Here is a 288358-nt window from a genome sequence, read left to right on the forward strand (position 1 = left end):
GAACACTAGATATCTTTCCATTTATTTTATTTGTGACTTCTTCGGTCTCTTTCATCAGTGTCTTATAGTTTTCTGTGTACAGGCCTTTTACCTCCTTGCTTAAATTTATTCCTAAGTAGTTTATTCTTTTTGATGCTATTATAGATGAGATTGCTTTCTTAATTTCTCTTTCAGATAGCTCATTTTTGGTATATACAAATACAACTGATTTCTGTATGTTGATTTTTATCCTGCAACTTTACTGAATTCATTTATTAATTCAAACAGTCTTTTGGTGGAGTCTTTAGGATTTTCTATATATAAGATTATGTTATCTGCAAACAGAGAGAATTTTACTTCTTTCTGATTTGGATATCTTTTAGTTCTTTTTCTTATTAATTGCTGTGGCTAGGACTTCTGGTACCATGTTGAATAGAAATCGTAAGAGTGGGCGTTCTCATCTTGTTCCTGATCTTAGAGGAAAGGTTTTTAACTTTCATCATTGAGTAGGATGTTAGTTATAACCTTGTCATATATGACCTTTATTATGTTGAAGAACATCCCCTATATACTTAATTTGTCTAGAGTTTTAATCATAAAAGGATATTAAATTTTGTAAAATGCTTTTTCTGTATCTATTGAAATGATCATATGATTTTTCTTCTTCATTCTGTTAATGTGGTATGTCAGATTTATTGATTTGTTTATGTCGAACCATCCTTGCATCCCAGGGATGAATCCCATTTGATCATGGTTAATGATCCTTTAAGTGTGCCTTAATTAAGCTTGAATTCAGTTTGCTAGTATTTCGTTGAGGATTTTTGCATCTATGGTCATCAGGGATCTTGGCCTGTAATTTCCTTTTCTTATAGTGTCCTTGTCTGGCTTTGGTGATCACGTTAATGCTGGCCTTGTAAAATGAATTTGGAAGTGTTCTTTCCTCTCCAATCTTTTGGAAGGGTTTGAAAAGGATTGGAATTAATTGTCTTTAAATGTTTGGTAGAAGTCACCTGTGAAGTCACATGGTCCTGGGCTTTGATTGGCTGGGAGATTTTTGGTTACTGACCATCACAGTGTTTGATTTCAAATGGAAGCATCTCTGCAGAAGGTGAGGAATGGGAAGTGAGAGGATTGAATTATGGTCAAGAAGGCCTGTTATCTGTGGAGACATCTGTTCTATGAATCAGTGGAAACCAGAGATTCCTCTGCCTCTACTGGCTCGCTGGAGTCTCTAGTTCAGAGCATTGGTGGGCTCCCAACTGGTCCCAAGAATGCAATTTCAGTGCAAAGGGGAGTCCGTTTGGCCTGACGTGGACACCACAATCCTGGGCGCTGCTGCAAGTGCCCTGAAAGGACATGAAGGGATGTGAGGATGCCTTTCAGCAAACAGCTGCCAAGAGGAGCCCAGCTTTTTGTTCTGTCTCTTTGTTGTTCGTTGAGCAATTTCAGGTATTACCGGATTTCCAGCTGTGACTGAATTCCTGGCCCATGAAAAGCACCATTGTTATTGTAACTGGGCAAAGTTATCAATAATGACCAGCACTTTTCTAAGGTTTACTATGTCCTGGGCACTTTATACGAATTATGCTCTATGATCCTTATATCAATCGGGAAAGTAGGAGCTACTATAATTTTCCCCATTTTTCAAATGAGGAAACTGATGTTAAGCCACTGGTCCTAAATCATAAAGCCAGTAAATAACAGAGCTGGGTTTGAAACAAGAGCTCACACATTCCTGATCCTGGTCTATATTCAGACAACACCAGCACGCGTGAAGAATGATCTGTGACTTACGCATTTATAAAACTTTACTGATACCTAAGAACCTTTAGAAATGAAAGAATGTCTATATGTATATCTTCCCACTCCTCTTAAAAAACATGATTATTGGGGCTGGCCCCGTGGCCGAGTGGTTAAGTTCGCGCGCTCCGCTGCAGGCGGCCCAGTGTTTCGTTGGTTCGAATCCTGGGCGCTGACATGACACTGCTCATCAAACCACGCTGAGCCAGCGTCCCACATACCACAACTAGAAGGACCCACAACGAAGAATATACAACTATGTACCGGGGGGGCTTTGGGGAGAAAAAGGAAAAAATAAAATCTTTAAAAAAAAAAAAAAACATGATTATTTCTTGTTGCCACTATGCTATAATAAACTACAAAATGATGCAGAGAAATGCAAACAGACTTCCCTGTGTCCTATCAGCCTGAGAAATATGTTTTATTTTATTAGACCAACAGGGATTCTCCTGGTCCGGAGACTGTGTATTGATTTCTACCCCAGCTGTGCTGCCGTCTTCCCTTCTTTGGTAGGAATCCTGGTCTTTCTTGGAGTTACCATACCTCTCTAAGCTAAGGAAACAAACATCTGAAGAAAACACATAGTTCCCATGATTAAGCTCCTAAAAATACTTCATGACTTTTCCTTATTTAATATTGCCAACAATCTGCAAGGCAGACACTGTCCTCTCATTTCGTGCATGGAAAAATGAGTCCAGGGGTATTGGGTGTCGTGGTTAATATCCCACAACCAGAAAAGAGCAGAGGAACTCTCTGAGTCCGTGTCCATTGACAACAAAGGCTTCCTTTCTTCCTTTCTCCCATTTTCCTTGCTCTTTCCATCACTTCTGTACTTTTCAAACACTTATTCGATAAACCTAAATAGGAATGTGGGACTAGAGGGTCAGGATGCAAAATATTCCTAAAATAAAAATAAAATAGCCTTTCCTGGTTCTTCGAAGTCTTGGTGACCCCCTATCCTCACTACCCTGTGGCACTGGGACCACCATTGTCATTCAGCTGAGGTCTCTGGGATCCTCTCCCCTCAGATTAGCTGGTGAGTAATGAATTCCATGTGTTTGTACGTGTGACAGGGTGCACTGTTAAGGCCAGTCTTCCTGTCAGTGATTTGTCTTCTGAGATTTGAGTCTGACCTGGCTAATGCAGTTGGGAAGACACGTGCCTTTTCCCCCATGTTTGCACTGTGTAATGTTATGCTGCCACCTTCTGGTTCCTTCAGTGTGAGCTCAGAAAGAAAGCTGGGTCTTAATAAAACGGGTCGCATAAACCACAGGGGGACTGGGGCAGGCACTGAAGGAGAAATGGAGGTTTGGGGAGACAATATGGAAGAGATGTCCTAACTTGTCAGGGAAAACATGTCACATCTGCCACAAAATAATTTACCAGTCATGAGCACAGGACTTGGAGTCAGACCACAGTTTAAACTTACCAACTAAATAACTGCATCTTTGGGCCTCAGTTCCCTTGTCTGTAAAATGGGAATAGTAAGAACTTCTCAGGACTGTTGTGAGAATTAAACAAGACAATGCACACAGGGTGCTTGGCCTGGAGCCTGCCACATAATGAGCTTTGCTGTAATTATGAAGCTGAGACAAGAACCGCATCCTCTCCAAAGCCCCAAAGAGGCCCTCCCTTCCTTGTCACTTCCTAGGCCTCTCCTTTTCCACTCTGTTCCTCTTTGATTCAAAGTTTCAACGTTTCATCTTCCCCTTCCTTTGAAGCGTGGCTTTGGAGAGTCAAACGGAACACACTTCAAGTCTCTTCTTAATCCTCTAGTTTTGTGATCTTTTGCCAGTTACGTAAATTTCCTTTGCCTTAGTTTCCTCATCTGTAAAATAAGGTTAATAATACTCATGTCTTTAAACTATAGAAAGAATGGAAATAAGATATTCAAAGCATCTGGCTTGGTGTCTTGCACACAGTCGTTGTTCTGCCTGGCAATTTTCTTTATTGTCTTTATTACACTTGTTCATTCCAAGACTCCAATCCTTCTCTTGTCCTTCAAGAAGCAACAAAACGGTTAAGTTCACCTTGGCCATCAAAGACCCGTTGAGTGATCGGAAGAGAAAGAACCAGTCCTTCTGGTATCTAATTATGCAGTTCCAATAAGACATTATTTTCCCATGATTTCATAATATATTTATTTTCTCAAAGCTAAAATGCAATTTTTCACATTTTGATGTCTCTGATATTGAAGTGTATCTTAGAATCCATATGTACTTCTATGTTTCTGTTTCTTCTCTCCAGTCCCCAATCTCCTCCAAAAAATGATGTTTAAATCAGGGTATATCTTATACTTGATGACAATTTAGGTCTAAGGAATATAAATGGATTCTGCTTTCATCCACCTCAATATGCAATAGGCTAGATTTATGGTGACATCCTGAATTTCCTAGCCATAAGAACATGAACTCCCAAAACCACAATGCTCTTAGAGTGTGGAGCATCACCGTGAGGAGACAGTGAGTTGGGCCATCCGAGGATCTGACCCACCTGGTTATAGGACAATTCCCTTCCTTTGCAACACAGAATGGAACTCTTGTATTTCCCGTTTCCCCATATCCCAGAAACAAATGACAAGCCCTGAGACCTCTAAACTCAAGTAGGAAAGATTCCGCTCTTTCCTGAATATGCAAATATTTAATGACTCCCGGGATACCTGAGCTGGCAGCACAGATGCTGAACACTGAAATTGCTCAACCTTGAGCCAAATGGGGAGCTGCACTCTCAAAGTCACTGAAATACAGCTGGGATCGCTGCCTTGGTTTCTAATGAATGGGGACTTGTTGCATAATTGAAAACAAGCCTAACATGCTTCATTCATTATTGTGAGAAGAAAGAAAAAAACGGGAGAAAAAGTCTTGATGCCAACTTTTTAAAAGTCCCTCTGGTCAATTTGCCTGCATAAAAACTAGCCTGTCATCCTCAGCCTCTCCAAGTCTTGGCAGCGCCTCCTCCGATCCAAACCCCTTGGCAGTGAAGATAAAATGATCTTTGTAGCTGCTTCTTTGGAAAGGTAACTTCAGTGCAGCGGAATAATTAATAAGGATGCAGGAATAACTAACCATTTCACTCTGGCCTAAACAGGCCGTTTCAGCCACAGGGTGCAGCTGGTCGGTCAGCCAACCAATACCTTTTGCTAACTCTTCCAAAGAAAAACAAAGTGAACTTGGACACCTCACAGCCCTGGAGAATGGGCTGGCAGCCTAGCCAAGCTACTGCCTGTAACTCTCTTATCTGAAGAGCTGATGGCTTGCTCTTTCTTTCCTCCTCTCAACGCTCATCTCCTGAGGTTCATTCTCATTGTCAAGTGCCCAGGACAACTAAGAGGGAGAGGCACATATTAAGACACAGGTGGAAGTCATCAAACAGATGGCCTTGAGCTGCCATCTTTACCTGAGCTAAATGGAAACTCTGACACCGATGCACAGATTTTGTTCACAAGCCCCCTCCTCAAGACAAGCCATTAAAAAGCGATTATAGTGAGTGAGCACAGCTGAGCTGTTATGTCAGGCGCGGCCTCTGCTATCTGTTTGCAGCAAAGCGGAAGCTGAAGAGGGCTTGATTTAAACTGAATAAAGATTTTTCTGAGAGATGCCACTGCTGGGATGCCTTCAACCCAACTCACGGGTCTGTGAGAAGAGATCCAGCTCATGTATGTCCGTAGCCAAAGTCAATCTCCATAGAAAAAGCTTATAAAGGAGCTGGTCTAAAGAATGGCTGCATTCTAGGCCTTTCAAAGACAAGAAGACAAAAAAGATCTTAATCCCAAACAAGTGAAAACTCTCTGGCTGAGGAGTAGCAGACCGGAGCAGGATAGTGAAAGGATCATGTAAGGCTTAGGAGATAAAAATAGTTGATCATTATTCTTCAAGGGACTAACCCCTCTTCCTGGAGAAGAGAATCTTACAAGATGAATTAACTCTACTCCTCACATCTTTCAACTCCATTTCACTCCCTAAAAGCATCAAGGAGTTAAGCCAACTTATGACATTGTATATTTCATTTATTCAACAAGCATTTCTTGAGGGCCTGCTGCACGTCAAGAAATCTACAGCAGTGAAGAAGTTAAACCCGACCCCAGCCTGTGAAGAGTTTACAGTCTTTTGGCGCTGACTGCCGCTCCAAACATGTCATGCAGCAGTGACGTAAACTGGAAGGAGCACCGGAGTCCAAGTCAAGAAAACTGAGGTCAAAACTTGGCTTTGCCTTTGACCTCATACATGACCGTGAGCAGACTACGTGAGTCTCCCCGAGCCTTAGTAAAATGAGGGATGTTTGTGAGCTACCCCATGGTTTACTTGCTGCTTGTGTTCCTCAGAGCGCAGAGCATCTTGAAGGCAAGATGGAGGTTCGTGGGGCCAGGCTGGCCACAGCTGGCCATCTATTTCCACTCCAGCAGCTCTGGTGCTTCTGTTTTAATGCATCAGAGTTCAGAGTAAGATTTCATTTGGGGAAAAGAAAAAAAAAGACTTGAACAGATAAAATAAAGTTTGAAAATCACTGCCCTAAATGATTCTAAAGTCTATTCCTGTACCGTAGTTTGCATTTCCATATTTCATAGTTTCTGCCTCTTAGAGCATACTTCAGTCTTTCCTCTCTGGCGGATAAATGACTGGAGAGAGCTCTCTGAGAGAAGTTCCTCTCCTGGTAATGTGGACTTCTCTTGTGAATATTACCCTACCACAACCTCATATGGCTTCTCTATCTCTCCTCTTCTCCCCAGATTTCCTCATCTCATCCTTCAAACATAAGGTCACCAATTTAGGTCATCACTGGTATGAAGAGCTCATTTCCTCTCTAAGTTACTACACTTGACATCTTTTCCTTGCATAAACCACTGCATCTCCTATTCTAGCCACCGCTATAGGTTGCTTGTTCCCCTTGGGGCAGGTTTTTGGTTTTGTTTGCTGGTTTATATTCCACCTTGTTCTCAGAAAAGATCTAAGATGGTTTACAGGAATGCATAAAATACAGGATTTCATGACATCAAAGTAATATATACTCATTAAAAATATATATATATAGTCCAAACGTAATTTTTAAAAAATAGTCCTTCTTCTCAGAGCCAACAACTTTAACTCATTTAGGCATTTCTTTTTAATCCTCGTCGTTGCTTTCACATTTCCTAATAATATGCTGATACTGCTATTTCTTGATTTTTACATTTTTTCCCTGATCTATTGCTGCTATTAGGGAGGAGGAGTTAATGCTCACCGTCCTCACCCTCCCAAGGTAAGTATGCTACTATTTTAGGTAAATCACTATACATTTTTCTACTATGATAATTATGTAAATGTTTTTCCTGGAAAGGCCAAGCAGTTTGCTAAGTATGAGGTTTAAATGGGAACCTAAAAGTGGGGAAAAAAGGCTAAGAAATAAAAAGGAGCCAGAAATAAGATTAAAATGCACACTCGACAAGAAAACATATGGGTATTTCTTGCTCCCATGAAAAACCGTCACTTAGATCACTCTCAAATTTATAATGCGTAAAATTCACCTGGGATCTTGTTAAAATGCAGAGCCCAATGTGGTAGGTCTGGCTGGGGCCTGAGATTCTTGCGTTTCTGACAAGCTCCCAGGCGAAGCTGATGCTGCTGGCCCACGAATTACACTTTCAACAGCAAGATCATACCTGATGACTTCCAACCCTTTTCCTTCTCCACAGAGAGCCATGACTCTTCAGTAATCTCATTCTATTCCCTTTCTTACCCTACAGGGAGAGGCAACATGGCATCAACCACAACTACTTGCGCAGTGGGGAGGAACAGGTGTTCCGTCTCTGTCTTGGAGATGGGAGACGCAGCAGGTAAGGGGCTCTCGCAGGGCTGAACGGCAGAATTCTCTAATACAGAAAAAGTTGCTTCAGTTTCTGCCTTTCTTGCTGACAGACTCAGATGATGTGTAAACACTTAGAAACAAGCTAAGAGCGGGTCTAGCTTGAGTCTGATGAAAGTCCAAGTCAATAGGGTAAGCAAGGGACCAAGCACACTTCCTGTTCTTTTCTCTTCTGCTTCTCTTCATTTCTCAAAGGTGCTCTTTCTTTGCTCATATCCAACTAGGCCACCAGCAATCTGGAAACACAGCTTGATGGAAAAGATGCCAAAGGCCACCCCTGGGAGCATAGTGGTTAAGTTCAGCACATTCCACTTTGGCGGCCCGGGTTCGGTTCCCAGGTACAGACCTACACTGCTCTATTAGCGGCCATGCTGTGCTGGCAGCCCACATACTAAAAAATAGAGGAAGACTGGCACAGATGTTAACTGCTTCCTCAGCAAAAAAATAAAAATAAAAAGGATGCCAAAAGAAGCCCTCCTCTCCTCTACTATGGCTGTCCTCCAGTACAAAAGAAACCTTTTTTAAATACTTCTAGAAAGTGGTGCCTGTCTTTTTTATGTGAGTAAAGGCCAGTGGTATGCTATAGATGTTTAATAATTGACTATCCAAAAAAAAAAAGCTCTGATTTATAGCATATGCCTATTGCCATGGTGTAAATACTCCCACTCTGGCCAATTTCAAGCAACCAACGTGACTTTACTGAACATGGAATTAGAAAGAGCCTAGTACAATTGGCTCTCACAAGCTGGTATGAATTGGCTCCACACATCACAAGTAAAGCCTGTTAAGTCTAGAGCCAGACAATTAAAGCTGTGTATTCAGTAAAGATTTACAGCTGTTTTATCAACCTTCTTATCACCTCCCTTTACTACCAAATTAAGCTGACCCAGTAAGGTATTTAACAGTTGATCATTTTTCTTTATTACAAAGTATTTGGCAGAAATGTTCCCACCACATAAATCAGGCTTTTGGTCTACAGATAGCTTTGATAAATAGCTTTCTTTGTCTGCTATTGAATTATTACCTTGGACTAGAGAAATAGAATTCCCTTCCTGATGGTTCCCATGCGTTTGGTAATCCTCTGGAAAGAGAAAAAAAAATCTGCTATTCATTTGCTGAAATTGAAATTATTCAAAACCTTTTCTTGGACTCTAGCTATAGATCTTAAGGAATTTTTTCAGACATTGTAAAGGCTTATTTGAAGTAAATGGATTCATGAATTGAACTTACTATTTGACAGAAACTTGGGATAAAATTTTATACAGGAACAAAAAGATCTCAGGGCTCCTGATCCAGTGTTTCTTTAAACTTTGTAAGTGATCAGTTTCTACCAGCTTAAGAATAGTTAGTTTGCACTTAAAATACAAACTTTAAGAAATACGTACTCTTTGACAGGTTTTAAGGGTTATGGTAGTTCAAATATATTTGCTGGGAAGAAATTGAAGGTGACCAAAAGTAGATTGTAAAATGACCACAAGTTATTCCCCTCCTTGTGTAGCCATGTTCTTTGCAACGTGACTTTGCAACTTCTCCCATCAAAAGGTAAGGTTCAGTTCTCCACCCCTTGAATGTGAGCTGGCCGTGTGACTTCTTTGGCCAATGGACTGTGACAAAGTAGCATATGCAGTGCAAGCCTAGACTTCCAGGGGCCTTGCAGGAGTTCCCACTTGCTGCTTAGGGAAACCAGGCTCTATGTGAGCAAACCCAAGCTAGCCTCCTGGGGGAGGAGAGACGGCACAGAGCAAAGATGAACCATCAGGTGAGCTCCTCCCCCTTCCCTTCCCCAGCCAGACTTCCCCGACCCAGTACCTCACCACACCTGAGCCCGGCCCAAATTGCCAAACCACAGAATCTTGCACTAAATAAAAGATTGTTTCTTGGAGCCCCGAAGTTTTGCAGTGGTTTAACAGCTACAGCTAACAGTCACTTATAGATTAGAGAAAACTCAAAAGACACACCAACCAAATGCAATGTGTCTATTTTTTCTTTTCGGATGCTGATTGAAACCAAACCAATTGTAAAACGACATTACTAACATAACTGGGGAAATTTTAAATGGAATGAGCATTAGATGTTATTGAGGAATTATTGCCAATTTTGTGAGATGTGATAATGGCATTGTGCTTAGGGTAAAAGAAAGTCCTTATCTGTTAGGACATAAATATATATATGTGTGTGTGTGTGTCACACACATGTATTTACATAGATAACATATATATAACACACATACATACATATATACACACACACACAGAAATATTTACAGGCAAAATAACATTATGCGTGGAATTTGCTTTAACATACCCCAGCAATGAAAAAAGGGGAGGGCAGAGAACAGAAGAGATAAAATAGGCAAATGTTATGGTGATAAGGTTTGAAGGTTGGTAATGGCTACATGGCAGTTTGTATGGTATTCTCCTGACTTTTGTGCATGTGTGAAAATTTCCAAAACAATTTTTAAAAATAGTTAGCCTGGGAAGAGGTTCTAAAGATGATTTCTGGGACTTTTCCAAGTACCTGGCAAGAAAGCAATCACTAAATAGAAAGACCGTGTCATACAATCACTGGCCTGATTGCTCAAATAACCAATAAGTGTCCCCATGCTGCTGTGGAGGCTGGAGGAATCAAGCAATGGAAGTGAAGCTTAGATTAGCTAAAAAGCCATGGTAAAAGTCAAACCCAAGAAAGTAAATCAGTTTACAAATGTAAACCCAAAATGCACTTAATGAGAATTATAAAATTAATCGGGCAAGGACAGGAAAATTAGATATTCTGATTTTAAGCCCGGTATTTTTCCACTGCAACACCACCACTCCCTCACTTTAATTACATTCAAATGGCCAAATGTTGTAAGCAGGGCTCTCTGGCTGCAAGCAACAGAAATGCAGCCTGAATTAGCTTAAGCAATGAAAGGTTAACATCTAAATGGACTAGTTAAGGTATTAATCACTAGTTGCTTAAAAAGTTAAACCCCCAAATCTCAGTATCTTAACACAACAAATGTTTACTTTTTACTCATTGCACGGTTCAGTGGCATTATCGCAGTCAGGTGGCCGCAGGATCCATCCTTCTCCAAGCCTTCAGCCTCCCACCCAAGGGATAGGAAAAGGAAATGAAAGATCGCTCGTGGGATGTGTTTATGGGCTAAGCCTGGAAATACATTATATGTGCTCCAGCCACATTTGGTGAGAACTCAAGGCCACACCCAAATACAAGGGAGGCTGGGAACTGTAGTCTTGCTGTGTGCACCAGAGGAAGAAGAAGTGTGTTTTGGTGAACACATTGCAATTTCTGCACATCTGGACTTCAGAGGTCGTTTATCAGGCACAACTGGGTCCAGGGTTCCGCCATGATGTGAGTTCTCTCTCCCACTCTGTCTTCCTTTTTTGTCTGCTCTATGTTGCATCTCAGCTCTTCCTTATTCCATCTGCTGGCTTCTTTTTTGTCTATTGCAGGATGCTCAGGCATCATACCATTTGGAAATGTAGCCAGCATGCATGGTGCAGATACTGCCTTTTCCTGCAAATCACAATATTCAGTTTCAGCCATTCATTGAAACATTGTGGTTTCCAGTGGAGTTGTATATGGCAGAAATTGCAAAGGTGGTATTCTAAATGCCAACATTTAGGAAAAGCTGGATTAACATGGTCCCTTCCTCTTCATGCTCAGTTTTACGGGCAGGAAAGACATACAAGTAAACACAGAGAAAACAGGACAAGGTAGAGCATGCTATGCTAGAATTATGAGCAAAGTGCTCTGAGAACCCAGAGGAGAGTGGACGACTGGCCCCAGAGTTGGAAGAACTTCACAGCGGGGTGGTTTTACTTTCCTCTACAGAAGGAGGAATATTCAGGAAAAGGAATCAGTACATGTAAAAGTATAGATCTGAGAAAATGCACGCATTTGAAGGGGAAAATCAATGTGGTTGGAGCATGAAGGCTCTGCAGTAAGTGGGCAACACCAAGATTAAGGAAGTCTAAATACACAAGGTCTTATCTACCATGGTCAAGATATTGAATTTGTTTTCACGAAGAGTCTCTCCTTGACCAAACTCTAGCCAGGCTCTTCTTCTTGACTAGGTCTTAACTTCGGCCTTTGAAGACTTGAACAAACACTAACATAATTTCTAATAGCTCAAGGCCACATGCCTAGGATGACTCTTGTCCCCCTTAAAGTGCCAGCCTAAGGAAATCCAAAATAATTTGTTATTTGTTCCAGCCAACACCTGGAAATAGGGGCCCTGTCTCCCAGCCTCTGTGGGAGGAGGGGAACCTAACTTTCATAAGTGCCAGTTAGCAAAACCAGATGAGCTTCATTTCAACCACCCCCCCCCCTTCCCACTTTCTGTAATTTTTCACTTCCCTGACTCTCCTGAGGCCCTGCTCGTCCCCCTACTCTTCCCTCATTCTCCCTTTAAAGTGCCCGATCCCCTCTGTACAAATCAAAACTGAGTTCCGTTTGCACTGGACTCTTTTCCCTACTGCAACAGCATACAGTCGTGCATCACTTAGCAATGGGGATATGTTCTGAGAAATGCGTCGTTAGGCAGTTTCGTCGTTGTGCGAACATCATAGAGTGTACTTACACAAACGTAGATGGTAGAGCCTACTACACACCTAGGCTCCATGGTACTAATCTTACGGAACCACAGTCATATACGCAGTCTGTGGTTGACTGGAACATCGTTATGCAGCGCATGACTGTAATACTGATTAAAATCTGTCCTTCCCACTTTAACCAGCATCCAGCTTATCTTTGACAGTCTATATAGGTAATGGAGGCATTTGAGTCAAACGTGGGGTGGGTTGTCTGTTTCGGCTCTTGTTGTTTTATGTCTAAGGGTAAGTAATCTGATGGAGTGTAGCAGATGATTGAAAATGAGATGATACCAGACGTCTGCAGTTCAGAGAGGAAGCTGATGGAAACTGATGGAAATAGTGCAGGCGAGAGGAGGTGAGGCCTGAGCTAGGACTTTGGCGGTGAGGAAGGAAAGGAGAGGAATTGGGAATTAGAATGTGCAAGATTTGATTACTGACTGGCTGAGGGCAGCGAGAGACGCAGAGGAGCGGGAAAAGCATCTGCAGTCTTCAGATGGGGATGCGGGTGGACGACCCCATTGATTTGTTGCTTGGAAAAGAAGTATAATTTGTTTGAACGATATTTCCACATGTTTAAGTTGTAGGAAGAAAATCACCAAAGAAAAGTTCACAGGGAAGAGATCTGAGGATCAGAGGTCTTCGAAGCAATTATGGAACACAAGAATTAAAATAGCAGAAGTTAAACCATATAAATTTTGATTGCTAAATAGTACACATGGTGTTTCCTAACGAAAACCAAATGAAAGGTGAGAGAGCAAAGTCAACAACTTTGATCTTGCTAAATCTTCTCAGTTTAGAGAGCTGAACATACACACACACACACACACACACAGTTGTACTTTTTTTGAAAACGTTCATTTCCTTTTTGCATTTAAAATCCAGATATACTTTAGACAAGTCCAGAAAATTATGCTTTCTACCACCTGCGGTAGTTGTAGTTTGCAAATGTTTAACAGGGAACAAGCCACAAAACTAAACGTTTCAACAGAGAATTTCTAAATGACACTACTTGAAACAATGCATAAGAACTGGCCAGTGACGTTTTAAAAGACTCATAGCAGGGCCAGCATGGTGGCATAGTGGTTAAGTTTGCGCGCTCTGCTTCAGTGGCCCAGGGTTCACCGGTTCAGATCCTGGGCACAGACCTACATATCGCTTATCAAGCCATGCTGTGGCAGCATCCCACATATAAAGTAGAGGAAGATGGGCACAGATGTTAGCTCAGGGCCAGTCTTCCTCAGCAAAAAGAGGAGGATTGGCAGGGGACGTTAGCTCAAGGCTAATATCCCTCAAAAAAAATAAGTTAAAAGACTCATAGCAAAGGTTTTAGAAAAATAAGGGCAAAATATCTACCACAAATATTGGGGACTAGAATTGAGGAAAGTGTCCAAAGAAACCTTCATCCTTAAAGTCTTTTTGAAAAAGGGTATAAAATGTTTGATGTTCCCCCAGAGCCGACTTAATGTGGCAGAAGTGAGCCAAGACAAGAGAGTTGGAAAGAAATTAAATGACTTCTTTAAGATTAGTTGGAAAAAGTAATGTCCTCATTTGTTCTGAATAGATAACATTTTATATACCTGTAATAAGAACAGGATACTTACACCATTAATTGATTTCTCTTAGTTACCAACTGCAAAGTTAACTGTTCAAAACATAGGAGCCAAATTCCCATCCTGGGAGCAAGCCATCCTCCCGTGGCCAGCACCGTGCATCCTTCCCAGAAGATGATGATGGGGAGAAGCAGATGCTTCTCCTGCCAGCTTTGAAAAATCATCTTACACTATGGCCAAACCCAAGGGCATCGTTACCCTGGGAAGCTGCAGGGCTGTGGTGGGAGGCAGGGTAGTGCTGAGAAGGCACTGGATCTGCCCTCCCAAGACAGAGATGAACGGTCCTGCCTCCACCACCTCCTGTTGGAGCAAGTCACGGAAACCCTCTGCACCTGGAAAATAGAGAGTCGCTAAAGCTCGTCTTTATTAGATCTTTGGTTCCGTGTGCTTCTGCGAGGCTGAAGTGAGACGATTGACGGAAAAGTGTTTCGTAAAACAGGAAGTACGATATAAAAGCAGAATGGATTCCTATGTTGATGTTGTTGTTCTAATGATACTTATAACATTACAAAGCTTGGAGAGAAGTTGAGAAAATCATGTCTACCACCTGAATCTTCTGCAAGCCCGGGAATTACACAGGTTAGACCTCACAATGTGGTACACTTATTCAACTTGCAAGATAAATACCTCCAAGATTATTTTAGGATTTCATATTTTTCTTCCAAAAATTGGTTTCTTTTCTTCCGATAATAACTGGCTCAAGATCTCTATCACACAAAACATAAGGGCCTGTGGCTATAACCTATCGAATTAAGGCAATTGTTAAGAGAACCAGTATTCCCATCATCCCCTCTACTGAGAGGCAAAGGCATGTGGAGAATAGAGCAAGGGGTTTGGATTCAGACCTGGTTTAAATTCACATTGGCCACTTGCTAACTGTGTGCCCTTGTGACAATGACTTTAGACTCTCTCTGGTGCTCAGTTTCCCCATCTGTAAAATGAGGGGCAGAGGGGAGTAATACTCACCTTGCTTTGTTGTGAGTACTCAAGGCAAGTGTAAAATGTGGCTAGTGGAGGTCTTGGCCAACCCCAATGTGCTCTTTAAATAGTAACACATACTCCTCGCATCTCCCAGTAGCAGCCACATTGCTTAAGGATCTGCAAAGAATTCTAGTTTGGGTCATAATGTCAGTGTTCTCTTCCAATGCGGAAAATTCATAAGGGTTTTCTTGTTATGTTGACCAAGTTTTACATTTTATATACATTTTATTCATAGCACACATGAGAACGAAGTGAGTAAACAAACATATCTCATGGAGACCCAGAAATTAGCACATCATGCTTTTGATCATCCAGCTTTGTGAGAAGTGAAAAATCAAGAAAAAAACTCATGAACTTTCTTGAGAACGATCTAGGAGATAAATATATTTGATAACTCACAGAACACCGGTAATCACTATATTTTTACTAATAGAAGCATAATAGCCATATAACGTAGCATTTGATTCCCTCCCCTTCCATCTAAATTTGCATTCATTATGTCCTTACATAAATTAAGAGATTTTAATAATTTTTTAAAGTTATGACCTTTACAGTTGCAAAAAACAAATGCTTGTTCATTTGTTTTTCATTAAAGAACATGAGAAGGGCATATGGGAAAAGGCTTCACATACAATTGTTATAACAAACGACAAGCTCTGTCTCAACTCTCGCTAGGAGATAAATAAATTGTTGGAACAATATAGGCATGTTCAAAACCTCTTTAGTTTCTGTTGAATCAGGCACTTGCAAAGATGCTAACTGACTGCCGCAGGCGCCCACAGAGCACCTGGTTTTGTGGGCCTTGAATGCTGCTGTTTGCTTGTGATTTCAATGATCAAATGTGCAATTCTGAAGACTCCACTGCTCTACAACCACCCATCAAAGCTGGCCAAAAATATCAATCGAGGGATAATAACAATTTTTAAAAAGCACAATTTTCCATCCCACCTTGCCCGTGAGCCTCTCAGATCATTGCTTCCCACTCTCCCCGCTTTCTAGTCCCTCCTTCTCACAGAGGGTGACCCAAGTGCACATCTAAGCCATGTGTTTATTTCTTTCCACCTCATTTTTCCAATTAAAGCTCTATCTCCAGTCCTCTACCATCTACCTTCCATCCCTGGTTCTCTATTTTCTCTCCCCGCAAAGCAGACTCGAACCTTGTAACCATCTGTTTGCCAGACACTCCTAGATTGGTAAATTTTGCCATCCATGGTTACATGTGACTTTGTGTCATGGGCCCTCCTAGTTGGGGGAGGGACACTGTCTGATCACAGCCGTTCCTTCTCAGGCAGAGCTTCTGTTTACATATGATCCAGGGGCAGGGATGTGACTGCAGTGACAAAACTGGAGGGAACGGTTGGTTTGGAGCAAAAAGCCTGCTCAATTTGAGCCCATTCTCCAAACTGATGCCTTTTCAAAAAGTTTTACCCAACTATGTTGACATGATTGTTAAGATGTATTAAATAGCATCACAGAAAGAAATGTCAAAGGAGAGCCTTAGATAGATGGCAGTTAACCTTCCATCTAAAAGGGGGCCTCTGCAGGTGCTTTTCTGTCAATCATCTGCCATCAGCAGAGGCCCCTCCCACACACCTATCATCTCCCCCTTTGGGTCCCACCCTCAAGGGTGAGAGACCTGTATTTTCTGTGTGCTCCCTCCCCTGCCATAAGAACCTGACTCTGCTTGTGTTTGATACTGGAATGCATTTTTAATATTAAAAAAAAATTCTCCAAATAAGACAAGCAAGGACAACAATAATCCAATGCACTTACATGTGGACTTTATGCTTGCCAAAGTCCTTTTTATCTTCAATACCTTGTGCGATAGGTATGGGAGGAAATATGCGTCCTTATATTGATGAGGAAACTGAGGTACATGGAGGTGAATTAATTTATCTAAGGTCTCACCAACATTAGAAGCCAATCCCTGGACTTCAACTTGAGGTCGCTTGCAAATGCAGTAAATTGGCTCCCAATTTATGTTGGGATTAACATAAATTAATGACTCTTAAATTATGAAAGGTATTAAAAGAATCTAAAAGAAACCAGACTAAAGGCAAGTGAATATTTTAGCACTTTTCCATTATTATTTTCATTATTATTAATGACCCCCTAGTGGTATATTTTAGGATATTGATGAGCCTTGACCTTGGATGTCACACAGTCATGCAATTATTAAGTGTCAGAAGAATTGATAGCTTTTAGAAAGTAACAGCAAGGCTGAAATTAACTCCCAGCCAGCCTGTGGTTGACAGCAGCTGATGGATGAGAGCAAGTTCGGGAAAGATGTGGAAATCACGAGTTCCTGCCTCCTGAATCTCCCAAATCAACTTAACTTGGCTCAGACTAGCATCTGTGTTTGCCCCACTATCATTTGAACTCTGGTGGTAGAAGAAAGTGCAGGCCTTCCCTTTGTCTTTCCTTGACCATTGAGCTGGAGGATACTGACCCGTGGACTCCCTTGTTAAATGAACAGCCATCTTTTGACCTTGGAAGAGATTTCACAACCTGTTGGAGCTTCAGAAGGCTCTGCTGTCTTCTGGTTTTGTCAACATGGTTTGAAGCTAGGTTAGAAACATAGTTTTCCAACTAACGAAATAAAAATTTGGGAAGGGAAAATATAGGGCAGGAAAAAATACCCTTTAATACACAGGGATTTTAATAAAGTCAAGAAGACAAACAATTCCTGGAAGAGTGGCTTTTTGCATCAAAACTAGCTTTGACCTTTGGCTTGAGTGGCATATTCCCCCTGAGGGCTCTTTTCAATGGAATCTGTACCACTCTTGGGTGATTCTGAGCCCCGGGGTCTTTGGCTAGAAATCCGGAACTCCAGTCTCCAACTCTTGGTGCTTGGGCTGGCGCTCCATTCCCATCTGTGTTGGCAATTCTTGGCTGGATCTAACTGCCTTTGCAAAGCCAAAAACCCCAGGGAGACTTGAGAAGAACTTGCAACATCAGTCTTGCAAAGGTCACTGTGGTGCTGGAAGCACCAGCGAGGATCAGAGTCTGAAGATATTCAGTCTGAAAACCTTAACCATATGATCATGATGATTATGACCTTCTCAGGAGGCTACAAATGTCTTCTTTGGGGAGACTCTGAAAACTGGAGGAAGTGAAGGTGTGCAGATGGGTAAGGTCTAATTCATCAAAGCATGTTTCCTCCACAGGATTACGTACGGGGAGAGAGGGAGAGAGGGGGCAGGAAACAGGGAGGAGAAAGGCGAGAGAAGAGCAAGAAAAGTCTTCAAATTCAGTCTCCCACTGGCAACTCTAAGAAAATCGTCCTGCAGTTTAGTGACATGGCTTCTTGATGAAGTATCAGATGTGACTGCCAGTCATTAAAGAAGAGACCAGTGCTGTAAGCCAGACACAAAATAAGAGTTCAAAGATGAAAAACAATGTCCTTCAAGTGCTGCTCCAGGTGTCTCAAGCCCTGTTTCCCATCAGAGAGTCATTGTCCCCAATCTCAAGGGCTCTCCTTTTGCACTGAGGTCAGAATCAAGGATCAGAGAGGAACGTCCAAATGCTAAGGAGGCAAGTGGGCCTTCAGCAAGCTTACCTGGGAGCGGGGGTTCCAGAGAGAGTTTGGGGAATGTAAGAGAGAAACGGGGACAGTTCCAGAGCCAGAGAGAAGAAAAGGCAGTGAGACAGGAGGAAACAGGAGCGTGCGAGAAGTTTAGCTTCTTCCCCACCCTACGCCCCACCCAGACCTCCGCTTTAAGAGCTTCCCCATCTCCTGTTCTCGGCCCTATTTTTTTCTACCACACTTTCAGCAACCTCAGCCAACCCTCTTTTTTCACGTTCCCTTTATTATTTATCTCTTCTCTCTAGTTTGAATGGTTTAGGTTTTGCTGTTTATTGTTTTAAGCCACCCTAGCCAATTTTCCTAAGCAGTAGGAGTAAACAAACACACACACAAGCAAATAAATAAGGTTGGCCTGTGTGTCAACCACCCTCCTGGTTTTAACATCCCTATGAAAAGGACACCTGACCCCACGCGTTCAGTCCTGAGACTTCCATCCCACAGCCCAGCTTCACTAGCTCGGCGCTTTGGTCAACATCTCCACCCAGTTCCCGGGTGAGCAAATGACATGCAGAGCCCAGAGCCGTTCTCCACCCATCCATCCCAAATCCAGTCCTGTCCCCATGCTCCTGACTTAGAATGTGATCATTACTGTCCACCTGGTCAGCCCCACAGAAACTCCAAACCACCTGTGATTCCTCAGTCTCTCTTGCCCCTAAATATCCACATATCTGTGAAATAGTGTCACCCCATCACTGCCGTAGCTCTTGAATCCATCTCCTCTCTCTCCTTCTACAAGGCCTCCCTTTGTCCAAGAACTCCCAGCTCTCCCCGGGATATTGCAACAACCTCCCTTCCCAACCTTAGTCTTCTCCCATCACCAACCCTGCCCGTATGGGGTGACCATTTAATTTATCATCCAAACCTGGACACTTTTAAGAGTGAAAGGGGGCACTATTCATAATTACATCAGGACAACAGATATAATCCAGGTCTATCCTGAATATATGGTCACACTGATCCTGTACCCTTCTGACAGACTGACCTTCCTAAAGCTGAACTCGGATTTTGTGCAGCCCTGAATGGAAAGCTTTGCTAACTCATCGCTGCTTATCAAACAGACTTGGCGCTTCTTAACGCAGCATTCAAGAACACAGCATTCAAGGCTCTGGCCCCTGCCCGCCATCCAGACACCATTTTTCTCTACTCCTCTTCCTTCCCCACCACGCCAGCCAAACTCAGGAACCTAGGCCCTATCTCTCCCCAATGTTTGGCCTTTGTCTTCACCTTTAATAGTCTCCTCTCCCAACTACCACCAGTCTCCCAATATCCAAATCCTATCTCATTTTCAAGGTGCAGCTTAAAGGCCACCTCTTCTGGGAAGCCACTCCTACTGTCCCCATGGCGGGCTCTGGAATCAAGCTGCCTGGGTTCAGATCGCAGCTCTTCCATTTATAAGAAGCGTGCTATTGGACGTCTTACCTCTGTCTTGGTTTCCTCATTTGAAAAAGCTCATAGAGCTGCTCTGAGGATTAACTGAGGAAATACTGAGAAGTGTTCAGAACAGGGCCTGGCCCACAGAGAGTACCTGATAAATGTGGGTTATCATGAATACCTTAAGATATCTCTCTTTCCTTTATGCAGCCAGAGCCCTGCTTTTTTATGCAGCACTCATAGGACCCTTATGACACTCCACTCTGTACTCCAATGTTTCCCATGATGAAATACCTTAAAATCATAAGACTCTTAATAACAGTAAACAAAACAAAACCAACAGAAATGGTACTTCACTGGTCCACCCCACCTGAGATGTAGGCCCTCTAGGCAGGCCATATTCCTCCCAAACATTAGTTAGAATTTGGGGTCCCCTCATGGATCTTACAGTACTGGGGGGTAGGGACAGTAAGGAAATAATCCCTCAGTGAATACACACACCATGAGTGCTGTGAGGGACCAGCACGATTGAGACCGGCAGCCTAAGAAGGTGACACCAGAGCAGAATGACGGTGAGGAGGGGGAGTAGCCGAATGTAGAAAGGGGACAGGGAAATTCTCCACACCCAGGTAAGAGGCGTCTAAAAGCCCTGTGGCAGGAAGGACCACGGCATGGCCAAGACGCGAAAGGTGGCCAGCGGCTAATAGCGCCCAGAGCAAAGGCCAATGCGGAGGGAGGTGGAAGCTAGGAAACTGGAGGCCATGCCCTGAGGGCCACGGTGAAGAGATTTCCCTTTATCCTGAGAGCAGTGGGGGGGTCACTGAAGGCTCTGAGCAGGGAGGGGGTAACATATTCGTCTCTTGAAACAATCCCTCTGGTAACCATGTGGCGAAGGGAGGGTCTCTGCTGGTTTGGGAAATGGAGTTAAACAAAGGGAATCAGCTTTCTCCCTCGTAGGACTCTGGAAGGCATTAAAACCGAGCCCACATTGTGAATCTCTAGGGAGAGCGAGCAGTTAGGATACAGATTTTCACAAATTCATTTGGCTGTAGAACTCTTTGATTTTTTTCCTTCAAGCCATCTATTCTCACCTCCTAAAATACTGTTCCCCGGAACACCAGTCGGGGAAACGCTAATTAGGCTTAAACTAGGATCCATGCTACTCAGGTGTTTATGGATGCGAACTACATGCCTGAGAGAACACAGGCTCCCTCAGGACGGGCTTGTTCACTGAGTTTTCCTACAGCCCTTAGGGCCCGCCTTTCTCGGAGCATTTGTAGATGATCATCCTATTGACAGGATTATTATTGTTATTATTATATTAGTTACTATTTATTGAGAACTTGCTATGGGTGCTTCACACTAAGTACTTCACATATTTTATCTCATATTTTCCTCAAAGTCCTTCTGAATTTAGTGGATCTTTAACAGGTGAAAATAAATTTTCAAGTGGTTTTTGCAAAGGCATTAATGAAACCATCCGACATTAACCTTAAATTCTTAGTAATTAACTTCACAGCTTTTATTTTCCTTTCCTGTTTTACTTTTTAAAAAGGGGGGGGTATATTTTAAAATCATCAGCAAAAACTACGGAGCAATCTCTGCCCCTGTGAGGCGTGGCTTTTTGGTAACGCTGTGATTATAATTATGACAAACTTAAATGGCTAATTTTAAAAAAAGTTTTCTCCACAAAGCAGGAGAAAAATGACAGTTTGCTCACATTGATAAGATGATGCAATATGCAAAGGACCCTTAGCTGAGAACGAGGAGCTGGAAGATTTAACAATAAAGCCCTAAAATCCGTCTTGGCCACGTGCCCAGCAGAGACCCCTGAGGAAGCAGAGCCAGGCAACCCACAGCCCTGGGAGGAAGAGATGTGCAGAAAGTCCCCTGGGTTTGCAGTAACACCATCTGCCTTCAGGAGTCAGACCTGCTCCATACACTCCCGACGAACCAGAGAAAAGCCTCTCATGGATAATTTAATCCCAAAGTCTGGCCTGAATCGCCCTGCAAAGTTGCAAGAGGCCTCTTGAGAAGCAGAGAAAGGTGGAGCTTGTTCCAAATTAACGGATGTTTTCATCTTCATTTTTACCTTCACAAACATCTAGGCCAGTTTGCACATCTGACTGAACAATAATAATGATAATTTGGGGGTTTTAGGGAGATGAGAAGTGACACCACTGCTTTCTGTGTGAAATTAATTGAAAAAATACAGATAGATAAAGGTCAAACTCGTAGTTTTATAGCTGATAAGGGCTGGATGGGAGAATGTGAGCCCATTAGGCTTCCTGAATATCCCCTTCCATAAAGAAAAACTTACCCCCAAAAGTGTACGGCTTCCCCCAACGCCCGACAGGGCAGAATCTACCTGGACAAGCTTTCAGTATAATAAAGAGTAAATTAAAAAATACTCCCTCTGCAGAGAGGCAAGGGGAGCTGGGCATGCGCAGTTTCTTCTCCTCATCTCTCCATCTAGGCAGAGAAGCCGTTCCTCTTCTAGGAGGGAGGAAGAGGAGAGGCAGAGAGAAGGTGGATGTCTTCCTCTGGGTCTTTTTATTTCTGGGATTGGAGTAAAAATCCCAGTCCTTCTACCAAACCATGAGGAGTGGAAAATACATTTCCCAAAGATGTCATCATCATCATTATAACCACAGCAATAAGGACTAACTCTTTACGCGGATTATCACAAATGACCCCCAAGGTCTCATCAACCCTGGGAGGGCAATGCTAATGTCGCCCCTAGGAGAAAGTGGGAGTTTGTGAGGTTAATTGACATGTTTACATTTACCTGGTTATTAAGCGAGCTCTCAAATTCAACTCAAATTCAACTCTGACCCTGAAGACCATTCTCAACCACTTTGCTACACTGCCTTAAAATGGCACCATAAGTAAATCCACAGGTCTGACCTCCACAAGAATTAGTTTTGAAATAAATACTTTTTGTCTGCAATTATAGGCTAAAGATAAAGTTATCTATAGGTTAATGCTTTTGATTCCCAGGGGTCAGGAAAACCTTTCAGTGACTTGCATCTGTGTTAGGAGACGTTTCAGAGCTGTGTGGCCGGTTTCTGGCTGCTACTATTGAGAGTGGAATGTTCCATTGCCCGACGCCCTGCTGTGCCAGCTGCCCCCAACCACCAGGGATATGACCCTCAGAGTTAGAATAAGAGCTGACGTCTGGAGACATTAGTTGCAGTAGCTTGATATAAACCCCCTTTGCTTCATTTGGAATGTCTCAGGGGACAATAACAGGAGGAGCCCACAAGCAGGAGCTGATGATGGTTCTGGGCCCCATTCCCTCCTTGAGTTCTGCTGCTGCCCGACTTTGAGAACCAATACCCCACTTCATCACATTAATGTGCAAGAGGCGCATCCGTGGGTGTAGTAGGCAGCCTCTGACATGATCCCCAATGATCCCCACCTCCTAGGATTCATGTCTAGTGTGATCCCTCCTCTTGAGTGTGAGCTGGACCTAGTAACTCACTTCTAAGGTTAGATACAGCAGAAGTGATGGATGCCACATCCAAGATTAGGTCACGAAAAAGACTGACTTCTCTCTTGGATGCTCACCCTCTCCTGGTTCGTTACCTGTAATTGAAGCCAGCTGCTGTGCTGTGAGCTGCCCTAGGGAAAGGCCCACTTAACCAGGAACTGATGTCTCTAGCCAACAGCCAGTAAGGAGTTGAGGCCACAACAGCCACGTGAGTGAGCATGGGAGCAGATCTACCTCCAGTGGAGCCGTTTGCAGCCCCGGCAAACACCTTGAGTGCAGCCTCGTGAGAGGCCTGCGTCAGAGGCTCCCCACTCAGCTGTCCCCGTGGAAACTGAGAGATAATAAACATTTGTTGTTTTAAGTCACTAAGTTGTGGGATAATTTCTTCTGCAGCAGCGGAAAACTAATTGGTTGAACCCCAAATGGTGACCTCAAATTCTTCTAGCAGATTCACCTTTAATGCTCTTCTCTGTATAGATTATCTGCAGAGGAATCGTGGAAGAATAGTGGAACGTTTGTGGGTCCCCGACATGATGGAGAGCAGGTCTTTGTGAGCTGAGCACTTGAGACTTTAAGTGTAAGGAGATCTGCTTTCACTGTCCTTAAAAGACTTCTGTCCAGTCCAGCACCTGCGTCTTCTAGAAGAGCAAATCAGGGTCTTACATCATCATCTTCATATCTGAGGACCTCTACTAAATTATGAAGGAAACTTCTTGTGTGTTTCTGTTCTTTAAATCTGTATATCTACACCTAAATATATATGTGGTATATTTTCCTTATATATTGACACAAACTGTCAGCTCAGTGATATGAATGAATGAACAGAATTGCATTAAAGTGCACTGTATACCTCATAAAGATGTGCCTTTTTTGCAGAGACTTCAGAGTCCTTAAGTGGTAAGTGCCACAGCAGAAAAGGAATGAAGTCTGGCTTTGCTTTACTAAATATCAATGGAGCAGATTCGCAGCACATATAACAATTTATCTCCGAACGGAACATGAAAACAGAAATCATCAGGAGTTATTTCATTACTGATGAGTTAATCATTAAGAGTTCTTTTCAACATCTGTCACTTCCCCATCATAATTGCCTCTCCGTGAATTTTATTTTTTCATATAAAGAACTATTCTTTGCTGATGAATACTCTCTCTCTCCCCTGTGTTGAAACTCGACTCTCAAACTCTGAAAAGCTCATGACCACATTTGGCACTGGAAAAGAGATGAAGGATCCTCTGTAAATTAGCCTTACTATAAAAAGGCAATGAACCAGTCTTCCGTGGTGGGTCAGAGAGATGACCACCCTATGAATAAAGAATAGGATATTCCTGTTCACACCCATGCTCCATCCCTGCCCCCAAAGTAGCTATATTTTTCCCAATTAGTATTTGATCACCGATAAGGATTTGGATCTCAGGACATAGTTGATTACTATGGTGATGCGTAAGACCTCCTGACATACAAATGATTTTCCAAAGCTGGACACACAGTAAAGCCAGACACACAACATTCACATCCTCCGAGGAGAAAGTAGGTATAATACCCAGATGCATAAGGCAAATGAGGCACTGACTTTCATGCTTTAGGGATCACATTTGCACATTCCAGAAACGAGCATTTTGTGTGAAACTGTCACGAGATTGACCCTTTCCTCACGATGCTTCCACTTGGTGCAATTTCAGTCTTATTAGAGCCACCTATGCAAATGAGATGGGAAAACAGACAGCCAGGTTACCATTAGCAACATGCTGATGCGATACAGTGCAGATGCACGTCATGCTTGCTTATGCACAGCTGCGAAATGAGAGGGCTGGGACCTGGCAATCTACAAGGTTTTGTCAGCTCTGCAACTCCTCTGCTGCACACAAGGACAACAAAGTTGTGAAGCCTGGCCATCTCCAAGAGGACTTTGTAACCCCACACAACTAGAACCCCTCACTATTAGCCTGGCCTTGTCCACTTTGCTGTGGGCTCAAAGCACTTGCCAAAACCTTGGACCCAGCTCCAACATTCGAGGCACGTGAACTGGGTGTCAACAAGCCCAAGAGATCAGAGGCTTTTGTAAAAGGTCCACACCGGGCAATTCTGTGTGTTATGAGGGCCTGCCTGGATTATCCCAAAGTCCCCACAGAAGTTCCTGATTTTGTTCTGCTCCTCTGCAATACTCTTTGGAACAGAATGGAATTCCCAGATGAGTCTAGAATAAGACTATCATCACAGTGATGCACCTGAGTCCTGTCAGTCCATGGCCAGCCCCAGAAAGTTGTGGTTAAAGTCCCAGAGTTGGGGGGGGGGGGGCACATGCTGAATAGCAAAATGATTAAAGGGCTCTGGAGTCAGAGTACCTAGGTTCAAATCCCCAATCTACTCTTTGCTGTGTGACCTTGGGCAAGTAACGACTTCTCTGGGCCTCAGTCACCCCCAGTAAAATGGGGGCAACAAGAGTATTTATTTCATGGGGTTTATATAGAATTAACTGAGATGATCCTTGAGCAATGCTAGCAAAGTGGCCAGGACAAAATAAGTGTTCAACAAATGTTTGCTAGGGAAAACGCAGACCCCCCCTGGAAATTTTCTCTGCTTCCTGCCAAGAGAGATTACTTTGGTTGAAGGAACAATAAATACCCAGGTGTAACAAGGTTCCTATAAAGATGCCTATTCTCGGGGTCCACTCCAGGATTAGGCATGTCAAGGACTGTCCTGGATGTAAGAAAAGCAATGGCAAGTTGTAGTCAACAATTGGCCTCCAAGACTGACTCTCAAACAAGGAAAGGACAAAGACCCCAATCTGCGAACTCTGGAGCAGTGTACCAGGTAGGGAAGGCATTCGCCCTGTGAGAAAGAAGCACCAGAGTAGTTCCAGGGACACGGGCTGGTGGTTGCAGCTTTGAAGTCAACACCACAGTGTCACTGAATTGTTCTCTCCCGGCAGCTTAGCCGCACTTTGTATCAAGTATTAACAGTTGACAAAAAACAGGGATCATAACTTTAAGAGCACAACAAGAAAGTAAGAGGGTGCTGACCGGGTTTGGAGGCTTAAGAAAAAAACATTTCAATACTTTTTCAATGAAGGTCCTTACCCTCCACCATCATTGGACAACCACTGGAGTAGAGAGCAGTGGGGATCAAGCTAGGGCAACCAAGTCAGCCAGGGTAATGTCAAAAGGGATGACAGCATGACCCCAAGGTTAGGAAAAGACAGCAGAGTAGCCACCGTGGAGGAGACCAGGAAAGACTGAGGAAGGAGACCTCTGCACATAGAAGGTACTCAAATAGCTGTTGAGGGAACAAGTAAATTTGATTTTCACAACAAGCTATGAGTTAAAGCTAGTATCTTTCCATTTTGCAGATGAGAAATCAGAGATTCCTAGAAAAAGATGCCTAAAGTAGCATAACTAGAAAATAGCAAATCTGCAACTCAAATGTAGATCTTTTCACTTTTGAGTTCATGCCTCTTTCTGTCATTTGCAAGTGCTCAGTAGGTCGAATCCACTGTATCTACAATGATGCAATGGTATCATTGTTTTCATTACTTTTGTTATCACTAATATTACATCATAAGATCTTTAGATGAACAGAATACGTATGACCTCTGCCTTCCAGGAGCATGTCATTTAGTAAACAAGTACACAAATAAATCTCTCCTGCAGCCTAAAGGAGCTTGGCTTGAGCCACCTTCCCAGGTTCAACGCCAGACCCAAGATTCCTGCCAGTTCCAGTGGATCATTGGCATGGTCACGTCTGGCTCCAGGCTCTTGCTTTGCTGCCTCTGCTGGCTAAGTTGAGCACCACTGCAACAGAGACATGAAACTCAGCCCCTTCTAGTATTTGCACACAAACATATACCCACCTAAATGGCATATGACCACACACCAAAAAGATTTCTGGTTACAGTAGACTTTACCGAAGGTTTACAAAGGAGAGGTTAACATCCTGTGGTGCGTTCCACTTCAAATAAACTGTCGTTCAGGTTAGAAATTAGACGTCTCTGTTCTTAAGATACCTTTCAGCCAAGCAAGCATCCAGGAACTTTGACTAGCCACTTCACCCCTAAGTAAAGCCAACCTTCTTTCTACCTACACGGATACACCCCTCTCACTTCTCTGTTCTCTCTCTCCTTCCATTTTTCTTCTCAAAGCACAAAGACGTTCATCTTGTTGTCTGCTTCAGAGGAGTATAACCATCACCTTTATTCTCTTGGGTTCTGCTAAAGCACAGCCATCTTTTCCTACAAGTGTTTTGTCAGTGTATCAATGTGCTTTCCTCCCGAAGAGTTCTTCCAGTGCCAGCTGTTAAAATAATCCGCTAAATACCTTGCTAGGACTGTATTAGTAAAGGGTCGATCTGATAAGCCCAAGAAAATAAAGATTTTAAATAGAAAGAAAAGAATGCCTTCCAGTTAGAGATATTGATAAAATCTTAAGCGAGAATGTTGGATTTACGAAGGGCATTCCGGGCAAAGGGATAACACGAACAAAGAGGTACAGGTCTGTCCGGGAAAGATGCTTGTTCCAGGACCCTGGATTAAAGGGGTAAAAATGGGAAAAAAGAGTCTGGCAATGCATTCTGGAGCCAGTGTGGAAGGGTTTGGAGAGATCTCGATTTCATTCTGTAGGAAGCGGGAAGCTATTTTTGAGCAGGAAATTATTTTACAATCTCAGTGTAGAGATGAGAAATATAGATCATTTATCAGCACAGAATATCCCTCCACAATAGCAAAGAAATGTGTATGGAGAACAAAGGAAGACCATAGAGTTCAGGTTCAAGATTTCTCCGGATCATTTCTGTGGCTCTTGAGGAAGCTCCTTAACTGTGACATGACCAGAAGGTAGAAAGCGGCAGGGGGAAGCACTCTCTCATAGCTACTGCTGTCTGTCAACAGTTCTGAGTATCTGTTAATTAAGATTTTGCTATTGATAGTTTTCCTCCAATTGGAACAGAAAAGTGGATCTCACCCCGTGACACTCCTCCTACCTGTGAACAGAGTTTGACCAGGAGCAGCCAACTGTGGAGTGTCATAGGGGAGAATACATATGAAGGGAAGGTAGTCTGGCTATTTGTACACAGACTGTCCGTACATTGACTTTAAAGTTGGACTGATTTGGGTTTAAACCTGGTTCTGCTATTTACCAGCCATATGACCTTGGGAAAGTCAATTAACCTCCTTGTGAGGACCAAACAAAACACAATTGCAGCCCAGATTAAGTGTGTGAGCCTCTGTCAGATTCAGAGAGGTAATGGATGGAAAGTGTCTGGCACATATTAAATGCCCAATAAATAATAGCTATCATCATCGTCTTATTCTTCTTACTCCAAAAAGTTGGAGAATTGTGCAGAAATGTGATGTCTCAGTCTCTCCTATTGTACCCACCTGGGCATCAGAACCCTACAAAAATCACCTTCAGGTGCTGCCTCACCCTGGCCTTGTCATTGAAGAGAGATGACTGACCCCACCTCTGTTAAACTTTCCCTGGCATCATAACTCTTCTGCCCAGTCACTACCTCATACCCACCTCATGCCCACCTCCTGCCCTCTACTACACACCCTGTTCATATTCAACTCCAAGTTTTATCAGAAAGCCTTTCTACCTCCTCTCTGCTTAACCAAACCCCAATTCTGCTGCAAACAGAACCTGGGCCAGATGCTGGGAAGAAGAGTAAGATAAACAGGACCCAGGCCTGCCCTGTAAGGAGCCTGCAAATTAGCAATGACTGTGTCTTATTCATCTTTCTGCCTCTAAATCCTGACACAAAGCAAGAACGCTATGATTGCTGCTGTTACTATCGTTGCTGTTACTATTGTTGTTGTTATTGTTTTCGTTATTTAAATGCTTGTTAAACTGAACTAGTAAATTAGTGAGTTAACTTCAGTACAACTTTTCCTCCAATATGGAACTCCTCTATAACACTGGAGCATAATGAAAGGGGTAAGACAGATCAGCAGGGTGAACTAAATGTGGTTTTCCATAGCTTTTTGCTGGTATCATAGGGACATGATTTGATTGAGTATTGTGGCTAATGAGCCAAATATTAGACTCTGAACAAACTGCAGTAAGCTTACTGGAGCCAAATCTCAGAGATAATGGAAGAAATGGAGGAGCAAGATCAAATTAAGTGTGATCAAATAAGTCCATAAGTAAATAAATGATAAATATTAATAATAAATATTTAATAAGTCCATAAAACAGAGGTATTATGACTACACCTTCATATTGCTCCTCGCACACCAAAAGCCACTGTTTCTCACTATTTCTTTAACTCCACAGGTACTGTGGAGTTACATACGACTGGATACTTGACAGTTCTCTAGTTCTGATTAGAATGACCTCTCTTTATTGCTCAGACCTCCACATAATATACAATTCTTAAAAAAGGGTCAATGACAAAGCTGCCAGAACAAAGTTCGCCATTAAGTTCTTTGATATCACAGATAATGGTAATAAGGTGCCTGGACATCTTGCCTTGACCCATGACAGGCAAAAATGAGGACATCTGAAATGTTAATCTAGAAAGGAACAAGTCACAAAACTTGAATGGTGGTGTCATCCTCCTCAGCATTTCTTTGAGTGGCTTTATCACAAGGGCATGGCCAGTGATGGGCTTTGGAAAGAGCACTAAACCAGAAGTCAGGATTCCTGGATTTTAACGCCAGCATCACTCTAGAAGCTAAATCATCTTGGGCAGGTCGTTTAATCTCTCTGGGCTTTATTTCTGTGACTGAGAAATGAAGAGGTTTGGACTGGTGACTCTCTGCCTTCCTCCCAGTTCTTGATTCTCTGCTATTTAAGGAGCCTTAGAAGTTAGTTCCCCTGAGAAGCTTGGGCCAGGAGGAACAGACATTGCCACCATCCATATTTGCTGTGACTTTCTCTTTGTTCTCTGCTAATTGGAAATTTCTGAGACTGATTTTGCTGCCAGCAGAAACCATGGGAAAGGAAGGAAGCACTTGTGGGAATTTTGACCAAGGGCATCTAGAAGCTAAAAAATACAAATGTGAGAAAAATACATATATAATGAGGCCAGGACAACACTGCCACGGACCTTCTAATGAGACAATTGTGTCTGGAAAACAATAAGCAAAACCACATTTAGAACCAAGGAAAACATGTAGGAACAATGAGTGGAGGATGCTTCCATTTCCCTAACCTCTGGGTAATGCTAATATCAGGAAAAAATACCAATGGCAAAGCTTAGCAAAGCTGGCTTGATTCTATGGATACCATGAATTAAAATTGCTTTTAAATCTTTCCTACAAACTCAAAAATGCGTTGTTCTGCTGATGAGAAAGTGTGATGAAAATCAAATTGGTGCTTAAAAAATATTGGCCCTTAAACATTTTGAAATCTAATCATTTGGGGGAAAAGCAAGAGTTCATTTGAAATCATGTTGGAAATAAATAATATGAAGGATCTGTCCCGATAAATGTCAAGACGTAATTTATATGTTCTTCAGAGCAGGATTTTAAATGAGAGTTGTATGTGGTAGTGAATGGCATTGTAGTATGTCAGCTTTTCAGTGTGAAAAAGTTCATGATTGTGATAAAATCACCGTTATTGTGCCTTCTGACTTAAAACTTCCAGCATCCTTCTTTTGACAAATGTTTACAGTATAATGATGAAGAGTAACAGAAGTCAAATAGATCTGGTTTGAATGAAACCTCTGCCTTTTATTAGCTGAGAGTTGAGTGACTTTGGACAATGCACTTTACCTCTTAGAATTTCCATTTCTATTTCTGTAAAACAAGGATATAATAATGCTCTCCTGAAGTTTTTGAGAAAGGGCTTAGAACAACACCTAAGATGTAAGTGGAATAAATTGTTTTTATCTTCTTGTTGTTTTTATAAGCTACATGTGCATCGTCCTGGGAGGTTAAAAAAATAAGTGCCAAAATTTTGTTTGCATATCCATTTGTTTCTGAGTTCCAAGTGACTTAGAAGGGTTTAAACATGTGGGCCCTGTGTGAATTCAGAGGTGGTTGGATGGAAGCTGCTATGAATTTCTGGGGCTAAGACATCCCTTTGATCTAGGTGAGAGAGAGTAGTAGCAGCAAGCCATCATTTGAGCTGCACTACTAGAAAAAAATGAAAAGACTTTCCTATGTGAACTGAGATTGTTAGCTATTTTCTTCCCTGGGGACATATCTGGTAGGAGCTGAGGACTGATTTGACATAGGGAGAGGGACACCACAAGCAGTGAGAGAAGCCAGCACAGCTTTTGATAATTACATGAGTTGGCATGACAGATGAAATCCAGAGGAGCCCCAGATGCATAACCATTTTTCCCATGTGGGATTTGCTAAGTGCTGGGCAGCAAGAGGCCAGGGGGGCTGAAAGGATGGGATGAAATCTCCCTCAGTCTCACAATTCTTGGACAACAAAATTCTGCTAGAGGGAGTGCTGTGTAACAAGCATACCCTAGATCTCATCCTTGAGACATCTGACGACAGAAATGGACAGAGTTTAACCAAAGCTGCTACCCAGCCCTAACACAGATAAAAATCTGATTACAGAGAAGTGATTAACACCTCAGTTTAGCTGTCAAACAAAGGAAAGGGCAAGAACTCCCTGGCAAAAATAATATTGTTTCTTTTATATGCATTGGTGTGTGAGACTCAATCAAAAATTATAAGGCACGTGAACAGGCATCAGAGAAGTGGCTGGTAATCAAGAGAAAAAAAAGATGCTAGGATCAGGCCTGCATATCATCCAGATATTGGAGTTAGCATACAAAAACTTCAAAATAACTATAATAAATACAACAAATGTGTTTGTGAAAATAGGAGAAAGATGGGGAGAAGAAAAGGAAAGATGACACAGAATTACATCTATAAAAAAATGAAAACGGCTATTTTAGAACTCAGCAAATAAAATATCTGAAATTAAAAACTTGTGGCTGGGTTTGACAGTAGATCAGAAATTGAAGACAGAATTAGTGAAATTGAAGATAGGTCAATGAAAAATTTCCAAACTGAAGCCCTGAAATTTTTTAAAAAAAGGGGGAAAAGGAGCAAAGATAGAAATTACAGAACAGAATATAACAGACGTGGGACATGGTCAAATATACATAATTGGAGTCTGAGAAGGAGTAGAGAGAATGGGACAGCAGCAATACTGGCAACAAACAATTGCAGAGGATCCCGTGATTCTTCTTTGTTGTTAATGTTGTTAATTACATGAAATGCAGTAATTTTTAATGTTAAAATGACCTTATATTCTTAGAATAAGCCCCACTGCAGTAATCAGCAGGTCCCCAAGTCACCTCAGCCCAGATCCCTCCTCTTATAGCTCTTGCCTATCTTACTGGGGTCAACACACTGTGGTTGCAATCTCTTGGCTGTGCCCCAAACTGGGGACCCCATCTTCCAACGGGGACCTCCGCATCCCATAATTGCCACTCCTAATGATCTGAGGTCTGGAGCTGGGCCACACTCGCAAAGTATCCTTTGTACAGAGCAGAAGTTTCTTGCTGTCATGTTACTGCTCTAGGACACGCCCTTCTGAATACCTACAAAGCAGATCATTTTTGGATGGCCCTGAATGTTAGAAGCTTTCATTTATTTATTAGGGCCAAAATCTGCCTATCAATGAATTACAACGTAATTCTGGGATAGAGTTATTCAGACCAAGGCTGTTATCACACAACAATTGTGTAAGTGCAGGAAGAGAGTTCTCATATGCCCCCGTTGTCTCTTACACAAGCTAAACATCTCCACTTCTGTTGACTGATAGCATGTACTACTACTTACTTCTGTATGAATTGGGACTCTTCCGGTTACCTATGTTAGAAACCTAGCTAATGTTGGCATTAAAAGGCATAATTTATCACATAGCTGGGAAATGTCAGGGATTAGAAGTGGCTTCAGGTATCCGGGTGCTTTGTGTTCCTTGAGTTGACTTCACTTTGGGCAGCTGCCCCCACATGGGAACATATGCGGCCATGAGCAAATCCCAGTTGACATCATCTTCAAAGCATATGATTAAAGAGCAGGGAGCACCTGCTTCTTTGAACGCTGGCAAAAGTCTTGACTGACGTTGATTGCCTGTCTACTCCTAACCAATCCCACGTAACCAGGGTGATAAAGTGTTCTGATTGACCAGGCCTGGTTCTGTGTTAAGGGGAAAAGGGAAGGAAAATCAGCCCTACTCAAACCAAAGGAAAAAGGATCCAACCACCAGGAGAAAGGGTGGAAGAAAATCACTCAAGTCTAGCAATGTCCTGCTACAAATTAGGTGACAGAGATGTCAATAGATGCATGATTACACTTTTAAAAAGTTGCACAATGGTATGTCAACTTGTGAAATAACAAGAAATGTATATATTAGTCTCTGACTCCGGTTTCTGACACAGAGCTCCCAAAACCCCAGTAATTTCCTAAGCAATAGGGGTGCTTGGATATTTTTTGTTCCAATGGTTGGTCTTTGACCCCGGTTCCTGATACAGAACTCCTAAATCCCTTGGAATTTCCTGGGTGACAGGAGCACCCTTTGTTCTAATGAGGTGACTCTTGGCTGGCTCCTGGATGAGGGCTGATCACCAGAAGGATGTAGCTTAATTAGAAGCTTGAGATGTTCAGCCCCACTTCCTACCTTCTGGGCTGGAGGGTGAGTTAGTAATCGATCATGCCTGTGTGATGAAGCCTCCATAAAGATCCCTAAGACATGGGATTCGGAGAGCTCTTGGGCTGGTGAACACATCCACGTGCTGGTAGGGCGGCACACCCCAACTCCACGGGGACAGAAGCTCCGGTGCTTGGGACCCTTCTGGACCTCACCCTCTGTATCTCTTGCTCTGGCTTTTCCTTTGTAGCCTCTGCCGTGTCCTTTATTATATAATAAACTGGTAAATGTAAGTAAGTGTTTCCCTGAGTTCTATGGGGTGTTCTAGCAAATTAAGCCGAAGGAGGGGGTCATAGGAACTCCAGTGCATAGTAGGTCCACCAGGAGTACAGGTTTCAACCTGGGCCTTGTGATTGACTCTGAAGTGGGGGTAGTTTTGTGGGCCTGAGCCCTTAACTTGTGGGATCTGATGCTAATTCCAGATAGGGAGTGTCAGAAGTGAATTGAATTTCAGGACACATAGCTGATGCTGGTGAATTGGCCAGGGTGTAAAAAAGCCCACACATCTGGTTACAGAAGGGTTGGTATGAGTAGCAGTCATAGTAGAGAGAGGAAAAATGAAGACTTTTCTCAATACAAAACTATTTTACGATTTTTAATAATAAATAGACATTTTATTTGCACACAAATAGTTTAAGCGTACACCAAGAAGTCTGGAAGGATGCACACCAAACCTTTAAGAATGACTACTTCTAAGTAGTGGATTGATGTAGATTTTCACTTTTCACTCTATTGCGTTTATTTGTACGTTTTTTCACAAAGAATATCTGATAATTTTATAATTAAAGAAAAAGTTCAATAAGTTAATAAAAATTTGATTATCTCTCTTTTTCATAAAATTTATTCCATAGGAAATATATGTTTATTGTAAGTAAAAAGAATTCAGCATAAAGAAAAATGTTAAAATTATCCATTCCCACCATTCAGTGACAACCAGTTAATATTTTGGTGATCATTCATCCAAATCTTTTCAATGCATATAATTATCCTTTCATTTACAAAAATGTGCTCATGCTAGATGTATTGACTTGTTAGCTTTTCTCTTTTAACAATATATTGCAGATTTTTCACAATCTCCTGGTCTTTTCTTTAACTATCAAGGGAAGTGTTTTTCATGCTTACTTAAACGTTGAGTTTTTTTCATGTAAATATTTCTTGATCTGATAATATAAAGTGACATAAGGACATGAGGGAACAGCTACTCTGCTGAAGGGAGTATAAATTGGAACAGCTACTTTAGAGGGAGATTTAGCAACATCTATTAAAATTGGAAATGCCCATATGCAGTGTCCCAGCAATTCACTGGAAACACACACATGCACAGAGCAATGGGCTACGAGTGTTTCCATTTCATTGCTTTTTATAATAGTAAAATATTAGACCTTGCCTAAAAGACTATCAGTAGGAAAATGAATAAATAAAATGATAGCCATAAACAAGATGGAATCCTGCCTAGCAGTTCATTTGTTTATTCATTCGTTCATTTCTTCAACAAATAATTATTAGGTAATTACTATAGGCCAAGCTCTGTTCTAGGGGCTTATGAGAAAAGCACGCAGATTCCTGTCCTTGTAAAGCCTGTATTTTAATGAATTTAGACAAAAATAAAAACAATAAGTATAATTAATATCATTTAGTATGTTAGAAAATTATAGCTGCTACGGAGGAAAAAAGTAGAGTGGAGGAAGGTGTGCAATGTTAAAGGATATCGTCAGTGTTGTGGAGGCCTCATCGAGAAGTGGTACTGGAGCAAAGGCTTGAAAAGTGTGAGGAAGTTAGCCGTGTGTATATTAAAGGAAGAGCAGTCAAAATAGAGGAAATAGCAAGTGCAAAGGCCCTGAGGTAGAAGCACATCTAATGTGTTCAAGGAGCAGCAAGAAGGTCAGTGTGACAAGTAGGGCAATGTACTGGGAGATGAGGACCTAGAAGTAGGAGAGGAACCCATAGGTTATGTCAGGACTGTAGCTTTTACTCTCAGTAAAAATGAATGTATCCACAAGCTTATACCTCAAAAACACTGTTGAGTGAAAAGCGCAAGTTGCAAAATAATGATTGTACAGCATAATGTCATTCTTATACATTTTAAAACATAGGAAACAATACCACACATTGTTTTAAAAGGTCTGGAAGTACAAAGTAAACTCTGGGAATTGGGTGGCAAGGAAAGAATCGGGAGGGCAGTCAAGGGGGACTTGTCTTAGTCTGTTCGAGCTGCAATAACGGAATACCGCAGACTGAGTGGCTTAGAAACAACAGGGATTTATTTCTCATAGTTCTGCAGGCTGAGAAGTCCGAGATCAAGACGCCGGCAGAGTAGGGGTCTGGTGAGGGCCCGCTTCCTGGTTTATAGCTGGCACCTTCTCACTGAGTCCTCACATGGTGGAAGGGACAGGGGATCTCTCTGAAGCCTCGTTTACAAGAACCCTTATCCCATCCATGAGGATCATGACCTGATCACCTCCCAAAGGCCTCGTCTCCTAATACCATCACCTTCGGAGGTGAGGATTCAACAGGAATCTGGGGGGGACACATTCAGATCACAGCAGGACTTTACTTGTAATATTCTTTTTTACAAGGCAACATATTTCTATGTTACTTATATATATCCAAAATATGTAACTATATGTATAAGCACATACACACACACACACACTCTTTTTTAAAAATCTATTTTAAAAATGCCAAAATGTTAGCAGATAGAAAGTGATTATATGAGGAACTCTTCTTTTTTGTTTGACTTTTAATATTTTTTTTTTAAAGATTGGTACCTGAGCTAACAATTGTTGCCAATCTTCTTTTTTTTTCCCCTGCTTTTTTCTCCCCAAATCCCCCCAATACATAGTTGTATATTTTAGTTGTGGGTCGCTCTAGCTGTGGCACGTAGGATGCCACCTCACCCTGGCCTGACGAGCAGGGCCATGTCCACGCCAAGGATCTGAACCAGCAAAACCCTGGGCCACCGCAGCGGAGTGCACAAACTTAACCACTTGGCCATGGGGCTGGCCCCGATTTTTAAATGTTTTTAACATTCAAAATTAAACTAAAATAAAGAAAAACTTCAATACCTTTCAATGTGTATCTCAGTCACATGCCATCTTCGTGGCTTTCTCTCCTTATTCCAATCCCCAATGGGTGTTGTCTTGTGTAGTTTTAATTCATTTGTCTATTTCATTGGCCACATCCTCTGTCATTGTGGCATCCATAAACCTGACAAACACAACTTCTATTCCATCATACAAACACTGATAAAAATGTGGATCAACAACAAAGGCAGAACCTTGTGGTCCTTCTCTCCAGCCTGTCCTCCACATTTACCATCATGGACCCTTTCAGGATACGGTTGATCCCCACTAACCTACCTGAGCTCCAACTTAGCCCACACTTTCCCGTCTTGCCCAGAAAGATAACAGGAGAATCTTTGTTGGATTCAGTGTTAAAATTATTCCCCTTATCTATGGAAAGCAGAAATTAAGAATATAAAGCATAGGGGCCAGTCTGGTGGGGCAGTGGTTAAGTGTGCACGTTCCAATTCGGCAGCCCGGGGTTCACCAGTTCGGATCCCGGGTGCAGATGTGGCACCACTTGGCAAGCCATGCTGTGGTAGGCATCCCACATACAAAGTAGAGGAAGATGGGCACGGATGTTAGCTCACGGCCACTCTTCCTCAGCAAAAGGAAGAGGATTGGCAGCAGTTAGCTCAGGGCTAATCTTCCTCAAAAAAAAAAAGAATATAAAGCATTGGTTTTTAAGACAATGCCATGGGGATCCATAGACTCTTGCCTGAGTTAATTTGATTGACTCTGTGAGATGTTGAGTCTTTAACCATGTGCAAAGGGCAGTCCCAGGATTAAACAAAATATATAGCCACCAAGTACAGCTACCTCTGCTGAAATAAATAAAACCAATTAATTGGCAGTGATTATTTACCTTTCTAATGCAGTATAATCAGCCTTGCACACTGGTTATTCCCCAACAAATGCGCTCACCAGGCTATTCCATGCACAAATCTGTTTCTCATTATTATAATCCTTTAGATGATAATCTGAGAAATATTCCTGCATTTTTTACTTTAAAAATAAAACCAGGTCAAGTGCTTTTTGGTCATAAAGATTTAAAGATCACTCTATCTTTACATTATGACTGTAGGTTGTATAGGAAATAGTATATATTGCCTTTTGAAAAAATCTTACAGCCATATATAATGGGACAGTAACATAACCCTTCTCACAGCATCCCTTTGCTTGAAAAAGATTCATGAGTGTCACTTGAGAAAATTGATCCACCTTCCTTCCATTTAGAAATGGTTCTGCTTATGTGTCAAACCTCGTGCTCTCCCTTCCCCCCACCTCTTTCGTGTCTTCAGGAATGTTTTCAGAGGAGCAGAAGGTTTATGCGTTTTTGTTACTAGCGCTCCTACTGTTTCTGCTGATTCACCACCCGAAGTCTTAATTCTCTGTTTGTAACCCCACAATTGGCTACCAAGGAGATAATTTCAACACAGTCATGCTAGAATTATGACCTGAGGACAGAGATCACAGGGAAGTGGATGAAATCCTACAAAGGGTCCTAAATCACAAAGAAGAACCAGAAACAGGATCATTTTCAGCCAAATTATCTGTTCTAGCTTTACTACATTTAAAAATAAAATTCACAGGCTGTTTTCCCCCCTGTTGGGCTTTTAAAACTCATTTCCAAGGTTGTTATTGCAGTCATTAACTTCTTCACAGCTAGAATTCTGACTAGGGAGGCAAGTTCGGTCACTTTAAAAATGTCAGCACTAAAAATTGGTTGAGTTGAGCTGGATGAAATCTGCTGGGTTAATCAGCAGCAGTTTCGGACCTCAGCACAGTTCAGAAATGAATTTCACACCTAAATTTCATCTCCACATTTTGCAAGGCAGGCAATTTGCTGCTGGTTCAGTCAACATCAGAACAAATTCATTCACGAAGGTCCACGCGTTACTGTGAGCTCTGTGGAATGTCAAAATAAAATTCAAAGCAGCCCACGCTCAAATTAAACAGAAGAAACAACCCTCACAATGTCTCTGCTGGGTGTTGGCAAACACAGACGGGCTGGTGCCAAGCCAGGGGCAGCCTCGGGAATTGTGAAATCTCAGCTGTGCCTGTTTCGTGGGCTTCTGTGATGTGAGATTGCTTGGTTTACTTCCATTTTTCCACACTGGCTTCTAGCCCTTAGAAACACTAAAACTTTTCTTCAGGCTGGTATGATGTGAAAGAGTAAAAGAAAGACATGGTGCATGAGGTTGGGGACGTATCTTAGTCTTAGTCACGTACCAATTCTAAAAAAACGGAACCACTATTGAAATACTGTGGTGGACACAGCCTAATGCGACCCACAAATCACACTCTTGTGTAACCCCCTCTCTTTGATTGCGGGCGGGACCTGTGATTTGCTTCTAACCTGTAGAACATGGAAAAGTGTTGGACTATCACTCCTGTGACTACGATATATCTACCAGACTCCATCTTACCAGACTGGAGGGAAAGTCTGACCCACTGGCCTTGAAGAAGCAAGCCGCAGTGTGAGCTCCCCAAGGAGAGGAGCATGTGGCCAGGAACTGCAGGTGGTCTCTAGGACCTGAGAGCCTCACACCTACAACCACAGGAACTGAATTCTTCCAACAACTATGTGAGATTAGAAGACTCGGAACTCCAGAAAGGAGCGCAGCCCTGCCTGCCAACAGCTAGATTGTAGCCTTGTGAGACAGTGAGCAGAAGACTCAGATAAGCTGTGCCCAGACTCCCAACCCACAGCAACTGTGAGATAATAAATGTTGTTTTGAGCTGCTCAATGTATGGTAATTTGTTATGCAGTAATAGAAAACTAATAGAGTGACCGACAAAATATTCACATGGGAAAACATCTGCATGACCACTGGAAATCAAGGATTGGAGCCACCTACAGACCAGAAATCTACAGGAGTTTATTCTCCAGATACAGTCTAAGCGGTCCTGGATCACAGGAAGATGGCAAAAGCTGCCCTCTTCCTGAAAGCATGATTCTGGAAGGTAGGAAGAAGAACTGATAGGACCCCGCTGACACCTCCAGATCAGTGAGGATTCATTGGGATGCAAACAAAGAGGGCACAGCTTCAAGTGGCTTACCATAAAGGAAATGTGATGACTCCAGAAAATGTAAATGCAGAGGAATGTCTCTCTGGAGTCCGGTGAGGACTAACTCAGCTACTCAATGATGTCACTAAAGCCCAGTGTTGTTTTTTTTTTTCCTAACTCCACTTTCCCTACGATGGTGTCAGATATATCCTAAGACTGGCTTCTCCACCCCTATGGTCTCAAGATGACTACCAACAGTTCCCAGTACTGCATGCCTCCTCTTTCACTTCCACCAGGAAAGAGAATCCCAGTATCCTCAGCAAATTTCTGAAAGTCACATTGACTGGACTGGCTTAGTACACAAGCCCATCTTCTAGACCAATCCTTGCAGCCAGGGAACTGAAATGCATATTTGGTTCAACCAAAGTCATATGTTCCACCCACCAAGCTGGGCATGGACTAAGCATGATGGAAACACACAAAACCTAAATGGAAATCACAACTCTTTGGGAAAGGGAGTGGGTCATGGATACAAGGAGGCTACTAACAAATGTCTACCAAAACCCCAACTCAAAGAGGTGGGGTCGACACCATCCTGAGACTCAGAGAGCGGGAGGGCATTGGGAACCCATCGGGAACCCCAGTCTTAGAACATTCTCACCTCAGCCAATAAATAGCACGTAAGGCTCCAGCTGCAGCCATGTGGGAAGGCCTTAGACTTTGCTCCTTGAAAGAAGTCTCAGCAAGCAGAGGATTGCACATGACAGGGAGCCATTCTGTCCTGCATTTGTGCAATGGCACAAAGCTCAAGTGCTGGTGGTGACTGCAGTTGTGGCTCTAGATCCTTCTCCAGGCCCCTTAGTCTTCCAAATCACTGAGTAAGCAATCTGATGATTTAATTGTATTTTTCTCATTTCTTCCTTCAAAACAAGTTTTATTTTGAGATGTTTTGTCATAAACCCACACACTATCAGAAACCAGTCCAACTCTGTCTTGGCTATAAATCGATCCCAAGCAAGTCAATATATCCCTCTATAGGAATAGCAAATAGAATAACTACAGAGCCCAGTAAACTACTCTACAGGTCAAAAGAATAGAGTAAAAAAAGTCTAAGATGGCTGAGAAGAGCTACCTTATTTGAAATAGAGTTATTGCAAGAAGTAGAAAAATTAGACATTATCTGACTCATGATTCTTTGACTTTAATTTTCAAGCCACAAGTATACAGTTGAGTTTATCATATGCCTCAGTTCATAACACACTAAGTACTTCATATGTCTCCAAGATTTAAGAGCACAGAGTCTGTTACCATGAAAAAGGAATCATTCTGTAAAAAGAAACATTGCACTGGAATAGTCCTATTTATCTAAAAAGTAAAATTGATGTTAAAGTCATTATAGAAGCAGTTAAAAGCAATTTGGTCTCTACAGAAAATGGAACAAGCGAAATTGTATGTGATGTCAAGAAATTATTCCTGACTACAGGGGAGAAGGTAAGAGTAATGAAAATAATACGGAGAGAAGATGAAATATCAGAAGCAAGAGATAATAGCAGATCTCCCCTAAAGAAAGAGAACCAAAGAAAGAGAGAGAATTGTCAAATAATACAGAAAATATTCCTTATTTGGGAAAAGTATTTTAAATAATTGAGACTTCACATCAGACCTCAGGCAAAACTGAACCCGCTTTAACATATGCTGGTTAAACATTTCTAGCTTCAAATATAAAGGATCAACTTTTTTAAAAGAAAGAACATAGACTGAATTGAACAGTTCAAAAAAATTATGCACCATCACAAAGAAGTTTAAAAGAATAAGTAGAGACCCACCAAAAAGCAAATATTCCAATTGGCCACTATTTCAACAATTACTGACTGAAAATCATGTAAAAAACGTCTACAGACCTTTAGAAGAAAATAGTGCAGTGCAAGAATTACATATCTAGTTTTCACGTGTGATAGCAAAATAAAGACATTTCAGAGATGAAATTGCTCAGAATATGTACTGCCTAGAAAAGTTTCCTGTATAAATAACTCAGAGATGTTGAGCTGAATCTAGAAGCATTGAGATTAATCAATTTAAACATGGTTCCACTGGATTTTTGTAACCTAAAGCCCAAAGAGAAGCTCAAATAAAATCATACCTCTTTTCAAAAACTAGGAAAAAAAATTTTTTTAGGAATTTGCCAATTCAAAGACCTATACTGGCCATCAAGTCATGTAAACAAGTAAGCAAACCAGGATATTATCTGTCATGACAGACACACTTTTTTCAGTACACTTTTGTAAGCAGAAAAGCGTACATAGTGTAAGTGTACCAGAGAATGAATCTCCACGAGGACAACACAGCCAGGGGCCAGCACTCAGATCAGGAAACTAAACATACGAGCATCCCAGAAGCCACACCCTTGGTTAGTCATCACTGCCTCTCCAGAGATGAAAACCACCATCCTAACCTCTAACACAGCAGAGCAGCTCTGCCCATTCTTGTTGTTCATGTAAATGGAATCATACGATCTGGCTACTTTCAGTGAACGTTATGATCAGGACTAGAGCAATTCTTCCGTTTTCGTTGTTGAATATATCAATGTATTTGTCTGTTGATGATGGACATCCTATTGAAATGGGCATCAGGGCCCTTTCCAGGTTGGGGCCATTCTTTGTAGCGCTGTTAAAAGAAATAAAACTCCCCAAGCACAACAATAAATAGGAACCAACATTGGCCTGATTCGGGGAGACTGTAGGGAGTGGCAGAGACTGTGGTGAACTGGACACCGCTTGTCCTACCTGAAGCAGGGAGCCTGTCCTCAGATCCACTCCTTTCATACATATATGGGAGTGTGGGAATACAAACATAGTGTTGCCATTTTGGCCAATTAAAAAAAACGCTGGGCCGGCCTGGTGTTGCAGCAGTTAAGTTTGCACATTCCGCTTCTCGGCCCTGGGTCCGCCGGTTCAGATCCCGGGTGCAGATATGTCACTGTTTGGCAAAAGCCATGCTGTGGTCGGCATCCCACGTATAATGTAGAGGAAGATGGGCATGGATGTTAGCTCAGGGCCAGTCTTCCTCAGCAAAAAGAGGAGGACTGGCAGTAGTTAGCTCAGGGCTGATCTTCCTCAGAAAAAAAAAGCTTGCAATCCAAATTTTTCCATAAAATCTCCTAATTTTTAATGTTGGATTAATATTTTTTTAAAAAATTGTAGGGTCAATCAGAACTCCAGGCTTGAAGCCTCAGATCTGGATATTCACGATACAGAACCACTTGTGAGCCTTTAGACTTTGCATGGGTCACATCTCAGGTCACTTTCTCCCGAAAGAAAACTTACCCCGATTGAGTAACCCAGGCAGGAGGCAAAAAAGATGAGGAGAGCTGCCTCTCTGTGGCACTGGGGACAGCCTCGTGGGCCACACTGAGAGGTAAAGGGCCACCTTGGCCTTCCACATGGTTGACCCAGGGTCTTGAAGGAGAAGCTGACCCCGGGGATTGTCTTCCCTCCGGGGTGTCCCTTCCCAACCAAAATGCCTCCCTGTCCCCCTTCTCCTTGACAAATCAGGTGGAGGGTACACTATGCTTTTCCTGATAATCCTTTGTGACTTTTTTGTAGACTCTTAAATTTTCTTATTTAAGTTAGAAGCAGAGGTTGGAAATTTTTGCACGGGGATCAAATATCCCATTATCATATTCCCCCGGGAGAGAGAGTTGTACAATCATGCATGTGTGAGGGGACAAATAGAGAAAGCAAGACCTTCATTCCACAAACCAAAAGAGAAAATACTTTATCCACTTTCCTTTCTTCCTCAAGTGAAACAATTCCTTTCTAAACAGCCTTGGCAGGACCTCAGACTATTTTATGCTGGTTGCCTCCTGGCAAACTAGAGAAATGCCCTAGATAATGTGTTTTTGGCTTGATGGCAGTGACAGTGGTGACAGTGGTAAAGGGGGAGGTCAAGTCATTTTTCAAAGTTCTAAGTAAATGATATTCTAATAAGACCCATCAGAGAGAATTAAAGACTAACACAAAAATGATCACAGGCCGAGATCTATAAAGCAGACCTTTCTTTTCCTAAGGCAGCAGTCCCCAAATTTTTAACAAGTGTAAGAATCTCTTTGGAGAGGTTAAAACACAGACTTCCAGCCCCAGCCCTAGAGTTTCTGACCCAGGAGGTGGAAAGGGTGCAAGAATTTGCCTTTCAAACACCTTCCCAAGTGACGCTGATGCTGCTGGTCCAAGGCCCCCACCTTCAGAACCACTGACCGAAAGAAACCTTTACAACAAGTATCTGTAATGACTCTAAGCAATGAAAACGTCAGTAAATCAGACTTCATTAGAATTCACTTGAATTTGTTTTTCTAAAGAGTCTATGGAAATATTTTTTTACCTCTCCGTCCATTCTTGGGAATGTATGCAATATCTGCACCTAGACACCAAATAAAGTTTCTTTAGGGCCCTGCTGTCATGAGCACGCCGGCAGATACAAGTGCCTTTCCATTTGCCTTTTAATGATTTGAAAATGAATGCTCACAAGTTTGTTCCCAAGTACAGTGATCATCCCTTTCTTATTCAATGCTTATCAAAACAGTCTACTCATTAAATAGATCTACACGAACTGGTTTAAGAGGTGAACCAAATAAGGTCGGAAGGAATGATTCTCCCTTTAGAGAAAATAAACGGAACAGAAACTTAGCCCTGCCTCGCTGAGATATCGAGGAGGAGGACCGAACACCTGAAGGGGAAAGAGAAAGCCACATTTGCATCATTTTTGTGTTGGCTCAGCCGTTGTTCAGTAGAAACAAATCACCTGACATTTTTTTAGGCGGTCTTAGATTCTGAGCTGGCTTCCCTTTAGGCTTTTTCATAAACAAATAACTAGAAAAGTCTCTAAGGAGGGAGAGGCCAGTTCCTCTTTCAGCTTGCATCAGGTTTGCCTGCACTCGGCCAGGGAGGGTCCATTGTTACAGATGTGGAACCTGTTCCTCCGAGCCCTCGCCTGGCAGTCTGCTCTGTGGTGCTGCTGACTCCCTTGTCAGGACCCACCTGGACAATGTCACCTTCAGAGGCAGACCACCCCACAGGTACTAGAAGCGACATTCAGCTGCTCTCTGGGTTTCCCTCTTGTATTCTCTGTTTGTTCAGATCCTGTTGCGACCAGCTTCTTCTGGTCCTGTCTTGCTGGTTTCTCCAGATCTAAGTAGAATGGGTAAATTATTAATCTATGTGGTTTAATTTCTAGTACACTGAGATTGCTTCCCCAACATGGCGGGGGAAGGGTGGCGGGGATGTTTGCTGGATTCTTAAAGCTTGGGAGGTCAAGCCAAAGCATGATGAATTTTCTTTATAATGATCATTTATTGATTTAGTCTTTTAGAGAACATAAAGGAAAGGAGTTAGCCTGAACTCTTCTGTTAACTTTTGACTCTTTACCGGATCTGCGCAGGTAATCATTTAGGGAGGGCCCCCCAGGAGCCTCAGCCACCATCTCATTTAATCCCTGCTATGAGCCAGTAAGGGAGACGCTTTCATAAATGCAGCCCGGAGGCTGACAGGGGAGGTATGGCCTGTCCTAGGTCGCAGGCTAGCTGGCAGTGAGGTGGAGAGAGAAACCAGGTCATTTACTCCAGAGCCAGAGCTCTTCCCTCTCTGCAAACCGCCTCCCACAGCCGGGCAGTATTGAAAGTCTCTCCATTTCTGCGGTGAGTCACCTCAGCAGTTCCTATTATCTTCGTTCCAATAGTTAAGACACTGGCCAATAAATAATACTTACGGGCTCTTAAGTCCTATGGGACATCATAACCTCTTACCGGCCACCACACCCCTGTGTCAGGATGACAGGAAAGGAAATCCAGTCCTAACGCTCCAAGGAGGAGAAGGAAGGCACAAGGACAGAGAGGAAGCCCAAGGACTGAGAATTCTGATAGAACTATTATGTGAGTGCCTGTGTAAACACACTGAATTCCTGTAACGGCTGTGCCTGTGTAGATCTTGGACAACGCTATAAAGAGAAAATAATAGAACCCCCTGGGTGTGTACGTGTGTGAAAGCACCTGTAACTCCAGTTCTCAGCTCGGCACTTGTTTGTCGGGAGAATGAGGAACTGGCCCCTCCCATTCGGGAGCTGGAAAGAGACCTAAGACATCATCCGTGGTCAGGACGGGCCTTTGCAGTCTCCTCCAGCCAAGCTGGTATAGCCTTTGAAGCAGCAGCCAGAAATTACCAACCTAAAAACAAAACCAGTTCCCCCCCCACCTTAACTGAAATGTAAGTTTCCTGGCTGGTATTGCCCTCTCGCCTCAGCACGCGTTTTTGTTCTACGTGAAGCTCTGTAACACTTGAGTCCTCAGCTCGAAGTATGAAGGCAAACCCAGCATTAAGAATTGCAGATTTCTTTTGTAGATAACAGTTGAATTGACTTTAGCTGGTATCTGAGTAGCTCTCCTACGACTCTCCAGTCTAAAATCCATTACCTGTTAGTTTCATTTGGCCTTAAACCGGAGGAGAGCCAAAGAGTAAACATAGGAGAACATGGAGCCCCCAAAATCAATGTCACAGCATTGTCATGACAATGTCACAACATTGGGTTCCTCCCTTTGACTGATAAGAATAGATCTAAGAGCCTATTAATTCTCTTGCCCCAGGGTTGTTGGACTCTGTGCCTGAAACAGATTAGGATAAATAAATCAAAGGGGAGAGAGTGGCTGCGTAGGCAAGTACACAAACTGTAATGAGAAGGAGTGAATAAAATTAGGGAGTACATCAGTGTGGGCCACTTAGTGTGGGGTAACCATATGCTATAGAAACCTGTAACAATTAATGTATTCTCCAGAGAACGGCAGTAAACACAGTAATAGTCATTGTATTTCAGCTAGTACAATGATTGATACTCAACATAAGGAGGCCAGGTCATCAGGAAAAGATTTATTGGAGTTCAGAGTTCTCTGTTATAAAGTTGAGGAAGTAAATAATACACTGTAGGAAAAGTTCTACTAAAAAGTGCTTTCAGTGGAATTAACCTTGCATAGCACTAAAAAAGGAAATTATTAGCCATCCTTAAAATTTGTCTACCCAAGTGCATTCATTCCCAAAGGGTTCCAGATTGCTTTAGACTTATTGACTTGCTAGAATTATTCTTGGAGATCTCAGAATATATGGTCAACTACTGGTGTTCCATCCACAAACAAGCCATGCACCGTCTGAAACCACCTTCCCACATTGCCCATGGCAAGAGGAGGTGGTTAGGTTACCCTCTGCCCGGTCCCATACCAGGTCTGTAAATAATCCAGAGTTGACTACAGTTGACAGGACGGATAAGGATCGACACTTTCCCATATACAACTAATTTCCTCACGTGGGAAACTGCAAAATAATGGAACTGCAATAAGTCATTTCCATGTCACCATGGATCAAGCTGTCAAATGGTAGAATCAGCTTTGCTTGAGCAGAAGAGCTTACCTAGGAGATAATTCTGCGTTAGTGAATTCTGGAAAATACCTCTAGTCATGAGAAGTAGGGCATCTGGGTGGCATCAAGGTTTTTCTTTTCAAACTTGCAAGTTACTTTTCCAAGACATGGGGATGGATAAAATCTACAATGTCTTCTGCTAAATACTTTACACCAATATCTTTGAAACCATGTGACATTCTATAATTTAAACCTTGGGGCCAGGGGTCTTGTTTACCTTGTTCTTACGTATTCACATTACTGGAATACATACACTAAAGTACTAAAATAAATAAATGCAGATGTAAGGCAAATTTCATGTGTATTGATTCTCTTAAAACGGAATAATCAAAAGGTGATAAGCTTTGTGGCTTCCAAGAAGTCTCTGAGGTCACCAAGATTTTTGTAAGCTTTTTTTTTGTGAACCTAGAAGGAATATTAAGTAAACAGTAAACAAATTTCACCATACAAATTACATAGATGGAATGGCTGGAATCACTTGTGTTAATTACCTTCAGAATGTAAAGGATGTTAACGTTAACTGGGAGCTACCTCCTCAGACAAATCAGAAGTTTTCAGACACCTTTTCTTCTCATCTCAGTCTCCTTCATTTGCAACAGATTCCACACTCTGCTCTTCCTCACTGAAGATGCAACGAACTGCTTCCAATTATCCTCTGGAAAAGGACGAAAACATGCCAGAGGAAGAGCCACACTTGAATGCAGAAACTGAACAACCCCAGTGTGGTCCAGAGAACAGCAAGTCCGACAGTGTCCCCTGGAAGCTTCTAGCAACAGCACCTCTTAGCTGCATGGGGAAGACAGAGTCATCCTGCCAAGAGCTGCAGCCCGGGGGCTTTGGGGCCTCTGCTCAGCCCCTGCTGAAGAGCCTGTCAAAGAAGCACTGTGAGAACCAGGGGAATCTTCTCCACTTTGACCGGCAAGCCCCAGGCCGCATTTCCACCTCTCCCACTTTGAGGAGATTAAGGGGCAGTGGCTATGGGACTTCACGTTTGCTGCCTCAGCAAGAGACCGTGGAAGTACCCACCTGGGGAAGTTGGAAGGAGCTTGCAGGCTCCCCATGTTACCTTTCCAAGAGTCTACCTGGAAGCCCGAAGGATTCTTCACACTCTCTATCGCCCCTGAGACTCCACTCAGGGTCACCCACAGACCCTGAGAGGACCCTCAGTGCAGCTGACCCATTCGACCCCCAAATGCAGCCCACTGATGAGGATGCCCTTCCTGTGCTTCCACTCGTCGAGGAGGGGTCGCTTCCTCAGGCCTCTCTTCCAAGGAGAGGAGGCCACTCACCGCCCAGCCCCGCCCCACGGGTTCCTAGTCCTCAGGTAACACAGCTCTAAGCTTCCTGCCTCTCACTCAGTGGAGCAAAAAGCAAAACAGATCTCTGGGTCACCACATTACCCCAAAGGCCTGGGAGTGCTGTGATGGGAGACAGCACAGGAAGTCACTGCTGAGGGGACACACACTCTTTAGGACACATTAGCTCTCAAGTAAAGGGGGAAGTTTGGGGAAGAAAGAGAATGGAGGCTCACTTTCATCTTCGATATCCTTGAAGGCATTTTAAGGGGGGGCCCACCAATGTCAGGCTGCAGATGGTCCATCAGACATCAGATGGTAATGGTGGTGGCCCTCTTGCAAATACACACGATTAGAAGACAACCTGGCATGGGTGGTTTAAAAGAGGAGAAAGAGAGAATTATTCAAATTTCTAGTCTTCTCCCCTTCCCCCTCCAAAAGAAAAACCCAAAACATTTTAGCCAGGAAAGTTAATTGCCTCTCCTTTCAAGAGAGGAATTTGGAATTTTGGGTGGGTTTGAGCAAAACTAAAAGATATATTTTTTTCATTTATTTCAGGGAGAAGAACTGCATCGATCCAGGTGTGTATGTCTTTATTTTCTCCAGGGCTATGAAGTCTGTTGACTGTTTACTCTTACATCTTTATTTCTGTCCTGACATAGCCAAGCTGATGGTGTGTTAGTCAGGCACTTTGTTTTACAGCCCCGAAGACACTCTTGACATTTGTGGGTGAAATAATCTTAATTTCAAGAGTCTCCTTAAGAGCACAGCATTTTGCTGTGGCTTTTGGGGGCAGGGTAGGACAGCCACGTGTGGTCATGGCTTTCATTTTGAATTGTCAGTGATTTGGCCTGTGGCTTAATTAACATCCACTTAGCAACAGGTTTTGTCAGGTAGAGAAAATGGAAAGGCCAGAAACATGCAACAGCTTTTCAAAGAGAAATGCAGAGGACAAGAACAAAAGGAATAAGATGTGCGTTTAGGTCTGGGATGACCTTTAAAATGCCTATTGTGACAGACTGTGCCTTTATCTAGAATACAGGTGGATTGTGTCGCTTCAGAAACCAGCTCTGAACTTTCAGCATGGTCCCCAGGTTGTGGCAATGGATCTGCCACCCCTCTCAGGGATGAAGAGCTTCTGTGGCAGCAAGGGAAAGATCCATGCCCAATTTCACCCACCCAATTTATGGGATTGGTGGGAAAACCTTCGTTTCATTTGGAAAGTCACAGAGGAATCCTCAGGGAATTAGCCATCATTTTATTACTGGACCTCAATCCCCAAGCAAGAGTTTGCTGTTCATAGCAGGAAGGGATGAGATCCATCTACACAGTCTTTGTTGACTTTAACCCTAGTTGTCTTAAATGTATGAACAAAGATAGAGGATATTTACAAAAATCACAGGAAAATGGAAACTATTTTGTTAGTGTATCAGTTAGCTATTGCTACGTGACAAACCACCCTATACCTCAGTGGCTTAAAGCAACAACTCATTATTGTTTCTTATAAATCTACGTGTCCACTGAGGGGCAGTTGATCTAGGCCAGGCTCAGCTCCACCCCACATACCCCTCATCCTTTTCATGGGACCAAAGTCATGTTCTTCTTATGGTGGAGGGAGAGGTTCCAGAGGACAGGTGGAAGCACGCAGGCCTATTGCAGCCTGGTCTCTGTATCTTGCCTGATTCTATTGGCCAAAGCAAGTCACATGGCTAAACTCAGGGGCAGGAAATTATATGTCACCAACAGTGAGAGAACACTGAAGATATATGGCAAAGGGTGGGCATACAAGGGTTGGTGAAATATGAGGCTACTAATGCAAATCCTCCACAGTCGCAAAGCAGAATAAAGCTCTACAATGATACCTAGTTCAAATGTTGTCAGAGACAGTGAAAAAGAGAGTAGTGTCAGAGAAAGATGATGATGTTGATTAGCCATGCAGAGTTTAATAGGATGTGTAAGGATTTTGTTCCTTACCCTATGAGCAGTGCGAAACCATTGAATGGACTGATATGATCAGATGGATAAAAGGTAGACATGAGATTTAGATGAGGATGGACTCCAGCAGAACAATTAGAATGTTCTGGTAGGAGAACTTGGTAGGTTAGGCTCTGATGAAGGCAATGGAGTTAGAAAGAAGCATCTCAGTTCAAAAGATATTAGGAGAAACAATCCCTTAGACTTTGTGAATGGTAGACCCTAAGGGGTGATGGAAAGGAAGTTGTCGAGAATGACCTCCCAGCTTCTGGTTTGCACCACTGGGTGACTAATGGTCCCATTCACTGAGCTGAAGTAACCTTAGGGGGAGAGGGGGCATACAGGTGGGTAGGGTGTAGATCTTGACTTCAAGTTTGGATATGTTGAGTTTGAAGACCTATGGAACATCTGAGTGGAGACTTTGATTGGATACTTGATTAGAGAAGACATCAGAGATGGAGACGGAGATCCGTAAGTCTTTAATCAAGGAATGCTCCCAGAGCAGGTGAAGTCTGTGTCCGCCTTGATTGTAAGATCCAGTTAGCAGACATAAAGGCCAAGTGACGGGACACATCAAGAAATTTGCAAAAGATGACATGCAGGTAGTTTTGTTGACATGCAGAATTTTTGTGAGGCGATAACAGAAATAGTCTTGGTAAATTCAAAGGAACAACTTTGTCAAAGGACTTGAGGCCTTAAAAAGCTCTGTGGGCTTCCCTGGTGAATTCTACCAAACATTCAAAGAAGTCTTAATACCTATCTTTCTCACACTCTTCCAAAAAATTGAAGAGGAGGGGAAGATTCCCAACTCATCCTATGAGGCCTACATTACCCTGATACCAAAACCAGACAAGGACAACACAGAAAAAGAAAACTACAGGCCAGTATTACTAATGAGCATCAATGCAAAAATCCTCAAAAAAATACTAGCTAATTGAATACAACAATACATTAAAAAGATCATACACCATGATCAACTGGGATTTATTCCAGGGACACAAGGATGGTTCAACATCCACAAATCCATCAACGCAAAACACCACATTAACAAAATGAAGAATAAAAATCACATGATCATCTCAATAGATGCAGAGAAAGCATTTGATACAGCATCCATTTATGATGAAAACTCTGAATAAAACGGATATAGAAGGAAAGCACCTCAACATAATAAAGACCATATATGACAAACCCACAGCTAATATCATTCTCACTGGAGAAAAATTGAAAGCTATCCCTCTAAGAACAGGAACCAGACAAGGATGCCCACTGTCATCACTCTTATTTAACATAGTATTGGAAGTCCTAGCCAGAGCAATCAGGCAAGGAAAAGAAATAAAATGGATCCAAATTGCAAAAGAAGAAGTGAAACTGTCACTATTTGTAGATGACATGATTTTATTTACAGAAAACCCTAAAGAATCCACTAAAAACCTTTCAGAAATAACAAACGAATATGGTCAAGTTGCAGGATTCAAAATCTACATACAAAAATCAGTTGTGTTTCTATACACTAAAATGAAGTAGCAGAAAGAGAAATTAAGAATACAATCCCATTTACAATTGCAACAAAAAGAATAAAATACCTAGGAATAAACTTACCCAAAGAGGTGAAAGATCTCTACACTGAAAACTATAAAATGTTGAAAGAAGTTGAAGATACAAAGAAATAGAAAGATATTCTGTGCTCTTGGATTGGAAGAATTAACATAGTTAAAATGTCCATACCTCCTAAAGCAATCTATAGATTCAATGCAATCCCTATCAAAGTTCCAAGGACAACTTTCAAAGGAATAGAACAAAGAATCCTAAAAATTATGTGGAACAACAAAAGACCCCAAATAGACAAAGGAATCCTGAGAAAAATGTGTCTATTTTTGTGCCAGTACCATGCTGTTTTGGTTACTATGGCTTTGTAGTATATTTTTAAATCAGAGAGTGTGATACCTCCAGCTTTGTTCTTTGTGACAACATGGATGGACCTTGAGGGCATTATGCTAAGAGAAATAAGTCAGAGGGAGAAAGTCAAATACCATATGATCTCACTCATAAGTAGAAGATAAAAACAATGACAAACAAACATAGAGACAGAGATTGGATTGGTGGTTACCAGAGGGGAAGAGGGAAGGCAGGAGGGCAAAAGGGGTGATTCGGCACATGTGTGTGGTGATGGATTTTAATTAGTCTTTGGGTGGCGGACATGATGTAATCTCCCCAGAAATTGAAATTTAATGATCTACACCTGAAATTTATATCATGTTATAAACCAATGTTACCTCAATTAAAAAAAAAAAAGGAAGGAATTTTTTTTATCAGCTGTGGACCACTCAATCTACACTTCTTTATACGAAAAGTTCACCTTCAGCATGAATCTTTGGTGAACAGCTAACCTAACCATCTACAGCACAAAGCCCTTCTGTCTGCCTTCTTTTGCCCCCTCCCTCCCTTCTTCAGGTCCCTGCAGTCTTGTCCACAGCAGCCCTGGTTCAAAGGGCTCCTTCTTTCAGGTGGCTACTTCCAGGCTGTGGAGTCACATGCTGTCAGGAAAAGGGCTTTACAAGTGACCCTGCTGTCCATTCAGGAGCTAGGGGGCCTCACCTCAAAAACTTATTTAAACTTTACTTATTTAAAACTTACTTAAACTTATTTAACTTAGGCCTTTAATATGCCTGTGAAATGATATAAACCAGAAGCTGGCAAACTATGGCCTCTGGCCCAGAGTCGGCCCACCACCTCTTTTTGTAAATAAAGTTTTATTGGAACACAGTCACACTCATTCATTTCAATAGTGTACACGACTGCTTTGACACTGCAACGGCAAAGCTGAGTCATCACTACAGAGACCACATGGTCCACAAATCCTAAAATGTTTATCTGGTCCTTTATAGGAAAAGTTTCCTGAACACTGGTATGTTCAATTAAGAAATGCTTGCTTCCATGGCTGTCAGTCAATAGCAACAATCTTTTTGCCTTGTGGAATAGCTCTAAAACCTTTTTTCAAAAATACTGATTCTTCCTTTATCATAGTATTTTAACACATGGCATGACAAGTGGGCAGACTCATGTAAATGAGAAGGGCCCAATCTACTCTCAGTTCTGAAATCAGCTCAGTGTTATGACTGATTCCAAGTTTTTCTTTGTGAACTTTTTTTCCCACTGTCATTCCCTCTATAATATTTCAGTGAACTCACGCTCACTCCAAAACTTCTTCTCCTATCACCAAAACATACCTTCTGGAAAAGAATCTTCACGATTCATTCTTGCTAAAGTGTGAGGGACTATAAGCTTAAGGAATATTATCTTTCCAAGTACAGCAGTGTATTCCTCCCTTTTGGGTTTCCCTACACCTTACAGCTGCCTCCATCACAGCATCTAGAACACCGTATATTGCATTGTTTTACATTCATCTGCTTCCAGAATCAAGACCTTCCCGAGGGCAGAGACCACTTGTTTATCTTTACACCTCTGGCACCCAGTACCCAGCTAGAGTCTATCTATCTCCACAAATGTCTATTGAAGGAAAGGATGGAAGGACGAAAGCAGGCAGGCAGGCAGGCTGGCGCACAGTGTTACTTATCTCTCCCCAACGTATTTGCATTTTGACAGAGGACATGACTTAAAGCCAAGCAATGAAGCTGTGTTGGTGGGATTTTAAACCTCAGGAAGCAAGTGGGAGAGATTTGTAGGTAGGGAGACCTGCCTGGCACCCTTTAAAATCTATATTCACAAAGCGTTGTCTGTCTCACCTAATTTTCTGGTCAGCCCTAAAGCGGAGAAGGGAAACGTAAATACTACATCCATGAGAATAAAGACTAACCTTCCAGTGCTCAAAAAAGAATAAGAAAAAAGATAAATATATCCAAATTAGCAAGTGGGGCAACATTAATAAGAAAACCAAAGGACAAGGTGTTTGAAATTCTATCTCCAGGAAGAAACCAGACAAAAACAGTGAATGCCAGGAAAACGTCCCCCAAAGCCATCTTAGGCAGCATAACGTGGTGTTGAGAGCCATTGAACTCAAACTCCCTGGTTTGAGTTCCATCTCTACTTCTCTCTGGCAGTGTGACCTTGGGCAAGTTCTTTAGCAATTCAAAACCTCAAAGTCTTCATCCGTGAAGTGGAGGTACAAATAGTACCCATCTAATAAGGCTTTTGATATGATTAAATAGTATAAGTAAGTATTAGCTATTATTATTTTTTTGAAAAAACCATTTATTCATTTATTTATTCATTACGTCCTTCTTATATGCAAGTCCTAGACTTATTCTTTCTAAAATATTCTGACACCGGGGCTGGCCCAGTGGTGGAGCGGTTAAGTTCTAGACTGCTGTCTAGAAAAGGCAGCAGCCTAGAAAGACAGTGAGAGTTCTAGGCGGTTACCAGCAGCCACCCTGGTGCTCTAAACACGTGTGTGTTTGATAACTGTTACTGATTGAGTAAGGAGTCACAGCATGGGGTATTTTCCACACTGATGAGACTCCAAAGACTGTCTCTGTTCTGCGTTCAAACTGATGTGTCCTCCCATCTAATAAGGCTTTTGAGGTGATATGATAGCCAGAAAAAAACAATAGGCCAGGGCTGAGTCTTCCATTTGTTCGCTCCACATGGATGAAGTGGCCACTAGGTACCAGGCCCTGGGCAGTGAGGCAGAGGTTCCCCATCCTTCTAGAGGCTCCCCATCCTTCTCAGTTGGATTTCCAGCAAATGGAACATTTTGGTCGAAAGTTGAACCGGAAGCTATAGTCAAACATGAAAAGGAAAGTTCCCGACAATCTTATGAGACTCATAATGGAAAAACATACCCCAGAGTTAACCAAGAGACTGCAGTTCCATAATTTGCAGTCAAGTTGTCATTTTTCTGTTGATTATTTTAAAAAGGGATTTTTTTTAAAGATTGTTACTGATTCTTAATTTCTTCTTCCTGTGTAATCAGCCCATAGTTATAAGTAGGCATTCCAAATTGCACTATATTTCTTGCAATGTGATTCTTAAAATAGAACACCTACATTTTCTAGACCCACAATTGCTGAACTTTTACTATCAGACAAGGACTGTCGCGGCTGAGGAATGAGGCCTGATAAGGCTGCCTGATAAAAACAACGACAACAACATGGGGCAACAGTCATAGCAGGGAAAGGAGAAGACTGAGCCCTCTCCAAATTGTAGCACATTCAGTAAGATTTTTATTCCATTAGGACACTCTTAGCACTATAGCGCAGTTGCTACCCCCATATTCTCTAGCATTTTTCATTATTTTCCCTTAAAATTTGTGCCTGGGAATTAAAGGTCAGGGGTCCTTGGTTTAAGCTCAGTACAGAAGGAATCTCTTAAAAATACAGATGATGTATTAGTCATATTTCTAAAGAAGGAGCTTTAATTATTCGTCTTCAAACATTTCTGCTGAGATAAAGGTCACCACATAATTACCGCTCCCACCCAATGGCCACTGGCGGGGAAAATGAGAACAAAGCTCCTAGATCCTCGATTCACAGATCATGAAGGATTTGAAGGGTCTCACTTACAGTTGTTTTCCACATAAGGAAAGTGAGACCCAGGGAAGTGACAAGCCAAGGTCACGGGTAATGAAGGTCAGAGTTGGGAATCAGGGTTCATAAGGTGAGACGGCCCCAGTGTCAGTTTCCTGTGGCTTCTCTAATAAATTACCACTAACCAAGTGGCTTAGAACGACAGAAATGTATGCTCTCACAGTTCTAGAAGCCGGAAGTCCAAAATCAAAGTGTTGGCAGAGCGGTGCTCCCTCTGAAGGTTCAGGGAGGACCTTTTCTTGCTTCTTCATCCAGGTTCTTTGGCTTGTGGCTGCATCACTTTAATCTCTGCCTCCATCTTCATGGGGTCTTCTTTCCTCTGCATCTCTTCTCTAGGTGTCTCTCACAAGTACACATATCATTGGGTTTAGGGCCCACCCAGATAATCCAGAATAATCTCATCTTGAGAGCTTTCATTTAATTACATCGGCAAAGACCCTTTTTACAAATAAGATCGCATCCCCATATACCAGGCGTTAGGACATGGATAAATCTTTTGGGGGCCTCCACTCAACCCACTACACCCCTTGTTTTGCCTAAAGTAGTAACCACCATTACATCAATTTTAAAAAGCACTTTGTGCTTTAAAATGGTTTATAGTATCTTTTTCTCTTCTTCTTATTTCCAAGTTTTTTGGAGTCAGACTTGTGTACTTGAATTTTGAATTCCGGTCTGTCATTCACGAAACACAACCTTAGATGAATTCCTTATCCATCCTTCTAAGCCTCAGTTTCTTCCACACTGTAATGACAACAGTAACTTCCACCTCATAGGGTGCTTGCGAAAATCAGTATGCTAACGCGTGTAAAGCACTTAACGGAGTGTCTGGTAAGAGCCGGTGCTCAGTGAGTGCCAGCTGATGTCAAATTAGAATAATATCCATAGAGACCAATCTATTCCTTACAAACTGTATGCATTTGAGGTCCACTGGGTGACACATTTCCTCCAGCCAGAAACCTTTCTGGCACCAACATGCCAGAGCAGGCTCATTGTTGAGTGTTGACGCCCGGGTGTGTGGCCTGCTCAGCAGTGGGGGAGAATTCTCTGGATTCTCTGAATTGTTGCTGTCCCAGCCCACACCATGGACCTTCAGATGTTCAGCAGAGGACAGAATAAGGAGACGTTCTGGTATCAGAAAGGAGACAAGATTATTCCAGCAACCATGGGACCAGTCCCTTCGGATCTGACCAGACTGGGGCAGCGCCACTCCGGGTTAGTCAAAGTGTGGTTGTGATTGGGTTTCTGAAGGCGGGGAGGAGGGGAGGGCACCCGTGAGCCTGGGAGGGCTGCAAAGTCTCTGTCAGGCACCCAGTTATACAACCTCCTGGTCCAGAAATTTGTCCCGAAGCAAAGAACCAGAATAGTCAAGCGTTGAACCAAAAAAGAAAAAAAGAAAAGCATTTCTGAAGGATGTTGCTATAGTTGTGCTTTTCCAAATAAATAAAGGGCAGTGTAAAGTTATACAGAACTTACACAACAACAGTGGTTTGCCAGCCACACCCCAAACATCTTGCATTTATTAGTTCATTTCCTAGCTTAATCTCCCTCTGAGAAAATCAGGTATCTAGAAATTCTCCTCCCTACTCTTTTCACCCAGGATGCCACAACCCCACGCAGACACCCTTTTGTTTGGGGGAGGGTGATAAAAATTCTGAATTTATTACAATGATTGCTTCCAGTGGATAATCTATCCAGAACTGTACATAATGATCCTGCATTCATGCCATTCTATAAGAAGCAATTCTAACATTTGGAATAGCAAAAACAAGACACCAATTTGCAACCACCAACACCCCTTCCCCATGAGACCTAAATTCAAAGTCATTCTGAATTCATTGCAACTATTTGTATTAATATCATTAACCCAACGAGCTGAGCAACCCTGGCTGATACAGACATGGGGTCCTTTTCAGAGCGCCCAGAACTCTAGTCCACTGTCATGCGTGAGTGATGCCGGGGCCAGTGGTCTGCACAATTCATGTGTCTCCAGGTTACTGCGTGCAGGTGTTCTTTCTTACTGTTTTCCTAGCTCTCCATATGGTCACAACTGTGACTCTTGCTATTTTTATCAACCAATGCCCTCTTCTGATGAACATAAAAATGTCATGTCCACAGAGATTCTGTTACACCGTTCCAGGGGCATGCTCGTGTTTCCAGAATGAGCATTGCTGGGTTTTGAACACCAAGGCAACAAAGCCAAGGTCACAGCACAAACCCTGTGAGAGCCAGTTGTCTTCCCTCTTCCATATGTGCAAACTGAACTCCCAAACCTGGCTTATGTGCCCCCAAATTGATGCCTCATGTCAGAAGATACCCCAGATGAGGGAGAAATGAATGGGAGTAATTTAATCACCTTTAATGGAGTGGGGACTCAAATTGAATTCTGCTATTGTATATGCATATAATTATTCATTTATCATCCAGAATGGAAAAGCAGATTTATTTGAGAACTGTGTGTATGTCATTCTATCAGTCAACATGCCTATTCATTCAACAAGCTTATTGATACCTGCTCCATGTCAAGTTCTATGCCAGGTGCTTGGAATCTATGATACATAAGACTTAGCATGAGCCTTCAATGAATCATTATAGAGCCGAGATAAGGTCGGGGTAGGGGAGGGAGAGAGAGAGATGGCGCTCCCTGAGCAGATCAGAAAAGACTTCTGGAGGAAGAGCGTCTAAGCTGAAATTTAGAGATGAATATGAGTTTGCTAAGCAGACAAAGTGGAGATGGGCAGGCAGATGGGAACTACCTGAGCCAAGGCATGGAAGTGTGAGGTGCAGGCTAGTTTAAAGAATAGTGAGCAGCTGGCTATTACCAAAGTTCACACTGTGCAGGAGTGCGTGTCGGGAAATGACAGTGATGACTCTGGGTGTGCGAGGATTTGGTTACTGTTCCATTTACTCAACAAATGTTTATTGAGCTCGTACTAAATTCAGGGATTAGGACCAGGAGCTAGGAGCTTAGGGTAATGGAAGAGGTGAGACACGAACCTGCAAAACTGCCTTATAAAGTAAGATACTTTCCACAAGGGAGGACGGCATCAGAGAAGTATTTCATTCATTTGTGTTCATCAATGACAATGGATTGAGCAGTCAATGAGCACCCACCAACGCGGATGATGATCAGGCATGTTTCTCACACTGAAGGAGCTGACAGTCCAGTGGAGTAAACAGACACATAAACAGAACATTATAATATGTTCAATAATCAACATAGTAGCAATTATTGACAGCTTACTAGGTTCCAGACCTGATCTAAGTGGTTTATATTGATCAACCTTGTCCATTCTCACACAATCAGTAGGTATGATTGTTGTCTACATTTCACAAATGGCAAAGTCAGAGCCAGAGAGGTTATTAGTTGGCTCAATCATAGCTAAGATTAAAATCCAGGCAATTTGACTCCACATTCTCAACCCTCACTGCAGAGAACTGTAGTAGCACAGAAGAGAAACACATAAGCCAGTGTAGAGGGGGCCAGGAAGATGAATCCTTCCACTCCACCAGCAGTTATGTCCTCCCTGAGGTCCCCAGGGAATATAGAGATAGCTTATAGAGTCTTTGGAAACTACCAAACTCATGATACTTACCAGATTGTGTAACATCTAGATTTGAAGCTCAAAAGCGTAAACTTTCCCCCCAACATTCAACTAGGTTACATTTCTCATTCAAATTATGGTAATTTTTCCAATCCCCTGTATCCCCATAAGCACAAAATCTTATTGTATGCTTCTAGGGTCTTTATCAAGAGAAGTATAAATTTGATGGGGAAGCTTCTAATATTTCCCTTCAGAGGTCTTCTTGTGGGTTCCTAGCATTTTATGTTACCTAATACCTTTTGAATAGCACTGTGAAAATTCCTAGCTGGATTTGTATACTAGCAATTCATTATGTATCAGCCTCAATGTCCTATATCCAAAATGATGAAATTATAATTACATTTTTCATTCAAATTATTGTAACTATTCCAACTCCCACCTAATTTAGTCCCCTCTATCCTCATAACCACCATTGCCATTAGGTCGGCAAATACCAAAAAGGGGAGAGTTGTCAAAAGTTGCAACTGTAATGATCTTATTATGAAACTTCAACATAAATAGGTGGTAAAAAAGCCACAGGAGTGCAGAATGCTGAAAGTTGATCTCGTTCTTGGAGAAGGAAATCCAGGATGGGGAAATCTGGATCAGTCAGAATAGCATCTGTCTGCGTGTAACAGAACCTGACTAGAACGACCTGAGCAAATACGGGGTGTTTCTCTTGCAACATAAGCAGAGCCCAGGCCAGGGCAGATGTCAGCAGCCTTCCAGGATCCTTCTGTTTTCCTGTTCTGCTGCTATCTTTGCAAGATTACTGGTATACTTTCAGGCATCAAGCCATATTTCAGGCAACAAGAAGGGCAAAGAGCAAGAGATAAAAGGAAGAAGCTAGCCAACTCTGTCCCCTTTGAAAAAGTTTTCCTAGAAGCCACAGCCTGCAACTCCTGTGTCAATCTCATTGGCCAGATTTGGGTCACATGGCTCCACTAGCTGCAAGGGAGTCAGAGCAGGGCTGTGTATGAACTCAGCACATGCCACTCCAGAAAAAGCAGGGTTTAGATAGCAAGAAAAATGGAGGGCATACACTTTGGGTTGGCAGCTAGCAGTGTCTGCAACATTACCCTAAAATTTTCCAATAAAACAAGCGAGAAGAGCAGAAAAGGGGCAGTCAAAGCAGATTTTAAAACCTCAGGGAAAACAGCTAATTAGACAAATCTGAGCCAAATTTTATCTAAGTATTTCCCTTGTAAGTTACTTAGATAACCTATGGCCCTAAATCTCATGGGAGGAGTTAGAGAGGTTTGGGGAGGGCAGAGAAAGGGCAAAGCACGCCCAGCCAAGGCACTGAAGAGTGAAACATTTTGTGTGGGAAATGACAATCTACTCACTGTTTCCAGAGACTAAATTGCAAAGTAAGGGATATTAGGAAGGTAAATGGGCCAGATCATGGATGGCTTGTATATATGGTTTAAAAATGTGTTTATCCGGTACAAGATGCAGAGCCACTGAGGTATCTGAAGCCAGGAGGGGGTAGGTCGGGCTCACATTTTAGATAATTCACTTTTAGTGACTGGGAGTAGGATGGAATCAAGAAAATAAAGCTAAAGGTGAAGAAATAAGAGGTAACTGTGTTAACACAGATAGAAGATGCTCAGGGCCCGATCTAGCCAGGCTGCAGAGCAGTGCACAAACATGAGGAACTACTTCTTTGAGCATTAGAGAAGCCCTCTTGGAGGAAGCAGCCTTTTATGGCTGAAAATTAACCTTCTTTTATGCCTACAGCATCTATCTGCAGGGTCTGAGGCAGCCCTACTTCAAACATTTAGTAGGAATTTATGGGAAGTAGGTTATTCTAATTAGAGCTCCCAAGCAACTTGCCCTACTATTCATAAGTAAAATGGTCTGGAAGTGTTTTCAGCAAAAGGCTGAGAACTTGAAATAATCTTTAAGATCTAAATGTAGAAAGGGCCTATACCAAAGTACTTGTATCCCCAAAATCAGTTTCTCCAGCTCTGGCGACTATCAAAGGAGCTGGATAAAACTACAGATGCAGAGGCCCACCTTCAGACCTACTGGATCAGAATCCCAAGGGTGGGACTTGAGGATGTTATTATAATAAATTCCACAGGCTATTCTAATATACACCAGGCCTTGGTCAACAGCATAATAGGCCTGGCAGGGCATGACCAGGACCCTGACAGGCGTATTAACCAGAAATAGGGCATGAGATCCCAGAATGTACCATCATGAGGAGAGAGATGAAAGTGCCGGTAGAAAGGCCATCACTCGTGCAGAAGGTCAGAAGCATGGAACGTGGCTACAAAGCGGGGAGGACTGAAGCAGTAAGCAGGTGGGGAACTGGAAGGAACAGAGGAAAGACTGGCTGGGGAGACTAACGGGGCTCAGGGCACAGCCTCTCTGTCAGGAGAGGGAGCTGCATGGCAATGGACCAAATCATAATACCCAGAGGGGTGTGACAGACTCAGACTCTCAACTTTCAAGGCAATTCTGTGGCTATGCTTTGGTTGATAAATTGAGTCAAAATGCCTTTGTATATAAAGTAACCCATATGCTAAGCTATTTGTTGGTGAAAAGAATTTGGAGATTCCATTGGTCAAGAAGTAGAAAGAAGCACATCTCTCATCCCTCAGAATAGACCAAAGGAATATCTGAGCAGCTCTGATGAGGAAGCCGCGAAAATCCCTGTACAGTCACGCACCACATAACGATGTTTTGTTCAATGAAAGACTGAAAATGCGACGGTGCTCCCATAAGATTAGTACCATGTAGCCTAGGCGTGTAGTAGGCTATACCATCTACGTTTGTGTAAGTACACTCTATGATGTTCACACAATGAAGAAATTGCCTAATGATGCATTTCTCAGGATGTATCCCCATCGTTAAGTGACACATGACTGTAATTCAATGCTCTCAGGCAGGTTCCCAGGGTGGCAGATTCTTCAGCCCTTTTGCCCCTTAGACATCACTGAGCAAATGCCCAGTGGCTTTGGAGCTGCTCCCCACTGTGTCTGGTATGTCAACTATTTATTTTGTGAACATCCAACAGACAGGAAGTTTCGCGAAATGGGGTAGAGGAAAGAAGAAGGTAGATAGGCCTGTTTGCTAGGGTTTTCTAACGATAATTCTCATTTTTCTCTGGGAAAAATAAAAGTACTGACTTTATACAACCAGCCTCAGATCACTAGGGGTGCTGGTGGCCATCCCCATGCACCTCACTCCCGCTGAGGCCATGGGTATAATTTACAACTGCTCTCATGTTCGAGGGCTTTCTCCTAGTATCCTTCTGAGCCAGAACATGCCAAGTATGTTTGTTTTGATGTTTCCAGGCCAGATCTCCTGCTTTGGATTAGTCGAAATCATAAATGGTCAATAAGGCTCAAAAAGGTGTTGAGTAAGCATGTTGTGGGGGGTTGTGATCACAGCCCTCCCGGGCCTGGAGCCTGGCGTGGCCTCCACGACCTTCCTAAAAAAGCAGGCATTAATCAGGCAGCTAGCAGGGATTTCTGAAAGCCCCAGGGTGTCCTGAGCGACGGCCCTGCCTGCATGCCAGCTCTAAGCTCTCTCCTTCCTTCTCTTGAGCACAGGTTCCCTGAGCACAGGCGGAGTTCTGTGGTGCTCAACTTACCTGGACTTGAGGTGTTCCCCGGGGACCTTCTGGTGTCAGATGGAGCTGCCGATTATCTGTGCCACCCACTTCTGCTGCTGAATCCAGGTCCTGCTCATTCAGCATACTTATGTTACAAGGCAGATACGGACAGATATTGTAATAAGCAGGGGTGATTTTCAGAATATTTAATGACTGGTGAAACATGTGCACCAACAAGTTAAAACAGATGTCTCACCAATTAGGACTGGCATCAGCCATGAATTACTGGAACCAGCTGAATACCACCCTTGGTATTGGGTGTTCCACTTACAGACATGGATAGGTATGAGCTTTCCCTCAAAAGGTCCTCTTGTCAAAGAATTTACCCCAGGTCTGGGACCTGGAAAAGATACACCAGGGACAGTCACCATTCTAGAGCAAAAGGCTCTCTCTGGGCTGGGGGGCAGCTTCTGTATCATTGCTGTAATGCCACCCCTGGCCTGCTGCTGGCCTTCTGCCTCACACTGGTATCTTCCAACCAGGTGGTACCTTCCAACCAGGTGGTACCTTGTGGAGGCAGAGGTCCCAGGGACAGCAGATTCCTGTTAGAGCAGATTAGAGGTAGGCAGCCTTAGGGACAAATCTTCTTCTGCATTTTGAACTCAGTTGTGAAAGAAAGAGCAATTGTGGTGTTGAGGGCACATTCTCCTTGATTCTGAGGGTAGCCTTTGAGAGCTAAAAGGAAACTTAAAGATGATCCATCCTGGTAGCGTTCAAACTGGTTTTGTTCTTAGCAGAGTCCTTTTTACAAAAGAACCCTCACTTGGAAATCCAATGTATAAAACAGATCCAGGTGGAGTTGCAATGCCTGAAAATGGGGTGGGTCCCAAAGACTCACCTCCAACGCATCCCCAGCAGTCCAGGACACTCGGCACATAGTTAGAAAGCCACCAAGTTCATTCTTCACTCACATATGTGCAAAGTGCGACCCAGAAAGGAGAAGTGACCTAGCTGTGGTGTCAGCTGGTTTGTGTCAGAAGAACGGATTCTAGGCTCCTGACTGCTAGTCCTGTGCCCTCTCCACCAGCCTGTATCAACATCCATTGTATGGGCAACTGTAGTCTTCTCTGTGGAACCCAGAAGTCACCAGGAAATAAACCATAACTAACATTGTATAGCTCTCCACTCTTTACAGATCCCTTTCACATCTACTGTCTCATATGACACAATAATGCAAATGAACATCTGCTGTCTCATCTGATACAATCACCCAAGTGAACAAACCAAGAGGGATTAAGCCATCTACTCAAGGACAGGCCCCTAGAAATTAGAGCTAGTTCTAAACACTGCGTAACCTTAACAGAGGTTAGTACGTATCTCATGATGCTTCATGAATGCTCTAAACTGGTTAATACCAAGAGTAGTCTTTCCCAAAGGTTGGTCCCAGACCAGCAGCTTCCGTATTACCTGGGAAATTGTGAAAAATTTAGAGTGTGGGGTCCAACCCCAGGCCTTCTGAATTAGAAGCTCTGAGGTGGCGGGGAGCACCAATTTGTTTTTTAGCGAGGCCTCCAGGTGATTCTGGAGCCAGCTAAAGGTTCAGAACCACCATGCTAAAGAACAAGGTCATAATTGCTGTGTGATGCTTCTAAATCTACTGGTTGATCTTTGTTGTGTACGTAGCATCACAGTAGCTGCCACATAGTAAAAGCTCTGCAACGTCCTCCATCATACGCCTCTGTGCCCCCTCCTCAAGGAGTTTAGAATAGAGTTCTCACATCCCAGATTCGTGGTGCTTCTCCAGCTTCGATGTGCACATGAGTCACCTAGAGATATTGTTGAAATAGAGATTCTGATTCAGCAAAACTTAATATATGCTAGAGACAATAAAAGATTGTGGCATCAATAAAGACTCATTTAAATTTTCTTCTGAATACTTGTGAAGCTTTCCCCAGGCCCTAAAATTATCCTCAAAGCCAGAAAAACCAAGGAGAAAAATTTGCTAAGAACAGATTATTGCAGTTCAAATTGGACATAATAATTTACCACCAGACATTGAGGGCTAAGAGTGGTGAAGCTGCTTTGTCCCTGAGGGAGGTTCCATCTAATCTTCCCTTTCAAAAGATCGATAAGGTGGTCAGAATGAGCAAGATAATCAGTTGGACAGGTGCCTTCCAGGGTTCCAGCAGGAAAAGCCCCTCAGCACATACTTTGTAGTAAATGCTGCCCGGGTAATTGCTTCCATCTGATTCAAGTATTATGCAGCATCTCCTGATGAATTGAATAGAAAGAAAGATAGGCCTATAAGGCATCTATTTTGTATATTGAGTCACCAGAATATCTTGCCTAAACCTAAGAAATAGTTCCAGCCTTTTCTGGGTAGCATTACAAATTGATGCAAATGACATAAAAATCAAGAATCCAGAATCTAATCATTTTACTCCCTGATCATCAAAAGTGTGCATTATTGAGTGATGACTTCCTTCTCAGCTCAAAGCAACTCCTAAGGACTACTCGGATGGTGGCCAATAGCGACAAAAAGCCCCCAACATAAAGATTGGTGATGTGTTGATGTCCCCCTATTTCAGGTGTCAGCCTTTAACGACACATGGGGATTATTGGGTTGATGCAATCTCCAAGACTCAAGTTTGGTCAGGCTATTGACATTGCATATGCTGGGATTGTTTTTGATGGTTTTGATAGAACAACGTAAAAGTGAAGTCCTTTTAGCCCCAAAGTTCTATGACTCTCTGTCTTAAAGGAATCACTCAACTCTTTATTACATCTTCTAAGTTTCTCCCTGAGTGATGGGAAAAAGGAGGCTGAACAGAACTCTAGTAAGGAAACAGGACAATATGACCTTAAGGTAGCAATTAACACCAACTTTCAGGTTGCAACATTGCTTCATTCACTCATCTGCATACATATAAATATTTATTCTGTGTGCATGCTCAAGAGAAGGAGAATTAAAGCAGGATGAATTCTGCTTGGCTCATTTGAAAAAGCAGATTTTGTAAAGCTCTGCAATGATCTGTCACTAGTTACTCGAAGTACTAATCTATCTTCTTTAATTTCACCCACCAGAATCCAAAAAGCCAAGATGGCCTTTCTCCAAGAGAGGAGTGGTAAGTGTTGTGTGTTGTCAGTTGGGTTTTAATTAAGCCTCCTGTAGCTAAGAAAGTAAGAAAGGACTGAAGAGCCTCTTCATCTCACTTTTTCTGTGCATAATGGCAGACAGCACACGAAATTTAAATTATATCATCACATCCATAGTAATGGCTACAGAACATGCCAAATGATGCCATTTTGTGCAGCAAAACAGTGTTAATTGCCAGTGGTTAATGAGCTCTGCAAAACACAAAGCAATCCTAATATTGTGATGCTTTACAACTCCACATTTATGACTTGATACAGCTTAGGAAACTGCTTACTTGATGAAGTGAACTTGCACAAGCATATGCCCCAGTTTGCCGTCAGTGGCGTGCATATTGGGAACACTGAAAAATTAATGAAATATTACAGAAAGAGATTCCACAAATACACTTCTATTTCTGGGAAAGCCGGTTGGAGTCCTCGTGGTTTTTAAAAATTCATTCTTGGTTCCATCAATTATTGAAGAGTTGTAAATCGAAATCAGTGGCCCATGATTCTTTACTGTCTAGGACAAGGGTTAACCACTGTCCGGCCTTTCCTTCAGGCCTGCTGGGGGTGGAGGGAAGAAGTGTTCCTGACCACAACCCGACTCCTCACTCCTGTTTTTTGGAGGAGGGGGTAAGGACGGACTGTTTCTCCTTCCAACAAAGCTAGTTGCGATACCTACACTGTGCCTCATTCTGTTAAAAATCTGGCCAGGTGGCCTCTCTGATTAATTTGTTATTAGTTGTTGACACCCACCTTGGACGTTCTGCGGACACACACACACTGGTATTTTTTAAGTACCACAACTAAATTAAAAGCCCTCTGAGGTTCCACTCCCAGCTGCTCCACTTACCGTTCTGTGACCTTGGCCAAATGAATTAACCTCCCTCAGCTTCAGGTCCTTCCCTATAAAAGGTAGATGGTAATAGTGCCAGCCCCATAGAGTGGTTGTGACAAGGAAGTCAAATAACGCATGTGGAGCTGGCCCCAGAGCTGGACACATCTTAAACAACTGATATTGGCCATATTATTGGTAGTATTATTTGTAATTAGGGTTTGGAAAAAGTATTCTCATAATTGAGTATATCAGTGACTTTCACATTATTTTTCCAAGTGTCAACAGTTTGTATGAATATCTTAGCTCAGGCTGCTATAACAAAATACTGCAGACTAGGTGGCTTAAACACCCAATATTTATTTCTTACAGTTCTGGGGCTGGGAAGTTCAAGATCAGGGTGCCAGGATGTCGGGTTCTGGTGAGAGCCTTCTTCCTGGCTTATAGATGGCCACCTTCTCGCTGTGTCCTCACACAGTGGAGAGCTCCGGTGTCTCTTCCCTTTCTTATAGGGACACTAATTCCATCATGGGGGCCCCCTCAAGCCCTCATCTAAACCTAATTATTTCCCAAAGGTCCTATCTCCAAATACCATCACACTGGGGGGGTTAGGGCTTTAGATGAATTTGTGGTGGACAGAAACATTCCATCCATAGTGACACAGTCTAAACATTACAAGCGTCAAGTTGTACACTATTAGCAAAATGATGACACCATTGTCACCATGGCTGTTGCTCAGCATTTCGCTTTGTCCTTGTTTAGGGACAAGATTTGACTCTTTTCCTGGTAGAACGTGAGACAGGGCCTATGGTACAGCCTTTCCTGGGCTCCTTCCTCATTTAAATGGAGGCAGGGCCTGTTACCAGCCACTTCTGGGGTCTCAGGAGAAGGGGCATCTTTCACCAGCTCTCCTCCAGACCAGGGAAGCTCTAAGGGCCATCTGGGAGACAGAATGTGCTTTCAAGAGGGAGGACTAACCTAAGGAAGGATATTCCTACAAGTTGTCGTGATCAGTCTATTTTTTTCCCTATGAAGAAGCAATTTGTTCCACGTACGTTGGACGAGTGTACTAAGACGTCAAGATGCCCATTAGCAGCTCACAATTGAGAAGGTCAGACTGACATGTAAATTGGAAAACAAAATGTGCTAAATGGCTTGCCCAGTGTTGGAGGTGGGTAGGCAGTGGTGGAGGTATACAAAGACAGAATAATTAGTGGGATGACATAATGTTTCAGCAAATGTTCTCACTAATAAAAGGAAATTTCATTTCTTGAACGTTTACTTTCACCAGGACACAATATCTGGTCCACTTAAAATCAACATGTCTACTTACTCCCTCATCCTTTTAGCATTATTTGTCAAATAATTCATATCTATGTAAGTGATAATCTGCATCAATATAACAAACACGCTACTACATTGTAATGTATTTTCCCAATCTATTGAAGATTTTTCCTTTTCTCACCTTCTTTCCCTCTCTTCTTCCTTTCTTCCCACCCCTCAATAACAATATTAGTAATAAAAGCAAACACATATGTAATGCTTACCACATTATCAGACACTGTTTCTGTTTGCGTGTGTTCCTGTTTGTGTACGCCGTAGTTGACATATATTAACTCATTAATTATCACAACCCAACAAGGTAGGTAACATTATTATCCTCATTTTTCAAAGGGGGAAACTGAGGTTCAGAGAGATTGAATAACTCACCTGAGGTCACACAGCTCATAAACAGCAGAATGGGGATTTGTCCCCAACAGTCCCAGGCGGTCTAGCTCTGAGCCTGTTTTAGCCCCAACATTAAATTACTCCTCCAACTGTGGGGCCCCATAACCAGTGCTAGACACTCCTCCCTCCTTTATCTCAGCAGAGCTCTCAAAGGTCTCGTCTGTTCTCACCAATTCAATGCCATCTCCTTGTCAACCATTCCAATATGGATATGTTCACATATATCCATTTCACTCCAGTTCCATGTCACCAGCGCCTACTGCAAATTTCCATTCCACCCACCTCTTAGTTATTAGGTTTGAGACCCTAGAGGTAGCCTTGGCCTCTTACTTCTCATCATCTTCCATATCCTCTCAAATACCCTTCAAATGCTTCTCATTGTCTCACCTAGCCAATGCCACTATAGTGGAAGCAACAAGGCTTCCAACAACGGGTCTGTCACTCTAAAGAGTTAATGTGGCCTCTGAGCAGACTGTCCCCTCCTTTCTCACTGGTATAACCATCAAGCACTTCTTTGGTCAGGAGGTTGGTCAGACCCATGGAGAGTGACAGTGAGTGTCCTTCAAGACAGAGGGCTGGTGCCCACTTTCCCACAGTCCCAATGCTGCTTTCATTGTCTCCGCTTCTTTATTTTCCAACTGGCTGCTGCTATTTTGATTTCCACAACATGCAGTCACTATGGTTTCAGACCTCAACAAAAGGCATATGTCCCAACTGTGGTAGGAGGTCCCCAACCAGCTCCAAGATTCCTTTTCTGCTGTGGAAGCTAATGAGTCTCATAGGCTCCCCTTTCAGTGCCATAACCCTACCAGAGAAACCAGCCACGGCCCTTTAGCACATTCTGAAACTATTGCAGAGTCTCCTTTCAGATACACAGGGAGCCACCCACCCACAGCAGCAGATAACTCATGCCTTCCCTTGCTCATTAACACAAAGTTGAGTAACTTCCACCAAACTGCTTAGATCCATGCCAGCATCATGCACGCTGAAGCAACAGAACAAATTAAAAAATTACTTGTGAAAAACATTCACTTGAGATGCAGCCAAGTCGACTTTAGAAAGCCTTACACATTGTTATTTGATAGCTTCTTCCCGGTTTTGTTGGTAAAATGAACTCTTTAAGTGGATAATTCATCATATTGCAACAGAATACTGAATGAATCCAAAAAAAAAAAGGTCACAATATGTTAAGTTTAAAAACCAAGTAATAAAAGAATGTATAAATAGGGCACAATTAAAAGTTAGTTATAAATATGATCAGAAAAAGGTTTTCAGTGGTTATCTGGGGTAGAGATTATGAGTGACTTTGATTTTCTTTGTGTTTTTGTTTCCCAAATTTTCTACAGTAACCATACATTGCCTTGTAATCAGATTTTTTTAACTAAAATTCTAACAAAAATAAATGGGCAGTTCCATTCCAAGGAAACTAGAGTTTCTGGCATATTCTGGTATTCGTTAGTAGAGAATTACTGTGTTGGGCAATTCCATTAACACTCTGGGCTTTATTGAATCATCTGCTAAATGAGAGGTTGAACTAAGACATCCAAGGCACCTTTTGATGCTAAAGTCCTATGATCCAGTGTTTGCCAAGTTAGAACTTTATATATCACCCTACGGGGTAGATGCTAGACTGAACTCCGTCTATGTGCTATATGACCATCCTAAGATGGGTCCTTTTTTTTTTTCATTAGTAAAATGACATGTGTTGACTAGACATCCTCACCAGCCTCTCTCCTCCAGGTTTGACATTCTGTGGTCCTGTGAGTCAGACTATGGCTCAGAAATAGCTTATAGAGAAAATGTACAGTCTGTTCTCATGCATGTTAGAAAATGAATGAATAAAAGATGCTGAAGCTACCAAAATCTTGTCGTGTTTGAAAATCCCGTTTCTAACAATCTTTAAGCAGGGCAAAGACAAACACAAGCATGTGTCTGATCTGGAAAACTGCCTCTCCTCTGTGAAGATTACAGACTTCAGGCGCTATGAGTTCCACAGCCTTAAGGTATCTCATAAACTGTTGATTGTGTGGCATGGCTTCTTTTTTTGTTTTAGTCGTTATCTTAAGTTGTCAGATAATCACCTTGTTCATAAAAACAACAAGGTTCAGGAGAGGAACCAGGTCTGCTCTCTCTAACGCACACTGAACCCCCAGGAAAGTCATTTTATTTAAACTGAAGTGATGGATATGAGAGCACTTTGTAGACCATGAGGTCTTGTACAAATGTTAATAGTTGCTATGATTATTCACCTCTCTGGACCTCAATTTCCTCATTTGAAAAATAAGATGGTTTTGATAAGTCAACTTCCAAAGGCCTCTTTAAACTTTAAAACTCTTATTTCCTGATTCTTCAGTAGTTAATTTCAAGAAGCGTTTCCAGGGGAACCTGGATTAGACTTCCCAGTTCTGGGTTTGGAGTTCTTTGAAGGGTTTTTTTTGCAATAAACTGAAAAAGACTCATGAAATTCTCAAGTATAATTCAAAAGAACATCAATTTGAATGCCTTTTCATTTTAAATTAAAAATAACATATGTCACACCTTCCATGCTTTGCATTGGGAGGAGGTGGCATCCCCAAACCAAAAAGAAACCTGTGGTTTGGGTAGCTTGAAGCATCACTACCAAGAGGGATGCGGGCCCTGCGGCAGGAAACCATGATTTCGAGAACACTTGTTCCTGCGAAGTCAAAGCAAATAGTGAACAGGTCAACCCATCGAGATGGAAATGTTTTGTTCTCTCTTTTCTCCCATGTACAGGATAAGACCTGGAATGAAGTCATGGAAACATATCAAAAACTTCCTACTGATCATTTAGACTTGAGAAAGCAGCAAGAGGCCATGTGGGAACTTTTCACAAGTGAATGCACTTATTTCTTGGACCATTTATTAGTTCTTAAGATGGTAATGCTGGGCTTAATTTTTGTTGTAGATGGAAAATATTAATTTGATTCTTTGGGGATTTGTTTTCCTCTTCCATGCTGAAAGAAGAAAGTTTGGGGGGTGGGGAGTTCCCCTCTTTCAAGGATCTTAAGAAACTTTTTTTTTAAAGATTGGCACCTGATCTAACATCTGTTGCCAATGTTTTTTTTGCCTTCTTCTCTTCTTGTTCTTCTTCTTCTTCTCCCCAAAGCCCCCAGTACATAGTTGTATATTCTAGTTGTAGGTCCCTCTGGTTGTGCTGTGTGGGACGCCGCCTCAGCATGGCCTGATGAGCGGTGCCATGTCCGCACCCAGGATCGGAACTGGCGAAACCCTGGGCCACTGAAGCAGAGCACAGGAACTTAACCACTTGGTCATGGGGCTGGTCCCAAGAAACTTTTATCTACTGTTTATCTACTATTTGGTGGTCTCTTCCTCATTTTCTTTTCTTTTTCTTTCTTTTTTTTTTTTTGATTGGCACCTGAGCTAACAACCGTTGCCAATCTTCCTTTTTCCTCTTCTTCTTCTCTCCAAAGCCCCCAGCATACAGTTGTATATTTTAGCTGTAGGTCCTTCTGGTTGTGCTATGTGGGATGCTGCCTCAGCGTGGCTTGATTAGCGGTGCCATGTCTGCACCCAGCATCCGAACTGGCAAAACCCGGGGCTGCTGAAGCAGAGCGCATGAACTTAACCACTTGGCCACAGGCTGGCCCCTCTTCCTTCTTTTCTTAAACATAGCCTCTCAGGATTGGATGATATTTTCTAAGTAAACTAGTCCAGCTCACCGTCTGAGATCTGACTCTCTTCTGCCTTATTCTCACCCCATGTCTACACATCCCTTGAGCCGAGGAGCTCACAACCACCCTCAAGGTGGCCCATTCCATCTTTGGTCAGCTCCCTCCTTCGGAACTCTTGCTCCCTCATGAACAGTGCCAGGCAAATACTTTCTATCAGCTGCAGGACCATAGTCACAGATTTCTGGGGCAGCCAGTACATGGAATACAATGGGGTTGGATTACATGGTGTATTCATGATGTCTGCCACATAAATGGTGCCCCTGATGTTGTGCAGTGCTGCAGCCCTGATCTGGTGTGTTTCTGAGCAGAGACTTCCTTGCAGAAGAACCAGAGGGCAAGGGATAGGAAGGGAGCAACTGCCTTCTAAGATCATAGTGAAGGATAAGCCACGTTGCTTCCAAGGTTGCCTCTGCCCACAAGCATTTTTGAATCCTGGCTACTCTCTTACACAAGAAAAAGCAGTGTTAGGAGACCCGTGTTCAAGTTCTGGATCTGCCTTTGACTTACCACGTGACTTAGGAAAGTCTAGTCCTCCGTTTCCTAAACCAGAGGTTGGCAAACATCTTCTGTAAAGGTCCAGGTAGTAACTATTGTAGGCTCTGCAGGCCATGTGGTCTTTATTGCAATACTCAGCTCTTCCATTGCAGTCCAAAAGAAGCCATACATAATTTGTAAAGGAATGTGCATGGCTGTGTGACAATAAAACATGATTTAGGAAAATAGGTAGCAGGCCTGATTTATACCACAGGCTGTAGTTTGACAATTCCTGTTCTAAGCTACTAAAGAGGGATGACAATACCATCTCTGGCTATCTTATAACATCTGATCATTGTGATGATCAGATTAGTTTTCTTTGAAATCAGTCAAGTGACATACAAATGTCTGTTATTATTTTCTGTAAGTAACGTTGATTAAGTGTTGGTCACAGCACTAAGTACTGTACCAGCAAAATTTAAATGGCAAAGACACTCTGAGAAAATTGATGCTTAGAGAGTTTATCAGTTAGGATTCAGAGAATGAGCTTAAATAATACAGGGTTTCATTGGCCCATGTGACTGTAAAATCCAGAGGTGTGAGAGATCCAGGTTGGTTTGATCAAGGGGCTCAAAACCAAGGACAAAATTTTTTTCCATCTCTCATCCCTGCCTTCCACGGCATCAGCCTCATCCTGTGGCTGGCTTCTATTGTAGTCACAGAATGGCTGCTGTCTCTGAGCCCATAGATGGAGAGAAAGAAAAGAAAGAGAGAGAGAGAAGGAGAGAGAGACAGGTTCTCTTCTCAGAATTCATAGCAGAAGTGTTGATTTTCTTTCTGATTGGACTGGCTCAAGTCTCATGCCCACTCCTGAACCAACTACTCAGATAAGGAAGGAGTGTGCTAATTGCCTTAAGGCAACCAAGGTGCGTCCCTGGGAGTAAGGTCAGTTTGCCACATGGCACATGGGGAAGAGTTGATACTGAGGTGAAAACCAGAATGATGCTGGGGAAGGGGAGCATTGAAGCTGGGTGGCAACCAATAGATGTTCATTGCAGAGCACTAACCCCTGAGCTATATTACCTCTTTTGCCCTAACAAATAGCACAGAACTTTCTGTCCCACTGTAAGCTGCACAAGCTTTTCAAATTAGCATTATCTGCTTTAAAAAAGGCCACTTTGAGTTTATTTATTTTCCAGTGTCTTAGTGTATTTACAGTACACATGTTTCTCCCTTTACACAACCAACGTGTTTCCCAAAGTTGCTTGTAAATTGGGATTTTGTAACTCAAAGTAAAATAAATATACTGGAGGATCCAATATTTTTTGAAAATGACAAAAGGTTTTGTAAAGCAAAGACTATTATAGCAAAAAGCCTAAGTTTTTCTTCTAATTTTCTTCTAAATTTCCCCACTTTTATTCTGTGTTTTACAATTATATGTTGTAAATGCTTGGATATTGACAGATTTCCAGACAATCAACACTATATGGATTTTGGGAAGCTCTAAGTCAGTGGTTCTCGAACAGTGGTCCCTAGACCAACAGTATCAAGATCACTTGTAAACTTGTTAGAAATGCGTGTTCTCACATCCCATCAGAGACCTACTGAATCAGAAACTGGGGGGGGGGGGGGGGGGGGGGTGCCAGGAATCTCTGGTTTAACAAGGCCACTAGGCAATTCTGATGCATTTCAAGAACCATTCATTGCATGAATTAAGTAATACGAAAATGGGAATTTCAGAAAGTTGGCAGTCTAAAGTACAAGTCTTTTCACACCTAAAATTCTTGAAATAATTGGCTTTGCTATATTTATACAAAGCATTCCTATTTCAAGAAGTTAATCTCGCTTTAGTCTATAGAATGAGGGGCAAGTTATCTGTGAAGATTGTAGCTCTTTCTTGGCTTGCTGTAGAAGTTTTCCCATTAGCTGAAAGCATCAGATCAAGTAATAATAACCTAAGGACTCTCTTAATAATTTCACTAATATTTAATGCACTTATCCAAATCTAAACATCTTACCAGTTTTCAGATATTCACTCATTAGCTCTCTATTTTTAATGCCCTGAAAGTAAAGGTTATTCGTGTCTTTTGCAGAGGAAGCAATAAATGAGAACTCAGCATGAATGCTGTTTTGGTCTCAAGTTAGTACTGTTGGCAAGAAGAGAACCTTTGCGATTTCTTTGGCACTGGGAGGCAGAGAAAGCCCATTTGAGCAGATTATGTTCAACAGGAATGTTGTTAGGACTCGCACAAGCAACAACGACTTCCTACAGAAGAGCACATTTCCCATATGGTCTATGGAGCTCAAATGCCATCATTTGTACTCAGGAAAATTCTTAAACCTTCAAAATACTGATTTCTAAATTGTTTTGTAATGTTATACTCAGGAGATTTATGTTTAGTGTTCTTGCAAAGGACAAGTTTTAAAACGAAATAATGGAAAGTAATGTGCATTTATTTTTTTTGAAGATCTTCATGAATACACTAAGATATCTACAAACTCATGACTATCTCCCGGATGTGGATTTATGGAGACTTTTTGCTAACCTGGAGGAGTTAAGCCAGGTGAGCCAAAGTAGGAAGATGCCAGTAGCCATGTTTTAAAATTCACTAGAGGGTCATGAAAAGTCACGCTTGGTCTGTTCCTGTGGCTTGTATTGCATATTGGAATATGGAACACGGTTTATTTCATATTCCATCCCCATATAATCTTATGGTCAGGAGTTTAGGTTGATAAGAAGGAAATCAAAACATCCATCGACATCTTTCCAAGAGATTGCAGATATCAGCCTTCAGTAACATTTTTCACTTTTTAAGAAAGTAAACACATTCCTAACATCTCCATCATCTTCCTAAACGTTTATTCTCAAATGAATGTCCTTTTCTCACATACATTATAAATAAATAACATCTTTCTTCTAAAAAGGAAGAGAGGAGAGATATCAAAAAGAATTATTTGTAAGAAAATATATATTGGAGATTGAAGGAAAATAAATCTTTGAGTTTTGTGAGGAGATAAGTTTAAAAAGGAAGACATCTGTAAGAACGATGCTTGAAGTTCATCAAATATTTATTCCTTACTCATGGCTGTGTGCCCACTTTTGTTTTCTTTCTCTCTACCCCTAGACAAGCTTTAGTTTTGTGAGCAGTCTTTTCCGCATCTTCAAGGACTATGTTGACGCTTCTGAGACTCCACCATCGATGGATTTCATTTCTGTGCTCACGAAGGTAAAATTCTTCTGGGAGATTTCAGCTTCATGCACGAAATTCTCCCACCTTCCGGGGTAGCTGTTTATCCCTGCTTAATTTCTGTTGTCTTTCCTGGGAAAGTTCCACCAGCACCTTCTTACAAAGGAACCATCCCTGTCTCCACCAACCAATGTTTTCAAAAATAACTTGCAGATTCTGCTTTCCCATTGTCACATCTCCTGTGTGGGTTTTAGTAACACAAAAATCTGCATGCATGGAAAAGCCATTTCCAAGTCTGTTTTTTAAATGACTTCAATTTAAAGCAATATTCATGGCAATAGTTTGTGGAGGCTAATTACATGGTTCAGTTGTTCTTCTAACAACAGTGCCAGTCTCTCAGAAAGGAACAAAAAAAACCTTCAAATCCATCAACACCCTTAATGAGACTTCTGCATATGAAGGAGGAGAAAAAAGGAAAATCTGTAGCCCTGGTTTGATAAATGCTATTTATTTCTGGCGTAAATATTTGGACCTCCAGCCCCTTTTTTAACTTTGAGCTTTTTAATCCAGTCCCTTATCTATTTTCATTTAGCAAGATGTGAATTCTCACGATCCATTTAAACAATATAGATTGAGATTTATTGAGCACTTACTAAGTGCTTATGTGTGGGGCTGACAGCCTGTACATAATAATGTGCAAAGTTACACACTCCCTGCTTTTGGTGACTTTTCCGTCTAGTGAGGGAGAAATTAATCCAAAAATGACACTAATGATTATATAATCAAATTAAGGTAACTACTAGGGGAAAAAGGAACATCGATATGATTGATGAAGGAAAGCTTCTTGGGGGGCAGATGATGAGGTAGGCAGTTACAGATAGGAAATTCTTCCTGGGGCAATGATGCCTGAGGGGAGATATGAAGGAGGAGGAATATTTCACAAGGCAAAACAAGCAGGAAATTTGGTAGAAAGTAGGAAGATCCTTTGTGAACTCTGAAGACAGATTTCGATAAGAAAAACAAGAGAAAGAATGTCAGTGTGAGGGATTAGCTAAAACCTCAGGATCTCTCAATTCCTTTTGAGTCATTTAATTTTAGGTTTAGTTTTGAGTAAACAGTCTGGAGAAGTATCAACTCCTCATCAAAACACATAAGTTGTCTTAGTCTGCTCAGGCTGCTGTAACAAAATGCCACAGGCGGGGTGGCTTATAAACAACAGAAATCTATTTCTCGCAGTTCTGGACAGTGGAAGTCCGAGAGCTGGGTGCCAGTGTGGTCAGGGGAGGGCCCCCTTCTGGACTGGACTTCTCATTTTATCCTTCACGTGGTGGAAGGGGCTAGAAAGGCCTCTGGAGCCTCTCTGACAAAGACATTAATCTTATTCATGAGGGCTCCAGCTTCAGGACCTGATCATCTCCAGAAGGGCCCACTCCTAAGACCATCACATGGCGGGTGAGCATTCAACCTACGAATTTGAGGCGGGACACAGAGATTCAGACTTACAGCCTAAGTGCACTTATAGTCTACCGAAGCAAGGGATCTCAATGGACTTTACTAAAAGTCTATAATATACCCACATAGGAATGCTTCATATTATGTTACAGAACAGCAAAGACGGGTTATAAAAGCTTTTCCTAAAGTTAAAAGCTCCTATAGCAGTCAGGTTAGACTCAGTTGTACCACAGTAACAATCCCCAATCTCAGTGGCTTGGTTCATATCTCACTGATGCTCTGCTTCCACTTGGTCATTGTCCTCACTCTGGGACCCATGCTGAGGGAGCAGCCACCACCTGGAGTGGTACCAGTCACCATGGCAAAGACATAAGAGACTGGGGCAGAGCACTCACTGATGCTTCAAGTTTCTGCCTGACGCAACACAGGGCAAGTCTGCTCACATTTCATTGGCCAAGGAAAATCACACGGCCAAGCTTACCCTCAGTGGAGTGGGGACACGTGATCCTCCCCATGAAGGGGAACTAGACGTGTATGATAATACAGCCCACCACGGTGTCTCATAGGAAGCTCACCAGTGGAAGACTGGGACGTTTGTTATTCACACGTAAGCCATCTGAGCAAGTCACTGAGAAGGAAACTGAGGCTTGAAGAGGTTAGCTAACTCGACCAAGTTCACAGAGCTAATGGGTTGTGGAACTGGATTTCTAAGGCTGACCATTTATGGTCTTAACAATTGTCTCCGAGTAACGGCGTTTCTCGAGCATCTCAGTGTGCTGTGAGAAGAACTTCTCTTAGCTCTAAGTCCTCTTTGCTACCCAGACACCCTCCTGCCTCAAAAATAAACTCACATCATTGTCTTTCAAATTACCCCTTGCTGGAGCCAAAACTTGACATTTCCCCCATGGCATTTTCTCCTCTGAGGTTCTATAACAAAATATTTTTCTAGGTTTTCATTATCTCTGCCTTTACTGCTATCACTTCCTTCAGTGGCTTTTTAGGTTGGGCCTGCTTTCCCTGCTCGCTGTAGTGATCATATCGCCATCAAGTCTGTCTTTCTCCTCTCTTTCCACCACAGGATGACACTATTCAAAATTCCTTAAGGGACCCATTCAAGGAGCACATAGGCTTAGCAACATGGTAGGCACTATGAAATTCGGGAAAGAGTGTCTGCCAATAACGAGCCAGAAGCATTGGTGAAGAGAAAAGAATAATTGTCATTCCAAAGAGAGACACTTAACTGAGATGGTGGCACATTGTGTGGTGTGCTCAGCTTGACCATTAGGTATATGAACACAGACATACAAATTGTCCATTTCTCTTCTGCTAAAATAAATTTGAGATGGCTTATAAATGTGTAGCCATGATAGCAAGTTTAAGACACTAAATAAGAATAATGAGGAACAGGGAAGATAAGTGTTAGGTTGGGTAAGACTACCATACAAAATGCATATTACTAAACATAGCATACTCAGTGAAGGTGCCCCAAAGTTGACTACATTTTTAGAAGCCAGCAGGAGAATTACATTTATGGATATTTTTGAGGAATATTTGATGAAAAGTTAAATGTTGTTACTTTAATCACTTACTACCAACACAAGTTTAACATCAACCAACATGGGCATTGAAATCAAAGCCAATATTTGTTATTAAGTACCACGCAGGGTGTGTGGGCTTCAACAAAGCATTAACGGAAGTGAAGGGTGAATTAAATCAAGACATCCTAAATAGAATTTTAAGTATGGGGGTGTAGGGGAGACCATTTATTGAGGAGTTAACTGTTCATTATGGGAGTATCATATTTTCTTAAAAGAATGTTCATTGCGAAGCCTGTTTCCATCCACGCGGTCACAGCTCCTGCTGATAACAGCGGCTCCTCCACTTTTTCGCATCCTAGTTAAGCGTAAATGGGAAGAGAAAGAGAAAGTCTGTCAGCGGTCAGCCGTCTCCTTGCTTCTGTTAATTCTTCTGCTCCTCTCCTCTTGCAGTATTTCCGAGGGAGCGTCTGTCAGAGCCACCAGACCTACTGCCTGAATTACTCAGCCGCTGTCTTTTATCTTGAGAGCCTGAGACAGAGAGATGACTTCGGAATTTATTTAAAAGTAAAGTACCATTTTCTTTTCTTTTCTATTTTCCTGAGACTCTGGGTGTAACAGGTAATGGGAATTATTATACCCAAATGAAATGGGAAAGAAGAAAAATTATCAACCAAACATTTTAACTAGAAATTTGCTTTCCTCATATATACCTCGTCCACTGCACACTGAGAAATTTTAAATGGCGCACACCTGGAAACATTATATCATCTAATATCCCTTCTGAAGTTTTGGCTAGGGCTTAAATTTTTTTTATTTGTTCATTGGTTTGTTTGTGAAAGAAACTGGAACATTGTAAGGGAAAGACTAGCAGAAAAACCGAGCCTTTGTGACTGGAAGTTTGGCTCTTGTAGGATTTGGTGCCCCAAGATCCTTTTGCACAAAAGCTTGGAGCACTAGTTGCATCCTATTCTTTAAGAATGGCGCCCCCTAGAGTACATCGGAGAGCACAATGGAAATCTTACCCCTGCAGCTGTACAACATGGCGCTGTGGTCCCAAAGCATTACAACAATGAGTTTCTGCTAGAGACCTTTAGCCTTTGCTAAGAAACAAACCGGGAAACAATTTTCTCTATTTGACCCCTCCTTTGACATTGCCTTAGTCTGAACTGTGCCTTTTCAGTATTATGCCGTAGCCCTTTTCCATGATCCAGAAAAAATAGTCCAAGCCCTTCCAGAAAATCGGCTCTTCCCGAAGCTGCAAGAAGCCTCTGCCAGAGCATCCCCTCAGGGGCGTGGGAGGAAAGTCTGCGGCGGTTCCCAAGGCCTGGGCTGTGAATCAGTGCACCCTTGCTGTGGCCCGGATGCGCCAGGAAGCCCGGGTGTGGCTTGGCTGAGAAAGGAGGAACGGTCTTGGGGAAGAGACTTGACCTTATTTTTGTAGCTTCAGTGTTTCAGTGTTTTCTTTGCAATCCGAACTGAAACCTGAAAGCTCCTTACATTTTCAGATGTATAAATAATCCTGTTGCGAAAGTTTTTCCTAGAAACTGATGGATTAGACTCCTAGGCAAGACCCCAAAGTGAGGAGAATCCGGGTCCATTTCTCTCCCTTCCAACCTATGACAGAGATGAATTTAACAAGGCTCAGCCACCATTTTAAAAGAATGCTGGAAAATCCCGTATCCACTGTGACATAGGAGAGTGGTTTACATTTCTACATAAAATATATATAGGATCTAAAGATATTTAGGGAAAAGAAGTAGAGGACGCCATGTCTTAATGATAACACGTGATACTTTTATAATACATACTGCTTTACCAGTCACTTTCTAACATCTCTTTTAATCTTTACCACAAACCTGTGAAGTTGATTACATTGTCCCCAGGTGTCCCTGAGGCTCAGAGAGGTTATGTGACTTTTGCAAGGTCACATGGCCAATAAGTGGCAAAAAAGGACCTGGATGAAGATCTTCAGGCAAAAAAATCAATGCCCTTTACACCAGAACTATTTCTAACTCGTCAGGGCTATTTTCCTTTACCAGGGAAATGTTGACATGATGAAACAAAGGTGAAGGATCAGGGAGAGGTCAATCTGCCTTCCACAGCATCATCAGAGAGAATAAGAGCATCATCACAGATTATTATTATAACATACAATACTTATATAATAAGTAATAATATAGTAATAATAATAAGGTGACTGGTTCTTGAGCCTTGCTACGGCCGGGCATTGTGCTGCATGCTGGTCATCTATGATCTCTTTGTCTTCACAATAACCCTGTAGGATTTTATAGTATCTCCATTTTTCAGGAGCTTCAACAAATTAGGCAACTTGCCAAAAGATACAGTTGCTCAGGGGCGGAGGCAGGGTTTGAATTCAGACCTGTCTGCAGCTGACATTCATTCTCCTTCTATGCTCTGATATAAACAGTGTTCTTGGGGAACTTAAATCTGTGTGATTTTATGGGCTGCCTGGAACTGGGCTATGAATGCGCTGGCACTCATAGCCCTCCACGCCATGGGGAGCTGGGCGTTATGAGTGTCTCTACATCATCTTGGTGCACACTGACAGCAGGAGAATTCTCCCCACTCTTTCAGAGACAGTTAAAATGATGCAGAGAAAGAGACTGCAAACTTAGTACCAACGATTTTAGTGTGGTTCAATTAACAATCGCTAGGAACTTGACCTACCATGGACTGAGTGTTCGAGACCTGCCAGGCACTGTTCTACGCACTTTGTGTGGATTATCTCATTAAAACCTCTCACCAACCTGATGAGGTGGCTACTCCTGTTATTTGCATTTCAAAGATGAGGTTTAGAGAGCTTACATAAATTTTCCAAGATTCCAAGAATGCCGGTTGCCCCAGCCCAATGTTGCATCCCACCAAGACAGATTTAAGAGGAGAACATTTTTATTTGGCCCCTTAATTCCGTTCACTGTTCCCCTAATCGCATTGGATATTTGTTATAAAACCAAAGCAGCCTCCATTGATCTAGACTCATCCATGAAAAGGCCTTTTATGTCCAATCTCTCTTGCCAGAGATGTTCTTTTCTTCCCTAACGGATCTGAAAAATAAAGCCAATATAGAGATGAAAGAAAAACTTATATCTACTTTTAGAATTGTCAAATACTTTTTTTCTCTCTTTTGAGGCTTCCCAAAACACTAAAAGTTTCCAATATTCCTGCCTGGATCTTTGTCTAAACTATTTACCACTGATGCTTCTTGCCTGACTGAGATCTGGGCCAGATTGAGCGTTTTCACATTTGCCCTGAATACCACTGGGTGCTGGCAGCCAGAGCTGTTCCTACGGCATGGAAATTTGGGGCAGGGGCCCAGGCCTGTGTGTTTTGAGGAAATCCCCAGCTGCTGCTAAGAAATCAGTTACTGGACCTCTCAGCCAACCCAAATGGAATGCTGTTGCCAATGAGTCAACGTGGAAATCAGCCCCTAAGGCCACAGTCTAAGGCCTTTCCACTCCTCTTCTTTCTACTCTACCACTCTCAGCGTTTCCACATCTCCAGTCTCTACTTCCTTCTCTGTCCCTTCCAACCCCAGTGAGAATCACAGACATTTTGAGCTGGATGGGAACTCAGAGGTGATCTAGTACCTTACACCATTTTACAGGCGAGGAATCTGAGGTACAGAGAAGCGAAGGTGGTTCCTCAGCAAGCCTTGAAGCCTGGCTCTTAAAGCTTCATCCACCATGCACTCCTGTGTTCACTTTGATGACCTGCCATCTGTATGTGGGGAAATGGAAAAGACAGTATCCAGCAGAATTCACGTGAGGAAGAGCCCTGGATGTTTTTAAAAGAAGTACTTTAACAAAGTTCCTAGTGTGGGAGAGTGAGACTGTCAGGGATGAGGTCAAGCTATGAAAGATAAGCACAAATTGCTAAGCATGAGGCAGGGAGAGAAAGAGGGGAAAGTTGGAGGGGGGGAAAAGCCGGAGAAAGAACTCTCTTTTTCCAAAGAAGAGAATGGAGCCAGCAAAATGGGGGAGGGGCTGTATATTTGACCCCTCCCCACAACCCAAAATCTTCAGTAAAATAAATACATGCACTCATAAAACATTTAGCACGAGTGAGTTTACGGTGGAAACCAACATAGGAAACCAACCAGAGGGCTAAGTTTGGCATTTGGCCCATGTTGTTCAGGGAAGAAACAGTGAGTGTGCAAGCCCAGGGGCCAGAGGAAACCATTGAAATCTCAATGAGATTCCATGAGTTTGTAAATATCTAACTTGGTGGAATTTGAGCCAGTCATACCTAGATCTCAGAAATGCAAGGGCTGATACCTGAGCATAAAAGATGTATGACATTATCTTTGGGGAAGCAAAGGGAGCCTTCCGAAGTGTACCTTGGCCTTCCTGAGGCTGGCCCTGAGGAGTCTGGGTCATGAGGCAAAGGAGTTAACCTGGGCTTGGACTGCACATGGAAGAGGAAAAAGAGGCGATAGCCTACAGGGAGAAGAATATTTAGTGTAAGGCCGGGCCCATTACAGCTGAACACAGGACCAATGTGGGGCTAGTAGGTAGCAGAAGAAAAGAGGAAGAGAACACACTCCCTAATAAGACTACTTGACGTACCTATGTGCATAGTAGCCAGAGACCTGGCTCCAGGCATCATGTGTCACCTGCACAAAAGCGGGGCCTCTCAGGTTCAAGACGGTGTTGCATTCAAGAAACAGTCCAGCAGACGAAACAAACGTAGAAGCTGTTCTCATGTTTACTTGTGTTTCTCAAATACCATTTATGGAAATCTAATGTATCACCCTGGGCAACACTTGCTAAAATTCCTCTCCCTGTCTTCCCCAGTACTTGCATACCCTGCGACTGCTTCTTTCTCCAAACTGTCCCTATTGAAAATCGCCTGTGTCTTTGTCTCTGTCCTCTTTCCTCTCTGCTCTATGTCATGTAGATCACTTTAGCTCTTCAACTTCTATTTTCATTTTCTCCTCCTTACCCTGATTCCTTTCAACAAAGGAGGGTCAAGGAACTGACCCAGCAAGCAAAAACCTTTCCTTTTCCCTTCTATCCCCCGAGTTTGGATTCTCAATTCTCCTAACTGTGCATCACAACAAGGATATTAACAGAGCTGGTGAAACCAGGAATCTCCCCTGAGGACCAGGGAGAAGGGAGAATCCAGTGGGCAAAACCAAGCTCTTATGTGAGAAGGACAGACAAGGCTGGAACACGTATACTAATACATCTTATCACTGCCACTGATGGAACATGCATTCTTGAAGAAGTTTAACAAATTTCAAACTTTTCCTGTACATCCAAATCCTGATAAATTTCCCATTCAGGAGGGTTGAGTGGTGGTGTTGTAGGTAATGCTGATGACTGCCGCCTTCATCACCTTTACTGACAAGGCAAGACATCTGAAGAAGGATTCTTTCATTTCTTTAATTGGAAAGTAACAATGTAGTCAGTAATATTCAATAATACTTCTTAACCACATCTAAGAAGCCAATTTCAGACCCTGAATTTGGCACTGGTAGATAGATGCTTGCTAAAGACAGTTTAATACAGAATTTTTCAAAATCAAAGTCTAGTTCATGGCTTTTAATTTTCCTAGGAAGCTCACAGGTGCATCATATCATTACTAAGTAAAATCTCTAAAAGTTCCTCGTGTCCAGGCTTCTTAATGCCTGGATAGAAGTGATAGTATGATATGTCTGCTTTTGCCTTCCCCAGTGGTGTGAGCAAAATGAACAGTGCAGACGGCTTCACCTGCCTGAGCTACTAGTGGCTCCACTACACAGGCTGACTCGATACCCCCTGTTGCTGAAGAACATCTGGAAAAGGACTACCGACTCTACTGAGAAAATCATGATCTACTCCATCAAGGAAAAGGTGGAAAAGTCAATCCGTAAGTCCCTGAGATGAGTGACCCAGAGCTCCACTGTAAGTTTAATCAAAGAGTTGGGGGCCCTGCGGCTCCTGGGAACCATGCAGGCTTCCATCCTAGAAGGTAATTCCATTGACTTGAGGTCATGGCTTTCGGAAACACGGATTTGAGTTTGACTGCATTGTAAACCAAACACACACCAAACAATGGGCTCCAGTCACATCCTGGCCAACCCTCCCTGGCCAAGTTTACGCAGGACATGCTCTGTCTCCAAGGCTTTCAGAAGTGAGTTCAGGCAGGAAAAGTTCCACTTCCCAGATGATTGAAGGCATTTTGTTTTTAACACCCGTACTGAACTCACACACAAAGCAAATGGGAGTCAACACCATGGGAAGTCTTTCTGGAGGATCAATTACCATTCATCATTTTATTAGTCACTGAAATCCAGGGCCAATCTTTAGAACTGAAATTTGAGAATAGGAACTAAGCAAGCCTTGTGATGACTTAAATTTATTTGTGGAACTCTGTATAATTAAATTCAAATAAAAAGTCCAGGTATATGCCAATAAACCAAGATTTCCTGGGAAGCATCAAAAGGGAATAACTCAAATTTTTCTCTTTTTACATTTTTTCATTCAAATTCTAAAATGACTCAAGGAATTAGAATTCAGCTTATCAAGTGAATAAGAAAAAATTCAATTAAAGACAAACTTTTAAAAACTTTTAAAGTAATTTTGAAGATTAATACTCATTTTGATAAGTTTGTGAGGAAGATATCATCTCTTCTGGAGAAATCTCCAAAGAAGATGGATCCTTACTGTTGAGAGACGAGATCCCTGTGGCCTTCCTTTAGGTCTGTGAGCTTAAAGATGATGGATTCTCAAGGATTCCACCCAGCCTGTGATTCTCTGGGTCTATGACTTGCCCTCCGTGCTTCCAAAAATCATTTCAAAACCTCCATAGTAAGGTAATTAGAAAATGTTGGAAAATTAATACAAACCTTCAGAAGAGAAAATGAGTTCTTACCAAAAGGAAATAATCGTCCTTATCATGAGCGAATGTATGTTTTGTGATTAGGACAAAAAGACTTGTTTGTCTTTGTCTGTATGATTTTTTTTCTTCCTCTAGTTATAGGCTGTGTGGTGTAGAGCATAAGAGAAAGCTACCAAGAGTTTTATTGGTAGTATTGAAATAAAAACACACAACACATTTCCAACTTACTGAATTAAATTAGTTAAGCTTCATTTTTCTCTCAAGAGGCTGACTGCAAATTAGTGAGTTTTTCTAAGACATTTAAACAGCAAGCAATATGTTAAATAAACCTAAGATAGAGTTTAGCTCCGGGGCTGTCAGTGTCTCTACATTATTTCTGTGGATCTTGGTTAAAATCTATGCTGTAATGTCACATGCATTTAAAAAATACATTGGATCTGTCTTGTCTTCCAGGGGATCTTGAAGGAAAAGTGAAGTGGCTTGACAATTTCCAAAAATGTAGACATCTCCAGGAGATTATAGTGTGGCCTCCACTTTGGGATAGAGATAAAAGGTTTTTCATTCCAGAGGTAAAAAAAAAAAAAGGATCAGTTAGGACTTATGTCCCTTTCCAGAAGTCTGGCATTCAGGTGGAAATACACTAGCTTTACAAAGTCTCCAGCTGCCCATTTGAATACTAAATCTAGTTTTATGAGCAAGAAGTGAAGCCTTTATCCATGTGGCGTTGTATGTGGGAGGCTGATGTCATCATGCAATTCTTGGGGTGGCTCTTCTGAGAGGTTTTTCCATTCTTTCCCATCCCCATGTCCATCTACTGGCATTTCCAAATGTCATGAACTTTCTAGACCCCGTTCACTGCCCCAGTTTCTTGAACATGTTCTCTTCCAATCACTAACAATATCTCTTTGATCTTCTCTTTTGTTTTGCAAGTGCCTGAGACACATTTTTAAAGAACACATGGCAGAAAACATCTTGTCACCAACCAACAGACACCTTCTCTATGAAGGAAAATTAACTCTTGCAGGTAAATAACTGTTTCCTTCAAAACCCTAAGATCTTTGCTACCTGATAACTTGTCCAACTGTTGCTAATTGAAGGGTGGGAGGAACGGTATTTGCCTGTGGCCAAGGCGATGGAAAATGTGAATGAGAGGGCATCCTGCGGAGTCACACAGACTCCAGCTTGATCAACGACTTCGCAACGTAGCTAGCTATGTGCCCTCCGTTTTCTCTCTATAAAATGGGCTAAGTGTATCTATCTCATAAGATTATTGTCAATGGGGCCAGCGTGGTGGCGTAGGGGTTAAGTTTGTGCAATCTGCTTTGGTGGCCTGGGATTCGCAGGTTCGGATCCTGGGTGCAGACCTGCACATCACCTGTCAAGCCATGCTGTGGCAGCATTCCTCACAGAAGAACTAGAAGGACCTACAACTAGGATACACAACTATGTACTGGGGCTTCAGGGAGAAAAAAAACAAAAATTATGAAAAAAGATTGTTGTTAAAATGAGATAACACATAGGAAGAGCTTGGCTCAAAGTCTGGAATATGGTAAACACTCAATGTCAGCTGTTATCATCATCATTTTACTCCTCCAGTGAGCTGGGCAATTATCCTATCAGTGTTATTGAGAACCTATCATGTAACACACATTGTGGTAGGTAGGTACTGCTGGAGGATATAAAACAATTATTTTGTTTAATCCTTTCCCTCTGATGGAGAAGCTCCGCCATAATGAGCAGACCTGCAGGATAAGTTCAGAAAAGAGGATCTGTGAAACTGGAGTGCCCGGGAGGTGGGCTTGCAGGGAGAGAAAGGATGGAGGTCAGTGGAAGGACAGGAGGCAGGGCATCCCAGATAAGGAGCACAGCAGGAGAAAAGGCTCGAAGCAGAAGCCACCTGACAGAATAGGCTCTAACAGCATGGTTAGGAGGGCAAGCCCCGTAGGCTGACTGCCAGGCTCACTTCCTGACTCAGCCTCCTCTGCCTGTGTAACCTTGGGCCAGTCACAGCAATCTCCCCATGCTGCAGTTTCCCCCCTTTGTTGTGAAGATTAAATGAGGTAATGGATGTGCAAGCGCTTGAAAGAATGGTTGGCGCAGAGTCTGTGCTCAATAAATATGATGATGATCAGAAAGAGCTGCCTGACTGATACAAGATTTGCATTCATTCATTTATTCATTTCTGCACAACATCCTGATTGGACACCTGCTGTGTATGAAGCCCTGATGGGCTGTGAGGTGGCCTATTTATGGTAGTGTGAGATCCGGTGGGGAGTGCCGGGCAATGATTCCTTATTCAATACACATCTGTGGAGAATCTGCTGTATTTTAGGTAGAGTATTAGACGTCAGGTTGGGATATAACACCCACCTGGCAACTGCCATCTAGGGAAGATAGACATGCCCAGCGTTTTACATCAAAGGGCTTTTTTATGCATTTTCTCCTTCCAGCGAGTTATGCAGAGAAGTTACATTTAATCCCATGTTACAGGTGAGGAATGTGAGCCTCAAGGAGGTTCTGTATCATGCTCAAGGTCACCTGGCAGGTAAACAAGCAGGGTCCAGACTCAAGCCAGGCTGCCTCAGCCTAGTAGGCTTCCAGAATCACAGCAAGTGCCTTGGAAGCCAAACAGAGGGACCCAACCAGAAAATTGCTGGCAACAAGAAGTCTTTGAGTTCTTGGGCAGGGACTTGATAGGCTTAAAAGGGTGCTGAAAGGTTATCAGAAGCAATGCACAAAATGGTGTAGAGGAGGAGACCAAAGCCGGGAGACCAGCCTGGAAGCTTCGCGGAGAAGCAGAGTGAGGTGAGAAGAGCTTGGGCCTGAGTTTCTCAACCATTCTTAACCTGTAGACCAACCACCTCCCAATTCTATTTGAAGATAACAATTTTAAATTTTCTTTGATGTTGTTTACAATTTCAAAAATCATTACCTATTGTGACAAAACCAAATGAAAGTAACAAAGCAAAACACAGCTCTGTGTTCAAACATACACCTTTCCCCCCAAATTGGCCTCCACCTGGATTTATTAGAGATTTTGATTTATCTCTTCCCTCTATCTACCAACTTCCCAACACTGTGAGATGCACTGGCCTATTCTAAAATCTCAGAAATGGACATGAATAGAAAAGGATAAACGTGAGAGATATTTCAAAGGCAAAAACAGGAGGACTTTATGATTGATAAAATGGATGAAGAGGAAATGAGTCGACGATGCCTTCCAGTGTTCATCTATATGCCTGAAATCTTGGTTGATAACACTGAGGGTGGAGGAGGAAGGGGCTCAGGGAGCCAATTTTAGGGTTCAGGTGTGGGCATGTGGAAGCCACATGGAAGCTGGATAAATATGACCATAACCACTCTCAGTGAAAAGCCACATCAGTTGTACATTCACATTTCACGTGGATTGGGGTGCTGGTCACGGAAGCATAGGAGAGAGACTGGCCTAAGAAGGACTCTGCAGATTGACACAACTCTTCAGAAAAAGTTTCTTGTAGAGTCAAATGTGGTAGAATGGGAATGACCTATGTAAATGTCACTAACACCAGGCACTAGTTTGATGGCATATGCCGTTAGTCAAATTCCATCAGAGAGGAGGCACCATACAGTAGCAGCAAATCAAGTTTCAAGTCACTGGGACTTTGACTCAGAGTTGGCAGAGATGTGGTGGGGGTTGGGAATAGCGTTAGAAGAAACAGGACACCATTTTGAATGGAAAAAGCAGTGCACCAAGAATCAAGGGATGTAGCACCAATTGTGGGCTTTGGGAAAGTTATGTAAATTTCCTTAGTCTCTTCTGTAAATATTGTTGATGGTGATAATGATGATGATGATGATAACAATGACAATGATGATACCTAAAATATTGTCCCAAAATTTCTTCCCGCTTTAAAAACAGTACTATTGTAACCAAATAAGTGTATTTTCTTATTCCCAGAAGGTACAAGTTTTCATAACTTTTGGAGCATAACCAACTTCCCATTGGAATTCATGCCAGCACACCCTTCACAAATGTATTGCTCCCCACACACTGGTGTTTCTAAATAGAAAAACGAGTAAGGTGCAGAGAGATATGCTGGTCCAACAGCTAACACCTAAAGAACACATTGTTCAAGCTGCTGCAGAACTGAAATAAGTCAGTGATGCTGCTCCGTTCTCTAACAGTGCAATGAAAACCCCACAGTCCAGACTCCATGAGAAGAACAAACAACCAGTCGAGACTGAACTGCAAACATTTCTAAGTCTCAGTTCTGATTGTGTAGCACTTAGCTACGCAGAATTTCAGACTCACGGTGTTCGTTAGTTAAGTCTAATGAAATCATTTGGTTAGTTTTTTCACTGGGCTGCAATAGCTTCAAAATCCTGGGATAATGAATATGAACACTCTGACTTTATGCTTATAATCTCCTCCTTAGTCATCCTCTTTTGTATTACTGCATCTGCTTTTAAACACTGTCAATTCCTGAATTTATCTTATTTTAACTCTTGTTTACGTGCTTAATATGTGTCTGCTCTCACTAGAATCAAAGCTCCCTGAGGGGAGAGCTTCTGTCTTAATCACCGATGTACAGCAGGCGCTCAGTGTTTGGTGACTGCTTGGAGGAACACAAGGGCCTCCATAAACGGTAGCTAAAATAATCACCATCTCCTAGAATAAAGTCTAGGCACAGAAAGTGCTCACTACCTGTTTGTTAAGGCTTGAAATTAGAGGGAGAAAACAAAACTATTTCATTTTGACAATGATCATCAACCTAATTCACGTGTGAGTGGCAGAGGGTGAAGAAAACAATGTTTAACAGTTCTTGAAGGTCTAGGGCTGCCCCAGTGTCCCATTCCTAGTCCTCTGTATTAGTTAGGTTATTGATTCAGCCATTGGAGACAGAGACAGATAACAATTGCTTAGAAAGACAGAAGTTTCTTTCTCTCTCGTGTAAAACCCTGAACTATATGACAGCTCTACTCCACAAAATGATTAGGGATCCAGGTTCCTTCTGTTCTTGTGCTCTGCCATCCCTGGGGTACTGCTTTCTTTTGTGTGGCCCAAGATGAGTCACCAGTGTGTCTATATTCCAGCCAGTGGGAAGGGCCGGGGGACAGGAGAGCATTGTCCTGTTGTCTAAGGATATGACTCAGAACTTGCACACTTCTGCTCATGTTCCATTGGTCAGAATGTGGTCACCTGGTCATATTTAGCTACAAGGGAAGCTGGGAGATGTAGTATTTATTCACAGTGGATATGTACCCACTACCACCTGGAAATTCCATTACCACAAAAGAAAGGGTAAATGGTTTTTGAGAGACAACCTGCAGTCTTTGCTGCAGCCTGATTTGCAAAAAGGAAAGTTTCTAGTAGTGATGGAATACAATTCTTAAAAAATATTCAAGGATGATTCAAGATTGAATAAAATATCTAATTTCTCTTCTATGTAAATATAGAATCTTTCCTCTAAACTTAAAGGGGAGAGAATAGAAATGAATCCTAAATATTTTATCTATTATATTAACCTTAGTTATCTCATTTCCAGAGATTAAAGTATATGAGAAAGAACTTCTAGAATAATATAAATAAAAATACACAGAATAATAAAAAATATTTACTGAGTGGCTTAAACAGCAGACATTTCTCCCAGTTCTGGAGGCTGGAGGTCCCAGATCAAGTTGCTGGCCTATTCGGTTTCCGGTGAGAGCTCTCTTTTGGCTGGCAGATGGCCTCCTTCTCAGTGTCCACACGTGACAGAGAGAGAAAGAGCTCTCTGGTGTAACCCCTTAGGGTGACACTAATCCTATGGGATCAGGCCTCCACCCTTATGCCTTCATTTAATCTTACTTACTTCCTTATTCCGAATCCAGCCACACTGTGGGTGCCGGGCAGGTTAGGGCTTCAATGTATGAATGGGCCAGGGGGGTCGGGGAGCACAATTCAGTCCACAACGACGACAGAATGTGTTTTTCCTGGTAAGGTACACCTCTGCCAACGACCACCCAGATGAGACAAGAGGCACAAATGCTGTTGATAGACATGTCCCAGGTTAGGTTGAAACCATAACAGATATCATCCGGGTTATCTTAGAGACACATGAAATGCATCACAAATACAATGTCTCTAAAGTTGGAAGCGTGGGCACCCATCAGATTTCTGCTTTAGGGAGAAATCAGTTCAACAGGAATGCGGTTTTCTGAGCCACGTGACTGGGCGTCCTGAGCTGCAAGCCGGCTGTGCTCTGATTACCTGCTCTGTTTTGTTTTCTACGGGCTTCTTAGATTAAACAAACGAACAAAAACTTTGTTTACAATTTTCCGCCCCAATTTCACCTTCTTTCTCTCCTCAGAAAGCACAAGATTCCTAGATGTTTATCTGTTTCTCTTCGATGACTTCCTCTTAGTTACAAAAACTAAGCGCAACAAAAAGGTAAAGTGTGGCTATTTCTAAAGAAATCTGCCTAATAAGCTGAGAAATAGTTCTAAATAACTTGTGTTTTTAAAAATATAAATGATTCTTATATGTCAAATTGGTTCTACCCTCTAAAAATGGGAGGCATTACAAAATATTGGCTTTTTTTAGTTGTATAGCTTTGAACTAAAAAATAGTAACAAAAGCATGTTACATTTCTTAAGGATGTCAAAGGAAGTGTGCATTTTTAGAATGACTTAGTCTGTATACTTTTGAGGTAAGTCCCAGAAGCCAGAGGACTTTATGCCCGACCTGCCTAAGAAAATGAGACCAAAATACTTTTGTCCATATCAGCCCTTTCCTCGTCCAAATTGTCCACCGCCACAACAGCTGTCGGGGGCAGGGGGCCTCTCTAAACTGTCTGCTGCCATGTGCCGAGGTGATAACCACCACCCATTCTAACGTATTGCTGGCATGGCAGACAAAATAAGTCACCTGGGAGCTAGAGCCACAAAATCTCTTCCAAGAACAGGGATTTTCCCCCATATTGTTTATGGTTATTGTTATTGTTATAATGTTATTAATTATTGTTGTTGTGTCTAGCCATTAAGCCATGGGTCTCAAGTTTCACTAAAGGCTTTCTATCTAATCTCCCATTTCACGGTCTGTCCCCTGAATCAGCTATGCCAGCAGTTATCAGGAAGGGGGCCTATTCTAAGGCTCTCAGAAACGTGTCCTTGGCAGTGAGAGGAGGAACTGCATATATGTCTTAAGCCATCAGAGATATCTAATGTTGCTTCATTCCGCTCACTTCTTTACCAAATGACTAGACTTAGGCAGATGTAAGATCATGAGAGTAGATCTATCTTTCAATAACCTAAGCTTCTAGATGACATGTTGGCTAAATAATTTAAGGATCTTTAAGCAATGAAATAGACATCCATTAATCAATCTATGAACAGTTGATGGGTGGCTGGGGAGGGAATGGGTGTTGGAGAATATTAAGAGTGCAGTTTTGAAACTAGGATGGTCTCCTATTTTAAGCTACCCAAACTAGCATGTCTGAATGAGTCAAGCTTTGAAACATCTCTATCCCCTTTAAAAACCGTGCCGCTAAGCACAGCCTACCTTCACTTTAAATGGCACAAATCTGAGCACATGAATTAATGGCAGCCCACAGTGACTGTATTATAAGGTAATATTCTGGTTTCATGCTTCACAACTTGATTCCAAAACAAGGAATCTATCTGTTTTAAATTCCTCTTTCCTATTTAATGCACAATATATCTCATGCAAATCAGTCTTTTACACCCTTTTAAAAAAATTTATCATATATTCAAAACAATTTCAATTATTTACAAATTATAGAGCACGGAAACTATTTAGAGTTTAGTATTGGATATGATGGACAGAGACAGTCAAAATGAGGCTCCCCTTTCTCATTCATCTCACTCAGTACTATAGAGATCCCTCATTAAAGAGGTACTGGAAATGAAGAGCTTCTCATTGACGTGACGGTGATTAAAATGTCTCCCAAGTATAGATGGCACCCATTGTTGATTCAGGTAATTAAACTTGGGGATCAGAAACACTATGCTTTGAATCACTATGTACTTTAGGGAAATGCTTTTCAAGATCCAGAAAGAGTAGTAAGCTGGATTTCAAGCAACTGTTTCCAAAAATCAATTTGCTTAAGGATGCACTTCAGGTATGTGCACCAATACTTGTTTCCTGTTTATTACATTATTTTTCTCTTTAATTTCAGAAACTCGGAGGCTCAGACGCTGGTCTAATGTGTCCTTCACTTACTCCTGAGCTGCAAACAGTAATAAAAGAGGGTGGTTCGTGCACGGTGCTCGACCAGCCCATTCCACTAGATAGACTGGTAGTCAAAAGTATCGATCCACTCCACGTGTCAGGTATGTGTCTATTTTCTTCATTCAGCATATCTGTCTGCTATCACAGAGTTTTATATTGGCCTTTTTGGTAAGAGGAAATGACTCCAATTTGTCTTCATAAAAGACAATTTGAGTTCCTATGTGGCTACGCATCACTCACTCTATGAACTAGTTCTGGAAAGTGTTGGACTTAGTTTCCAATGCATAGATGACCCAGCTCTGCCGCTTGCTAGCTAGGTGACCACAGGAAGGCACTTAAGGTTTCCAAGCCATAGATTCCTTTTGATAAAACAGGGATAATAATACCTACCTCAGTAGGTTGTCATGAGAAGTAAATGAAATAATGCCCGCAAAGCACTCAATAAATGTAGCTATTATTAATATTGCTATTATATAATTATTGTTAGTACTGTCACTATTGTTAAAGCACTGGTACACCACGACGTGCCATGCAAGCCTAAGATGTTTTATTACTAGAGCTCTATAGAAAGAATTATGCCATAAATAAAAACATAAATATATATGTACATATACATCATGCGTATAGGTCAGAAATATATATTATTTTTTTCATTTTTCAAGCATCTCCTGAGTTTCTTGAGAACTAGGCACTCTGTGGGTGTCCTGGAGTTCCAAAGATGAACAAGAAACAGCCTTTGTTCTCGGGGAGCTCTCAGAACAATGAAAGATCAGTAAATCCTCTGTCATGACAGCCCTGGGACTCCAGGGACCTGAAGGACATTTCTGTCTCAAGTGCCGGGTAGATGGCGGCAGTGTCCAGGAGGAAGCAGACACTCATTCTGCCTTGGGTATAGGATCGGAGGAGACCGGCTGAAGCCAGGCGGGAGGGGACTGCCTTCCTGTCCTAAGCGAGGAGCACTATCCATTCCCCTCAATTCCCACCCCAGCCGCCATGCCCAGAACATCCATGACTAGCACAGGACCAACTTGTAGAGAGCAGTGAATGAGTGAATGAATACACAAACGAATGATCATAGCAAACCCTGACAGTTATGTTAAATAACCAAGTTGTATGTTTAAATGTTTTACACATGTTAACTTGTGAATGGAAGCAAACGCTCTCCCCAAGAGCAGAAGGCTCCAGAGCCAGAGCCTCTGCCTCGTTTGTCTATTCTTTCTACTTCCACTAAGGCTCGCTGCAATGTGACCCGGGCAGGCGGTAAGACTCTTACATCTGATTCAGCTGGGACCAATCATGGTCTATATAGGCCAAAGACTGCATAAACCAGAGAGCGTTTCCAGAGCAACCCTAAAAAGGGGCATCTCAGGGGAGCAAAACCTTTGCCTGTGAGTGCACCCCCCACCCCCAACACCACCGGGTGTGAGCCTCCTCTCTGCTCAGGATGGCAAAGCAGTGTAGACAGGCAGAGACTCAGCATGTGAGACACAGAAATCACTTCCTTTCGTCTGTTTGTTTAGCTTACTTTTTCATGGGGAAAAATGTCACAGCAGAGGGAATCCTAGGCCAGGAATGTATTCTCTCACTACAGTGGCCATAGTTAGAAGATTCTGGCACGATAAACGGACTTGAGGGGAGGAAGCTGTCAGAGCCCCATGGGGAAGACTGGAAGCAGCTTCGGCTGAGGGCTGTCTCTCCCAGCGCTGCCAGCTTTAAGAACTGGACTTCAGGGCAATCTGAGATCACTGGATTACTTTGGGAGATGCGTGTTGTTTCTTCTCTATTTCTTTTATTTTTTTTAAATAAAAACAATACCTTTTTAAAAACTATACTTCACCATTTTTTATTTTCTGATTTGTCACTACCATCTCTTGTTTCTGTTTTATTTTTCTATTTTTCTCATTCCTCTTGCCTGTTATTTTGACTATTCAGATACAGTGCATGAGACAGAATAGCTGCAGAGTGCGAAAGTGTAAGGGGCAAAGAAAAAAGAGATTGCCCTTTGCAGTGACAGAGACCTAGTTTCAAATCCTGGGTCTATCATTTACAAGCTGTGTGACCTTGGAAAATTTAATCTGTTTCTGCATTTGTAAGTAGGAATTAGCTGACCTATCTTATACAGTTGCTGTGTGATTTAAATGACACACAAAGGAAAAAAACATAGCATAGTGCGCAGCACACAGTAATTATGCTTAATTATTATATTAGGTGGAAAAAATAGCTATTCCTGCCCATTTATTATTTCCTTATTTTATTTTACAAGCCTAGCCATACCAGGTCCTTCTGCTTATAAAGCCCCTTGTACCCACATTACAAACCAAACAGATGAAGGATACCTTAAATACTGAGAACTACAATCACAATTTTTGAGGAGAGTGGATTCCAAAATCCAGCCAAAGAATAACCACCTGGTCTTTATTTAAAGCTCACTTGCTACAGGGAATTTAGAAGGAGAAAAATCGAGGAGTAAAACAAACACAGCCAAATCTTTTTTCCAGAAAGTCATTTTAACAGGTTTAAGTTCTTTCACCCTAGGGAAGCTGGACAGAATTTCATGACCTCACTAGACTTTGTTGTGATAGAATTTAGGAAATATGAGGTTTAGACTGTTCTAATGTGTGATACTGGAACAGTTCTTGCAGTCAAGAAAATAAATGTCTCGCGTTCGCTTTGATTCTGAAATGAGGCCCAACCTGCCTCGATGAGTCTGAATTAAACCCACAAACTTCAGCAAATAGAAATCATGACAGTGGACAAGCATCAGCTTAATGATCAGCCAAGAAAAGACAGCGCTCTCCTCCTTCTCTCTGAAGTACCTGATGTGACCAGGAGACAACCCTGATTTGGTTTTTTATTTGTTCCTAAACATAAATCGACTGTGGAAAGAATATATGGGCTGCTGAATTTTATTCCCTGAGTTGTATTAATAATTCAAGGAAGCAGCTTTCATTTTAAGAGCTCCTGCTATATAAAAAGAGGAATCTGCTCTCCCAGTATCTCCTGTGATTTCAGAGACCAGCTAGGAAATGACAGAACAGATTGTTTGTTTTGCAAACACACAAACCATGCCAACGTTTCTTTTTGTTTTATGTTTCACATAATTTGGTGGATGTAGGATTTTACTTGAGTCAATTTTTTGGCTTTTCTTGACCTGTTGTGATGCATTCAGGTGGTTTTGTATTTTTGCCTCATCTTAATTTGTTTATAACTCTTGTTTTGATGTGACTTCCCTTTAAATACAAAAATAAATAAAACATTTTGAAAAGGAGTGGTGAGGGTCAAAAAAGTAAGAATTACATTCTTTCCGTATTTTTATTATCTATATTTTACATATACCAAATCCACCTAATATGCTAAGTTTATTCCTTACGGAGGAGACCCCTCACAGGACATTTGGTTCTGTCCAAGACGTCTGTAAGACATTTGGTCCATTAGATATTTGGTCTATGCCAAAAGGTCCTTGACATTTGGTCCTGTCCAAAATGTCCATGAGCATATTTGTTCCAGGCCAAATGGCTTTGGACAGGACCAAATATCAAGGACCTCTTTGCATGGACCCAATGTGTCCATGGATGTTTTGGACAGGACCAAATATCAAAGATCTCTTGGCTTGGACCAAATGTCTGATGAATGTTCTAGACAGAACCAAATGTCAAGGACCTTTTGGCATAGACCAAATATCTCCATGGATGTTTTGGACATGACCAAAGGTGACAGATATCAAGGACCTTTTGGCATGGACAAAATGTCTGATGAACATTTTGGCATGGACCAAATACGTCTTATGGACGTTTTGGACAGGACCAAATGTCTACTAACCGAGAAGCACATTTTCCATTACTTAAGCTGTTATTACATTTCCTCAAGCTCCAGAAGTCATAGCTAAGGAATAAAGGGTTTTCATACTTAAGTAGGCTCCATTTGGACATAGTAGTGAAGTCTTGGTCTTGGAATCAGATTTTTATTATTATTATTTTTTTGTAATCTACATAAAACTCCCACCTTTGTTAAAAAACAAACAAAAACTCCAGGTTCTTGTAGTGCGGAACTGTTGGATGCCACATTAAATGATTTGGCTTTTTGTCTTTGTAATCTTTTTCTAGTCTTTGGGCTGAGAAATGCTTTCCTTATACAACATGAAAACAGCTATCGACAGTGTATAGCAGCATTCTTATTACAAGCCCAAACGGAAAACATCAAAGTATGTATTTCAATTTTGTAGGTTTTGCTTCTTCAGTCTTGACACGAGGACAAACCTCATCCCAAGCCTCTTAAGTAACAGTGAATGGGAAGTTCCGTATTTCCCCCAGGGCTCTGGGACGGGCAGAAGTTGGGAGGAGGGGAAGGATATGCAGAGCGAGTCCACATCATGCTCAGAAAGCTCGGAGGAGACAGTTTCCTCACACTCGCAGGGTTGACACAACCTCCCCTTCTCCTGTGGCAGGAGTTCTAGAGCTGCCTCTGAGTTCTGCAGTTTCTGCAGGAAATGGGGAAGAACTGCTTTGCATTGCATGATTGACTTTTCAGATGCTCCAATTAACTCCAAAGTCCCAGTAGACAAATAATGTGACGTCAACTTAACTGAGTTAATAGTGCAATAATGAACCATGTCAAGTCTGCTCTTCAAGTTTTGAAAATACATAGCTGTTTTTACAGCTATGGAGTTGAAGAGCAGCTGCTTGTCTGACTCTGGTTTCTCTATCTCAGAAGTTTCCATTTTTGTCTTTCCTCTGGTAGGCTTTCATCATGGCTACAAGGTGTCCAGACAATAAATGCAATATTGCATTATTCCTAAGGACTCAATTTGCTGGGTCACCTTCCTCAGTCTGTTTTTCAAATTATGCCACTGGTTAAGAACTTCTACTTCCACACAAAATGGAAATTCAAGAAATTCAGCTTTCAAACTATTTATATATAATCTCGGTGCTCATTTTCTTAATTAGTCATCATTGATTATTTGATGCTTTGATTACTCGTGGCTGTTTATCCAACTTGCATACCATGCTCATTTAATTCATTTGCATTTTTGTATATGATTAGAGATACTTATGAAATAGATGTAAGATAGAAAATGGGAAACATGCAAATGTTTCATTAGTTTTCAGTTTTAAACAGCCAGTCAATAAATACAAAGGGAAATATTAACCCAAATATGTGAGAAATTGTCAGTTTAACATTCTCTCTCTCTCTCTCCCCCTATATATATTTCTTTTAACAGAAAATATGGATGGCACAAATAACAGCAGCAATCTCTTGCTTCACCAAGAGTCAGGAAACCAAGAAAATATCTTCATTCACATTGCCTGCAGAATCCTCTGAAATTTAGGGACCTAAAATAAGTGGCACACCTTTTTAGACATTAGGAATTAAGGTATTCTTTCATTCAAACTTTTGTAACACTTATCTAGTGATGAGCTAGAAGGAAATGTTCATTTTAAAGGAGTTCCAGAATTTGAGAATTTGAGCTAGGAAAATCCTCAGTATAGAGGAATAATGACTACAATAAATTTGAACTCTGAGGAATTTCTTGGCAAGCATATACTGATATCCAGACTTAGAATGCTTCACTTGGGCTTGCAAGAGGTGTGGGTGAAGGGTGAAGTATGGTGCTATTATAATTTGTAAAGGGTCAATGATCATATAAATGGAGTGTCAGGAGTAAAACAATGTCCCGCTTTGAGTCCAATGTGAATTCTAACATCTTACTTTGTGTATATGTATAATGAAACCAATTTTCCTACATGGCTTATAAGTCATTCTTACTGCTTTATAGTTCTACCTCACACACAGTGATAATTCTTTTGATACAAAGTTTGATTGCACTTTTAATATATTAAGCAATAAATAAGGTCTACCGTTTAAGAGCAGTTTTTAAATTCCTATTCTCCAACAGTTTACTTACCTCAGGTATACTGTATAATACTCTAACTTGGAAGTAGAAAATCCCAAAGACTAAATTCCATTATTTTAAGAAAGAAAAAGCAAATATCTGTTCCAGTTTCACCAACTACACTTTTACAGGGGAGATTTTCATAGAAATAGCAAGATATCTTAAAGTCTCATTTTTTGAAGAATGAGTTTGTATAAAACTACTTTCTGGTTTTAAGTGGGGGATGTGTGTGTGTGTTTTAGTGCAGTACAGTCACTTAATTTTATTTGGCAGGACTTGAAACTTCATTAGAATTTTTCAAGACAGGCAGCTTGAATTATGATATTATCATGGTGGAATATACTAGTAACTGCATTCAAGGAACTAGTTCTTATGGTCAGATTATATTTTCCCAAATGGAAATCCACAAATTTTAATTTCAGGCACAGCACCTCTTGCAATATCCAAAATGGAAGTAGTAAATTTATCAACTTGGGCTGTAAGACAAGAATACCTTAACTGATTTCCTTAAGTTGGAGAACGGGATAGAGAGGACGATGCTTGCAGAGGTCATGTGCACAGTTAATTCTTTGAGGAAAATGCAGATTTCACCATACAAGCCAGGCAGGACAGACAAGTGCAGCATATAGGCTCTTGTGCAAGGGCCAGGCACTTTTAGAATGGAGGGTCAAGTCTCTGTATAATAATGTCAGACATTTTTAAGAGTGAGTGAAAATAAAAGGAAAATCTGGAGAGCACTAACTATTGTTAATGTCTAAGAATAAATGAGAAAAAAAAAAGGCAAAGAAGGGGAGAATAGACTTCAAGTTCATTCCTAGAGATGGGATCTGGAGGGGAATGAAAGCAATTATGTCCAGGAGAAGACAACACCGATTTATGCAATGGAAGATTTAGGAAGAAATTTCTGGCCAAAAAATATATTTTTTGAGGAAAAAAAAAATAATCATTCTGCAGGGATTTTTAGATATAAACTGACCTAAGAGGAGGGCAGTAGACTAGGACTAGCAATCTCTCGAGGTACCTTTAGTCTCATGACTCCAGTAGCCATATTTATAAGTATAATCATATATTTATATGTATAAAAAACTAGTGTCTCCCTTAAACCTCATTAAAAGGAGAGAAATATTGACTAAATTAACATCAAGGATGTGAAACAGTATAAGAATATTCTAAATACAAAGAAATATTAGCACTCCTATAGTCACTGCAGCACTATTCACAATAGCCAAGACGTGGGAAAAATCTTAATGTCCATCACCAGATGACTGGATAAAGAAAATGTGATATCTACATACAACAGAATACTATTCAGCCTTAAAAAAAAAGAAGGAAATTCTGCAATATGCAACAACATGGATGAACCTTGAGGACATTATGCTAAGGGAAATATGCCAGTCACAGAAAGACTAATATTGTATCATTCCACTTATATGAGGTATCTAAAATAGTCAAATTCATACAATCAAAGAGTGGAATGGTGGTTGCCAGGGGCTGGGGAGAGGGGGAAATGAGGAGTTATAATCAATTGGCATAAAGTTTCAGTTAAGCAAGATGAGTAAACTCTAGAGATCTGCTGTACTGAACATTTAAAATGTTGTCAAAGGGGAGATGTCATGTTAAGTGTTCTTACCACAATAAAATAAAATCTTTAAAAAGAATATGCTATATATTTAAACTGGAATTCTACAAAGCTTACAAAAGAACACATCTTATATCTAATATGGTAAGTGCTTGAGGATGTACACATTAAACTCTTTGGAGGGAAGCACATTAGAGTAAAATGAAAAAGCACTTCTGGAACCTGGTTCCTAGGAAAAAACAGTAAAAACCAAAGGTACATTGAACCTTCAGAAAAATATCTTTAAATGGTCACCTGGGTATAAAACTTGGATATACAATGAAAGAAAGGATTAATTTAATATTGTTTAATATATTTTTTTAGTTTTGTTAATTCTCCATAATAATGAATGGAGTGAAAAGGGAATGTCTCAAGCAAAATGGCATTAGTAACTTCTCCTGAAATTATGAACTTAACTACTCTTCTAAGTTGAACATTAAAGCATACCCACTGTCCATATCCAAGTGCAAAGTTCTAACCTTCTACAAATAAATTAATGCAAAACAGTTAATACTTGTTTTCTTTTCTAAATAAACAAAATAATTTATAGTCACAAAATATATCTACTAGAAAGAAATGGTTTTTTAATATCATCTTTAACATATTAAAAAAACAAAAGCAACAATTCGATAAGGATCCTTCCATTGTTCTTTATACAGATTTAAATGCTGTCATGTAATTTATCAGTTACATTTATAATCAATAACCTTCCAATCACTGAGTTTAGAAATTACAGTATTCACTGAGCCAAACTCTCTCACAAAATAAGGCACAACTACATGATCACACATAGTAAACACAATACAAATAATGAATCCAACAACTAAACAAGAAAATCTTCATGCAAAACTATCTACAGAAGCTATGAATATATGATCCAGTTCAAGGAAGCACAGAATGTCATATACATTAACTGCATCATGTTACAACAAATTCAGTACTTCTACACAAAGAATTTAACTATTTTGAATTCTATTTTATACAATTTTACATAAATTTAGTAAGTTTATGCACAATATTCACATCTGCAACAATAACAAATTGATCATTAAAATTCAGGCAAAGGGCAATTAAGACACGATGATGTGTGGCACCATTTTAACTAGAGAATACCATTCATCAAGCTCATGTCTAGGAATGCTAAATTAATGGCACATTTAAATCTTATGGGTCAAATCATCCATGGTTTTATAGCCAAAGTGCATTTAAAAAAAAAACTGCTATAATCAAATAGGTCATGAATATCAAAATATATGATCATAATTTGCTCTCCACTTAAAAGCTAAACATTTTTATGCAACTGCAAATTTTAAAAAAAAACACTGGTTTTAAAGTTCTCAAAACTATAAAATAATCATAAAGCCTTTTTAAGAGAGATGAGAAACTAACAAATTTGGCAGTTACCATTTAACATTACTGTGAAGAAACTATTAAACTAGCTAATTCCACATTAAGAGGTAGTTGAACAAAATGTTATTTGTACACTGCATTGAGGTTTTGTGTTTGTTTCCCTCTTTTTCTTCAAAATAAAAAATCCTATACCAGCAGCTTTGCCTTCTTTCTATTAAAAAATTCCGTGGGTACAGTTTATTGTACACTAACCCAGCAAGACTTGATTTTAACTCACATTTCTGTGCTGGGGTTTGGAATTTACTATCTCGTGATGCCAATATGCTTTGCTTTAGAGCCAAGAGCTGGGAGATGCTCTATGTGCCCACTCTAACTCACTGACAAATAATACCAACAGACATCTAAAATGTAGAGCCAATAAGGACTCAAATGATGACTTTTTAATTAAAAGAAAAAGAAAACCCTTTAATTTTTGTGTCCAAAACACCGTACACTGGTGAGAGTTTAACAGCAAAAATATTAGGTTTCATTTCTAATATTACGACTATAGTAGCCTAGGGTAAATTATTCGGGATCTATGAAATGAAATTAGCTAGATAAAACTTAGAAAATCACTCAAACATATATGGTTTTACTTATTCTCCCCATAGGTTTTTTGTGAGTATATGAGTAGGGAAACAAGACATGGAAAAGGGCTTCAGTGCACCCAATTAGGAGATGAAGTGAACAAATATTCTAATCCAGAAGAATTCTCATGAAGTTTTATCATCTTAAAAAAAATAATAAACAGTGGTGCTGTGAATATCTATTTTTCCAACACATTTATTACATTACCTATATGTAAAAGTATAGAATTAAGGCTATTTGAAAGGATTTATAAGTATATGAAAATGCATAATTTTAGTTCACTTTATATTATCCAACTATTATTTTTAATAAAGAGCCATTGTATTTCTTCATTAAATATGTTCAACGACATATGTTTATCAAGTCTAGGGACTCAATCAGGGTCCTTAACAGCTACTGACAACAGGGTTTACTTAAATGGGTTTTTTTAATAATTAAATGAATATGTGGCAATCTCTCTTAGTTTATATGTTGCAAGTATAGCAGAAACATAATAATTTCATTTCAGCATGATATTTGAAAGCAAGTATATATTATAAACTCTTTATTGTAAATGAAATATTAACTCCTATCCTTCCTGCTACTATCACCAAATGACTGTGCTGAACAAATGCATAACTGTCCATTTCCTCTCTAGAAAGAGCAATAAAACCAATATTAATGACTTCTCTCTTCAGATGTTTTCCAATTTTCCAAATTATTAGAACCATAATTAAAGTTCAGTTTCATTGTTCAGCATACAAATAAGCTAATTTTTAATTATCCTTAATTAGCCATTCTGCTTCAGTTCTGACTGTAACTTTGGGATCCCTAAATACGTTTTCAGTAATACTTTATTCTCCAGCTGTTACTTCAAGGTAATTTCACAACATTATTTTTGCAAAGTAAAGAGATTTACCTGTTGATATGGAACCCCAAATTGAGAACCATTTTAAATTTAAGCCAAGTTCACAACTTTTAAAAATTCTTCCGTATTTGGTAAGAAGAAAATATAAAGTAGAATATTCAATATCTCCTTTCCATTTTGTATTTTGTTTTCACAGATAAGACTATAGCAATATCAGTTACTAGCTTTAAGATGCAAAATTATAAAACAATTGCAATGAAGGAAAGCTGAGCTATGCTCAGAAAGGTTAAACCAAATAAAGGAAAAAAGAAAGTCCATTTAAAAAGCAAACCGATTCCTAAAGACGCTGGAAAGACAAAATGAGGGTAGACATGAAGGCTAGCCTCAGAAGACTCCCGCTTAGAAGGATCTGAGGATAGGAACAGCATACAATTATTTTTCATCTTCCAACTGGAGGTCAGGGTGGGAAGCTTTGTAGGATTCTTAATGGAGATATGTGGGAGTTTAAACACGAGATAGAAAAAGACAAAAAGAAAAATTAACCCTAATCTTTAAAATACAACCCCAGAATAACCATAAAGCACGCAAAATGACTTTACAGAGGTTTTCATAAAATCCACCCAAGAGAATTTAATCAGTATCGTTAAAACAAAAACCATGTTTGAATTCATGGTTAATACATATTTCAACATAAACTGTACTTAGAACACTTGAGTAGTAAATTTATAACATAATAATGCAACTCAGCTATGGACCTATATATAAGAAAAAAAGAAAGTTTTATAGTTCTGTGCATGACTTCACAAAGAGAATATTTAATATAATCAATGTGTTATTGTGCAACATATATGATGTGATAACATCATCCATGTACATTTCTGTACACTAAATTTGGAAGAAAATAGAAGCTATGGAAGTGTATTCATGTGATTTGTGAACAATGAAATTATATTTAAAAAAATACATTGCTATTTTCCATCCAAAGTTTATTTACATTTCATTGGCTAATTCTAAACTTGGCATGAAAGCTGTTCTGGGGTTAAATGGAAAAAAGTAATGAAAGATGAGCCCAAGTCTCACAAAAATAGAAGAGTTTTACTTGATATTGATAACATTCCAAAATATACCAATTCTAATTTGGTCTAGTATTGCAACCACTGTCCAAATCAAATAGTAGTCCAAGACCTCTATTAAGTGCATTTATTAAAAATCTAATGTTAGTGTAATATTACTCTGAAGTTGTGATAACCCACTATCCCTGCAAGTCATTGAAACATGCATCACAGACACGAACAGGCTTCTTGGAAGAAGGAGTTAAGGCATTTTTGGCTGAACATTCAGCACAGAAGATATTCCCACATTGTCTGCAGTGATGCTGTAAATGACAAGAATTAAACAATTTCAAGCATTAAAACTATACCAAAAGCATTATGAGACTATAAGAATATTGCAAACTGCACTGTGAAGGTATATTAACTTTCAAGTGATTAGTGTATGATTTAATAAAATAATATTTGAATATGTCAATTTAATCCCTTAGTTATATTGAATGCTTCCTATTTATCAGACACTATGCTAAACATTTTATATGGATTTTATCATGGAATTATCAAAAGAAACTTAGGAGGCATTTAAAAGTGTTAATAAAGCAACTCTATCAGATGAAAAACTTATTTGCCAAATGTTTCAGGCATAATTTCTCCAGCAGGGATATAAACTTGAAACATCACATGATGGTATTATTTAGAATAAACTTTTTTAATCTCTGCTTTTTCCTTCTTTAAAAGAACCCAATGATGACTTAAACATATGAGTTTAATACTGGCACACTGGTTCAGAAAATGATTATTCCAGAGAATAAGTCAGTAGGAAGGCAAAGACTGATTTTAAAACTAAAATTGAAATACGTATGCTAACCAAAAACTAGACTGTATGAAATTTAATTATTCTATGTAGTTGCAAATTAAAATTAACCAATAAATGGAAAAAGTTTTTAAATCTGTCAAATGCAGGACTATTCTGATGGTTAAAACATTAATTATCACTGAGGAATAAAATCCAAACCACAGCAATATGAACACAATCATTTACCCGTCTTACTGTTACTGAAAAGCCTTTCCCACAGGCCATACAGTTTTGTACTTCATTGTCTTCCGCCCACTTTCTATTCAACGCTTGCGTATGTTTGATCTATTAAAACAAAAGTTTCAATACATTATAATATTCAACATTTTAAAGAATGATAGATAATTTCTAATTTGGTGCCCAAGTTTTATAAAATTTTGACTATATGCACCATGGGATAAAATTTTTAACATCAGAAATTCTTCAGTTAACTTCCATTGTCAAAAGGTGCTACATTCTTAAGTCTGAATGACCAAAAATAAATAAATAAAGTGAATCAAATTTTATTTCCTCAAAGGCACTGGTAATCTTTAACTTTTGGTGATTTCCCATCCATTCTAACCCTAATGATCAATCCCCCCTCAGGACTCTGAGCACATTCAGGTCACTTCTTTAACACATAGCGACTTATCTACTCCTTGATATTCTTGAATTTTTCCCGCACTAACAATTCGTGACGGACACGGCTCTCTGGTAATCCCTAGGGTCTCTCAAGACAATTTCTTTCTCTCTCATATTTAATTACCCATAACACCTACAATACTGCTGCACAGACAGTAACCATTCAAATGTATTTATTAAACAAATGAGTTTTTGTAAAGGTTGAAAATATGCTTTTCACTAAGAGGTAAAGTTTAGACTAAAACACTGCCTCACAGCACCCGGGACTCACCTGAAGGGACTGATTTTCTCGGCCCAGCTCCTGCACTGCTGCAGTTGTGTTGTCCAGCTTTCTCTGCAATTCTAGCACTCTGGTTTGAAGCTTTTCTATTTCACCTTCTCCTTTAAGACACCTAGAGTAGATTGCCAAGAGATAATTTTTTAAAAATCATTAAAGACCCTTCTAGAACACAGATAATGAACCACTTCAGCAACTTTAAATATAACGCATTAATTCCAACTATCTGATTGTTTTAAGGGTTAGTTTTTACATGGCTACTTAAATATCTGCAGGAGCTATGCACTTTTCTCAAGATTTTTCTTCTATTTTAACAAATGTGCAATATGACAATCTTTTTATCCTTATAATGGAGACAAACTAATGTTACTAGACATCAATCACCTTTCTAGTAGTGCCCTCCTTTCATCTTGATTATTCTGAACCGTTGCTTCCAATACTGCAATTTCACCCCGTAAGTCATCCGTCTGCTTCTCAAGCTCACTAACTCTCCGTTGACTGGACTGCCACTCCTTCTTTACAGTGCCCAGGTTTTCATTTAATGCTGTAATCTGCATGCTAAGTTTAGTTTCATTTTCTTCATACTTCTTCATTCCGGCTTCCTTTTCTTTTATTTCAGAATGCTGAGAAAAGGAAAAAGAGTGGGGGAAAAATTATCACAAAAGTAGTGCAAAATAAATTTAAGATAGTTAGAATTTAAAATATTGGCAACATAAATAATATTTCTTCAGGAAAGAAGACAGGAGAATCTATTTCTTTATACACTAATAAAATTGATTCCACAAACATTTGTATAATTTGAACTGGTTAAAGGCCATAATGCTGAAATGATGGTCAGCAACCCTCTTATAAGATCAAGCTAAGGTAAAGCAATTCGAGATTTTCCTTTTTTCCACTAGAACGAGGGAAGAACATATGGTTAGAGACAGCAAAGTGCCCTGAGACAAAGCTGACTTTTTATGTCTCAAATTCCATACGTTTCCTTTTGCCTCTATCAACCTACCAAAAAGCAATACAAACCCTTTAAATCACCATGTCAACTTGAAATTGCAATTCTTCAACTAAAACATTCAGCAGTCAAGTTTATCTAGGGATATTTGGACTTAATTCAATAGCCAGATGAACAGAGGAAAGCCAGATGCTTCCCATTTGGCGTGCACAACTTAGGGAAGGAAGAGTAAAATTTGGTCATCATAATTCCAAACTGAGTTTCCGTTCCCCCTTATCAACATCACTTTACCCAGACAAATGAGTTTAACATGGCTGGCATTCACAACATTTACCTCAATTTACATAGCTGTGGGTTTGTTTGTTTTTCTGGTACTAAAAGTGTTCTTATTTTTTTGAATTACGTTTTATTGGATTTTCACTTACATAAACCAAAATATAATTACAGAATAAAATATATCCAACGACATGTCAGCTATTTAAACAAATCAGATCTCCTTTCTTAGTCAAAAATTAAAATGTGAGGTGAGCATCTGAATGATAACTTCTAAGTAGAAAAATCTTCTCTTACTGGATTTACAAAATCAATTACAACACACACCTCGCACCATTAACTTACTGACCAGTTTAGCTTCCTTCTCAGTAAACTCTTTCTTCAGCTCATCTTCTTCCTTTTTCATCTGCTCTTTCAGCATTTGCTGGTTTCTCTTCTCCTGTTCAAGGGCTCCCTTCAGGGAATCTACTTTCCCTTGAAGCTCTAATTTCTGCTGAATCAAAAGCTGTTTGGCATCCTTGAGATTTGTTACCTCCTGTTGAAAAAGTAAGGCCAAAAGTAAACCATCCTTTATAACGAATATTTCAAAATGTAGCTGAAATTTATGCAACTTATCACAACAATATATACAATATGGATTTTAGCCTCTTCTCTTATGAGATTCTTAAAGTTCAGTATATCAAACAATTGGTGAGAAAGATGCAAGATTATTTACTTCCTGCTCAACAATCATTTAAATTCAAGTGATACTTTGCAAGGGTATGTTTTGATTAAATTATGTAAGAATTTTCTACCCACTATTTTCTTTCTTCACTTAGCAAGCATTTATTGGTCACCATTTAGGCATCACATAGCGTGTTAGGTTCTAAGGGGATGTATATAAAGATGAATTATATACATTCTCTGCTTTAAAGAAGTCACAGTCTGGAAGAACATAATGAAATAGAGCTAATTAATTATAAAGCAAAATGGTAAGTATACTGATTGACATAAAAGGTATTATAAGACCACTGAGGAAAGAATCAAATCTTTCTATAAAAAACAATAACATTTTACAAAGCAAATTATAAACAATTAGTTTCTTCATCTGGCACCCTAGCTATGCTTATGACAGCAAAAATGTTCAAAACAAGCGATTATTCAAGGATTTTAGGAAGAAAAACAATTGAAAAAACAGAATCCCTTAAAATTTTAATTCTAAACTCTTACATATTTTGAAGTTTACTATCTACAAGCATAATTTTCTAAATCAATAGCTCTCTTGATTATCATCTCAAAAAAAATCTAAACTTTCAGGTTACTTTTCAGTAATTTGAAAATAAAAGTAACATAGTTTCAATATGTGTATAGATATTATGCAACACAAGAGCACACTGACAGCAAGAGTATTTGTCAAAAACAAAAAACAATGTGCCAAGCACATAGTAGGTTCTCAATAAATGAATTTTTATATATATTTTTTTCTTTTTTCAATTTAAACAACAGTAATAGAATACAGAAGGAAGAACAATGATTATCTTAACATACCTTTATGCTCTCCTGCTTGTGGGACTTGAGTTCTTCACTCAATTTAGCAATGTCTTTTTCTTGTCTACACTTAATTTCCTCTATCTCTGCCAATTTAGATTTTTCATTTACTAGTTCTTTCTCTTTCAGTGCCTGTAGAAAAATGATTTATCGAAAAATAATTTTAAACTACTTAACTGAAAATTAATGTAAGAAAAATGGTGCTACAATTTATGACACTGTCTCTGTTCCTTTCTACCAAAGTTAACTTGAGCAAACTGCTTACCTTCTCTTGCCTCTGTGTCCTTATTTATACAATGTGAACAATAATAACAAGATCATTATAAAGATTATATAATTATAGTTAATACTGTAAAATGAATAGTGCCTGGCCATAGTAAGAATACTATAAAATTTAGCCAGAACTACCATTCTTACTCTTATTAATACTATTATCATTGTTATTATTATTACTAGCATTATCTTTACATAAGGCAACTAACTAGGAGCATTGTATATCATCTAATTTAATCTCTATACTAGGAAGCTCTTTTTAATCCTCATTTTATAGGTAAAGGAACAAAGGCTTAGAAAAGCTAAATAATCTATTAGAGGTAGAGCCAAAACTAAAACAAAGTCTGCTTGATCTAAAGCCCTTGCAATTAAAGGCCTATAAATTACAGTTCTGTTAGAATTTTCTAAACTTGAGGCACAAATCATGAATTTCATTTCAGCTTCACCAGCCCCACTCCCACAAAAATATCCTTAGATTTTTTTAACTAACGAGAATTTCAGGAATGGCACAATTTAGATATACCAAGAACTTCAGGAATTGTACACTTCAGAATAATATCCTATCAGCTGATGGAAATGTATGATTTCAACTATGAAACCAAAAATAAAATGCTTCCTAGAATCTGAATTTCTCTTTCACATAGAATTTTAACTGATTTTTAAATGTACTAGTTATATAATACAATGCTTTCGACTTTATAGCTTAGCATCATTTGTACAAAATTCATCTCCTATTCCCCTTAGAAAAAGCTGATTCTTAATTTTAAGAATTCTTAACAAGCTTAAGAATTGTTTCTAGACCTTTTTATCTCGTTCACACATCTAGAAGATAACATGTTATATGAGAAGTGGTTGAGGGTCTATATCATCTGTTTTTGAATAACCAACAGCCTATGGTATAAAAAATAGATTTGTTTGTAAAACAAAAAAGAACAATAAGAAAAATAGGTAGAAAGAACAAGAAGGCTATAAGAAGTACTTCCTAGCATTAAAATTCCAATCACCAAAAGTGTTTCATCAGAAACTAGAAGTCGATCCGAGAGAGCTGTTGAAAACAAAGGTGATGCCTGTACTGGGTAATAGGTTTGACTAGATGATGTCTATGGCCATTCAACTCTCAGATTCTAGATTTCGTCAGAAAATGAAATACCTTTTCTTTTTGAATATCCTGTAGTGCTTTACACTGCTCCTTTAATTGTTGTTCTTTCTTTGCTGAATCCTGCTCCAAAGTAGTCTTGGCAGTCTTCAGTTCTTGAATCAATTTATTTTGGTTTCCAATTTGATTTCTGTTTGAAATCAAGTCCTCCTGTGCTAGAGAAAGCTTCTCCTCTACAGACTTAAAAAAACCAATTTCCCCAAATTATTATGTCTTTTTTTTAGCAAATTTCAACAGAAACATAACAGTTAACATTAACATACTGAAAAGCAATAATACACTATAAAGAGAGAATATGTTATGCCCTTCAGTAACATCACGTAAAAGAGAAAGAATGCTAGATAATTAACTCTCTTGCCTAAGGATAACATTTCTAGCATAAAATACTTAAAAGTGAAGCAATTCCCAAACCTCTAGAAATAATCTATAACTATCTACTCACTAAGTGATATGAAAGAATATCAACTAGGTAGGGACCATACCAAACACACTCAGAAAACATATATGTTGGTTAGAGAAAAGACATGGGGAGACATGAAAAAGAAAACAATTTAAAGAGAAAGACAGTTAGATGTTATGTTACGTATACATAGGTTTTGTAGGGTCAATGATGCACCTTGATCTGCTAAAACCTTTAATAAACAGAAAGAGTTTTTTGTCTTAGGAAAAAAAAAAAAACTATATTTCACATCTGCCAACCTGATCAAGTGAACTAAAAGGAAAGTCAACCGGACATCAGAGGCTCTATTTCTGACAAGGCCATCACCCCATCCTCTTAATTTCCCATCTATGTGGTAGAAGCAGCATTGTTAGTTAACACAGCCCACAGACTGTTCTAAGACCCAAATATTTTGAGAAGCCAAAGCTGGGGGAAAGGGCAAGCTTCTTGACCAACTAGTAACAGGTGGGTAATGGACATGGCAGGAACCTTGCCAGTCTCAGCTGCTATTGCTAAGAATCAGCAGAGAAGCAAATTAACTCTAAGATGCTCTTCTACCATCCAGAAGTTGTTCATCTTTCTTACTCTGGCGATAGTAGTTCCTTTGAAAAGGAGGCAAAAGATATAATTAGGAAGGATCCCTGCTGGCTAGACTTGGTTATGGTAAGAATCCAATAAAAAATAGATTAAAAAAAAGAATGAATGAATGAAGATGTTATTTAGGGGCTTCTTAAGCTTTCTGAAAGAGAAAGTTTATTCCTTACAAGTAACCCAGCTCAGAAGTCTTTCTGATATACATTAAATTTCAATGTTCAAAGGCTTCCAGTAGAACACTAAGAACCCTAAGGCTTCCATTTCAGGAAAGATCTAAAGTCATATAGTTCTTTATTAATCAAGCAGCCAACCATTAATTGAGTATACTACTAAGGTAAACAGGAGGGTAAAAAGATGGTCCTTGACATAAAGGAGCCAACTACATAGTCTGAAAAAGACAACCAGCATGTAAAATGAAGCTGTATAGGGTAGTAGAGCATGTGCTATGTGTCAAATGCACAGAAAAACTATGCAGGTGAGAGCTCCCTGTGCAATGTGCTTACAGAAGGTTCCGTGGTGCACGTGGGAACTGACCTAAATATCACACAGAGGGAGAGCGATTTCAGGTAAGAGAATAAAATTTGACAAAGCCTAGTCCACACAGTCTACAGCAATTGTAATTAGGTAATAGAGGTCCTGATCTAATGCTAAAGAATACCAAAGCTTGCTAGATCCTGAAAGCAACAGCACCCCCAATCTCTGCCCAAGAGAACTGCAAAATGCCCATGGTTTAATAATGGCCTGCAAAATTTCAGTCACAAAAACCCAGTGATTAAATCTTTAAAGTCAAGTTCAAAATCTGGACCACTCTTTTCTGAAGATGCCAAGACATATTGCTCTACCTTGCCTCTGAACGTCCACCTACATCATTCAGTAGTATACTGCCATGCATTTTAAATATTCCTTTTATTTTTCTTGTTGCAGACCACATTGTTTTCATCTGCTAGGCATCTCTTCCCTTAGGGAACTCCCCTCTCCCATTTCATGGTTTTATTGGGGCCATCTTTAACCTATCCACTCCCACTGGAATAGACAAATCCCCAAGTAGATCGACTACCAACCTTGACCCTGAATACCCCAATCACAGTATAGAAGTGTAGCTAAAAAAAAATTTCTGCAGTGTTCTGTGGTAGCTATTGTTTTTTTGTCTGTTCAACAACTTTTCCCTTCTTTCAAAATATAACTTTAGACATTTTAATTATTATTTTTCCTTGATGTCTCATGAGATGACATAAGAAAGTACTAGGTTAAGAAGATTTATATTTAGTTCTAAACTTAGGCTAGAATTTTCACTTTACTCAGGGTGCAAAATTTACAGTTAAATTCACTTTTATCTTTCCTCGACAACAAAGGACAGCACACAGCACAGCCAATTTGAAATATCCATTCAATAAACCTAAGTATTTCATAAATAATCCAGCAGATGGTGCTAGAAGCACAGATCAGGCCAATCAGTCTTCCATTCTACTGGGGTCTTGGTATACTTCCTCAGCCCACAGAGGGCAGCCTTGACTTAGGTAGGTGTCATGTTACAAGGTTCTGAACCTCTCCCTTTTTCTCTTATACACAAGATTATGTAACATCACTGAAGCAAAAGAAAAATAACGGCTGATTCTGGTCTATAAATATCATTTGAACTTCCCTAGGAATTTACTTCTCTTTTTTAAATTAACTTCCTTAGTTCAGATACTTTTCATTTCGGAAGCATTACTATAGAATTTATCAATACTCTTATTTTATAAAAACAAATTCTAGTGAAATGATGTAAAAGAATAAAGGTTAATGAATCAGAAGAACTGAGATCTAATCATGGTTCTGTTACTGTGCAACACTAGGCCTGTCACAAACCAAGCCGGGCCTCAGTGTCCTCATCTGCACAAGGAAGCTTCGGAATAGCGGCCCTATCCAAGGCTTCCTAACACTTATAAAATTCCACAGCCTTATCTTTCCGTCTTTCTCTTTTTGTCCATATATACATTTGAATTATTCTTTCACGTATAAAATTATTAGTACACAATGTAGCTTTCGGGCATAAGAAAAACTGTTATTGGCTTAATGAAAGAATATTGATTTAAGAGATCTAAATCCTATTACTATGTTATGCTCTTGGGTAAATAATACAGCCATATAGAAAAAACAGCATGATTTCTATAGGATTTCTACAATCAATCATTAAGTTTTATTTCCTCTATCACCTAAATATCCTTCAAATTCCTCCACATTCTCCATCCTTACTATTACCAGCCTAAGTAAGCCACTATCATCTGCACTTGGACGACTGCAGTCTCCTCTATTGTCTCTACATTCAGTCATGTTCCCCTACAATCCATTCCTTATCCCGTAGCCAGTCATTGGCCTAAAATACAAATCCAAGCAAATCCTTTCAGCGGTCCTACTGACTTTAGGATAAAGTCCAAACTCTTCCACAGAACCTCCTTGACTTTCAACAGTGTTGTAAAGAAAAAAATAATAAAGCTACTTGGAGAGCATAGTAAATAAGACACTTTCTAAATTTCAGGTGGTACTTTTTTCTTATAACAACTCTTGCTAATTTTGAACTTAAACTATATATATATAGTTGGCACTATGAAAATTCTTTTACCCAATATCCTATCTCTTCGTCAAATCACGAGTCGCCACTGATTCCCTTCACTTCCCTTGCAGCCTGTATGCTTTCAGCCCTTTGTTTCATCTTGTCTCCCCTATTAACCTCTTCTATTCCATCCTCTAACTTTATTCTCAGTTCTAACCAGCTCACACCTTGATTACTGGAATTTATGGGAGAAGGAGTGGAGACTGCCTCTTAACTAATCTCCCAACCACTAGTTTACCCCAAGTCCAATTCAAGCTGTCTGTAAACCACTTCCATGTTAAGTTGCCTAAAGCACTATTTTCTTTACTTTATTTCTCTGCTTCGACTCTTCATTTTTCCTTAAAACATCAAGTCCAATCATCTTCGCTAGTGTGAAAATTAATAAAGGGAAACTTCATTTAAAATGGAGTTCGGAGGAGCTGGCCCGGTGGCTCAGTGGTTAAGTTCGCACGCTCCGCTGTGGCAGCCCAGGATCTCGCTGGTTCGAATCCTGGGCGCGGACATGGCGCCGCTCGTCAGGCCACGTTGAGGTGGCGTCCCACATGCCAGAACTAGAAGGATCTGCAACTAAGATATACAACTATGTACCGGGGGGATTTGGGAAGATAAAGCAGAAAAAAAAAGACCAACAACAGTTGTTAGCTCAGGTGCCAATCTTTAAAGAAAAAAATGGAGTCAGGGGGCTGGCCCCATGGCCAAGTGGTTAAGCTCATGCATTGTGCTTCAGTGACCCAGGGTTTCACCAGTTTGGATCCTGGGTGCGGACATGGCACCGCTCATCAGGCCATGCTGAGGTGGTGTTCCACATAGCACAACCAGAAAGACCTACAACTAGAATATACAACTATGTACTGGGGGTCTTTGGGGAGAACAAGAAGAAGGAAAAAAAAGAAGATTGGCAACAGACGTTAGCTCAGATGCCAATCTTAAAAAAAAAAAATGGAGTTGGGAGGCCAGAAAGGAGAGTCCTCATGCACTACCACTCCACGTCAATTACAGGAAGAATCATCAAGTCAGACCCCAACAGGAAGAGATGGACATTGCATCCCCAACAAGAAATCAACTACCCTAGCAACTCAGCCCCTGAGGAACCCACACAACCCTGAACTCTCCCTTTCCACCCTAGGGCTTTTGTTCAGAACAACCTCTCTCACTTTCCTCCTTTTTCTCTAAAAAATAACATTCCTCTCCTTTACTTGCTGGACTTGCTTATGGCTTTTGCTACAGCTTGCTTATTCCAAATTGTAATTCCTTCGCTATTCCCAAGTATACTCATTTTGCTGGTAAAATAACTGGCTGTTTTATTTTTAGGTCGACACTAGGCATCTAAGACATTTCACAATTTGATCCTAACCTTTTTAACCTTAACTTCCAAACACAAACCAGCACTCTAGCAAGACAATTATGTTAACCGTCTCCTGGCTTTGCCCATTCCCACTGCAGCAAATGTGCCTCTGAGTGAAATGATCTTTCTTAGGACTGTCTATATATTCAAATTCTATACATCCTTCAGGACCTGGTCAAGTCCTACCTCCTTCATAAAGCCTTCCTTATAACAATCTATGAATAAAATACAGACATAGTATATTTATATACATTATATACATAAATATTCTGTGATTTTCAACAGAATCTTTCAATAATGAACTTTAAATTAAACAAACAAAAAATCCAAATGTAGGAAAGAAACAAAAAGCATAGTATTTCACCATGACCGAAAAAAAAAAGAAATGGCTGGATCTTCTGTGAGAGAACACAAATGTTCCATTTCCCTTAGAGAATTGATACCTTAACACTACATAAAAATTGTTTACTCTTTTCCATATCCTTCATTTTAATAAATGTGATACTTTACCTAATCAAATAGTATTGCCAAGGATGAAGTTTCCATATACATTTAGATAATCAAGGTTAAGTTTACTGTGAGCTATAATCTCCTACTTTTAATCAGTAAGCATTCTGATAGTCTTGGGAAGTGGACCGATATATAGAACTAAAGTCAATATTGCCTGACAAGCAACAGTAAAATTGCGCGCATTTTCACCAGTGGTTTACATTTATAACTCCCTAGATTTTCTAATACCAGTCCTTTCTAAAAGCTATTTTTTTTACATAAAGATAAGGTAATAATGTGGCCATTAACATATTTCTAAAGTATTTTACTACTATACATTGTTTTTGTTTGTTTTTTTGAGGAAGATTAGCCCTGAGCTAACATCTGCTGCCAATCCTCCTCTTTTTGCTGAGGAAGACTGGCCCTGAGCTAATATCTATGCCCATCTTCCTCTGCTTTATACATGGGACACCTGCCACAGCATGGCTTGACAAGCAGTGTGTAAGTCTGCACCCGGATCCGAACCAGCAAACCCCGGGCCGCCAAAGCGGAACATGCACACTTAACCACTGCACCAGCGGCCAGCCCCTATACACTGTTATTTTTAAATGGCTATATTTACATATGTACTTTGTTATAATATAAAATAATTTAATTTTTAAAAAGCATGCTACTCCAAAAATAATAATTTGATAGAAAACAAGCATGATATTCCACAAATACTAATGTTCCCTTAGCCGTTTGGGTTCAAATCAATCATTTAATGAATGTCTATAAATAACTTATTGGGTTTATATGATACAATATAGTTTACTTACCTTAAGATCTTGCCTTGTGGCAAGAAGCTCAGATTCCTTCCCATAGAAATCAGACTGAAGCTGTTTTAGATTTTCCTGACTTTTTTCATAGGTGTTTTGTAACACTGATATTTTCTCTTTCTCTGCTGCGAGTTCCTGTGCCGCCTGTGTTGACTGCTGTTGCAGTTTATTCTCAAGTTCTGTCTGAAACATACAATAGTTATTTAAAATAGTATGCATATCAAAACCAGTTACAAACACAAAATGAAATCCACACAACTGAGAAGATCCCTGAGAACAAAGTGAACTGCATTTATGCCCTAAAATTCTTCTACTTCAATAAAGAATAACTTACTTACGTTATAGCTACAAAGTTAAAGAATTACAAAATCCAACAAGTCCCAATTTAAAAACCAAAAAATGAAAAAGCAATTAAATAAAGAAAAAAGCATTTCTCTAGGAAGTCCTAAGTATCTAGGTATGAACTTAGGAAATCCTTACAGGTCATCTTTATTAACATGAAGGCAGAAAAAGAAAATCTCGCAAAGGTCCAACTCCTCTAAACTCTCAACTTGTCTTTGGTCTTTAAGAAGATTCAGGAGATAATGTACAAATCATGACATAACCAATATATATGAAAATAATTTAAAAATATGAAAATAAGCACATGGCTTTTAAAATAAGCATTCTATTTGAATGAAACTGTTGTTGAGGTCACCAGTGACTTTCCTGTTCCAAAATCCAATATTCATGTCCTTGTCCACGCATTACTTGACCTTCCAGTGGTACTTGAAATAACTGATGATGTTCCCTCCTAGCAACATTCAACCTGGTTTCCAGGGCACTTCATGTTTTAGGTTCTCCTCCTACCTCACTGGTCATTCCTACTTAAAATCTTTTATAAGCTCCTCTTCTTCTGTTTGATCTCTTGATATTGTAGGACACTAGGGTTCTGTTCCTGGTCTCAATTAAGGTTTAAAATATTGTTTATTTACAACTGACTCCTGAATTTATGTCTCTAGCTCCAACCTCTCCACGTGAACTCAGGCTCATTATATCCAAGTACTTCCCTGACATCTCCACTTGACTGATGGATACATATCTATCTCAAGTGGAGCTCTTGATTCCTGACAGCAACCCTGCTCAACAAAGAGCTGCTACTTCCCCCAGTAAAAATGGCCATCTATCCACCTGCACACACTGCAAACCTAAAGTTATCCTTGATTCCTCTTTCTCTCATCTCCCATCATCTAATCTATCAGCAAGTCCTAATGACTCAACTTCCAAAATATATTTCTAAATCATCCACTTCTAACACTTGACTTCATGCCATCACCATGTACCGTCTGAACTACTGCAATAGTTTTTCAATGCCTTCCCTGCTTGCTCCTTTGTCTCCTCTTAGTCAGATCGCACCACTCTCTGTTGAAAATTCTCCAACTGATTCTAACTGTACTCAGAACAAAATGTATCATTCTCTCTTATCTTACAACCTACAAATTTGCACATACATGCTTTGGCCCGTCTGCTTCTCTGAGCTCATCTCATATTACTCTTCCACTCTCCCATTATACTTAACCTATATTGGTCTTCTGTTTGTAGAAAATATCAAGCTTGTTTAGCCTTAAGGTCTTTGCACCATTTGCCTCCCCGACCTTTGTATGGCTAGCTCTTGTATTTCATGTATCAGCTCATTTCTCTTCAGAGAGGCTTCTTTGATCATCCAACCTTTAGCTGAACTCTGTCCATCACTGTCTATCACATCGCCCTGTTTAGTTTCTTCACCCAAGAAAGTATAAGCTCCACAGGAACAGGTTCCTTGTCTGTTATGGCTAGAGCTCCAACACCCAGGATTGTGTCACGGCATAAAATAGGTGCCCAGTAATATTTCTTGAATAATGAGACAAATAGATTAGAGGTGGAGAAGCCTGGGAAGTCTACTAAGAGACTATTGTAATTGCCCAGATAAGAGAAAAGGACAGCCTGAACTAAGACTGTGGCAGCGGGAAATGAGAAAAGGGGATGGAGTCAAGACAGCTAGGAGGCACACTGACAGGAGGAGGTGCTGACTGTCTATGGAGGAAAGGAGGGTTCTTCTCCCTGTATATCATCTAGTAACATGTCACCTCTCTTTCATTTCCTCCAGTTGAGATTCTTCATGATGAAGAATTCCTGGACATCTTTTTTCAGGTTGAAGACTATACCACACTTACACATTTTCTTTTATAGAATACGACTTCTTTTCTTTAACACTTTTTTCACAAATCTAGTTTTCTTTCTCTTTAATCACCATTATGGCTCTCAACTAAGCCCTCTGCAAAGTCTCAATAATGACCAAATGGCTCTTTGGGCATTTGGGCCTTCATTATCTTTACTCTGGCTGACAGACTGATTCATTCATTCATTTAAAAATTACTGATAGCTTATTTGTTAAAAGACACAGTTCTCTGACTTTGAAGAACTCAAATCTATTAATGGAGAAGTTAAATTAAAAACAAAAACAGATCAGAGGGCTGGCCCAGTGGCGCAGTAGTTAAGTTCACACATTCTGTTTTGGCGGCCCAGGGTTTGCCAGTTTGGATCCCAGATGCGGACCTACGCACCACTTGTCAAGCCATGCTGTGGCAGGCGTCCCACATATAAAGTAGAGGAGGATGGGCACAGATGTGAGCTCAGGGCCAGTCTTCCTCAGCAAAAAGAGGAGGACTGGTGGCAGATGTTAGCCCAGGACTAATCTTCCCCCACCCCCCAAAAAAAATTTAAAAAAAATTAAACAAAAACAGATCAATGCAACAGTTTGATAATTGCTTTAATAGAAGTAAACCCAAAGTTCCAAAGGAGAATACAGAAGAGTCAGTCATTGATAATTTATCCTTCACAAATTGATCAGTTTTGCTCTAAACAGATCTGATCACATGTCTCTCTTCTTAAAAGACTTTAGTCCTCCAATATTAAAAATTTTAAGTAGAAACAACTATAAAACCTTGACTGTGATCTGACTTCATCCAATTCTGTAGTCTTATCTCCCCTCACTTCTCCACTTACCATGCACTCCAATAGCTAATGTTCTATAATGATATTTTTTAACTTTTGCAAACTTTTGTTAATACTATTTCCTCTCCTTGAAATGTCTAATGTCCTCCTCCTTTTAACCTTTCAAAATTATAATCCTCTTCAAAGGCCCAGTTCAAATGCCAGCTTCTCTAGAAAACCAGTCAAAATTTACATTAAGTTCTAATTTTTCTTATATTTCTGTTTGCATTCTTGTTTCATTCTCCTTTATATATTACAGTTTTCTTTTTCTTTATATACCTGCTGCATCATTAAATTATAAGCTACTTGAGTATAGGGGGCCATATCCTATTCATTCTGTATTCCCACACAAGGTTTTGAATAAAGATGGTGCAGGGACTGTTGACTTACAGGCTGCTTGCTGGATTCTTGATCAGTGTCTCCCAAACAATCATATATATACATTTATCATATATATATATATATATATATATATATATACATGAAATGTGTATACATGTGTGTATGTTTCACATATATATATATGTAAGTATCTACACATATACATCTATACCCATTTAAATTTTATCTTTGTTTTTCCTACTTCACTGTGGGGCAGTGACAATTTTGTCACGGACCATCACTGCATGGTCTACCATGCACACTGACACTCTCAGATCATAGTTTGCTATATTTCCATATAATATCCAACAACTATTTTGCTTCCACACTGGACACAGTACTAGGTACTTTAAATACATTATCTCAATCTTTACAATAATTCTATGACTCAATTATATTTAGCACAGAAAGATGAATCAATTCCTTGTGATCAGAAACCTAATGTATGTCACATAAAATTTAAATTCAAAACTTCCTGGCTCAAAATTTATGTTCTTTCCATGATGTTAAACTGTTCCCCAACAAAACCAAACTATTCTTGCTTTTGAATGGTTTTCCAGTTACTCTAAATTCCAAGTTTAATTTACAGAGACTGACTATCCACTCAACACTCCTGAAAATGTTGTCCTCCCCAAGGTTAAGAAGTGTGTTCTTTATTCTAGCATCTATACACAAACAGAAGTGAACTACTGCTATGGCTGGATGTTTGGGTCCCCGCTAAATTCCTATGTTGAAGCCTAGATCCCCAGTGTGAGGTATTTGGAGGTGTGGCCTTTCAGAGGTCATTAGGTCATGAGGGTGGAGCCCTCACAAATGGGATTAGTGCCCTTATGTGAAGAAACACAAGAGAGATCATCTCTCTCAGCCATACGAGGATACAGCAAGAAGGCAACTGTCTACAAGCCAGGAAGTAGGCCCTCACCAAACAAGGGACATGCAGGGTGCCTTTATCTTGGACTTTCAAGCCTCCAGAACTGTGAGGAATAAATGTTTATTATTTAAGCCACCTAGGCTAATAGTAATTTTGTTATAGCAGTCTAAACTAAGACAGCTACCAATAAGAACATTTCCTTTAAATCTCATAATCTTTAAGGTGTCATCTAGTAAAGCTGTGGAAAACATAAGCAATATACGTTAATCATAAATCTGAAAGAAATAATATTGTAATTAATAAAAAAGAAAATGTGCTAAAAATTGTTTTTGTTATTCACTAAGTTGTGATGCTATCAAAATGAAGATCTGGGGAATACCTGTATACTAGGCTAATAGATTTTGCAAAAAATGACCTCAAGATATCAAAGCAAAAAAAAAATACATATTGTGATAATTACATCTCGACTTATGATTATATATGGTAACACAAAAAAAGATAGATAAGTCTGTCTACTCTTGTTTGTGCTATTAAAAAATTATGCTTTTTTAAAGTGGCACAACAGTAATTTTAAAAACCATTGTCAACATAAAAAGCCTAATTGTGGGGTTAATTTTTTTCCCCCAGTAATACAACAGCCAACTCGTAATGACATGACATTTTGTTTGTTCTAGATACTAGAGATTTTTACTTCCCTCTTCTCCATGGACCAATTAACATGCACATACCAACAATGGGGAAAAACTCATTTTGTTCAAATACTAAGTACAATCCATTTTTATCAAATCTTGGCCTGGACAAACTTTAAAACATATTTAAGAATGAGAAACAAATGCTGAATAAATTAGAATAGGTTTGGAAATGGAAACCATTATGATGTAACTTAAAATATCAAAAAATTATAACTATATGAAATATACACTACTGAATTTTCTTAATATATCCCATTTTGTAATTTTTATTCTTGAGTATCTTCCCTTAATAAGGATAATTTATTTTTAAATTCCTTTAAAATTTTCTAATACACTAGAAAAGTTGTATAAATTATTCCCTTAAGTGTTAGTTATATGCTATTTTACAAAAAGGTAGTTTTATGTCTATCAAACAATTAGCGATAGAATTTTAAATAAGAATTAATCTCACAACATGTTTATAGTGAATGAAAATGCAGACTTAGATATTTAATCATATAATTAAGTGCTTTTACACATTTAACTTAGAAAAATTTTCAGCATATATAACTTTTTCTTTGCTCCAATTCATCTGTGTTAATTATCATATTATAATCTTAACTGCAAAGTTTCTTTCCACAAAAAGAGAATAAATATGCTATCACTACCTTCTGTGAAGTAACAATTTTAATTTCCCCGTGGAGGGCTTCAATTTGCTTTTTCTTCTGTTCAGTCAGCTGCTTTAGCTCATTCATGTTCCCCTGCAGTTGTTGCTCTTCTTTTTCCTTTTGTTTTAAAGCATTCTGGGCTTGTATGACTTGTCCCTGCATTGAACTGAGTTCCAACTTCAACTGATGAGAGGTCTAAAAGAAAATCAAATCTGTTTAGCATTCACTTTCTCATTTGACATACATTTATTGAGTACCTACTACATGCCAACCACTACTCTAGTAGAAACCACCAAGCTTGTTGGCCACAGGCAATCAGTGGGAAACCAAAAAGAAAAATCCCTGCCCTCAGGGAGCTTTCATAACTGACACTATTCACTATGAGATGACATGCACGAATAATCTTCAATATTTGTTTAATCCTACCTTCCTTTTTCACTTATAATTATATATTTGTATAGAGCTTGTAAATGAACTAGACTAGTATTCCCTTGTATCACAGAAAGAAGGGATATCAGCATCAATCTTCAGACTGCTGGAATGCCTACTGTCTTTCAAGAATATTCTCAAAATGCTAACTGAGCCTGTCGGCCACAGTTAATCAGAAAGAATAGCTCTATATTAACTATAATAAAACTAAAATCATTTTTGGCAAGTATGTTTAGTATCTGATGACACTAATCTACACCACATAATAGTTTCCTCGTTTAGAGATCTGGGGCATATTTCGCTACTACTTTGTCTTTACAATCTACTAGGATACATTTCTGTTCAAAATTAGATATCACATAGAAGTTACACTAAGGTTCCTCTGAGGCCAAGGTGAACTACTACTACCTTCTGCCCTTCCAGCCCAAGTCATGCTTTCAGTGTTTTATGCATATTTCATTAAGAACCTAATTTGAGCATTTAACAGTATTCAAAGTTACTTTTGAAAAAGTTACAGTGCAATATATGGATGCTTCAGCTTATCTCCAATGCAAAGAGAAATATTTTTGTGCAAACAGGAGTCAAGTAGTGTAACAAAAATGATGTTTATGTTATGATAACCAATGATAAAGTAACAGCTAACATTTGAGCATTTATTTTATTAGTCAATGTTCTAAGCACTTTAAAGTATATTAACCCATTTATTCCTCCCGATAATCCTGTGACATAGAGTCTATGACTAGCCCCATTTTACTGCTGAGGAAACTGGAGCAAAGTGATATTAAGTAATCTGCCTAAGACAAGGCAAGACAGTATAGCTAATAAATGACACAGCCAGGATATAAATTTGGACAATCTAGATTCAGAGCTTGGGCACTAAGCCACTTACCTGGCTAGCACTTAAAGCACAGGTATCTTCCTTCGATCAACAATGAGAATACGATCACATTAAAGACTTGTCAGCATCAGGTTCTGCTGCTTTAGCAAGTCGGTCCAGTCTACGCCCGACTCTAGCCGCTAGGGGTGTGTCTTCCAAGAACGACACCCAAGCATTATACCCATTGATTTCTCATTTGCTTGTTTGTAATGAAGAGCAAGAGAAGCATTAACCATAGATTTTTCTTATACAATCATTATGTAACCATAATGATTATACAATCATTATCAAATCTATCATTAATGCAAATGTCTATGAAATAAAGAGCCCTTAAAATGCCATTTCTATGAAAAGTTTATTAAGACTTTTTTCAACTATAATAACGTTCCTTAATGTAGATTATTTAATTATAACTCTATAGCTAATTGACTCAATTCTCCACCTTTATTAATTATAATCCTTTATTTGGGGCCTTTTATTGTAAACTAGCTTAAATCTTTTTAGTAGTAGGTAGAACGCAAATGACAATTTTAAACTATGTATATACGATCCATTATATTTCAGAGAAATAAACCCTCCTTTGACTTAAATATCAGTTTGAAAATATTTTGAAAATATAAAGACCTTTTTATGCTTTACATATTTTATGTTACAAAAAAACAAAATCTTACCTCCTTCTCTTTTTCAAGTGACTTTTTCAGTTCATTCTGTTCCTTAAGTGTGCTTTCTGTCTGTACTTGAAGTTGATGCTTTAATTCTTTGCAAGTTTTTTCCTAAAAAAATGGAAACTACATTATGCAGAAAATATTGATAGTAAGTTTAAGAGGTTTGGTTTATAAGCTTAGCAAGATCCACACAAAGAAACAAACTAGAATTGTTTGGTTTAAGATGGGATAGAATCATTCATTTCAATTATAAAAACAGGTAAATATAGCAGTAAAGCGGGAGGGACAAGAAAGGCCAAGTTTCTATTATCAACCAACAGTCATAAATACTTTAGATAATATTTAGACAGTATTTTAGAACACTTTCAAAACCACATTCTTATGTCACAAAATTAACTATAATTAATCCACTTATGCTATTTTAAAGGGAGAATAATAGGATTTAAGAAAATAGGAGGAAATTAAAAAAAAGTATTAAAACAATAAAAATCAAAAATAATGACATATAACTTAAGAGGAAAATTGTACAGATAGAAGATGTTTTCTCCAAACTGAAAGGAACATAAAGATAACATACTAATAACATACTTTTTTATGCTGCTAAACACTTTCACTGGCCCTCATATTGAGAACAAATAATTTTACTTTTGCTGTTACTCTGTTTTATTCTCAGTTGAAAACTTTCTGAGAATACATGCCCCTTTAAGTATTCCCTGATACTGTGAGACCTTTTTTTCTTGATAGTTTAAATATGTTCTATGGTGTCTCTAATGCATGGTATTATTCAGAGTCTTAGAATACTCAATAAAGAATTAGAGAATTTATACAGTGTGAGAATTAAAAGAATCATCAAGATCTTTCCGAGTTTTTTTCTTTTTTTTCAGGCAAGTGACCAACAATTCAACTAGTAGCTATGAGTTATTCTCTGTCCCTGAGCACAAACACGCTGCAGTCTCTCCCAAACCTAGCATCCTCCCAACAATAGGGAAGACTGTGTATTCAACTGCAGATTTCCTGGCCCTGTGGAAAACTACAGACACAGACACCACCATCTTTTTCTCAGGTTAAGCAATCCCAATTCCTTTCCTCATAAGAACTGTTTAAAATCATTTCAATGTAGGATGAAAAGTCAATAGTGAATTAAGCAGAAAAGTCAGTACATTTTAAATAAAAATCACTTCTACTTAAGAAAGTAAATGTAAACAACTAACCAAATCTAATATAGCAGCTTTTCCTTTCTGATTTTCCTTTTCAAATTCACTTTTGGAGTTCTTCAAAGAATCAGAAACTTTTGATAATTTTTCTTTTGCTGCAGAAAGCTCTGTCATTAGAGTCTCTTTCTCCATCTTCACTTTTTGTAGTTCTGTTACTGTTGTTTGAATTTTGTTGTTTAATTCCTTGTGCTGCATTTTTGCATCTTGACTTAAATTTTCAATTTCTTGTTTAAGGATTATTTTTTCTTCCTCTTGCTTGGTAAGCATTTGCTTAGTATTTTCAAAGGCTTCAGATTTTTTCTGTAGATCCAACTTTGTACTGGATACTCTAAACATTTAGAAAAGAATTTTTTAAAAATAATGCTTTTCTAATTTCTAAATTAGAAACGCATTTCTAATTTGCCATTCAAAATTAATAAGTAAATTATTACTGAGTTTTAAACCTTTCCTGTATAGTTCAGAAGTAAAAATAATAATTTAATGTCATAAAACCACATAACTGAAAAATGCCTTAGAACATCTGATCTGATGATTTTATAGATGAAGATGATTTCCTCACGTCAAATAAGTTGGTGGTAAAGCCAAGCCCACCCAAGCCTCCTGACTTAATCCAGCCTTGTCCACCACAACGGACTCCAAGGAAAACTGTGCATCCAGGAAACCCTCTGTCACAACAGCCAGAAAAGTTTTTCCTTGTACCCTAAAGAACCTACTCACTGTGTTAACCTACTAGGATACAGAGACATGTGCCTCTTTCCTTGAAAAAATAAAACACATTATGTGTTTGATAGAGCTTAAACTTCAAAACACCTAGGGGTGACGCACAAAAAATAAAGGAAAAAATAAAAGAAATTTTTCATTTCAAACACAGAGGAAAGACACAAGATTTACTTTAGTTTTAGAACCTCAGAGATTATATAAGAGTTTTATCATTTGTCCCTTAACATAAGTTTTCTACATCTGAATGAATAAGCTCTAAGAATGAAGAAAAGAAGGTATAGCTTTAGAAAAGTTCAACTAAAGAGTTTTATTGTTTTCATAAAAGAGATGAAATTATGCATATTATATACCAAAAGAAAAACTCACAATAAAGATCAACCATTTTTTTAAAGTGAAAATAAAACCAGATGCAAAGTATTATTTCTAGAACGCATACTATTTCCAATGTACTTTATAATCAGTATACATTCAACAATATGTTAAAGAGATGCTGTTAAAAGATGTACTAGCCACCTATTTGAAGTTGGGTATTAATACACTACCAGAACTGTGTTTATACCTTGAAATTTTCCAACTTTTAGTCTCAGAAACTTACTTTTACTTTCTAAAATGTAGCTAGAAAAGAAGTTGTTAAGTACATTCATAGGATACTGTACCTCACTGGTTTTTAAAGGTCTAAATAGAAAAGTCATTATACTAATATTATTTTATTATTTTACTATACTTAAAATCCCTGTCAAGCAACCCTAAGTTTAGGACTTGATATATTTTTTACTATGCTACTTAACTTCCCTGTAAATAATTATTATAAAATCATAAGATTATGTGAATTAAGGAGAGAAAAACAGAAATAAAGGATTGCATAGTCACCGTAAAACTATATTTTAAAAAAATTACTAAAGAAAGTAATAAATAAATCCACAATCATAGGTGGAAATCTAAATACCCCTTTCTCAGAAACTAACAGAGGAACCAGAGAAAAAACCGGTAAGGATACAGAAGATTAGCAGAACACTGTCAACTACCTTGACCTAATTGATATCAATTACCTTTACCCAACAACACAGAGTACACACATGGATACAAGGAAAATTAACCAAGATGAACCATGCACTGGGCCATAAATAAGACAGTTTTAAAAGTCTGAATTTTATTGAGTATGTTCTCTAACCACAATGGAATTAAATTAGAAATCAATAACAGTAAGATATCTAGAAGAGCCTCAAATATTTGGAAAATAAACAACATACTTCAGAAGAACCCATGCATCAAAGAAGAAATCACACAGGATATTAGAAAATACATTAAACTGCACAGTAATGACAATACAGTGCAAGATGGGAATTAGAAGGAAAGAGTTGGATGCATAGATGTAGGTGGGCCTTGAGAAAGAAGAGCCCTGGACCCTATTATTTGGGTTGAGGCCTGGGATCAGGGATGAGGTTTAGTCAAAGCCCAGATGTGTTTACCCAGCCCTCCTTTCTAGGTAGTACTCTCAAAATGCAAGACCCCATATAAGAAATGTTTGCATAAAATGTATGGACAAAAAAAAAAAAAAAATCTTAGTATTAAAAGGTTTTCCTACCCCAATATGATGCGGAAGCCTCTGAGTAAGTTCTAAACCATGAAATTACAACACAGAATGGAAACGGGCCCATTTCCACTGAGCCCATTAGAAATAGCGGCCTTGAGAAAGAGAATAAGAACCAACTCAGAGGTGACCTTCATGGACTGATGACTGGGTTCCAGAGGTGACAAACCACTCAGTGAGTGATATAAAAGAACAGATTAGCTGCCTAAATACCTCGACACTGGAAACACTGATGTTAACAGTGAAGAAGAATGCCATTGGAGGTACAAAATGCACCCCTATATCCTCAAATTCAAAGTATCCAGATCCAATTTACTAGAAGTGAGAACAAGAAATTTTTTATCATCACTCCCCAAACAAGGATGGAACCATGAAGGTGTGAAACAACTTAATTATCATCAGCTCTGATGGGTTTTACTTCATTTCCCTGAAGGGTACCTTTCACAGGCTCTCAGCCTCCATCTTTACTAATAAAAGTCAAGAACCCACATCCCCTTGACGCAGATAAGTCTGCCAACTCTGTCAGAGTGACATATTAGGCATTTAAAGACACAATCTAATGAAATGTGACTGGTCACAAGCCCTCCTGTGAAGACATCCAGATGAATGGGGTGGAACTGATTTTTATCCATCAAAATTGTGGTGAATTATGTGTCCACTGAAGGTCTCACAGCAAGACCCAATCCAAGCACCAAGATTAAGGACACGCTTGGGAAGACTAATTCTACCTTGGGTGTGAAGGAAAAATGCCCCAATTCAGCACTTTTATGGCTACATGGGATATGTCTGGAAGCACATACCCCCTCTGCCACCAAAGACATTTGAAATTTCATACACCAAATAATCTTTTAGATGCTGATAGCTTCTAAATTAATCCACCCTTATACTAAGGGCTGTTGCAGGCCCATTGGGCACTTGGTGCAAATGAAAAAAAGGGTAATCTTCCTCAAGATAATTTATTCCATCTACTGAAAAACTATCATACTATACCGATTTTATTAGACTAAGACATGTAACTCCCATCTGCAGAAATCTGACATCTAGTATTGACAAAATGCAAAGGGGGTGAGGAACTGAGAAAAATAAAGATATTACAAAAAATGAAAAGCCACAGGGAAGCTTTCACATTAAGAAGCTATAAAAAGAAGAGCTAACTAAGCCCAAAGCCTAAGGAAGAAAATACTAAAGATAAAAAGAGAAATAAATGAAACAGGAAACTGACAAACAAAATCAAATCAAAAGTTTTTTTATAAAATTGATACATCTCTAATTAGATCAAGAAAAAAAGAACACAAATTACCACTATTAAGAATAATGAGACATCATTACAGATCCTACAGACCCTAAAAGTACAATAATGTTATGAACATTACATCAATAATTGTGAAAGTTTAGATGAAATGGGCAAATTCCTTGAAACACACAAATTACCAAAACCAACTCAAGAAAAATATTAGAAAATAAGAAGAGCTCTGTATCTAATAAATAAATTGAACTCCAAATTAAGAAGCAACCCAGAGAGAGAACTTCAAGATAGTTGGTTCATTGGTGAATTCAAACATTTACTAAATAATATGCAGCTCATACAGACTCTTTCAGAAAGCAGAAGAGGAGGGAATATTGTCAATTCCTTTTTAAGACCAACATAACTATGATTCCAAAATCTTGACAATGATATTTAAAAAAAACACATTACAGACCAACTGCCCTCATGAATATGTGGAAAATTCTAAACAAAGTATTATCAACTCAAATACAGCAATATATAAAAAGAATAGTACAGGATGATCAAGTGGGATTTATCCCAGGAAAGCAAAATAAGTTTAACATTAAAAAAAAAAAATCAATCAATGTAATTTACCATATTAACAGAAAAAGAGAAAAACTGTATGATCCTATCAATAGATGTAGAAGAAGTTGACAAAAAATTTTTTTTTAAAAGAAAACTAGTATAGAAGGGAATGTCCTCAATCTGATAAAGGAATCTAGAAAAAACCTACAGCTAACCTCAAAATTAATGAAGAAATATTTAATGTTTCCTGCTTAAGACTGGGAACAGTGCAAGGATCTCCACTATTACTATTTACACTCAAAATTTTACTGGAGCTGTCAGCCAGGAATAAGTCAAGAAAAAGACATAAAAGCACTATAGGTTGAAAAAATAAAAAGCAATAAAACTGTTGCTGTTCACAAATAACATGATCATCTACTTAGAAAACTCAAGATTCTACAGAACTATTAAAACAAAAAAATAAATTTAACAAGGTAAAAGGATAGAAAGTCAATATACAAAACTCAATTGTATTTTTATACTAGCCACAGGCAATCATAAAATTAAATTTAAAAAACAAGTCCATTTACAAGAGCATTTAAAAACAAAACACCTACAAATAAATTTAACAAAAGATGTACAAGATCCTTATTTTAAAAACAACAAAATGCTCCTCAGAGAAATTAAAGAAGATGTAAATAGATGAAGAGAGATAACATGTTCATGGATTATAAGACTTAATATTGTTAAAATCTTAATTCTCCCCAAATTGATCTACAGATTTACTGCAGTTCCAATCAAAACCCAGTAATTTTATTTGTAGAAAAAGACAAGCTAATACTAAAATTTACATGGAAAAAGCAATGAACTTAGAAGAGTCAAGACAATCCAGAAAAAAAAGAAATAAGTTAGAGGACTGATACAACCTGGTATCAAGACCTACCACAAAAACCAACATACAATGGTATTGATGTCAGAATACCATATAGACACATAGATCAATGGAACAGAATACAGTCCACAAACAGACATACATATATCAGGTAATCTGCTTTTGACAAAGGTACCAAGGCCACTCAATGGGAGATAAAAGGTTTATCAACAACTGGTACTAGAACAGCTTAATGATGTATGGGGGAAAAGGTGATCCTAGACCCCTACCTCACACCTCACACAAAAACAAGCTCAAGGTGGATGCTAGAACTAAATGTAAAAACTAAAACTATCAAATCTCTAGAAGAAAACATTAAATAACTCTTCACAAACTCTGGGGATAAACAAACATTTCTTAGAAAGGACACAAAACACTAAACATACAAGAAAAAAATGACAAACTGAATTTAAACAAAATTTAAGACTTCTAGTCATTGAAAGATACGCCCAAAGAAATGTAAAGCAAAGCTGCTAGGAAAAAAGGCTTGATAATCTATTTGGCTGGCTGGCTGGCTAGATACCTGGTAAAGGATCAGTATTTTGAATATATAAAGAACTCCTTCAAATTAATACTAAAAGACCCAAGGGAAAAAAAATTTTAATAGGCCAAATAATTTAACACAGTCTTCACAAGTGAAAACATTTGAATGGCCAATAAGAACATGAAAAAGTGCTTAGCCTCATCAGAGAAATGCAAATTAAAACCACAATGAGAAACCATTTCATACTCAATAAACAGCTAAAATTAAAAGGACTGACAAAGACCAAATACTGGCAAGAATATGAAGCAACTAAAACATTCCCAGTAAGAGTATCAAACAGTACAACCACTTTGGGAAAAGGTCTGGCAGCTTCTAATATAGCTAAACATACATCTACCCCACCATGACCCTGAAATTTCACAAAATGCTTGTATAAGAATATTCATAGCATCTTCATTCATAATAGCTAAAAACTGGGAAACAACCCAAAAATATCAATCAACAGAAGACTAAATAAACAAATTGTAGTGTATTTATTCAGTGGAATACTACTCAAGTTAATTAAAAAAAAAGAACTGCTAATGTATTCAACTATATAGATGAATTAAAAAACAGTACATTAAGTGAAAAAAAGCCAGTAACAAAAAAAGAACATATTGTATGATTCCATTTCAAAACACATGACATTAATCTATGGAGACGGAAAAGAGAACTGTGGTTGTCTATGGGAAAAGGGTAAAGTATTAACCAGAAGGACATACAAGGAAATTCCAGGGGGGATGAAAATGTTCGGCAGGGAGGAGTGGGGAGGGCACATGGTTACACGGAGTCTAAACTTATTAAAACTCAAACTGTATATGTAAGATCTGTATGCAACTATATGCAACTTTTACTGTATGCATCTAAGATCTGTGTGCAACTTTTACTTCAATAATAAAAAAAAATAAAGGCGCCAGCCCCAGGGCCAAGAGGTTAAGTTTGCGTGCTCCACTTTGGCAGCTCAGGGTTTTGCTGGTTCAGATCCTGAGTGCAGACATGGCACCACTCATCAAGCCATGCCAAGGCAGCATCCCACATAGCAGAACTATAAGGACCTACAACTAGAATGTATACAACTAAGTAGTGGGGGCTTTGGGGAGAAGAAGGGAAAAAAAGATTGGCAACAGTTGTTAACTCAGGGCCAATCTTCAGGGAAAAAAAAAAAGAAAGTCAAGCAAATGGGGCATCGTAAAATAATAATAATAATAATAAAAAGGTACACCAATTCTGGCATTTTCCTGTGCTTAAACATAGACAATCTGCCAAACTGTACCACAAAGCTAAAATAGTTCATTGCTTATAAGAAAGTATCCATTTCCTACTTGGCACAGTGCCTCAATGCAAAAGCCTGACTGCATTTGGGTGCTACATATAAACACTCCTCTCTATCTGTTAATTTGACATTAATTTATTCAAATTGGTGAATAACTCAAAATAATCGCTTTAACCCAGTGAAACAAGTACTTTCTTACTGTCTAAAAGAGACTAGATGACCCAAATTTTCAGCCCTTTCAACTGAAGGTAAATTTAACCATATTAAGATGGCTTTACTTTCATTCACATTAACATCAGCAGTTACAGAATCAATACAAAGAAACATTTAATAAATCTTTAAGGATTATAATGGCAAAATTGAAATGTTAAGGAAATTTTATTACTTAGTTTATAATCCTCTCCCTTAAGTAGTTTAGCTTACATTTCTTTCTCCATTTCAAGTTGTTTGCTCAGTTCTGTGGCTCTAAGCTCTAAATCTGCGTTCAGCTGTCTCTCCTGCTGTAGATCCTGTAGAGCTTGTTCCTTGCTTGCTTTAACTTCAAGAGAATCAGCTTCTAGTTTCTATGGAGGAAATACAATATAGTAACCATTTTAATGTCAGTAATTATATATCTATTACTAAATACTGTAACTATGTAAGATTTATAATTATATAATTATAAGAAATAGTATTATATAAAATATTAAATTTTTGTTTATTCTCAAATTGGTGTTGACACAACACACAAAAAAAAAATAACCATAAAATTTTTATGTGATAATAAAAAACACATTCGGAAGCCATTCCTGAGTAAAGGAGCTATTTATCTTATAATCTTTTGGAGGATCTAGCAGCAGGGTTTACATATGATAGACAGTCACTAAGCTTTTACTTTTTAAAATTAACTCTGAATAAGAGAATGAACTTAAAATTCTTATATTTATTACTTGAGTAAAAGTTACTAATTCAAATATTAAAAAAACTAAGGAACAGGTTGACACATGGGCCCACTTAAAATATAATATCCTTTATATTCACAGTTAACACTAGAAATGTACTTATAGATACTCAAACTAAAATAGAGTTGCCATGTAGTACTTCTCATTAAGACCTACTGACTCTAAATATAAAGCCAATTAAATTCCCAATTTTCTTTCTTTAATCTCTAGGTCTAGAGATTGTTTTCTTCATAGCATAGTTTTGCTCTAATACATATACATATAACTGTGTGTATTTTTACAAATTTACAAAATCAAACTGTTAAGCATATAGTTTGAATATGTACAAGCAATGAACTTTCTTGTATAGATGTAATAATTTTGCAACCTAAATATTCTACAGACCAAAGTAGGTAGCTGTGGCTCTTACTCAACACTTATACTGGATATTTGATGTAACTATATTAATTCTATAACATGTCTATCTAAAACATATGGAATACTTCCTAAAATAATAATTACAACATGTTAAAGATCTGATAATCACAATAGACACTATTGGTTCTAAATAACTATTTTGAAAAGATATCCTAACAGAATTCTCATTAGATGCTTTTCAGTAAAATAGTTTTCCTGTTCTCTTCAATCATTACATAATTTGTCATTATTGTTATCATTTGCCATAAAGAAAAGAAAAAGGACAGGAATGATGTCAGTATCATGGCAGAGTGAGCTCTTCCCTTAGTCTGTCTCCCCTAAGATACAACAAAAAGGACATTTATAAATCAACAGAAGACATTCATACAACACAACAGACATCTGAGAGATCCACACAGCCATATGTTTGAAGGTGGAGGTGCTGAATACCCTCGAGAGGCAGAAGAAGGAGGTAAAGGGATCTCCTCTCCCTACTAAGCAGCACTGATCTAGGGCTGGGATCTTGTACAGCAGCTGGCACGTGGCACTGAGAGGAGAAGAGGGAAAGGAAGCCCTCTGCAGGAATGACTGCACTCTCAGAGTTGCCTCCCAGCCTGAGGGAACACTCCACACCAAGCTGAGCCACCCAGATGGGCAGTGAGTGCAGAGCAAGGACATGGTGGATCACACCTGTGAAAGAAAGCACCCATCCCCCCCACCACAGCTGCTGCACCAGCTTAGCCAGTCGACCAGAGCAGAGGGTCCCTGCCAGAGTGCCTGCACCTATGTGTGTAAAGCTGCAGATGCCAGCAGGCAAATGCAGATGGGCCATGTTGACAAAGCTTCCAATGGACAGGCACATCTGCCAGGGGTCACAGAGGGCACAGAAAGCAGAGATCCTCCCCTACTCCAGTGGTGGCAGGTGGAATCTGTGACCAAATATTACCACTAGCAATGGCAAAAGTCTACCCCACCAAATAGCATGAAGAAATATATTAACACTCCAGATGAGAAGGAAAATGACAAGTGCCCAGAAATCAATCCTGAAGTCACAGAATTTTACAAGCTAAATGACACAGAATTCAAAATACTCATCATAAAGAAACTCAATGACTTGCAAGAAAACTCAGAAAGACAGTTTAATGATCTCAGGAATAAACAATGAACAGAAGGAATTCTTCACAAAAGAGATTGGAACTACAAAAAAAAAGATAAATGTTTGAGTGAGATGAAAAACACAATGAATGAGATAAAGAAAAACCTGGAGTCCTTAAAAAACACAGCTGATATTATGGAGAACAGAATCAGTGATGTAGAGGACAGAAACACAGTATTGCTGCAGCTGGAGGAGAGAGAACTAAGACTAAAACGAAATGAAGAAATTCTCGGAGAAATATCTGACTCAATTAGTAAAGGTAACAAAGGACTAAAGGGATTCCAGAGGGAGAAGAGCGGGAGAAAGGATCAGAGAGCTTGTTCAACGAAATAATAGTGGAGAACTTCCCAAACCTGGAGGAGCTGGAATTACAAGTAAATGAAGCTAATAGAACTCATAATTACATCAAAGTAAAAAAACATTTTCCAGGGCATATAGTAGTAAAACTGGAAAAGTAAACAACAAATAAAAAATAATAAAAGCAGCAAAGAAGAAGAAAATAACCTAAAAAGGAACCCCTATCAGGCTTTCAGTGGGTTTCTCAGCAAAAACCTTAGAGGATAGGAGAGAGTGGAGTGATATATCCAAAACAGTGAAAGACAAAAATTTTCAGCCAAGAATATGCTATCCAGCAAAACTATGCTTCAGACATGATGGAGAAAAAAAAATTTCCCAGATAAACAAAAGCTGAGGGAGTTCATAGCCAGAAGACCCTCCGCCAAGAAATGATCAAGAAGGTCCTCATATCTGAAAAAAGATAAAGGGTTTACAAGTCTAGAGCAAGGAGATAAATGAACAGACAAAATAAAAAATTGCAGCTTTCTATCGGAACAGGTTAGCAAACAGTTATAACACTAAAGATAAACGGAAAGAAAGCATCAAAAATAACTACAGTGCCTTCATTTTAATCACAAACTCGCAACACAAAACAGAATAAGTTGTGACAACAATAACTTAAATGGGGAAGTGGAAAGGGAAGAAAACTGCTTAGACTAAGGAAATAAGACGCTGTCAGAGATCTTTTATACAAACCTCATGGTAACCCCTACAGACAAAATCAGAACAAAGACACAAATGATAAATAAAGAGAAAACTAAGAAAACCATCATAGAGAAACACCAAACTGACCTGGCAGTCAGAAATACATGGGATGAGAAACAAGGGAAATACTAGAACTAGAAAACAAGTGATAAGCTGGCAGTATTAAGTGTCATATATCAATAATCACTCTAAATGTAAATGAATTGAATACTCCAAACAAAAGACAGAGTGGCTGGATAGATTAAAAAACAAGATCCAATAATATGCTGCCTCCAGGAAACACATCTCAGCTCTAAAGACAAATACAGGCTCAGAGTGAATGGATGGAAGATGATACTCCAAGCTAAAGGCAAACAAAAGAAAGCAGGTGTTGCCATATTTATATCAGACAAAGCAGACTTCAAGATAAAAAGGCAATGACAGACGAAAAAGGGCAGTATATAACAATAAAAGGGATACTCCAAAGAGGACATAACACATAAATATATATGCACCTAACATGGGAGCACCAATGTACATAAAGTAACTATTAACAGACCTAAAAGGAGAGATTAACAGCAACACAGTAATAGTAGGGGACCTCAATACACCACTTACATCAGTAGATAGATCATCCAGACAGAAAGTCAACAAGGAAATATTGGAATTAAACGAAAAACTAGACCAGACGGACTTAATAGAGATATACAGAACACTCCATCCACAATCAGCAGAATACACATTCTTCTCAAGTGCACACAGAACATTCTCACAGACAGACCATATGCTAGGAAAAAAGGTAAGCCTCAGTAAATTTAAGAAGACTGAAATCATATCAACACCTTTTCTGACCATAATGCTATGCAACTAGAAATCAACTGCAAGAGTAATGCTGGGAAAGTAACAAATATGCTAATGAACATGCTACTGAACAATCAATGGATCAAGGAAGAAATTACAGGAGAAACAAAAAAATATCTGGAGACAAACAAAAATGAAAATACACTATACCAACTCATATGGGATGAAGCAAAAGCAGTACTAAAAGGGAAATTCATAGCAATACAGGCCCACCTGAACAAACAAAAAATCTCAAAGAAGTAACATTAAACTACATCAAACTAGAAAAAGAACAAACAAAGCCAAAGTCAGCAGAAGGAGGGAAATGATAAAAATTAGAGCAGAAATAAATGAAATTGAAATGAAATACACAGTAGAAAGGATCAATGAACATAAACAAAATTGACAAACCCTTAGTCAGATTCACTAAGAAAAAAAGAGAGAAGGCTCAAATAAATAAAATTAAAAACAGAAGAGGAGAAATTACAATGGATACCAAAGAACTACAAAGGATTATAAGAGATACTATGAAAAACGACATGTCAACAAATTGGACTATCTAGAAGAAATGGATAAATTCTTAGCCTCGTACAATCTCCCAACGTGGAATCAAGAACAGAGAATCTGAACAGAACAATCTCAAGTAAAGAGATTGAAACAGTAATCAAAAATCTCCCCCCAAATAAAAAAGTCCAGGACCAGATGGCTTCTCTGGAGAATTCTACATTCTACAACCATTCAAAGAAGATTTAATATCTATCCTTCTCAAACTATTCCAAAAAATTGAGGAAGACCAAACACTTCCTAACTCATTCTATGAGGCCATCACCACCCGGATCCCAAAGCCAGACAAGAACAACACAAGGAAGGAAAATTACAGACCAACATTGCTGATAAGATGATGAAAAAATCCCCAACAAAATACCGGCAAACTGAATACAGCAATATATTGAAAGGATCATACACCATGATCAACTGGTATTTATACCAGCAACACAGGGAAGGTTCAACATTCACAAATCAATCAAGGTGATACACCACGTTAACAAAATGAGGAATAAAAACTCCATGATTATCTCAATAGATGCCAAGAAAGAATTTGATGAGATCCAACATCCATTTATGATAAAAACTCTCAATAAAATGGGTATAGAAGGAAAGTACCTCAACATAATAAAGGCCATATATGACAAACCCACAGTCAACATCATATTCAATGGGGAAAACTAAAAGCCATCCCTCCAAATGAGACAAGAGTGCTCACTCTCATTCAACACATTACTGGAGGTTTGGGCCAGAGCAATTAGACAAGAAAAAGAAGTAAAAGGTATCCAAATTGAGAATGAAGAAGTGCTGTTTGCAGACCACGTCATTTTATATATGGAAATGCAGTAAAGAATCCCTGGGGAAACTATTAGAAATAATCAACAACTGCAGCAAAGTTGCAGAGTACAAAATCAATTTACAAAAATTAGTTCCCTTTCTATACTGTAATAATGAACTAGCAGAAAGAGAATTCAAGAATATAATCCCATTTACAATCACAAGAAAAAGAATAAAATATCTAGGAATAAATTTAACCAAGGAGATGAAAGACCTATACAATGAAAACTATAAGACGTTACTAAAAGAAATTGATGATGATATAAAGAAATGGAAAGATATGCCATGGACATAGATTGGAATAACATAGTTAAAATGTCCATACTAAAGCAATCTACAGATTCAATGCAACCCCAGTCACAATCTCAATAACATTCTTCACGGAAACAGAACAAAGATCCTAAAATTCATAGGGGACAACAAAGACTCCGAATAACTAAGGCAATCCTGAGAAAAAAGAACAAAGCTAGAGGCATCACAATCTCTGACTTCAAAATATACTACAAAGCGATAGCAATCAAAACAGCATAGTAGTGGTACCAAAAAAAGACACACAGATCAATGGGACAGAATTCAAAGCCCAGAAATAAAACCACACATCTATCAACAGCTCATCTTTGACAAAGGAGCCAAGAAGATACAACAGAGAAAGAAAAGTCCCTTCAGCAAATGGCTTTGGGAAAACTGGACAGGCACATGCAAAAGAATGAAAGCAGACCATTATCCTTACACCATACACAAAAATTAACTCAAAATGGATTAAAGACTTGAAGGTAAGATGTGAAACCGTGAAACTCCTAGAAGAAAATACAGGTGGTACACCCTTTGACATTGGTCTTAGAAGGATCTTTTCAAATAACATGTCTACTCCAGCAAGGGAAACAAAAGAAAAAACAAACAAATAGGACTTCATCAGACTAAACAGCTTCTGCAAGGCAAAGGAAATCAGGGACAAAATGAAAAGACAACCCACCAACTGCGATAAAATATTTGCACATCATATATCCTACAAGGAGTTAATCTCCAAAATACACAAAGAACTCATACAACTCAACAACAAAAAAACAAACAACCTTATCCAAAAATGGGCAGAGGATACGAACAGACATTTTTCCAAAGAAGACAGACAGACGGCCAATAGGCACATGAAAGATGTTCATCACTAATCATCAGGGAAAGGCAAATCAAAACTACACTGAGATATCACCTTACACCTGTTAGAATGGCTATAATCACCAAGACAAAAAAAAAAAAACAAATGTTGGAGAAGATGTGGAGAAAAGGGAATTCTCAGACACTGCTGATGCGAATACAAACTAGTGCAGCCACTATGGAAAACAGTGTGGAGATTTCTCAAAAAATTAAAAATAGAAATACCATACAACTCAACTGTCCCACTACTGGGTATTTATCCAAAGAACTTGAAATCAACAATTCAAAGAGATTTATGCAGCCTGTGTTCATTGCAGCATTATTCATAATAGCCAAGACATGGAAGCAACCCAAGTGCCGAAGAACTGATGAATGGATAAAGAGGATGTGGTACATAAATACAATAGAATACTACTCAGCCATTACAAAAAGGGTAAAATCATTCCATTTGCAACAACATGGATGGACCTTGAGGGCATTATGTTAAGCCAAATAAGCCAGACAGAGAAAGATAAACACCACTGATTTCACTCCTATGTGGAAGATAAACAAACGCATGGACAAAGAGAACAGATTAGTGCTTACCAGAGGGGAAGGAGGTTGGGGGAGTGGACACGAGGGGTAAAGGGGCACATATACATGGTGACTGACAAATAATGATGCACAACTGAAATTTCACAATGTTATAAACTATTATGACCGCAATAAAATTAAAAAAAAGAAAATGGAACTCATAAACAGAATAGTAAATGTAATTCTTCTTCCATGTTACATTGCTATATAGATGTCCTCTACACATATACACATCCCATGATTCTACAATTGTACAGAAGTGCTTCATCTGATTGTGAAAGTATAACTTATATATATAGTAACTTGAGAAATTTTTAACTGACAGTATTTCCAATTTAAAGGACAAAGAACTCAGGTCAAATAGTTCTCTGATATGTCTAGCCATTTAATCTCTTTAGTAAATCAACACTTTCACTTGAAATTGTGTTAAAGTAAGAAGCAGTTTACCACAGCGTAAATTTATTATTAAATTAGAAACAAAATCCAAAGGGTATAAAAGTGAAGTTTAAAAAGGGACGAAGTCCATCATATCTGAAATATTATATTGGAATAAGGAGGTAAAGAGATGAGATTCCATCTAAAGGGAACATGTTGATTTACTAAAGACATTAAATGACTAGACACATCAGAGAAGGATTTGACCTGAGTTCTTTGTCCTTTAAATTGGAACTACTAAAGTTAAAAATTTCTCAAGTTACTACATATATGTTATACTTTCACAATGATGGAACAGAAGAGACTTCACAGCCACAAAAAAGTAAGTTCCTCATAGAGTAGATCCCTGGTTGGCTGTCTCTTTGAAATAGTTATACTTCACAGTGGAACCAGTATATATGTTGACTGAAGTTTGCAAAAGCCACCAATGGCTTTTGAAGAAATTAAAAGTAAACATGGGGGCCGGCCCCGTGGCCGAGTGGTTAATTGGCGGCCCAGGGTTTCGCCAGTTTGGATCCTGGGCGCGGACATGGCACCGCTCACTAGGCCATGTTGAGGTGGCATCCCACATGCCACAACTAGAAGGACCCACAACTAAAATATACATCTATGTACTGGGGGGATTTGGGGAGAAAAAGCAGAAAGAAAAAAAAAAAGAACAAGACTGGCAACAGTTGTTAGCCCAGGTGCCAATCTTTAGGGAAAAAAAAAGTAAACATGGAATTCAAAATTAAGACATGAAAAATTATAATTTTTAAAGATTGTACATCACAACTTAACCTTTGTTCACAAATTTAAAATCTTTGATTCCATCCAGGCCATCAGTTTCCTTTGCACAGCAGTAGAAAAGAAATCTAAATTCAATTTCTTTTATACAAACCTTAATTTGACCTTCTAATTCTTCAGTTTTCTGTTCTAAAGAGAGGTGTTTCTCTTTATATTCTTTAAGATTACTTTCCAGCTGAATGCAATGTTCTTGCTTATCCTGCAACTTTGCAGTGACCTGATCCAACTGAGCAGTGATCTTATTTAACTCCTACAGAAAAGTACAATTGAAGAAAACTTTGGTGAGGTTTACTTTATTGTAGTGTCCAAATGTTTGGTCAAAGTAAAATGAAAACTCTACATTTATTTAAGACTCTATTTGGAATAAGATCACAGAACAGTCTAATGATATAGGTGAGGTTCTGTTTACCTACTAGCAGAAAGGAGCTGAACTGAAGGTGTGCATAGCCTGACATACTAAGTTTATATGGATAACAGGTCAATAACTTTGTCCAGGAAGAGTTATTTTAGGAACCAAGATACAATAGGATATTAAACAAGCTAATAAGAAAATAAGACTTTTATATTCTAATTAAACATTTTTAATGCTCAAGATAATATCTTTTTAAATAACACTAAAAAATATTATGGTGATTACATCTATGATACTTGTTCAATTCACTTGAAATATCTGGTTACACAGAAGAAAACAAAATAAAAATTACTAGAAAATCCACCACCCACAGGTAATCACTATTAATGTTTTGATAACTTTCTTTCCTGTTTTTTTTGTATGCTAGATTCTATCTTTTCATTTGAACTTTTAAAATAAAAACAAGATCTCACTTTACATACTGTTTTCTTGTAACCTGCTTTGTTTTTAAATAACAATGCATCATGAAACTGTGACATTATTTTCTAAAATATCATTAAACTTGACTGCATACATTTCCATTTTATTGATACAAACCATTTTTTTAGCCAAATGTGCTATTTTAGATTCTTAGATTGCTACCAAATTTTCTGGGTTTATTAAAAGAGATGCAAACAGCATCCTTAAAGCTATGATTATTCCCTTAGGATAAAGAACTAAAAATGAGTAAATACGAAAAATCCTCAAGTTCTTGAAATATATTGTCTAACAGCTCCCTGCACCACCATCAAAAGGCTGAACTAATGTGTACTACCACTAGCAATGTATAAAAGTGGCTTGTTCTTCTATACCATCTCCAATCCTTCCAGTGTTAATTAAACACACACACACTTTACTTCAATAAGGACATATTCCATTATTGTCTTAATTTGCAATTAATTCTTAATGAACTTGAACAATTGCTAATATAGTTTTGATGATTTACCTTTTTTTGTAGGTTCACTTATTTCCTATGTAAAAGAGGTTTAAAGATCAAAGATAGTAACCCTTCATTAGACACACTTCAGCAAATGTTTTATCCTTTAGCTATTTGCTTTAGAATTTTGTTAGTGATATTTTTTGGTAGACAAATTTTAAACTTTTATGTGGTTATTCTTATAAATACTTTTTCCATTATAGTTTCTGGCAGTGATCTTGTGCTTAGAAAATACTTTCCAGATGTGTTTAGCAATAATGTAAGTAAAAAGGAAGTTGCAGAACAACATACATAGTGATTCTATGTGCATAAAGGAAAAGTATCTGTGTGTGCACGGGCACACACACACATATATAGTTGTTCAATGCTTACAGAAGTCTGGAAGGATACATACCAAATTTAATACCAAACATTCCATCTAAGGAAGAAAATACAATTGGGATTTAGGGTAAATATAGAAAACAGTTTTGTTTTGTTAACTTGATATACTACTATATTGTGAAAAAAAATTGGACCAACAACCAGTATTACTTCTCAAATAAAAAGTAAATTTTATGGGCCAGCCAAGTGGCATAGTAGTTAAGTTCACACGCTCTGCTTTGGTGGCCCAGGGTTCATAGGTTCAGATGTGAGGTGTGGACCTACACAACACTTATCCAGCCACGGCAGTGTCCAACATACAAAATAGAGGAAGACTGGCACAGAGGTTAGCTCAGGGCCAAACTTCATTACCAAAAATAAATAAATAAAAGTAAATTGTAAAAACTCCTACCTGGTAAAAAGCAAGAAAAATCTACCAGCATTTTGACTTGGCCCTAAAGTAGGAAGCTTTTATTCTATCAGAAGTACTGCAGAAAGTAACTTCTTTATCCTCTCCAGTCCCACTTACTTCCACACGCAAGAACAGTAAGTAACTCTTACTACTGAGATGAAATATACAATCCTCTTTTCCTGCTTCCAAGTGTAAGTATATCTGGGTCATGGCCCAGATTACCTACTAAAAACAGGTGTGGAAGCCTGTGTCTCTTTCCCAATCATGGCCCTTAATGGAATGAGGCAACAATTCAACAATTAGAGGAGAACATACTTCACTCCACACCAAGGTCTAGACTAAGGGTAGAAATGCAGTATTAAGAAGCCCAATCACAGCTGCACATCAGTCAAGCTTTACCAAAAACAAACATGATATTTTTTCTCCGTCTGACTCCTTCATCTACCACTCAACTGGTTCTAAACTCAGGGACAAATAATCGAGAACAAGCAAGTCGATCACAACGTTATATAAAACTGAGTATCATTTTTACACGTTTACAATTAATTTATCTACCAAAACTTCAGGTTATGGCATGGAACTGCATCAGGTTCCCCTACCTGCTGTTTATCTTGTAACGCATTTTGGGCTGTGTCCAAATGATTTTGAAGATCTGCTCTTTGAGCAGTTTTTGCTGCTTCTGCTGAGAGCAATAATTCAGTTTTGGCTTTAACCTGTAACAAAATTCACAAGTCATTTAATTCATATTTAGTTCCTGATTTCCCATTTTGAACATAAATTGTTTTGGTCACTAAATTATTTAAAAATATTAAGTCCTTTGGCAAAAAAACATGAAGATTTAGACATTGAAAAATAAGTATGTGATAATCCCCCAAACCGGAATGAGTAGGGGAGAAGACTTCTAATAACGTTTGGATAAACGATGAAAAGACGTCCCTGTATAACCCCAAAACCCTTCTCCCTCTCTTAAAGTGGATATCCACATATTGGGTTATCATAGAACTCATCTAACAAATAATTACATTTTTAAAAAGAAAGAAATGTGTATCCTTTTTCTCCAAGTTCTAATAAGTATAGCTGTTATTTCATTATATTTCTTATTTCCAATGGAATTATTCTCCTAAAATAAAGAAAATCAAGGCTTAGAAATGTTTTATAACTTTACTACAGTATAGAATAAGAAACCAATGATGAAAATGAAGAAAGAAACATGTCTTAATTCCCACCCTGTGACTGATTCACTGAGAAAGACTTCTACATTAGCCTCTGAAAGACTATATAACACAAAATGGTAACATATAAAGGTATTTTTTAAATAAAATTTTAAAGTAAAATAAAAAACCAAAGTACAAAAAGATTGAACATAGAAATCTAACAGTGTAATATCAAGCTACTTTGAATTTCAAAAACAATAATAAAGACTTCATGAAAACAAAGAAAAGCTAAAAGATCTGGTGGTTTCAGGAGACGTAGTCTGTCAGAGAGAGAGAAAGACAAGGCAAAACGGGAAAGCTCAACAAACTGTGTAGATACAACCTTTATTTAATTCTTACTCCTAATTTTCTTTCATTCATAAGTAAGGCAGAGAGAGGGAAACAGAGGAAGAGAGGGAGAGAAACAGAATTTAAACATTTGATGGCCAAATTGATGCTTTATTCACACAAACGCATATTAAACTGCATAATTCAATATTACCTGTATGTCAAGCTGGGAGACCTTCTCTTTGCTTTCATTTAATTGACTACTTAATTCATTGACACTGGCTTCCAGGGAAAGCACACGGTCTTGTGCAGCTCTAAGATGTGCCTTCTGCTCTTGCACCTGGTCATGCAAATTCTCCTGGGCTTGTTTATGACTTTCTGACTGATTCTTCAGCTTCTCTGTTAGTTGAGTTACCTACCATACAAGCAAGACTCTAATTATGAAGGTCACAAATGATATAACAAGAACCAAGAAACTGAAATTTAAGCACCATGAGAATATTAAAGTGCTCTATGATAGGTTATCAACTTTTTTCAATAAAAATTGTTTACAACTTTCCAAAAATAAGTAAACATAATCTCTCAAAATCATAAAAAATAACATCAAATTTGGAAATTCTTATTATTTTTAAAACCATCTCTATTGAGCCATAATTTACATGAAATAAAATTCACCCAATTTAATTGTACTGTTTCAGGAGATTTGATAAATATATACACTCAATTAACCATCACCACACCAAGACAGAAAAAATTTCTATAACCCCAAAAAGTTTCCTCATGCTCCGTTGCAGTCAGTACCCTCCACTCATCTCTAGCCTCAACCACTGATCTGACTGAGTAATAAGAGCTCCGTATATATTCAGGATATTTCTGAATTGTCAGATACATGTATTGCAAATATTTTTCTCCCAGTTTGTGTCCTGCCTTTTATTTTTGTAATGGTATCTTTTGAAAAGCACACATTTTTAATTTAGATGAAATCCAATTCATCTGATGTTTCTTTGGTGTAACTTGCTTGGAGTTTACTGAGTTTCTTGAATCTGTGGACTCATATTTTTAATCAAATTTAAATTTTTTCAGCTATTATTTCCATAAATATTTTCCTCCTCCTTACCCTTCTGTGACACTAATTATATGTAAGGCAGATGACATAATATTTTCCCTCAGGTCACTAAGGCACTGTTCCATTTTTTTTTCCAGTCTTTTTGCTCTCTCTGCTTTATTTGGGACAGTTTCAATTACCTTGTCTTAATGTTCACTAATACTGTTTTCTACTTGCTTAATCTATTAAGTCCATCCAAAGAAATTTTCACTTCAGATTTTTGTTTTATGTTTAGAGTTCTATTTGGGTCTTTTTTATCATTTCCACTTCTATTTCCATTACTACAGTTTTTCCTTTATATTCATGTATATATTTTAAGAGCTGTATTAAAGTACTTGTCTGACAAATCTATCATCTCTCATTTCAGGGCCTATTTCCATTGAATGATTTTTCTCTTGCTTATAGCTCACATGTTTTCTGCTTCTTTGTATGTTGATAGTTTTTTCATATTTATTGTGACAGGTCTGGATTTTGCTGTCTTCTTTCAAAGAATGTTGAATTCTGCTTCAGCAGGCAGTTAATCTACTTGCGATTCAGCTGGATCCTTTCGAGGCTTGTTTTTATGCTTTGCTAGGTCAGGCGTACCCTAGCTTTTACTCTATGGCTAGTTTAGCTTTACTACTCAGGTGTTACATTTCTAAGGTTTCTACCGAATGTCCCCAAGTGTTCAACCCTATCTTTCTTCTCTGACTGGCTGCAACTTGAACATCTCCCAGCCCTGTGAATTCTGATAGTTTTCAGCCTGCAGCTCCTAACAATTGTGCATTGATGGCGTCATGGAACCCCACCCTATAAGTGTAAAGCTTAGCACTCAGCTAAAGGCTCAAGTGGATCCCTATGCAAATTTCTGGAGCTTTTTCTCTCCATTGTTCCCTCCGCTCTGATATTCTGCCCTGCAAATTTGAGCTGCCTCAACCTCCCTGAACTAAAATTTCTCACTCCTCAGTTCAGTGAGACCACTGTGCTCTCCCTGGATTCCCCTGACTTGCACCACAGTCTGGAAAATGTCTCTGGGTCAAAAGCTGGAGTGGTCAAAAAGTTCACTTCACTTGTTTCTCTTCTCTCAGGGATCAAAGCCCTGAACTGCTTGTTGTATAATTTCTGAAAACAGTGGTTTTACACATTCTTTCCCACTTTTCTAGTTTATGGTGGGAACACTAAATAGGTATCAGTTGCTCCAACATGGTCAGAAGTACACAGATTTATTTTTATTCATTCTTTTAAAAAAATGCATGGGTTTTTCTGGTGATATTTGTCTGATAAGCAATGTCAAGTTGTACGCAACTTACTGGTCTAAAGAATTCTTCATAAAAACTAGGTAACCAAGCCTAACTTTGAGGGGGGAAATTTGTTTTATACAGTCATGCACCACATAACAACATTCCAGTCAACGACAGACCACATATACGACAGTGGGCCCATAAGATTAGTATCATATAGCCTCGGTGTGTAGTAGGCTATACCATCTAAGTTTGTGTAAGTATACTCTGTGATGTTCATACAATGACAAAATCACCTAATGACAATTTCTTACGACATATCCCCATCATTCAGTGATGCATGACTGTACCCTAATACTCAAATTAGGAAAGTGATATGACCTACTGATACTTTGTTTTAATACTTTCTCTTTTAGATAATAATAATTCTCTCATTGGACAATTCTTCCCCAAAACCAACTGTAAATTCTTTTGTTTGAAAATGTATTAAGCTAGACGTCAGCAACATGGCAGAGTGAGCTATTCCCTTTGTCTCTTCCCCTTTTGAACTACAACTAAAGGGACATTCACTGACCAATGGAGGAAGCCCACACAGTACAACAGGATGCCTGAGAGACACATGCAGCTATACACCTGAGGGTGGATGGACTAGCCACCTGCAAAGTGGCAGAGATAGGTGAGTACGCCCTGCTCTCCCCTGGTAGCCCTGTGCCTGCACATGAATGCTTTCCAGCCTGGCACACAAGTGCCCCAAAAGTGGGAACATGCACCACCTCAAGCCCATGCTCATGATCACTCTCGCTCTCCCAGGGAGGAGGGGGAGCCCATCATGCCCCTGTGGAGCCAAGGAGCGGCCCTAACCCGGGTCCCAGCGAGGAAGCCCCATCCACCAAGCACACCAGCCCTACAGACCATAAACAGAAACCACAGCAGATTCTACACACTGGGGCAAGGACACCCCAGGCCCGAGCAAGCACTCATAGTGTGCTGAGCCCCAAAAGGGGAAACATGTCCCGGGCAGCTGTGGGAAGTGGCACAGCAGCCTTGAGTGTGCTCGGGTTCACCTTCCTGGTGGGGAGGGGGAGTTCATTGTGCCCCTGCAGCACCAAGGAGCGGCCCTAGCCCGGGTCCCAGAGAGGAAGCCCCGCCCGCCAAAAACAGCAGCCCTGAGGATCATGAACAGAAAGCACAGCAGATCTACGTGCTGGGGCAAACACAGCCCAGGCCCCATGCGCCCCAGCGCTCATAGTGCTGCTGAGCCCAGTAAGAGGGAACATGTACTAGTGGCTGTGGGAAGAGGCAGAAGCAGCTTTTAGCCTGCTGGTGATCACTTTCTGGGCAGGGAGGGGGAGTTCATACTGCCCCTGAAGCACCAAATAGTGGCCCTAGCTCTGTCCGGCAAGGAAGCCTTGCCCACCAAGCACGGTCCACACAAGCGCCTGAACATGTCCCAGGCTGGGGCAAGCACCCACAATATTCCCACAGCCTCCAGCAGACAAGGTGGGGACATAAACTCTGCTCCTGCTTTCCCCCAGTGGTAACAGGTGTAATCTGTGTCCTAAGAATACCACAAATGCCCCGACAAAAGAACAGCTCGTCAAGCACCATCAGAACTGCAGCAACATTTCAGGCCACAAGGAAAATGACAATTCTCCAGAAACCAATCCTGAAGACACAGAAATTTACAACCTAAATGACAGAGAATTCAAAATAGCTGTCATAAGGAAACTCAACAACTTACAAGAAAACACGGAAAGACAATTCAAGGAGCTCAGCAATACAATGAATCTCTTCAGCAAAGAGATTGAAACTATTAAAAAAATCAAGCAGAAATTCTGGATATGAAAAACACAATTAATAAAAAATAATCTAGAATCATTAAGAAATAGAATGGATCTTGTGGAGGAAAGAAATAGTCTGCTAGAGGACAAAAATGTAGAAATTCTACAGGTGGAGGAGGAGATAGAACTAAGATTTTAAAAAGATGAAGGAATTCTTTAAGAAATGTCCAACTCAATTAGGAAAAGCAACGTAAGGATTAGCGGAATTTCAGAGGGAGAAAGGTGGGAGAAAGGAGCAGAAAGTTTGTTCAAAGAAATAATTGCTGAGAACTTCCCAAACCTGGGAATGGTTCAGGATTTACCAATAAATGAAGCTAATGGAACACCCAACTTCATTCATCAATGCTAAAAGAACTTCTCCAAGGCATATAAAAGTAAAAGAGACAAAACTTAATGATAAAGAAAAAATATTAGGAGCAGAAAGGCAGAAAAAACTAACCTACAAAGGAAACTATCAGGCTTTCAGCAGATTTCTCAGCAAAAACCCTACAGGCTAGGAGAGAATAGGACAATATATTCAAAATACTGAAAGACAAAAACTTTCAGCCAAGAATACTCTATCTGGCAAAACTTTCCTTCACATACAATGGAGAAATACAAGCTTTCCAAGACAGGGGCCAGCCCAGTGGCACAGCAGCTAAGTTTACACATTCCGCTTTGGCAGCCCAGGGTTTGCCAGTTTGGATCCCAGGTGCGGACATAAGACTACTCATTAAGCCATGCTGTGGCAGGCGTCCCATATATAGAGAAAGATGAGCACGGATGTTAGCTCAGGGTCAGTCTTCCTCAGCAAAAAGAGAAGGATTGGCAGCAAATGTTAGCTCAGGGCTAATCTTCCTCTAAAAAAAGAAAAGAAAGCAAAGCTTTCCCAGATAAACAAAAACTGAGGGAGTTCATCGCCACTACACCTCCCCTACAAGAAATAACTAAGGATGCCCTCACACCAGCAACAAAAAGGCAAAGGTCTACAAAGCTCTGAGCAAGGAGATAAATACAGACATGATCAGAAACCTGCAGCTCTCTACCAGTATAGGGAGGCAAAGACTCAATTACAACTTAAAAGAGAAAGGGAAAGAAAGCATCAAAAGTAATGATAAACACTTCAGTTTAGCTACTAACACAAAAGTAAAAACAGAACAATTTGTAACAGCAACTACTCAGAAGGGGAGAGGAGAGAGAGGGAAGGAACCTGCTTAGGTTCATGGAGATAAGAGGTTACGAGAAAATGCACTATCTCATCTCCAATATCTTTCATACAATCTTCACGGTAACTACTAAACAAAAAATCACAGCAGAGCCACAATTCACAAAAAGAAAGAAAACTGAGAACTCCCCCTCAGAAAACCACCAAAATGAAATGGCAGTCAGAAATACAAAGGAAGAGAAACAATGGAAACAGAACAGCTAGAAAACAAGAGATAAAATGGCAATGTTAAGCCTTCATATATCAATAATCACTGTAAATGTAAATAGACTGAATTCTCCAATCAAAAGACACAGAGTAGCTGGATGGATTAAAAAACAAGACCCAATAATATGCTGCCTCCAGGAAACGCATCTCAGCTCCAAAGACAAACACAGGCTTAGACTGAAGGGATAGAAGACCATACTCCAAGCTAATGGCGAAGAAAAGGAAGCAGGTGTTGCCATATTTTTATCAGACAAAGAAGACTCCACTTTTTTAAATAAGAACTTTTTTAAGTAAGTTAAAAAAGACAATGAGAGACAAAGAGGAGCAGCATATAATGATAAAAGGAACATTCCACCAAGAGGACACAACACTTATTAATATATATGCACCTAACACAGGGGCACCAGAGTGCATAAAGCAACTATTAACAGACCTAAAGGCAGAAATTAACAGCAACACAACAATTGGAGGAAATCTCAACCCCCTACTCACATCAATGGACAGATCATCTAGACAAAAAATCAACAAGGAAATAGTAGGTTCAAATGAAACACTTGATCAGATGGACTTAACAGGTATATACAGAACATTCCATCCAAAACCAGCAGAATACACACTCTTCTCAAGTGCACATGGATCATTCTCAAAGATAGACTATATGGTGGGAAACAAAGCAAGCCTCAATAAATTTAAGAAGATTGAAATCATCCCAACCATCTTTTCTGACCACAGTGCTATGGAGCTAAAAAGCAAACACAAGAAAAAAACTGGGAAAGTCAGAAATATGTGGAGACTAAACAACATGCTATTGTACAACCGTTGGATCACTAAAGAAATCAAAGGAGAAATTAAAAAATACCTGGAGACAAATGAAAATGAAAATACTACAAAGCAACTCTTATGGGATGCAGCAAAAGTCGTCATAAGAGGGAAATTCATAGCAATACAGGCCCACCTCAACAAGCAAGACAAATCTCAAATAAGTAATCTCAAAACGCACCTAACATGGCTAGAAGAACAACAACAAAGCCCAAAGTCAGCAGAAGGAGGGAATAATAAAAATCAGAGCAGAAATAAATGAAATAAAGACTAAAAAAACAGTAAAAAGGATAATGAAACTAAGAGCTGGTTCTTTGAGAAATAAACAAAATTGACAAGCCCTTAACCGGATTCACCAAGAAAAAGCGAAGGCTCAAATGAAAATGTATTAAGCTAAATTTTCTAAGTTTCTCTTGAACTACATATGAACATTCGAACAATAAGGCAACTTACCAAAATTATTAGCAGCTTTATATTCCAAAGACATATACATTATCAAAATATAAGTAACCACTAAGTCTGAATATTAACCAATACACAGTAACAACTTGATTAGTACTTTTAGTTTATAAATATATTTTCCTATTCATTTTTTTTTTCAAAATATCACAAAATGCCATGAGGCAAGCATGCATTATTAATAACCTCTCCTCTTTCCAAATCAGCTAACAAGGGGAAATGATTTGCTCCTGTTTATAAAGGTAATAAGTTACATCCTGGAACATGAACTGAGATTTCCTTTGTCAAATCATATTAACTTACTTTCACTACAATAGCAGCTCACCTCTAAGGTAAAAGAGATGGTATTTGTCAAAAATACATAATATTAAAAAAGTACTAAAAATAACTAGAAAGAAGAATCACTTAAATATCACTTAGCAAAATTTAGAAAGATAAAAATAAATTTTAGAAACAGAATACATTTGACAAGCTTACTTGTTCCTGTAATGTATGGTTTTTTTCTTGTAACTGGTTAAGAACAGCAGTCTCTCCTTCACCAGCCTGAATTTTTGCATAAAGATCTTCTCTTTCCTTTTCTAATAAGGAAATATTTTCTTTACTCTTCTGTAATAAGGCTTCAAGGTTCTGGATCTTTTGGTCCTTATCTCCAATTTGACGTAGTACTTGTTCCAAATCATTCTGTAAAGAATTGAAAACTACTACCTTAAGGATAGAGAACTTAAAAAGTTATGCCTCAGACATAAAATGATTGATAATAAATTTTACAACTCAAAATTAGTCTTACTTTTTTTTACTAATCATTACATTTTAACATGGCAAATTTAATTAAATAATTAGGACTATATATTTAATAATATAGAACTATATTATTGATAATAAATTAGAATTTAACAAAAAAAACCTTCAATTAACCACATTCTTACTCTGACACCCCAACCTCACCGCCTACTACTCTTCTTGTTCAATCCATTTCAGACACATGAGACTCCTCATCATTCCTTGATCATACCAGGCACACTCCCATCTCAGAGCCTATGCACTAATTATTTCTTCTACCTGGCACACTTACCCCACAAAGTCACATGGCTCATTCCTTCTCCTTCAAGTATTTGTTCAAATGTCACCTTCTCAACAGGCCTGCCCTGACCACTCCATTTAAAATTGCAGTCCTTCCCAATACTTCCTCTCCTGAATATTGTTTTCTTTCCATAGCATTTATCTTCTCACACAATAAATAATCTACTTATTTTTCATGTTTATCTGCCTCCCTCCATCCCCTCACTAGAATGTATGCTCGACGAAGGTAGCAATTTTTGTCTGTCTTATTCATTGATGTATCCAAGACACATATGCTCTAAGATATTTATTGAATGAATAGAGAAATAAACGATTACATTCTAACACACCTCTTCTTTTACTTTACCAAGGGCCTCAATGTTAAAGAGAACACAGTGCAATAGGCTACACCCAGAACAATGCCCATTAACGTTTTGGAGCTATCTGCCCACAGACTTTGCCTCTGCCTTAATCATTTTAAGAGAGTCCGAGAGCCTCTATCTAGAACAAGGCTCTAACAAGCCCCTCTGCAAACCTTGTAGTAGCCCACACCACCGTGCTGAGACAGAGCCAGCAACCACCTAGTACCCTCAACGATTTGTGCCAGTATCTAAATATTTGAGATCAGTCACTTTCAAACATGCCTCTCATCCCTCTAAGCTTCAATCACAAAATGAAGAAAGGCAACTTAACCTCTCCGCTCTCATCCTCTGTTCCTGTCACTAATGACTCCTCTTCTCCACACTCCACTAATCCTCTGGAACCACAGATCCAGGCCTAAGCTTTTTTCCAAAACAGTCACTCTATTTCTAAGTAGTAACCGAAATCTGGTTCTCCCTTTACAGATGCTGATTGTCCCTTAACCGTCTCTGATACATAAGGACTATTCGCCTGGGCAAGCAGAGGAGGTTGACCTTTTTCTGTTTTTTCACCACCATTACTCTTTCCCTCATGGAAAGTTTCATGCTGCTTTGGGGAGTATGTCGTTCATTTATTCTACCCTCTATTCTCTGTTGCTATGTTGCTATCATCTATAAATCCCTACCTCATTCACTGAAGACTTGAGACCTGATTTAGTCTTTCTCTCAATCCCAATTTCTGCCAATTTCCTGGGAAATACAAAATACACAGAGAATTAAGAGCATGGCCTCAACATTCATATCATGTTAATTCCTGGACCTTTACTCATTCTATTCAGTCACTCACATGTAGGATCTTGTGATCACCTGAAACTCTTCCAGATGAAGAATTTCAACTATTCTACTCTGTGACCATAACTTCCCAACCGTCTTTCAATTTCAGGACCTCCATTTCTGCTCTTCAATGTCAAAGAGACAATGACCTCTATTTTCTTTTAGCTGTTTTAGCACATGCCTAGCTTCTCTTCGTAAACCTCATATATGGATATAAACGAACCTTAAGGATTCTTTCAACTGTATTCTCCATTTCCTTTCACCCCAAAATTTCCAACACAGCCAGCACAAAAATGTTTAATCCTAGATCAGTGTTGCAATCTGCTTTCTCCACACCTGCTTTTCTAAGCACTGTTAGAACAGAATCACAAACCTCCATAGATTGGTGCCACTACAACTTTCTAGACTCCAACCTCCATTATGTTCTCAGAATCATCTTGTCAATCCTTCACTTGAGTAAGGTTCTCACCCTCAAACATTCCCCTCGATAACTACTTAAAAGCTTCAATAATGTCTTCAAATTCTTAATCTCTGCCTGCCTGACATTCAGCTATTACTATCTCCAACTTTATTGCCCCCACAAAAAAATGGGTTTTCAGGAATGATCTACCTTGATTTTCCATCACTTTATCACAAAATTCCATATGTATCCATATTTGCCTCCTTTCCTCAAGCTTCAAAGAATAGCCTTCAGAGGATAGGTTCAAATTCACCCACATTCATATCAGTGACATCAAAGCTTATCAATACCTTACTCCTTCAGCCACTTCTCCTTCTCCAATATCCTCAAGTATTCCCTCTCTTCCGGTCCCTTGCTCCTAAACTATAAACATATCCAAGTATCTCTCGTTCTCAAAAACCCTTCCAAGACCAAGCCCCCTTCCAGTTTCCGCACGGTCTTCACACAATTCACACTTAAATCTCAAAAGTAATGCCTATTTATTTTCCCAACTCCCTCATCTCTCACTTACTCATTAATCAAAAATCAAATTTTGTTCTCTATCACTTTATTGAAATTAAGTTTTAAAAAGTCACTAATTTATTCAATTATATTTTATTAATCTAATGGACATTTTTCATTTATCATAGTGGGCATCCCCACCACAGACCCACACTTGAAGTTGCTGATTACTCCCAACTTGTGATCCTCCCTAGTCCTTTGGCTTCCACTCTGCAAGTTCTCTTTAATTACTCTGATCATTCTCTCTTTCTTTGGACTGCTCTTCCTCTAATCATCCATCTCTTAAGTGTTTCCCAGGAGTCTTGTGTTACCAGGTGTCTGTTTTTCTCACTATACTCTCTCGCTGGCTGATCACGTCTATTCTAATAATCCCTTTTGCCCCATATATACTGATGTCTCTCACAGCTAATATATACAGCATGGCTCCTCCTCCAAGCTTTAAATTAATATATCCCACAGTTGTCTCAAGACCTGTCAAAAACTGAACTCATCGCATTGCCCTAAAAAATGGCCAGTTGTCTCATGTGCACTTACACAGTTGATGACACCTCCATTTACCATGCACCCAATGTTATCAACCTGGAAGTCATTCTCGTTCTCTCTCATTCCCTGTAACTATTAAGTGAACAAGTCCTATTTATCTTTTACCTCTCAAGTATTACTCAATTTTCTCCCTCTGACATTTTCTAACAACTGCTTGAACTAAGACCATTATTATTTTTCATCTAAACTACTGCATGTATTAGCCTTTTAACTGATCTCCTGTTTCAGAATATTCCCTCTGAAATCCATCTTTCACACAACCACAAGAATAACCTATTTAAAAGTCAAATCTGGCTACGATACTTCTAGATACTTCTATTTTAAGACCTTCAAAACTCTTCTATCTTCAAAGATAAATGTCACACAAGGCCTTCCATAAACTTACCCATGTCTAATGCTCTGACCTCTTCTCTAACCAATCTTTAAATTACACTTTAAGCCCCAGCAAAACCTAACAGTTTAGCTCATACCAGCTTCAGTATCCTTGTCATTGTAACTTCTACTTGGAGTATGCTCCTCACTATCACCATCTTTGCAACCCAGAAACAACTACGCAACCTTTGCAACTCAGATTGTCACTTATAAGAAGTTTTCAGTGACTGCTCTTCCCCAGGCTCTGAGCCAGATAAGTGTCCTCCCCATGCTACTGTAATAATTTTATATACGCAGATAGACCTAGAACTGCACGCATTACATCTCTCTACTTCATTTTTAAGGACTTTCATGTTACCATAATATCAGACTTTGCCTGGCCTATTTGCCACATGTTTCTTATTCTTCCCCAGGGAATGAGAATTTAACTAATTGGAAAGTTTGGAATAAGGAATTAAGCACATTTAACTCAATCCCTTGCTCTCCCCTCAGTGTAAGAGACAACCTGCCTAAAAGAAGGTAAAAGGCTGTCATCTCCAGCTTTGTCTGTGACTGGATAAATGAATTTAATTCTGGAGTACAGTACAAGAAAGCCCACTTGGCTACAGACCCATGCCAAATTCTCTACCTCAGCTTTACTACTAGCTATTTCTTTGCTACTCTTCACAGTAAAATTCCTAGAGTTACCTATATTCATTGTACCAAACTTCTCTCTTCATTTGCTCTTGAACCCTCTCGACTAGGCTTTTGTCCCTCCTTCTCTATCCAAATTGGTCTTATCAGTGTCATCAATGACCTTCATGTTACCAAATCCAATAGGATTCTCAGCCTTCATCTTGCTTGACCTCCATCCTTCTGACTATCCAGGCCAAAATCCTTGCAATCATCCTTGACTTCTCTCTCAATACCCCACATCAATCTATCAGTAAATCTGTCAGTTTACCTTTAAAATATATCTAGAATCTGACCATTTCTCACTACCTATACTTTTTCCACTCTGGTCCAAGCCACATCATTTCCTGTCTGGGTTATTGTAGTAGACTACTGCCTAATTTCTCTACTTCTACCGGTGTGCCCCTACAGTCTACTCTCAATACAGCAGCCAGAGTAATCTTGTGAGATTATAAATCGATCATGTTACTCCATTGCTCAGATCCCTCCAGTGATTTTTCATCTTAGAGTAAAATCCTTAAAATTATCTACAAGGCTCAACAAGTTCTGACCCTCCGTGATCTCTATCACTGTGTCCCTTTTAATCCTTCTCATCATTACATAACTTCAGCCACTGGCTTCCTGATGTTCCTTGAACATGCACCTCAGGGCCTTTTAATGTACTGATGCTCTTCTGTGATATCTACATGGCTCACATGCTCCTTTCCTTCAGGTCTTTCATGTTCTCAGAGAGGCCTTCCTTGTCAACCCTATCTAACATCGCAGTCCCACCTCCAGATCCCAAGACATGTCCTATTGCCTGTCATCATAGTGCTTTTTTTCATCATCATAGAACTTATCACCATCTAAAACACAATACATTTGCCTGTTTACCTTGGCGCTTGTTTGGCTCCATAAGCTCCCTGACAGCAGACATTTTTGTCTGCTTTCTTCATTGCCATATCCACAAAATCACTGCCTTGGCTAACAGTACAGATTAATGCATATTTGTTGACTGACTGAATAAAAGAACAAATAAATGAATACTATTTTGATCTCTATCCATCTGACTCATGCCACTTTCCAAACTCAGAAGGGTAAGAGAGGCATATTACTTACTGCCTCCTTCAAATTCCAACATTATTTCTGTGAGCACATCATTAGCTAGACTGCCATTCCCAGAAGACAGGCACTGTGTCTTACTCATCTCTTTATTTTCAGTGCTACCACAATGCCTGACGTACAGTGCTCAATATCATTCAATGAATTAATGAAAGACTGAAAGAAATAATGAATGTCAAATTCGTTTCACACATTTGCACACCCTCTTCCTCTCACTGTTAACAAAACAAAAATTTAACTTCTTCCAATCTTCTAAGCTATGCAATAGAATCTGTATAAATTTAACCCAAGCTTCTAAGCTTCATAAATTTAACCCAATCGTTCATATTTTCTATACCTAAGATTCCAACGTTCATAAGATAGTTCTGAAGCAGGGGAAGACATGACCAAGAAACACTAAGTTCTACTGTAGGAAACACAAAATGTTCTTTTTTTACTGGGCTAACTAAACCAGGAAATTTTATTTGCATTTTTTATCTTTCAAAAAAGGTATTTTAAAAATAATAAATAATGTATCATATATAATAATAATTTAAATAATACATTTTTACAAAAATTTATTTGATAAATTTTAATGTTGTCTAGAAATAAACAAATTTACTCATAATAAATAAACCTATAAGTAATTTTAAAATATTTTAGAGAAAATTTTTAACATAGCAATTAAAAGATTTTCTGATTATCCAGATACGGAAAATTATCACAACCCTGCATAATCAAGTATTTTTCCATTATCTAGTTTTATCACAACAAAAGGATAATGATTTGGCTAATTTTTGACTAAAAGGCTAATAATTCAAATAATATTCACCTGAGCCTCTCGAAGTTTTGCTGTAGTGCTTTGTTGAAGAGCTTGTTGTTCTTGATGCTGCTGCTTTGTTTTATCTAGTTGATGCTGCAATTCTGTGGAATTTGTTACTTTTTCCTTCAACTTAAACAAAATATAGACTGTCAGTTGACAACTTAAATGCATAATGCTATCATTCATAAATACCTGGCATTACAGTAAATCTCACAATTCTCAAGTCTGAAGAGAAAACTAAATTCTGGCAATATATATACACTGAACTTTAAAAGCAGTATCTCATTACTTATATAATCCTTTTGTGGCTTTTTCTGAGGAAGACTAGCCCTGAGCTAACTACTGCCAATCCTCCTCTTTTTGCTGAGGAAGACTGGCCCTGAGCTAACATCCGTGCCCATCTTCCTCTACTTTATACGTGGGACACCTACCACAGCATGGCTTGCCAAGCAGTGCCATGTCTGCATCCAGGATCCGAACCGGTGAACCCCGGGCCACCAAAGTGGAACGTGTGCACTTAACTGCTACACCAGTGGGCTGGCCCCTACTTATAGAATCTTAATCTCATGACTAAGAAACTATTCCCTAGGAATAGACTCTCATCCTAAGAAGAATACAATTCCTTCTCCAGGTTGACATTTGTTACTATTTTTTGTATACTAATATGATCAAGAAATTAATTACATACAAATTGTTTGGAACAATAATCTAAACCATGGTATCAATTTTTGTTTCATTTTTTTTCCAAAACAATCATAATTATCACTTATTAGAAAAGAATAGGATTGTCTACCACATCCAAGATTCAGAGCATAGAGGAAAATCTGCTGCTGAAGTTACAGATTTTAACTCTCAATGTTTGTTCAATTCTAATAAAAGACAAAATTTAATGATAACTTTTACTTTAACCAAATAATCATTACCATTTTTGGCAAGCACATTTTTAATTAGGATAGCATTCAATCTTATGCTTCACTTTTAAAAGTGAAAATCCTCAAACGCAAACTCAAAGTTTATGTGCATCACTACGTGTTATTTAACGACCTCACCAACAGTTTATTTCTCACTATTCCTTTAGGAAGCGGTCCTTCCTGGGTAGGAAGGCTGCTCCTGCAGCAGCCTGATAGGAATTCACCCCCCAGAAGTTTTCCTGCCCAAAGCTGGAAGAGTAGTCTTCTTTGTACATATTTGTTAAGAACTTTAGGAACTACAACCACAACAAAATGACTTAATGCAGTTAATAAGTAGCTTGTTTCTATTGAGGAGAAATAAATGCTATAATTTAAAGTTAAAAAACATTTCCAATTAAAGTTCTTGACAATGAAAAGATTTAACCATAACAATATTTAAGATGCCTCAAATCTATCAACATATTTAATAATATAAACTCATTTGCAATGGTAGCTTACCTGTTCTTCTAAACGAGAAAGTTTGAGTTGCAGATCAGCCACCTGCTGTTCTTTATCCATCAGCTTTTCACTTGAAAGCTGTCTCTGTTCCTTTAGCCTACCATGAGCTTCCCCTAGTTGGCGCTCTGTCTCCAGAAGTTTGCTATGTAACTTAAAAAAAAGTATACACATATGTATAAACAAAAGCACACACATCACCACCATCACTACCACCACCCACTTTCCAAACAATGTTTTATTTTTCACTGATATAAGTATACTTTAATTTTCATGATACTTTGAAGAAATCTAAAATTCAACTGAATTTTAATCACATAAATTACAATGAATCACGTAAAGTTGTGATTAAACATCACAGTTTTCAATTTTTGTGCCCTCTTAAAAAAAAAACAGTGTGGGCTGGCCCAGTGGTGTGGTGGTTAAGTTCACATGCTCCACTTGAGCAGCCTGGGATTTGCGGGCTCGGATCCTGGGCGCAGACCTACACACCGCTCATCAAGCCATGCTGTGACAGCATCCCACATATAAAACAGAGGAAGACTGGCACAGGTGTTAGCTCAAGGACAATCTTCCTCAAGCAAAAGAGGAAGACTGGCAACAAATGTTAGCTCAGGGCCAATCTTCCTCACCAAAAAAAACAAATACAGTGACTCAGAGGCTCTTGTTTGGACATAAGTGTTGGAATCATTTGAGAGACTTAAAAAAATAAAATGAAACAAAAATTAAGACACTCAGGGCACACTCAGACCTATTCCACAGTATTTTTTAAAAACTCCACAGTGACAGTGTTTTTCTTTAATAGTGAATCACCACAATTGACTTCTTACATTTGGGTTTTGAATAGAGCACAAAGCATCCCCAAGTCCTCAAACTGGCATATAATTTCTAAATAAAACAGAGGAAAGAATAGTCAAAAAAATATCAGGTGACCCTCATTCACTGACTTTAAAATTGCCAGCCAGTTAAAACTAAAGGAGAAATTTGTCCTGGAGCTAAGAACATCACTTTCTCAAATTCTTTACTTTCTCTGACACTACCAGAAATAACAGCTGGTTTCTCTTGAGGAGAGGGGTAAAGAGGTTTACTGGGGTTTTTTTTTTCCCCATCAAGAAAAGAAACATTGTTTGTATGAATCTCAGAAGAATGCCTACACAAGTGCTGGGTGTATAGAACAAAAAAAGAGTTGCATGGAGATAAGGATGCAAGACATTTGACACTGCTTAGCACTGACAGTGCTCCTACACACCAGCCTCATAACACATAACACATTTCATTTAAATTCATGTGCCTCAACAAAGTTAAAAATTACTACCAAGCAGTCTATAAAATTTCTTTCAATCCAAACTATTCAGGTGATATACGAAAACATTAAGAATCTACAGCCTTTGTTTCATATTTATACTTACATGCTCTGTATTTGCGTATTTCTCCATAAAAACTCATAATTGGCAAGGAAAAAATAAAGTTCTACCAGAAAAGCAGACACCCACTATTTTCTCATGCTATGAAACAAGCTGTGGCTTTCAGAATATATGCTATCCTTAATAAAGACCAAAGTTAATTTCTAAATTAAAACAGGCTTCCATCTAAGTAAAACAGGAATGAGTAACAGTTAAAGAGAATGCATTTAATTTATCCTTGTTTTCAGCCAGCACTTTGATATCTCTCCCTTTTCTTCTTCTTCTTCTTACAATGCAGTGAATTTGTACTATAACTACCCAAACCTTCTCCTTCTCATTAAAAGAATGAGCTCCAAACCTAACAAGTGAAAGAAAAGGAGGCCTTCAAAGTGAACTCGTATTTCAAGCATCCAAGCGCTTGATCTCTTATAAACAAGCATCACCCCTAATTCCTAAACTTGCTGGATAAGAATCTCTTGATATCACTGTTAATCCACAGATAAGCAGACTTCTGCTCTAGGAGTTTAGATTTAGGACATTTGAGCGGAAGCCCAGAAATCCATGTTTTCATAGCAAGACTCAGATGATATTTGGTTTCAGGAAAGTTCAGAAATTACTTGCCAAAAAGCAACACTTCAAAAAGTAGCAGTTTTCAATCTCAACTGCACAGTACAATCACAGGGGAAACATGTAAAGACACCAATGCCCGGGCCTATGCCCCAAGATTCTGTTGTAACTGGATCCAAGGTGAGGCCTTGATATCGGTTATTTTTTAAATCTTCTCAGGTGATTCTGATGTGCACATAGAGTTGAGAACCAATGAATTAAAAGATAACTATTGCTCTGAAGTGAAGATTTACTGAAGAAGTGAGAAAAAGTATCATAAATAACTTAGTCACTCACTGCTGTACTGTTCCTGATAAATCCCTCATCTTTAACAAAGAAATGAATCTCAAATCAAAGCTGCCCAAGGGTGGAAGCAGGCCAAATCACTTAAACAATGATGTCTATACCATTTTAGAGTAAATATGTTAAAGGAAAACAGGATAAATAAAGAGTAAAAATAATACACATTGGAATTATTAACAGAACGGTCTATGCTAAAGTCACACTTTAAGATATACATATATATGTTCCCTAATAAATTCAGTTTTGTAAATTTATACATATAACTTATATACATAATTCTTTATTCATTATACTCCTAATAACGTTTACTGAGTGCCAGGCCCTACTCTAAATGCTTCACAAATATTAACTCATTTGATCCTTATAATACTGCCACGAAGAGGGTTCCATTATTATCCTCATTTTATAGATGAGCAAACGGAGGCACAAATTAAAGAACTTGCCCACGATCACTCAACTTGTAGGCCACAGAACTGGAACTCAAGCACTGGTCCCTAAATCCACTTACAAACCACTGTGTCATTCAAGATGGCATATTGGATAATTTTTAAAAATTAAATTGATGACATCTAATCTTTTAATTAGGTAACAAATCATTCTCTGCACATCTGGGGCTATCTCAGAAGTATTCATGAACACAAACAGGAAGAACATCGGCTATTTTGTTTTCAAGTCCTTTGTTGACAATTGCCAGCTATCTAGGTTTGTCAGCACTGAAATGGGGGGTGAGGATACTGTGGAGAGCAAACCAAACCCAGTTCATGCTTATATTCTTTAAGGATAGTGAAAAAAGGTTTACAGTGAGGTTCACTTTCATTCTTTCAATAAATATTTACTGAAAGCCCTAAGTATAGAGGTTGATAGAGTACAGAAGAAAATAAATTCCTCCCACTAAGAAGGTCACAGTCCAATGGGAATGGCAAAGAATATGCAAGTAAACAAAAAACTAATTACACAACATAAAGTGTTACAAAAAAGAAAAAAGCAGCAGCTTGCTTAAATAAAGAAGCAGTCTAGAATATATGGAAACAAGCTATTTAAATAGAGTGGTCCTGGAAGCCTTGAGTGAGGAAAAGGCTTGTAAGCCAGTCTTGTGAAGAACTGAAGCCAAGAGCACACTAAGAAAAAACATGGGCAAAGCACCTAAGGCAGGAAAGTACTTGAAGTGCTGGTGTGTTTGAGGAACTGAAAGGAGATCAACATGGCTTCACAGTGGCAGAAGATGAGCGGAAGACAAAGTATGAGTCATACTCCATGCAGAGGCTTACAAGCCAAAGAACAACATTTGGATTCAATTCAAAGTATAATGCAAGGCCACAGGAGGGTGTTAAGCAGAAGGATAAAGTGATATCATATCCTTCATGTTTTAAAAAGATGTCTCTTGCTTCGTATGGAGAATAAATTAAAGAGGTCGCTAGAAGAAGGGAAATTTGTAAGAAGGCTAATACAGTAGCCCAGGTGAGCAGTGATGGTGGTTTAGACTGAGGGTGGTAGCAGTGTAGATCAAGAAAAGTGGACAGATTTGGGACATACTTCGAAGGCAGAATGCAGACAGCATGCTGAAAGAAAGAAGACACACAGTATCACTTTAAGGTCTTCAGTATGACCTCTTTATTTTCTATAGAATTGTGACTAAACCAAATAATCACATACGTATTCAGGTCTTTGTTATAAAAATGTGTTTGAGTAGGCTCTCAAAAATTCCTGATGCTGCTCCACCCACTGACAACCAAATAAAGCCCAAATCTTCAGCGTGCTACTTAAGGCCCTCCACAATAAAGTTCCACTCGCTCTTTCCAGTCACAATAGTCCACTCCTATTATACATACCCTATCCCGAAAGCAAATCAGTGTCTCTTCCTGGTTCTCAGAATATTTTCTTGCCCCTAGTTTACTCTCACTAATCCTTCTGCCTGGGAGACCTTCCTGCCTTCAAACTGCCACATGTCAAACAACATCCAATATTCACGATTTCAAGCACCACTTCTCTCTCACACAAAGCTTTTCCTGATTACATAACTAGATGAAACAATTACAGGATACGAAGTACTATGAGGAAGAAAACAAGAGCGTAGCTCTGTCAAAGTCCCATAGTGTATGAGACCATTTTCTTCTAATACTCATGTTCTTTGGTATAGGACGGTATACGCCTTATCCTCAATGAGACTTACATAATCATTTAAGGTAGAACACTTTCATCTCTATATCTTCTAACAAATAAGGCATGGTGTCTTTTAGAAACCATAAATGCCCAATTGTTTATCTGAACTGATAAGTCAAATGTCTAAGTTATTTTTAAGTTATTCACTGATATCCCCAAGCCTCTGTTTCCTTCAATTATCAAAGCCTGCATTTATTCATTCACTTACTTACTCACTAAAACGTTTGCTGATTAAGCAATGTGCCAGGTAGTGAAGATAAAAAATGAGTAACACATGGTCTTTGTACCCAAAGGTTGAGAGTCTAGTGAAGAGAGGCACAAATTATGGTAATATCCTATACTGCGGTAAGTAAAACAATCAAAACATGTATATGCTAAAACCATCTTTTTGGGAATGGAGTAAGAAGTGGCAATGTTCAGAAAAGGATATCTAGAAAAGTGGTAAGTGAAGTAAGCAGTATTTATAAGGAAGAGAAAGAATATTTCAGGCCAAGAAGTCAGAAGGATTGACGCCACAAAAGCAAGTATCACTGTCATTTAAGTGAAAATAGTTGAACGCTATCAAAAAAGTGGCTGAAGACTTTAATCTCCCCCAAATTTCCATTTTTAAACCAATTTTTAATGTTATCTATAAGGAAGAATTAGAATACAAAATTTAAAAATTAAGTTAATGGCAAAGTCAAAATCATATTAAACTTCATCTGATAGACATTATTTACCTATAAAAAATAGTTGCTAGGACTAATTTGTTTTCTTTTAAAATATCTAATTTTCATATTGTTGGTTTAACAATAATTGCATTTTGAAAATTTAGTAACAAAAAAAATATATAAGAATTTTAAAATTAAAGAATGGTCAACAATTTGAATTAATTACAACAGTTAATACTTACTTAATACCTGCTAAGTACCTACAATGTGCCAGGTACCATCCTAAGCAATTTATACATATTAATTCATAAACACTTCATGATAGACACTACCATTTTTTTCTCAGTAAAGGAAACTGAAATTAAAGGAAATGAGATCTGACTCAATACAAGAGGTTGTGAAAATTGAGTTACTTTTTAAAAATCACAAAATTTTTTTAACGAACTATATTATGATCAAATAATCAGCAAACATACTAAGAAGAAACCACAGAGGGAATTGCAATAAATAAGAGTAACATCTCTTACTTGATTAATCTCACTTTGGAGTTGTAACCCATGCTGCTCTTTTTCTTCTCTCTGTTGTTGTAGCTGTTTAAACTCTGCCTTAAGATGCTGGTACTTGGTCTCTGCTTCTGATAATTCTTCTTTGAGCTTTTGAGTAGCTTCTCCCTTTTCACCTAGTTCTGCCTGTATTCTCTGCAGGGAGCTTTCAGATGCAGATAATCTTGACTGAAGCTGTTGACAATCTAGGTCTTTTTGATGAAGGTTTGCTTGTATATTCTTTTTACTCACACATTCTTCATTATGTTTCTCCTCTAACTGAGTATAGTCCACTTCTTTCTTCAGGAGTTTTTCAGTCAAGTTCTGAAATATCAATTTAACAATTTATTTCCTTTCCTAATATTTTTAATTATTCTAATTATTCAAACAATCTTCAGAGCAGTACCATTGCCTACTAAGTATTTTAGTCAATAATACAATATAAAAATAGTAAAAATATTCTAGCCAAGAAGGATTGTTATTACATACTAACATGATTTTATTATTGGTCTACTTGACTACGCTCTACTAATATAATTTAAGAATTACCAACAAAATTTTGACATAAAATGAAAACACTAAAATATACTACATTCTGTAGGGTGTGCAACATATTCATATTCTCCCATTTGAGTTAGAAACTAAAACTGCCCTTATATCATGAAAAATTATTTTAAATAATATACTATGGCAATTCTGATTTTTAGCTTTGCAATTTCATAGTTGGTAAGAGTTTCAGCATACCAATACTATTCACTGCTCTAATATGCCTGATCCTACTGATTCTTTATTCTTGCCCTTCTGATAAAGACCTTTTTTTTTTTATAGTGAGGAGGATTGGCCCTGAGCTGACATCTGTGCCAATCTTCCTCTATTTTACATGTGAGATGCCACCACAGCATGGCTTGATGAGAAGTGTAGAGGTCCACAGCTGGATCCGAACCTGCAAACCCCACGCCACCAAGGTGGAGTATGTGAACTTCACCACCACACCACTGGGCTGGCTCTGGTAAAGACTATTTTTAAAAGTCACAAATTTAAGACTAACTCGAACTTCTTTCTATGTATGTAAAAATAGTGATCTAAAAATATCACTTACCTGCCTCATATTTTATTATTTTACTCAATACTGTCAAGTACAAATACAAAAATGATACCTCCAATCAAAGATCTGGACCAACTAGTCTAACCAAATGTCAAATTCCGGTCTCAGTGGAGTTGTTACAATTAATATTGAACATTTTAAGTCAACACATTTACACATAAGATATGGACCAGAATTTTGACTCAATTCTATAAGAAAGATAGCCAGGATAAGAAGGCATTATAAGCAGCTGATGAGTCGAGTGTGCTAGAAGGAGACCATAAAGAAGTAGCCGAGGACAAGCAAAACCTCTGGCCTTTAAACAGACTATTATCTAAATGAAACACACACACCAAAAAAAAGTCTTTTTTAAGAAAGTTAAAACACAATGTGCAAGTAAAAATGGATTAATACAAAAGCTGTGTCAAATTTCTTAAGTGCATAATTTTTTTTTTAAATAAAATAAGTAAAATCAGGTGGGACTAAAAGTAAGTTACAATTACCTGAAAATAAAGTTTGAGCTTTAGTGGTCAGAGGAGTTAAGTAATAGGTATACAGGACTCATGCCATCTGCTCTATACAAAAAGACACAAATATATAAAAAGACACAAAGAAACAGACAGACAAGTTGCACATGGGCAAACAGCAAATATTATTACTTCAAGGGAAACAGTAAGTCTAGGTACCAAAGTGGGAAAGGCAGAAGAGAAGGTTCTTGAACACTTGTCTGAGAAAAAGTGCATTAACGTAAATTATCACGTAGGAATATCCTATAGAAAAAGCAGTGTCCAGAAAGATGACAAGTATATATGAGAGAGACAAGATAAGAGACAAACTTAGGGTAAAGAAGAGCAACCTGAAGTTTGCAGCAAAATCAGCCAAGAGATGTGTGCCTTGACCAACCAACAGAAACAGAAAAAAGAGGTGGAGCCAAAAGACTTAAGAAAAAAATACTTTTGGGTCAAACCATATGTTAGGAAAATTTTCTTTTTATAAAGATTTCTTTGTGTTACTGATTAGTAACTCCAAATCTTTCTTAACACAATTTTACATTTCTTTATTTTAAGAAAACAGCATTCATTTTAGAATCTGTAAGCTAAATTAAGTCTATTCATTGATCTATAAATGTTTCCCATCTTTTTAAAGAAAATTCTAAGTTATTGAATCTCATGAATGCAATCATGCTCACAAATACTGAGAAGCTGCAGAGGATAGGATTTAAAAACATGCTACAAAAATCAAGGCTAGTACTGAGTTAGTGAGTCGTCTTCTCCACAGGCTTGCTTACAAACTGACCAAGTAATTCCGCCAGTTCTACACATAAATGATCCCTCAGACAGCTTCACTCTTTAAAACGCAAAAATGCAGAACAAATGTTGACTCTTTAGAATTCACTTGTCCTAAAAATTAATCAAAATCTACCTGCTTTATTGCACAGATGAGGGATAATTCAATTTTCTTTAAAAGAACCTGAACCACTCTTTTTAAAAGAACCTAATCCACTCACACCATATAACTTTTACATGGAAAAGGCTAACTATACTTAGTTACCACAAACTTTTCATTCCTTTTATGATCTTCCCATAGAATCTCAAGCAAAACAGTACAGTGAATACATGGTTTTTGAAGATTGATTTTTTTTTAAAGTACAGTAGAATCCACTAAAGAAAATAATAATTGCACTTTCACTTCTCCATATTAATCCTTACAACAAAATACAAGATAGACATTATCATCCCCATCGTATGGATGAGGAAGCTGAAGTCGAAAGAACCTGATATGACTCGGCCAAGTGACACAGTCACATATTATGATTCTAAGTCCAATTAATTTTGTTTTGTCTTGTTTTTTGCTTTTTGCTTTTTTGGTAAGGAAGATTGGCCCTGAGCTAACATCCGTGCCAGTCTTCCTCTATTTTGTATGTCAGACACCACCACAGCTTGGCTTGATGCAGGGTATGCAGGTCCACACCGAGGATCCAAACCAGCAGACCCCCCGGATGCTGAAGTGGAGCACACAAACTCAACCACTATGCCACCAGACTGGCCCCCTAAGTCCAATAAATGTTTCACAACACAATTTAAACACTCAGTGATTCAATCTGTGCTCCTCAACATATATCCCATCCAAGTTTAAATTATAAAATGAATGGTAAGCCTAACTCATAATACAATTATCAATGAGTAAGCAAAATTCTTTCCTTCCAAATGTCCAGTCCTCTTTTGATTTTCTCACCAATTGTTCTCTCAACAGATTTTCTTACAAAGACAATTTTTCCCTGTATGATGCTCCAGTATTCCCTTGTTGCTTGTCCAGGTAATGAGAATGAATGCAAAAAGAATGGCATTTTTTTTTAATTGAGTTCATAATAGTTTACATCATTGTGAAATTTCAGTTGTACATTATTTCTTGTCCATCAACCATTATAAGTGCTCCCCTTCAACCCCTGTGACCACCTCCCACTCCCCTTCCCCTGGTAACCACTGAACTGTTTTCCTCATCCATGTGTTTGTTTATATTCCACATGAGTGAAATCATATGGTGTTCGTCTTTCTCAGTCTGGCTCATTTCGCTTAGCATAATACCCTCCAGGTCCATCCATGTTGTTGCAAATGGGATGATTGTGTCTTTTTTTTTATGGCTGAGTAGTATTTCATTGATATATATACCACATCTTCTCTATCCAATCATCAGTCAATGGCCACTTGGATTGTTTCCATGTCTTGGCTACTGTTAATAGTGCTGCAATGAACATGGGGGTACATATGTTACTTTGGATTGTTGATTTCAAGTTGTTTGGGTAGATACCCAGTAGTGGGATAGCTTGGTTGTACAGTATTTCTATTTTCAGTTTTTTGAGGAACTTCCATACTGTTTTCCATAGTGGCTGCACCAGCTTGCATTACCACAAGCAATGTATGAGGGTTCCCTTTTCCCCACATCTTCTCCAACATTTGTTGTTTTTTGTCTTGGTAATTATAGCCATTCTGACGGGTATAAGGTGATATCTCATTGTAGTTTTGATATGCATTTCCCTAATAATTAGTGATGTTGAGCAACTTTTCATGTATCTGTTGGCCATCTGTGTATCTTCCTTGGAAAAACGTCTGTTCATATCCTCTGCCCATTTTTTGATCAGGTTGTTTTTTTTTTGGTTGAGTTGTATGAGTTCTTTATATACTTTGGAGATCAACCCATTGTCTGATAAATGATTTGCAAATATTCTCTCCTAGTTGGGGGGTTGTCTTTCCGTTTTGTTCATGATTTCTTTGCTTTTGCAGAAGTTTTTTAGTCTGATGTAGTCCCATTTGTTAACTTTTTCTTTTGTTTCCCTTACCCAAATAGACATGGTAAAGAACGGCATTTTTTAATGCCTGATAGTTTACAAAGTGGTTTCAAGGATCTCATCTCATTTGTTCCTCAAAACAGTTTGGTGAGAAAGAACAAAGTGAACTACCTGTAGCCTTCCAACATCTCATATTTTGTGCTCCAATATTTCCCATATCTAGCTCTCAAAATGAAATGCCATTAACCCCTCAGCCATGTGAAATGCTCCTTAGCAACCTTAAACACTATGCTAAAAAGCTCTGTCTTCTACAAAAGCCTTTCCAGGTTTACTAGGCAGTAAGTTAGGAAAACTTCCACCTTGGTCTTGATCCAACCCTGTTATCACAACACTTACCAAATAAAAACAATAAAAAATATTCACTGAGGCACTTAGTAAAACCTAGACACTGGTCTAAGCACTATTTTTTTTTTTTAAAGATTGGCCCCTGAGCTAACATCTGTTGCCAATCTTCTTTCTTTCCTTCTTCTTCTTCTTCCCAAAGCCCTCCAGTACATAGTTGTATATTCTAGTTGTGATTGCCTCTGGTTGCGCTATGTGGGACACTGCCTCAGCATGGCTTGACGAGCAGTGCCATGTCCACACCCAGGATCTGAACCAGCGAAACACTGGGCTGCCGAAGCGGAGTGTGCGAACTTCACCACTCAGCCATGGGGCCCGCCCCTGGTCTAAGCACTTTAACATCTATTAATTTATTTAATATTCATATCAATCCTAAGAGGCAAATGGGTTTCAGCAGAAGAGGAAAGAGACTTTGAGAGGTTGAGTGTCACAGCCAGTCAGTGGCAAAGCTGGGATTTACACATGTCTTTGACCACTGTACTACACTGTTCATATCAATTTACCACTTTGCAATACAGCGGTAAAACACAGCAATATAACTACTTGCCATATCTGTCTACTGTTTTAGCCTATGAGCATCTTACTACTGGGAAGGGGAGAGCAATGAAGGGCTGAGAAGATGTGAGAAGTGAGACCCAAAAAAATAACTCAGTCTCTTACAATGACCTATATTATACTAGTAGCTATAAATAAGCATATGATTTTGTTCAGAATTTACATGGAAATAGTTAAATTGAGCTGCAGAATTTTGTTTAAGCATCAGAATATAATTCTTATTAGAAGTTAAGAAGGAAGTTTCTTCAATATTGCCCTTTGTTTTTTAAGTTTTCAAAGCTATTAATTACAAAACACTGGTTTAATGCTGAAAATCTTGACATTAGCACAAAAGCAATTATTTTTTCCATTCATTATATATTATAATGTTATCCATCCACCTAGATGCTGCCTATGACCCACAAAAGCTTCCCAAGGCATTTTATGTAATAGCCTTCAAAAGACCATATACAGGGGCCGGCCCGGTGGTGTAGCAGCCTAAGGTTCACAGATGTGGATCCTAGGCGAGGACGTACACACTGCTCAAGCCATGCTGTGGTGGCGTCCCACATACAAAATAGAGGAAGACTGGCACAGATGTTAGTTCTGGGCCAGTTTTCCTCACCAAAATGAAAAAAAACCATATACAGAGATCTCCAAATTCAAAACACTTGAATATCACCATTTCAACAATTATGGTTTGCCCAGGACACGGGGTGAGGAGGAATGGGGGAGGCAGATAGCAAGGATAATAAAAAAAGGCAGATGCACCTTTCTACTTGCTCTAACTGGTGAGCAAATCCTAAACAGAAAAACACTTTGGAAAAAAAAATTGTGAAGTCTTATACTTATGTAAGGATTATTAAGAGTAGTAGAAAATTCGATTATCCCCTAATAAAAAATATTTCAATTTTGGGGAGCTCCGTTCTAGTTGCTAGAGGCTGCCCAGTTCATAAATCATTTAATAAAGTCAATTAGATCTTCAAAAATAAAAAAAAGAAATTCCAATTTTAACATACTAAACCATCTTGATTCCATGTATTATTCATAAAATAGCCATAGTACTTCCTTTAATAATGTGTGTGTGTGTATACAATCTGTGTTTCATTACCTGACTATAAATTTTAGGCTATCAATGTCAAATCATGTCCCTTATTAATAGTTTAATGTTTCCAAAACACATAATAACTTACACTGATCATAATCATCCACTGCATGTACACATCCTGGTCAGTTTCCAAGAGGTAGAAGGTCAACTCCAATCTCAAAGAAATTAAATATCAAACTGAGGGACGAACATAAAACTAAATTGTATGTAGATGTTTTCTATGTACAGTTTGACAGGAGGAAAAAAAGAGGAAGGGAGGCACAGAGGTTTTCATAAGCCACAAAAAAGTTAAATTTTAAAAACCAGTCAGAATCAAGAGTTGATAGAGAAATGGACAATGCCAAACTGGTATAATTACTTTGGAAAATAGTTTGGGGTCTGTGAGTCAATTTAAGCATGTGTGTAGTTTACATCCTTCCAACCCAGCAATTTCACTTGGGAGTATATAACAGAGAAATTCTTGCAGAAATGCATGAGATTTGCATGTGAATGTTCATGGTTGCAATATTTGTATCAGCAAGGAAAAAGAAAAACAGGGTGAAAAAATAGAAGGTATGCATAGATCACTTCTGCTGCATACCAAAGAATAATATAATTGTCACATGGAAATGCATTTATTTGATTGAATTGTAAACTGAGCTAGTAGCTTTTTTATTCATGAAACACAATTTTTACCAGAAAGAATGACAGAAAAACTGTGATTATTCAGACCTGAGTTGGAACAGAACATGTCACTTCAAAGAATAGAACTGAGAGCATCTGTTGTCAATGATAAAATTCAAGCTTTCATATGAAGCTTAGAATTTTGGAAAACTTATATCCACCACCATGAGCTTGATGGTGATATTGACAAATGTGATTACTCTTATACTGAACAATGAAAAGTGTTAATATTTGGAAGATCTGCATAACTCAGTGAACCAATATTTTCCACATGACTAATGCACGACTGTTACAAAATCACGCACAGGAAAGATATCCTCAAATGGGAGACAGAGAAATGAATTTTAATATTACAAAGTACAAAAATTGTACTGATATGGTTTCAGATTCTACATTGTAGCTAACTTTTGAGAGACTATAACTTATCTAGTTTCAGTATAGTATCAAATAAAAATAGATACAATTATCTGAAAAGGCTATTAAGATATTCCTCCCTTTACCAACTGTGCATCTGTGAGCCTGAATTTTCTTCATACACTTCAATGATATCACAACAGATTAAATGTAAAAACAGATACAAGAATCCATCTGTCTTATATTAAGCTGGATATTAAAGAGGTTTGCAAAAACGTAAAACTCCACCACTGTTCTTTTGTTTTGGAAAATACAGTCATTTTTCATAAGAAATGGTATTTATGTTAACATTTAATAGCTTATGTTTTTAAAATAAATAACATTTTTTAAATTTAGGGTTTAATTTCTAGTATGGTAACTATCTATAGATATAACCCAAAAAAACAAAAGCTCTTCAGGATCCGTAACAATTTTGAGAATGTAAAGCAGCCCTGAGATCAAGAAGTTTGAGGACTGTTGGCCAAGGGCACAAGCAACAAATCACCCCAAAACTTAGCAGCTTAAAATCATATCTGTTATCTCACAGAGTTTCTGAGAGTCAGGAATCCAGAAGCAGCTTGGCTGGCTGGTTCTCCCTCAGTCTCTCATGAGGCTGTAGTAAGCTCCGGGCCAGAGCTGCAGTCTCTGAATACTTAACAAGAGGAGGATCTGCTTCCAACCTTGTTCACCTAGCTGCTGGCAAGAGGCTTAATATTTACAGCCTAATATTTACACTTAATATTTACAGCTTAATATTTACACTTATCTCTTTTTCCCCTTCTACCATGTTTTCTTTCCTGATTTTTTTCTGTTATATTTCACCAAAATATTAAGTCCAAGTTATTAAAGCAAAGCCAACAAATTCACCATACTTTTGAATAAAGAGTTTAATAACTCCCTATTCCCCCACCACCAGAAGGATAAAGACATGAAAAAAAGTACTGATACCACGTGAAAGATGACATGAGTGGAGCCATATTAAAATAAAGCCGGAGTAGCCATGTCAGAGGAATTGTCTTGCGCATCTTGTTTTCTTTATCTTGTAAACTAGACCAAAGCACCAACATTTGAAGAAGTCACTAATGACAAGAATACCCTCTGTAAGGACTGACAGACCTAGGCTTTGCTGACGACTGGATCACTAACCAATTAATGAACTACCTACCAATCCAGCCCTTTGCCTGATGACTGAATCTCAAGCCAATCTACAAAGTACAAAACTGGCCTTACCTTATCTAGCACCAATGAACTCTTCTTTAATACACCTCATCTCATCCTCCTTTGTTTCCCATAAAAACCCTGAGCCCCTCTCCTGTAATCGGGACACTACTTGGGTTTCTGTCTGAATTTGTGCTCCCCAAATTGCAATTCTTTGACCCCAAATAAATGCTTTGTCTTTCAAACTGGTTTCTAGTTTTGTAGGTTGACAACTAATACCCACTCTGCCGAAAAAATATTATCTCTTGCTCATCTATAAAGAAACAAAAAGGAAAATATTAACATCACAAAATACAGAATAAAGAATAAAGTTGGAGGTCTCACAGTTCCTGATTTCAAAACTTATTAAAAGCTACACTACTCAAAACAATGTAGTATTAGCATAAAGACAGGCCTACAGATCAACAGAATAAGAAAAGAGAGCCCAGAAATAAACACTCACATACCTGGTCAAATGACTTTCAACAAGGGTGCCAAGACCATTCAATAGGGAAAGAACAGTCTTTTCAACAAATGGTGCTGGGAAAACTGGATATTCATACGCAAAAGAATGAAACGGGAATCTTACCTTGCACTATTAAAAGAAACTCCGAATGTATCAAAAACCTAAACACAAGACCTGAAACTATAAAACTATTAGAAGAAAACATGGGGGAAATACTTCATGACATTGGATTGGGCAATGATTCCTTGAATATGACACCAAAAGCCCAGGCAACAAAAGTAAAAATAGATAAATTGGATTACATCAAATTAAAAACTTCTGTGCATAAAAGGTGTGACATTGTGATTTATAACAAGAAATCTACATTTGGTCTTCATCCTCATTTCTGGAACAGAGTCCTAAAACACTTGGAATTTCCTATGTAATAAGAGAAATAAAGTTGTCTTTTGTTATTTTCAACAAGCCCCTTTCAACCACCTATGAGTTTATGTTAATCAGGTGATTTTTCAAAAGCCCCTAAGGGTTGGGGCTGGTTGCCAGGGGAACCAATCCAGATTACAGAGGTGGAACTTCCAGGCCTACCCCCCACCTCTAGGGAGGGTAAAGGGATGGGAGGTTGAATTAATCACCAATGGCCAATGATTTAATCAATCATGCCTATGTAACAAAACCTCCATAAAAACCTCAAAGGACAGGGTTTGGAGAGATTCTGGGTTGGTGAATACATAGAGTGTGCCCAGAGAAGCATGGACCAAATGGAGTGTGTCCACACCCTTTCCCACATATCCTGCCCTATGCATCTCTTCCATCTGGCTGTTCTTGAGCTAAAGTTGTGGGGGATAAGAATTTGCCACCCCAAAATGTCTCTCTTTGGCTTATTTTTAAGAACAAAAGACTCTGAAAAAGTACTTTGACCTTCCCCCTAACTACCTAAAAGAAATTAAAACAGAAGGTCTGTCCCAAGAAGGAGCAATCACCATAGATAACTCTAGGTGTGGCACACAGGGAGGAACCTAACAAGGCCCATCTAATCAAAGTTCTCTCCCTATCCTATTTTTTTTTTTTTTTTGCAAGGTAAACATCTGTTTACCCAACATTTGTTTTTTTCGTCTTCATGTGAATCGCTGCCTCCCCTTTCAAGTCCCAACCTACTATCCCCTACATCCTCCTTTGTCTTTAGCTGAAGATGGTAGTTACTGTGGTGGCTTCAGCCATTTTGGCAAGTTACTCAGTTTTCCTGGGTATCTCCCATGTATGCATGTTACTGAACTTTTGTTTGATTTCATCCTATCATTCTGTCTCACATCAATTTAATTCTTAGACCAGCCATGAGGACCTAGAGGGTACAGGAATAGCTCTTCCTCCCCTAAAAAGTCTTTTATAATAAACCAGTAATCTAGTAAGTAAAATGTATTCCTGAGTTCTGTGAGTCACTCTAGCAAATTAATTAAACCCAAGAAAGGGGTTATGGGAACCTCCCATTTAAAGCCAGTTGATGAGAAGTAAGGTAGCAAGCTGGACTTTCAATTGATGTCTGAAGTGTGTGTGTGGGTAGGGAGCAGTTTTGTGGAAATGAACCCTTAATCTGTGGAATCCATGCTATCTGCAAGTAAATAGCATCAGAACTGAGTTAAACTGTAGGACAGCCAGCTGGTGTCACAGAAGTGTTGATGTGTGGAACACCCACACGTCTGTGTCAGAAGTGAAGCTGTAGCAGAATATTGAGAGCAGATGAGACACAGGAGGAGTGTTTTTCTTTTACAAAAAGACAGTATCAACAGTAAAAAGCCAACCAAAGAAATGAGAGAAAATAGCTGTAAACCATATATCTGCTAAGGGATTAACACATCCAAAACATAAAGAACCACAACTCACCAACAAAAAATAAACAACTCAATTAAAATTATATGTCTAAGAAGCAAATGAAAAGATGCTCTACATCCTAATCATTAGACATGTAAATTAACCAGGATGAGATATCACCTTACATTCATTAGGATGGCTAAAAAAAGTATGATCCAGCAATTCTACATATGGGTATATACCCAAAAGAATTGAAAGCAGGGTCTCCAAGAGATTTCTGTATACCAATGAACACAGGAGCACTATTCATAATAGGAAAAAGATGGAAGCAATCGACATCAACATATGAATAGATAATATGATATACACATACAACAGAATATTATTCAGCCTTAAAGGAAGGAAATTCTGGAGCCACCTGGGTGGTGCAGTGATTAAGCTTGCATGTTCCACTTCAGCAGCCCAGGGTTCACCAGTTCAGATGCCAGGTGCAGACCTACACATTGCTTGTCAAGCCATGCTGTGGCAGGCATCCCACATATAAAGTAGAGGAAGACAGGCTCGGATGTTAGCTCAGGGCCAGTCTTCCTCAGCAAAAAGAGGAAGATTGGTGGCAGGTGTTAGCACAGGGTTAATCTTCCTCAAAAAAAACAAAAAAGAAAGGAAATTCTGACATATGCTACAACATGGGTGAACCTTGAAGATATTTGCTATGTGAAAAAAACCAGGCACAAACAGACAAATACTGTAAACTTAAATGATTTAACTTAGAACAGTAAATTCATAGATATAGAAAGTAGAATGGTGGGGGGAGGGGAAGGCAGTGAATGGGGAGCTGCTTAATGAGTACAGAGTTTCAGTGCTGCAAGATGAAAAAAGTTCCCGAAATTGGTGGCATACCATTGTGAATATACTTAACACTAAAAAAAAAATACACAGCTGGCAGCAGCCCACTTACGCATGCAAATGCCCATGCGGCAGTGGCAGTGGTGCACTGGGGTCCCTGACCTGTGACAGTTGGTGGAGCAGCAGCAGCCTGATCCACACAACTGCAAGCAGACAGGAGGGGAGACCAAGCCCTGAGGGTGACGCACCCTCCAGACCAACTCCACCAGCAGCAGGAACTGCACACAAGTCCCTGGGTCTCCAGGCCCCCAACAGCAACAGCAAACCTGTGAAACCAGCACCCCTGGTGATGAAACCAGCACCCCCAGACAACTGGGGAACAGCAGCACAAGTGGTGCACAGGACAACAGCATCCAAGCCTGCAGACAGCCAGTGGAGGAATATGAGACCCAGGTTACAAGAACCACAGTAACCAAAGCCGTACACAAACAAAAAAATGGTGATTACTACCACAAATGTGCCAGCAGAGGATCAATTCATCAAACACCATGAAGAACTACAGTAACACAGCAGAACAGAAGGAAAATGATAACTCTCCAGAAATCAAACTTGAAATCACAGAAGATTACAATATAACTAACAGAGAATTCAAAAGTTCTGTCACAAAGAAACTCAATGAGTTACAAGAAACTCATACAGTTCAATGAACTCAGGGATAAAATTAATGAAGAGAAGGAATATCTCACCAAAGAGAATGAAGCTGTAAAAAGAAAACAAATTCTGGAATATGAAGAAAGTAATTAATGAGATAAAAGATAATGCATAAAGCATTAAAAATAGAGTAGACCTTATGAAGGAGAGAATTAGCAAGAGCTTATTCAACGAAATAATAGCTGAGAACTTCCTAAACCTGGGGAAAGAACTGGATATGCAAGTACACAAAGCTAATAGAACTCCTAATTACATTAATGCAAAAAGACATTCTTCAAGGCATATGATATTAAAACTGTCAAAAGTCAATTACAAAGAAAAAATATTAAGGGCAGCAAGACAGAAGAAAATAACCTACAAAGGAACCCACCAACAGGCTTTTGGAGAATTTCTCAGCAGAAATCTTATAAGGTAAGAGGGAGTGGAATGACATATTCACAATACTGAAAGACAAAAACTGTCAGCCAAGAATACCCTACCCAGCAAAATTATCCTTCAGGTATGACGGAGAAATAAAAACTTTCCCAGACAAACAAAAACTGAGTAAATTCATTGCCAACAGACCTGCCCTACAAGAAATGTTGAAGGGAGCCCTCCTACATGAAACAAAAAGGTAAAGGTTTACAAAGCTTTGAGCAAGGAGATAAACAAAAAATCAGGAAAATGCAGCTCTCTATCAGAATACATTAGCAAACACTTAATTATAACATAAAGGATAAAGGGAAAGAAAGCATCAAAAATAACTATAAACACTTCAATTTGGTCACAAATTCACTATACGAAAAGGAGTAACTTGTAACAACAAAAAAATAGAAGAGGAAGAGGAGTGGGATAGAACCTGCATAGGCTAATGGAGAAAAGATGCTATCAGAAAAAGGATTATCTCATCAAGATCTTTTATACAAGATCTTTTGTACAAAATATATGAGATCTTTTCTACAAACCTCATAGTAACCACAGAACAAATAATCAGAGCAGAGTCACATCTCATAAATAAAGAGAAAACTAAGAAGATGATCAAAGAAAATCACTAAACTTAAATGGCAGTCAGAAATACAATGAAAAGGAAACAATGGAAATATAGAACAACTGGAAAACAAAAGATAAAATGCCTGTATTAAGCCATCATATACCAATAACCACTCTAAATGTAAATGGCTTGAATTCACCAATCAAAAGATACAGACTGGCCAGATGAAGTAAAAAACAAGACCCAACAATACCAACAATATGCTGCCTCTGAGAAACACATGTCAGCTCTAAAGACAAATACAGACTCAGAGCAAAGGGATGGAAGATGATACTCAAAGCAAATGGCATGCAAAAGAAAGTAGTGTAGCAATACTTATATCAACAAAGCAGACTTCAAGAAAAAAGATAATGAGAGGAAAAGAGGGGAATTATATAATGATAAAATGGACATTCCACCAAGAAGACATAACATTTACTAATACATATGTACCTGACAGGAGCACCAAAGTATATAAAGCAACTTTAAATAGAACTAAATGGAGAAACTGCCAGCAACACAATAGTAAGGAACCTTAACACCTCAGTAGGTCAATGGATAGATCATCCAGACAGAAAGACACAGTGACCATAAATGAAACACTAGACCAGATGGGCTTAATTCCATACAAAAACAGCAGAATATATATTCTCCTCTAGTACACATAAAACATTCTCAAAGACAGACCATACGTTGGCAGAACAGGCAAGCTTCAATAAATTTAAGAAGACTGAAATCACTTCAAGTGTCTTGTCGGACCACAAAGCAATAAAACTAGACACCAACTACAAGAAAAAAGCTAGGAAAGTCACAAATATGTGGAGACTAAACAGCATGCTACTGAAAAACCACAGGATCAATGAAGAAATCAAAACATATCTGGAGACAAATGAAAATGAAAACACAACATACCAACTCTTATGGGATGCAGAAAAAGTGGTACTAAGAGGGAAATTTATAGCAATACAGGCCTACCTCAAGAAACAAGAAAAATCTCAAATAAATAAGCTTACCCTATCCCTAAACAAACTAGAAAAACATACAAGACCCAAAGGCAACAGAAAGAAGGAAACAATAAAAATCAAAGCAGAAATAAATGAAACAGAGACTAAGAAAATGAAAGAATCAATGAAAATAAGAGCTAGTTCTTTGAGAAGATAAACAATATTGATAAACCCTTAGCCAGACTCAATAAGAAAAAAAAGAAGACTCAAATAAATAAAATCAGAAACGAAAAAGAAGAAATTACAATAGACACCACAGAAATACAAAGGATTATAAAAGAATATTATGAAAAGCTATACACCAACAAATGGTATAACCTACAAGAAATGGATAAATTCTTAGAATCATACAACCTCCCAAAACTGAATCAGGAAGGAATAGAGAATCTAAATAGACCAATCACAAGCAAAGAGATTGAAACAATAACCAAAAACCTCACAAAAAACAAACGCCCAGGACCAGACAGCTTTTCTGATGAATTCTACCAAACACTCAAAGAAGATTTAATTCTTATTTTTTTCAAATTATTCCCAAAAGTTGAAGAGGATGGGAAGTTTTCTAACTCATTTTAAGGCTGACATTTACCCTGACACCAAAACCAGGGAAGGACAACACAAAGAAGAAAAATTACAGGCCAATATCACTGATGAACATAGATGCAAAAATCCTCAACAAAATATTAGCAAACACAATACAGAAATACATTGAAAGGATCATACATCACAATCAAGTGAAATTTATTCCAAGGATGCAGGGATGGTTCAACATTCACAAATCAATGTGATACACCACATTAACAAAATTATGAATAAAAATCACAAGATCATCTCAGTAGATTCAGAGAAAGCATTTGACAGGATCCAATATTCATTTACGATAAAAAAAAAAAAAACTCAACAAAATGGGTATAGAAGGAAAGTACCTCAACATAATAAAGGCCATACATGACAAACCCACAGCCAACATCATACTTAATGGTGAAAACTGAAAGCCATCCCTCTGAGCACAAACACAAGACAAGGGTGCCCATTCCCACCACTCTTACTCAACACAATACTGGAAATTTTAGCCAGAGCACTTAGGCAAGAAAAAGAAATAAAAGGGATCCAAACTGGAAGGAAGAAGCAAAACTCTGCTTGCAGATGACATCATTCCATATATAGAAAACCCTACAGAATCCACCAGAAAACTATTAGAAATAATCAATAACTATAGCAAAGTTGCAGGATACAAAAGCAACATACAAAAATCAGTTGCATTTCTATACACTAACAATAAACTAGCAGAAAGAGAAGTCTAAAATACAATCCCGTTTACAACCATAACAAAAAGAATAAAATACCTAGGAATAAATTTAACCAAGGAAGAGGTGAAAGACCTATACACTGAAAACTATAAGACATTATTGAAAGAAATCAAAGAATACATAAAGAAATGGAAAGATATTCCATGTTCATGGATTGGAAGACTATACATAGTTAAAATGTCCATGTTACCTAAAGCAATCTACAAATTCAATGCAATCCCAATCAGAATCCCAATGACATTCTTCAGAGAAATAAAACAAAGAATCCTAAAACTTATACGGAATGACAGAAGACCACAAATAGCCAAAGCAATCCTGAGAAAAAAAGAACAAAGCTGTAGCTATCACACTCTCTAACTTCAAAATATACTACAAAGCTATAGCAATCAAAACATCCTGGTACTGGCACAAAAAAAGACACATAGACCAACAGAAGAGAACAGATAGCTCAGAAATAAACCCATGCATATATGGTCAATTAATTTTTAACAAAGGAGCCAAGAACATAGAGAAAGGAAAGTCTCTTCAATAAATGGTGTTGGGAAAACTCGACAGCCACATGCAAAAGAATCAAAGTAGATCATTATCTTACACCATTCACAAAAATTAACTCAAAGTGGATTAAAGACTTGAAGGTAAGACCTGAAACTATAAAAGTCCTAGAAGAAAACATAGGCAGTACACTCATTGACATCAGTCTTAGCAGTATCTTTTCAAATACTGTTTCTACTCAGACAAGGGAAAAAAAAGAAAAAATAAACAAACCAGACTACGTCAGACTAAAAACCTCCTGCAAGGTAAAGGAAATCAGGTACAAAACAAAAAGAACATAACAACTGGGAGAAAGTATCTGGGAATCATATATCCTACAAGAGGTTAATCTCCAAAATATATAAAGAACTCATAAAGCTAAAAAACAAAAAAACAAACAACTGTATCAAAAAATGAGCAGAGGATATGAACAGACAATTTTCCAAAGAAGATATACAGATGGCCAACAGGCACATGAAAAGATGTTCAGCATCACTAATTACTAGGGAAATGCAAATCAAAACTACAATGAGATATCACTTCACACCCATCAGAACGGCTATAACTAACAAGATAAAAAAATAACAAATGTTGGAGACAACATGGAGAAAAGGGAACCCTCACACACTGCTGGTGGAAAAGCAAACTGGTGCAGCTACCATGAAAAACAGTATGGAGATTTCTCAAAAAGTTAAAAATATAAATACCATATGATCCAGCTATCCCTCTACTGGATATTTATTCCAAAGAACATGAAATCAACAATTCAAAAAGATTTACGTGTGTTTATGTTCATCACAGCATTATGCACAATAACCAAGATGTGGAAGCAACCCAAGTGCCCATCAATGAATGAATGCATAAAGAAGATATGGTATACATATATACACACACACACACACACACACACACACACACACGCACGCACACACAATGGAATACTACTCAACCATGAAAAAAGACAAAATCATGCCATTTGTGAAACACAGATGGACCTTGAGGGTATTAGGGTAAGCAAAATACGTCAGATATAGAAAGGCAAATACCATATGATTTCACTCATATGTGGAAGGTGAACAAATACATGGATAAGGAGAACAGATTAGTAGTTATTAGAGGGGAAGGGAGGGGGGAGTGAAAGTGGTAAGGGGCACATATGTATGGTGATGGATAAAAACTAGACTATTGGTGGTGAACACGATGCAGTTTATATAGAAACTGAAATATAATGATGTACACCTGAAATTTTCACAATGTTATAAGCCAACATAACCTCAATTAAAAAAAAAACAGAATAAGTCACAATGTACTGTGCCAATATAAAAATAACATATGCAAGTTAAAATTTAAGAGATATAAAATCAATTCACTGCTATACGGAGTTTTTAAATTCTCACCTGATTTTTTTGTGTTAATTCATTAACTAAACTTTTAAGTTTTTGTAGTTCCTGCACATATACAGCAACTTCCTGAGGGCCTTTGGCAAGTTCACTCCTTAGCTGGCTTATTGTAGCCTAAAAAAAAAGTTAGAGAAACTAAAATGAAAAAGGAAATGAAAGCATCCAAAGGTTTTAAGGTTACATAGATTTTTGTCATTACTATTGTTGTTAAATTGAAATAATCCTTGGAAGTTTCAACTTGGTTCTTTATCCTACCACTCCTACTGCCACCCCACCTTTTTAACTGAAAACCAATTTTTAAAATTTATCCGAAATGCACAACTTCATTTAATAATAGATGAAATGAAAAGAGGACATCCTACTTCATGTGTCTGAAGTAAGCATCAAACTGCAAACTTGAATTTACTGGCTTTGAAAATCTGTACTTTGATCCTCCTGAATTTAGAGAAAGTATGCAAGTTATGCCTACAATTCTCCCAATTTCTACAGCACAGCCTTTTCTTTTTACATTAAAAATGTGATAAATGCAAACAGAAAACAGAAAATCACCTTTGAAAGGTGGTGAATCATCTTTCTGAAAGTAACAGAAAGTATTTGGCCAAAGAAGTTACCAAATGGATTAAAAGTCAATTAAAAGAGGTTTAAAAAATGTTTTTAGGAATGACAGTATGTCTGACATATGTTCATGGCCTGACCTTTTAAGGAAAACATTCACGTAAATGAAGCAATTCTGATAACACTGAAAGGTGATCTGTCACATTACTTTATAGTTACACCTTATACAGGGTGTCTCGTTATAACACATAACAACAGATATATATTTATGATATATACATCACTTACTTCAAAGAAGGAAATGTTTAAACATTCATGTATTTTCAACTGTGTTTAAGCTAAAGGCATAACCAACACCGTCTTAAACTGATCATGTAAACGTGACATGGACACAGGTATTAGTTCATTTCAAATTGCTATTTGTAACTTTGAATCTCACTAACGTTATGGATGTTAATAGAAACATTAGGAATAATTCGGCTATTTTAAATTACTATGTTTTAATCATATAGCACAAAAGAAAATAAATTATCATATTTAAATCCCTACCTGTAAATATCTTATCAAAGGATTTAGCAGAGTATCCAGCACATAATAAACAGAAATAACAGTATATATTAAAAGGCAAATTCTGAGTAAATTTCCTTACTATACCATGATTCCACATTGAGATTTATAAGATGTAGTAAGTCAAGTGTAACATCTATTAGTATCTATCCTGCTGATAAATTCCAACATGTAGAAGAAACTACACAAGGAAAAACACAAAGCAAATATGTCCAAAAATGTCTTGTTATATTTTATAGCTTTTATATATGTTCTAATAAATGATTTTATAATGTTAACACCTAAAGAACTGGACATTAGATATATCATTTATCCTTTGTACACAAAATATGTATATATTTTAAAACCAGAATCTCTAAATGATAAAAGCATGCATTTAAAATTTTTCAATCTACTTAAGGCTGAAAAAAGAACGATATGGGAAGAGTATTCACCAAAAGGTAGACTTTAGTTATGGGGAAGGGGAGGGAGGGGAGTGAATTACAGGCAGCTTTCACTTTCTCTATTGCATATTATGTATCATTTTAATCTTTTGCAATGATCATGTATTATGTTTATATTTGGGAAAAATAAAGATAAAAGAAAGACAAAATTTTAAAGCAAATAAATATACTCCCTCTTCAGATATCACTATGGGTGAAATTCAAACAAAGGCGGCTCTCTGCTCTAGCCACACTGACTTTCTTCATTACTGAACAGGCCAAGCTCACCTGGGTCTTGAAGGCTTTAGCACCTGCACTCCCTCTTGCTAGGAATGCCTGCTCCCAATTCTTCATCCTGATTCTTGCTCACCTCATTTTTCTCATACATGTCCTCCTTGAGGAGACCCTCCCTGACCATTCTATCTAAAATTGTCCCACATTATCGCCAGCTACACTACTGCCCACCCCTCCTGCTTTATTTTTCTTTATAGCACGAAGCATTAACTGACTTTCTATCATGATTTGGTTCACTTATACATTGGTTGGCTTCCACAAAGGAATATAAGCTTTATGAGAGCAGGCACTCTGTCTTAGCAACATCTAAAAGACCTGCTGACACTAAGGCATTCAACAAACCCTTGTTAAATAAATGAGCGAGTCTATCTCCAAGCAGTTAATAGATATTTGTTCCTAAGGAAACAGTATATCAGACCCTAAAAAGTAGTTGGCATTTCCTTGAAACCATGCTACTGAATTCGAGATTGAATTTTTACTAAAAACTTTAAATTACAAATAATTAAGGAAAGACATTTTGAGCAAACCATCCTGCTACTGCTTTAGAATTTTAATTATTGTCCTAATTAATAGTCTACTCTTCCTAGTAAATAGTCTTTTAAAGATGGTTGAAACTTTGCTTAATAAAACAAAAATGAGCATATCTTTGAAGTTCTGAGATTGCCTTAAGACACAAAATTGCCATATGACAACAGAAGGTGCTATATTAAAAGTATTACTAATATTACATTATAAAGCCTCCCCAAAACACATTACCTCAAGTTTAAGCATCTCCATTAGAAGGCAGAAAAAAAATAATAAAATGATGGATGAAAGGTGGAAGACAAGAGTGAAAAAGTACACAATGACCACACAATAAAAATGTCCAAACATACTGCTAAATCTGAACTCTAATATTAGCATACTTTTAAGCGATACTTTCATATTCTCTTTAATAACTATGCAAGAGTGTAATCATACTTACCCTATATATTTATAAACATTTCAGCTTTTCAAACTGGGATTCCTATGAGTTTATTTGGAATACAAATGAAATTCTTAAAAAATCATTTTCATTAAAGACCACACCAAATATACAATGATTACAGCTTTGATATCTCCAATAATGTAGATTTCTAGAAAAAATATTTTTTTAACCTTTAAATCCTCAATTTCTGATGTATAAAATAGCTAATTATTTATAAAGTACTTTCAAATGCTTTAGAATGAGTTTTCTACATGCCTTCTAAAATATCTAGATACCCCAAAAAAAGTCAGTAAATTCCTAAGATATATATTTAATAAAGTAATGGAACATAGGCATATTTAACAGTATACACCAGATTACCTATCTTCAGCCTCAAATAGAAATACCAAATAAACTGTTCCATTTTTAGCTTCTTTAATTCCTTTTACAGCATTTTGTTCCTAATGCCAATATTTAGGTTCAGTAAAGCAGTAACACATAAAATAAAATTTTTTTCTATTAAGTTCTTCTAAGTGCTATTAGTAACCAACACACTTCACTGAGAATAAATAGAATTGACTTTTAATAAATAAAATATATTCAACATATTTAAAAAGCAGAAGCTAAAAACAGTTATAAACAAATGAGATGATGTATTTATGTAGCACTTTTTTTTCATATGGAAATGGTATGAGGCACAACTCAAAAGTATTTTAAGTTATACTCAACACAAATATTACAACATACAATATGGCAAAATATAAAATGCAATAATAAATATTAGATCAAGATTAATAGCACCAATTAACTCATAAGGCAATCATCAGACCACCTTAAATGGGAGATAACATGACACAGAAAGACACAAGTTTTGCATAAGACCTGGGTTCCAATCCTAGCTTCTTTAGGTATACGGCTTGAACAAGTTATTTAACCTCATTGAGCCTCAGATTCCTTACATATAAAACAAACCTAACTTCAAGGGTTAAAAAAACAAATTAGACCACATATTTAAAGTGTCTAACATAGTATCCAAAACCTAGTGATGCTCAAAAAGAGACTGTTTTCAATAATAATATTATTCTGACTCTTTACTACCATTTCCCAAAGTTGTTCAAAGTATTTCAACATAATCAGAGGTCTCTATCACTACATATCTATTAACTAACTAAGTAGGGAGTAAATATTATCCATGTTTTACTAAAAATATAATCAAATGTTAAATCATCACTCAGCAAGAATAAATCTCTTTATTTTAAAATGCAATTCAAAACGTGAAAAGATAAATTTTATGAAAACTTGAAAGAAGTTAAGATGTGAAGAATGGATTTCTAACCTATTTTTCTTCTTTCCCAGAAACACCTTTTCTAGAGAAAAAAAAAAAAAAACACTGTTTCCTACAATAACCTCTGTTGACAGGAGGACAATGTGGGAAGACACTAAATAGATTCACTCGAAATTTATAACTTTAGTTAACTTTCTCATCATAAATAACCTCTTCGCATTACTTATAAAGATATTTTAGTCTACATAAACAAAAACAAATTTATAAAATTCATCCATATTAAACTTAGAGTAATTCTTAAATATTACTCAGATTTTCCCACACATTTTTCCCCAAAATGCAAATAAATACACAAATCTCTTCTCATTGTTCAAAGTCTATTCGTGTAACAAGTATATGTACAATTCTATAATTCTCGGCTGGAAAAGGTCAGAGACGACTGCACTTTAAAATAGATACATTCTGTGATTCAATTTTAGTCACCATCTGACATTTGTTTTGAAATTTCAAAAAACATTAAAGAAATTTTTTAATCAAAAGAGTATAATTTTTTTAAATTGAGAAATACTAGTAGGCAGGCAGATTTAATGAAAAGTAATTCTTACTGAAGCACAGGAATAAATGACTGGATTCACCCAGGCTCACGTATTTCTACTTTAGCATTATCTGAATAGGAATTTTCCTCATGAGACTTCTTTGATTCACCCTGTCCTTGATTATACAGTAGGAGCTCTTAACTGGCTTCAATAAGTTCATGAACTCTCTGAAATTGTTTGAAAAACTGTGGGATTATTGGCTACAAAGATCACTTTTGAAAAATTTGCACCTGAACTTCATAAATGTGAAGTCTGAAGTGTGAAGTATCAGAAAGCCTCACACGCCTATGTATACTATATCATAAACTCTCACCATTCCCCCACTGATAAGATAGAGGAGGAAGGAAAATAGAGGATGACATGGGTTATCTGTAATAGTTATACTTCATAGCTCACCAATATGTTGCTAATTATGAATAGAGTGGCTTTAGATCACCAGCTTAAAAACTCTAAGAGATGCAAACTGAAATGTCACTATAACTTAACTTTTTAAACTGAAAATATGAAAAACAGAAGGCAGCATCACAAGAGGAAGCTTAAGAATGACAAATAATAGTCACCATAACAAAATATCTCCTGTAGAACAATAAAAAGGACATGGGCTAGTATTTGCAAGCAAATATACTTTTACATATCCTAGAGTTTGTCATATGCTGACATAACTATATAAGGGATTTACAGCCCACAGTCATGTCATGTAAGAAATGGTAGAAGGAACTGAGAATGTTTACTCTGGAAAAGAAAAAACTCAAGAGTAAATATGAACAGTCTTCAAATATCTCAACTGTATAATTTATTCTGTGTAATTCCTGAGGAGAATTGGAACCGGTACATGTAAATTACAGGACTAGATGATGTTTAAGATTTCCTTCAACAACGTAATTCAATAATTGATAAACGAAAAACAAGCTTACTAGAAAATAAGTCTTTCGTAAATATTTTCTCTAAACAACATTAGTATTAAAATTGTAGAAAATGAAATTATACTTCCTTTACCCCTATCAAACTGAGATAAACTCAATTACCACTTATTAACTAGCCTGGAGTAAATTTAACTTTAAATCTCTCTCCACAATATACATCACTTATTAAATAGAACAAGATTCTCTAAGAGTCTAGCTTCATAAAGCAAAAACAAAAAATATTGACTATTAGACTATACTGACTATATAATAATATTACTCAGAGCAAAAGAAAGAAAGGCAAATACTATTTTGACAAGACACTCAGAAAAATCTCAAATTCTGGCTTCAGCCAACAGTATACACTAAACAAGTTAACCTCGATCACATTTAAGTGCAGTGAACTTCATTACCTCGGAGTTAGCAGACTCTGCTTGTAACTTTTTGCACTCATCTTTGAGTTTTTCAGATTCTCTCTCTCGTTCCAAGGTCATGTTGTCCATCAGTGTTTGAACTTGGACCAGTTCTTTCTTTAGCACAGCAACATCTTCTATACCAGGTCTCTGAAGCTGTGAAGCAACACATTTTAATTAAAAATTACAGTGAAAAACTAAAATAATACACAATTTTTAAATGGTTTCACTACAAAGAAAACAAAATGAAAACCATCTATAATATCAATTACTGGACTCCAAATATCAAACACTGATATCCTTCCCCCAACAAGCCTCTCCTCTTCCCACTCTATCTCATATTTAATAGCGTTACCACTCAAGGTGGAAAACAGCAAATTCACAATTATCCTTAGTGCTTCATTTGCTTTCCTTTCCTTCACAAACTACAGCCATTGGTCATAACAGTCACTAGATAAATGCTACATTCCTTCATTTTCTATCCTAAAAAACTAGTAATAAAAATGAAGGTGCAGATGTAAGCATAATTAGGGTTTGCTGCAGGCTGAATGTAGTTGATTGATTTATTTATATATTTACTGAGTGCTAAATAAAGGACAGAAAGGAATCAAGGACGGTTCCAAGGTTGTTAAGCCTGGGAAGAGAGTTGAAGAAGTATGGCACCAATGACAGACATACAGTTATGGAGGAAATATGTTGACTTGATTTTATACTTGTTGAATTTGAAATGAAAGCTAGAAATGCAAACAGAAGTATCCTAAAAGCAGACGTATTTATAAAAGAAAGTGCAAGAGAAGGTCAGGATCAGAGATGCAAATACGGAAACTACTGAAAAGACAGATGATATTAAGATAGAAACAACAAAAACGTTGAAGGTAATAAATGTATCATAAAATTCCATTTTTATTTAAAAATATCATACATACAATATATGTAGGTGGTAGAAATATAAAAAACTTTTTATTTCCTCCATTTTACTCAAGCTATACTTTTAAAACTTTTTTATCAAAGTAAGTGTTTCATTTTTAGTTTGGAAAATTATAAAAGTACATTCCAACAAATGGTTTCTAAATTACCAGTTCGGTCTTCAGATCTTGAATTACAGCTGCTGCTTTGTTTAATTCTTCTGTCAGATGTGTCACCTTTTGATCAGCAGCTTCTCGAAGACTCTTTTCTTCATCATATTTTGACTTTATATCTAATTAAGGATAGTTATATAAATATTACTTTCATGACATTAACTCTAGGGAAGGACAGTTTTGTAAATTCCTGTATATTACAGGGCATATCTATGTATCACTCTAATTCAAATTCCCATTCCTTAGATAACCATAAATATATACAATAAAATTATAGTACTTCTGATTACATTAAATAATGAACTTAAAATAATCAAATGTTTTCATCTACATAAATTCCACACAACACTAAGTTATTAATTAGCATTTTAATATATACTAAATCACATATAATATTTTGCCTAAAAGCATGTAGTTAAAAAATACTATGTAATTGATAGCATAACCAAATGTTAAATCTACACTACATTATTTTACTTCTTCAAAATGTTACTTGTTAATCTTTAAGCATACCCCAAAAGAAAATTCATCTTCTCTAAAATTCAAGAAGAATTCTACGGAGAAAACCAGTCCTTTGAAGGGAGGAGGTGGGAGGACAAACAAAATAATTTATATAGCAACTCGATTATCATTAGATTCCAATAATCACCATCACAGTCTATAACAAATGCTTTGTCACACTAAAATATGAAGTTTATTTCTAGGATATATAATGGCAAAAAGATAACGAGATTGACTTATTGGCTAAAAATTGAGATTCAATTTACCTGCAATTTCAGTAGCAAGTTGGGCTGCTTTCTGTTCAAATAAGTCTTTCATTTGCTTAATATTAAAATTTTCTGTTTGGGCTTCTTCTAATTTTTGTTCCAAAGACTGTAGTTCTACAAAAAAAATATAGTAGTTATTCAAATACAATGTTAATTATATTTCCTAAATTGTTATTATTTATATCATGATCTTTGTAATAGTTAAAGACAATCAACATGAGTCTACTATCCAATTATATGTAGAATATCTTCACACTTCAAGAATTAAGCATCCCTGATTCATTTAAGGCACAAATCATAATTTACAAACATATAAAACAAATGAAAGGAATATTTAGCATCACACTCAAATAATCTATAAATATTTGTTTAATGATTATTTTGATTTCACAATTCACAGTTATTTTCATATATCGGCCAACTGACCAACAAGGAATATATTCTGCTCCTGTGATAAAATTTGCTATAATGCAAAATGAAATTAGACATAGTTTAAACCAATCAAGCTCTTAAATTAAAAAAAAGAACCAATTAAAATATGTAGTCAAGTCCTAACACTTCATTCTTATAAAGAAAAAAGATTTCAGAGGGAAATTAAATAGAAGAGCTAATCTCAAAATATAATTTTGATTATTCATTGAGCATTTCTCCAGTTACAGTTAGTTACAAAGCTGCTAGTTTCATCATTTTATTTCAAGACAAAAAGAGAATATCACTCTTTAATATAGACTTAACTTTTCATTAAACAATCATATTAATGTAATATTCCAGAAGTTTATTTATAACTTCAGAATATAATGAACTAAGAAAATACTAAGATTTCTGCTGATCTGATTAAACTATGAACTTCACAGGTAACAAGCACTCTAAACCTAGAATATGACTGTTATCTTCACTGTTTTAGAGCTATACAGTACAGAAAAACCACAAAACAAAATTCACATAGCAGGCATCAGAGGAGAGAAAAAAAATTAAAAAGGATGATAAAGAAGAAAAAGAAAAATGAAAAAATATCAGCTTTAAATAAAGTTACCTGCTGATGAATCAGCCACCAATCCATCAGGTTTAGACTCCTCAATGAAAACAAAAGACATAAACAAATACATTAAAAGGAAAAGACAAAACTGTTACAATTAACAATGTGAAAAAAATCTGTGAAAGCCACATTCTGTCAAGCAAGCAGCAAGATTTTGATGAAAATTAAATTTTCACTTGCTCACATTCTTCCAGATCTCTATGGTACCACTAGGCAGATTGGCATAATGATAGAACCATACCTCACTGGTTCTAAGAATTTTTTTAGGTTAACATATATTAAATTATTATGGGTCTTGAAATAGATGGCAACTTGAATTCCATAAGTTCAGTTATAAATAAATAATATAAATTATTATAATTATAAATAATAGATTCTACAGCAAATACTTAAGTCAGAAGGCAAGATTCAATCCTATGATATTTGAAAATCTGCATAAGCTAAAATATGCCATGGAACTATCTCTACTAAAAAATTTGGCTTTAAAAGGATAAATTTTTAATTCAGGATTATAAACCATCTGTAAAAGAAGCACAAATAAAGTATATATTCAATAAGGTTTAATTTATCACATGGATTAGGAACAAAATAATATACTGCCTAGTCATTATTTCCACATTTTAAAGAATCATACATATCTGAAAGAGTTTAACAAGGCATCTGAGAGTATGCCTGACTTTTTATTTTCCTATACATTAGATTAGATATATGGATTGCTAAGAATCATCATAATTTAAAATACATTTTCCCCCAAGGGAAGTTCCCTACCAAGACAATTTTATCTTGCACTGTGGAGAATTTATTTAATTTATTAAATATGAAATAGTCATCCCAAATGGTAAACAACTTCCTCTCTGTTTTCAGGTACAGAAAATAATATAGCCCATGTTTAATCAGTTGTTAACAGCATCTATGTAAAACATGAGTAAACGAACTCCAAGTATTTTAGATTACTAAAAACCTCTTTAATGCATCCTCAACTATAGAAGTCGAGTAGTAAAATAAGACTGATCTCTTGTTATCCATTTATTTGTTTTTCTTTTCTAGTCCAAATGACAATTTTAGGTAAAAAGGCAGAAAGACTTAGTGAGAGTCCTATTACATTAAGATAATGTACAAAGGGATCACTAATTATTTTAGAAAAATATTAGAACTATTGTTGAAGGGTATCCACTTTATTCTTACAAATGAAAACTAGATAAGGATTTGGCAAAATTCATTATTCTATGATTCTTTACATAAGTTTAGCATAAAAATCAATATAATTTGCTTATAAAAACCATAACTGGTTAAGACATTTATCTAGAAAATACATTAAACTATAAAGAATATAAGACACCAAAAGAATTTCATGCCAAAATAACCACTTTTGATATTACAGTGATTTTCTTATTTTCTATGTATCATTTTTATGTAAAGTTGTATAGTAGATATATGTGTGTGGGTAAATATAAATATTTATATTGTTTTTTAAAACCTAATATGGTTAATACAACAGTTTTCCCATTTTTTCAAACAATCTTCACTAATATAAACTATAAACAGCTAATAACAGTTCTCTCCCTACTAATAGACATTTTAGTGATTTCCAATTTGTCACAAACACAAATGCTTTGAAGTGTTTCACTACTGTTTGAATCTATATTTTTTAACTATTTAGGTATATTGTAGAAACTAGAATAACGTAGCCTGGTATAAAAAAACAATCCACATGTAACTGATTGTTAACGAAGCATCTTTAAGAAGTTACATCTTAGCTTCCCATATATTTGTTTGTATTCATTAGAAACTGCAAAGGATACACACTGTACACTATTAAACACAGAGAAATAGGAAGTTATATCAGGCTACCTGCTTACAAAAAAGTATTATGCTTAATTTTCAAAAATGAAAATAAACAATGAATAAACACACTTCAAGTATTTAAAAACAATTACTTGCTGCTGCAGCCCTTGATATTTTTCTAATTCTTTCTTTAATTCCTCTGAATACCATTTTTCTTCCTAAGGAAACAAAAAGGATTTTTAATTGGTAAATTTTAAAAGATGTATTAACTAAAAATAAACACATATAATAATTTTATTTTTACCTTAAGTGAAGCCTGCAGGTCTTGGACCTCTTGTCTGAGTAGTGTTATATCATCTCTAAACATAAATTGGGGAAAAAAGGAATTAATGGCTAATATTGTTTAAGAACCCAGTCTCAACAAATCATGGCTAGTGACTGTACACTAATATGCCGGTTTTCTCAATTTTTTAAACAAAAAACACTACTGTAGATTTTATATATTGTGGCATATGTATAAAACCCTTAGAAAAATAATTTTACTCCTAAAGGTCATTGTTCATAAATGGAAAAACGTCTACCATTAATTTACCAACAATAAGCATCAATCGCTTCCTATGGCAGTTAGTATAAAATCTAAACTCATTATCAAGGACTAAAAAATCTGTACAATCTAATCCTTGCCTTATCATTCTCCCCATCATTTGCTTAGTTTTAGCAACACTGGCTTTCTTCTATTCCTTGAGCGTGAAGTGCTCTCTCCTATCAAAACCTTCCCACATTCTATTCCCCTCACCTAACGGTCAGTCTGACAAAGAATGTAAGCAGACTGCACGAGCCCTAACACAGGAGAGAAATTCCATGAGAAAACACAGTTGGAATTATTCTTCTGGATGTCAGGAACATATCTTCACCTGTTGGAATGTAAACAGCAGAAAAAGGGACTCTCCTTATTCCATGCCAGTACCAATGGTTGCCATGGCAGAAGACTGAAACGAGTTGATGAGGAATACTCAAATGAACTGATTCTAATATAAAGGGACTAAGAGAAAAGCATCAGTTCTAATGATGAGGAAGACCAAGTCCACACCACCTAAAGCATATCAGCAAGGTAAAAGACAATGGCACATACTGGTAGGAGAATTATTCTCTGGGATAGGGGCAGGGGTAGAGAGCAAAGGGACAGAGCAGCTTCACCTGTGAAACAGGGTTAACAGGAGAAAAGGAAGAAAACTGCCAACAAAGAGAAATGTAAAAGATGGAGAAATGAGTCCTGTACTTCTTGTAGACATTCATATGTAAAGAATTCATTCATTATTCAGCAGACATTTGCTGTCTAGGCCAGACTATCAAGCTGTTCAGTTTAATAGGGGAAGTAAACAGTAAACAAGTAAGAGTAACAGACCATCATCAGTTCTGTGACAGAAATAAAAAGAGAAGCATAAAGATAGTAGTCACTTCCACCTGGAAGGGCTTCATGATGGAGGTAACCTTTGTGGTGAAGTCTTTAATCTCTAAATACAAGGGATAATAAATTCCTGCTACTTTTGTTGACTCTTAAAATTTGTCTTTTTGTGAAATTTTCATTTCTCTGTTGTGTGTGTGTGTACATCTTCATCTCTCCCTTTCTTTCATGTGGCCCACAAACTAATCTGATTTGCAGAAACCACATGCCAACTAAAGGACACTTAGTGTTTATATGTGTATGGAAAAGTGTGGGTGCATTTTAAGTTTTACCTATTATTTATTCATCTTCCAACTCTATGTAAAAACTAAAATGATGAAGAAAGAAATTACTAACATATTTGAATGGCTCACATGAAATTGAATGAAATTCCAAGGAAGATGATTCTAATTCCACTTCTTTTTTTTCCGCAGGGGAAGAGTCTCCCTAAGCTAACATCTATTGCCAACCTTCCTCCTTTTTTCTTCCTTCCCCCGACAAAGCCCCAGTACATAGTTGCGTATAGTTGTAGGCTCTTCTGGTCCGTCTGTGTGAGCCACCACCATGGCACAGCTACTGTCAGACAAGTGGTGTAGTTCCATACCCAGGAACCAAACCTAGGCCACCAAAGCAGAGCATGACGAACTTTAATCACTAGGCCATCAGGGCTGGCTCCCGATTCAACTTCGAACTGGGTGGACTTGGTTGCTCCCACTAATCTTTTAAAAAGTGTCATTTCAACAAATTTGTGAAAGTAATTTGCCTACCAAAGAAAATCTTTTGAAATGTGTAACTACCAAAACAACCTAGGATATCTACAAAACACAATTTGGCAACATCTATCAAAATTTTAAAGGAAACTTTGTCCAAAAATTTTACTTCTAGAAATTTATCTTACAGATACAAACATTTTCAAATGATGTGTCCACAAGGACATATACCACAATATCATCTGGATTGCAAAACACTGGAAATATCCTAAATGCTCATCAACAGGAGAATGATAAAATCCCATGCAGTCATTGAAAAGAATGAGATAGCTGTAGCTGCACTGATATAAAGTAATCCATATGATACACAGAGAAACAAAAGGTCTACAACAGTGCAGAACTGCTCTTTTATGTGATTACATATATTTATACATTTCTTTTTATGTATTCACAGATACAAGCATATGTATATATATGCGTAGACTATTTCTGGAAGTATACACAAAAAAGTGAAGAAAACTAAGAGACTAGAAAAAAGGGGTGGCAAGGAGTCAATTTTCACCAGACAATTTTTGAATCATTTGAATTTTGTACACTATTTATGCTATCTATACATACATTTTAAAAATCTGACCCCCAAAAAAACTACTAATGCATCAAGTTTCAATATGTGACAATGTTGATGAAATTCACATGTAAACTGATAAACAGAGAGCTTTTAAAACGAGGTTTCACAACCCACCCAAGTCATGTGGGATTTGATTTAAAAGACATGTCCTGCCTTTAGTCACATGTTATCCAGTGTGTCAGAGAGCAGCAGGATGTAATTGTCAGAGACTGGAGAGACGCAGGAAGATGGGAAGAGCCGATATAGTAAGAAATAAACCTGGAAAAGTACACAGTAACTATTCCATAAGCAATGAGAAACTAGTGAAAGTTACTCTTTAGAGCAACAGCAATCAAACTGGCATTTTAAGAATATTACTCTGGAAGCAATATGGAAAGTTAACTGGAGAGGTACAAGACTGAAGGCAGAGAGCCAATATAAATACTGAAAAATATTTTTAAGTGAGAGATGATGAGGCCTAAAATAAGCTGTAGCAGTGAAGATCGAAAAGTTTATGAGAGCTGTCAAAAAAGAATTAACTAAATTCTGTGACAGATCAGACGGGAGCATGGCAGGTGTGTAAAAATGAGCACATCCCATTTTCTGGCTGTAGTAACTGGGTGGAAAGATAATACTGCCAATCACCAAAAGAAGTAACAGTAGAACAGGAGCAAACTTAGAAGGAAATATAATGAACCCTGTTTTCAAAATGTCAACAGCCAGAGGTACCTCTGGAACACCTACACAAGACACCTAGGAGACAACTTGGAGATAATGCTACATTGGAGAGGTAGTTTAGGAGGAAGTCATGGATGTGAATATTAACCCAGGTAGGTTATACAGACAAAAAAGAGCACACAAAACAGATCAAGAAAGAACGATCACAATCATATGTTGTCTCAAGAGTAAGTCCAACTAGCCACATGGAAGGCCCATATGAAAGAGAAATGAGGTCCCTGACAAATAGCCCCAACTGAGTTCCCAGCCAGCAGCCAACACCAACTCCCAGCCATGAATGTGAGGTTACTTTAGACCTTCTGGTCTTCCCAGCATCCCAGTCTACATCACTTAAAGCAGAACCATCCAGTCAACCCAGAGAATCATGAGAAATAATAAACTGTTACAGTTTTAAACCACTTAAGTTTTGGGTGGATTGTTACGAGGTAATAGATAACCAAAACAGAGGTCAAGTAAGCTAAGAACTGAAAATAATCCAGGTTACTGTTGGCCTTTGTAGGAGCAGTTTCAAGAGAATGGTAGGGTAGAAGGCAGGCTTCAGTGAGCCAAACACTGTATGAAAAGTTAAGAAGCAAGAACAAGAGCAGACTGTGGAGATTTTTACGGTGAAAATTCACATATTGGGCATTGTCTAATTTACAGCTGAAAAGCAACTCTCTTAAATTGATACTAAATATAAAAACATTGATAATGTGATTTAATATGAGTATATATTTTATATCTATTTACTAACAAATAACAAAAGAATAGTACCCCAAATTATTAACTCACACAAAAAGTACTGAGGAGCATTAATAGTTATGTAAAAGGGAAGATTCATACTTCCCAAAGCATTGGTTTTCCCACATACTTTAATAAATTAAAACAAGCATATTTTACAGTTCTACATTATCTATCAACCACAAAGTTATGTAGTCATAATACTTTTCCTTTAAGTGGTGTCCTTTGTGTTACAGCAGATTAACCAACCAAAAGGCATTTATGCAAAGAAATTTTTAACAAATAGAATGCAATCAAGCTTTCTTCTTTAGTAGGAATATAAGACAAGAGTTCTCACCAAGAGCAATAGAAAAGCAAAGTTATATTGTTGAATGCTGTTTTAAGTAATTACATTTTAATTTAACTTAATTCTTAAAACGGTTAGGCAAAACTGCCATGAAGCAGATTGTGTATGTGTGTTCATTGTTATATTGGTGATTATAAAAGAAATTTTAAGAAGTAATGATTAAATTTAATTCTTGGCTAAATTCATTACTTTAACAACTTACTACAAAATCTTCAAAACAAAGAATATCATTATTAAGCAGAATATGCTAAATATAATTTAACCTTTTGATAATTCACAACCTTCTTTAAAGCAATCTCTGTACCACGTTGTAGATGCTTGTATAGATAGTTGCTGCTGAAGGACAAAATAGTTTATAACAGTAAAGATGGAAGGCCATGCCAAATGAAGATAGATTTAAAAAATTAAATAATATAAAACACTACCATTTTCACAAACTAATTATTCATGATTAAACAATGATATCACATGCATTCATACAACATTACACTTTAAAACTATTACACTGTACCGCTTCAAAGCGAGAGCCTCTCCTCCGTGACCTGAATCATTACCAGCATCGTGAACTGCCTGATAGTGTTTGAAAAGTTCATCAGCAGATCCAAGAGATTTCATACACTGGGGACATATGAAACCCTATAGAAAGAGGCAGAGAAAGGTTTCAAAATAGAATTTAATATTGCAATAACGATTTGTATATTATGAAATATAGTCAAATGTCTTATTCACACCAATGGTGCTATTAAGTAAACTGTAATTTAGGATTTTAAGCCCAAATTCTAATATTGTGCAAAGGTACATCATTGTCCATTCTGGGGAAGCTACAAAATATAAAGAAAACTCTTACAATAATCTTTTACGTTGAATAAATTAATTGCTAGAGTATAGAATTCTAATCTGAGAAGTTAGTTCTAATCAAGACTAGCTGAGATCTGCCAACATATCCTCTCTCTAGATATCCCCATTAGCAAAATATCTGCTCCAATCTACTTCATAGGAATGATAAAAAATTTAAGAACGTGAAGCCTTCTGATCACTGAGGCAAAAGGTAATACAGTAAATAACTCGTAATTACCAGAGGGAACCTAACAATGGTTGAGAAGTACTCTAAATTCCTTGCTAACCTAACAGTGCAAAAACCTAAATCTAATATACAGTCCCATAAAATATTAAAAACTTATAAATAATGCCCAAATTATTATACGGTTATGGCATATGAGGTCCTGCATGAGTATTTCCCCAATGACCGATTCAGTCTGATCTCTGGACACCTCTCACTCTATACCACAGGCTTCATATGTACTGAAGTACCTATGTTTTCTGAACACACCATGCTAGCTCACATTTCTGTGCCTTTGTATATACCACTTCTTTCCTCCAGCACTATCCTCATTAGCTTGTCAACTTTCTACATTCACTATAACGCACAACACACTGGAGCTTTCATCCATGTTTTCCTAATGGCTAGTGTAGTATTTTGGACATACTATATATTTTCTACATTGTGTATTTATTTAATGAAATACAAATGAACTGGCAGGGCAGAATTTGGCAAAAAAAAAAAAAAAAGAAGAACAGAACACCTTTAACAGCTTGCCGATCATAAAACCTTCCAAGGGATAGACTCAGCTAAGTAATAAGCACTCTGAAGACATAAAACTAAAAACAAACAAAAACATCTGTTCCTTCACTGGGTGCTTTGCAAATAGTATATCCTCATTTATCATTTATGCACATTATGTGGCAGAATCAAGGCTCACTGAGTATTGGAGATACGTAGACAAACATTCGCAGACAAGGGTATAACACAAGTACGTATAAAGAACTATAGGAATACAGGAGAAGACGTAACCAACTCTGGTGTGGAAGCAGTTAATGCTTTAAAAAAACAACACAAATACACATACATATTATGAGACACTGGAATTAGGTACTAAAGAATGAGTGGAGGTTTACTTGCCAAAAATAAAAGGCATTCTAAGCAAATGGAGGAGCATGAACAAAGGTGCAGGAAGAGAGACGAAACACAGTCACATTGCTTTTGGGAAAGAGAGGTATGTTCTGATCACAGAGCCAGAGTAAGGCTCACAGAGAAGGGCAGGACATGACAGGTGAATAATGCAATGATCCCCAACGAATGTCCTGAAGTAAGCAGACAGTAGCACTGAGGATGTGCCTTTGGATATCAGAATAATGCCATTAGGCTCCAGAGATATCTGATGCTCAGCCTGGGTGTTAATCTAGCTGGCATTACGCTATATCTTCAAAAACATCTATTATCTACTATCATGTTTCATAATGTCTCTACGTTATGCTTAATTAGGCATTCTTATACCTTCTGCCCAGTAACTGCTGTACCACAGCAGTTGACATGCCTTTAGTGCAACAGCACATGAACCCTGACAATATTTAGCCTGTCATTTCTCTTTTGTGTCTCAGCTTCTGCTAGTAACAAGAAGGCAAATTATAGAGTGTTCCTCAGAGAATCCACATCCCAATGACACTACTTCATCTTCACAATTTTGGCTTTTTGATTATTGTCTCTACTTGCAGGTTTTGGCTCTAGATACCTAAAGATGCCAGAAAGCTAATGATCACATTAAGGTATGCTATACCTTCTTAAAGCTTCTAAATATTACCAGGTTAATACTCCAGAAAGAACTGATTCATCCCTAAAGAGAAATTTTAGAAATTCAGTAATATATAGTGAATTAGAGAAAGATTCCACCTAAGTGAATTTTGCATGTTTAAATAAAACTTCAACTTTTGGGACACTTCTGATAAAAATAAATCTTTCTAAAATACACAGACTTCCTCATCTTCCTAAATAGATGATATTAAACCCTTCCTTGATGTCTCACAGGCATAAATATTAATCACTGAATGGGTGTCTTTGACTCTGTTAATTCTGGCAAGCCTCTTTAATTCCTGTACCCACATTTTGTAGTTTTTCCTACACTCTGTTTTGTCTTTCAACAATCATTTCTAAAAATTATTCATGTGCTATTTCTAACAATGCTAGCCTGATATGGAGGGGAGGAGTAGATTAAGGGAAAAAGTTTATTAAAATCATATAACTCATTTAAAATAAAAGTAAAATAAGCTCAGAATGAGAGGTGTCCCATGAATAGATGGCGTGATCTTCAGTTCACGGACTTTGTGATACTAATTCTGGATATTAAGAGACTCTTTCTCTATTTTTTCTAAATTACCTTCAAGGGGATTGAGGCTGTTAGCTAGATAACTTCCCAAAAAGTACTGTTAGCAAACAACAGAACCCTAAAAATAGCCAGCTACATTTATTTCCCTTAATCATTCCAAATATCTCACCAACTTCCAAACACACACACAGAGTTTACTTAAAATTAAAAACAATACTCAGTTATCTGTAATCCTTTCTCAGAACTACTGCAGCTAAGAACTCACTTGAACTTGATGCTTATGGTATCCCTGTTGTACCAAGTGTCCTTTTAGTTAAAAAGAAAGTTCTTATTTAAGTAATAGGTAAGTGAGATTGTCATTTTTGATTTTGGCTAACTCATAAAAAAGAAAAGTTCACCTCCATGTTCTGGAAGGAAGACAAGTGGTAAAATGCTAAGCAGAGTTCCTAGACTCTCCTCTGCCTCCATCCTTCCTTGCACTGCTCCAACTAGTTTAACTGGTGTCCTCCTATATGCACCCATTTTCCCCATCATCCCAGAGAATGTCTGGTTTAATAGTTGCCCAGGGAAGTTTTTCTGGAGTTCCCTCAAGTTGAATTTGCCATTGCACTCTTTTTGCAAATAATATCTATCATAGAAACTTCCTGGGATAGACATCATATCTCACTGACCTTTTTATCTCCTTTACCTAACAAAATACCTAGCACAAAAGAGGCAATCTAGTAACATGCTAAACACATGAATGTTTGATGACATCATTTTCTTATATACATAATTGCCTCACAGAAAAAAGTTGGTCTGATTATTTGTCTTTCCTGGTACAAAAAGTTTCATTCTTCTATAATATTTGTAAAAAAAATCCAAAAAAGCTATCTTTCTCTTTGTTTAGACTACTGTAATGATTTTCAAAGGAAAGAGATATATCAGGAACATCTGAGGAACTTTTTCCAGCCTAAACATGGACAACACTTCCCCTCCTCACTGGCTCCCATCCCCAGCCTTAGACATGCACCAGCCCCACAGCCTAGAGAGAAACACTTGGGCGAGGAGTGTGTGTCATTCTGTCACCTCCCTCAGGTCTGGGGAGTCAAAACAAAGACTGAAATAGTGGAAGATCCAGGTTCTAATGCTGTATATTTTCCCAAATAAGTAAAGACAGTAACAGTTCTCATGCAAAGTCCTCTTTCTATGTAAGAGTTAAGCACCTTAACCTAATGCATTTAAATACATTCATTAACAAAACATTAACTAAAAGATAAAGAAATAACATACAAATGTTGAAATAAAATATCATTCACTTTGCATTTCAAATTTCATGGCAAAATATATGCAAAAATATTAACTTAAACTTTTATTTACAGATTCACAAAAAGACAGCTGCAAACAGTACGAGCAACCAAGCTGACTTCCCAAGAGCCTGGTTCTCCTTATTGAACCTTCTTGAAAGCATGCATAATTAAAGCAATCCATATTCCCTTGTAGCATCAAAAGTTAAGCAACACCGAGGCAAGGAAAAACAAAGCTATTTTGAGCAACCCATAACCAAGCTGCTAAAACAAAACACACAAGACCCACAGTAACACTGGAGTCATTAAGAAGTTCCTGTCCTCTTGATTCATTTTCAGGGTGCACTTTCTGGTAATGCTCCGACAAATCAATAGCAGTTATACATCTTTTCATACATAACGGACAGATGAAACCCTGTGAAATAACAACTTTTAGGAGGATATACATAAAAAGTTATTTATAAAACAAAATATAGACAACAAAAATAGACATTCAGGAAAATAATTAGTGTATCATTTTTTAGTATAAGTAAGGGAAATTTTCAAGTAGTAACTACACAAAAGGTGAAAGATCTATCCAAGCAGGACATCTAAAATTAGTTCCCATCTTATACTATAAATTCCCATCAGTTCAATTTTTTTTTATTATAGTAACCAGTTGCTTTAGTTAGAATATTATTCTTCTTTTTTGCTTATGACACTTTGCCTTTAGTTATCTGAGAGCTATTACCGGCAAGTTAGCTTTTGTTTTAGATCAAGAAATGATTGGTAGTTATAATAACAAATACCTTTATGTGATAGAAAGTTCTCAACAAAAAAGTTCTTACACTGAAAGCCATTTGTTAGTCTTCACCATACTCCACTAGCCTGAGATCTCATTCCTGCCCACACCCATAGTTCCTAGCAGGTGACCCTTCATTCTACTTTTCAGAGCCAAATAAAATCACTTAAAACAATCTTCCAAATTCCCTCCACCTAACAGTATCTGTATTTTAAAATGTGGGCTGTTACACTGATCTACGCTTTGGGGTTTTGTCAGATAGGAATAGCAGAAGGACAAGAGAATAGAGCAACTGAGAGCATCAGGAAGAAAGTAAATAAAATGAACAGTGGTGGAGGATAGTAGGTTATAATGTCATGAGTTTTGGTGTCAAAAACAGATGTGGATTTGAGTCTAAATCTATGTTGATTATATGACCTTAAGGAAATCACTTTACTTTGCTAAATGTCAGTTTCCTTACCTATAAAATAAGGCTGATATTAGAACCTATTCTCCTAGAGTTATTGTGTAGTACATAAAATGCTTACTCAAATGCCCAAGACATTGTAAGTGCTCAACAAATATTAACTGTCATTAAATGTAAGGTTAGAGAGGAAAGAAAATGAAGCCGGCAGAGACTAGAAGAAAAGACAGAAATTAAAATCCTGAAATACTCAGCAAGGTCAAGAAGTCAAGTAATGAGAATACGATAAAGTTTTTGAGGGGATAGGCAGCTATGGTAAGGAATGGGGGATACGATTTTAACATTTCAGGTGAAATTATTCTACCTGATAATAAAGTAAAAGACACTGCCACAGCATGAGTAGCTAGAAAAGAGGTGATAAAGATCATTGATAACATTAAGAAATGGAAGGCTAGGCTGCTCCACGAGTCACTAACATCTCAGGATAACAGCAACGAAGGAGAGAAGGCTGCAAACAAAGTGCCAAAGGGGGAGGCAAGAGAAAGCAGCAGTTAAAAGCTAGGCTTGGGCTTGAATCCTGGATTCACACCACTCTCCACAGCTTATATGACCTTCAACTTGCTCATCTGTTAAACGAGGTAACAATAACATCTACTTCATATGGGTCTCATGAGAATTAAATGAGATAATACATGCGAAGTGCTTACAATAGCACCTGGTACAAAGAAAAGATTCAATAAATGTTGGCTATCATTAGTATCATTATTCCTTCTGTTAACAACACCTAAAAGAGATTAGTCAAGAGATGAAAGTGAGGAAGAACATGAATCCATTCTTTTTTTAACTGATGAAAGGGATGTCTTCTAGGCAACCACAGTCCCAAGTGCTAATAAAACTACAGTATACTACTACTTTAAAAGAAGGCATCACTGCATTTTTTTGCCATGATAGCTTTATGCTGCATTTCACTTTACTCTGGTTTCCTCAATGTAAGTTTCCACATACAACTATTCATTCATTCAAAAAGTATTTACTGAGTGTGATTACTATGCTCCATCCATTATGCTAAGAACATATATATATGAACCCTATTGGTTCTGTTTCTCTGGAGAACCCTAATACACTCCCCCAAAAAAGCTAAACCTATTAGAATGAATACATGAATTTAGTCAGGTTGTAAAATAAAAGACAGGTATACAAAGTTAACTGTACTTCTGTATCACAGAAACAAACAATTGGAAAATACAATTAGAAACAATACTATTTCCATTAGCATGAAAAACATTGCTAAGGAATCAATTTATGATGGATAAGACTTCTACACGAAAACTACAAAACCCAGCTGAGTCAAATTAAAGAAATGGGACTTAAACCATGTGCACAATTTAGAAGATTCAGTATTGGTAAGATAGCCTCTCTCCCCCAAATCAATCTGTAGTTTATATGTAATCCTAATCAAAATCCTAAAACAACTTTTCTAAAACTTACAGATAAATGCAAAAAACCTATAACATAAGAGTAAAAACAAATTTGAAAAAGAGCAACAAAACTGGAAGACTTATACTACCTGATTCCAACACTTAATACGAGACTGCAGAAATCAAGACAGGATTGACATAAATATAGACCAGTGAAACAGAATAAACAGCGCAGAAATACAAACATACATGTAAGGCCAATTGCTTTCTCATAAAAGTGAAAATGTAATTCAACGAGAAAAGGTAACATTTTCAACAAACGGTACTGAAACAATCATATGGAAAATGTGGTTTCCATATCCACATGAAACAAATAAGCCTGAACCATTATCTCATACCATACATAAGGATTTAAAATAAATCATAGACTTAAATGTACATGCTAAAATGATTTTTTTTTAAATCAGAGGAAAGCATAAGAGAAGTCTTTGCAACCTCAGGGCAGACAAAAAATTTTGTAGAAGGACCCAAAAAGCACTAACAATAAAAGAAAAAGCTGACAAATTGGACGTCACCAAAATTAAAAACTTATTCTGTCTAAAAGACACCATTAACAAAACGAAATGCAAGCCACAGACTGAGAGAAAATATCCACATCACATATATCCGACTGTGGCATGAGACCTAAAACTACGTCCCAATATTATCTGCTGCCTTGACAACTGGTGAAACTGAGAGGGCTTCGAATGGCCTCCCTGCAAGTTCCACACCCTACTCTGCTCTCACAGACAAGGTCCTCTAGTCAACCCACCTTTTCACAGGGAACCACCACAAGACCTACTCATCCCTGAGTGGCGGGTTTCAGTTCCCTGCCAGCCCATGGAATCATTCAGACGAGCCAATCACAACCTCCTGGGGGAAGCAAGGGACACCTCACCCTCTTGATACTATACAGCCCGCCTCTCACTGCCCCTGGTGGTTCATTTTGTTCCCAAGTGCAATCCTCGTGTGGCCCTATGTGGCATGCAGTGTCCTCCTCCCCAGGACTGTGAGTATGTGTGACTAATAAACTACTGTTGAGCTCATCTGTCCAGTTTCTGGTTAATCATGTATTCAGCCAACCCCATAACCCTAGGGCAGGAATTCTTCCCACACCAATGGGGTAAAAGGGAGGCAATCAATACACTGACAAAAGACTTGTACCCAGTATACATAAAGAACTTCACAGTTTAATAATAAAAAGATAAAGAATCCAACTTTTTAAATGGGCAAATTTCCAGTTCCAGACAAAATGGAATAGATATACTTGTCCCTATTCCTCCTGCTAAGCACAGCTAAAATCCTTAGACACTATATATAAAACAAACATCTGAAGACTCTGAAGGGTAAAGAGAAGGCAGACCAGCTAAGGATCTCAGGACCCAAGGACTGACACAGTGGCGAGTACTCTGGGTTTTCTTTTTGCCTTGTATATTCCAGATTAGATGCTGGAGAAGTTGGCAACCTGGAAACTTCAGTGGCCACTTAAAAAAATTCCCCAAGAAAACTCTGGTATCTCTAGCCAAAGGACTAGTTAAATAAAAATCAGATTTGGCAGTACACAGGTGGTTAATGAGTAGTTTCACTGGGTGATGGAAGCCAGATTGGAAAGAAAGAATGAACGAAGACATGTGCTTCTGGCAATATAGTATACTAAATAGTCTGAACAACTGTCCTGATATTAACAAATAAGTGATATAAAAAATGACATTACATTATGTATTATACTTGTTATAGACTGAATGTTTCTGTACCCCCTCAAAATTCACATGCTGAAATCCTAACCCCCAATGTATGGTATTAGGAGGTGGGGCCTTTGGGAGGTGATTAGGCCATGAGAGTGGAGCCCTCACGAATAGGGTTAGTGCCCTCATAAAAGACACCACAGAGAGCTCTCTTAACCCTTCTACCACGTGAGGACAGCCATGTATGCTGACGAGAATAATGCAAGACACGTAAAAACTAAAGCGGCAGGAGGGAGAGAAGATAAGCTGAGAATGAGAATAAAATCCAGAGCACAAGAGAAAGGATTAAAATTCAACAGAAGAAGGAGCCTGTCTTCCATGTATTAAAGTAAAAAAGGGAAAACGGGTGCAAGTATAGCTTTGGTGACAAAATGAAGAGATTCATCTAACGGTTCCTATTTTCTCAATGAGATAGAAGGTGACTGAGAAAAGGTGGGAATAGGGTAAGACACATGGGAGATTTGAGGATAGGGAAGAGAGTACAATCATCTCAGAGAGTATAGGAAAATGACCCCAATAAGAAAATGTAGCAGGATTACCAGGAACTGCCCACTACCCATCAGAGATTTTTTTCTTTTTTTAGGTCTAACTGAGGTCAACAATTATTACTAGGTTCCTTTCCAGGGTTACTACTGAGCACTTTGAGCTCATCATGTCATGAACACAGTTTGGAACATCTTTCCTAAAGACATTTTCTTAAACTTGATCTTAATAAAGTTCAACTGATACTTTTCTTCTTGCTCTGGTTAGATCGTATTATAGTTAATATACACATACATGAAGACAGCCAGATGAAGAGACAGCTGGTCAGAGAGCGACAAAACAGAGAGACGAATGGATAGAAAGAGACATACCCAGAAACACATGTAAGACAGACTCACCGACCAAGAGGTGGGTTAGGGGAGACCAGAGAAAAGGGGACGGGGTAGGCCGTACAATTGGGCCCAGAAAGAGACAACTAACAAAAAGAGCAGAATATGAATGTGTCAGTCTCTAAGGGGCAGTGTTATGGGTAGTTTTTATGTTCTTCTCTTTCTTTACCTTCTTTTTCTATAACAAGCAAATACTGTTTGTTAAAAATAATAATAATAAAGCAACTACTAAGACTGACTTCTCAAAAACTTTGAGTTATTTCATTTTTAGAGTTGTTTACTTTCTCCATTAATTTTTAATAAGCTCTCAAAGATACAAGTTCTTATAAAGTCATACATGAGGACAACAAATAATGTATACATCTCATGATAACCTAATTTTTCATTAGCTCAGTGGTTCATGACAGTATAGACACATAAATAGACACTAATTAAGTGGTAATTCTTCATAAACAGATTTTTAAATCCTCAGAGATGACATAAGCATTGAACACATATTGGCAATATTATTTTTCAGTCTTAATAGGCACTTTCTCAGTCTATCAACTAAGCACTAGCACATATCTACAAGTGTGATTCAAAAGTTGCATTCCAATTTGTTAGAGACTTATGAAAACTTTTCCTACAAAAGCTTAAATTACCAATCGTTACTCCAAATATTAGCTATTTTTCCTTAAATAACATTGAATTTTATTGCCAAATTTATTTTCATACCTCTGAGGAGCTTTCATTATTGACATCCACTGTGTTTATAGGAGTTGCTGATGAATCTAAATCAGAACCTTGAGAGCCCACTCTCCCAGGAGTCTGAAACACAAACAGGAGGGGAAAAAAAAAATCAAAGCAAATATTAACAACATATTCATAAACTATTTAATAACCTTAACAGTAATCACAGCTAGCCTTACACATAAAAATAACTGTCTTCTCAATAATAACAAACAGTACTAGCAGTTGTCCTTCACTGAAGACTGACTGTGCCTAATACGGTAGTAAAATCTCTATATGCATTCTCTCATTTTTAGTCTTTTTAAATTAATAAAAAGCTTATTTTTGTATATAGCACTTTACAGTCATCAACTCACTTTCACAGAACATCTTATTTAACCATAATGACATTTCTGAGAGAGGCAGGGCAAATGTTATCTCTGTAGATGAGAAAACAGATTCAAAGCAACTAAGGGACTTCTCAAGACTGTACCGTTCACAAAAATTAGAAAGAAGCAGAACTAGAATGCTGATCTTCTGACTCCTGTTGCATAGCTCTCTCTACTACACCAACTAAATTACAATGTTCTGAAGGCTGCTAAAAAGATCAACACAGTCCAAATTAGCCAGCCAACTATCCACCTACCACCCACACCAATCATTACCACTGTCTCCAATACTTGACATTCCATCACCAAAGTACAGTTTGGAGGATTAAAGGTCTTTTTTTCCCTCCTGCACCATTTACCTTCTAACATCATCATGTTAGGCAGGTGCTACCTTGAAGGAGGTGGAAATCTAGTTAAAACACTGAACAAAAAACATTCAGAGTGCAAGGACTGACTCAATAATCCTTATAAAAAACATTCATGGTAGATGCTATCATTATTCTCACTTTGCCCAAGAGAATCAAGGTGTACAAACTAAGTAACTTGCCCAAAGTCACATGGCTAATAAATGGAAGTAAAGATGTTAACTCAAGCATTCCAGCTCTTAATTAGTAACCCATACTGCTTCTCTTCTGGACATCTCCACTGAGATGCACCTCAAGCACCCCAAATTGAGAATAATTCATTATACATTTGCCTCAATGCACAAACATCCTGTACATCACTACTAAATATTCAACATAAATGCCAAATAAGGATGAATTACATCTACTTTGAAATTCATCACATAAAACGATTATAAAAACTGCATAGGAAAGTGGAAGCACATACACTCTATGATTATAATCACATACAAAAATTGTTTATATAAGAAAAGAGATTCAAAAGAAATATCCCAAAATGTAAATAATAATTTCTGTAGCAAGACAAGATTATGGGTGTTTTGGCTTTAGTTTTTCAGTTTTTGTTATATTTTTTCAGAATTTTACATTCATAGTTAAATTACTTTTACATTGAAAAATCTTTGATATTAAAAATAAGCAGACTTCTCCAAATTGAATGATCCATATTCCTATCATATTTTTCCCAAAATATAAATTTCTAAACTTACCCAGAGTATGTCTTTACTGTGTTCATTTAACGGCCATAAAATTCTCATTTTAACTATATTAACTACTCTCCTCCAGAAAGCAAAGTAAGATTCTTTCCCAAAATGGTATACTTCAGACATGAATTTATAAAGAAATAAAAACCAGCTATCTGGATTTAACGATACACTCATGGATGTGGCAAAAAAGTAACTGGTGAAAAAGTTAAAGAAAAGTCTTTAAATTATATACTTAATATAAAGAATTGTATAAAACCAGAAATTCATTTTTGACTCGACATTTCAACAACTTCAGACCACAATGGTTTGCTGCCAAACCTCCTCTTTTTGCTTGAGGACAATTGTCCCTGAGCTAACATCTGTGCCAATGCTCCTCCGTTTTGTATCTGGGACGCCACCACAGCATGGCCTGATGGGCGGTGTGTAGGTCCATGCCCATGATCCCAACCCATGAACAATGAGCAGCTGAAGCTGAGCATGCAAACCCAACCACTACACCACCAGGCCGGCCCCACAGAATGGCTTTTAAAACTAGTGACCTCATCCCCAAAAGCACTGGAAACAAAAGCTGTACCTCCCCAAAACTACATTTTCCCCATTTATGTATTCTTTACTTTTCTAGAGTCCAGATGGCTTTTCACCTGAGATTTACCTTGCCTGAGAAGAAGCAAGCAATTCAAAGAAATATCTACACCGTCTTATTACCATCACAAAAAATATCCTTTCTCCAATTTGCCTAAAATAATCCTAGTTAAACACACCTAATAAAGCCCAAGAGGCAAGAGAAGTAAAAGGAGAAACAATAGGGAAACCATCATAAGATGCTTTTAATGCCCATATCTTAAACATATTCCCCCTGATTGTTACTAAATTTCTAAGAACTTGCTCTGTTCTCAGGCCACCAAAATCCCATTACTTCAATGAGAGGTCCCATTACAGTAACACTGACCTTGAAGAAACAATAGAAAGCATTCTAAGTTTTCCATTTATAAAAGTTTTACTTTGCAAAAACAATGGGATTAGAATAATTTGTGCTAAAAATTTAAAGTGATAGGGAGATAAATACCTCCAAATTGTGTTTTTTCAGAAAAATTACTACATAAATTTAGATATCTTTTACAGTAACCAAAAATTGCACAACACATTCATTTTTGTTTAATGGTTTCTTCAATAGATATTTATTTGTCTCCCATGAAGTAGCTAGCATTAAGGCTCTGGATGACAAACAGAACCCTGGGCATGAGGCATGTAAGACAAACAAGGACCATGCCTTCAGGCAGACAACAACCTGGCTGGGGAAATCCAACTAATGTATACAAAAATAGGTAGGAAACAACTTGAAAAAAATCAAACCCTAAATGGAGGAGTTCTGAACGCAAGTAGAATTCTGAGAAAGAAGAGATCAACACTAGTTGTGGTAATTGAAAAAAAAACTTATTCTTTGAAGGAAAAGTTAAATTTAATTAAGTAAAATGGCAATCATTCCAACTAGATGAACCTCTCATCATACACATACACACACACACACACACACACACGCAGACAGGGCAGAAATAAGAACACTGTATGTAAAGAAAAATAAATGTGTCTGACGGAAAGTTATCACACACACACACACCCAGGTATCAAACAGGTTAAACTGGTAACATGGAATGGGGTAGGAGATATAAAACACTGAAATACGCCATGGTAAAGAGAGACTGTCCACAACTCCAGTCCAGGTAGCACTTGCTATTCACAGAGAAACCAAGCTGCCTCAGCTCCAATCAAAGATCAGCAACAGATAAGAATTTTTTAAACATTAAAAAAGTAGAACCATGCTCAAAATCAAAGAAAGAATCTCAGTGGACCAAAAATAAAACAGAAACACACAGAGTTCTGGGAACCACAACAGGTAGAGGCAACAGGTTCTCACAGGATAACTGGACCAAAACGTCCCCTCCACGGTAGGTAACAGAGAGCGAGGCCCACGAGGGAACTCACAGTGGGGAAGCCCACTACCCCTTGCTGTAAAGTCCACCAAGCACTGCATTTGGGCTTGAAGTCTGATCAAACCTTTTCTAGGCGAGGATGAATGGGTATTCCAAGCAAAGCATTATTCACAAAAGTGAAAAATTATAAGCGATCTAAATGTTCAAAACAAAGAAATAATTAACTAAATTATGACATACGCATTCAACAAACTTGACAATTACAAATGACAAGTGTGAGGGTTATATAGAAAAATGATAATGCATGTAATATAATGCTGAATTGGTAAGAGAGGCAAAGTACAAAGTTTGGATATATTATGGCTTCAATTATGTAAAAATATAAACACAGAGCGAAAGGTCATATAAAACTGATGAGTTTTATGTTAGGGCTATTTTTGTTGTTGTTGCTATTTTTTCCCTAGGTTATTAAAAGCATAAAATTTGTGTTGGTGATTTTGTTAACCACCCACCTACCCCCCACAAAAATTTTTCATTAGTGTGGCCACATTACTTTTTAAATTTCTCAGATTTGTTTAAAATAAAACAAAAAAAATTGGGGCTTGCAAAAAGATCCAGATAATTGCAGTTATCAAACACCTATCATTAATGCTTAGTGGCTTCAGCCAAATAAATCAACATTAAAAATTACAGGGGGAAAAATGTTTATATGGTATTCAAAGTATTCCAATAAGAACAGATGCCTGCAATATATAGGCCACCCTAGCTTGTTGGTAATATAAAAACAGAGTCCTACTAACAACAGCTATAAGATTAGTATAAAGCAGCATTAATCTCTGCAAAAACTGCTATCAAAGAATCAAATACAAGTCTTTGAAGAAAGAACGGCACTTCACTGGGCAAAAAAAAATGTTATCATTGTTTACTTTATGCAATACCTTGAAAGGAAGTCTCACTATCAAAGAAGTTGTAACAACATGAAGTTTCTTTGAAAACTATATCTGATCTACTACAGACTACTTGTTTACTGAATACAATTTAAATGATCTACATGTGAGAATCACAAGTGCACTACTGTAATCCAAAGCAACCGATATCTGTGTCTTCCAATTGTGACTAAAAGTCTTAATCTAATAGCAAAGAAAAACAGAAACAAAAATATACCTTGTAGCATATAAGGAACAACTCTTGGGGGCCAGCCCAGTGGCCTCGTGGTTAAGTTCACAAGCTCTGCTTCAGCAACCCAGGGTTTGCCAGTTTGGATCCTGGGCACAGACCTACACACAGCTCATCAAGCCACGCTGTGGTGGCGTCCCACATGGAAGAACCAGAATGACTTACAACTAGGATATACAACCATGTACTGGGGCTTTGGGGCGAAAAAAAAAGAGGAAGATTGGCAATAGATCTTAGCTCAGGGGCAATCTTCCTCATCAAAAACAAACCAAAAAAAGCAACACCTATTTTAATAGATGAATAACAAAAGTTTTTCTAATATCTGGTGATATACTCAGTGAGAGCTTCCAAACTCTCAACATACTCTCCCCACCCCTCCCAACTCTATATATGACTTCACTCTAGAGAAGATCAAGTAGGAAGAGAACAAAAACCTCATTCAGAAAATAACTCTTCAATCAGTTTCACAACTTAATTGCTAGTAAAAATAAAAAACCTCATCTCTAAATTTTATGTACCAGCAAAGCACAAAAACCGACTAAAGTGATAACCAGAACAGTCTTTGCACACAGAAGAGAGATAACAAACCCTTAACAGGCAAATGCACAACCCACACTGCTCTAGCTGAAACTAGACAGGAAACAAGGCAAGGCAGCAAAAGCTCAGTTAATAAGCGACTAATTCCCAGAAAAAGGTGAGTTGACTAAAAACAAATTTTTGCTTTTATAAAAGTCCTTGAAAAAAACATTGTTGTAGGGCCGGCCCCAAGGCCGAGTGGTTAAGTTCGCACACCCTGCTTCAGTGGCCCAGGGTTTCGCTGGTTTGGATCCTGGGCACGGACATGGCACCGCTGCTCAGGCCATGTTAAGGCGGCGTCCCATATGCCACAACTAGAAGAACCCACAACTACAGTATACAACTATGTACTGGGATTTAGAGAGAAAAAGCAGAAAAGGAAAAAGAAAAAAAGAAGAAGAAGAAGATTGGCAAGTTATTAGCTCAGGCGCCAATCTTTAAAAAAAAAACAAAAAAACAAAAAACCCTTGTTATAGGGTTTACTATACACACCTTATACTTAGCAAAATTATTTCTGAAACTAGAAAGAATACAAGTATTAGAAATTAAATAACACATAACCTCAAAACCTTGGGGATTTATAAGACATCTATAAGGACTTCTTACAAAATGTAACTTTCAGCACTGATTTTGTTACTCTATTTCACCCCTAGCCCACAATAAAACCCAACCAGGAAGATTTTCAGAAATTCAATAAGTCTGAAGAGCCATCTACTATATGCAGACCTTGAGAAGGGTGCTTTAAACACGTTACCTGATCCTGGTACTGTAAACGGATAACCAAAGATTTCTTAGCGCCCTCATGACCCCTTTCCTAATATTAAGAGCTAAGAACTTACCATAGACAGATGAAGTGAAAAACTATATTTGCACATGACAAGTACTATTTCACAGGGAAAAAAAATTTTACTTTCATGGAAAGCATTCCAGAGCTTCCCAGGGAGTTTCCAGCTCACTCTCTCAGCTTCCGTACACTCCCTAGTGAGCTCATTTACTGCCTTAATTTTAATTACCTCCAATGTTGATGATACTAAAACCCTAAATCTAATCTAGAACTGGCTGAACTTCAAATCATATTCTCCTGTCCTGCTGAATATCTCTACCTGAATCCCTCCAAAGCACCCCAAAGTCAGTTTATTCAAAACCAAATTCATTATCTTTTCTCACAAACCCTTCACCCATCTGCAGTCTCCACCTCAGATTACAGAAACATCACCCACCCATCTCACCTAAATCCAAACATTACCCTTCACTCCTCTCTTTACCCTTCCCAGCCACATCAATCCCCAACTTATTCAACCACCCACACAAATTTTCAATCTATTCTTTCTCTTTCTCCTTTGCCATTATCTTAGCTCAAGGTGCCATCATCTCTCACCTGGACTATAAAACTGAGACCTAATTTAACACTCTATACCTCTATACCCACATTTCCAGTTGCTTTCTAATTGATTTCCCAATGCATCTCAAAAGAATCATATCCAAAATCAAACCCTTCATTTATCTCAACCCTTTACCATCCCTAGGAAAAAGTTTCTTTTCCTCCTATGTTCTCTAGCTTAATTAATAATAATCTTCATTTATTAAAAACCTCAGTTAAAATCTAACTGAACTTGAATAGATATTTGTACACCAACGTTCACAGCAGCATTATTCACAATAGCTAAAAAGTGGAAACAACCCAAATGTCCATGAATGGTTGAATGGATAAACAAAATGTGGTATACACATACAGTGGATTATTCAGCCTTTAAAAGGAAGGAAATTCTAACACGCTACAAGGATGAACCTTAGGAAGCACAATGCTAAGTGAAATAAGCCAGACACAAAAGGACCAATGTGTACAACTCCACCTGTCTGAGGAACCTAGAATAGTCAAATTTATAGAGACAGAAAGTAGAATAGCGGTTACCACTAGTGGTTACCAGAGGATAGGGGGTGGAGGAATGGGGAGTGACTGGTTAATGGTACAGAGTTTCAGTTTAGGAAGATGAAAGTGTTCTGGAGATAGACAGTTGTGATGGTTGCACAACAATATGAACGTACATAATGTTACTGAATTGTACACTTTAAAATAGTATAAATTTTATCACACTTTTAAAAATTTTTTAAAAACCTAACTGAATCTCAAGTTGATGGTACAGCCATACAGAAAAAATAATTATTTCAAGTGATTTAAGAACACAGTGTTCAGACTATATAGTCTTAAGTGAGACATAGTATAGGACAAAAAGAATTGGTAAAAAAAAAATAGTAGAATTCATTAGGTAATCTAATTAACAGTAACACTAGTATTACTATGTTAAAGCTATTTTATGTATATTTTTAAGAAAAATAATTATGTTAATGTTCAGAACCAAGGTATTTGGTATAAGATAAAAAATACGAACTTAAAGAACCAAAAACCACTTTATAATCTTACATTTGAACTCATTTTGTTTTGCTTTTTAAATATATATTTATATGTACATATATATCCTAGTTCTTATCACTTAAAAGCTTAAAAGCAATGACAAGCCAGAAGCACTCTGTGCGTCCAGACAGTGATAGCTCAATAACACTCCCCACCAAAAAGAACCATCATGGACTAATTGCCCCAAGGAACTCAAGGGTGATATGGAAGCATTTAACTTTTTAAGAGATACAATCACCAACCACCCTGAACCAGACAAGCCCCACCACAAGAGCACGCCTGAGATCTCTGCCTCATTTTCAATGCTAAGAGGTACTCCCTGGGAGGAGCTCAGGCCTTATCATCATCCCTGGCAGTGTTTGTGGAAGCATGTTTTCCAACCAAGCCCGTGCAAGCAAATGCCCACCTCTCTCTTTTGAATATTCATTACCCATCCAAAATAAAATGCCCCTGGCTTTCCTGTGTTTGGGGACAGTCACGACTTTGGAAATGATTCCTCGTGGCCTCCTATTTGTTGCAAATAAGTTCTACTTTGTGTGACAACAACTTCTGGTTGAGAGTCTGATTTTAAGTGGTGAGGAGGTAAACCCACTTTTGGTTCAGTAACACAACCAGGACTTTTTGGAGAAATGGCCGATTCTAGCCTGGGGGAGAAATTTTACAAGCTGAACCCGGGACATATTGTTGTGCCAAAAAGCAAAGAAGCTATCAAACATTAATAGGGTCCCCTCAAACGATGTAAATTACCCTGAAGGCACTTCTACTAGCTAAACTTGGGACAACTTGCACATCAAAAAATCACACTTACTCCAACTGACTGAAACCCACTAAATATATATAAATCCATGACTTCATAAAATATACAAAAAAGTCCAAAAGTTCTCTCGAAAGTCAAAAGACAAATAAGCAAGCCTCACTGATCACTACTAGAGTAGCGTATCAACTCTTATTGAGACAATTAGTAATTAAAAGAAAAGAATTGAGCATTTATCCTGCCTTTCCAGTATGCACTGAAATTCATGGTAATAAAATAGCCCTGGTTGATGTTGAAAAGTTCTTTACAGAAAAATGCCAGATAACGTATGTAGAAGGAATGAAAGATTTACAAAATCACCATTTTGCAACTGTTGATGAAATCAGTCTTTCCAACTTAAATGACATCATAAAACCTTTCCTGAATCTTCCCCATCAGTTAAGAAATCTTTGTCCTTCAAATTCTACGATGTCTCTTATTTATATTTCTCTTGTAAAACTTACTCATAACACAAGGAAGAAGAAAGTGGTATCTGTGGTAGATTGCTAGAGCAATGACGCTCAATGAATCACGCCTATGTTTCAATGTCCTTGTAATTCTCTTGTGTAAGCCTCTCCCACATGGACTCTAGGCTGGCCACGAGACTTGCCTTGGCTGATGGTTGAGCAGCAAACGAGATACAAGCAGAGACTTGTGTTTGAACAGTGCTTGCACAATGGGATTTGCTCTCTTCTTGCTTGAAATGTTCTGCCACCTTATAAGCCCTGTGGCTAACTGAATATAATCAGCAATCTCAGTGAGGCCACCTTAGACTATCCACCCCAATCAGAGGCAGATAATCCCAGTTGGATAAGTAACTCCAAGAGAGACCAGCAGAACCACCACTCAGATAAGCCTAGCCCAAACTGCTCATCCACAGAATGTAGAGCAAATAAAATGGTGCTTATTTTAAGTCAAAGCCAAAGTTTGGGGATGGTTTATTATGCAGCAATACATACAATTATACACGGTAGATGCAATGTTGTATCTTCTTCACAAAAGAGAAAAGGAACCTTTGTGAAGATGGGAGCCCTGTACAGAGCGAGGTATTCACCACAATTCCTAGTAAGGACACAATAAAACTGTCCATCTGAATTTAACTGACACATAATAGTTCTCCCACCTTAAAAAAGGAACAATGTAACTACTCCAAGATTTACATCATTCTATTTTGTATCTTTTCTTTTTTAACTTTTTAAGTTAAACAAGAAACTGGAAGACTAAATGACAACTGCCAATCTGGTTTTCAGGCTATTTGAGTAAAATCAAGATGTTTTCATTCTTCGACAATACTCACTGGTGTTGAAAAATGAACACTCTCAAACATTGTTTCCGGGAGTGTAACTAAATACAGAAAACCTACATACTCTCTGACTCACTGCCAGAAAATTACCCAGAAGACAAAAGTATCCCCTATATATGTACATGTTCACTGCAATGTTGTTTATAACCGCAAAACTGGAAATAAACTGCCCTTCAACAGGAGACTAGTTACATTAAATAATCCATAGAATAGAATATAATGTAGTTATTAAAAACAAATAAAAGAGGTAGTTCTGAAAGTGCCTATGCTGAAAGATCTCCAAACTATGTTAAGTGAAAAAAAATTCAAACTCATATGAAGAACAGGATCATATTTGTATAATGTTAACGGATACGTGCATCAAAAATTGTGGAAAAATACACAAGAAACTATCAGCAATGATTACTGGGGAAAAGACCTTCCACTTTTCATTTTATACCTCTATACTCCTAAACCTAACTCCTAGGTGTCAGCCTCAAACTTCACATAAAATGTCTCAAGTTTTTTCCTGCTTGCTTTAAATCTTCAACCTTGAACGGTCACTAATACCCTTCATTCTAATCTCCATTATAACTCTAACACCTTTAAACTTCTCTCATAATTCATTTTTGCTTATTACTTTTTTTTTTTTGGTCCTCAGGGTTCTTTCTCATTTCTCCACCATCTTCTTAAAACTGAAATTATCCTGATCAATACCAAACCCTGAAGTAGAAGGCTTACTCAGACTTTCACCATAATACGACCCAGACCTGGAAAACTTATAGGACCATATAACTCCACAGACACTTTTCTATCCATCACAAAACCAGGCACAAGAGTAAACTTCTTTACAAATATATCCTAACTTCTTTACAAATACACTACATTTAACCCTAACTCATTTTTATCAGCTTTCAGCTGTGAACAATTCTCATTTTCTGAAATGTGAGCAATTCCACCTAACCTAGAGCCATCTACAACTTTAATGAGCAAACAGTCACTCATGTCGTTAAACTGTTAATGCTGAACTGAGTGCAATTCCTCTTCAATTTGTCTTTCAAAGTGGCCTCCAAGAGGCTATCCCCCTTATTGCATCTGATCCCAGCCCTCTCCAAAACTTCCCAAGCACCAGCATATAATGTACTTCCGCATCCTAAATCTTCCCTGCCTAACCCACCAGCACACAATACTGTACCCTGCCAGAGAAGGGGTCAGAAGCAGAAATCTATCTAAATGCAATTGGCTCCTGTTTTCAGGAGGACCTGTCAAGTGTTCCAAAGACAAAACTCTACCTAAATTTAGGAACAGTGATTCAGAAAACAGAAGTTGGAGTCACACAATCGAACTGCATTCAACTTCCAGTTTACCCACTTAGAAGCTTTGCAAATTTACTTAAGCCCCAAACTCCCATTTGTAAAGTGGCACTAATGATGGCAGCCTCACAGAACTGTTGTGACGACTAAATGAAATGACAAATGTAAAATGTTTAAATCAGTGCCTGGCATTTGGCACTTATATTATTATTAAGTGCATCTCTCCCAAAAGAGACCTAGAATCAAAATTTAAAAGCTGGGAAGCATCTCAGAAATGATGTTCCAATTGCATCACTTTGCAGATGAAGACACTAAGCCCTAGAAAGCATAACCAGCTTACCTGACATCACTCTACTATCTAATGTTAGAGTTGCAACTAAAACTTAGGCTTCCCAGGTCCCAATTCAATATTCTCTCTACCATCTAAAATGTTTCTTGGTCATCTCTGTAATACCCATCAAGACACTTAATTTCTCTAATCCCAACTTCTTCAGTGATAAATTAGAGGACTAGGACAAGATCATGTGTCCTTCTAGCTCCAAAATTCTCATCCCGTGATTCATGTCGGCCCTAAACTGGCTAACTTAACAGCGTGTTTAAAGTCAAACATATTTCCAATCTCTATCTATGCTAAGCTTTCATATAGTCACTTTCGAAACTCTAAAACTTAGTTACCAGTTATTAATAGATACATGAAAGTAATTTACCCCTCAAAAGCAGCCAAGTCAGAAAAAAAAAAAAAGCCAAGTCAGTAAGAGACTGAGACTACTAAATATTAAAACTAATTATAGATAAGTTACTAGTAAAAATAAATTGGGTTTACAGACTTCATACAATTGACTCGATATTAAGTAAATGAATCAAAGTTTTTTAATATCTAAAATTTTTCAAATATCTAACATATAATTAAAATTGATCTACATATTTTAAGCACATTTAGATTATCAGGTGTTTTGATTCAACAAATACGGATAGGCAGACAAAAAATATACTAAAATAAGGGTTATGAGAAGCCAATTTTCATTTTTTGATTGAAATGAAACTCAAAAATAAAAAGATGTCATTTTTTGTCTTAAAATCACTTGGGGAAACTGGGAAAGGTGCTAATAATAAAATTTCCTGAACAGAGCATCTGTGGGCCACACTCAAAATCCCAGCAAACGGCTTGAAGACCTATTACCTAGTGCTTTAGAACCTAACAGGAATTCTAATCTACTAGCTGTGAAGTCTTGTCATGAAAGATATGTAGAATATCAGTTTCAAAGAAGGAGAAGACAAAATCCATAAAATTAAAATCCACCTTGAATATAATCATCTTTTATGATGTAAAAATCCCTGAGAAAGCCTATCCAATTCTGGTTCCCAAGGAAACAGACTCTGAGACTCTGGAATCCGCAAGCAGGAGGTTTACCAGGGAGAGCTCTCAGGAACACCTGTGTGGGCACAGGGGCAGCAAGACTGGGCCGAGGGAGAAGCTGAAGAGCGTTGATAGTAACACAGCTGCAACAGCAGCCTCAGCTAATCCTACCAAGAGTCCTGAAGCTGGATGGTCCTTCACAGAGGCTCTAATCAAGGCAAGGGGATGATTCTTTGTATCCCCCACATCAGCCAGTAATTAAGTTCAGGCTGCTTCCAGGAAGGGGACATAATCTTGGGTGAACGGCAGCTTCCTTCTGCAAGGGCAACTCCCAGAGAAGGATGCAGCTGGGAGCCCTCAGGAGCCATGACTGCAGGCAGCTAGGGGAATGTGTCTCAGCCCTGAAGGGGGATCTAGGTGCCACACCAAAGCATCCACTACAATGAATGTACCTTACCTGCATTAGAGATACTCATAAAGGGCTATAAACTGGCTGGGGATTGGGTGGCAGGGGACAGGAGGCAACATGGATGACAGGATCTCACACACACACACACACACACACACACACACACACGGAGATCTCAGTAGAGAAGGACACCTACTATCTTCTGGAGCCTACTATTGGGCAGGTCACCTTACATGACATCAAATTTTATCACCAAATTATTGATTCCTGAAGACGTTGTTTTTGCCAGCAAAGATGCTGAAAATAGGGTTAAAATGTACCAGAATTTGTAGGGCTGGCCCCCATGGCACAGCAGTTGAGTATTCACGCTCCACTTTGGTGGCCTGGGGTTCTCCAGTTCGAATCCTGGGTACAGACCTAGCACCACTTATCAAGCCATGCTGTGGCAGGCATCCCACATGTAAAATAGAGGAAGATAGGCACAGATGTTGGCTCAGGGCCAGTCTTCCTCAGCAAAAAGAGGGTTGGCAGTGGATGTTAGCTCAGGGCTAATCATCCTCAAAAAAAAAAAAGTACCAGAATTTGTTATATAACTCACCTAAAATGCTACTTTGGGACCGCAAATGATCTGTAGACTCCAAACACCACTTCCTTCTTCTTAAATAACACTTTTACCCTGAAAAAGCACCTTACAAATCACCTAGGTGGTGACCTCGTTGGACAGATAAGGAAAGTGAAGCCAAGGGAAGCTCAATGATTCGCTTAAGATCACACTCAGAGCAGAGGTACAACCTGAACTCAGGTCTTGTAATTCCAAATTCAGTGATTTCTCTACTTGCTCTGGTGCCTTTATCCTCAAAACCTTAACAAAACCAAAACAACCCTGAGGCATGACTCTTATTGTAAAGCTCAGAATATCAACCCCCCCTACATCATTTGTATTTCCAAAATCAAGCACATGAGAAACTTCAGTTTTAGACTAAAGAAATTTCGATTGGTAGTCTGCTAAAGGAAATAATTTACCTTTCTATTAATGATAATAATAGCTAACATATGATCTCTATGACAGGCTAAGCACTTTATTTACATTATATCATTTAATCCACACAACAATCCTCTGAATAAAGTCAAAGGGATTGTTCCCATTAGCCAAGGGAGAAAAAGTAAGGTTAAAGAAGCTAAATAAGTGGTTAGCTAAGATCACAAATGCAATAACGCACAGAGCTGGGCTTCCACCTGACTTCAAAGCTTGTGCTCTTCATGTTACATCATCCACTAGGCCGCAGCCCTATGCCTCTTGGCAACTTTTTTCCTGAACTTTTCAAATTTCTATAATGTATAAGATTTCTTTTCATAAGCAGAAATATATTCTTTTATTACTTTCAAATATTTTTATTTATAAAACTAAATCATTGCTTAAAATATTTAGAAGTTGTGGGGCCGGCTCAGGGGCGAGTGGTTAAGTTTTCGCGCTCTGCTGCAGCGGCCCAGGGTTCGGATCCTGGGCACGGACATGGCACCGCTCGTCAGGCCACGTTGAGGTGGCGTCCCACATCCCACAACTAGAAGGACGTGCAACTAAGATGTACAACTGTGTACAGGGGGTGTTTGGGGAGATAAAAAGCAGAAGAAAAAAAAAAAGATTGGCAACAGTTGTTAGCCCAGATGCCAATCTTTGGGGGGGGGGGGGGGAGATTGGCAACAGTTATTAGCCCAGGAGCCAATCTTTAACAAAAAAAAAAAAAAAATTTAGAAGTTGCAAATAGATAGAACATTATATCAGAAAAAGAAACGTCTTACAGAACAAAATAAATTTATACTCTCTTCTGAGAGCTCTAAATCACTATGATTTACCACTTAACCCATCCCACACAACAATGTATTTTAGCATAGCATTGTATAAAGATTCTTAAAACATTTTCCAAATATTATGCAGCTAATAAAGTCCAAATAAAGTAAGAGTGAGACTCTGGAAAAACTTTTATAATAGCATACTTAAATAAAACTTAACCATAGTCTGATATTAAAAACTGAGATGAGGGAAATAATGTGATTTTTATTAAATTTCATCTACTTTTGTGACCCATGCAACACTTAACAGATATCTATGCAACTAAATGTTCAGGTTATTGTATTAATATGTCAATCAACCACAGTGCAGGCAAAGGCCATGGATCCAGCCTAAAAGAAACTACCTTACCACTGCCCATGTTGAGAACATAGACAGCCAGGTTATATGACCCCATTGTCTATTACCGATTGACGACACGTGATCCCCAGGACCCAACAGCAGCCATTCACAAGGTAGACAGCAGCCAATAAAATGGCTCAGTGGCCCCCCAAAAAAGAAAAAAATGCTCCAATGCCAAGAATGAACTACTGCTGAGCACCATGCTTAGGCCTTTGAATTGCAAACTATAAAGAGAAGTGATTAACTAGGCCCTCAAACTGACATACGGTATAGTCATGAGGTAAAGTAAGAGCATACGAGCGACTTGAGTAAATCAAAGTTATAACCCAGCCAAAGTTTCAAAAGGCCCTGGACTCTGAGCATGTAGAAGCTATGAAAAGAAAACTAGAATAGAGGGTAAGAAAATCAGCTGATAGCAGAAACAAAAGTATACAGATACAAGGGACACAAATATGTGAAGAGGCCCTGAGTCCTTTAACAGCTGAACCCTAGAGTGAAAAATCTACAAAGCCCTGTCACGGAGGTCTGAATAGCACTACCCAGGACCCTTCAAAAAGCCTGCCAGTAAAAATGTTTCAGGGGCTCAGTCCCATATTTAATTTTTGATTCTGCATTTCAATGACATTTCATCTTTCTTATTGCCGAGTGCATCCTTATAACGACCATTACCCTCTTTTTCAGTTAACCTGATGGACCCTTTATTCCTAGAACCAAAAGAACCTAATCAGAACTATTATCATTGTTTCAGAGCTGGTAAATCTTATTTCTAGAAGAATGATCTGTAAAAGATGTGTTCCACGGTGCCTCAACTTCTAGAGGAGGAATCCTAAGCATCATATGACCCCACTCCACTCCCAATCTCAGTTGACTAAACCAGCAATGGACACCTGACTCAGAGGAGGCAGTTTTACTGGCCAGCCAGAGACCTATGCATGACCTGACAAGAAAAAATAATGAGGAGGATGTTTAAATTCTTCTCTAGGGATTTGGGCATTGAGACACTGGGCCACTTGGCTATGCAAAGCTAAGGTGAAAAGCATGTAGAATCACGTGGCCAGATAGCCATTTGGGGTCCTGAACATAGTGAGTAAGCAGCAGCCAGGAGGATGGATGCAGAGACTCAGAGACAAGATGTCAGTGGTCCATGGGAGAGCCCAACGCAGAGAAGAGCTGCTTCTGTCCCTGACACCACTCGAGGTCCTACCCTCTAGAGACCCGACTGTACAGCTATTCCTGTTCTTGGATCACTTTGAAACCTTACAATAAAACTCCCTTTCAACTTAAATTGATTTGAGAAAGTTTGTAGTCCTTGAAAATAAAGTGCTTATTAGAATGTGGTCCAAGGATGACAGATTACATTCACGCATTTAATATTTAATTACCTTGTTTCCTCTCCTCCATATTTCTTAGAAGAGTAGGTAGTCTGTGCTCCCTGTTTCTATTTCCTTACCTCCCAGTCAATCAGTTCTCCCTAATACCCTCCTGAAACTGAACTAGGTATGACCTGTTTCATTTGGTGGACACTTTTCACTTCTTATTTGACTTGACTTCTCCCCAATATTTGGAAATATCTAATACTCACCTTTACTTCTCTGCTGAGTGTGGGATGTATATTTCCACCTGCCTACTGAACATCTCAACTGAGATGTCCACACCTCTAGTTCACACTCATCTTCCTCCCCAAACCTGTTCTTCTTCCTCTATTCTTCAGCTTAGCCCATGCCACCATTCTCTCAGCTGGGCAAACTACTCTCACTCAACAAGTCCTATCAAGTCTCTCTCTTAACTTTCTTGAAAATCAATCTATTCTCTCTCCCCAAAGCCCAAATTCAAGCTTTCATCATCCCCTAGACTATCAGAGACGCAGAAATTCTGATTCAATGGAGGGACTTGGGAATCTTTTTTTTCTAAGGAGTCTCAGTGATTCTAATGTACAATTTTAAGAACTACAATAACTGTCTAGCTGGCCTCCCCCTTAATGCAGTCATGCTCTCTACAAAGCTACCAACTAGTCAACATACATTACTGAAAAACCACCAAGTATCAAGTACTAAAATAGATCCTACACACTAAGAAAGAAAACAAAATCCCCACCCTAAGGAAGCTCAGTCTAGTAGGAGAGAAATCAAGTAAACAAATTACAAAAACAATATTGTAAACGTTCTGGAGATATGTAGTGTCACAGTTGCTATATACTAAGTGTTTACTGAATGGTGGATACGTGGTGAGTGCTCCACGGACATTATTTCATTTAATCCTTCCAACAACACTGTGAGGTACATGTTATCCTCAATTTACAACTGGGCCTCAGGCAGCTCGAAATTTTGGACAAGTTCTCACCCTCATGAGTAGAGCAGCCCCGGGTTTAAATGATGGTCTAATTGGAAAACCCCGTTCTCTTCACTAGTGTGGGGTTCTTTGGGAGAAGAAGAAAAAAGAAAAACACAAGCAAGTAACTCCTAGCATTACACGAACTGAGCAATGTGGACAACTGATGAAAGGACACTCTGAGCAGAATAAGGAGCTTCTACAGATGTATGAAGGGAGATACAAAACAGGGTAAGTTGTGGGAATCACAATTAGCAAGGATGGCAAGGCCAGTGCACGTACAGAGGTATGTGGAGATGAACCTGAAATGGTGTAAAGGAACCAGGGCATTATGGGCCTCTGTGTCAAGGTAGTTTCAACATCTCCTGTGTGCACTGAGTAGTCACCAACAGATTTTAGAAGAGTGATTCACCTGATTTGCTTTTTATAAAGATTACCTAGGAAAAATATTTTGGGAGGGTTTTCCTTATTATAAAATTGATCATTTAAAAACTTTCCATGGCTCTTTATTGTCTATAATAAAAGCCCAAAACCCTTTCCAGTCTCCTCTCTTAGAATTACCACATCCACAGGCAGAAACACTCATAATTCCCCTATGCTGTGCTAGGCTGTTTCACGCTCTTGCATTTCCTTCGTCTCTGTCTCTCAAATGCCTTCTCTCCCTTGCTCCTCATTGACTGAGTCACTTCCAGCCTCTGCAAGGCCTTCAACAATCCCCATTCCATTTCCCCTAAACAAACACACTGCCCCACCCTTCCACCAGAGAATTAGGTACTGTCTCTTTTGTGCTCACAAACTCTTTCTCTGTGTTATCTATTAACACCACTTATCACACTGCTTTATAATTAAAGTATGTGTCTCCCCCATTCAAACTCCTCAGAGCTTTTTAACCCCACCCCAGCACAGTAATTAGCACAGAAGAAATGTTCAATAGCATGATGAATGACTGCGCACACACCAAAAAATAGAGTTTAAGAACAAAAGATAAAAGAAGGGAGTGATAAGGAAAGTAATCTGTGAAGAAATTTGGAGTATATAATAGTAACAAAACACCAACATTAGCAGCAACTAACATTTATAGAGAGGATTACTATGTGCCAGATACTCTTGTAAGACCTTTACATGTATTAATCCATTTTATCCTCACAATAACCCTATGAGAAGGGTACTACTATTATGAGCATTTTAATGAGACAGAGAAGTCCAGTAACTTGCCCAAAGCTACTCAGCTAGTAAATGGGGTGTGGATACCACCCCAGTCAGTCTAGCTCCAAAGTTCAGGTTTTGAACCACTAACTATACTGTCTCTTTAGCTCAAGCAAAACACCACTGGGATTAGAAGAGAAAACTGAGTTCTAGCCGTGGTTCTTTTATATCTTAATCTCTTCTTTATTCTTAACACACTAAAAATAAATCCACACAGAAAATAATCCCACTTTTTAAAATTTGCTTCAATAAATGACTAATAATTTCACCAAACCTAACGTGTAACTAACCAGAGAAGCCTTCCCGCGCATCTTAGTTTCGATCACGGCCCTCTTGCTGTGTGCTCTTGGGACTCCCCTTCCTAACACTCATCCAAGGATGTGACCATACAGTCATGTGATTCTTCAAACAATTCCTCTCTCTTCCCCTGGACGTTAAGCTCCTCGAGGGTTCATGTCTGTTTTACTGATCAACGGGTCCACAGCACACAGGAGGCTCAAAACAGATGTTTGGGGAGTAGATATGCTCAAAAGGTCTTCCCTATTCACCTTTTCTTCTGCTCACATTGCCATCATCCTAATGCAAATGATAATTATCTAGTACCTAAAATATTAAACTCACTCCCATCTGATTTCTGCTTATTATCTCCTATGGTTTTAATACATCCCATGCAACACTGGCAAATTAATCTTCCTAAAACATTTCTTTTGATATTCATTCAGTATATATTATTAACTCCTACCACGTGCCTGAAGGACCAGAATATATCATACGAAAATACACCACTTTGGCACATTGATTATTTTGAATTAAAAGCACTTAAGAAACAGCAGGTACAAGGACACTGTGACCCTCTTTTTACTTCTTGAAAGCAGGAGATAGACCTCCCAGATGAAAGGCAAAATTTAATAAAATGTGTGTGCTTTTCTCTTGTTAATTCATGTTATGTCAGTTTAATTCTTAGGCCCAGCCAGAAACCCAAAGAGGGTAGAGGAGGATTTTCCCTCCTCCACATGCCAAATATATTTCACTGCTTAATAAAATCTTATTGCTTTCCTAACACCTACAGAATAAACTTCAAAATTTTAGTGACATCTGTCTGGTGAAACAAGAAGGAAAGCCACCCCAGACCTTGGTCTCTAATACCATTCCCCACCAAAAGGAATCAAGGCTCCTCAGAGAAACGGCTAATTTCAGTGCTGGGAAATGGCAGATAAAGGATGAGCTTAGAATACCTTGTTATGCCAGAAAGTAAGGAAGAGCTCAAAAAAGTGATATGGGCATGTCAAAAGGACATAGGAGGCACCCTGAAGGGGCTCCCACTGTTCCAATCTGGGACAATTTGAGCACCAAAATAATTAAGTACAGTGATGAGTTATAAACCATTTAAAAATTGAAATTATGGAGCCAGCCCTGTGGCCTAGTGGTTAAGTTTGGTGTGCTCCACTTCAGCGGCCCAGGTTCAGTTCCTGAGCATGGACCTACACCATTCATGGGCAGCCATGCTGTGGCAGCAACCTACATACAAACTAGGGGAAGACTGTCACAGACATTAGCTCAGGGCAAATCTTCTTCAAACAAAAGAGAGGAAGACTGGCAACAGATGTTAGCTGAGGACGAATCTTGCTCAGCAAAAAAAAAAAAAGAAATTATGAGTCTATACCAATAGAAAGGAAAAAAGGAAGGAAGGCAGGGAAGGAGGGAGGGAACAAGGGGAAAGCCAAGGACCAATGAGTAAATACAGAGGGAGTGTTGGAGCGGGAAAAATCATCAGTTTGCAGTCATTATGGTAAAGACTATATCAGGCAAGAATCAACAATGGTTGCTAAATCTAGAGGGAAATTTTGATGAGGAGCAGGAAATTTGCATGATCTTATAAGTCTCTGCCTATTAATTGCAAAAGAAGGAACAAAATAATTATCATACAGTCAAAAAATTGGGCTACACCTTGGACAAGGTAAGTAAGATCAACATTACCTATAAAGGACAGAAAGACATGACGGGCCTCCAGATGTGATAACCTGAGAAGGACACATCTTCTAAGAGGCAAGATTCTGGCCAAGAACACATAATCTCAATCTAATGACAAGAAAACGTCAAACACAACATGCGGAACACTCTAGGCAAAAAAAAAAGGGATCTGTATTCTTCAAAAATGTCATAAATTACAAAGAAATGTTATGGAAATCTCCCAGATTTAAAAAGGCTAAAGAGACATGGCAACTAAATATAATATCTAACCCTAACTGGACCCTATACTGAACAGAGGGAAATGCTACAAAGGACATTATCAGATCAATTGACAAAATTGGGATTATGGATAGTAAATTGAATCAATACAAATTTACGAAGTTGACAATTATACTGCAGTTATATAAGAGAATATCCCTATTCTTCACTGAAGTGTTCAGAGATAAAGGACCATAACTGATTCTCAACGGATTCAGGAAAAAAAAAAAATTACACACATACAAAGAGAGAGACGAGAAGAAAGTGAGTAAATGATAAAAGAAATAGGATGAAGTGTTAACAATAGGTAAATCTGGATAAAGAGCAAACAGCTGTTCCTTGTATTATTTTACTCTTGCAACTTTTTCTAAGTTTGAAATTAGTTCCAAATAAAAAGTTAACTATATATGTATTCAACTAGACCTACAGTAGCCACTAGCTACACGAAGCTGTTGAACAGTTGAAATAGTCCCAAGTGAGACATAGTGTTAGTGCAAAATACACACCAGATTTCAAAGAATTAATAAAAAAAAAAGAATGTAAGATAGCTCATTAAAATTTTTATATTGATTACATGTTGAAATATTTTAGATACAGCTATGTGTTAACAATGGCGACACGTTCTGAGAAATGCATCATTAGGCAATTTTATTATTGTGTGAACCATCACACAGCGTACTGACACAAACCTAGATAGGAGAGCCTACTACACAGCTAGGCTACATGGTACAAATCTTATGGGACCACTGTTGTACATGAGGTCCTTCGTTGACCGAAACACTGTTATGCAGCACATGACTGTATATAGGGTCAAAGAAAATATATTTTAAAAATTAATCTCCCTCTTTTTACTTTTCAAAAATGTGGCTACTAGAAACTTGAAATTGCATATGTGACTCATATTTGCGCTGGACAGTGCTGAGCTAGACAATCAAGAATCTCCACAATGAGTTGTCACACTATCTTTGTAAATCTCTCTCTCAATTTCATTCTGCTCGAAACAGATCTCCATCTCCAAAGTCACTTGGTTTTAAATTACTTAACAGTGGGGACTACTGTCTTATGCTGTTGTATCCCCAGAATCTAGCACACAGCAAGTGTTACAAATAGTTGTTTACTGAAAGGCAATATGCCAAGGAAGGAGGGCAGGCAGGAAGAATGAACTCATTTCCACCCCTGGCTCTTTGCTTATACTGTAACTCATTCCTAGAATAAAACTTTTCTCTTCTCCTAATCACACACATTCTTCAAAACCCCATCTCATGCCCATTTTCTCCAACGAGACTCCCCACTCACGCAGGTTCATTTCTGATCTGTCCTCCTCTGTACTACTACAGCCTTCACTGCCTAGATCACTGACTTTGGCACTTAATCATATATGCCCCTTAAGGAACACAAACGTGCATTTTTCCTGTATCTTCCACAGTGACTAGCATATAGTGCTAACCATATCAGTCGAGTGGGGGGGAAGGGCAACAAAGCACCAGAATAAGGGAAATGGACTGGGAGTTGGGAAAAATTGGATCTAGTCTCAGTATTGACATCCACTAACTGTGTTACCTTAGATAAATCACTTAATCTTTCTGTTTCTCCTTCCTCATCTTTTTTTTTTTTTTTAAGATTTTATTTTTTCCTTTTTCTCCCCAAAGCCCCCCGGTACATAGTTGTGTATTCTTCGTTGTAGGTTCTTCTAGTTGTGGCATGTGGGACGCTGCCTCAGCGTGGTCTGATGAGCAGTGCCATGTCCGCGCCCAGGATTCGAACTAACGAAACACTAGGCCGCCTGCTGCGGAGCGCGCGAACTTAACCACTCGGCCACGGGGCCAGCCCTCTCCTTCCTCATCTTAAATCAGAAAGATAAACCTGTTGACCATGAAGGAGGCCTCCTCTTTCTACAATTCTAGAATTAAATCCATTTTTTCTTTAGCAATATTATTGATATATAACAGGAAAAGGAAATCTAATATACTAATGTTAAATCAGAGTAAGTTCCTTAAGAAAGAAATGGCAACAAAGTTTACAAACTGCCTTAAGTACTAAACGCTGATCATCCTTCTGGCCATTAAGCACTTTAAATTCACATTTCTCTTCTAAGGACTATTAAGCAAAATAGTCAATACATACATATTGGGGCTATCTCAATTTTTTTTTCCAGACCCTTTCAAGCCTGAGAGAGACATCTTTTAACAAGCTAAAGGGAAAAAAAAGAAAAGAAGAAGAACCAGAAGAAACTAAATTTTCTATAAAGTACCCTGGGGACCTTACTGGTGATATTCAAAGATTCTGAGTTATAACTGATTATAACCACATTGTCTGTTTCTCCTTTCAAAAGCGCTATTTAAAGCACGCTATTCAGAAAAAAATTACAACAGTTAAAATGAAAAGGTCATCTAAAAACAGAATGATAAAAGAATGAAATATAATTTCAAAGCATGGAGACCATTTCAAACAAATCTCTAAATCAGCAACTTTAGTTTTCATCTCATATCTTAATATCCCCACTGAGAAATAAGATTATCAGGGTGGGGTAAAATAAAATGATTGCCATGTTACATAAAGATTCAAGTTATACTTGTTAGTAAATACTACCTGTGGAGTTAATCAAATACATATTCCAGGTTCTAAACTAGTAATACAAATCACAAGACTTCCTTAAGGCTTTTATCAAAATGCCCCTACTAAATGGTGAGCATTAACACTGACCCATCTACAAGATAAAAGATAAACTACTCCAAAGGGACTGTAGGTCCTCTCATGATCTGGTTTGTAGCTACCTCTGCAGCCTCATCTCCCACCAATCCCCACACGTCATTTCACTTCCTAAACTTAATTGTTCACATTCCCCCTAATATTACCTGCCCCTCTTATGACTCCAGGCCTTGGCATTTGCTGTTCCCTCTGCCCTTCCCTCTTTTAAGCAGCAAATACGCCCTCCTCCCTAAAGCTTTTCCTGACTGCCCCAACACCCTCCCACAAGTGGCTCCCAAGGCCAAGTCATGCTTCTATTCCATAGCACTGTCCACTTCCTCAACCAGGGTGAGTTCTAAAGGGAGGACTTAACTGTTCCCCAGACCCTGGCATAACAGTGGGCATTAACTGAAACTCAATACAAGGACACGGAAGAAAAGAAAGTTAACTATGAGAAACACTTCAAACTTTCCTATCAGAGTATATATGTTTAAGACAGTGCTTCTCAACCAAGGGCAATTCTGCCCCAAGGGAACATTTGGTAAAATCTGGAGATACTTTTGGTTGTCACGATAGGAAGGAGGAGATTTGGGGGGTGCTACTGGCATCTAGTGGGTAGAAGCCAGGAATGCTGCTAAACGTCTTACGACGTACAGGACAGCCCCCCACAACAAAGAATTACCCAGACACAAATGTCAACAGCGCCATGGTGGAGAAACTCAGTTGTCAACAGATTTATTCATATGTGATGATCCCATATCACATCTCAGCAATAACCAGAATAAATTCCAGTTTTGGAATTTCAATTGAAACTTCGGTAACAGTTGATGTGTATGCATGCACCAACACTAAAAATGATCTTTATATAACCTGAATGCTTAATAACATTAAACTAAGAATACCAGAAAGCATCCCATATTTCTGAAAACTAGTTTGTTTCTGAAAACATAGTTCTGAAAACCTACCAGAAGCTACTCTTAAGTCAGTAAACACTTTGTTTTATTTATCAACTTGAAAGCAAACCACAGGCAAACTAATTTTTACTTAAAGAACTATGACCGAAACACAATCTGAGGCATGAGGTAATCAGCTCCTCCAAGTCCAATAAAAGAACAATCCCTAAGTCTTGCAAGTAAATCAGGCACAGATGTCTTTCCTGTTGAACACAGGAACTGATGGCACGGTAAAAGGGCATGCTCTTGCTACTGCCAAAATCCTCGGCTTATCAAGATTTCAAAGAACTAACAAGACCACTGCAAAAGAATCAGCAAATGTCAACAGCGAGTGGCAGATCCAGAAGTTAACTATTTCTCCCCAATGCAAGACCACGTTGCACATGACTTGAACATTTCACAAAGCTCTGCAGATGCAGGAACACTCCCTTTCCATATAGTGGATGACTCAACTCCCTTTGGCACAAGTCCTTAGCTAAATACTACAAATCCAATAATTTCTTTTGTCCTTTAAACTAGTTAGCAATCTATCAGTTTCAAAAAAAAAAAAAGAAGCTATCCAAAACAAAAACTTGAGTACTGTGCCTCTTATAGGAAAAGAGATTTTAATTCTTATTCTAGGACCTGGTTCCCCAACAATACACCTACAGCTTCCCAATGCTCTAATCTTTACATGCTAAGGTTGTTGCAGATTTCCAGTAGAGAGAGCGCTGGCAGAAAGTGAAGGAGTAAGTCTGTAGCCCTGGACACAGCTCACTGCGGATTTATTCCTGGAGAGCTCCAAAAAGATCCTGGGCTAGGAGGGGGAAACGCATTTTTAACTGGGGGGAAAAAAAGTTTCCAACAGTGAGTAAGATCTTCCTTCCCAGCTGACTCGGCCAGTAATGTCGGAACCCCACTGGGCCCAAGCCAGGCGGGGTTTCGCCACGTGACCCTCAGATATTGACCAGGTGCGAAACGAAGCCGAGCGCCGCAGGTGCGTGTCGTGCAAAGTTGGGGACACGGACGGCGGGGGAAGACCGAAGCCAGCCTCCCCCGGGTGTCTCTTCCCGACAGGCGTCCACACTGCGTTCCAGGAGCCGGGAGGAGGCCCAGCACCACACCCTCCCGCGGCCCCGCTCGCCCTGACGGCCCCGCGCGGGAGCGGGAGCGGCCTCGGCGTGCGGAGCCGTGAGGGACTCGGCGCCCGCCCCCGGCTCCGGCCTGACGCCCCGCCCCGCCCCCGAGGCGGCCGGCCGCGGCCTAAGCGCCTCCCGGGCTGCGGGGCCTAGGAAGGAAGCGCCCGCGCCGCCGCCCCGGCTCCTCCGCGCGGCCCTGGCTCGGGCTCCCCGCTCACGTGCCGCTGGGAGACGGTTTCCCTCTCTTACCCTCTGTAAAATCCTCCTCAGCATGGTTCACACACCGCCCGGGCCGCCGCCGCGACACCCGGACCCTCCGCAGGGCACTGATACTCGGGCTGCGCGGCCGGGAGGACCTGAGCCGGGAGGGGCCCGGGGAAGAGGTCGCGGCGAGGCGGTGGCGGCGGCCGCTCGGGCAGCCCGGACTGCTCCACAGGCGGCGAGAGGGAACGCGCACGCGAGCGACCAGCCAGCCGGTGAGCGCCCGCCCGCCCGCGGGGCCGCCCCCGTAACTGACAGCTGGGCGGGCCCGCCGCCGCCGCCGGCCCGCCCTCTCGGCCTGTCCATCCGCGAGGGGCGGGGCTGGAAGGGACCTGGCCAGGGCCTGCGACCAATCGCAAGCGGCGGCGGTGTGGGCGGCTGCGTGACGGACAGGCGGCAGGACGCCGGCGCCGCCGCTCCTTTGGGTGGGCGGGGGGACGCCGCGGCCTCCGAGCGCACGCCCGCGCTCCGTCAGAGGCCGCGCCGGCGCGCCGACCGCGTGCCCGTGAGGGGGGCCGTGGGGAGCCCTGCGGCCCCGGCTGGGGTGTCCCCGACCGCAACCGGAGTAAGGGGTCCGGGGCTGGTACCTGCGACGGCACTTGTGACAGCTCCGTAAATTTTGTCCGTGGGACCCGAGCCTTTACCGAGTCTGGGCTGGATCCTCATGGCTGCTGGAAGCTCTTCGCCTCTGGGTGGAAGCAAAGGAGAGCCTCGCAGACTCGATCAACCCGTCTGTTGGGCGCCTTGCCCCTGGTTTCCTTCCCCTACTCCCTTCTTGATTCTTAATTTCAGCCAAAGAGAAAGTAAAGAATCAGAAGAAAAGGTAGGGAGAAACTGGAATTTGAGTTGTAAGAGAAGTTTGGGGTTGTCCTTTTTGAACCATAGCAACATAATACTTAAAGGACTGATGTCGCTAACATGTTGCACTTTCTCAAGTGCATGCTTGGCCCATTCTCCTAAGGAATTTTAAATCGTATTCCCTTCATAGATCTATGAATTGAGTCGACATGAATTTCTCTGTTTCACAGATTGAGAAAAAATAATGAGGTCACGGATAAACAGCACGCCAAATCAAGGGCGTGAACTTGGAACTGACTTCCAGACAGGATGTCATTATAAACTCAAAAATCACAGCTCCCGAGTCCTCCCATTCTGCTAGTATTCTCAAGCTAAGAGGCTGGACTTTCACCCCGGGATGAAGAGAGAAGCCTTAAATATTGTGTAAACAGGGAAAGAGAGGGAATAATGCAGTTCACTTTGCTGGGGCCTGGGGAGGACGGCGGGGTGGACACAGACCCTGAATTCTGCCGAGCAATGAATGGAGAGCTTATTGGAAAGTACTTCCAGAGCTTTCAAAAAGATGCAGCAAAATGTAAAAGTGTTTTGTAAAGTATAAAGCATTCTATAATGTAATATGTTGTTTCTATCCCAGGCGTGTTCTGTTTTTTACTCTCTCTGTGTGTGTGTGTCTATAGGGCAGCAGAAGACTCGTGCCTATAACTAATACATTATTAATCACTATTGATAATAGTGTACTTAAATACTTCCAGGCAAACATAGCAAAGCACACACTTTTTCATCTTTCCAGACACAAAATGCTTGGTTTCCAAACGATATGGGAACTATTTTCACTGACCTAGGGTGAAAAAACTGTGACATAATAAATAAATATTTGATCTCTGCCCCCAGTTCCTGACACAGAGCTTCTAAAACCCTTGTAATCTCCTGAGTGATAGGGTGCTAGGGGCATCTTTTGTCCTAATATTTGACCTTTGACTCTGGTTCCTGACACCAGAGCTTCTGAGAACCTTGAAATCTCCAGAGTGATAAGAATGTCTTTTTGTATGCTAATGAAATGAATGATGGTTGGGGGTGCCTAGATAGCTTTAGGAATGGGGGCTGATCTCCAGAAAGACCAAGGTATGATTAGAAGGTTACAACTTTCAGGCCCACCCCCCACCACCTCCAGGGAGGGAAGAGGCGCTAGAAGAGTTCGTCACCAATGGCCAGGGATTTAATCAATCATGCTGATGTAATGGAACCTCCATAAAAACCCTAAACAATGAGGTCTGGAGAGCTTCTGGGTTGGTGAACACATCAAGGTCCTGGGAGGATGACGTGCCCTGAGATAACAGGGAAGGTCGTACCTCTTCCCCATACCTTGCCCTGCGCATCCCTTCCATTTGGCTGTTTGGCTGTTCCTGAGTTGTATCCTTTGTAATCAACCACTAATAGTAAGTAAAGTGTTTCCCAGACTGCTGTGAGCATTATAGCAAATTATCAAGCCTGAGGAGGGTGTCCTGGGGACCCCCAATTTGTAGCCAGTTGGTCAAGAGTACAGTTGGCAACCTGGAACTTGAGATTGGTATCTGAAGTGGGGGCAGTCTTGGGGGACTGAGCCCCTAACCTGTGGGGTCTGCACTAACTTCAGGTAGTTAGTGCCAGAATTGAATTAAATTGTAGGACGCCCAGTTGGTGTCCAGAGACTTAGAGAATTGCTTGGTGTAGAATAAAACCCCACACATTTGGTGTCAGAAGTGTTCTAAGTAGAGTAAGGAAACAGGTTTTTCCATTTAAAGTGACATTTGTTTCTCTTTTTTGTTTGTTTTTCGAAAATTAATTTAAAACTTCTTGTGGCTGTCTCACACTAAGGCCTTCTATACTGGAAGTCTCCCATGGAATCTTGTGACTGATATGATAGACTCTCATCTACTGCTTAGCTAGATGGCTTATGCAGAAGACTGAATAACCCCATCACTGGACTAATACATCAGAGAACTTAATTCCTCCAAAGGAAAAGAAGCAGTGAGTGAGGGATAATCATGTAAGAATATCCCTCACTAATTTAGCAGCTTCCCACACATAGTGGTCCTGCTTCCTCCATCTGGCCACTAATTCCTAGCCATTCAGCTCCCTTACATTAATATTCCATCAATTCTTTGACTCCATCAAGACCTCAAGTCCATTGGCCTCTCTTAGTTTCTTACTATCAGCCATTTCCCAAGCATCCTTATTTTCATCAAAACCCAGCTTAAAGCCCATGATCCAACTTTATTACTCCCCCCCTGTGCAAATATGCTCAACTTGTTCACCTCTCCCTTCCTCCGTTGTTTTCATCTAGCAGAACCCACAGCCAGCTGTCCACCTGCTCTGTGCTGCACAAGAGCAGCTGAATATCATTAGAGGGACCCATATACACCTGGGACAATTGGGCTCATTTTACTTGAATAGCCACAGATCTCAAGACTCAAGACTGTCCAGCAGCAGTCCTGTTACACTTTCCTCCTGTCTTTCTCCAGATCTCCAAAATGTCCTTCACACCTATAGGTGTTTCACTGTCTTCCCTGGCAATTTATTCTTAACTCACTCCGATGAAGCCTCCCTCTCACCTATTCCAATGAGACGGCTCGTGTTAAGATCACTAATGACCTAGTTGTTGCCTAATCCAGTGACAACTTTATTGTTTTGACTTTGGCTCTCCTTTACATTGAAAACAGTTGACCACTCTCTCTTTGAATTATTTTATTCCCTTGGCTTCCTTGACAATATACTTTCTGGTTTTCTCCTCAATGACCATTCCTTCTCAGACTCCACTTAATGTTACAGTGCCCCCTACTCTGCTCTAGGGACCCTCCTTTTATCTGTCACTCACAGCTTAGAGGTGATCTCTGCCAGTCTGGAGTCTTTAAATTTCATCAGTTTGCCCAAGACTCCCAAATCTATATCTGCAGCCCTCACCTCTCCCCAGATCCCCAGACTTGTATAACAAACCATCTACTTCCTGTTTCCTCTTGGATGTCTAATGAGCATCTCAAACTTAACGTGGCCCAAACAAAACCGTTCATTTTTATCTTCAAAACTGCTTCTTCACCAGGTTTCCTGTCTCAGTATGTACTACTACCCGTTACTTAGTTGGGCCAAACCAAAACTCTTGGAATTATGGTTAATTTCTTTCTTTATCTCATCACTTTCCCTCCCTCCAGCCAATCCATCAGGAAATTGTGACAGGTCTATCTCTAAAATATATCCTACATCTGCCACTTCTCTTTATCATCACCCTAGTCCACAGCACCTCAGTCTCCTATCCAGACTACGATGTGTCTCCTGGTTGGTCTCCGTACTTTTACTTTGGCTAGAGAAGCAGCTGGGAACACAGCAGCTAGGAACAACTTTTAAAAATACAAATCAAATAATGTCTCTACCTCCTTGATTGTAGTTTCCCATCGCAATCACAGTAAAATCCAAATACCTTATCCTGGTTCATGCACCCTGTTGAGCTGGACCTGCCTTCTTCTCTGCCTTCCACTAAAACACTCCTCCCTTGGTTCTCTATGCCCCAGCCTCCCTGGGGCATAGAGCCTCCTCTATCGCACAAAGCTGTCTCCTGCCTTTGCACCAACTACTTGCTATTTAGGAAATGCTTTACCTGAGATCTTGTGGTTAATTTTGTGGCATTCATATTGTACCTTAAAAGTCGTCTCCTCAGAGACGTCTTCAAGGATCACCTCATCTAACGTGGTCTCCACATTCTATCACATCACTCATTTTAATTCTCTGCAGAGTAGAGAAAACTACCATTTCTGACTTTTCTTACTTGTCTATTTATGTCTCTCCAACGAGAATGTACGTTCCCCGAATGCAAGGACCTTGTCTCTTGTTCACTGCTGTATCCTCAATAATTAAAACAGTGTTCAACTAAAGGTTAGCACTAAATAAATATTTGTTGAGTGTTAAAGTAAGAAAGGAAGGAAGGAAGAGATAGAGGGGGGAAGGAGGGAGGCAGAGAAAGAAAGAAAGATTGAGAAAGAAACTGAGGAAGTAAGGAAAAGAGGGAGGAAGGAAGGAAGGGAGGAGGGAGGGAGGGAGGGAGGAAGAGAAGGAAGGAAGGAAGGAAGGGAGGGAGAGAGGGAAGAAGGAAGGAAAATTAATTTTCAGACCAGTTGTTCATTACTTACTTACTTACTTACTTACTTACTGGATAAACCCTCCAAAACGTGTAGCCTCTTTTTCCCCTGACTGTGTTGATTTTAAACATATCTGCAAATTGTTTGACCCACTTCTCCCACCAAAACGTAGAATCTAATTGTCCTTCCTTTGAAGGAGTGAAGTATGAGAGATGATAAACCTGCACCCAGGTTTATAGCCAGAGGACCATTATTAACTACCTCCCATACATTCTCAGTTGGTTACCAGACACTCTTATGGTTTCTATTACATGTTGTTTGCTAGTGATCCCCAAATCTCCGTTCTGGCTTTCTCTACTGAATGTGAAACCCAAATATCCAACAGCCTACTGAGCAAATCCACTTCGATATCCCACAGAATCCTCAAGCTCAATTTGAAATGTCCAAATTCTACACTGACTCATCATTGCCTCTTCTGCCCACCCTTCACTCACTTCCCTAGATGCTCCCGGCTTCCTATATCGGGGCTGGCTCCACCATGCCCAAGCTAGAAATCTGAATGTCGTCTTTGTTCCCTTTTTATTTCTGCCTATATTCAATTAGTCATCCGGTTCTATAAATTTTACCTCACTTTGACCCATTTTTCATTTCACTCCATTCTAACTTTGGTTGCCAACTCATCTCTGATTTTAGTCCTGCATCCCTGTAATTCATTTTCCACACTGCAGCCGAGTGATCTTTCTAGAGCACAGATCTGATCATCATTACTCCCCGCTTAAACTTCCTCACTAGCTCCCCATCATTTTGAGGATAAAAACCCAAACTCTGCTGTGGTTTGCAAAGCCTTCACATGCTCTTGCTCCTGCTACCCCTCTGTCCTTATCTCTTGACATTATTTTCTTTGCACTGTTCTTCAGGCATGCTAAACTATCGCAGTTTTCTGGCTCATCACAGTCTCTCCCCTCCTTCTGGGTCATTACGTATCTATTCCATATACCTGGAATGTTCCTTACATTCATCCTCCTTCTGTCTATCTAATTCCTACTTATCCCCAGTTCTCACCCTCACCCCCAAACTAGGCTACATGGCCTGTGTGTGCCTCCATTTTGTACTCAACCTTATTATGGGGGAGAAGAGACTTTGGGTCACAGACTCAAAACACTTTAGGCTACATGACAAGTTTGTCCCTAAGCTGCATCACTAAATGACCTCCCCTTGTTCTGAAGACAGACCCAAAAAATTTTCAATTATGATTGGCTTCCAAGGTAGTTTTGTCTTAAAGAATAAATGCACTGGTCCTGTTGATTCAAGCCTAACCATCCACATGAATATTTTATTGCCCATTGTAAATTAATAAAATGACATTTCAGTCTCTGTAAGCTTGGATAACATGCGTTTGCCAAGAGAAGACTTTATTTTCAATGTGCTGACAAAAATTCAAGTTTTGAGCCTGCAAAGCAAAGATCCAGAGCTTGTTCTGCAAAGCAAAGATCCAGAGCTAGTACCACAGTGAACTTACCAATGTAAATGAACTTCCTAAGGTCTTCTGACAGCCTGCCAGCTGGCCTCCCTAGGCAGCATCATTAGAATGATGAGTTGTATGAAATTTAGACCTACTGCACTTCCATCTCCCCTTATGATTTGATAAAATTCAGTAATAGAAGATTCCAGAGGCTCTAATTCAAACAGTACATTGCATAAGCCTGTGGATTGCTTAGAATAGTCTGAAAATCTAAAGTAGACTATTGTAGTCAGGGCTCACATAAATGGTCCTTTGTGAAAAACTAATCTGAAAATGTCTTGCCACCTCAGAGGTGGTAGCATGAGTGAGGAATGAGAGATGATAAAGTATTTTATTTAATATAATTATTATTAATAGTTAGATTATTATTGTGTAAAAAATATTCTGAGTAGAAAAGCGTCTCTCTTTCTCTCTCTCCCTCTCTCCGCCGCCCCCACTCCCCCACTAAGGAAACTATTTTCTCTGTTAAGGGAGGAAAAAATCTACCTGATAACTCAGGGCAATCGCCTCATTCATGTTATCCCTTCTAAAAGATACTAAAATATATTTAATATCAGCATTTGCAAGAGTACATAAAAAATAACACGGTACACTTTTTAAAAATGTTTTAAGGACAATGCTTGTTACAAGTTAGTTGGCTAAAAACAGGATCCAAAATTTATTTTATTGGACGTATTTGGGTTAATACTTTATAAAATGGGCAAAAAATAAGCAAATGAATTAATCTGGGAAGAAAATTAAAGAACACCCTTGAGGAAATGCAGTCTCCCTCCTCTCCCTTTTACCTTGGCGGGGAGGAAAAACTATTCCTCTGCCTAGCTTAAGTACCTGGGGAGCTGCAAATTAAACAAAAGACAAATTAACAGGAGAAAAGGCGTACAGTTTTTACTGATGTTAATATTTATGCCTGCATGAGGACTTCACACCAAACAAGTGAAAAAAACAAAGAAGTGGTTAGACTGGGGGCTTACATATCATTTGGACAAAAGGCGGTACACTGTGAAGTGACTAGTCAAAGGAAGCGGGGTTAGGATTTCCAGGGCAGATAAATTGTGAGAAAGTGACTAGGAAATATATGGAGGAACTAATGGAGGATAAGAGTTATTTTAGTAAGGTTTGTTTATGCAGACTCATCTCGGTGCCGGCTCTCCATCTCCAGTGTGATAAATTAAATAAGGAAGCCATTAGACTGAGGTGGTTCTAATACCTTAGCAGCCTCTGTAAGCAACCAAAACCTAGGCCTGAAATGCCTCAAGTGTAAGAAATCAAAACCTAAGGACAACCAATCACAAACAGCAACTAGACTTTTCCAGATAAGGCAAATGCCAATCAAATAATGTCTTGTTTTGCTTCCGCACCTTCTCTGCAAAAGTCTTTCCCCAGCTCCTCTTGGTGGGGCGCTGCTGACCACTTCTGTTTTGGCATTGCACGATTCAGATGGATTTTTGCTCAAATAATCTCTTAAAAATTGTAATATGCCTCAGTTTACCTTTTAACACTATCTACATATTTTTAAAACATTCGTATAACCTTTCATCCCCTATAACTATATACTCTTTATAATTTCCATTTCTAATCCTTAATATTTCATCAACATTAGAATATTAAAAATCAACTGACTAAGGATTTTTTATTTCTATTATTTTTTTAGAATCTATATTTTAAAATACATTTTTTTTAGTTTTGTTTGTTTGCTCATTGAAGATGTTTGGCAAATCAGAATTATATAAGCCACATTCTATATGTTAATATAAAATTTTCAAAAGTCGAAAACCGTGACTTTCATAGTACATATCTAAAAGAGTCAAAGACTTGTTTACCTCATTAATGGAAGAGCCAGCAGGATGATAAAGTCGGTTCAACGGGGCATAGGACAGACAAAACTATTATACTCACTAAGAGAAGAAAATGCTGGAATAAGATTATTAAATTAGGGGCCAGCCCAGTAGCCCAGTGGTTAAGGGCACACATTCCGCTTCAGTGGCCCGAGGTTCGCCGGTTCAGATCCCGGGTATAGACATGGCGGTGCTTGGCAAGCCATGCTGCGGCAGGCGTCCCACGTATAAAGTAGAGAAAGATGGGCACGGATGTTAGCCCAGGGCTAATCTTCCTCAAAAAAAAAAAAAATTACTAAATTACATAAAAATTGGTGAATGCCCCATAGGGCAATACAACTAATCTTCAGATTGTAATCTCTTCTACCAGACACGAATCATGTGTGTCTCTATGGGACAAAGGTTATTTGCATTGCTATCACACAAGGATTATTTGCATTGATCATTGTCTGGTTTTCTACTATTTACCATCTACTCTTACAGAGTCATTTTTACCATTTATCACTATCATATTACAAGTTTTACATACTTACCTTGTTTATTGTCCTTGCCGTCCATTAGAATATAAAGGCAGAGGCTTTTCCCCATTTTGTACATTACAGTATCCCCAATACCTAAAACAGTGCCTGGCACATAGTAGGCACTCAAAAATATGCGTTAAATGAATAAATGCATAAAAACAAAAAAGGATGTTGTTCATTTTGGCCTTAAGAACACAAGACATTTTAAGGGGGAAAATGTAAGGTAAATGGGTACAAAGTAAATTAAAAAGTAAACTAAATTGGTTACCTGAAGGATACCCATGCCCTCATATTGGTGCTCAATAGAGGAAATTTCCTGCCCAACTTTCTTCAAGAGAGATTAATAGACATGACATATGATGAGGAGGAAAAACAAGCAGCACCTGTAGAAAATCTGTTGGCCCCTCATTCTCAAGGGAAAAGTGGAGAGGCGACAACCTGTGTGCTCTCTGAGGAGGGCTATGTGGCGAGTGGAAGAGAGCCAGATCCAAATGGGAAATTCACCAAGAGAAATCCTACCTCAAGAAGCCACTTGTTATTGAAGGGGACCAGAATATGCCACCCCTAAATATGCCACTTGGGCCTAAGGATTCTTTCAGGCTGAAGGCAATTGAGAAACAGCAGGCATGGGTAAAAAGCTCCGTGCCCTCCCCCTATCTGGGTAAAAGCAGGACATCCAACTCCATTTGTAAAGGTTTCCCCCTCTCCTGTACCAGGAAGAGAACAACTCTCAACCGCTGGAACTCTTCATCACTGGAGACAGCTCCAGACCCTTACTGGCCCAGAGTCTGGCACCTGAGGAATCTGCATGACGAACCTTGCCAAATACCCCTTAACTTCCATCTTCCTAGAAGCTCAAATCCCTTTTCCTTTGTCTCGTCACTTCTCCACAAATGTATTGTGCTTTGCTGAAATGGTATATAAGACTTTGGGTCTGATCTCTCTGGGGCTTTCACTTCATTTCTGTGAGGCATCTTATATGCTTGTGAAACAAACCTCCTTCTCCTGTTTATCTGTCTTTTCTCAGCTCAATTTGCAGGGCCCCAGCCACTGAACCTTATGAAGACAGAGAGAAAAGATTTTCCTCCCCTACGTTTTCCAGCTACTTCATCTCCCTTGCTGGCATCTATTCTGAAAATAGGGTCATATTTTTGACTTGATATTTTTAAGGCTGTCACATAAGTAGTCTTAAATCACTGGGTCAATAATATATTGACTCAAGTCATTCTAACCTATCTGGTGATTAGACAAGAAAAGGGAATTTATTGAGGTAAATCCAAGTCGACAACCTTTTATGTAAAAACTTGCTGTCTCAATCAGAGACTTACTTCAAACCATAATGAGAAAACTTGGCTCTTAAATGGTTCCTTGCATCCTCAAAAATACCCTGGAGTATTTTATTTAGTCTTTAGCGTAGAAACTTCTTATTATCGAATCAAATCTCTAGTCTAGAGGCATCTGCTAAAGTAAGGTAGTAACTTTTAAATTTTATAAATTTTAAAATGTTAATATTTTTATCATATGATTTCATTTTTAGTTGTTACAACACACTTATGAGCTGTCTAGCAGAGATTGGAGAACTTTCTCTGTAAAGGAGGAGATAATAAATATTTTAGGCTTTGCGGGTCATGCAGTCTTTGTTGCAACTACTCAACTCTGCTATTGTAGTGTGAAACAACCACAGATGATATCTAAACAGATGGCCGTGACTGTGTTCTAACAAAACTTTATTTATTGACACCAAAATTATAATTTCATAAAGTTTTCATGTATGGTAAATCTTCTTATGTTTTTTTCAACTATTAAAAGTGTAAAATCAATTCTTAGTTTGTGACTGTACAAAAACAGGTGGCAGACAAGATTTGGCCCGTGGGCTATACTTTGCCAATAGCTAGTCTATAGAATGTATATATTAAGTTGAAAGAAAAAGTAAAATGAACATCCACTGGAGTCTTTTGTGTGCCCCTCCCCCAAACACATCTCACTTAGGTATTTTACTTATTTCCTTTCTTTTCTTTATAATTTTACTGTATGTGTAGGCATTCCTTAACAAAACATATATTTTAGTTTTGCCTGCTTTTTACCTCTAAATCAGTGGAATTATACTATATCTGGTCTCTTGTTTTCTACTTTTTTCTGCTCTAGTTTAAGGCTTTTTTTCTTCTTCTTCTCCCCAAAGTCCCCCAGTACATAGATGTATATTCTAGTTGTAGGTCCTTCTGGCTGTTCTGTGTGGGATGCCACCTCAGCATGGCTTAATGAGTGGTGCTAGGTCCGTGCCCAGGATCTGAATTGGTGAAACCCTGGGCCGTCCAAGCAGAGCACGCAAACCTAACCACTTGGCCATGGGGCTGGCCCCTAATTTAAAGCCTTTTGATTCAAATATCTTAATGTATATAGCTGTACTTCATTAATTTTTTTCTCTTGTGTATATACCATTGGATGGTTATGCCACAAAATCAATTCTATCAGTCCACATTTGAGTTTTTCCCAACTTTTTGCTATTACCAAGAATGTTGCTATTAACATTCTTGTCCATGTCTCCTGATGTATGTGTAAAAGAGGATCTATAAGATACATGCCTAGGATTGGAATTGCTGGATTTAAGGTATGCATGAAACCAGTAAAGAGTTAGCCATTGATGATTGAGTAGTTAGTAAATAAAGTTGTTTTTCCTTTTTGCAATTACTGATTATAGCTTTTGGTTGTTCACCCACCCATTGCTAATTGTGCTGCTTAGGCAATATGCTATCTGACTCCCACTAGGCTCCTATAGATAACATCTCCCTGGACCCTGGGTCACTATGGTAATGGGTGTTTGAGCTGTTTTTCAGGAATTAGGACCACCTTGTCCAGTTCAGGCCAATTGAGACCACCAACCCATTAACTGGGCCCATGTAGATATCCTGTACGTAACCTTTTGACATCAAGAGGCTAAAAACTCCACCCTCAGATCATGCCAATGCCACCATTTTGTGAACATGCCTCCTATGAAGAGGCATGAAGTCTGACTACACTTGCACAGATCATCAATTACCTCACCTCTCCTCACCTCATATCATCTATCTCCACACTTCAGACCGCCTTGCTGCCAACCCCGTAAATATCCCTGAGTCCCCATTTTGAGGAAGGTAGATTTGAGACTCATTCTCCCATTTCCTCACTTAGCTGCCTTGTGATTAAAACCCTCTCTCTGCTGCAATCTCATCGTCTCGGTGTTTGGCTTCCCAGGCAATAGGCAGAATTAAACCTGGTTCCGTAACATGCATGTCTACAACTTGAGCAGATAATGCCAAATTATTTTCCAAAGTGGTTGTCTCTGTTTGTACTCCCACTATCAGTGTAAATAAATTCTCTTTACTCCACATCTTTACCAGCATTTGATACTGTAAGAATTTTAATTTTTCACCAATAAGGTGTTTTCAAGTGGCATTTCATTGTGTTTGTATCTGTGTGTGCGTATGTGTGTGCTTGCACATGTATAACAGTTAATAAACCTTCTGATGTGACCGCAGACCACCATCAGGACGCACACTTTCTTAATTTCCTTAACTCTTCTGCTAATGGAGTTTGGCTTCTCCATGACTGACTGCTTTAGCTGCTTTTCCTTCTCCAGAACTTTGCAGTAGCCCAATTGCACTAAATCAATGACTGGGGCAATACCTGTCTTGATTTGAGAACATTTTACCTTTGTCTGCTCACTGATCAAATTACAAAGGTCGTCAAGGTTGACAGTTGGGCACAGGGGTGATGATGCCTCATGCCAATTTTCCCAAAGTAACCTGGTGATTTTTGTCACAATTGAACCTGTGCTGAGACATGGCACCAGCGTTACCATGACCCCCTGGTGCTTCCATGCTTGCCAATGTGACTGTAGCTCACAGGGCCCCAAGGAGTCCAAATCTTCCTAGTCTGGATGGCATGTCTAGAACCAGGTCAAAGGAGGATCAGCATGGATTCAGTTTGCATTTCCTAGGGAGGTTGGGCACTTTTTTCAATTTTATTTGACATTTGAGTTTCTTCTTCTATGAAATTCCTATTTAAGCTTTTATCCATTTTCATATTCTGATTATTAGTATTTTGTCCATCATGTGTGTTATAAATATCTTCTCCCAAATTGTGGCTTGTCTTTTCACTCTATTTTATTTTTAAATAAATCAACTTCTCAATTTTAATAAATTTAAATTTATTATTTTCCTTTATGTGTTTGAGAAATCTTTTTCTATGCTGACATTATACTATCTTCTAAAAGTTGTAAGCCTTTGTCTTTCACATTTAAAATCTTAATCCATCTGAAATTGATTTTATGCATGGTATAAACCAGAAATCCAATTTTCCATTTTTTTCCCCACGTGGATAACCAATTTTACCTGTAACATTTATTGAATTGTTCTTACTTCTTCCCACTGCTGTGCATTTCCAGCCCTGTCAGATATTGGGTTTTTATGTAAACATATATGTAATTTAGGTAGGTGGTTTTCCGTTCTGTTATATTGGCCTATATGCCTATTTCTTGCCAGTTTCACATTATTTTAATTATTATAGCTTTGTAATGTCTTGATGTCAACTTATTCTTATTTTAGTCTAACTTTGCTAGTCTTAGCCTTTGCTCTTTGTATAAATTTTAGAAACATTTTGACAAATTCCACAAAGAGAAAATCCTGTTTAGATTTTAATTGAAATTGATGTGAATCAATGTCATCAGTTTTGGGAAAACTAAATCTTCAAATTGAATCCTCCAATCTATAAACGTGTTCTGTCTCTGCGTTCATTTAGATCCTCTTTAAAACCATTCAATAAAGTCTTACACTTTATTACGAAAGGGTCTTACACATCTTTGGTTAAGATTATTCCCAGGTATGTATTTTTTTGCACTTTCTAACTGCAGCTGCCATATCAAAATGTAATTAACCTTTTATATTTTGAACTTAGGTCTAATGGTCTGTTAAACTCTATTTTATTTCCAATAATAAATCAATAGATACATTTGTGTTTTCTTTGTAGGCTATTTTCTCTGTGAATAATGGCAGTTTTTAAAAAATCTATTTCTAGTCATTATTTCTTTATCTTGTGGATTGCTTTGGATAAGACCTCCATTGAAATGTTTATGTAGAAGAGGTGATGACAAGCATCCTGGTCTCCTTCCTGATTTTAAACGTATGATTCTAACCATTAAAGTGTATTGTTTGCTCTATGCATTTTTTTAGATACTTATTATCAGGTTAAGATTGCTTTTTAAACCATGAATTGCTGCTGAACGTTATTCAATGTTTTCTCCATATCTATTGGGGTGATCATATTGCCTTCACTCTCTTGATGTGGTGAATTGCACTATTTGATTTTCTAATGTGGAACCAACCCTGCATCCCTGTAATCAATTCAACTTGGCAAAGCTCTATGGTCTTTTTCTATGTCTTATGGTATTCAGTTTGGCAATATTTTGTTTTAGGATTTTGGCATCTATGTCCATAAGTGAGCGGGCCTATAAATTGCGTTTCTGACACTGAACTTGTCTGGTTTTGAAATCTCCATCATACCCAACTTGAGAAAATTGGTTGGGGAGCATTTCTCCCCATTTTCTAGTCCTTGAAAGTGTTAGAACTAACCTGTAAAGTTGTCTGGGCCTGGTGGATTTTCTTTGTATGTGGGAGAAGATTTTAAAGTACCAATTCAATTTGTTATTTATGATTTTAATAATTTTTCCTAAATTTGTTCATTTATGCATTCTCTCCTTTTAACTTCTGTTTATCATCATTTCCCTTTTTCCACTATCATTGGTTTTATTCTTTTGTTCTCTCTTCTAATCTCTTAGATTTGAAGCTTAGCTCATTATCTCTTAGGTACGTTTTTTCTTTCTGATATAAGCACTGAGAACTACGCATCTTCCTTTAAGACTTTCTTCTTTTTTTGATATGTATCGTTATTACCATCCAAGTTTAAGTATTTTAAATTTCCATTATAATTTCTTCTCTGAGACATGTGTTTCTGTAATAAGTATGTTTTTGTTTTTGTTTTGTTTTGTTTTGTTTTGTTAAAGATTTTATTTTTTTCCTTTTTCTTCCCAAAGCTCCCCGGTACATAGTTGTACATTCTTCGTTGTGGGTCCTTCTAGTTGTGGCATGTGGGATGCCGCCTCAGCGTGGCTTGATGAGCAGCGCCATGTCCGCACCCAGGATTCGAACCAACGAATCACTGGGCCGCCTGCAGCGGAGCACGCGAACTTAACCACTCGGCCACGGGGCCGGCCCCTGTAATAAGTATGTTTTAAAATTTCCAAGCATACTATATTTTTAAAAATCTTTTAAAATGCATTTCTAACTCAATCACATTTTGTTTAGAGAATATGGTCTGCGTGTACCAGTTCTTAAAAAAATTATTCAAACTTGCTTTTTGGCCATATCCCTGGACAGTTTTCACATAAATGCTTTCCGGGCACCTGACAGGAATGTATGTAATGCAATTGTGAGGTATAGCATAGGAGTTATATGTGTTCATTAGATCAAGCTTGTAAATTGTATTTTTCAAATCTTCTGTATTTCTACTGATGTCTTTTGTGATTGACCTATTAGGTATTGACATAGATATATCAAGATTTCTTAGTATGGTGGTGGATTTGTTGAGTCTCCTTGTAGTTCTGCCACCTTTTACTTTATGTATTTTAAAGGTGTGCTATGAGGCCCTTACAAGTTTGAATTATTAAATCTTAATGAAGTGAATCTTCTATCAATGTGTTTATCCTTATCAGACTAATGTTTTTTGTTTTAAAGTCTCTGATATGAATATAGCAATACCACCTTTATTTTGGTTAGTATTTGCTTAGTATATCTTTTTACATCTTATGACTTTTAGTCTTCTGTTGTTGTTGATTCAGGCAGTTGTGTACTGGCAAACGCTTAACAGCCAGCTCTCTGGGGAGGGGCAGCAGCGTCTGATTTGTACAATTTACTGATCTCCATAGTGTCAATACTCCCACCTGAGGCTGCAAGATAAAATATAGGAGACACAATTAAATCTGAATTTCAGATAAACAAGGAGTAATTTTTAGTATAAATATGTCCCAAATATTACATGGAACATACTTATATTTAAAAACTATTTGGTATGTATTGGAAATTCAAATTTAGCTGGTTATCCTATATTTTTACTTGCTAAATTTGGCAACCCTACTCCCAGCAACATGGCCCTATAGTGTAAGTGCCTGCTTACCTATCTCATCTTCCTCTGGCCTGTCAGCCACACAAAGACGAGGACTTTGTTCTCTATTGCACTTAGAGTTCCTAATTTAGTGCCTAGCGCGTGGTGTTTAATTAACACTGTGTGCATGAATGAAGTACAGCACAGTGGTTAAGAAACGGGTTTCTGAGTCATTTAAATCTCAGATATGCCACCTATGTAAATGCAGGAAAGCTAGCAAGTTACTTAACCTTTCTAAGACTTAGTTTCTTTCCTGATAAGGTGTGGAGAAAAGTAGCACCTCCTTCAATAAAAATTTTGAACAATCAGCATTTGCCTGGCACATTTTAAATACTCAGTTAACAGATAGTTATTGTTGTCGTTTGTGTTAAACAACGTTGATAACCCACCTGACACTGTGATCTCCCAATAGCTTGGCCACTGTCATCCCATTCACAATGTGTGACCTACTCCCGGGACCGTCTTTGGATTTGTCATCACTGGCAGTTCCTTCATTGTAGACAAACTAAACTCCCGAATCCCACTCTTTGATAACAGCCTGCCTCAAGGAACTTGCATAATCAGCGTTGGGATTGTTTTTTTTTTAAACTGCCAATTTAGGAGGAAAATACGATCTAGGTGTCATATACACTTCTCTCCTGATTAATGAGATTGAATGTTTTCCGTTATTGGAAATTTGTGTTTCTTTTGTGACTTTCGTGTCTTCTGCCCACTTTCGACTGATATGCTAATCCCTGTCTTTTGGATTTGCAAGAGCACTTTATGTAGTATTAGGATTATTAAGCTTTTGTGCAGCATATATTTTGCAAATAATTTCCCCAAGTTTGCATTTATTACTTCTCATGATACCTTTAAACACACATAGTTTTTCTTATTTCTAGGAAGTCAAAAATATCAATCTTTCCTATTAAGACATTGCAGAAATGTATGAGGTAGAATGCGGAAGTCCCACATATTTTTATACTCTGCCCACTATTTGAAAACCACTGATAACAATTCAGTTTATCCTCAAAACACGTGTATTGATATTGAATATATATGATCAATTGTCTTCTCTTTTCCATTCCATTCTTAATGTTGCCACCTTGTCTAGGTGACTGTTGTCTCTTTCCTGCCCCTCCTTCCCCTCTAAGTCATTGATCCTATCACAGCCAGAATGGTCGTATGTAAACATAGACTAGATTTTTTTAAGACATACTAGCATGCAGGTCATTAACCAATGTGTACACACTATCCAGTTCCTTGCTCTACTCTCACTTAACAATATACATTGAACCTATGCTCAAATATTGCATGGGACATTTATTTTTTAAGAAAAGACTTTATCTGAAATTCATTTTTAATTGGACATTCTGTATTTTTATTTGCTAAATCTTGCAGTCCTACTTCTATTATTGGTCCGAGGTTGCTATTTCAGTTCTGGCCTCTCAGCAATGAGAAGGGATTAAAGAGACTCAAGGAACATATGTCCAATTCTCTTAAGGGCAGAACCTGGACATGTCACATATTACTTCTGCTTATTGCCCATGGCCATAAGTTAGTCACATAGCCACACAGAGCTTCTAGGAAGGCAGGGGAGTGTAGTCTCTATCTGGGCAGGCATTTGACCAGCTAAAACTCTATTACCATGGAAGAGGGGAAGAATGAATGTTAGGGAACAGCTAGTGGCCTGACAGAGATAACAATCCCTCCATCTTTGGATACAGTCTTGGTAGGACTTTCATTAGAGGTACCCAACTCCCTCTCCATTCCAACCAAGGCTGGGCATGTGACCCAAACTGGGCCACTCAGATGCTGTCTCTCTGAAACTGAAATCTTGAACACAGTGATGGAGAGACTTCCCAATAGTTGAAGATCATTCATCCTGATTGTGACAACCTGAAGAAACTAAACATTATGACTTCATGCTGCTTGGATCTCTAGAGTTTTCTGGTTCCTGAGCTTGCCCTTAGTCTGCCTTCCCAGATCCAGATACCCTTTTTTTTTTCCTTAAATTGTTCAGAATTGGTTTGTGTGAGTCGCAATCAGAGAACTCTAACTGATCAAAGGTCAGGTCTGGGTGCATTCCAAGGTAACGATATATAAAGCCGCTTCTCCACCCCTAAGGTTTTCTGCCTAAGTACGTTTTCACTTCTACATTACAGTTTCAGATTTAAGGTAACAGGCAATTATCGCATCAAAGATAGTAGCTTAAAATGGAAACACAGAGAGAAGTGAAAATTCAATCTGACTAGGCTGTTACTTGTACTCACTGTGTGCCTACTCTCAGGGGTTCCTGATTCCTGGTTACTCTAAGACTCACAGCAGCTCTGTGCTTTGTTAATATTTTACACGTATCATCTCATTAAATCCTTGTAGCAACAATAATAAGCATTATTATTATTCTCACTTTACAGCTGGGGAAATGGTAGCTTATAAAGTGAAGTGGTTTGCCTAAGGTCACATAACTAATGATAGTTGTAGCCACATTCAAAGTGCACTTTAACTGCAGCGTTTGAACTTCTAACCATTATGCCATACCACAGCCAGACCTTAAAAAATAGAAATAAAAATAAAGGGGGGATGGCCCGGTGGTGTAGTGGTTAAGTTCATGCACTCTGCTTCAGCAGCCTTGGGTTTGCAGATGCGGATCCTGGGCACGGACCTAGCACTGCTCGTCAGGGCACGCTGTGGTGGGGTCCCACAAAAAATAGAGGAAGATTGGCACCAGATGTTAGCTCAGAGACAATCTTCCTCACAAAAATATAAATAAATAAAAGTGAAGATATTTGCTATTTAAACAGTTACTTTATTTTATTTTTATTTTTTAACATTTTGTTATAGAAAATTTCATACCTACAAAAATAGAAAGAATAGTATAATGAAGCTTCATGCACTCATTACCTAGCTTCAACAATTATTCCCATTCCACCATTCTTTTTTCATCAATCCTCTCCCCAAATTCAAACATTTTTTTCCTTTCATCCTGGAGTATTTTATTTTATTTTAATTTGTGTTTATTTTTTATTATTTTCTCCTGGAGTACTTCAAAACAAATCCCAGACATCAGATCTCTTCATCTATAATTACTCAGTATGTTTCTCTGGTGCTTGACAACCTAAAAGAAAAAAATAACATTATCATACCTCCCAAATTAATAATAATTTCTTAATGTTTTTAATATCCAATCCAAGTTTAACTTTCCCTGATTGTCTCAAAAATATCTTTTTACAGTTGTTCAAATAAAAATCCAAACACAGTGCACATATTACACGTCAGATATTCTCTTAAGTTTCTTTTAACTTATGACAATTCCATAACAATTCTTTTCCTCTATTCCATGTGTTTGTTGAAGAAAAAAGAGACCTTTTGTCCTATGGAATTTCTAACATTCTACATTTGGCTGACATATCCTCCTGGTGTTATTAACAGGTTCTTCCATCTCCCGTCTTTCCCGTAAGCTGGTAGTTAGTTCAAGAGGCTTGATTAAGTTCAGGTTCAAAAAAATTCTTTTTTTTATTTTTGAAAGAATACTCCATTGATGGTGTGACAGCTTACTTTTTAAATAAACTGTGTAATGGCTTTATTAAATGTGCTGAATCAGTGATTATAATCAGTAAACTGCCATTTCATCTGCCACCACTGCCTTCAAAGAAGATCTCCCTTCTTTGCCTCCAGTGACATTTCAGACAGATCCCGTACCTTTGGGGTCACTTTCAGATATGAGAAGAGTCTCATTTTCAGCTATGGAAAATTCCCATCCAGTCTAAATTAAACTTTAATTTCTCATCCAATTCAAATCTCCCCCCTCCCTGCTCCCTCCTATTACAACTGTCAGGCACAGCCTGTCCTTTCACTGCGTTTGGTGGACAGTCTCCACTGTGTCCCCTCGGTCCATGGGAAACACTGTGTATTCCTACTCAATCAAATGGGGAAGTGTAACTTGCTCCCAGGGCAGCCTCTAGTTTGCAGATTTCTCTCTACCCCTCAAACTCTAGGGGACCCTTGTTAAATTCTCCCCAAACTTGCTTGTCTTCTACTCCTGTAGTTCCACAGGGCAGGCATACACCTTGCTCCGGCCCAGCAAGCATCTGGCCAGCCAGTGGTAGTTTGGCATCCCTTTCTCCCTAGCACTCCCACTTCTAAGGGGGTCATCACTGCCTCACTTCACTTGGCTCCCTTGGGACAGGCAATGTCCCATGCAGACCTGGGAAGAAATGCTGCTGTGCTGTCTCTTCTTGTGAAGTTCCTCTGAAGATGCATCTGCCTGAATAAGTCTCTGGCCTTTTCTACTAAAGGCTATTGGAAGTGGTGGTTGCTGGACTGGAATGTTCATCTCATATTCAGGCCTGTGCAGATATGTTGAGAGCCCTTCTTTAAAATGGGGGGCTGCTCCTCACCCATTGTCTACACCTCTGAGGCTGTATTTTAAATTCTTATCAAGAGGAAAATCTCAATCTACATCCATGAAAGTCTGCTAGATTTACCCAGGGCTTCACTTTATAAAGTAATTCTGCTAAACATGCAAAATTTTCTAGTTTATTTTAAAATAAATGATTTAGAGAAACTCAAATTTAGATAATACTCTCCAGGACATTTTTTCATGTGTCAGTGGAATGTTAGTGAACGTCATGTACAGCACTAACAAATTTTTGTCTTCTGTTCTCACTCGAGAAGACCGGGGTGGTCTCCTAAATACCAACAACAACAAATCAAGAAAGGAAAACATTTCTGAAAACAGCAGAAGACAAAGAAGCAGGTCCACAGTGATATAGCAGATAAATTAAATGAGCCCAGTTTTGTTTAATAGGTCACACAATAAACTATGTACTTGTTTGATTTCCATGTTATAGTAGATACAACCTATAACCACTTTGATTAATGTATTATGGTCTATGTGTATTTTTTTAATTAATGAGTTTAATTACAGTTGCTAGGTGGAGAACTGCTTATTCCAGCCTTAGCTAGAACTAGAATTGTGAAATGAAAAGAAGGCCTAGTGATTCACTAAGAGTCAGCTGAGTACATTTTTATTTTGCTCTCAGCCAAAGTAGGAGCGAACAATAAGCTAACCAAGAGCTGCCTGGTGGTGAATCAGTATCTATGGACAAATGTAGGCAGTTGGGGAAACGCCAATCCTGCTACATCCAATTGGGCTGAAATAAGGAGTTTGAAAATGGATGAGATGTTTTTGGATGTGTACTATAATGGGCCAATTGAATCATGTTAAACTCATTCTGGACAAGGCTGGTTAAATAATCTTGAATAATCTTGAATTATATGTATTGAAAATATGTGCACCCAGCAGAGCTCCAGGCTAGCACTAGGATCTTACTAAAAGTTTGTGGAAAGAGGAAGGAAGGACAAATGGAGGGAGGAAGGGAAAGAGAGAGGGAGGAGGGAGGAAAGGGTAATTGGTTTTTATTACCTCATTTTAACAACTGAGTAAGCATAAATTGGCTAATGGTCCTTTCATGGTGTTGCTAAGACATTGAATTTAGGCCTAATTGAGCAAATGAAAGAAAAGTAAGAGTTTAGTAAAAATCATGTCATGGTAATAATTGAAAGGCTGATAGCACATGAGTTTGAAAAAGGAATGTGAAGCCTTTGGTTTTTATGTTTTTGTTTTAACTCTGGCATCATGAATTAACTTTGTAAAATATTTAACATTCCAGTATATCAAGTCGTTGATTGATTCTCTTAGAAACCCCATTTTCCAAGTCATTTGAATTTAATTACAAATATATTTAAACACAAAGGCACTACTAATTAATGGAAAGCAAATGTTCCATTAAGGAATGCAATATAGAATGCGTGTTTAAAGCAAAGCTGATGAAATAGAATTTCAGGACAAGACAGCACATTAGTCATTCTTCCCAGTTCTGTGTCATGTGCAGATTTGATAATTATTCTTTCTGTCTATTCAAGTCTTGGTTACAAATGCTGCAGAGAGGGTCACAGCCATAATCCTGTTGCACTCACCCAAAAGCTGCACCCCTCAAACCACCCTCTCCCTTCTCCCTCCTTCTGTGCATTTGCCACCTGCTGTTGCCCTCTGCCCCTCATTTCACCCAACTGAAGAAATCTACAAGGATTTGAAGGGAGGCATTGTGAAATTGCCTCATGGCCAAAATAACCCTTCCCTTCCGGGTGTTCCTTTGGTACTTTCTACAACCCTCTAGGACTGCACTTACCCCCGTGATAGCATATTTCTTGTCCCTAGAACACAGACTCCATGTAAATAGAGTTCATTTTCCTTTCTGAATCTTCATTGACCAGTATTTCTTGTGTGCCAACACTGGTCAAGGTCTGCGTTAGATATTACATTTAGAAATGAACAAAATAGATGTAGTCCTTGGATTTGGAAGTGTGCCATCTTCTGAGGAAGAGAGCCATTACATAAATCAACAGGAAAAATAGGACAATGCAGATTGCGTTACGAAAGAAGAAACCAGGGTTCCAGGGCCCAGAACAGCAGGAGAGACAGAATCAGACTGAGAGTGGAGCAGAACTTCTCTGAGGAGCCAACATGTAACTCGAGGCCCATGAAGACCAGGAGTCACTCAGAATATTCAGGCTTGAGTGAGAAGAATGTGCCTGCCAGTCACAGCGCTGTGTGGGAAGCCTGGGGCCACTGGGGCTGGAAGGGATGGGGCAAGCGGAAAGGGATGGGACAGAGAGTCAGGAGTCTAGATGCTCTGGGGCCTTAGAGGCCACGTTACGGATTTTGTATTTTATCCTAAGTGTAAACCATTGAAGGTTTTAAGCAAGAGACTAGAGGGAGTTGTGTACCTTACTGCCTTGTGTTTACTGGCTCATACTTAATATTTATAAATGAATGGATGAATTCAATATAAGCAATGAATCAATGATAAAGATTCATTTGATACAACTTGTTCTTAGGAAACATGTAGTGGGAATTTCTTGATTTTCAGCACTCTCCATTCATTTTCCCTTCCCACCAAGCACCCACTTTATTTTAGGTAATATGTCTCCCCATTATGTGCATTCCTGGTGCCCAGCTCTTCCTTGGCCAAGAGGCAGGCATGAGAAGCAAACAATTCCAGCTGGACTCCCTTCCTAGGACTTGGAGTCTTTAATAGAGTAATTGATAGAGGGAAAAACATTTGAAGGAATTCATTTCAGCCATGGAAATGGGAAAAGACAGCGTGTCTTTCAGGCTCTAGTGCCCACGGCTTCCGTGGTTCCTGCCCTGGTTTCAAGCCTGAGTCTCTAGTCTCTCCTCTTTCTTCCCAGTAAAAGTCCCGCCAGCACATTGATTCTGTCACTTGCAAAAGAAGAATCATAATGGAATGAAAATCTATCCTAGATCAAAATGGTGATCGCATTTTGGTCTCAAGTTTTTATTTTATTATTTATTTATTTATTTATTTTTTTATTTTTTAGATTAGCCCTGAGCTAACATCTGCCGCCAATCCTCCTCTTTTTTTGCTGAGGAAGGCTGGCCCTGAGCTAACATCCGTACCCATCTTCCTCTACCTTATATGTGGGACGCCTGCCACAGCATGGCTGGCCAAGCGGTGCGTAGGTCCGCACCCGGGACCGAACCCGTGATCCCTGGGCCACTGAAGCGGAAGGTGCAAACTTAACCACTTTGCCACTGGGCCAGCCCATGGTCTCAAGGTTTTAAAACCTTTCTTTGGATGTGTGACTTGCTCATTTCCAATCTGGTGGAATCTTTAACATCTTCTTTTACTTCTCAAAACTTATTTTAGTAGTTGGAACGTACTTTCTGGGCTGACAGTTTTGAAATACTTGAAAATGGTGAAGTACTGTTTCTCTCTCTCTTAGATTTCCTCAAAGACAAAACTGTAGTTTCCTAATGCAGTTTTTTCTTTGCACTATTTAGTCTACCTGTTTTTGCTAGAGACCATTCTTCTTGCTTTTAAAGAGTGTTTATGAAAGTGTGTTCTGCACTAGTCCCATGAGATGCTTCCAGCTAAAAAGTGTCAATTATTACACAAGTCTGAATTGCAGTGAAGACTCTACCCCTCTCTTTGGGTTTCAGAGAACACTGTAGTATCTTAAAGCATCCCAAAACTCCAGCGGTTAAGAAATCTGTGTATTTTCCCAGAATTTCCCAACATGCGACTCTTCTTCCTGCAAAACCTATTAAAGAAATAGCATTTTGTGGGACCCACTTTGGGAAATGCTGTTTTTGAAGATCAAAGCAAAATGAAGTGAGGTTTTTCCATTTTCTCTGTGCCATCTGTGAACACTGCATCGTCTTCCTTTGGCAGTAGGTTTATCCTTTTTCTTGTTTCTCCTCCTTCAAATACACCTTGAACATTCCTTTAGTTATTGTCTTTTTAAGAAATTTTAAAGGCCTAAATCCCTCCTGGCACATGTTACTCTTTGGATTTGTTCTGGGTATATCCCTGAAATGCCTCTTATGGTCAAGGCCCATCAACATGCTCTGAGAGCAGACAGTGTTTACGTTTTGTTTCTTCTATTTACTCTTCTGTGCATAAGTCTTCTGAGTGTCCCTAAAATTAGGGGTGATATGGTAGAGGGAAAGCTAAACATTCAGCCCATGCTGGTATTCTATGCACATGCACGTGAGAACACACGCACATACGCCAATACACATCATAGAAAAACGTGATCTATTCTCAAGGTCATCTCAAAGACATCTCATTGTGCTTGGGGATAGTCCCAAACGGTCCAAGCTGAGATGAAAAGTGTGGACAGAGAGTGAGCTACGGGGACAGATTATCTCTCTCCCAACTTGCCCTGACTGGTGCAACAAGTGAGTAAGGGGGGAAGCTCAGGGATTCTAGCAAAGGGCCAGGTTGGACAGGAGGAGGAGCAGGGACCAAGGATTAGCAATGGTGACTTTGACCTTGCTCCAAATGATGAAATTAAGCAACTGACACAATTGTCTCTTTAACTCTTTACTCACTTACTGACTAACTCATTCAGCTAACATTAATTAGTACTTATTCTGTTAAGGCATTCTGCTGGATTCCTGCCTTCAAAGATCTTACCATCATATTGGGCCACTAGGCACCTAAATAAAAATGTGCAATATAACCTTGGGAGTGTTATGTTAGAAGTAGGAATAAAGTGCTTTTCTGCATTAACTCAGGTATTTAGATATATTCTTTAACTTAAACCTGTGTTGCACTAGAAATATGTTATTAAATATTTCATGAATATGCTTTTGGTTTTCATTGCTAGCTCATGTTCATTCATGTTCACTGCTTTACTGCATTTTTATAGCATTCCATTGCAAAATATAATACAAAATTTAAATTACTGTAAGGATTTGTTACTAAGTCAAATATCCATCCTATTGATGAATTTTAATTTTTTTTAAATTTTAATGTTTTTACAATGCTGCAGTAACATTCTTATGTACACCTGGTAGGTATGAAATTATATCCATTGTGGTTTTAACTTACATTTCCCTGATTGCCAGTGAGGTTGGGCATTTTCATTTGTTTATTGGCCATTTGGAATTCTATAAATTCTTTTACACTTCCTTTCTATAAAATGTGGTACAGGGGTGTCACACAGCACACCCTCCATGAGTGTTGCCAATCCTCCGTGCCATGGCAAAGGTGCTTGGTTTCCTAACACTAATGTCAGTTCCTGCCTTCAAAGTTGGTGTCATTGAGTCCCACCTTTGCAAGTGGGTGGGTTCTGAAAATAGGTGTTTTGCTGTAGACTCGGTACCTCTGATGCCTGTGGGGGTTCACTGAGTTATAACATTCCCCTAAATCTCACTGTGGGATTTGTATGATTGAACTGCCTCAATTTCCCTGAGAAATAGAGCCCAGCACTGCTCTGCTGGAGCACTGCCAAGTCTCACCAGTCCTCTTCCTGGAGGACTGGAGACTCTCCACTGACCCTCGAGTTGCCCGCTAGGGTTATACTCTAAAAAGAGGAACCATTTGTAAGCTTGATATTAGTTCCCTGCTAATTTGAAGCATTGCCTGCGTATGGAGACCTTTGATGACATGCTCCACCTGTAAACTGCACCCCCTTCGATATCAGCATTGGATGCAATTACATCATTTATCCCTCCCCTTTGAACATCAGCTTGGCCCATCACCCAGTGTCCTTGGGGATCAGATCCACAGCCATATCATGTTCCTGAGCCTAAGTCCAGCTCAACCTCCTCCCCACTAGACAGTTCCTGAGGTCCTGCATGCCCTGAGGCTGGCCTGCTAGAGTATGACAATGTCCTTTTTCTTCTTTCCTTTTTCCTCAATTATTAATGTCCCAATTAAATATAATTATGCTGGATTTGAACTTTTAGCTAAAAGAACTTATTTTGCTTCTTGGGAAGCTCCTTCTTAGAGGCCAGAAAATGGTGATGGTTGAGTCACAGATCTTTCCTAGGAAAGAAAGTGGTACTTGATTCTCTCCTATCCAATCTCTTCTCGTGACTTATTTTCATTTTTTTTCTGACTGGGATGCAAACATTTCAATCAGTGTTAGATACTTATTTAAATCATTTTGGGGATGCTAGGCAAGTATCTCTTTCGAAATTTAAATAAGAAAAGAACCAAGTCTGTCATCTCAATGGATTTTCATATGTTAGGTCAGCATATTTCTTCTCATTTGGGTATGTGGAAATACTGTGGCATTTAGTTTACCAAATAGGCCATTCACTCAAACAGTAATGTGGACAGAAAGTCCTGTGGAACATAACCACATAGGGAAGCAAGTGATTTTCTGCCAAGCTCACTCCAGGTACCCAGCTGGCCCAGTTCTGCACCAGAGGAGAAGTAATAACAATTCTCTAACTCTGTACCTTTTCTTCTGTTCTTATGCACAAAACTATGCCCCTAACTGCTGTCCTGCACTCCTCCACCTCACCCCTGCCCTTCTGGGGCATGAATATACCGTTTGGTTGTTTGATCTCATTTGTCTAGAAATATATCAAGCAGATTCCAAAATTCTGAGAACGGGAAAAACACTGTTTCTTTAGGAAATGTTATTCTCTGTTGTCATTTGGAACAAATCATTTATAAGCTCAAAGTGATTTTCACAATATATCTTAGAAAAAAATATCAAGTGGCATGTTAGGAAGGATTTCAGAAAGAATTTTATCTCTGCAAATCACTAGTCATATTTTATTGTTTTGACAGAACAAGTGAATAAGAAGTGTTTGTTCCCATGAAAACACAACCCTTATGGCAAGAATTCTGAAATTTAATTTGGTTGTGGAAGGATTCTGTCTCCTATAAACTTTGAACTTTTTCATACTTTAGAGTTGAGAGTCTTAACTCTTAACCCTAAAATGGGAGGTTTAGGCACATTTTTTATTTCTAGAAGTTTGAGCAGTGTGCTCAAAAGCATTAAAAGGTGAATGATGGTTTTTAAAAAGTGAGTGTTGGGAAAGATGGAAGGCGTTTCTAGAGTTATTTTACTACTCACTGGGTCACCCTTTATTGCTATGTAGCCATTTGTGCTGATAGCCCTGACAATGTTCCAGTTCACTGTTCCCACAGAGAGGTGATGTTTCTTAAGAATAGAGAGTGGGATACCCATTACCCAACTCACTTGGCAGGGCCTTCTGTCACACATACATAAAAATGTGTATCCTCAGCTGGAGGGGGGAATCAATTTCATATACCGATCAAAATGTGGTAACACACCGTGACAATTCATGGAACATCACTGTGCCATGCACCCAGGTGCAGAACTATGCCATAGGTCTGCCTTAAAAAACAGCTTTCCCTGCCTAAGGAGTGCTGACCCCTATTTGCGGCTGAGTGTCTTGGCTGGTTAGTGTAGGGGAGTGTTTTCAAAGTGCTTCATGAATAAGAGATGAATTTTAGTAGTATATGGATAACAGCAGTAACTAAAATAGAATCATATGAGTCCTCTTTCAATCTCCCTTAACCTACTTCTGATCACATCAAAGAGAAAATTTCAGATTGGTACTAAGTTTTTATCACTTCTCTCCTTAAGAGTGACACAGAGAGAGGGAGCAAGGAGGTCTTAGATTCAGAGCTTTCAGCAAACCATCTTGTCTTGTTAGGATTTTAAAGCATTGGTTTGCTTTTCTTGTGATTATTTTACAAGTATCTTCTATTTCTGACAAATGACACTGGTTGTGCAGTATAGTGGTGAGGCACATGGCAGCTTGCTTCCTCCAGAGCAACAGGAGAGAGAGAGAGAGGTCGTGCTGAGGGAAACCCATGACAGAAGCCAGAGTCTTTTTATTACTTAATCTCAGAAGTAACATCCCGTTGCTCTGCCATATTCTATTTGTTGGAAGCAAATCCCTAAGTCTAGCCAACACTCAGGAGGGGAATTACACAAGGATGTGAATACCAGGAAGCAGGAGTCATTTGGGCAGTCTTAGAGATGCCTACCACAGGGATATATTGCATCTGTCTCTTTTCCTTCTTTTTCCCAATAAATAGAGTGCTTCATGGAGGCAGGGAGAGTATCTTGTTCATTGTGGTATTCTTAGTACAGGACACAGAGCTGATGGTTAAATCTCCTCAATAAATGATTCTTTCAAGGAAACAAGGAAGGAGGGACAGAAGGAAACAAGTAAGGAAGAAAGGAAGGAAGAACCAAAGTTAGAAGAAGTGCTAATCCTCGGGGCCAGCCCCATGGCTGAGTGGTTAAGTTCATGTGCTCTGCTTCAGCAGCTCAGGGTTTCACCAGCCCAGGGTTTCACCAGTTCAAATCCTGGGCACGGACATGGCACTGCTCATCAAGCCATGCTGAGGTGGCATCCCACATGCCACAACTAGAAGGACCCACAACTAAAAATACACAACTATTTACCAGGGAGCTTTGGGAGAAAAAGGAAAAATAAAATCTTAAAAAAAAAAAGCGCTAATCTCTAGAGAGCAGGAGCGGTTCTTTAGGGAAGGAAAACTCAATCATAAGAAGGACTCTGGGAATGGAGTCAGTACTTTCCTCTCTTCCGCAGGCCTGAGCAGCAATGAGCCTCCAGGGAAATGGAAGCCACTCTGTGAACATCCACCATCCTGCTCCCAGCATAGCTTCTCTGGATGCTGAACAGCTGAGCTATGAAACAGTGTTAAGGGTCACCCATGAAAGGGCAGCCCTGATGGGGTCCCTAATAGCAGATATACAGGCTCTGCTGAAGGACCCGTGATGGTTGAAAGGCAGGCAGGGAGAATTCTGAGGGGCTTTTTTCCACTTGCAGAGAGCAGCGAGAAGTTATACTGAACGTGTATAGGCTGCTTATGTCATTTAAGGTTATAAAATAAAGATCTTGCTTAGTTATTAATTCTTTGCGAACATAATTTTAATGGATCCATAATATGTAGTCAAATGGCTGTAACCTAAGCTGTTCAGCCATTACTCTGCTGTTGCATTTATGGGTTGTTCACTATTTTCCACTGTTACACACAATCCTGTAATGAATGTTTTGTAAAATTTTGTTAAATTCCTAGAGGTGAGATTATAGGGTAAAGTATATGCATACCGTGTGTGCGTGTGTTTGTGTATACTGTCAAACTGCCCCCAGAAATGATGTGCAAACGTTCATTCCTGATGTATGAGAGTGCCCATTTCCATACACTTGCTGAGACCGGGTGAAACCGAGGGCCAGCTTGCTTAACTATACTCAGTTAGTTGTCTGTTTGCAAAAGTAGTTAGATAATGCTCACTAAAGTCTCCCCTGTAGATAACATCTCTGATGCTTGGGTCACCATCGTAACAGGCACTTAGGTTGTTTTTAGTCCACTCCTTGTCCAGCTCAGGCTGGTTAAGACCACCAACTCCTCAACAGGGGAGACAGAATGCCCCATAGGTGACCCTTTGATGTCAGGGGGCCAAAAGCCCCCCCTAGATCATGCTAACACCACTATTTTGTGAACATAGGTCCTAAGAATAGCCATAAAGCTTGACTACACTTGTGCAGATCATCAGTTACCTCTCTTCTGCTTTCCTCCAATCATCTATTCCCACACTTCAGACTACCTTGCCCCTCTAGCCCATAAACATCCCTAATCCCCATTTTCGGGGAGGTAGATTTAAGACTTGTTCTCCCATCTCCTTGCTTGGCTGCCTCGTGAATAAACACTTTTTCTGCTACAAAACTTGTCATCTCAGTGATTGGCCTACCATGTGGCAGGCAAAATGAACCTGGTTTGGTAACAGTTGTTTTATTTATCTTTATAAAGTTGCCATTCTGATAGCTGAAAAATAACAGCTTATTATTGTGTTGATTACATGTTGGAGTCATTAATGCTGCCTACAAAATATTTCTGACTTTCCACCTCCTGAACATATAATAGGATTGAATTTCATGGACTTTGAGGTTAGGCGGGGCCATGTGGCCTGTTCTGGTCATTGGATTGTGAATAGACATGATATGTGTCACTCTGGGCTGAGTATTTCATTGCTAGTGCAAGACTCTACAGATCTCTCTTTCAATTTGGCTATTGGTTGCCAGGAATATTCTGGGAAGTGGCCTCAGTCCCCTAATTGATTAAAGTGAACATGCCATGCTATTCGATTCCACGGAACAAAGCATCCAGCTAAGCCATGATAGATATGAGCAAAAAATAAACCTTTGCTGTTTTAAGCCACTGACATTTGTGGTTGAGTGTTATTGTAGTATTAACCTGGATCGTCATGATTGATACATTAAATACCTTTGATCTTACTTAGATTGAACACACTTTCCTAGGTTTATTGTCCATTTGTGCTTCCTTTTATGTGAATTTTCTGCTCGTGTCCTTGCATGTTAGCTTTCTAAGCTTATGGTACTCAACTACACATTTATCAAGGCTGAACCTGATCCCCACTGAGGTATGATATAACAGAAAATACAGGTCTACCACAACACACTTGTTAAAGTTTTTTTAAGTGATGTGCTTTCATTTCAATGATAATGTCAAAAAATTAACATAAACCAATTCTGGATTATTTGAATGTCCACTTTATAACTAAGGGATGCTATTTACTTTTATGATCCAAGTGGTTTCTTATGGTGTCAAGTACCACTACTTGATGCACCAATTAATAAGAAAGAAAAAATGTGGACTTAAAATAAATAATGTTTTTGCACCAAGTCAGGGACAAATGATGTCTCAGCATATTGTAAGATCAGAGGTTTCAAGCAGAACAAGCAAGGAAAATTGTGGGAGCACTGAATCATCACACAGCCTACATCAGCACAAGTAGGCTCAACTCAAAGGAATCTGGCACAGCACTCAGTACCATTTTTATGTTGTCACTTGTCTCACTTATGGTCCTTTGTTTGCAAACAGCAGAAACAGATCCTGGCTAATTCAGGCAGTGAAGAACTGATTGGAATGACACAAGAAAATGCATAATTGAAGGGAAAAAAAACAGTCTCAGAAAGACCCAGACTAGGGCAGTTCCAGGGATCTCAGTACCAGGAATTCCTGGAATAGTCCCCTTTGGAGACTGCCAGCAAAATGACTCAGCCTCAGCTATCTTCCAACTGTGTGTCTTTATGTTCTGGATTCAAATTCCTGGGTTCATTTGAATCATGTGCTCATCATTTGGCTGACAGTGGCTGTGGGAGGAGGATGTATGGGATTTCAAAATGCTCCAGTATCCAGATGCCTGATGGCAAGAAAGCCTATATGTTCTCAAATGAGATGTCCAGAGCCACTCTAGAGGGCTTGGGGAATTCAATCCTTCCTGGGCAGAGGAATGCCTGGGGCCTCTTCCTCATAGAGGCTTTTCCTTGTAAAGCCAAGGAAACTAAAATGAATATCCGGAGAGGCATTCAGGAAGAACATAAATTACAAAAGAACAACCTGCAGCCTAAGGAGAATGTGGAAGAAGGAAGAACTGTTCCATGAAATGGATGAAAGAAAGGGGAATGGATAGGGCTGTTTCTGGCTGAATGGGCCTCATGCTCTCTTAGAGTCACATTCAAAGAAACAGCCATCTTCAGAAAACTAAAATCAAAAGAAACTTAAATCTTTGCTTAGTCTTTTGATTAAATATTTAAGTTGGAGTATATTTTTAATATGCAGCAAAACTCTTTGAAATATAGTTTAGACACTTTTCTCTTCAAGTTCTCTTATGTGCCCCACAGTGGCTTCCCCCTAAAATCATGTTCTCCACTGTCTACCTCTATTTCAAAAAACTCTATTTGACAACTTCTTTCATTTGTGCCTCAGTTCACTTTTATGGATATCGACCGAGCCTCTTTGAATTTTTTGTTTTCTTTTTGCTTTACCCTAGTTTCTGGATTGTATACAACAAAGAAGCGTCTAGGCAATGACCTAGAAACCAACAGGGGAGCCTAGATAATGGGTGGGATCCATAATTTAATCATTTCCCTATAACACTGATTGTATGTCACCAATAGTTTTCATTTGCATTTCAGTCAAAATATTTTCTAATTGTCTTTGAGACTTCAGTTTTTGGCCCATGGGTTATTTAGAAGTTTGTTGTTTACCTTCCAAATATTGAAAGATTTTCCAGCTATCTTTCTGTTATTAACATCTAGTTCGTTTCTGCTGTGGCTCAAAAGCATAGTTTTGTGTTCTGTTTTGGGGTAGAGGGTTCTGCAAATGTTAATTAGTAAAGTTGGTTGATCTTTAATTAATTACAGTCTACCTTCAAATACTATCATATCCTACAGCAGTACGCTCCCAATTCCTGCCTCCCATCTTCATGCCACTCTTGTGCTACGTTTTACTTCCCTGTCCTATAGGCTTTATTGAATCACCTATCTTTTTAGAGAACATAGGACTTAAAAAGGAATTGCACATTTCCCATTATTTTTGCCATTTCTGGCTCTCTTTGTTTCTCCGTGCAGATCCAAGTTTCTGTCTAGCGTAATATTGCTTCTGTCTGAAGAAATTCCCTTAACATTTCTAGGAGTGGAGGTCTGCTCATATTCATTTCTCAGTTTTTGTTTGTTGGAAGAAGTCTTTCTTTATCCTTTATTTTTTCAGATCTTTTTGACAGTTTTGTTCTTTCGGTTCATAAAGATCTTGCTCCATTGTGTTCTGACTCACACAGCTTCTGACAAGAAGACTGCCGTCATTCTTCTCTTGGCTCCTCTGTAATATGTCCTTTTGCTCTGACTGCCTTAGAGACTGCTCTTTATCCTTGGTTTTCGGTAGTTTGACTATAATGTGTGTAGGTCCTAGTTTTGTTTTGTTTGCGGAACAGCTATGTATAAGAGCAATGCTTTTCAAACTTTAATGTGCATATGAATCTCCAAGAGATCCTGTTAAAATACAGAGATGATTCAATAGGTTTGTGCTTCCACCTGAGTTTCTGCATTTCGAACAAGGTACCAGGTGAAGGCAATATGGGCAAGGTCTTAGAACACTGTCAGGGGTGGGAGCGGCAAGCAGTTTACCTGGTAGCAGTGTCTGATTTTCATCTCTCACTGGTCAAGTTCATCCCATGGGCTGTTAATACTCTCATATTTCTGAGTTGGACTACTCCGCCTTCAGGCAGTCACTAAGGAAGCTGAGCCTCTCTGACCTGAGTGCGAGAGATGCTCCTATAGCTGTGGAGGTAACAGAGCCCGGGAGGCTGAAGCAACCATTGGTAATAGAAAACGAGAAAGGGGTGGTTACAGTCACAGGAACAAAAGATGTCCGAAGCAAGGTGAACACAAGGTCTAGAGGGGGAGGGTAAGTGAATCTGCGTGGTTGCATTGACTGAGTCCAGTCCCAAGGGAATGCCTTTTGAGGGCATGATTTGGAAGTGGCATACCACACCTATTCACATCCTAAAGGCAAGGAGCGGGTCACACAGCCACAGCTAGCTGCAGGAGAGACAGGAAAATGTTGACTTGAGCTGGGAAGCCTTGTGCTCATCCTAAACTTCTATTGATACTGAATTAGAAGAGAACAGATGTTGGAGCATCAATGAGCAGTCTGTGCCACAACAATGCATGGAACTGTTCTGTATGACCCAGATCATGCCCCAAATGCTTCTGCCTGATGATCAGATCTCAGGGAAACTAACCCATTCTAGCCAAGAGATCCAGCTATTCCACAGGAACTGCAATTAGATGATCCTTGAGGATTGTAAACTGAGTTGTTTTAAAGTAGAGTTGCCAGATTAGCAAATGCAAATACAAAATGCCCAGTTAAATTTTAATTGCAGAGAAGGAACAAAACAATATTTAGTGTAATGGGTTCCAAGTATAGCATGGAACATACTTAGACTAAAATTTTATTTTGTGGATTATTTGAAACTCAGATTGAACTAGGTGTCCTATATCTTATCTGGAAATCCCATTTTCAAGTGGTTGTAAAGAAAAAAGACCTGTAAAGGCATGCTCAGATGGCTTGATGGTATATTTTCTTCTCTCTACCATTGAAATCCCTTTTCTCATCTATAAGATTGACAGAGTCAGTTGTGACTAATGTAGGTTTAGTTCTCTTGCGGAAAGGTAGGCCAATCTGGCATGGTGACAATCCAATTCATATTTCTCATACATTCAAAAATTATATTTAAAATAATCTACTTGTAAGTAATCAAGGCTCTTAATCCGTAAAACCAGAATTTTAGGTTCAGTTTTGCTCCTGGGAAAATACAAGTATGTGTTGAACAAATATGCTCGTGGAAGCCTCCAGAAAACCAGAATACCCAAATCAGGGAAACAAGTCACTCCTTAGTAAAGTCAAGGACTTGCGGATAGATAGGGAGACAGAAACACAGACAGATAGATATAGATAGATATGAATTTAGGTAGTTAAATACCATGCCACAGTTTATTCCATAATACAAAATTTGTTATTCATTAACAACAATCAATTACCAAATTGACTCAAGTTGGGTAATTTGGAATATAGTTGTCACCAAGGAAGACAGGAGCTCAGAAAGGAGTAATCTCTCACACTGTGTGTTTTCAAGTATAGAAAAAGCAAAACACCCTGTGGGCAGTTAAGGCTGGGAAGAATCTCACTGGGCCTCACAGGCAGTTTGTGCTCCAGTCACATATGCTTTCAACCCACTGCAAACCTCTCACTTGATCATTCAAAAAGCAATTCCAAAGGACCCTTAAGGAATTGGTACCCATGGCATGGTGTAATTTAGATAGTATTTCTAACCCAAATTGCTTTTCATACTTCTTCATTAACCATTTATTGACCACCTACAATGGCTCGAGCATCATGCTATCATCATATCATTTCAGAAGCCATTTCTCTCTGGGCATTGTCAATCGTTTTGCCTTATGACTACAATGAGCAACTCTGATCATGGAAGCAAGCTCTTGAGAAGACCAATTTGATCTGCCAAGCGTTTTATTTCTCATTCCTCCCACCCTACGTCTGGTGCCCCCATGACTACCCTGTGTTTCTCTCTGGCTTTTCTTTGACACACTGCCTTAACCCACTGTCATGGGACAAGTGATATCGTGAAGGAATCTGACTTGGAGAGGCAGAGAAAGATGTGCACTCCACTGACCAGTCCCATTTCTTGGCCAGGAGTGTCAGGCTGCCCACAAAAGATAACTTCATGCAGGACTCAGCCAGGAGGAAATGACATTTTCAGCCTCCTGTCTAATTACTCAACCAGAAGATTTCCCTTTATCAGAAATCTTCTCTCTAGCGGTTCAGTGTCCTGAGTGTAAGAGCTAAATGAAGAAGAGAGACAGCATCAAATGTTCATAAAATGGAACCCATTTCCTTGCTTCAGCTTGCTGCTGTGAACAATAGGATCCACTCTGCACAGAGAATCTGTGAGCTCTGAGGATCTGAAAAGGCCACCCACTCAAACTACAAATATCATTACCCGAGCTGCCCACCCCCGACCCCATCACCACCACTGTGGCCCCCCGTTGACAAGACTTCTTGAGCTCTCCATTTCCAAAAGGGGAAGGCTGGGCAGTGACAACATTTTAGCCTTCTTTTATGGGATCTGTGTGCTGTAGCTTGACATACAACACGTGGTAAGCAGTAAGCATAGAGATTAGGAATGGAGATTTAGGGACTAGACTGCTTATAGTCATACCCCAGCTCAGTCAAGGTTGTAGCTGTGTAATCTGGGACAAATTACTTAACCTCTCTGTGCCTCAGTTTCTTCATTTTTTAAAAAGAAGGCAATAATAGTGCTTAACTCAAGGTTGTTGTGAGGATTAAATGGCTTAATTTATGTAGAGCACTTAGAACATAGACTATAATAGTTCTCAAAAAATCATAGTTATTAATATTTCACTGTGACATGTTTCTCTTCTACAGGCATTTATTGTCTACCGTGTTAGTTTCTTTTTGTTCTTTTTTTAAAGGTATGCTTTTTTTTTGGTGAGGAAGATTGGCCCTGAGCTAACATCTATTGCCAATCTTCCTCTATTTTTTTCTCCCCAAAGCCCCAGTACACAGTTGTATATGCTAGCGGTAAGTCATTCTGGTTCTTCCATGTGGGATGCTGCTGCAGCATGGCATGATGAGCAGTGCATAGTCCACACCCAGGATCCGAACCAGCGAACCCCAGGCCGCCCAAGTGGAGCATGTGAACTTAACCATTCTGCCATGAGGCCAGCCCCTGGTGTTAGTTTCTTATTGCCGCCATAACAAATTACTACAATTTTTGTGGCTAAAATCAACACAAATTTATTTTCTTTCATTTCTGGAGGCTCTCAGTTTCATGGATTAAAGTCAAGATGCTGGCAGGGCTGCGTTCCTTCTGGAGGCTCTGGGGAGAACCTGTTTCCTTGCCTTTGCTAGTTTCCATAGCTGTATTCCTTGCATTCTTTGGTTTATGGCTTCTTCTTTCATCTTCAAAGTTAGTGGCATATCATCTTCAAATCTGTCTCTGCTTCCATCACCACATTGCCTTCTGTCTGACTCTTCTGTGGTCAAATTTCCCTCTGTCTCCCTCATATAAGCATAGTTGTTATTACATTTAGGACCCACCTAGATAGCCCAGGATAATCTAACTGTCTCAAGGCCCTTCATTTAATCATATCTGCAAAATGCCTTTACCATATAAGGTAATATTCACAATTCTGGGGATTAAGACCTGGATATCTTTTGGGGTCAGTATTTAGCCTACCATACTCACTCAGTGCCAAATAGTTGGCTCAACACTGTACATAATTCTCTCATTTAGTCTGCATAGAAACCCTTTGAAGAAGTTGTTTTAATCCCCATTGTTGAGATGAGAACACTAAGGCATTAAATGTTTTAAGCCAGGTATCCAGTAAGTGGCAACATCAGAACTTGAAACCAAGAGCTTGGGATTCCAAAGCCCATGCTGTCAATCATTATACTCTGTTCTCTCTGTCTACCAGTGTTTGGCGGAAGAAGAAGTAGAATATGAAGAGGTGTCTAAAGTAGGGTATGTCCCCAAACTGAGAGCCCTGGGCAGTCTAACAGCAGCCCAATGGGCAGGGAATGTGGGATTGAGGATTGCAGCATCATAGGAGCCCTCTTGATGGACTTGACGATGTTTTACATGGATTGTCCCTGAACCTTGAGTTCAGGACTAGGTCTTGTTCACTGTAACATCCCCAGTGTCTATCACAGTGCTTGGCATATTGTAAATGTCCACTAGATACCTGATGAATGGATGAATAAATGAAATAGCCTCCTCATTCCTTTTAGGCTCAACGCTCAATCTCTTGGGTTCACTTCCACCTCCCCTCTCAATCACTTTCTCTTCTTTCTGTTACTTCCCTGCTTGGGAGTGGAGCTTCCTTCTCACTCTGTTGGGGAGTTCCACTCTTCACTGTCAGAGAGACACGAATTGGACCAGACTTGTAAATGATCACCATCAGTAGATTGATACTTCTCCTATTTCCTGGGTCCTTCAGGGTCCGAACAGCCTTGTCACCCTGGCCTTGAAGAGCCTTCTCAGAGAAGATGGCAAAGGCAGGACATTAGCTTGAGGAAGTGCTCCCAGGATGGAGGAGGAGTGACTATGGAAGGAAGACTTCTGTTCCACTCCAAAGGTTGGCCTCAAATAGCCTGCCCATCCTGTTTCTTAACTCCCACCCCTCACTTCCTGCAGTCAAGAACAGCTCAGAATTATTCACTTCATCCTATAATTGAAAATAAATAAGAATAATCTGTTAAATGTTAACAACAACGTGTTAAGCTAAATGAAAGTCTAGACAACAAACCAGAAGAGGATATTCAATAAAGAAACTCAAACTATTGAATTCAGCAGTGTAAGAGCTAAAGGGTTTGAGGAACAGTTTCATCAACCCCCGTTTCCATGGTTTGTAAGTCATCAAGCTTACACACCTGTCTCCTCATTCAGATCTCAGCTCAAAGTCACCTCCTACTGGAGGCCCGCTGTGACTGCTCTATTTCAGACAGTTTATCCCTCTGCTCCCACCACTCTCTGGGCCACAGTCCTGTTTTATTATCCTCAGAGTACTTACCACCCTCCGGAAAAAATGCCTCTTTTCAAAACTTGGGTGTTAATCTTCTTTATCTCCTCGTTAGAATATAAGTTCCATGTGAGCAGGGATGTCTCTGTGTTAGAACCAGAATGGTGGTGGGCATCTAGTAGACAGTCAACAAATGCTGCTGAATGAATATACTAGATGGGAATGGAAGAATATGAGCTTCTCAAAACAGGGAGGTAGGGGGATGAGAGACAAAAAGAGGGGTGGAGAAAGAGACTTTGCCTTTATTTAACCTAATCTTCCTTCCCCTGTTGAAGTTCCCCTGCTCCAGTTAAAGGGAGACAGCCACCAAATTAAGAGAAACAAAAAAAGTGAATTCTTGGGGCTGGCCCAGAGGCTTAGTGGTTAAGTTTGTGTGCTCCGCTTCAGCAGCCTAGATCCCGCAGGCCCAGATCCCAGGCGTGGATCAAGACACCTCTCATCAAGTTGTGCTGTGGCAGTGTCCCCCATATAAAATAGAGGAAGATGGACACACATGTTAGCTCAGGGCCAATCTTCCTCACACACACAAAAAAAGAAGTCAATTCTTGATTTTTATGCTGGCTGATAATTTCAAGGATTTTCAGGGATAATTTTGACAAATGTGATGTTTTGCCTTAGGCTCTAGTATTAGAAACACTCCCTGTGAGATGCGGTTTCTGACTCATACAAACGTCGGCCTGTAGAGGGTGCTAGTTCCTTTCAAAAAACTAAAATGTGACCATTCATTGAGTCCTGGAAAGCGTTTACAAAGGAAGCAGGGATGCAGCTTAGTAACAGCTGATGAAACATTTAAATTTGCCACATTTTGCATCATAACTAAAGTTTAAGGAAAGAAGAAAGCAATCTGTGAAAATGCCAGAAGCATTCAAAGACCTCTCCTGGGGAAAAGAAGTGGCATCATTTTTCAAACATAAAGAAGAGAAGCCAGGCTAAGAGAAGCATCTAGAAGAAGGGAATGTTGTGCATATTGTGAAAGAGAAGCCTGAGGCTGGGAGAAGTGGCGAGTCCTGGACGAGGGGTTGGCAGGCCCCTCCAGATTCCAGCCTGCGCTCACATGGGCAGTGGGGACTGGCAGGCCTGGCGTGAGATGCCTGTGGACTCTGTAGACGGGGCACGTTGTTCTGACAGCTGTTGGGCACAGCCTTCTTGAAACTGACCCTGGGCTTCACCGTTCAGCAAGGACTGTGGGGAGGAAGACCCACTCGAGAGTTTTGCAATATGTAGCTGCTCACAGTAGGCTTAGCAGGACCCACAAGGGAGCCTGGTGGGAGGGAGAAGCCTCTTCAAGGTTCGGATCTGCAAAGAAGTCTTCAGGAGAGGAAATGGAACCCGCAAGTGAGTTCTCATTACTTCTGAGCCCTCTAGAAGGAGCAGCTGTTGAGGCTTTGATAGCCCAGAGCTAACCTCAAGGCACAGATTCGTAATCCAAGTACTCCAGCCTTCATATTCCAGCGATCAGATGCAAGTTTCAAGGAAAAGTTGGATTCAAAAAATCCATAAGAACTGTGACACATCTTATTATGTATGATGTTTTCAATTGGGAACTGACCTTGCTTTTGTCAGTTCAAGGTGGATTAGTCACTTTACCCTAACGTCCAATGGCTAAACTTTAAACCGAATCAATAAAGGGCAAGGAATGAGTTTGCAAAAACAATCAGCTGCCTCCCTCAATTTAATCGTAAAATCAGTCAAATCAGTTTTTTGGCACAGGATAGGAAAAACATCTATTTCACCAATGAACTATCTCATTGATTAAATGATTTTCCTGGAAGACATACTTAGAGTCTAAGATTTAAATTTTTTTTAAAAGTCTACTTTTCAAACACATTTTCAAGATTCTGAAGTCATCCTCTTTTCCCCTAAGGATTCGCTTCATCTCAGATGCTCTTTTAACTTTTCCTCTGTTGTTATTTTTAACCATTAACTGTGTACTCAAAGTAGGAAAAAATCTATTTAAATGTTTAAAAGTCAATGTTAGCCCACGAGCCTAAATACCAGCAAGGAGGAAGAGGTAACAGTTATGGAGTTCTCACTGGAAGCCACTTGACACTACCTTATTTCAACCTCACTGTGACTGAGTGAGGGAAGTACTGTTCACTCCATGCCGTGATCAAGGTTAACCACTTAAGGCCACAGCTCAGACAGGAAATATAAGTGAGCAAAGCAGGCCGGCTATGAGGACTTGTTCCCCCACGGGAAGATGTAAACAAAGGGTCCAGGTCCTACTTTTCAAGAGAAGCTAGAAGATTTATGTGAACTCCCCTGGTTTTTAAAGAACAGTGGTAACTAATCAAAAGAAATGTTTTGAATACTGGGTGGGCCAAATAGAGGAAATCTGGGGCTGAACTTGGTCCCAGGACTGCCATTTGGCAACGTCTGGTAGTGGGGTGAAAATAAGGCTCAGGAAGGTGACATCACCATGCTGCACAGCTGTGGTGGGTGACAGACAGGCACATGATTCCCAGAGCCCAGGATTTCCTGACTACCCCATTCTTGGATACTGACACATGCTGCTGGTGGGTTACTCTGTGAAGTCCTTTTAATGTACCCAGTATAGCAAAATCCTTTTTTAAAAATCACAATACATTGATTCAGCTTAGTATGAGGTAAACAAAGACAAGTAAATGTGGGTTTCTGAAGGAAGTGAGATTCTGGGGCTGGGCCTTCTCTGAGGTATCCTTCCCTCTGCCTATAAAAACTAAAAAATAAAAAGCAAATCCAGACTTAGTAAGGAGAGGCTTTATTCAAAAGGTTATTTGCAAGGAGGAGAAAGGGACTCTTGCAACAGGGAGAAAGATCTGACCATAAGGTCTGCAAGCATCTCAAGAGTTAGTCCAAAGGGGGTTTTCTTTTATAGGGAGGAGTGAACCGGGACTGGGTGTGGGGAAGTGGGATGAAGGCCTGGCCTGCCGGGATAGCAAATCAGAGAATGTTTCCCCCTGAGGCCAGCCTATTTTAAGGAGGGGCCCTCAAGGCGGGGCTGTATGCTGGGCCCTGCTGAGAGTGGGCCAAAGTTCAGGGACCTGGGGTAAGGAGAGAAGCTTAACCAAAGTTCGGTTGACAAACACTTTGTTCTGATTGATCGGTGGAGATAAGCAGTCCAATTAGTCATTTATGAGGCTAAGAGTGGGAATTTGGAAGGTCTGTGTGTCTGGCCTTGCCACAGGCAAGCAAGGGGGGGCTTTCCTGAGTCTTCTGTGAGTCACGTGGGGCATGGTGTGTCTTGCAGTAAGCCATTTTCTGGGACACAAAAGGGTTAGGGTCTGTCTGAAGATTCAGGTAAAATTCAACATTGTCCAAACAGAAGCACAAGAAGGACAAAAGAGAGTGGCATCAGGCCTACTGCCCAGGCTCAAGCTGCTTAAAGCCAAGGCCGACGTTCCCCATGGGCAGGGGCAGGAAAGAAGCTGGGAAGGTCCCAGTTTCTGGTGGAGAGGGACAAGCTGTTGTAGAGACTCAGGACTGCTGGCCCCAGGCACACAGAGGCCTGTGGGGATTGCTGAAGCAGCACTCTGTGGTGTGACATCAGCTCCACCAGTGTCAAGGGAGCAGGTGCAGAACTGGCAGGTCATAGGTGTGGCCGTCTCTGGCCCAAAAGACTCGGAAATGACTGGGAGCTATTTCAGAACTGAGGAGCCAAGAGAAAATGTGGGACAAAAAGACCCCTCAGGTTTCACTCAGAGCCGTCCTCATGGCCAACTTGAGCCATCAAGACAGACACAGAACAAATCCAGGAATCAGCTGATGAGGGCTTGTGCAAAATGATAATTTTTCTTTCTTTCTTTTTTTTTTTTTTTGAGGAAGATTAGCCCTGAGCTAATATCTGCTGCCAATCCTCCTCTTTTTGCTGAGGAAGACTGGCCCTGTGCTAACATTTGTGCCCATCTTCCTCTACTTTATTTGTGGGATGCCTGCCACAGCATGGCTTGACAAGCAGTGCATAGGTCCACACCTGGGATCCGAACTGGCAAACCCCAGGCTGCCAAAGCGGAATGTGCACACTTACCCGCTGTGCCACCAGGCTGGCCTCAGTTTTTCTTTTAATTAGTATTAACTTGCCCCCTCAGTCTGTCTCAGGTTGAAGTTACCTGGGAGATGTTTGCTACATTACATTTGCATCAATGGTCAAATTCTTTGCACGGATGCTCGCTGCCAGGAAGTGCTCTTCAGCTAACTTTTCATTCCATCAGATCTTCCTTCTGTTTAACTTGATCTCTTCCCTCCCATTCAACTCAGGATTTGTCGTCCTTGTCTCACTCTAACAATTTGAGGGCCGTCTTTGGGGTGGACATGAAAAGTGTCACCCCAGATAGACTAACCGCATATCACTGAAAGTTTAAACCAACAAACACAACAATAAAAATGCTCTCACTATTCTAAGCAATCCAGGAGGTCTTCCCATTGTTTAGATCAGTTTTGAGTTTAAATTGTTGTCATTCTAGTAAATTAGCTAACCTCTGCTGTCCACCTGGCAATGAAGGCCACTCTGTTAAAAACCAAGTACACCCTCAACTTGAGTCATTTATTTAATGTCCAGGACAGCACTGTCTCATAGTAATATAATGCAAGCCACATGTCATTTTAAATGTCATAGTAGGCACATTTAAAAAAAAAGTAGAAACAGATGAAATTAATTTAATAATACATTTCATTTAGCCCAGTATATCAAAAATATTATAATTTCAGCAGGTAATCAGTATAAAAAAATCATTAATAAGATACTTTACATTCTTTTTTCTTCATCCTACGTCTTCAAAATCTGGTGTGTATTTTACGTTTACAGTACGTCTCAATTCAGACTTGCTACTGAAGGGGATCTGGGTATGCCACCCCAAAATATGCCCCTTTGGCATAAGGATTATTTTGAACTAAAGGCAATTGAGAATGAATAGATTCAGGAAGTTCTCTGCCCTCCCTTTGTCTGCCTAAAAGCAGCACATACATTTCCTTTTGTGAAGGTACCCCCCCTCCCCATACCAGGTACCGGGAAGGGAAGAGCAACTGTTATCACTGGAGACACTGAGATGAATTTGCAACAACAGGCCTTACTAAGATAACCTTTGTCTTCCATTAGTACCCCCACATGTTTCCTAGTCACTTCCACATGATTTATCATCCCTTCAAGTCCAAACCCTCTTTCTTTTGTTAAAATGGTATATAAGCCCCCAAGTCTAACTGCTTCTTTGAGTTTCACTTCCTTTTTGTGAACTCCTGAGCACATAAATAGTAATAAAAATTGTGTGCCTTTTCTCCTGTTAATCTCTCTCTTGTTGGTTTATTTTGCAGGTCCCCAGGTACTGAACCTAAGAGGTTAGAGGATGTTTTTCTTACCTGACGCTGCATTTCAAGCACTCAATAGCCACCTATGGCGAGTGGCCACAGTATTGGACAGAGCAGGTCTGGAAGAATGATGTATAGTGTTCTTCTAATCTATGTTTCATTTCTGATCTAGACTTTATTTTTTTTTTTATGTAAAAGCTATTCTTGTCAGTACTTTCCATGGTTGCAGAAATTCAACATAAACGGTATTACATTTTACCAACTGGTAACAATGAATAGCTTAACTGAGACTATAATATCTCAGTTTTGCATTCTTGAAGGTTCCAGACAATGAGAAAAAGGTCAATCCTTTCCCCACATTCCTTTATGCTTCGGTCCTGAAAAAACTGTTACTGATAGCTTTCCAAAATGGAAAAACAAAAAAGCTAATCATAATTCAAAAATTATACGTGCTTTCATTTAAAAACAAATAAACAAAGAAAACCAGACTAAAAGTGAGGATCAGATTTGTACCTCGCTGGGATTTTCTGTTATGTAATCAGCTGTGGTTTCTAGTTGTGCTTTTCTTCTGGACCCAGGGTGGAGAAACTCTTCAGAGACCAAATAAAATAACCCCATGTTCTGAAGTCAATTAAAAGTATAAATCATTACATTATAAATAGTAGGATACCATATTCAATGGTTTTACAGATTTCAGGTCTTTAAAACACAAATGGATTTGATTAAAGTGTAATTGGATTTATTAAAATCTAATTGAGAGCATATGTTTTGGCACCTCTATTATTTCTCCAAAAATATAAAGATGTGCTCTTTTCCTTTTGCATATTTTTTGGCTTTGCTTAAAATTTATACAAGTGTTCAAGATCTAAAATATAAGAATCGGAATAGGTGTAAAATCACTACATCACTGTTGTTCTTTCCACCACAACACGTCAGACGTAAGAGATGAATTGCAGACCCTCGTCCTGCTTTTCTTCCATGCTGTGCTCTGCTCCAGTTCTTGTCTTTCTCTGAATGAGGACTCATGCTGTGGCCGTTAAATGAAAAGAGCATTCCTTTCTCTTTAGCTTATTCTTACCCTAAAGAATATTTTTTCGTTGTATGTTTCCTGGCAAAGGAGAAGATGAAAATTCACCATTAGGAGGCCTAGTTGGATTTATGGTGACATCAATTAAATATTTGATGAATGGATGACTATATGAGTGAGGAGATGAATGAGTATAGTCAAACCCAGGATGTCACACATGACAGGGAGGCTAGAGTTAGAATCAATGCCCAAGTGAGAAGGCCCTGAGTGTCATCCACAGTCCTTTTATGGTCTTCCAGGAGTACTCCATGATCACTGTTCTCTAGAAACTTGTACGAAAGTAAATCTTAAAAGGATTATGGATGTTTTTGGCTGTTAGCACAATTTCTCACAGGGCCTGAAGATCTGAGGTTGTGCAACTCTGTACTCTTTATACACTACCACATCTCCAACACAAAGTCCCTGGCAAGCTGCTGTTCAGTTTAGCTGTTCCCTGAACCATTCACCTGAAAAACTGGAACCATCAAGAAAATGAGCATATCCTTTGCGTGGCTGTACTGAAGCTAAATGTCAACCACATTGTGGTGCTTCCAGCCATTTTTCTATTCTGACTCTATTTCAGGGGTTTTAACCTATAGCCCACAGACCCCTACTCAGACTATGGCTGTGAACTTCTGGGAAGAATATGCCTTTTTTTTTTTCATTTTTCTGGAAAGAGTTTCCAGTGGATTCTTGAAAGATTAAGAACCCCTGCTCAAAGGAGACACTCATAAACTGGGAATAGAGGAGCATCATTGTTATAATAGGTCAACAGAGAAGAAACTATGGATGCTTGACTGCCAAGAGCCTTGCTCGGCTGTTTTGCATTAAGAGAACAGAGAATCCCAGCCTGGCATGTTATACATCAGCAATAGAGTGGCTTCTGGAGTGGAGGCCTCAGTCCATATGTGTAACTGTAAACCACACTGGGCTCTATTAATCAGAAGTTTTAGCTATAAAGAAAAGATCTTATAAAGTAGTATATCAAATGGTTGTGGCTGAGTCTTCTGTTCCATACCTACACAGAGATGGTAATTGAAGTCAAGAGCATCGTCTTCTAATACAAACAGCAAGGGAGGAGCTTGACCCTAACGTAACCTCCGTGTCATCCCATGAGAATACCACATGTGAGGAATGGCTGAGGACATCCATCTCTAGAGATCATTTTCAAAATTTGTCTAGGTTATTGAAGCAAAAACCAGGGGGAAAAAATCAACAGTTCTATTTATTCCTTTATTCCAAATACTTATTGAGGTCACAAACAAGAGCAATTTATCTCCCTGAGAAGTTTTATGTGTTTGCTTTGGCCCATGTTCTTTTGATTAGAGAGGCAGAGAATGAGAACATACAAAATTAAGTTCAGTTGCACTTTTACTCTCATTGTTTAATACAAAAAGCTACATTCTTTATTCCACATTATCTAATGAGAGAGAGAGTGTTGAAGGGTGAATCTTAACAGTATAAAATTTGTTCCAGGAATGTAAGGATGGTTCAAAGAGAGAAACTGTAGCAATGTAATTCATGTTAACAGACCAAAGGACAAAAGTGACATGATTTTCTCTTATATATGCAGAAAATAATGTTTAAATCTATAGTGAACTTTTGAAAAAGCTCTTTAGAAAACTAGAAATAGAGAAAACGTTTCATAACCTGATAAGGTCATCAACTAAAACTCAGCAGCAAATTTAATATTTATGGAAGAAATACTAGAAGCATTTCCTTTAAGGTTGAGAATAAGACTAGGATGCCTTTTCTCACCCATAATTTCCATGTGCTATTGGAAGTCGTGGCCAATAAAATAAATCAAGAGAAAGAAAGATGAATAAAGATGGGAGGGGAAGAGAGTCAAGAGGCTCAGTCATTATTTACAGATGATATAAATCTTCACAGAAAACTCCAAAGAGATTTGGTAGATGCACTATTTAGAATTCTTGGTGAAGTTCAGCAAAGGGTCTGGATACCTTTCTGACTATGTTAACCTAGGAATTATCCTAATAAATAAACAGCAAATCTCTTGGCGAAATCTTTAAAATCTGACTAAAGAGGTATTTTTCCAGCTTCAATGTACATACAAATCACCTGGGGATCTTGTTTAAAAAGCAGATTCTGATTCAGTAGTTCTGGGAGGGACCTCAAAGTTGGCATTTCAAAACCTCCCTGGTGAGGCTCATGCAGCTGGTCCATGGACCATACTTTGTGTAGCATAGTACTGAAGTACTTAAAGGATAGATGGAAATACAAGGCATGCCCATGTGGAGAAAATGAACAATCGTAAAGATTCGAATTCTCTCCAAAGTAATCTATGATTTTAACACAATTTCCACCCAAAATCACAGTAAAATTTGGGAGTATTTGCTCAATTTACATGAAAAAAAATTTGGGTGTTTTTGTTTTTTTTCAGGGAAAAAAAGAACAAAGTTCCCCTGCCATCTGTTAAGACACGTTACAAAACCAAGGTAATTTAAAAACAATTTGTTAGTAGCACAAGAACAGACGATCAAACAATGAAACAGAATAGAGTCCAGAAACAGATCCCAGGATCTTGATGTATGAAAGAGGTGGCATCAAAACTTAGTAGGGAAGAAATAAATTGTTTGATAAATGGTGGGGAGAAAATTGGTTACCCTTGGGAGAGGACAAAAATTAGAACTCCACCTCACACACACAGGCAGAGAAAAGACCTGCAGTGGGGGCCGGCCCCTTGGCCGAGTGGTTAAGTTCACGCACTCAGCTTTGGCAGCCCAGGGTTTCACTGGTTCGGATCCTGGGTGCAGACCTAGCACCACTCATCAAGCCATGCTGAGGTGGCGTCCCACATTGCAGAGCCAGAAGGACATACAACTTTTTTGGGGGGGTTTTGGGGAGAAGAAGAAAAAAAAAGAAGATTGGCAACAGATGTTAGCTCAGGTGCCAATCTTTAAAAAAAAAAAACCTGCAGTGGTCTATGTTTCCAGCTGATACTGATCTTGGGTTTCTGATCCAGAGCCAGAAAGCAGAGGAGAGACAAACCATTTCTAGCAGGTTGTCTCCCCACACAAGCACATGGATCTACCACTTACCTCCTTCAATTACTTTCTCTTGGCCTCCGAATTCATAGAAATTCCTCCAAGGTACTCAAAATGGGCTAGTCCTTGGATATGGTCCCAGTATACCAGATTGTGTCTTCAAGATTTTTTTGTCTTCATAAGCATTTTATTGTGAAGTTGGAAAGAGCCACATTAAGAGCTGCTGACCAGATGCAGATTTAACTACTCTTAACTTTCAGATTATTGAGTTCAACATATAAGTAGTTTTTACCCATTCATGTGACCACAAATTCGATTTTCATATCTCCTTCATTTTCATTCAAGTTCATAATAAAAATATTTGACTAGGTCACAGTCATAGACAAAGCTCTCAGAAAAATAATTAGGAGATTTTGCAGAAAGCTGATATGGACCCATTGATTATCAGCAACGTTTGGGTAAGGCACTTCCTGATCCCCTCCCTCTGTAGCTCTGCTCTCTCTGTAGCTGGGGCCACTTGACTTCCACCTATGGTCTTGGCCTCCCTGTATGTCTGGGAACAATCCCAGGAATTTGAAGGTCTCCAGACCAAAACTCTAGAATTCAGCATTGGGTCATGTTTCTTCCTAGTATAGTACTGGCCCTTATCCAAGGTATAACAGCTCGGCTTCTGCCATGTGGCCTATTCTTAAATTACTGTCTTGATGAGCTGCTTTTTAACCCCTGTTATCCTGTGACTGGAGACCTGTTTTCTTTAAAAAAAAATAGTTAAACTTTGGGTCTTTTCATTTACCTCTCCTAAATCACCACAGAAAGATCCCCCCACCCCCAACCTCTGATACAAAAATGTGAAGCCTGCAACCTGTCAATTTTTTTGTGGTGCCAGCTCTTGCCTGCCTAAGTTTCCAATTATTATTTGGATCTGATTCCCTTACACTGTCCATCTTTTAGTGTGTCCCACCATTGTATTAGACACTTGTCAACCTCCTCCATGCTGATTGCTTGCCTTTAGCATCACCTATTTATTACCTGTCACAGTACCTTCAAAATACCATACCTGCCAACCAGTCTTGTCTTCCTCCAACATCTTGTCTTTCTTCAACATCTGTATCTCTTCCTCAATATTTTTCTGTCTTATTGACCAAAATATTATAAGCAGTTTTCTCAGATGTTTGCTGAAATCAAAGATTTGATGTCCATGACTTTCTCTGATATGTAATCTACCAATTCTATCAAAAAAGAAATAATTTTTGCTTGGCACACTTGGTGTTAGAGAATCCAAAATAGATCCTACTGTTTATCTTTCCTTTCTCTAAATGCTTGAACATGAAATATCATTTCATTCTCTGGAATGACTTTTATCTGGATTTGGAAATTTGAACATTAGTCTCCAGCAAAATTCTGGACAACAAAGCCACCAATTTGTAGTCACCAATGTATAAACAGTAAGGAAAATGTACTATTTCATATAACAAGAAATCCTGGAGTATGTTGTGTCCAGGTTGGTTGATTCAGCAGCTCAATGATATTATCAGAGACCCAGATTCTTGCCATCTCTGTGCTTTGCCATCATCACCATATGGCCTTGTCCTTGGCTGGCACCCTTCATGCATGCAAGGGAGCTCCCACAGCTCCAAGTATCATGCCCAACCAAAGATAAGGACTGTTTTTCCTGTAAGTCTCCTTTTATGAGTAAGGAAACCTTTCCCAGCTGACCTCTCATTACATTTTATTGCACAGAACCTCTCCCTTCCAAACCAACCACTGGCAGGCTCAGACTGCTCAGAATTTAATCCTGAAACACATAGGGAAGGGATGGCCAGCCCCTTCAAATTGGCTCTTGACCCGATAGCGCAAAGTGGGCAAAGGCTCTTGGCTAGACAACCATACTGGCTGGGATATTTGAAGACAGTTACTAATGAAGACCCATTAAAATAGCATAGATTTTATCTGTTAAGATAGTTTAAAGCAGGATTGTGTTCAAAACAAAGGGGTAGATTAAGTTATCTCTAAAATTCCCTGCCAACTGTTTCATGCTGTGATTCTGTTCCCATTGTTCTTGCTGGGGAAGCCGCTTGCAATTTAAAATTGTGCACATCAGCAACGTTTGTGCTGCCAACAAAAGTGCACAGTTGCTGATCCGTGAGCATTTCACCTAATAGCACATTTGTGGAAGACTGAGTCACAGGGAAGCTAGGTCCTGTGAATCCATTATCTGAACAATTTTTGTGAATGCCTTACATCTTAGATACCAGCAGCTTCCCTGTAAATAAACAAAGTAAAATGAAACAATTGACATATAACGTATAACGTGGGTTGGGCAAAGCAAAGCAGGTTTGGCTACCTGGTGTTTTACTGGAAATGTTCCTTTTTATTTATTTTGAGCTGAAAGCAGGAGATTCTGTTAAATAAGGCAACAAGTAAGCTGTAGATGTTAATCCTGCAATGCAAGAAAACTTGCAGAAAACTTGACCTGATTCATTTACTCCTGTGCAGAGACATTACTATGCTATATGGTGAGCTATTCATATGAAATACAATCCACGTGACTTCCACCTGAGCAACCCAAGTCCTTTTAGACCTACTTAGAGGAAGGGAGAGAAAAACTGGGTGGAGAAGAAAGTTATTTTTGTGGCAGTCACGGTATGATTAGTTGTAGATCCATAAATTATCAGCCAACGTTCTCTCTTCTCTAGCAGTAAGAGTAGAGAGTAGTAACTGAATCCAACTGACACTGCAGGGGTAGAGTCGTCAGGACTCAGTGACTGATTGGATTTGGGGAACCAGAAAGAAGAGTTGAAGAGAATGTTGAGCTTTCTCATTGGGAGATTTTTACTAACACAGTTGAACAATTACTGCATGATGGATACTATGCTGAGCACTTAATATAACAATTATGTCTCTTGCTTCTCCCGATAGTTCTATTAAGTAAGTGCTATTGTTATTTCTACTTTACAATGTAAGAAGCTGAGGCTTCATGGGGTTAACTTAGTACATGGCAGACGTGAGATTAAAATCTAGATCATGACGCTCTGCCATTCTGGGTGGGGAGAAGGAAAATGAGGAGTTTCCATTTAGACATAGCGAGTTTTAAGTGTTGGCAGGACATTCAATTGAAGACATCCAGCAGGCTATAGGAAATGTGAAACTAAGTTTAAAAAGATTTAGGATGGAGGATGGATTTGTCAGTTATTTGCTGAGAGGTACGAGTTAAAGTCATGAGCTTGCCCTTGGAGTCTCTGAGGTCTACTAACTCAGTTTTGCTGTGTGGTTATCTTTATGCACCTCAAACAAGGGATTAAAAGAAAAATTGGTCGACCCATAGGCTCGGCTGATTGGTTTGAAAGGCCCACTGACGGCCCATGTGACTTTGGGCAAGTCATTTAACCACTCTGAGCTTCTGTAAAAGGAACTCTCTTCCAACTCTGAAATTCTAGACAAATGAATGCCTGGATTAAGGCAGTTGCAGTGAGAGAAAGAGATGAATGCAAGAATTACCACAGAGACAATTGACTGGATGCCAAAATGTGAGACAGAAGAACAGACAGAAGATAGAGACAAATTTTCTAGCCTAGAGTTTAGGAAAATCAGCACCATTAGCCAAGATAGGGAAAGCGGTGGTGCCAAAGAGTTTTGAGGGATGATAATGAGCTTTGTTTTGGAGATAAAGAAGTTGAGGTGGTGTCCACGTGGTATTCCTTTGGGCATTGGTAACTAAATTGCTGGACTAGAAATATTTATTTACATATACACTGAATATGGATTTGAAGGTAAGAGGGCAGAGCCAAGTGATTTATTAACAGCCTTTGAGATCTCTTCTGTCTATATTCTTCTCTGACCACAGTCTCCATAGCAACGTGACTCACTGCCCACGCTGGATTACCTCACAGTGGATCAGCTGGTTTCTGTGCTGTCTGACAAAGGACAGATTTTCTCAGTATTTTCTGAATGAGTGGCAATGTGGTTCAGGGTATTTCAGGTATTTTCCCATACCCTAGTTTATTGTTTTCCTGCTCTTTATACTCCTTTCTAATAAACCCCACCTTTAACTTTTCACATCTTGATCTTCCTTCTTTTAATTTTTCTCCCACTAGGTGCTTGCTCCTTCAGTGGGCAGCTCTTCACTATTTCATTCATCTTTTTTCCCCATTGCCTCTAGTTTCATTCATACCCATTCTTAGGCCCCCTAAAAAGCCTCCTCCCTCCTTAATTACCAACCAATGGTAATTCTACCCTTCAATCTCTTGCATCCTTATCATCATCCTTAATAGCTAATTTGTCCCAGGCCTTGAATTGAGTGTTCCACATACATTAGCTCATTTAATTGTGACAGTAATCCTTTGTGGTAGGTCCTCTCAGTCCCGTAGGACAAGGGAAGGAACTGAGGTTTGAAATGATTACATTGTTGGCCTGAGTCCCACAGTGAATGGGGAAGCAAGGAATGGAACCCAGATTGTTTGACGCCAATGCCCAAGCTCTAACCACCATGTGTCATGCTTTCTTTAGCCAAATTCATGTTTTTGTGTATCTTACCCTTGACCAATTTCATTCCACTTTTCTGAAGTGTTTTCAGTACTTTCATTGATGAATACAATTATTTAAGCAATTAATCCTTCATATAGTTCTACAAAAAGCCCTTTTGTTTCACATTATCACTCCCAAAGCAACCAGACTAGCACCTCATATTCTCCTGAATATATGTACATGCAAGGCATTCACCTGCTTCTCGTCATTTCCTTTCCTGCTCACTTCAATCTGATGAGGTTGACAAGGAAGACTTTACACATCAGGAGAGGGAAGTGTTGCAAAAGAATATGAGGCATAGACCCAGTTTTGGCTAAAAAACAAAACGACACTTGTACAAGACACAAGATGTACACACACAGAGCAGTTAGATAAGAGTAAACAAGAGTGAATGATTAAGTGTCCTGAAGAAAAGTAAAAACAGTAAACACTGCAGGGATCCGTGGAGAAGGAGCCCTTAAGGAGGAGTGGGATGTGGTGGGTGGAAGACAGAAGCCAGAGTAAACACGGAAGTCGGCATCTTCATCACTGACAACTATTTATCAAGCACATCCATGTGTTGGA

At 38.9% G+C, this 288358-nt stretch overlaps 2 protein-coding genes across 10 annotated transcripts; one reads left to right on the top strand and one right to left on the bottom strand.

Annotated features, from left to right (window-relative positions):
• Positions 1–44832: 44832 nt before the first annotated feature.
• Positions 44833–102539, top strand: PLEKHG7 (pleckstrin homology and RhoGEF domain containing G7). 6 transcript variants are annotated; one of them, XM_070507051.1, is made up of 17 exons: positions 44833–45015; positions 47979–48722; positions 49252–49274; positions 63358–63485; positions 66444–66484; positions 70965–71063; positions 71815–71958; positions 75716–75811; positions 76373–76474; positions 79876–79989; positions 85122–85296; positions 86722–86837; positions 87199–87292; positions 92598–92677; positions 94425–94578; positions 98581–98678; positions 99696–102539. In XM_070507051.1, the coding sequence occupies exons 2-17, from the start codon at positions 48027–48029 to the stop codon at positions 99801–99803; spliced, it is 2268 nt and encodes a 755-aa protein (XP_070363152.1). In that variant the 5' UTR covers positions 44833–45015; positions 47979–48026; the 3' UTR covers positions 99804–102539. The 6 variants fall into 6 exon arrangements, with proteins under 6 accessions (XP_070363152.1, XP_044600250.2, XP_044600257.2 ...); XM_044744315.2 differs by having other exon boundaries at positions 44835–45015; positions 47998–48722; XM_044744322.2 differs by having other exon boundaries at positions 44835–45015; positions 47998–48722; positions 70968–71063.
• A 10-nt stretch (positions 102540–102549) lies between these two features.
• EEA1 (early endosome antigen 1) lies at positions 102550–235963 on the bottom strand. Of its 4 annotated transcripts, none has more exons than XM_044744275.2 (30): positions 235635–235956; positions 209932–210024; positions 204249–204374; positions 200024–200148; positions 195252–195306; positions 195100–195165; positions 193160–193199; positions 192127–192240; positions 191357–191478; positions 190281–190436; positions 184298–184414; positions 166542–166880; positions 160896–161045; positions 159496–159615; positions 153261–153464; positions 146143–146343; positions 145047–145160; positions 142442–142597; positions 134089–134228; positions 126854–127184; positions 125649–125750; positions 123672–123866; positions 118069–118251; positions 111785–111970; positions 110362–110493; positions 109184–109369; positions 107997–108235; positions 107607–107727; positions 106901–106999; positions 102550–105291 (listed from the first exon to the last, which is right to left on the bottom strand). In XM_044744275.2, the coding sequence occupies exons 1-30, from the start codon at positions 235656–235658 to the stop codon at positions 105049–105051; spliced, it is 4479 nt and encodes a 1492-aa protein (XP_044600210.1). In that variant the 5' UTR covers positions 235659–235956; the 3' UTR covers positions 102550–105048. The 4 variants fall into 4 exon arrangements, with proteins under 4 accessions (XP_044600210.1, XP_014696743.1, XP_044600225.1 ...); XM_014841257.3 differs by having other exon boundaries at positions 102550–106184; XM_044744290.2 differs by lacking the exon at positions 204249–204374 and having other exon boundaries at positions 235635–235963.
• Between the last annotated feature and the right edge of the window lie 52395 nt (positions 235964–288358).

The sequence above is a fragment of the Equus asinus genome, chromosome 4 (assembly GCF_041296235.1).
Source record: "Equus asinus isolate D_3611 breed Donkey chromosome 4, EquAss-T2T_v2, whole genome shotgun sequence".
Lineage (NCBI taxonomy): Eukaryota > Metazoa > Chordata > Mammalia > Perissodactyla > Equidae > Equus > Equus asinus.

Excerpts from the sequence above, each read along its gene's own strand:
- PLEKHG7 (XM_044744315.2), top strand. The coding sequence starts at position 44,985 with ATGTCACCTTCAGAGGCAGACCACCCCACAG. Across the intron at positions 71,959-75,715 it reads ATTTATTAGTTCTTAAGATG|ATCTTCATGAATACACTAAG; the intron begins GTAATGCTGGGC and ends TTTTTTTTGAAG. Across the intron at positions 94,579-98,580 it reads CGATCCACTCCACGTGTCAG|TCTTTGGGCTGAGAAATGCT; the intron begins GTATGTGTCTAT and ends ATCTTTTTCTAG.
- EEA1 (XM_044744275.2), bottom strand. The coding sequence starts at position 235,658 with ATGCTGAGGAGGATTTTACAGAGG. Across the intron at positions 134,229-142,441 it reads AATTAGAAGGTCAAATTAAG|AAACTAGAAGCTGATTCTCT; the intron begins GTTTGTATAAAA and ends TTTCCTCCATAG. Across the intron at positions 107,728-107,996 it reads AGGAGGGCACTACTAGAAAG|GTGTCTTAAAGGAGAAGGTG; the intron begins GTGATTGATGTC and ends AATCTACTCTAG.